This window comes from Saccoglossus kowalevskii, chromosome 20 (assembly GCF_978046115.1).
Source record: "Saccoglossus kowalevskii chromosome 20, keSacKowa6.1, whole genome shotgun sequence".
Lineage (NCBI taxonomy): Eukaryota > Metazoa > Hemichordata > Enteropneusta > Harrimaniidae > Saccoglossus > Saccoglossus kowalevskii.
Genome location: NC_140660.1, coordinates 6,294,094 through 6,563,776, shown reverse-complemented (window position 1 = coordinate 6,563,776; position 269,683 = coordinate 6,294,094). Strand labels below are relative to the sequence as shown.

At 36.1% G+C, this 269,683-nt stretch overlaps 6 protein-coding genes and 3 long non-coding RNA genes across 11 annotated transcripts; 4 read left to right on the top strand and 5 right to left on the bottom strand.

Annotated features, from left to right (window-relative positions):
* Nucleotides 1-20,625: 20,625 nt before the first annotated feature.
* LOC100372187 (uncharacterized) lies at nucleotides 20,626-29,059 on the bottom strand. Its single transcript, XM_002739011.4, has 3 exons — nucleotides 28,902-29,059; nucleotides 25,362-25,466; nucleotides 20,626-21,101 (listed from the first exon to the last, which is right to left on the bottom strand). The coding sequence occupies exons 1-3, from the start codon at nucleotides 28,932-28,934 to the stop codon at nucleotides 20,877-20,879; spliced, it is 363 nt and encodes a 120-aa protein (XP_002739057.1). The 5' UTR covers nucleotides 28,935-29,059; the 3' UTR covers nucleotides 20,626-20,876.
* Nucleotides 29,060-33,323: 4,264 nt separating this feature from the next.
* Nucleotides 33,324-71,479, bottom strand: LOC100372340 (protein disulfide-isomerase A5-like). Its single transcript, XM_085494722.1, has 24 exons — nucleotides 71,395-71,479; nucleotides 65,075-65,210; nucleotides 63,198-63,285; nucleotides 60,422-60,487; nucleotides 58,771-58,816; nucleotides 58,019-58,111; nucleotides 55,738-55,798; nucleotides 55,365-55,432; nucleotides 54,320-54,411; nucleotides 53,660-53,728; nucleotides 52,447-52,583; nucleotides 51,000-51,067; nucleotides 49,204-49,298; nucleotides 47,646-47,711; nucleotides 47,095-47,234; nucleotides 45,924-45,994; nucleotides 44,906-45,034; nucleotides 44,056-44,236; nucleotides 43,471-43,538; nucleotides 40,169-40,250; nucleotides 39,635-39,647; nucleotides 39,156-39,224; nucleotides 38,069-38,313; nucleotides 33,324-37,489 (listed from the first exon to the last, which is right to left on the bottom strand). The coding sequence occupies exons 1-24, from the start codon at nucleotides 71,473-71,475 to the stop codon at nucleotides 37,335-37,337; spliced, it is 2,319 nt and encodes a 772-aa protein (XP_085350848.1). The 5' UTR covers nucleotides 71,476-71,479; the 3' UTR covers nucleotides 33,324-37,334.
* A 4,935-nt stretch (nucleotides 71,480-76,414) lies between these two features.
* Nucleotides 76,415-104,704, bottom strand: LOC102809954 (uncharacterized). Of its 2 annotated transcripts, none has more exons than XM_085494624.1 (5): nucleotides 104,614-104,704; nucleotides 83,381-85,474; nucleotides 82,310-82,401; nucleotides 81,508-81,681; nucleotides 76,415-80,184 (listed from the first exon to the last, which is right to left on the bottom strand). In XM_085494624.1, the coding sequence occupies exons 2-5, from the start codon at nucleotides 85,455-85,457 to the stop codon at nucleotides 79,990-79,992; spliced, it is 2,538 nt and encodes an 845-aa protein (XP_085350750.1). In that variant the 5' UTR covers nucleotides 85,458-85,474; nucleotides 104,614-104,704; the 3' UTR covers nucleotides 76,415-79,989. The 2 variants fall into 2 exon arrangements, with proteins under 2 accessions (XP_085350750.1, XP_085350751.1); XM_085494625.1 differs by lacking the exon at nucleotides 104,614-104,704 and adding an exon at nucleotides 92,182-92,215.
* Nucleotides 100,472-101,226, top strand: LOC146729960 (uncharacterized). The gene is made up of 2 exons (XR_014927874.1): nucleotides 100,472-100,550; nucleotides 101,044-101,226. It is a non-coding gene; the product is annotated as an uncharacterized LOC146729960 (long non-coding RNA).
* Nucleotides 104,705-104,747: 43 nt separating the features above from the next.
* LOC146729959 (uncharacterized) lies at nucleotides 104,748-115,427 on the top strand. The gene is made up of 3 exons (XR_014927830.1): nucleotides 104,748-104,836; nucleotides 111,027-111,101; nucleotides 114,794-115,427. It is a non-coding gene; the product is annotated as an uncharacterized LOC146729959 (long non-coding RNA).
* A 5,307-nt stretch (nucleotides 115,428-120,734) lies between these two features.
* Nucleotides 120,735-178,599, top strand: LOC146729957 (uncharacterized). The gene is made up of 4 exons (XR_014927946.1): nucleotides 120,735-121,049; nucleotides 163,779-163,949; nucleotides 170,223-170,353; nucleotides 178,303-178,599. It is a non-coding gene; the product is annotated as an uncharacterized LOC146729957 (long non-coding RNA).
* Nucleotides 144,477-147,973, bottom strand: LOC146729958 (uncharacterized). Its single transcript, XM_085494676.1, has 6 exons — nucleotides 147,191-147,973; nucleotides 146,906-147,068; nucleotides 146,447-146,876; nucleotides 146,055-146,312; nucleotides 145,840-145,905; nucleotides 144,477-145,021 (listed from the first exon to the last, which is right to left on the bottom strand). The coding sequence occupies exons 1-6, from the start codon at nucleotides 147,956-147,958 to the stop codon at nucleotides 144,835-144,837; spliced, it is 1,872 nt and encodes a 623-aa protein (XP_085350802.1). The 5' UTR covers nucleotides 147,959-147,973; the 3' UTR covers nucleotides 144,477-144,834.
* Nucleotides 153,282-238,862, bottom strand: LOC144349692 (death-associated protein kinase 1-like). 2 transcript variants are annotated; one of them, XM_085494579.1, is made up of 12 exons: nucleotides 238,737-238,862; nucleotides 227,335-227,424; nucleotides 203,607-203,705; nucleotides 184,550-184,648; nucleotides 162,318-162,458; nucleotides 162,113-162,220; nucleotides 161,018-161,137; nucleotides 159,952-160,221; nucleotides 156,820-156,955; nucleotides 156,564-156,733; nucleotides 156,277-156,465; nucleotides 153,282-155,039 (listed from the first exon to the last, which is right to left on the bottom strand). In XM_085494579.1, exons 1-12 carry the CDS (start codon nucleotides 238,770-238,772, stop codon nucleotides 153,738-153,740), a joined length of 2,760 nt encoding a protein of 919 aa, XP_085350705.1. In that variant the 5' UTR covers nucleotides 238,773-238,862; the 3' UTR covers nucleotides 153,282-153,737. The 2 variants fall into 2 exon arrangements, with proteins under 2 accessions (XP_085350705.1, XP_085350706.1); XM_085494580.1 differs by lacking the exons at nucleotides 203,607-203,705; nucleotides 227,335-227,424; nucleotides 238,737-238,862 and adding an exon at nucleotides 188,987-189,094.
* On the top strand, nucleotides 207,105-211,760 carry LOC146729956 (uncharacterized). The gene is made up of 3 exons (XM_085494315.1): nucleotides 207,105-207,713; nucleotides 209,525-209,687; nucleotides 211,437-211,760. The coding sequence occupies exons 1-2, from the start codon at nucleotides 207,215-207,217 to the stop codon at nucleotides 209,563-209,565; spliced, it is 540 nt and encodes a 179-aa protein (XP_085350441.1). The 5' UTR covers nucleotides 207,105-207,214; the 3' UTR covers nucleotides 209,566-209,687; nucleotides 211,437-211,760.
* Nucleotides 238,863-269,683: the final 30,821 nt, after the last annotated feature.

Here is a 269,683-nt window from a genome sequence, read left to right as displayed (position 1 = left end):
CCATTATGTGTAAACAGTGCCTATATAGCTGGACCATTATGTGTAAACAGTGCCTAGATAGCTGGACCATTATGTGTAAACAGTGCCTAGATAGCTGGACCATTATGTGTAAACAGTGCCTAGATAGCTGGACCATTATGTGTAAACAGTGTAGATAGCTGGACTATTATGTGTAAACAGTGCCCAGATAGCTGAACCATTATGTGTAAACAGTGCCTAGATAGCTGGACTATTATGTGTAAACAGTGCCTAGATAGCTGGACTATTATGTGTAAACAGTGCCTAGATAGCTGGACCATTATGTGTAAACAGTGTAGATAGCTGAACCATTATGTGTAAACAGTGCCTAGATAGCTGGACTATTATATGTAAACAGTGTAGATAGCTGAACCATTATGTGTAAACAGTGCCTAGATAGCTGGACTATTATGTGTAAACAGTGCCTAGAATGATGAACCATTATGTGTAAACAGTGCCTAGATAGCTGAACCATTATGTGTAAACAGTGCCTAGATAGCTGGACTATTATATGTAAACAGTGTAGATAGCTGGACCATTATGTGTAAACAGTGCCTAGATAGCTGAACCATTATGTGTAAACAGTGCCTAGATAGCTGAACCATTATGTGTAAACATTGCCTAGATAGCTGGACCATTATGTGTAAACAGTGCCTAGATAGCTGAACCATTATGTGTAAACAGTGCCTAGATAGCTGGACTATTATATGTAAACAGTGTAGATAGCTGAACCATTATGTGTAAACAGTGCCTAGATAGCTGGACTATTATGTGTAAACAGTGCCTAGATAGCTGGACCATTATCTGTAAACAGTGCCTAGATAGCTGAGTCATTATGTGTAAACAGTGCCTAGATAGCTGGACCATTATGTGTAAACAGTGCCTAGATAGCTGGACCATTATGTGTAAACAGTTCCTAAATAGCTGAAACATTATGTGTAAACAGTGCCTAGATAGCTGAACCATTGTGTGTAAACATTGCCTAGATAGCTGAACCATTATGTGTAAACAGTGCCTAGATAGCTGAACCATTATGTGTAAACATTGCCTAGATAGCTGAACCATTATGTGTAAACAGTGCCTAGATAGCTGAACCATTATGTGTAAACAGTGCCTAGATAGCTGAACCATTATGTGTAAACAGTACCTAGATAGCTGGACCATTATGTGTAAACAGTGCCTAGATAGCTGGACTATTATGTGTAAACAGTGCCTAGATAGCTGGACCATTATGTGTAAACAGTGCCTAGATAGCTGGACCATTATGTGTAAACAGTGCCTAGATAGCTGGACCATTATGTGTAAACAGTGCCTATATAGCTGGACCATTATGTGTAAACAGTGCCTAGATAGCTGGACCATTATGTGTAAACAGTGCCTAGATAGCTGGACCATTATGTGTAAACAGTGCCTAGATAGCTGGACCATTATGTGTAAACAGTGTAGATAGCTGGACTATTATGTGTAAACAGTGCCCAGATAGCTGAACCATTATGTGTAAACAGTGCCTAGATAGCTGGACTATTATGTGTAAACAGTGCCTAGATAGCTGGACTATTATGTGTAAACAGTGCCTAGATAGCTGGACCATTATGTGTAAACAGTGTAGATAGCTGAACCATTATGTGTAAACAGTGCCTAGATAGCTGGACTATTATATGTAAACAGTGTAGATAGCTGAACCATTATGTGTAAACAGTGCCTAGATAGCTGGACTATTATGTGTAAACAGTGCCTAGAATGATGAACCATTATGTGTAAACAGTGCCTAGATAGCTGAACCATTATGTGTAAACAGTGCCTAGATAGCTGGACTATTATATGTAAACAGTGTAGATAGCTGGACCATTATGTGTAAACAGTGCCTAGATAGCTGAACCATTATGTGTAAACAGTGCCTAGATAGCTGAACCATTATGTGTAAACATTGCCTAGATAGCTGGACCATTATGTGTAAACAGTGCCTAGATAGCTGAACCATTATGTGTAAACAGTGCCTAGATAGCTGAACCATTATGTGTAAACAGTGCCTAGAATGATGAACCATTATGTGTAAACAGTGCCTAGATAGCTGGACCATTATGTGTAAACAGTGTAGATAGCTGAACCATTATGTGTAAACAGTGCCTAGATAGCTGGACTATTATATGTAAACAGTGTAGATAGCTGGACCATTATGTGTAAACAGTGCCTAGATAGCTGGACTATTATATGTAAACAGTGCCTAGATAGCTGGACCATTATGTGTAAACAGTGCCTAGATAGCTGGACCATTATGTGTAAACAGTGTAGATAGCTGAACCATTATGTGTAAACAGTGCCTAGATAGCTGGACTATTATATGTAAACAGTGTAGATAGCTGGACCATTATGTGTCAACAGTGCCTAGATAGCTGAACCATTATGTGTAAACAGTGCCTAGATAGCTGAACCATTATGTGTAAACATTGCCTAGATAGCTGGACCATTATGTGTAAACAGTGCCTAGATAGCTGAACCATTATGTGTAAACAGTGCCTAGATAGCTGAACCATTATGTGTAAATAGTGCCTAGATAGCTGAACCATTATGTGTAAACAGTGCCTAGATAGCTGGACCATTATATGTAAACAGTGCCTAGATAGATGGACCATTATGTGTAAACAGTGCCTAGATAGCTGAACCATTATGTGTAAACAGTACCTAGATAGCTGAACCATTATGTGTAAACATTGCCTAGATAGCTGGACCATTATGTGTAAACAGTGCCTAGATAGCTGAACCATTATGTGTAAACAGTGCCTAGATAGCTGAACCATTATGTGTAAATAGTGCCTAGATAGCTGAACCATTATGTGTAAACATTGCCTAGATAGCTGGACCATTATGTGTAAACAGTGCCTAGATAGCTGAACCATTATGTGTAAACAGTGCCTAGATAGCTGAACCATTATGTGTAAATAGTGCTTAGATAGCTGGACCATTATGTGTAAACAGTGCCTAGATAGCTGAACCATTATGTGTAAACAGTGCCTAGATAGCTGGACTATTATGTGTAAACAGTGCCCAGATAGCTGAACCATTATGTGTAAACAGTGCCTAGATAGCTGGACTATTATGTGTAAACAGTGCCCAGATAGCTGAACCATTATGTGTAAACAGTGCCTAGATAGCTGGACTATTATGTGTAAACAGTGCCTAGATAGCTGGACCATTATGTGTAAATAGTGCCTAGATAGATGGACCATTATGTGTAAACAGTGCCTAGATAGCTGGACTATTATGTGTAAACAGTGCCTAGATAGCTGGACCATTATGTGTAAACAGTGCCTAGATAGCTGGACTATTATGTGTAAACAGTGCCTAGATAGCTGGACCATTATGTGTAAACAGTGCCTAGATAGCTGAACCATTATGTGTAAACAGTGCCTAGATAGCTGGACTATTATGTGTAAACAGTGCCTAGATAGCTGAACCATTATGTGTAAATAGTGTAGATAGCTGGACTATTATGTGTAAACAGTGCCTAGATAGCTGAACCATTATGTGTAAACAGTGCCTAGATAGCTGGACTATTATGTGTAAACAGTGCCTAGATAGCTGAACCATTATGTGTAAACAGTGCCTAGATAGCTGGACTATTATGTGTAAACAGTGCCTAGATAGCTGGACCATTATGTGTAAACAGTGTAGATAGCTGGACTATTATGTGTAAACAGTGCCTAGATAGCTGAACCATTATGTGTAAACAGTGCCTAGATAGCTGGACTATTATGTGCAAACAGTGCCTAGATAGCTGGACCATTATGTGTAAATAGTGCCTAGATAGATGGACCATTATGTGTAAACAGTGCCTAGATAGCTGGACTATTATGTGTAAACAGTGCCTAGATAGCTGGACCATTATGTGTAAACAGTGCCTAGATAGCTGGACCATTATGTGTAAACAGTGTAGATAGCTGGACTATTATGTGTAAACAGTGCCTAGATAGCTGAACCATTATGTGTAAACAGTGCCTAGATAGCTGGACTATTATGTGCAAACAGTGCCTAGATAGCTGGACTATTATGTGTAAACAGTGCCTAGATAGCTGGACTATTATGTGCAAACAGTGCCTAGATAGCTGGACTATTATGTGTAAACAGTGCCTAGATAGCTTGACCATTATGTGTAAACAGTGCCTAGATAGCTGGATCATTATGTGTAAACAGTGCCTAGATAGCTGAACCATTATATGTGAACAGTGCCTAGATAGCTGGACTATTATCTGTAAACAGTGCCAAGATAGATGGACCATTATGTGTAAACAGTGCCTAGATAGCTGGACTATTATGTGTAAACAGTGCCTAGATAGCTGGACTATTATGTGTAAACAGTGCCTAGATAGCTGGACCATTATGTGTAAACAGTGCCTAGATAGCTGAACCATTATGTGTAAACAGTGCCTAGATAGCTGAACCATTATGTGTAAACAGTGCCTAGATAGCTGAACCATTATGTGTAAACAGTGCCTAGATAGCTGAACCATTATGTGTAAACAGTGCCTAGATAGCTGAACCATTATATGTGAACAGTGCCTAGATAGCTGGACTATTATCTGTAAACAGTGCCAAGATAGATGGACCATTATAAGTAAACAGTGCCTAGATAGCTGGACCATTATGTGTAAACAGTGCCTAGATAGCTGGATCATTATGTGTAAACAGTGCCTAGATAGCTGAACCATTATATGTGAACAGTGCCTAGATAGCTGGACTATTATCTGTAAACAGTGCCAAGATAGATGGACCATTATGTGTAAACAGTGCCTAGATAGCTGGACTATTATGTGTAAACAGTGCCTAGATAGCTGGACTATTATGTGTAAACAGTGCCTAGATAGCTGGACCATTATGTGTAAACAGTGCCTAGATAGCTGAACCATTATGTGTAAACAGTGCCTAGATAGCTGAACCATTATGTGTAAACAGTGCCTAGATAGCTGAACCATTATGTGTAAACAGTGCCTAGATAGCTGAACCATTATGTGTAAACAGTGCCTAGATAGCTGAACCATTATGTGTAAACAGTGCCTAGATAGCTGAACCATTATGTGTAAACAGTGCCTAGATAGCTGAACCATTGTGTGTAAACATTGCCTAGATAGCTGAACCATTATGTGTAAACAGTGCCTAGATAGCTGAACCATTATGTGTAAACAGTGCCTAGATAGCTGGACCATTATGTGTAAACAGTGCCTAGATAGCTGGACCATTATGTGTAAACATTGCCTAGATAGCTGGACCATTATGTGTAAACAGTGCCTAAATAGCTGGACCATTATGTGTAAACAGTGCCTAGATAGCTGGACCATTATGTGTAAACAGTGCCTAGATAGCTGAACCATTATGTGTAAACATTGCCTAGATAGCTGAACCATTATGTGTAAACAGTGCCTAGATAGCTGGACCATTATGTGTAAACAGTGTAGATAGCTGGACCATTATGTGTAAACATTGCCTAGATAGCTGAACCATTATGTGTAAACAGTGCCTAGATAGCTGAACCATTATGTGTAAACAGTGCCTAGATAGCTGAACCATTATGTGTAAACAGTGCCTAGAAAGCTGAACCATTTTGTGTAAACAGTGCCTAGATAGCTGGACTATTATGTGTAAACAGTGCCTAGATAGCTGAACCATTATGTGTAAACAGTGCCTAGATAGCTGAACCATTATGTGTAAACAGTGCCTAGATAGCTGAACCATTATGTGTAAACAGTGCCTAGAATGATGGACCATTATGTGTAAACAGTACCTAGATAGCTGTACTATTATGTGTAAACAGTGCCTAGATAGCCGAACCATTATAAGTAAACAGTGCCTAGATAGCTGGACCATTATGTGTAAACAGTGCCTAGATAGCTGGACTATTATGTGTAAACAGTGCCTAGATAGCTGGACCATTATGTGTAAACAGTGCCTAGATAGCTGAACCATTATGTGTAAACAGTGCCTAGATAGCTGAACCATTATGTGTAAACAGTGCCTAGAATGATGGACCATTATATGTAAACAGTGCCTAGATAGCTGGGCCATTATGTGTAAACAGTGCCTAGAATGATGGACCATTATCTGTAAACAGTGCCTAGATAACTGGACCATTATGTTTAAGCAGTGCCTATATAGCTGGATAATTACATTAGAACCATATAGTTTTTGTCAAAATTACAAAACAAAAGTTATATATAAAGAAATATTTTTGAGACTAGTGACATTTCTGACCATTGAAGTCACTGCTGTCCCCCATAACTGAGCTTATGAGCAGAGCTTATACATTATCATTCACTACTTTGAAAGATGACTCCTTGCACTTTTGTGCGCATGTGTATTGAATTCCTGATACGTACAATTAATTCAAAGTGCATGCGCAGCGCTTGTTGTTTCCTGGAATGAATAATATGCCGTGTTTAGCAAATAACGTTGTTATGTTACGGGAAATCATAATGCGATGTCTATATGGGGGATGCCATCATCATAAAGTTCCCGGATGAGTGGACGACCTTTTGTGGTTTATAATATTACGATGACTCACTCCGTCAGAATGTGTGTTATGTCAATGGAACACGGCATTTGACATGCGCAGATGCTGATAGCATGACTCATACTGTGACGTCATATTTAATAGGATGCGTGTTCATATTGCAAATACCGGGGTATGTCCAAGTTTGTTCTTTCCCGTACATGGCACTCACCGCCTTCTCCCGCGGTTTTCGCAGCCTATAAAATTACAGATTATCGCAGCATTTCACTGACGCACGTCTTTTGAGCAGTGGAATAAAACTACCTACTGTTCTTGCTGCGGTTGGTACTAATTATTGTATATTGAAGTTTCGCAGCGTAAATATATTTGCGAATCCCCGTAATTGCGTCGATCGCTTGCAATCTACTAGCCCTGCGTACAGTGCTGTGTGTACGGGGTACGGGGACGCGTTCGGTTGATAGATTTCCCCCACCACAGCCCTGCGCAGTACCTCCATAGACAAAGTCCGATCGATCAACCGAACGCGTCCCCGTACACACAGCACTGTACGCAGGGCTAGGAACCCAGAGATCACAGCCCAAATAAAGCTTTTCAGCTTTTTTCTATTACAGGAAAAGGTTGCGAATAATTGATACGATGTTGGCCCGTGTGATGCATATCAATGTCAGGTCATTGAACTCGGAGGCATGACGCACAGATGATACTCCAGCAAACTCTTCAAATAGCAGAGCGCATGCGGAATAGGATGCTAGCAGATTTACGCGTATAATTGGAAGACCAAATAAGAGACTTCAATGAACAGATGCTGAAACAGGAAAAATTAATTTTCTGATTTTGAAATGTTAATGTTTCAGAAGTTTCTTCATTCCACTCTAGCCAACATGGTTATTTTTCATTCTATTTAGACACACTTTTCATTCTGTTTAGACGCACTTCGTATTTAATATTTTATATAAGGCGGGTAACTTGATAGCTGAAAACAAGAGATATTAGATACAAGTAACCTGTAGAATACTGTGTGGGTAATATTTTTTATATTGATTTTTGTTGCATTTGCAGCAAATAGTTACCAAACAATGAGAAATCCATAGGATTGAATATACCCCACAGCTGGCTTCACATGCATTGTTCATAGTTCATATGGTGCTTACACCAGGATTTAATTACAGCACCTAGGCGGTATGTGGTTACAGCTTAATGTTCGAGTAATCGCAAGAAATTGACATGACAATAGAAATTCATTAAAGACTGCCACTCCCATACAATTAACAGCGAGTGAAATTCCTGGGATTGAAACATATATTTTGAAGTCACTGGTGTAGGCAACGAATAACTGCAAGTTGACATAAAGACGAGGTAGTTTATTTAATCAGTGGTCAACTAGAGGCTGAAATTATAATTAATTTGTTTATTTCAATTTCTCCTGACGTCAAATAGAATACACTGGTGAAACATGGTAGTAACTGTGGGTGAAAGGATGTTTTGGGGTGTAGTTTACATTGTATATAGAGTGGTAGGGTCGGGTGTAATGTGTTCATTTCCAACTATTATGAAGTCATGTAGAATTTCACTTAATTTATTTTTTCTGACATGTTTTCAAGCATTACATGTGAATCCAATTTTCACTGCGCTGTGTCTCAATAGAGTATGAGGGAAATGACATATTCCCTGGAATTTATTTCAGGGGAAAAATGTTTTCAGTGATAATGAAGTATTATGACAGATACCCTCCCCGTGGCTTTCATTGCGTATGGAAGTTATTTTCACGAGTGATGCGGTGTATCCTGCTGCCGTACTTTCACGAGCGAAGCCACGGGGAGGGTGTGGGGTTCTGTTATTATACACATGTCCCATATTTGATTATTTCATATTAAAAAAAGAACGTGCAACAAACCGGGATAGAAATTTAGATCGGGGAACCCAATTGCCCATTAATATGCTCCAAGACAGTGCTGCGACCTAGCAACGCTTGTCAGTGTAGAACGCGTGTCGCTATACGTGTGAAAATAAAATAATCAGACGTCTAATTTAAGTTATTGTCCGAATTAATAACTCGTGAATGTTTAAGCGCGGTGGTCGTAGCGCAGCGCGTGTTCGAATTTCATGTAAATAAACAATGTATTTTACACGCGTTGTATACGTCGCTATGAGTCCCATATCGAACAGGACGCGACACGACGACTGTCGCCCTTTAGTTGGGACCACGACAGAACCAGAACTTAAACTGGGCGACTACGATACACGGTTGATGTTGAAGTTAAAAGTTCCTCCACAGATCTGTGCATTGGCAAACATGCCGTGCAACTGCAATACTCCACTGACGGAATGACTTTCGTTGAAATCGGTCGTCGCTGACTCGTGAGCTGCACACTACAACCTCGTTTGTGATGTTGCTTGCTTGTCGTGGATGGACTGAGTCTTGGTTACCGGTTAAATTTTGCTAATTTGGCGTTGGTAATCTTTATTTGGAACTGAGTAACGCCGCAACGTCGCCAACAGAAACCTCATGGTATATCGATGTTGATGGTTGCGGCTCCATATTAATCGGAGATTTTACTGCGGGTCCAGGCAGCGGGTGGATCTTCCGAGAGCCCTTCAAGATTTATAAAACTCAGATTCCAGGTGGTCAACAAACATTAAGTTCTTCCAATCCTAGCATTCTATGTGATGTACATCTAACATGCCAAAAATGATGGTGAACGATTTGAACCTGACAAAAATACTTGAAATAGATACCAGGAAGGGGAGGGGGGTAAAAGAAAAGTTATATAACATTTTATTATTCAATAATTTATTAAAATACATAAGTTTGTCCAACTCCCTGTGATACAACACCTCAGACATAGCTCATTGTACTCGGCTTGAGTGTGGGCAAAAAGTTACTATTTGAATTTTTGATATCTGTTTTCATTAATGAGAAAGTTGACCCCGAAGTTAGAGTAACTGTTCAGCAGGAATGGCTTTTTAACTCTTCTGTGATTTTTTTTTGGCTTGGCTGATTTTGTCACGGTTCATACTTGACAGGCAGGTCGTACCATCACTAATTGGAAAAACAATCCTGACCCACCGCTACCATGGCAACAGCCAAAGTCTTGTAATAGCAGTGCCCAAATGATCATGCCTTTTATTGTGGCTACGTTGCGCACTGGTAAGAGATCACCGGCGCCGACATTGTTACCACTGTCAACGGAATCCCAACGCAGCTTTGAACTTTGAATAAAATGTAAATGCTGCCTCCAATCTAGAAAATACTATCGCAAAACGGTTGGAAATAATACATTTAACGGCTGAATACGTCCTAACAATAAAATAAAGTGACTTCTAATGACTGCCATGTTATTTTGCGAACCTCGTATAAGGTGCCCGGTTTTAGTTATAAACAGACGTTAGCTTCAAGTTCATGTCCCTTCCATGATAACAGCCGAAAACATATTGCTTGTTTTTTACCGGTTTTCATTGGCAACCGAAGTATTTTTATTTTGTAAACAAATTTTCGTCTGCTATTTTTATTCAGTTCAAATCGTTCAGCAACATTTTTGGCATATTAGGTGTACATCACATGGAATACTACGATTGAGAGAACTTGATGTATGTTGACTGATTTTTATCATAGTACGAAGTACCAGGAAGTTACTCAGTTCCAAATAAAGATTACCAACGTCAAATGAGCAACATTTGACTGGTAATCAAGATTCATGTAATCCATGGCTAACAAGCAACATCACAAGCGAAGTTGTAGCATGCAGTACCAGTAAGTCATCCCGTCAGTGCAGTACTGCAGTAACACGGCATGTTTGCCATCAGCATTGTATTCAAACGAATCACGTGGTGTGCCGTTCTCGTTCAAACCCGGGATTCGATCAATAGGGGAGTCCCATTAAAAAAACACATTGCAAATCATGCAAGTTCAACATTTTCAAACCAATATACTAAAACAGAAATGCTCAGAGATACAAATGAAGGATAGATATTACTTTTCACTATACACATCTCTGTTGATACTATCCCTCACATATTCTACTCCCAATTACTCCTGCGTAAAATGGACTAGCCTCTTCATGTTGACATTCAGACTAAAATCACGTGACAGGCTGTTAAAATTGGCTGTTGTATATTCTTTCGCCGGTCTGGAAAATGTGTTTAATTAGCTCACATTCAAGCAACAATGCAGATTTCCCAGTGGGAGTGAGACTATTCGACTCTGCCACTAAAAAAATAGGGGTGTTTTCAGCAAAAAACTAATAACCCTGGAATACACACAATATACTGAATTTCGGAACAAATCGTGCATTACTTACAGCAGCAGAATACCACAGAAATATCAGACGAAACATGAAAACACTATATATTGTATTTCAGCTTGAACCCTCTATATTGCAATTCTAGGAATTAACCCCATAAGTGCATCCATTTCCCACCTTGGTATCACCCACCCCTGAAAACAAACTCTTAATACCACGCTGAAGCGTTTGGTAATAAGATATTACTTATTCTCAAGGGCGGACATCCGGGCATTTTACCGCCTGGAAAACATCACGGTGAAAACAAAGGTCGAAAACTCTCAGAAAATTGTATTGGATAGTTGTACTGGATATTTGTTGAGACTCTCGAATGATCGGACATTAACCTTAAATTGGAAACTTCTCAATTTGTACTCGTTGATCTGCAACGAGTACGAGCAGTCAAAGTCGCCATCTTTGTTTATATGAGACCCACATATTTCGCGCATGCGTGGCGCGACGACCACCGCCCTTTAACTACGTCCATGCTCAAAACAAAAAGGGTTTGAGAAAGAGAGAGCAAATTTGTTTGCAAGTCAGCAACATTTCGCACACTAAATCGGATAAGGTATCATTGATGCAAATGGTGAACAAATCTAAGTTGATGAGAACAATTTTGCGAAATTTTTCTCAGCGCATATTCAACCTTAAAACTAACTACCGCTCACACAACAACGGCTTGCAGCGCGTCTCGGCAACAAAACACCACTTTGTTGTGACCTACTTACCGTGCCCGTACTTGGTGCAGCCTGAATACGACTCTAGTATCGTAATGTGGCAAAATATTTACATTCATTCATCCGCCCACTCATTCGATGTTCTATAAATAGTAACACATTCACTGCAAGAATATCGTCTGTCAATTACGTACGCTACTCACTAGGTACCCTCACCGCAGAGGCCCCTTAGGGTAAGATAAAAACGCATTTTCCGCTGAAGCGTTCGTTCATAAGGTTCCTCCTCGAACAGGGCCTTCAATCATTAAATATTTAAAGCGGGAGGGTCGTCACCTGCGCACGCACGGGAATTGAGTCCCAAGCGACGATAACAACACAAGCTAAAAACGCAAAGGCTCATGGGCAGATGCTTGTTTGTAAACTATGACACACTATGGTCATCTGACGCATGCGCAGGTGACGACTCCCCCGCTTTAAATTACACATTTACTAAATTAGGGACATTTTTTTCCAATATTCAATCTTGCATTTTACTTTTAAGTAAGTGCTTATGCGAATTTATTTCGTGGTCGAAAGATTGCTTTAATAAAGCTTGTAGTTTCCATGGAAACACATTTACATACACCTTTCATACTCAACAATTATCTACTTGTTAAAAAGTTATGTGTGTTTTACAAAGTTAATTAACTGGGTTCTCAGATTTCTAGCGCTACTAAGTGGCGAGAGTATGCCTTTAAATTGAATTTTCCGCCGCTCACCAGAGTAGTTTCGCCTCGACTACGCCTCGGTATTTAGCGCCGCAACAAAACGACGATCTATTGTGTTTTCAGTGGCGACAAACTCATTTTACTTGGAAAATACATACAAGTACTCAAATAGACTATACACTATACACAGAAAAGTATGTGTCATTGCTTTTTTCACAAGAATATCGTCCTACTATTTGCAGAGAGGCCCAACGAACAATTGTGGAGATGTGCAAATATAATATATGGCATGGAAATCCACTCGATTTGAAAAGCACGCGACTTTCGGCAATGTCTCAGAGTGAAGTTTAGGTCAAGTTATTCATAAGTATATTTGCCCTACGTATTGCATTGAAATCTGATGACAGTTCTTTGTGGGTTACTTTAAGTGTGCATAATATATCTTTTGAATAAAACGTTTTTTGTGCGTCACTACTACGTCACGCTTAACGCAACAAAGGCCTTCCCTCGATCCTGATAAATTTCAATGGTAGTTTAATCCTTTCAGCCAATCCACAAACACAGTGCACAATGACGTCATTGGAAAAGGTTCCAATTCCATTCAACGTCAAACAACTAATAAATAAATAGTTGTATGAGATTCAACTGGCAATAGGCACCTCTCGTTTTAGTTTGAATTGTGAAATTTATAACTATTTGTAAAGACGGATGATCGGCATACCTTTATTGGAGCGAATGTACCAGCCTAAACCTAACACCGCGTGTTTCGATGGCTGGTGCTCTGATTTACACTTATTTACGGTAATCGAACCCCAGCCAGCTTACAGCGAGGCGAACACACTTACGACTGTGCCCATTCTCCTTCCCAGAGTTCCTTGCGGTTAGATAACCGAAAGTATACATTCATAGAAATGGAACTCTCCTCGGAGATTGGACTGTACCATCACTTTGGTTTACGAGTCGAGTGACGCTTTTCATACCACCGCGAGTACAGTCGCATTTTCTTGATTTTCATAAATATATTTATAATTTTTAAAAACAGTTTAACCCTACTAACCACTCAACGATCGCAGTGATCAATGACGTCACGCTTTAGCGGGTGGATATTTCTCTCAGTCTAACATTAGTGAGCTGAACCGCATATTAAATGGATTCACGTCACAATGTACCAGCCTAAACCTAACACCACGTGTTTCGAAAGCAGGTGCTCTGATTTATAGAGTCTAGTGAGTAAAAAGTCGGCTCCAGTAATCGAACCCCAATCAGCTTACAGCGAGGCGAACACGCTTGCGACTGTACCATCACTTTGGTTTACGAGTCGAGTACCAGGCAATATAAATCCCTAGATTTGAAATTTGAAAATATCTCAAATGAATGGGTTTTTGGTCGTGATAGTATTATCCGAAGATGTCTATAATATGACACTAGCCTTGTCCATTTTTTTGGCTTTAATGACCATTAGACTTTTTTTTTTACTTCGTCATCTGTATTCATGCAATGCCGAGTATCAATTGTGGCACTCGTGCAACGTACCTCCATGGTGCGAACGATAACTAGAAGGCGGAAAGAGTATATTTTGTTCAAAAAAAAAATATATATATATATAATTTCCAACAATTTGCATGTTATGGTTATGCATATGCACCAAGTTTTATCTACGCAACAAACCCATTTCATTTATTCATTCATTGTATAAATACTGCTATGACGTTTGAGAAACACAAGTCGCGTGGTTATCTCGCTCGCACGAGATCTCGGCGGACATTTTTTGCGAATAAGCTTTTTTGATATAGCAAAGCCTCACGTCCTAGTAGACGTTAAAAAGCGTCCCGTACGGCGACCAGCGCGTGTTCGAATTTCGCGTAAACATACAAAGTATTTTACCCATATCCAAAACGACGGCAGCCCTCCAATAAAATGTGTTGGCAAACCGACTAATGTTATCATACCCCACGGCAATTAAATAATCGGTAGTATTATACAAGTTTAAGTTCGAGTCTAGCATGTATTGTGAGTGGGAAATTATGTTTATTTAAACATTCGAACGAGTGTTGTCTCACATGTGGTTGTCTCAACCACCGTCCCTCAACACGAGCACGGCGCGTTGTAGACCTGCTAGTAAAATTGGCCAACCGGCTTAGTTTCTGTGCGTTTACGACTGGTTGAGGGGTGCACAGTGATCACTCTAAAAGCGCTGGCCCAGTTTTATATCCCCTGGACAAACCCTTCTCAATAGAAGATTTCCGGTGTTTCACAATGATATGCATACATTTGAGAAAAACAACCCTCCAAAAGGTATTGTCTGTTGTCGTGTTTATCCTGCGGTCGGGTTAAAGGTCGCACCAAAGTGGCGACCACACCCGGGATGTCAACAAAACAAGTGAATTAGCCATACTATTCATCTTCTGTGCATCGAACGTGTTGCGTATTATCGGTTATACATTTCACTTCACTTCACTTCACAAAAAACGTTTAAAAATAAGTTACTAGTACAATGATTGCATTTGTCGAAGGCAAATTACATTTTTTTTATTGATTCGAGGCTTGACGGATATCCTGTTATTGGGCAAATAGTTTGAAAAGGGTTTAAAATCAAATGCTTGAAATCTAAAATTTCAGGGTCTGAAGTGATTAGCCCTTTGCCTGCCACTGTCAAATTTTAGCGCCGTCTGCAAAATGATTTTTTCGTCTGCTCCTTCCCACACAAAATGTTGATAAAAACTGACAAACCTTTTGGTCAAAAACTAAAAGAAATATTCTAAACTGTCTGTATGGTCCAAAATGATGATGAAATTTAGTGAAAATTTTACAAAATGAGAAAATATTTGCATTAAATTTGGGTCGGGAAAAATATCTAGCGACTTTTTTTTTACATACGTCTGAAGAAGGGCTCGGCCATTATTCATGTTGGGGTGTGGTAGATTTTGTGGATATTATACATCAGGGCTGGGCCAATCTTTCTAGTGGGGTGGATAGACTAGAATAGTATTTGTTTTATTTGCTCATTTGGTAAGGTAACCACGCTGACAAATTATGCAAATTGGTTTACTATTCAAAACACGAAGACACATCAAAACCAACTTGCCTACCCCGCATAAATAATGGTGACGCTGTAAATGTTGTCAAGTTTTTTTCATCGGACTTGCCGCGCGCCATCATATCTGGTGCATTTTGTTTGTACAGCCAATGCACGCTTCGAATGCGTTATACTAAGGAGACGTATGTGCGGTTGCTATTGGCAACGTAGTATCCAGGTGCCTCCTATGTAAACTGGGTGTGTACGATTTAACCCTCTAACCCCATATTATTCTTTGCGCGTTACGTTATTTCTTCAGTAAACAAACAAAGAAATAAATACGTACAAAAACAAAGTACTAAATCTCTCTCCTCGTGAACATCCGCCATGCCAGCGGTATGGTACACTGACACGTGATTCGCCACACGGTGTCTCGCCCATTCTAACAGGTTGGCAAACATCTCGTCACGTGATTCTCTAACGTCACGCAGCTCAACTGTCGCGTACTGACTTTTATCTAGATTACCAGATTAAAACTTTTCGATGATTTTTTCGATTTCTAATAATCCACACTTTTTTATGCGTGCTGGCAGTTCCTGTTTCCTATGAAGTTTTTTTCCCCGCCTGATTTTGTCTTTGTGCTTATTTTTGGATTAAAGTAGTGTGACCCCAAATATCGTAAAAAATAGTATCTCCTCTACAGAAGTTGAGTATTTGGTCTGTGTAACCATAGTATTCAGATGGAACACGATTTGCTGACTAAAGGAAGTCTCATGGCTCTCGCTATCAACGAGATCACAGCGGTCATTAGTCTCAACAGCCATATAACAATGTGTTGTTCCGGCTGGAAATTAAATACTGAATTCCTAGTTCGGAAAAAACTTAAACTTGACCTGTATATTTACGTACATCTGGAAGAAAATATATCCATGCATTTATAAAAATCAGACTATTTTCCGTTCTCGCATTATGCGTGAAATCGAACGTGAAAACAGAACAAACAAAATCATACCGTCAATGACATCAAAATATCTTGTAGAAATCGACAAACGCGACACCGTTTTTCCCCGCTTAATATTGTGCTATTCACATCTGATGATGGTCAATTTTGATGAAGTAAGGTTATCTGAACGAACTATTCTTCTCTGAAACTTCTGACAACGAACTATAAAAATAAAAAAATCAAGTTCAAAATAAAATCATTTTTGCGGCAGACGTTTGAACCAGTGATCTCGCAGTGATCGGAAAAAAAACACCTACTGTATTCTGATGACGAGCTGAATTTTAAATACTACTGGACAATGAGGGCGCTACATAACCAAGTACAACCACCGTCATAACAAATGCACATGTTAAAACAAAGACTCTAGTGTCTTTTCTAGAGTATTTAGTTAAAACTAATCGTGAAAAACTATATCTGCTTCAAAAATTCAATTCCGGGGATACATTATACGTCACTCGCATGTGAACGCAAGCGAGTTCGATGGTTGTCGATTAACGTAGATAAAATAACAGAGAAGAGCTTCATCAACACCGTGTTTAGCCTGGCATGTAGGTGTGAGTAGCGCCATCGCCGGCCGAATGGCGTCAGACTTCACTAACGTGTTGTGCTTGGAGCACCGCGGAGGGCGCAACTCACGCGACCTTGTCAGGCCACACCGTGTTCGACTATTTTTGTTTCTTCATTGTCTTATCCCGTCGTCTCATCTTTTTACATCTTAGCAGTTATCTTTGTACAGATTAATTATGTCATGGGCCTGCTCCGTATGACAAGCCTCTTCACATTTGGCTTACGTTCAGCATATCAATACACTTTTTCTAAAAATCGCGCCCTCTTGTGACAAAGCGCTACGATGCGAAAGTTTTTAGCTTGGTTCCCGCCTCTAGAGGTCGCTATCTTCTTCGGCGATAGAGGGTTTTAGAGGTAGGAACTAGGCTAGAAATTCTGTAGTCGTCCAACGCCTTCAATCATATCCGTTTTGACGTCACATGAACACTCCGTTGCCAAATGGCGCCATTTATAAGAATTGTGTATTTCTTGCAACCAGGAAATATTCACTTGACTTGAATTTTCTACCTTTTGGTTAGAAGGATGAGGAAGAGCTGTAACGTCACGAATGATGTACACGTACTGAATGGGTCAACTACAGCTACATGAAGTATCTTGTAGCTTGATTGTGTATTCGTTCGCCAATCAAAATATAGTACACTTCTAACAAAACAATACCGTTGTTGTCGACGAACGGCTGTATCAATTGATCGCTAGAGGGCGCTAGGATCGGCAAGGGGTATTTTCGTAAGCTGTAATCAATTGTTTTTATTTTCGTAATAATGTAAATTCGTCCGTAATTTGTACAAAGATATTATTTTTTTTAAGCGTATAAAGCACTTTTCAAATTAAATTTCATAATTCGTATGCAATTTCCAATTTTAATTCTTAAACTCAAATAATCGAAAATATTATAAAAATGTAATTAGAAATTTACTTTATCTGTAAAGTGTAAAAACATATTTTATTTTACTGTAAATGGAATTTTCATTTTATTTCCTGTAAAAACGTAAAATGCTGTTTTTATTTCCTGTAACCTGTACCAGCTATCCCCCCTTGCTCCCCATCTGTATTGGTTTTTCCGTTGCATTTTGGGTGAATTCCACTGTGCCATTCTACTGAATATACGAGAATTGGGTGATGTCTGCAGGTATAAAGTTAAAGAGCTTGCAGTGCTACAGTCGTCACACCGCGACCTATTCGCCATGGGACCCACATCGGCATATACGACGCGTGTAAAATACATTGTTGTTTACGCGGAATACTAACACGCGCTGCGCGACGAATGTAGCGCATTGAAAGAGAGTCGATGAGTCACGTTACATTTATAACACTAATATATCTAGTTTCTAGAAATTGTTATCAGCACAGTCTCAGAAATGTCGAAATGTTTGAAAAAGTTGATCCAGCTTATCCAAATTGTTGGCAAATATTCATCGCACAAATGATGCAACGCCAGGTTATTCTGTTATCATTGCCCCGCGCCACCATGTATTGAAATAAATTCTAATATGCCTTATGCGTGACCCCGTAAGGTCACATGTCCAAGGGAAAACATACTGGTACGCGTATAAGTACGCCATATTACATATTTTCTCTCATTTTTGAGGGAAAAAAAACATTAAATTGTTTAATTACTCATTCTTTATTCATATCTTTGGATGAACAGCAATGTAAATGAATGTCTTGAAATATTCTAAAAAATAAAAATGTTGAAGATAATATAAAAACATGATTATTATTATTTATAAAACAACAACAATAATAATAATACTCTGTGAATTATGATTAATACTGTAAAAATATAATGCATTTGTGTATGTGCTTTTTTTCCTAATTTATGCTACCGAAATACTAGTAGGTTTACTAACAATAAACAAAATGGCCGCCGAGATCTCGTTTAGAGTGAGAGTGAGAGAGCAGCGAGACTTGTTTTTTGCAAATAGTTTTTTATCCTCTCCCGTTATTACTTCAACTGTTCTAAAGATATGCATACATGGATCAGTGGAACTGGAGGGGATGGAACTAGATTTGAGCAAAAAAAAAAAAAACAGGTCTCGTTCTCAATGAGATCTTGGCGGCCATTTTGTTCATGGTCAATTTAAGGAAGGCGATACTTTCCACACAGATGGCGTTTGCTTTCAACATGATTCGCACGTTTGTTTCGCTGGTTCCCGGCGTCCCTTGCGAATGGCAAGTAGGACGCAGGTAACTAGTAATCGCCATATTGTTCCACTGGGCCGGGATTCCGGCCCAAAGTCACGTGACTAAGTGACGTAATTTGAAAACATTCTAATATTCATTCAAGTCTTCATTACGCCATGCTCATACATTCTGTCTGCCTGCCCAGACTTACGTATTTGAGATGTTTCTGGCATTTCTCGCTGTTTCTGTGCAAATTTATAACAAAAGAAACCGTTTTATATTCGCCTAACTTTCGAGAGTAAAAGGAAACTCCTGCTCTAGGGCCACGAACGTAAGCGCTGACGTGAGGTAACCAAGAGAAATTGAACAAGCAACCAAAAAGTGACGGACCAATCAGAATGCCGGAACCGTTACTAGTTACCGGCCTCATGTGGCTTGGTACGCCATGGCACTTGAGGCGGGAACCAGCCAATTGTATAAAGCATGCAGTGAGCAAACGCCTTTTGTGTGAAGAGTGGGAACCCATAAAACAAGATACAGTATTTTCTCTTCATACGTTGCGTGTGTGGTTGCAAATAAACATGATTATAATTTACCGTAATTTTGAAATACTGTAAAAATTACATATACTAAAACGCTATTTCAGATCCCCATCCTATTAACATGTGATTATTAACCCAACCCTGTGTTATATCTACATAAGAGGGGGGGGGGGCTTTCTGGTGCTGAATATATGGTATTTGCCAAAACAATGACAGATTTGAAATATAAGGTCCATCCAAATTTTGAGATCTACAATCCCTCTGAAATCATAGTTATAATGCACTATTCGGGGAAAGTAATTGATTGACAGCTAATTGCCACCTCCGTGTGAGTACTGTAAAAAGCATTGATTTCATGAATATTGCAATTGAATTCACTATTTTGAGCATATTTACTGGGTTTTAAATTCACAGATTTTCAATTGAAATAATAACATTTTTCGTATTTCCTATGTTCACATGGATTTAAAGGGCGGTGTTCGTCACGCCACGCATGCGCGAGATATGTGACTTATATGGATGGAGACAAAGATGGAGACTTTGACCGTTGCTTTAACTGTGTAACAACTTTAGTGACTGGAAGGTATCGAAGGAGTCACCGGCGGTAATCAGTGCACGTTGCGCCTAGGTCAAAACTCGTACTCGTGATTTCCATTACAAGAACGCATTGGATTGTGGGAAAATCAATGTTCATGAAAACAAATGTCGCACATCCACGGCGCGACGACCACCGCCTTTTATTTTCAGGGGTTTAGCTTGTTAAGGGAAATTGTAAAATTAAAACCCAGTGAATAATTAATGCACTCGTGGTATTGCAAAAACAACAAATCGGTTAAAAAAAAAATGAGGGTCGTGTACCAGGATGTATGACCTTTTAGGTTCACACAAAGTACCAGGATGTATGACCTTTTAGGTTCGAAGAAAGTACCAGGATGTATGACCTTTTAGGTTCACACAAAGTACCAGGATGTATGACCTTTTAGGTTCACACAAAGTACCAGGATGTATGACCTTTTAGGTTCACACAAAGTACCAGGATGTATGACCTTTTAGGTTCGAAGAAAGTACCAGGATGTATGACCTTTTAGGTTCACACAAAGTACTAGGATGTGTGTTCTTCACAGTGCATACACGTTAACTATTGGTCTCGTCAGGTATATCATGAAATGACAGATTATGTAAACGTTACTTTTTGGAATAATTTAAAGGCGATTGTGTTTTATTTTTTATTCAAAATACTAAGGTAGTGATCTGCTCTACTTATTGCAAGTCATGTCTAGGTAGTGAATTGTTGACGTCAGGGATTCGCATACAACTCACCACGTGACAGCTAAACAACCAATCACTTTTCTTAGATTCAAAAATACTTGTTATGTCAAAATGCAAAATATTTGTCTCAAAAAAGTAAATGTGTTCTCTCAATGTTTCTCACAATATCACTTATTTTTTCTTCTTTTTCCCAGACTTTTTTCCGGATTTCTTTCCTGATTTTTTTCCTGATTTTTTGCCAGATTTTTTTGCGGATTTCTTTCCCGATTTCCTTGCCGATTTTGATGGTGATTTGCTTCTTCCCCTGGCAGAGGCCAGTCCCTTTCCCTTCTTGTCTTTATCTGCCGGTGGTCTCTTCACCTCAACGTACTCCACTCTCTCGCCCTGACAACCTTTCTGTGTTGAAAAAAAGACAAAAAAAAAAAGTTGAGTGCGAAAGACAACATTTAAAGCGGGGGCGTCGCCTGTGCATGCGCGGGTCCCAATTGGTTCCCAAGCGACGATAACAACGTACGCTTAAAACGTTCGTGAGTAGATGCTTGTTTGTAAACAACGACACGCTATAGCCGTTTGCCGCCAGCGCAGGTGACGTTTTAAGTTTCGCGTATTCAGAACAGTAATGCGATTAGCTAAACGTCCTCCAATTTGATGGTTACGACTCCTTGCATATATGCCGTAACCATCACGTGACCATTAACGCATTCGCCATCTTTTCCGGTACTGTTTTCACGCCACTAAAGTGACGTAATGTAAAACGTACAGACCATTTTCCCAGAAGTCGAATATACAGTTTCGCACGCACACGCGCGCATATCGTTTTGTAGTGTAACTTAAACTTGCACTCGTGATACTGCGCTTGTGGATGTACCAATCGACGTGACATAAAATTCCCTTTTATCGAATATCAACAGACTGACAATGTTTGTATTTGCACCATGAAAAAGAAGTACCTCGTTATTGCAACCGAGTCTCGCTACTTTGTGTCACGTGTACGGTGCGCTTTCCTGCTAGAGGGTGCGATATCATCGGGCGGACATCCGGGCATTTTCTACCGCCTGGCAACCCTGGCGGTGAAAACAAAGACCAAAAACTCGTAGAAAACGGTACTTTGCGATAGTTGTTGAGAGTCCCCTGAACAGTGTAACAAGATTAGCCCTACGTGTGTAACATATATGAATTTGGTTGTTCAGGATTACTTCAAAGTTGAGTTTGTGTTGTTTTCTCGAGTTTTCACCGGCTCCACCGGCGTTCCACAGCAGCGCGCACAAAGCCCATATAAATACGTGGTACAGTGGTGCGCGTCTTAGCAACGTAGAACGTCCGTGACGTAGCTCCGCCCCCGAGGATACAGTTGCTGCAGTATTTATTGCTAACATTCTGCATCAATAATTTTAAAACATGTTTTTCAAAAAGCATTCTTGCGGTATAATTATAGTTATGGTTTGAGTTTTTTACGTAATTCGCATGTAGTAACATCTTAGTTACAAGAATACGATATTCATCAGTTGCGCCCTCTAACGACCAATGTGATCTGGCCTGAAGTCGTCTATAGATAGCGCAATTTACGTTACTCCCTCCGGCTGCATTTGAAGCCGGGGGGGGGGGGGTACTCCAAGTCAGACCTGGTACCCTGAAGTATAGTTTTTCAAAAAAGCCTCTAAACATGTACTTATTTTTGTGAAATTATACCGCTTTTCAAGTGCAGAAACTTAAAATAGATACCCTATATAAAAAAAATCACACTGTTTCCAAGTTGAGGTAACATGAATTCATGAGATTCCTTTTTTCACACTTTATTACTATATTCTAAGTTCCAACCGGCTTCAAGTTCAAAACACACGGTATACGCGTCAAATAACTAAACAAACCCCTTTTACGCGTTCTTTTACTTCAGCTTGCGTACCATAATTTATTTAGAGAACCCTCCCTGCTGGGATTTGAAGTCAAACCACGAGTGTTAATACTAGCATGCCCACGCAATGGTCACTCTCCGAGAACGTGATCACTGTGCTTCCCGTTATTACGTATCTGAACGCAGTAGCAGTTTTAGTCTGATTAGTTGCCAGGCAACAACATATAACTGTCACGCTTCGTTGCTCCGAAAAGCTGCTATTGATGGCGCTATTCACAAAAAAGAAAAAAGAAAAAAGGACACCACATTGAAAGGTTGAATATACTGTCTCATAATAAACACATATTCGACCACGTAGCCAAAAAACAAAAAAAAAAACAATATGAAATCTCGCGTTGGGATAATTTATTAATGAATAGTGAAGGGCGTTGGTCATCCCCCGCTTGGGTTTTACAATAACCCTTTTTAATATTTCAAAAGAAAAAAGCATTAAAAACCGTTCCATCGGGGTACAGTACATGCGTATACAAATTACCATGACTGAAACTCATTCGGCAATTTTTGTTTTCAAAAAATATCGATTACTTTAGGAAAAACCGTTGAAAGTTAAGCATTATGACGTCAAAGCTCAGATTACGTTCATAATGATGAAGCTGGACTATCTGTAATAAACTAATGTGTATTCCTTTTGGTCGAATCTGATATCTCTACGTGTAAGTGACATCAGCTAAGTGAGCCAGGTTCCCTGAACACAAAGCCAGTTTTCATAACAATATTCCAAAACAAATGTCAATATTGAGAAACATCCCATTGAGTTGGTATATAATATATTCATGATTTAAAGTGAGTTTAAATCGGATATATTGAATTTAGTAGTTTCTGCGCCATACCCAACCTTCATTTCAAGATGGCCGACAGGCTGGCATTATATTCACATCATTTGTTTCTAAGCATCACGTGACATATTGAAAACCGACAACGAGATGAAGATAGTCAAACCAATAACTAATTGTCAATTTATCAGGAAATATCACTGCCTTTCAGTCTCGTTTAACCACAATATTATCTTTAGTTTCCATGACAGTTCAACACTCGCGGCAACTACGTCATCGGGAGTCACTGACTACATGTCGCTGTCATAGCAACCGTGATGAGTGGAACAACTTTAGCACCAGTATAAACAAGCCGCTTGAAGCGGTGTCATGTATGGTTCGACGCCAGTGAAACAGAAATGATCTGTTATGTCTTTGCAGGGATTTGCCATTCACGTATAATGTGTGTATTCGCGCAGTCAAAAGCGGAGAACAGAGAAGGGCATCGACATGAAACAAAACATGATACGCAATTTCCACTGTCATGCGATTTCTCGTAATTTGCGAGCGTGAACAATGTATGTCGCGATTACGCAACGACCTACACTGTCATAAGTGATTTTGTAACAAGACAGCGCGGAGTGATACATTTTGTAACCATACAGCGTGGAGTGATATTTTATCTGACAGCTGTATCCTAGTGTACTGTGTCATTTTCCTCATTGTTTTGATCATGTGACAGGCGTTGTCACATGGGTTATGCAAGTTTTAATGATATTGACTTAACAAATTGTCAGGTAGACCATGTATCAACGTATTTAAGAAATATTAATATTAATATAAATGTCAAATGACATTTGAAATTAACTTGACCAATCACAACATGTTAACGGAAGTTTGCTGGCAGTGAATCAGTTAACGATTAAAGGAAACCCGCAAAGACTCATGGGTAATGGGTATTACTGCTTATACAGCCAATTAAAACGTATTCTCTCGATTTGAAATAAACGTGGAGTCTTCCAAGTTTAATGTTTCTTAAATATGTTACAAATTTCCATAAAACCATTCATGTTCTCATGAAACATAACATAAATCTTATTTTATTTCACGATAGTTTCCGAACATAAATATGAAAAACAAGTACTATACGAAAACAACGCTGCCTTCTAAAAATTGTTTTTTTGTTATGCCACGCATTAGTCTAACTTTTTAACTGTACGTAAAAACATAATTTCTGTTCTGTTTAATTATTTCTGGAGATTTACGATCGCCACGGAATACAACTGATATCGTCGTCATAGTTACTTACACCCTTTATATTATCCACTTTGGCATGTTCAAACAGAATACGTTGCATGCGCAGTCACGTACATTCAGGTCACGTGATACCGCCGTTACTGCTAAGAATATCGTAAGTATCGCATCTATGTTGATAGAGAATGCTTTTCAGCCTCGCTTTGGTGAAACCACTAACAACGGGGTTGTGATCTAAAATCACATATGAAGGACGATGAGAGTACTGAATCTGAGTCGGCAAGGGAACTGAAGATGCAGCATGGGGGATAGGTAATGTGATGTGCACAGACGACAAGAATACAGCTTGAAATATCGATTTCCTTAAAGGGCGGTAGTCGTCGTGCCACGCATGCGCAATATACTAGTATATGGATCTCATCTAAATAAAGATGGCGTCTTTGACTGTTGCGCAGACCAACAAATACCATGGACGTACGTCCATGCAAATACAAACTGAGACTTTACCAAACTTTAATTAGGTACATTTAGGTGATTAAAGGTATCGAAGGAGTCACCGGCGGTAATTAGTGCAAGTCGGGCCCAGGTCAAACCTCATACTTGTGATTTCCATGAGAAAAGCGTATTGGATTGTGAGAAAATCAATGTTTATCAATACATGCACAATCTCGCGTAATCTCGTTGCCGGGTGTCACCAAATATCGCGTGAGTTCGTATAGGCTTCGAGACCTTTCTTACCTGATTACATTTCCGACATCTGCCTGGTTCCAGCATAGAACCTGAGAAGTCACCGTGTAGACATTCCTTACAATATCGCGTACCACACCATTTACACATGTAAGTCTAAAAATAAATATAACGATACAGTCAATGTCATTTCTATAAATTGCGCCCTCTAGTGATAAAACGCTTCTTTGACGACAAAATGTCATGGCGGAAAAGACAAACATGTCAGTTTTCTGATAGTCGATAGAACGGAATTTTAATTTTGTGATGTCGATTGGTACGCTCAGAAACACAATATCACGCGTGAAAGTTTACGTTACACCCCAAAACGGCATGCGCGCGCATGCAAAAAGCCGTATCTTCGACTTCCGGGAAAGTGGTCTATCCTCGGGGGCGGACATCCGGGCATTTTCACCGTCTGGCAACCCGCTGCGGTGAAAACAAAGGCCCAAAACTCGCAGAAAACGGTACTTTGGGATGATTGTTGAGAGTCCCCTGAGCAGTGTAACAAGATTAGCCCTACGTGTGTAACATATATAAATTTGGTTGTTCGGGATTACTTCAAAGTTGAGTTTGTGTTGTTTTCTCGAATTTTCACCGGCTCGACCGGCGTTCCACAGCAGCGCGCACAGAGCCCATAGAAATGCATGTACAGTGGTGCGCGTCTTAGCAACGTAGAACGTCTTGTGACGTGGCTCCGCCCCGAGGATAGAAATAACAATGAGCGCGTGAACAACGCGACTTGTTTTTTCGTGTCTAACAGAATGTGGTGGTTTCCATGACCAGCGGAACAGTGGACACACTCCATGACGGTAGAGAGTGGAACACCATTTGGGGGCAAATACATTGTCTCGTGGCTTTCTCGCTCTCCACGAGATCTCAGCGGTCATTTGGCAATAAGGATTTTTTCAACTAGTATTCATGTCCATCACCTTGCAGAGTCTACGAGCCTAGGGAGCTACATAGAGCCGCAACAAGTGGGACGTTCTCTGGCGACTACCTAGCTTCGTGATAAAACACCCATAGTTTCTGCGAAGGAGAATGACGATCGTCGTGTCGCGCGTGTTTGTATTGTACCTGTGCGTTTAACATTTCAAAAAATATGTTAGCTCTTATTTTACATTACAATATCACTTGTATCAAAGCTTGATATAATCCGATATAATCCGAATCCCCAATTCTGTCAAAACACCTTTTTTTCAAAAGATGACAAGAAACAGTTTTTTTCTAAATACTAAGTAACAATTTGAAACGGTGTTACTAAGCTAGGTCAACTTGATATTTTCAGTGTTGATACTTCGTTTTTGTTATTGTATGTTTTTAAACAAAATCAAATTAAGGGTACTAAAGACATAGGCGTATGCATGGAAAGTTTAATTTATGTGTGAGACATGTGAAAGCCGACGTACGTGAAAGGGCGGCAGTCGTCGCGCCGCGTCCTGTTTGATATGGGACTCATAACGACGTATACAAGCGTGTAAAATACATTGTTTATTTACATGAAATTCCAACACGCGCTGCGCGACGACCACCGCGCTTGAAGTCAACTTGAAGATCTGGCCAAGTTGGTTGGCTGGTTCCCGCCTCAAGTGTCATGGCGTACCAAGCAAAGGACGCCGGGAACCAGCGAAGCCAAGCTGGCTGAGTTGCGCCCTCTTTGGGTCGTGTGTCATATGTGTACTCCGTAGAGGGCGCAACATTTGAACCGCCAGACTTCGAATCATCAAAGGCAGTATGTAACGTAATACAGTCGGCATTGTTTACGCTAACACTTAAAAGTTGTTTATACTTTGACCCTAGTAAGGCACTTCTCTATTCACAACGACATCGTAAACATTGATAGGGATGTCACGTGACATGTATGACATCAGTAATCAAAAAAGGTCACGTCAGCAACAATCACGCGTGAAAAAGGTCACGGTAACATTCCCTCCATTGTCCTGTTTCTAAGAAAAAGATTAAACCCTTCAACACCACATTTGTAGGTCACATGTAAAATGGTCGCCTTAATTCAGTAATTAGGACTGTTTTTAATTAACGCTGTTAATATTTCGTCCACTGTGAGTACGACTAATATCTGAAATGCGCATGCCAAGGTTTATCGAGATTTCACCATGGCAACGGCACTCCACGCAACTTACATCGGAGTGGGCACGAACTAAAGCGAATGGCAGTGTTTTAGCTACACTGTACTTCAGTAATTCTTGTCACATGGAGACCAACAATGAATAAAGAATGCGTTTAGTTGGCGTGGTTATCATTATTTTTATTTATTGTACATTTCACTCTGTTGCACGTGTGTTTGTTCGGCGATGCTAAACTCGGCACGTTACGTGAAATGCACAGTCAGGGATTAAATAGACAAATAATTGACGCGGTTAGGCGTAACGTTGAGTTCTTTCTACGATCTTTCTAAAAAAAAAAACGAGAACCGGAGTTCCCGGACGGGTTACCATTAAAGTGCGTCCCAAGAAACGCGTTGAGGATATTATACAAAGTTGTGACGTTTAGCTTGTAATATCACATGCCGATATGGTACGGTGAGCGTCACAAAATTCACGTTAAACGTCATCATTTTATGCGCATTTGAACAATACGCGGAATACCAAATCAATTCTCTGCTCATCGAATCCAGGCAACTGCAGGATCATGGCGCGTGACCCTTGTTACCGCAGGGTGTTACAAATCGTGCGGCGATACAGCATTTATTTCAGTGACTGCGTGGTGTATCGAGTCTTAGCCGTATTACTATCGACTGATTGCACGGCATCAAAATACTAGTAGTCGAGTCTCTGTTTACACGGAATTTCGGATTAAACTTCCCACGTACGAAAAAGTAAAAAAAACACACAAAACAAAACTACAGATAAATAGGCTATCCGTGCGCAATACTTTATTGTATAGTGTGCAGAAATAAGCAAAAATATTTATTAAATTAAAAATTAAGATTGGTATAAATGAATAAATACTACGGAAACCGAATGTGATTAGTTGGGTGGCTCGAATCCGTGTCCCTTGACATTATTGTCGTTTTGAATTAATAAGCGTGACGATGTCAATGACGTCGCTACTTCGATTTTCAAAGGGTATTAAAACGACAAACAAATCGACTCCATTAATGGAACACATTAAAACGCATTTATATACTGTGTCTATTGTCTTTCCCATCGCGGTGCTCTGTCTCAAATGACGCCGCGGCGTTTTACAGACACTGAGACAGAGAACCGAAGCAGAGGGCATTACCGGAGTACATGTGGGCCAAATAGCCGTTACAGTGCACCAGCGTACGTCGCTGATCGCCGGTGGTCGCGTCGAGGCGCGTCTACCTACGGATTGACCGTGGGGTTCACGTCGCAAAAAATGGGCATACACTCAAACACACGAGCTAGCGTAAACCTGTGAGTACTAACGAAATACTGAACTGACTTAGCGTTTGACGATCGCTAATGTTACGGTTTGTTTGTTTTTTGCATGGCAGCCCTGTTCTGTATGTACGCGGTGTACACTGTATTCATATAAACAGCGTTTAGTTGTTATTTGGTGTCGACTTACCGTGCTTGTTGTAGTGCAGCCCCACCGACACATGACTGCCGGCCTCGCTGACCACCGGCACCCACGGGTGAATCTAAACCGAAAGAAGACAGCCGAATAAAATCAAAGCGTGTCCGCCGTTGCTATATCCGTGATCACTAGGCATACACCACTTTATCAGTCCATTGAACCCGTCTTTATGGCATATACCCGGGAGGTGACGACAGACCATACCATTGTGTAATAGGGGTCGCTGCGTTCATTCGCGTAAATTGGACGGGTATGCGACGGTTATCTTATGTAACTACATAATCCAGTCAACTAAATGTAAAACACGAACCGTATATATACGATTTGTATAATTTAAACTGCCGGCCTTCTCGATAACAAGTTTGTTAACTGTATCCCTCTATTGTCTACTTGCCACACCCATGTATAATGTTGCGGTCCTAGTGCGAGCTCGAATCCGTCAGGTGGTATTTCACATTGAGCATGTCGTGCGAGTCGCACGTTTCTATAGTAACACAAAAACATGATTATCACAAACATGACACGGAGCGACGTTGCCTTCGCAAACAGATTTCATCTTTCTTGTATGTATCACGTCATACTTTCCGGTCACGTCTGATAAAGCGTTTTTTTGTTGTTTCTTTCTGCACCAGAATACCAGACACCGCCTCAAAAAAATACAACATTATGTAAAAGTAATATCGGACACGAATACAGAATTTCTGGTTATACAAGAAGCACAGTCATGATGCCATTATCGAATTGCATCGTGGGATATATGTGTCGATAGAAGGTGCTTAGTTGCAGCAGTTTGGGAAGAATTCAAATATATATACTGCACATGTATGCAATGCATTATGGGAAATTAACTTCAAATTTTCTACTACTGAGCATGTTACTGCACATATGTGCAATGCATTATGGGAGAGGAACTTCAAATTTTCCACTACTGAGCATGTTACTGCACATATGTGCAATGCATTATGGGAGAGGAACTTCAAATTTTCCACTACTGAGCATGTTACTGCACATATATGCAATGCATTATTGGAGATAACTTCAAATTTTCTACTACTGAGCATGTTACTGCACATATATGCAATGCATTATGGGAAAGAACTCATTTTATTCAATGGAAAATTACTAGTATTATCATACAGAAAACTCACTAAATTATAAGTGTTTTTTTTTTTAAATGTTTTAACAATATTAGAATTTGTACCAGTAATAATAGATGACTTTTCCATTCTATGTCAAAAAGAAAAAAATTGAAACACCAAGAAATAATTTCAGCACAGACAAAAAATATTCCTCTTCATTTTCGGTATCACTGCTGGTACTAAACCGTATTACACTGAGATTATTTACCATGATATCTTCGTCACATATCCTTAATCGTAGTCATCATGTATCATCGTGTGATCCTGTAACACGTCACAATAGCGTCATTAAAGACCGTGACCCCGATCTCCTTAAAAGTCATGTCAGTCTTAGCTAACAATCATGTTTTGACCTCATTCGTAAATGGTCAGCAAGATCTCGTTATGAGCGCCCTCTGGTGACGTTAAAGGTGAAGGGATGCTGTTCATAACGTTGATATCTGTGGGCGGTTGTCAATAAACAAATACTAGTAGTTTCAGATATTTTCTCTGCATAACGACGTTGCTTTCAGTCTTGGTTGGTTCTCGCCTCAGTGTGATTCGCAAGGGACGCCGGCAAAGCAGCAAACTTGCAGTCATGAATATCCCACTTTCCGGAAAGTAGCGAGACTGGGGTGCAAAAATACGGAAATACTAACATGTCAGTTTGTTGATAGTAGATAGACGTGAATTTTATTTTTGTGAAGTCGTACACCCAGAAACAAAGTATCATGCGTGCAAGTTTATAATACACCCACGGTATGCGCATGCGTGCAAGTTTACAATACACCCACGGTATGCGCATGCGTGCAAGTTTACAACCCACGGTATGCGCGTGCGTGCAAGTTTATATTACACCCACGGTATGCGCATGCGTGCAAGTTTACATTACACCCACGGTATGCGCGTACATGCAAGACATTTCTATCAGACCATCCATGATCAGACATATTTGCACTTAACATTGAGGCCACCCCACCCTCCAAAAACTCTGGGATGGAGAGTGAAGCCACCCACGAGGACTGAATTTTACTAAAATCACTGTGATACCTTGGAACCAAGGTTAAATTCCCCAAACTCCTGGAAACTCAGTGAAGGTCATTTTTACTCCAAAACTAAAAGAAAGTTACTTCGACTAGACCCTACACCGTAATATCAGTGAAAGTCATGACCCCCTAGAACCCAAGGGAAAGTAATTACGACCCCTTAGGCCACCATCAAAAATCACAAAGTTTCGTGGACTAAAAACTTCAGTGAAATTTGCATGGAAAGCAGCTGTATAAAGAAAAACAGAATATCTATACAGATTGCTACAATGTACACAATAATGACAATACACCAATAAATTCAATTCTAACCACTCTTATATGGTTAAGTATCCAGCTCATTGACATTCAAAAGTGTCACTAAAACGGTTGATAAAAATACATAAAATACAAAAACAATTGTTTAAATAAAGGTTTATTATCTTGATAGTGAATTGAAATAGGGTTACCCATCATGCAGCGGTTGTGTCCACCACAGGTCACCCACCCAACACATGGTTTCACCCATACAAGATATAAATGGTTTCACCTTCAACTATTCAATGACGTAAGTCACGGTTTTCACAACATCCACGTCTTCACCTATCTTATAAAGTGTAATAAAGCGCGCCCTCTACCCTTGTATTCGATGTCATACATATTGCTTAGAGGGCGCTATTGTATTTCACCACACGTAGAGGGCGTTCTTTATTTAAATTTGCTTGCATCACAGCAAGCGCCCTCTATAATAAATATAAAATATGAGAACTTTGTAATAACACAATTTTATGCAATAACATTTTCTTTATGAATCAATGTCAATGATCAACTGAGTTTTACAGGTTTGTTTCAATTAAAGTGATATTTTCTGTAAACTGATTCAATTTCCAGAATGATGAATTTTTTGAGTGAAAATTGCAAAATTTGTAGCAGTGATAACTGCTTCCTTCAATACAAAATGTCAGTGAATTTCGCAAAATTTTGTCTGCACAAACGCCATAAAATCATCAAATCAATTGAACGGTTTGTGGGAGTTATTTTGTGTACTAGAACTATGCTCTATCTGCAGGTGTCTGAAAGTGAATGCTCCCTGATGGCTTAGCTGATAGCTTCTTTCTACAGTAGTCCGGAACTGCTCAGACTTCACTTCCACGGTCAACGAGTGACATTGATTTGCTGAGAACATCGCTAATTTGAATATGCTAATTTTCAAGCAATGGATGACAGTTGTCATTGATTGGATGATAAATATAGCACACTGCTAATTTAAATATGCTAATTTTCAAGCAATGGATGACAGTTGTTATTGATTGGCTGATAAATATAGCGCACTGCAAATCTAAATATGCTAATTTTCGAGCAATGGATGACAGTTGTCATTGATTGGCTGATAAATATATCACACTGCTAATCTAAATATGCTAATTTTCAAAGAATGGATGACAGTTGTCATTGATTGGCTGATAAATATAGCACACTGCTTATCTAAATATGCTAATTTTCGAGCAATGGATGACAGTTGTCATTGATTGGCTGATAAATATAGCACACTGCTAATCTAAATATGCTAATTTTCAAAGAATGGATGACAGTTGTCATTGATTGGCTGATAAATATAGCACACTGCTAATCTAAATATGCTAATTTTCGAGGAATGGATGACAGTTGTCATTGATTGGCTGATAAATATAGCACACTGCTTATCTAAATATGCTAATTTTCAAAATAACGGATGACAGTTGTCATTGATTGGCTGATAAATATAGCACACTGCTAATCTAAATATGCTAATTATCGAGAAATGGATGACAGTTGTCATTAATTGGCTGATAAATATAGCACACTGCTTATCTAAATATGCTAATTTTCAAAATAACGGATGACAGTTGTCATTGATTGGCTGATAAATATAGCACACTGCTAATCTAAATATGCTAATTATCGAGAAATGGATGACAGTTGTCATTAATTGGCTGATAAATATAGCACACTGCTTATCTAAATATGCTAATTTTCAAAATAACGGATGACAGCAGTCATTGATTGGCTGATAAATATAGCATACCGTTAATTTTCAAAATAATGTAATAATGAAGCGTTAAGGTCTTCCATGGTAAATGTTTTATAAATTTTCATGGAAAAACAAAAACAAAAACAAAACAATGAGCAGTGGAATGTAGTCTGGTTACTCTTAGTAAGTAGCAATCCAAAGCAACCTCTTGTGATTTTGGCATTCATTCCACAGAAGTGACATCACACATCAGACCTGCTTGTACCTTCCAAATCTCGTTTTATTTGCGTTAATGTTGCAGTATGTTCTTGATGTTTTAAACTTTTTGCCAAAAAAAGGAAAATAAAATCGCTCATCTATTCCAATCTTTTTTTGCTTGCTGACAAAAATTTTCATGAGAAAAGTCTTACAGACAAGATTCTAGTCAGAAAAACCAAAGAATGTTGTATTAGGGTGCCGCTACTTGGGCTGGGCGAGTTGGTAAAATACAATGTGGGGGTGGATATTTTCATAAATGCCACTCTCATTGGAGAAAATAAATAACAACAAATATACTGTGCATTATTATCACTAATGTTATTCATGAAAACGACACTGAATAAGTTGTTCGTGTCATTGATGATTTTTTTGTGTCAACAAGCTGATTCCAAATCAGTCCTGTAGAGGGCGCACTAGTCAAAACATAATAAAAATTGTTCATATTTGGGTAAGAATGTTGACAGCAATATATTTCTTGAATAATTTTTGATGATTACTATCAACAGATTTGATTTCATGCGGGACAAATTCTTACAAGTCAGTGAAAGTTGCAAAATTTTGTAGAAGCGAAAATTTAAGAAAATAGACAACACAACATAGTTTTTTTAGTTATTTGCATATCAAGTGAATTGCATTATTATTAATAATGTTATTTATGAAGATTAATCTGAGTGAGTTTCTGTGATCTAAAAGATGGCTATGAAAATCATTATATAGACATAATTTAAAGACTGCCCTCTATGACAGAAAGGGTGCCCTCAATACAAAAAATACTGTAAATACTTTAATTTCGCTTGGAATTAACTTTTGCTATTTTCGCTGAAGGAATGATTCAGTGAAAATAAAATACAACGAATATACCCTTTCTCCTATATGTTACATCCAACTCAACAACAAATCAGTGAAAATACATTCCATAGAAAACACCCAAAAAGTCTTTTCAGCAAAAATTAATTTCAACTAAAATAAAGTGTTTTACAGTAATTAAATACATTCTTGTAAGGGCTCTCTGAGAAAGGTGAAATTAATACAGCGCCCTCTACATGAAAAATGTATTCATGGTATAGCGCCCTCTATAATGATCAGGGAGTCATAATTGTCAGTACCTTCCATATTTTCACACTTTGCATCATGGGAATGACAAGATGGAGAATTCTGCAGACATGTTCATCAAATAAAACAATTTCTAATAATATTAGGATCAATATGACCCATCACTGACGCACAGACATTTTGAATAATACAAGGAGCATACACATTTGTTTGTTAGTAACTCAATGGAAAAGAAATCACACATAGACGAATTTCCTGGAAGTCAAAGATACAGCGTTTTGCATGCACGCGCATGCAGTTTTGGGGTGTAATGTAAACTTGCATGCATGATATCGTGCTTCTGGGCGTACCAATCGACATCACAAAAATAAATTCTCTTCTATCGACCATCAGAAAACTCGCATGTAATTATGCACCCCAGTTTGGTCACTTCCAGGAAAGTAGTCTATGGAAAAAGTAACCGTAAAAAATATGTTACAACAAATGAGGAATTTGCAATTTGGTTAAAAGAAAATTCAAATTTTATAAACATAACTTTGAAAACTAAAGAAATAATGGGCTAAGACATTTTAATTGCATCGTCAGAGGTCATCTAAACTTGATTGAACGAGCTGACTTGCGAGTCCGGTTTGGTTCCAAATCAGTCCTGTAGAGGGCGCACTAATCAAGATATAACAAAAGTTGTGCATATTTGAATTACATTATTGACAGAATAAATTGTAAACCAAGTAACTTTCGCAAGAGACAAATTTTCGTGAGTCGGTGAAAATCATAAAAATTTATAGCGAAATTAAATGGTTTACAGTGCCCTCCAGTTTTTTTACGATTTGAGGTGCTGCATTTTATATATAGTTCTCTGATTGGCTAGATGGATAAGTGTTATAAGCTGGCAGCCAATGAGAGACTGTCTTACAAAATACTCACTCTCTCATGTGAAAAAAACATCAAAATCTTATCTCCACTCGTCCCAAAATTTACAGATCATCGCCATGGAGATTCAGGATATTGAGAAGTGGGTCATCTTGTATGGAGGTACACTAATCAGACATTAAAGCGCTGTGGTGGTCGCGCAGCGCGTTTTCAAATTTCATGTAAATAAACAATGTATTTTACACGCGTTGTATACGTCGCTATGAGTCCCATATCGAACAGGACGCGGCGCGACGTCCACGGCCCTTTAAATACTTTTGAATGATGCACAAGGAAAAGAATCGTTTTCGAACATTCACAAATTGAAGACCGAAATATCAGAAATCTTTGATAAAAGTCAATTTTTTAGTACATCATAATGTCAGTATTGGGTTAGATGTTACTTCTTGATTTGTTATTGTTGTAATTGTTCATTGTTATATTCATATACTGTTCCCCACAGATAATAAAATTGTTATGTTTTAGTTACGTTCACAAAAATCTGAGATACCATCCTGATTGATACAACACTATCAAATGTTAAAGCGGAGGGGTCGTCACCTGTGCATGCATGGGAAATATGTCCCAAGCGACAATAACAATGCACGCTAAAAATGCAAAGGCTGATGGGTAGACTCATGTTTGTAAACAACAACACGCTATGGCCGTCTGCCGCATACGCAGGTGAAGCCCCCCTCTCGCTTTAACTGGTTGCGTATTCAAATTAGAACAGCCCATAGAATATGCAAATGAGAAAGACTTTAAATCGACTTCCGTCTGGCAAACTTCGTGATCTGTAGTAATCTTTTCAATTGAGCGTAATTCATGGGAATGATAGGTGTGGCCCATCCCTGTCAATAGATTGGATTCAACAATCCACCGACATTAGGGGAATGTGATCACAGTGAAAATTGTCGCGTGCGCCCAGTCGGCACATGTTTGTTGCGACATTGGCTGGTTCTCGCCTGGAGTGTCATGGCACACCATTGTAGATTGTAGATTGGTAACGAGAAATTAACTGCAGAATATTAATTTAAGCAATCTTTCTAAATTAAAGGGGAGTGGTTGTAGCGTTGCGCTGTGATCAGTATGGCACTCATAAAAACAACACAAAATACATTGTTTGTTTACTTTTGAATTTGAACTCGCTGTGCGACAGCTACCACCCTTCAGACACTCAGTTAGGGGGCATTGTTTGTTTAAGGGATAAGACCCTCCAGTACTCTTGCATAGTGTTGGAGGTACATTTATTGCATTCACGCTACCTCAATGATCATACTCAAACAAAATTTACTTCGTTGCTTAGGTTGTTCGCAAATGTCGTTAAAGGGAGAGCAATGGAGTCAAAGCACATATAAAAGACAATTTGTTACATCGAAAAAAGATAGTCAACAAATAAGCTGCTCTCTAATTGGTCAGACTGTTCAGTGTTAGGGTTGGGTAGCCAATCAGATGTAATCTTGTAAAAAACTTTAGATTAACTCAAGTTGGGTGACGTGAATGATGAACACAAACATACGAGTCAAAAAACCATACTGCAGATTTTAAGAATACAGCAAAATAATACAACAAAAAAATTTCAGGCTAACATTTTGCAGACATTTTCTCAGACCTTGCAAAACGTTTAATTTTCATTCAATTTTTATTCAACTTTCACCTTATGTGTATAAAAAAAATGCTACAATTTTTAACCTGAGTAGTGTACCTCAATAAATCAGATGACAAACAGCGCCCTCTATAATGACAAGCGCCCTATATATGAAATATACACCTCATTTCTAGGGAGATCAATGAGGGAAAATTCAAAGTACTGTAGAATACTTTATTTTAGCTGAAATTAATTTTCCCTGAAAAGACTTTTTTGGTGTTTTGTATGGAATTTATTTTCACTAATTTTTGACAAGTTGAATGTAAAATATAGGAAAAAAGGTATATTCATTGGACTTTATTTTCACTGAATCATTCCTTCAGTGAAAATAGTAAAAATTAATTCCAAGCAAAAATAAAGTATTCTACAATAGCATGTTGAATAAAATCAAAGCAATTTTCCTCAGAGTTCTTCACGTTTGTGTGAAGATTTTAATTGCATCATGAAATCGGTGAAGTCGGTCACACTTCGAGCACCGCTGAAATCTTTATTGAATTTGCCGTTGCTGAACAACTTGAAAGTGGGATATCCTGACACTTCTTGACTTGTACAAATTTCTGATGAAAAAAAAATGTTTAAATTTGATATTACTCATTAGCAATTTTAAACTATAAAACAAAAAGGCAATAGTTTCGAGCCACGCAGTGATTCATCATGAAATTCAAACGTGACTGAGACTGATTGTTATACTTTTTAAGTAATTTTACCAACAAATTTTAAAAAACTATTTAATACCAAATTTTAAAAGTATTTTTCCTGTCAAATTTTTAAAAGTATTTTTCCTGTCAAATTTTTAAAAGTATTTTTCCTGTCAAATTTTTAAAAGTATTTTTCCTGCCAAATTTTGAGAAGTATTTTTAATACCAAATTTTTTACCACTAAATTTTTTTAGATATATTAAAGGTATTATGTTAGGATTGAACAATACTGTTCTAAAGAGTAAAAGAGTTACCGACTGACTGTTGCAAATGGAACTTCAACATAGTTTAATTGAATTTGAACTGAGCATTTGTATCAAATTGGTAACAATTTCACAATTTGGTGTTAAAATTAATCACTCAGAATCAAAATATGACTGCGTAAAATATATTTTTTTGTTAAAGACAAACAGTGGATCACAGAAACGAGACACTTACCAGTGTTCTCTGTACAGTCAACAGCAGCTAAGTATTTTGTAGGATCGTCCTTGAAATTGTCGGCGGTGGTGGAGTACGCCGGTTTGGCGGCTTTACAGTGACCGCACCATGGGGCATAAAACATAACTAAAACGTGTTCCTTGATGGTCACAAATGTGTCAAAGTTGTCAGTCGTCAAATGATGGATGTTGTTTGGTATTTCACTCCATTTCGGTTCTGGTGGTGGTGCAGGAGTTACCTTAGGACTGTAGGAAAAAATAAAAATATTCATACTATATTAACCTTTTCAACACCAGTTTCCTCTTTTCATCACAAATTCTGTTTATAGCCTGCACTTTCCATCAGAAGATTTGGATAAACATAGACACATTTTTTGAATAAAAACTGAAAACTTCAAAATTAGAGTGAATTTTCAGAAATACTGAAAGATATAAGAAAAAAAAATGCAGAAAAATTTGGGCGAGAAGGTCTGGTGGTGGAAAGATTAATAGTGCCAATTTTTTTTTCTGATTAAATTGGGGTAAATTTGCTCACATTTTCTGCAATTTTCCCTGAATTCAATCTTAATTTTTAGAGAAAAGTGACAAAATATGACATTGCTTCGAATTTTTGATCAAAAAATTTAAAATTTTCACTTTTTCATGGAAAAAGGAGAAGCAGACTATAAGTTGGCAGCAAAACTAAAAAATGTGCGAAAAAAATTTTTTTTTAAGTAATAATGACAATCGAATAGGTTAAAAATTAGAGACATTAAAAACCAGTGCTGCTAAGCAGCTGCAACTAGCATATGAAAAAACACTGTTGCTATGCAAATGGAATATACTGTCTTTTTAGCTAGCATGTTATTTTAGCTAATTTAGCTAATCCACAATTTCATTAAATTAAGATGTCGCTAATTGAGAATAAAGTATATTCTCACAATGAGATTGTTGACACTTTAACTAAATTAAGATTCAGTTAATTCATGCATTGGGTCAAATTCGCTAAAATAATATGTAGCTATTTCAAAATGTTTACAGTATTCACAAGATTTGGTGAGTCACAATGTAGAACGCCCTCAATGTGTAATTTGGATGCATGTACTTACTCCTTCATGAACTCAACAAATGATTGCGTGTCTCGCTTTGAACTATAATCAAATGCAAAGGCACCATTTCTAAAGGAAACAATAAAAGTATTTCAACATTACCAGAAAAAAACAAAAGAATTTTCATTGTTACATAAAAAAAAAACAATAGAAGCTTTCTTGCTATATAAAAAACCAAAAGGAGTGTCATTTTTAAATGATAAATAATAGAAACGTCATCGATATATGAAAAATAATAAGATTTTGTCATTGTTCTTTGAAAAACAATAGAAGTATGTTCTTGAAATATATTAGATGTTTGTAGAAAAAAACAATACACATATGTCATTGTTATATGAAAAAAACACAAATGGAATTTGGAAGTTGATAATAAATCATGTGACAATAAACACTAATTTATTTTGTACAATTGTTGGGCAAAAGTTCAATGATCGCATAAGATTATGGACATTCACAGAGAATGGTAAAATGTATCTTACCTGAAATACTTGACTGTGGAGAGAAATCAGAAGCAGATTATAAAGAGAGAGAAGAAAAAAAAAAGAAAAATTTCATTACTTGAAAATAATGAACAGAAGACCACAATATCACATTCTTTACTCAAGCTTTCATTGTTTAGTCAGTAATTTCTACCTGGAAAAAGTTCTGGCACAAAGTTACTTTTATTGGAATGAAATGATTGATGTATTCAGCTTATGAATATTCATGATGGTGTGTGTGTTCATGAATATTCATGATGGTGTGTGTTCAGTTCATGAATATTCATGGTGGTGTGTGTTCAGTTCATGAATATTCATGGTGGTGTGTGTTCAGTTTATGAATATTCATGAGTCTGAATTGTTTGAACTTTTTTCCCAAAAATGAAAATTCTGTTAAAAACTGATGAATAAAAATACTGAATAAAACTAGAAATACTAAATATACTGATAAATATAAAGATATACAAAACTAGTGGTAATAATTGGTGGTTTTTTCAAACAACAAGATCTTCAGAAATGCAAAAATTGACTTACATTTTGGGAATCCTGTAACATCAAATCTATTCTGTAAACCTTTTTCTACCGTGGCATCAACAGCAGCAAGGGCAGCATCAATCTAACAATGAAATAAAATGCATCAATTCAACATCCTACCATTTTGTTTTATGTTCCCTGCCATATGCTAGGGCTACTCTGATTGGTCGAATGATTTAGAGTGTGATTTTTTAATGTTAATTGCCATAGGCTTGGACACTCTGGTTGGGCGAATGGTTTAAGAGAAGGGTCCAACATATGACCTACCAGTAGAATCATCCAAGTTCATAAAACATAAGGTCTTGGGGAAAAAAAATGTTTCTAGTCAAACTTTTTTCGAAAATTGGACAGTGAGATGATTTTTTTATTAATACATTTTACAGCACACAAATTATTTAGCCTTCATCAATTTTGTCAATAGAGGGCACTGTTCAGTTGCAAAATATTTAAAAAAAGATTTGAACAATGAGTGACTAAAAATATACCTTTCAGTTGTGAAAAACTTGAAGTTCATTTCCCATAATGCATTGCATATATGTGCAGTAACATGCTCAGTAGTGGAAAATTTGAAGTTATTTCCCATAATGCATTGCACATACGTGCAGTATATATATTTAAATTCTTCCGCAACTAAGCACCTTCTATTGACGCAAATATCCCACGATGCAATTCAAAGCGTCACTGGATGTTATTATTGCTAATGAAATCAATTAAAGCGGGGGAGTCGTCACCTGCGTATGCGTCAGATGGCCATAGCGTGTCACCGTTTACAAAAAAGCGTCTACCCATGAGCCTTTGTGCTTTTAGCTTGTGTTGTTAATCGTCACTTGGAAATCAATTCCCGTATGTATGCAGATGACAACCCTCCTGCTTTAAAGTGCCTGTGCAATGCCCACCCTCAGTTATTGATATTTTTTGCTGAAAATGATTACTCATATTCAAGTAAATTTGGGATATTTCTCGTGCTGTAGCCACGCCCACCTATCCTGAAACGGTTGACTGTTTCCGGATTTCCGACTCTCGCCGAAAGTGCGCCACCAAATGACAAAAATGTGAGAGGAAGTCATACCCCCGAGCCGTAATAACACTGGTCATTCAGCATAGTTTTAAACGATATACATTTTTCGGTCGGCGTTTTTTTTTTTTTTTTTTTTTTTTTTTTGTCTATTTTCTTTTTTTTTTTTGAGAGAGAGTTTTTAGTTGTTGCGTTGTGTTGTGGGCAGTTGCAGTGAAATGTATAGTCATAGTGTATGTATTCACACGTTTCTAATCGATCCGAAGGTGCGACATCAGTGGAAGAAAGCCACTTAACGTAAACCTGGCGCAACACTTTTGAAAGAAATAGATTCTGGACCAGCCCATGATCACCAAGGCGGATTTTAGAAGAGAGAGAGAGAGACGTCCGGTAAGTGTTTGCGATCGTGATTATCGTTTAGTCCCTGTTAGGTAAAAGGTAGCAATAATTTTGACAGTGACACGAAAACGAAGCATCGGACAAACAGGAAATTACACAGCCCTTACACACTTCTAATTGTTTTCATTTTCGAAGGCTAAAAGTTTCTGAATTGTTTGGTGATTGGTGTTGAATGTCGAATTCAGACCTCTGTTCTTTTTTTACCTCCATGCTTGCAGCTTGATCTACGTAATAATTTATGAAATAATAATTCGGGCTTGGTCGACGTGTTTCCACCAAATGAAGTTTTAATATGATGTCATAATTATGACAATCACGCCATGGATCACGCTAACTCGAATCCACTCTGAATTAATTGTATGTGTGTCGATCTCGATTATTTTTGTTATCCGCTTTTAACGCACTTGCCCTCGTCGTGACCCGACGCGTTCACCTATTTCAACAAAAAGTCAATTTATTTCCACGCGGCTGTCATTTATTTAGTAACTGATTTGTCGTTTTTTTAATTATTTTATAGTGATCACTATAGTCTAATGTTTAGAATGTCAGAATATGTTCTCTTTTATTTTAATTTTGAAAGTTTTACTCAGACGATCGATGAAATAAAACAGTGTAGTGACGTGCCTAGTAACCTGCTAAACAACGAGATAATTCCGACGTCAAATTCTATTTTGTTCAGCGACAGTGTACAAACGTGCGCCGGTGTCGGTGACGATCACGGTGACCAGCTACACCAGAACGGACATATTTTGCATCTAACTCAACCCCATGCAACAAAAATTGATACTATGTGTTCATTATGGTCCATTCTTCCTCGACGAACAAGTACATAAGTGACAATTTAGTCAAAGACGAGAAAACTGCACAAGAAATTTGTCTTATTTACACGTATCGGCAATGCAAGCTGCCATGCGACTTCCCCTTCTGATGTCACAAGGGGAATTTCTGTATGCAAATGAGAAGCTAATGAGGAGCCTGGTTTTAAAATACACAAAAAATAAAGTTGCCGTAGACTGAGTTTAAAACACATTTTTTCACTTAAAAAAATAATTCATGCTTAGAAACATAAAAATTAATAATATTTATGTATCAAACGATAATTTTAGGCTTGAAAATAGCAGCCATTTCACAGGCACTTTAACCTAATTAGTAATAACAACATCCATTGACCACAATGAAGTCTTTTAGTAGTAGCTTTTCAAAGTTTTTAAAGAAAGCAAAAGGTGAATTAATGTTAACAGTCTTACAAGACGACATTTATTTTAACTTTGTTTCGCTTTCCCCAAATCAAGCGTATGTGGGAATTAAATGTTTCCACGTTAGATTTTCCTGAGTGTTTTTAAAGGTCAATCCCTTAGTTCAGTTTACATTCCATGTTTGTTTTCTTCATTGTCGTCCAAGAAAATGAAAGCATTGGAGAAGCTTGCATTGTTTTTTTTTCATTATTTAGGGGGGGGGGGGCTAAATTTAATGAACTTCAATTGCACATTTTGATTGATATTGAAATGGTCAAAAGAAAAAAACACACATCAAAGACAACCCTCCGTACATACATTTTAGAATGTTGCTCATTGATAAGGCCATTATTTTTTGGCAACTTCAAATAGTGTTTTAAGTCATTTTGATCATTGGCAACACACAAATCGTACTGGGCACCATCTTGAATTCCACTCAACTTGTACGTGAACTAATAAATTGACTCCGAACATAAACTACTCGGCTGCACTCCCTCACCAGGCATTGCCAGCTACATACTGGCTGAAGTATAAAATTGTTGAAACTGTTGATTATTCACACAATAAAAATTTAGCTCAGGGAGAGAGGGCAGGGCAGACTTAAACATAAAATGTTGTTTTATGAGAATCTTCCAAATAATACAAGTACTTACACCTTCCTCATCAAGCTGTGTGGCAGCCGCTGCAAAATCAGGTTTAGACTTCTTACAGTGACCACACCCTAATATACGAGAATAGACAAAATAAATGCTCAGTTCAAGTAGAAATAATATAAATTCTTAAACAATGAAAATTGCAAATCATAAATTGGTATGAAATGAGAGTATTTCAATTCTTGGAGTTGGCTAACTGCTAAGAATAATAAATTCTAGGTCACCACATTGAATGCTGCATTCTGGGTGGCCATATTGAATGATGCATTCTGGGTGGCCATATTGAATGCTGCATTCTGGGTGGCCATATTGAATGCTGCATTCTGGGTGGCCATATTGAATGATGCATTCTGGGTGGCCATATTGACTGGACCATCCCATTTTATGTGATATTTTACCAATGCAATTGGGTCTAAAACAATATTTCAGTAACATGTTGGCATCTTTATGTGGTTATATTCAAACTAATTTTTTTTTCAAATTCACAGCTGTTGACACTTCAGGGGATACAAAAATTTGGATAATTTTATCACTCAACAAGATGTGTCAAAAGTACCAGGATGTGTGACCTTTCAATATACTTACACGGTGCGTAAAACATGACCAGCACTGAGGAGCGTTCTTTTACAAAAGTATCAAAACTGCTTTCAGTTAGTTGGTAGACATTTTCTCCGCCATCAATTTCCTCGAAAAAATCTTCTTGGGGTTCTTTGGGCGCTGGGCTGGGATTGGTTGGGTCATTCATAAAGGCTATGAAGTCTTGTTCCTGGAGGAAACAAAAAACGTGCAGGTAAACTAATTATGACAACAATTTAAGTGACAAAACATTTCTAATAAAGTAAATCTCAGCTGATTGTGTTTGAAGATCAGTCACCATCCAGTTAATAATCCTTATTATGAGGTATTAGGAGGTTGGATATCGAAAGAAATAGTGCATTCTGGGTAGCCATTTTGAAAAACTTGTATTTCTAATACTAGTATTGCATTTGAGGCAGCCATATTGAATGATGCATTGTGGGTAGCCATACACTTTAAATACTCACTGTTCTTCCTCCCATGTAGGATTTTTGCCATAATTGAAGTATTTTAAGGTTGGATATCAAGAGAAATAGTGCATTCTGGGTAGCCATTTTGAAAAAACATTCTGGGAAGCCATTTCCAATATTGCATTTGAGGCAGCCATATTGAATGATGCATTATGGGTAGCCATATTGAATGATGCATTGTGGGTAGCCATACACTTTAAATACTCACTGTTCTTCCTCCCATGTAGGCTTGTGGATTTTTGCCGTAATTGAAGTATTTTAAGGTTGGATATCGAGAGAAATAATGCATTCTGGGTAGCCATTTTGAAAAACTTGTATTTCTAATATTGCATTTGATGCAGCCATATTGAATGATGCATTGTGGGTAGCCATACACTTTAAATACTCACTGTTCTTCCTCCCATGTAGGCTTGGGGATTTTTGCCGTAATTGAAGTATTTTAAGGTTGGATATCCAGAGACATCATAAGTGGAACAAATTTCGGTTTCAGCTGTGCAATCCACGGCAGCATAGGCAACCTGAAATATCAAATGAAAAAAAAAATACCTGAATATCTATCTGAAGGTTGGATTTATGGAGAAAAAATAAGGTCTTGTAGAGGGGGGGGGGGGGTTGTTGCTGGTCACACTTTTTTTGAAAATTGGACGGCGAGACGATTTTTTTCATAAAATACTTTACAGCACACAAATTATGTAACTACCATCAATGTCAATAGAAAAGGAAAATCGGCTCTCAATTGTTTTGTCTTGTGAATATAAAACTGTTTTTTTGTTATCACTTTTCACAAAAATAGTGAGAAATGTTAAAACCACCTTAAATATTAAGTCTAAACAGGTGTAATGATTGAATGGACATCATTGCAATATCACAGAACGGGACTTGGAATGTTTTCAAATTACGTCACTCAGTCACATGCCTTTGGACTAGTATCCTGGCCCAGTGGAACAAAATGGCAATTACTTCTCTGCGTTCTGCTTGCCATTTGCAAAGGAGGCCGGGAAGCAGCAAAGTAATTGATGGCGCCCTTAGTGATCAATAATGGAAATGTGTCATGTCAAACATACAAACCACATTATTCGGGTGATACCATTGTATAATAATTTTGAGTTTTCAACATAAAGTATTTAAAATATTTTGAAATAATATATTAAAGGGTGGTGGTTGTCTTGGATTTTCATTTAAACAAACAATGTAGTTTACACGTGTTGTATATGTCGCTATGAGTCCCATATCCAACAGGACACGACGTGACAACCACCGCCCTTCAATGTCTGTTACAGTTATTGATGCAATGCCATTATTGACCGCCATCTTGACTCTCTGTATTGTGCAGATAGAGGGCGCACAATTCCTTACAAACATGGCTATTATTACAGCTATGCAAAACATGAATGTACAAAATCTTACCTTATTATTGTCTTTAAAGGTTTCGGCCGCCGACGTGAACTCTGGTTTAGCTTTTTTACAATGACCACACCCTGTAAACGCAATTTAGTTATATTCAATAAACAAACACAAAACATAATATTTTTTTTCTTGGAGAGTGAACCGAACAGATTTATTGAATGTTTACCTCCAATAAATGGACACAAATGTCTGACAATATTCAAGAGCGATCAAGAGAACCATGAAACTTTTTTTTTCACCCGACTTTCTTGACCAAATTTGTCTGCTCTTTTTTCTTACATTCTTCAATATCTCTGGATATAAACCCTAATTTTGGAGCCAACAGACAAAATTTAAGTCAATTTTTACTTTACTCATAAATTTTTTATCCCAAACTTCTGAAGAAAGTTGACTATGAACGGGATTATTTTGTGAAATTGTGTTGTAATATTCTTAAAAATCTCTGGAAATTAACCCAAATTTTTGGAGTCATTAAACAAAATTTTAGTCCATTTTCAGTTTTTACTCAAAAAACTTGAAAATTTTGTGTCAATCTTCTGAAAGAAAGAGCAGACTAAAAATAGGACCATTTTAAGAATTTGTGATGAAAATAAAGAACTGGTGGTAAAAAGGTTATTCTTCCATCTTTGTATCAGCTGTTGACCTGATCTCTTTCATTATGATATTTGGAAGTATGCACATGATGGTAGAAAAAACAAAAACATTAAAGATGGCCACTCACATGATGCATAGAACATAACTAAGGTATGTTTTTATTTTATGATATTTTAATGAAACATTAAAGATGGCCACTCACATGATGCATAGAACATAACTAAGGTATGTTTTTATTTTATGATATTTTAATGAAACATTAAAGATGGCCACTCACGTGATGCATAGAACATAACTAAGGTATGTTTTTATTTTATGATATTTTAAAGAAACATTAAAGATGGCCACTCACATGATGCATAGAACATAACTAAGGTATGTTTTTATTTTATGATTTGTTAATGAAACATTAAAGATGGCCACTCACATGATGCATAGAACATAACTAAGGTATGTTTTTATTTTATGATATGTTAATGAAACATTAAAGTTGGCCACTCAGATGGTGCATAGAACATAACTAAGGTATGTTTTTATTTTATAATATGTTAATGAAACATCAAAGATGGCCACTCACATGGTGCATAAAACATAACAAGGGTATGCTTCTTTTTCTTGAGAAATGGTTTAAATGTTTCTTCTGTTAAATGATGTACATCTGTTTCTTGTTCACTCCAAGCTGGTTCTGGAGGGGGTGGAGGAGGGGGTTCTTGAGGACTGTGAAATGAAAGTAAGTACATGATTGGTGCAGTGTCTATTTCAGAGTCGAAATACTCTGCCAACTGATATGCCTGAAAGCAATATCGTCACAAAATTCCAATTCTGAAATAAGTTTTATTTATACATTATTTTCCATGATCAATCAAAAATAGACTTTTTACCAAAACTACCAAAGTAATCACTAAAATTATAGAATTTAAGTTATCATCACAAAATAAACAAATGCAAAATAAGTTTTATACAGTTGGAAGATGAAAATAAAACAAATGGGTGTGCTCTCTTGTTTACATAGTGTAAATAGGATATCACGATTGGTTGACAGATATATGAATAGAGTTCTCTGATTGGCTAGATGGATAAGTGTTATAAGCTGGCAGCCAATGAGAGACAGTCTTACAAAATACTCACTCTCTCATGTGTTCAATTATTTTGTCTTTTAATCTTTCATTGAAATCCCAAGCAAATTCACCATCTCTGAGAAAAGAAAAACATAGAATAAACACAGTTACCTATTGGCTGAATCATATCACATGACATGAAGTGAGAGCTACCTATTGGCTGAAATATACCACATGACAGGAAGTAGCCAATATTTAGGACAGATAATGCAAATTTGCTACATTACAGTAGTGACAATTTTCACTCAAATCTTATAAAACATTCTCAAAAATGTTTTATTTTTTATTTATATTCATGAAAATCATTTTAAAAATATTATAACAACAAATAAAAGGGATGTTGTGTATTTTTATATTAGGCCAAAAAACAACAACTTATGTTGCCCTCAAGTCGGAAAATTGAAAGATTGAGTCGGTCGGTGTTTTTTTTTTTTTTAAACTTAATTTAAAATTTAATAGTTGATCCAGCTTTTGCTGTCATGCATACAGCAAACATGTTCGCCATGTTCGCTACCCCTGTACACATGTATGTACACATGATGACAAACCCGGAAGTGAAAATACTGACAGCGATAAAACAACGTGCAAAAGCCGTCGTTTGATGAGAGTTTTAATATAAAATGTCACGTTTTGTAATTTCAATAACATTTTCTGCATTTCATGTATTACAAATTATATTTACTACAACTAACGTATTGTTTTTGATTCAAAATAATGTTTTTATTTAATTAAGAAAATACTTGGTGCGGCGATATTGTTAATATTGTGCACCAACTATCCGTTGAATCGCAAATGTCAAAATGGGCCTGATATGCAAAAGACGCGTTTGCTCTCCAGACTTCATAGTATTCGGAACATGTCAGAGAAATACAGATCAACGCGAGGTTCAAAGTCGCCACTTATCCCCCGGGGACCTGGGGGTCGAACAACGGCCCGGGATTAGTAATTTTCAGAGGAAACACTTTTTTAAAATGGTGGGTTTTTAATATTTGGGCCTATTGAAGAAGAAAACAAAAAACGCGACCCGATATTTCATATTTTTCAGTCGGTTTGAGGGCAACAAAATTTTGTTTTTGGCCTTATAAACAGACTGAATAGATTTAGCTATTCTGACTAATACAATTAAACTTTGGGTATTTCCATGACTGCTTTTAAAGCGAGGGAGTCATAACCTGTGCATGCGACACCTCCACTTTGAAATATCCACTCTTTAAACCACAATAACAACTTTTACGACAAAAACGTTTTCACAATGTCATTAATAGTTATCTTACAGGTTACCATTGAACATTTGCTAAACATGGGATTCATTTTAATGTAACCTTTTCACCACCAGTTCCCTTTTTATTACCACAAATTTACAAAATAGTCCCATTTGTAGTCTGCATTTCATGTTTTGAGCAATTTCACTGGAACTGAACTTGGCGGAGAAACGAGTCACAAAAATTTTATTTAAATTTTTTTTTTATAAGGGAAATTAGTGAAATTAAAAACCAGTGAAAAATTAAATATGATAACAGTAGTTTGAAGAAAATTTTGAAATGTCTCAATCATATCTGTACACTCACTTGAAGTATTTAACTGTGGGGTAACCTTTGACCTCATAGCGCTTAGCAACCTCTGTTGCCACGGTAGCATCAACAGCAGCAAGAACTCCATCCACCTATATTAGAAGAGAACATACAGTGAGAACAAAACAGATTTCTGAATTTATTATTTAAATTTTTGGTTTTATTATGAACAACATGGGTACTATTTTGCTCAACTCAGCTGTTTGTGATGTTGTTACTTACAAAATTACTATCAGACAGATCACAGTTGAAAACTGTGGCCACATGTGATCCCAGGGGGCGCATGGCCATGGCATGAGGGCGCTGCGCCCTGTTCCCTTGTTTAAAAAAATCTCTGAACATACTTTCCATTAATACAAATTCTTAGTGCTTGTTTTTTACTCAACCAGATGGCAAAAAAAACTCTCTTATGTAATCATGAAAGCTATAAAACTATCTAGCAAATGTAGTTGTGCACTCAAATTATCGATACCTTTAGAAAGTAACCTGTACTAACGACCAGAAGATGTGATCAGTTTTTTAAGATCAGTGGCCAGGAAACTTGACATAACTTGTTGATGACCACTGATATTTTTGGTATATAAATCAGTGAAATTTTTCAAAAGTTCTAAAACAGCTGATAAACAATAAATCAAGTTCTGAGCGTTGGTAATCCTGACCATAATGTCCCAGTACATTGAAACTTGCACTGAGATTGAAACAGCAGATGACAGACGGTGCAGGGGAGGGTATTATGAGGTTAGCGCAGTGGAGGTCGATGCGAATGCGTACTGTCTGAGTGCATACTTTGCAGTATCCTCATAATAACCTTATTATTATACATCTTTTCCTCCCAGGGAAACTACATGGGAATGCCGAAATCCAAAACAATTAGAAAAGATTTAGCGAACCTTTTTTTGTTTAGGGACCGTCTAGACGCTTACGCATGTAATCATTCCGTATTTGGAATTCACATTTCCTAATATGGTAAGATACAAATACCACGTAAAATACTGCAAAATTACGGCACGCTGTAACTTAGGACATTACGGTGACAGATGTATAATAATGATGTATATTATCCTGACAGGAAGTAGGAGCTCATGTATTGGCAGAATCGTGTCACATGAAAGGATAGGAGCTCATGTATTGGCAGAATCATATCACATGACAGGATAGGAGCTCATGTATTGGCAGAAGCAGAATCATATCACATGACAGGATAGGAGCTCATGTATTGGCAGAATCATATCACATGACAGGATAGGAGCTCATGTATTGGCAGAATCATATCTCATGGCAGGAAGTAGGAGCTCATGTATTGGCAGAAACATGTCACATGACAGGAAGTAGAAGCTCATGCATTAGCAGAATCGTATCACATGACAGGATAGGAGCTCATGTATTGGCAGAATCGTATCACATGACAGGATAGCAGCTCATGTATTAACAGAATTGTATCACATGACAGGATAGGAGCTCATGTATTGGCAGAATCATATCACATGACAGGATAGGAGCTCATGTATTGGCAGAATCGTTTCACATGACAGGATAGGAGCTCATGTATTAGCAGAATTGTATCACATGACAGGATAGGAGCTCATGTATTGACAGAATCGTTTCACATGACAGGATAGGAGCTCATGTATTGACAGAATCGTATCACATGACAGGATAGGAGCTCATGTATTGGCAGAATTGTATCACATGACAGGATAGGAGCTCATGTATTGGCAGAATCGTATCACATGACAGGATAGGAGCTCATGTATTGGCAGAATCGCATCACATGACAGGAAGTAGAAGCTTACCTCTTCATCTATAAGTTGGGTGGCAGCTTCACTATATTCTGGTTTCATCTTTTTACAATGACCACACCCTATAGAAAACAAAGATATACATGTATAGTGGTATTGGTAAATGACACACATATCAAGCAAGGAAGACATTTACATTTGAATATGTCCCTGACAATACATAAGAAACTTGTCAGATGCAAACAGATGTGTTACACAGGGAATCAATAATGCGTTTGAGCAACACGTCGCACTTGTCCTGAGATGAGATGAGTGTTACGACTCGCCGCGGGACATGAGCCTCAATGACACGGTGTCCCTTACTCACTCAAGGCTTTACATGTAGATAGACATGTACGAGTAGAGTGTTGGTAAACACATCTACATTTGAATATGTCCATGACAATACATAACAAACTTGTCAGATGCAAACAGATGTGTTACAATCTTCTTGTAAGCTATTCTCGGGGCGGACATCCGGGCATTTTTCCTGCCTGGCAACCATCATGGTGAAAACAAAAGTTGAAAATGTTCAGAAAACTGTACTTTGGGGAAGTTGCTGGGACTCCCCTGAACCGTGTAACAAGATCACTCCTACATACTGTACTTGTTAACGTTACCGTTAACACCGATGTTCAGCCAAGCACCTACCCCCCATCTTTTTGGCACATTTCTATTTTCAGGTTTATGTTCGGCTAACTCAGGAAATCAAAATTTTTTTAAGAGGTGGGTACTTACCAGAGTACCCCGCTCAGAAAGGGAGCAAATGACAATTTCAGTTCACAATGTGACAGATTGAGGGGAATATTTCGACTTAATAAAATTACGAAGTTAGTTGCGTCGTCATTGAATTTTACAATGAAGAAACAGAAATGGTCACAAAAATTATGCACATTTTATTACAATATTAATTATGCACCACTAGAATTTACAAGGTTAAAAATATTAGAGTCTGTTGGAACACAGTCAAAGTAAAAATTTTCGTTATTATCTTTATTTTAGAATGTGTTGGATCATACGCAAACTCCTAATGAAAAGCACTTTCAGCCATGATAGTTTCTTACACGATTTGACCTGCAACAACGTCCTTTGACCTAATGGGTCAAGTCTGTCTAAACAATGATCAAAGACCGAGTTTTATGAATAGACAGTCAAATTAGGGACATTATGAAGGGGATGTGAACCCGAAAATAGAAATGTCCCAAACATGGAGGGTGAGTGCTTAGCCGAGCATGGGCGCTAACAAAGGCGAGTACGGTAATTTTTTGAATAAATTGGTACCAAATAATATAAACTGTTTTAATCAAATATAAATAAATGATGTGTGTTTTATTTTGGGAAAGGTGACAAATGTCACGTGAAAATCTGAGCCATAATGATCAATGTGACAAGTATCTAACCGTTATTTCCCTATGAGACATCGATATGACCTTATGACCCTTAACCTTTGACCTATACTTACATGGTGCATAAAACATAACCATAACAGAGTTATGTTCCTGTATAAATTCATCAAATGTCTCATCCAATAAATGAACAACATTATTGTCTTCATCACTCCATCCTAACTCCTTCTCTGGCTCCTTTGGTGGCTGAGGACTGAAAAAAATGAGAAGTATTGAGATCATTGTCTTCATCACTCAATCCTCACTCCTTCTCTGGTTCCTTTGGTGGCTGAGGACTGAAAACAAAATGTGAAATATTGAGATAAGAGACAACATCCATTCTAACTCTTTTGGATCAATATACCTTCCATACATCAATATACTCGAGACAAACACATGGCAGCTAAGATCATGTTGATAGAAAGAAATCTACAGAACTTATTTTTGCATCTTGTTCCATTCTCTTCCAGTTTTTGTCAATTTAGTAACAATTTAAAAAAAAAAAAATCAGGAAATTTTCCCTAACAGTGTATTTGTCGTCTCAAAAAATCCCAGGATGTGTGACCTTTACGGGTCATATGTACCAGGATGTGTGACTGTTAGGGGCCATATGCACCAGGATGTGTGACCTTTACGGGTCATATGTACAAGGATGTGTGACTGTTAGGGGCCATATGTACAAGGATGTGTGACTGTTAGGGGCCATATGTACAAGGATGTGTGACTGTTAGGGGTCATATGTGCCATGATGTGTGACTGTTAGGGGCCATATGTGCCATGATGTGTGACTTTTAGGGGCCATATGTGCCATGATGTGTGACTTTTAGGGTTATGTGTACCAAGATGTGTGATCATTTGGGGTCAAATGTACCAGGATGTGTGACTGTTAGGGGCCATATGTACAAGGATGTGTGACTGTTAGGGGCCATATGTGCCATGATGTGTGACTTTTAGGGGCCATATGTGCCATGATGTGTGACTTTTAGGGTTATGTGTACCAAGATGTGTGATCATTTGGGGTCAAATGTACCAGGATGTGTGACTGTTAGGGGCCATATGTACAAGGATGTGTGACTGTTAGGGGCCATATGTGCCATGATGTGTGACTTTTAGGGTTATGTGTACCAAGATGTGTGATCATTCAGGGTCAAATGTACCAGGATGTGTGACCAAACGGGGTCAAATGTACCAGGATGTGTGACCAAACGGGGTCAAATGTACCAGGATGTGCGACCTTTAGTCTGCAAAACGAGTAGGACAGGCTAATATGTTTGTTTGTTTGTTACTTACTCCCTCATCCATGTGAGAATTCCAGCTTTGTTGCGTTCTCCACCATACAGGTATTTCATCTTACCACCCCTGTCAAAATAAAAATTAGAAATATTTATTTAAAGGGTGCTGGTCAGCACAATGCCCATTTGTAATATTTGTTATGATAAATATGGATTTCCCCACAATCCAATGCGCTCTTCTAATGGGAATTACGAGTATGAAGTTTAACCTGGGTGCGTCATGATTCACTAATTACTGCCATTGTCTCAATCTTTGATACCTTCCAATCACCAACAATATCCCCAATTAAAGCTTGGAAAAGTCTAGTTTTATTTTGTACTGTTGGTCTGTGCAACAGTCACAGTCACCATTTTTGTTTATATGAGACCCACATCTCGCGTATACGTGGCGTGATAACTTTCGCTCTTTAAAGTCGCGTGGAATTGCATACTGCAAGTTTTTTTGTTTTTTTTTTAGCTCTGCTGGGTAAAATTTGTTTCACAAGTGAACTGTTTGAATTGAATTGAAACAAAATGTTTATAGTGTCGTCACTCTGCATTACGTCATATGATTAATTATTCATCTGGAAATTCAATTCGAAATAAACTAGTAAACAAAAACAGCACATACTGACTAGAAACACCATTAACTACAAAAATATATTTGAACAGTACTTACTCAAAGTAATAAATAGTTGGAAATCCAGTGATATTAAAAGTTTGTCGACTTCCATAATTTTCTGGCTTATCAACATCCATCCCCGCCAATATCTAGCAGGTCAAAGGTCACAGAGTCAGTTGTAATGACACAAAATAACATTGTATATGATTATCATTGCAGATTACGATGCAATGGCAGTATGGAGATCATATAAACCAACATACTGTGGAATACTTTATTTTCACTTGGAATTAATTTTCGTTATTTTGCTGAAAGAATGATTCAGTAAAAATAAAATCCAGCAAATATATTTTTTTCCCCTATATTTTACATTCAACTCGTCAAAAATCAGTGAAAATAAATTCCATACAAAACACCCGAAAAGTCTTTTCAGCGAAAATTAATTCCAGCTAAACTAAAGTAAAGCAAAGGTCAATGCAATCCCGTACTGCCTGAGTTAATACTTTTTCAGTATTCATTTACCTTATACCATGTTTTTCTAAATTCAATTATAATGTACAAAAAGTGAAATGAGTGTGGCATAAATGCGATGAAAAATTTGAATGTCTCTATTGTATCATAGGTACATTACTTGGGGTTTGCAACGCGCATAGTACTGTATGGTGACATCATGTCAAGATCTCATTCAAGACTGATGCTACGACCTTCTGACATGACATAGGCGGTTTGTAATAAATCAATAAAACATGTATTACCACATTCATAATGAAAAAATGTAATACATTGAAAATTTACAGAAAATATAGTTATCGTAATCAGTCATATCGTGAGCAGCTATTTTGATCCACCTGGACATCCCAGTATCCTAGTTACATCGGGCATGCGCATTCGCATTTTTCTGAGTTGGAACGCTTATGCGAGAGCGAGATTGAAACGGAATCTTGGTATCATGTCACCGTAGTTGCAAACCCCAAGTAATGTACCTCTGATTGTATACAGTGATGAATGACAGTGTGATTCATTTTTGAACTCACAAAAATCACACATTATAATTATAGAGTTCAGAGTGCATAAGCCAAAATGACACAAATATTGAACTTACTGCTTCTCCTTTGAGTTCTGTAGCAGCTTCTGCAAATTCTGGTTTTAGTTGTTTACAATGACCGCACCCTGCAAACAAAAACATCAATATGGTAGACAATTACCATTTAGTTTGCTTTTTTGCTTCCAGTTAAGCCTAATCTCACAACAAATTTACTTTCTGGATTAAAATTACAATGGATAACCAAAGATAGATTAACTTTGTAAACAACATAAACAATAGTGTCCCATGATTCATTGGTGCAATCCCTGGGATTGAGCGGTTCCCCTTTAAATCTAGCTTAGCAGTTTTCAGCAGTCCAGAATATAACATGCTGTAGATTGTTGTGAGAGATGTATAATAATATATCGTATGTAGGAAATTCCATACTTACATGGAGCGTAAAACATCAATAAAACAGGTTTTTTCTCTTTTTGTAATAATTTACGCAAATCCTGAAAATAAATACAAGAAAATATTTTTTTTTTATATTTACTACTTTAAAATTGCACTCTGAGATGGTACTATGAACTACCGTATAATACTTTAATTTTGGCTTGGAATGAATTTTTGCTATTGTCACTGAAGGAATGTTTCAGTGAAAATAAAATCCATGTTTTTTTCCTATATTTTACATTCAATACACAAAAATCGGTGAAAATAAATTCCACACCAAACATCTACAAAGTCTTTTAAGCTAAAATTAATAAAGTATTTTACAGTAATTGATTTTTCACTGGTGAAAACAAAAACTACTATTTACGAAAGTCAAATTTAAACTCAAGCAAAAGTTTGTGATTTTCACTGAATCGCAAAATTCCCCAAGAAATTTGTTTTACGCATTGCACCCTGATTAATAGTGTTATTTATTGTCTTCGATCACTACAATAATTCCCATCATGCATTGCTGTTCGTAATTTCCTAGTTTAACCTTTTCACTGAGATGCAAAAATGAGTTACAAAAATGACCATGCCCATATTTAAGAAACCACGCCCACTTTTGCAAATCACACCCAAATTGTAACTCAATGTTTAATTAACAGAACATCAAGTGGTTTTGCAAAAGTTGGCATGGTCATTTCTGTAACTCAATGTTTTCCTAACTCGATGTTTGTAACTCAATGTCCATACCGCAACCAGGCCCAGTCGAAACTTAAGTACTTAACCAAGGTTCCCCCAAAATAGATTTCATTAGTGAATGAATCCAGCCATTGGATTTAGCCTCAAATCTGTGAGACCCTTGCCCCTTTGTTTGAACTTGGGTCTACTGGCCTAGAAAAAAAGTTGAAATGCTGTAAGTGTAATCTGAAAATCTGGGAAAACACTCAGTGATGTTCAGCTATTGGAAGAAACTGCGATTGTTGACGAAATGAATTACAATGAGGTATGTTGAGCTAAATCTTGAGCTTCAACCTGAGCTTGCTCAAAGTCAACCTGAGCTCCACCCTGAGCTTCAACCTGAGCTTGTTCAAAGTCAACCTGAGCTCCACCCTGAGCTTCAACCTGAGCATGCATAGAGTCAACCTGAGCTCCACCCTGAGCTTCAACCTGAGCATGCATAGAGTCAACCTGAGCTCCACCCTGAGCTTCAACCTGAGCATGCATAGAGTCAACCTGAGCTCCACCCTGAGCTTAAACTTGAGCATGCATAGAGTCAACCTGAGCTCCACCCTGAGCTTAAACTTGAGCTTGGGAAATTGTTTACAGCAGAAGCTCAAAACAAAGTTGTAACGCCAACATTGAGCTCCAACCTGAGCATCCAAGATCAACAGTAAATGCTCTCGTGCATTTCTTTAGTAAATGGAACATGAAGCGCTGTGAAGCGTTTTTATGGTAAATAGAAAAAGTTGCATGTTTTTGTCAAATAATCTGACATTATATAAGACAACAAATTCTATTGGTTCAAATTTGAAATCATTGCGACTTGTTACAGGAATGCTGATTGATGGAGCCAGCTCCTTGGCATGCCCACCTAAATCATCCAATTCCTGAATTACTGTCAGATGCGATGTAATTCCATTGCATGCATACCCTACCTAGGAACGGGTAAGAGTAGGACAAAAATATAAAAAGTCAAAAGAACACCGACAGACATGCAACCCGGAAGAAGTCAGCGGCATATTTGAAACAGATTTTTAAAGATAGCGGAGTGAGTGTTAGTGGGTACAAACAAGGATCTAGATGAACTATTTAAGACAGCTCAGATTTCCAGTTGAAAAAGATGATTTTGGACTGAATTAGAGATGGTACTTGTGTTTTTCACATATTAAATATGAGTGTGATTTGATAGATTTTCAACTCCCAAAATACCCACAAAAAATATTAAAATATTACGCTATAGCCAAAGATAATTTACATGCTCGTTATTCTTGCTTATGCAGAATGGAGTACAAATTTTCAGAGGCTGGTACGAGTTAGTTGAAAGATGATGGCAGTTTTATTTTAGGGGATTTTTCACGTTGCGAGTTGGAAACATTGATGTTCGGTGCACTGCGATTCTGCGCATTTGGAACGTTCAAAACCTGTCCTACCTTCCTTGCTCATCATAGAAATGAATTTCTATTCATTATTATTATTTTTAAGTTCTTTATTAAGGTTTTTAGCCTCAATGAATAATTGTAATAAATTAACAATAAAACATAAAAACCCAAATGATGACTGAATACTGTACTTACATTGTCGTTACCAAGGTGACGTACATCTCCAGCCAATGGGTCTTCATCCCAAGGTGCATCACCAACAGGGTCTTTCATGAAATTTGTCATGGACTGCAAGAACAAACAAGTATATGATGAAGTTAAAATTAACTGTCTCATATGAGCATGGCAGTGGCATTTCTAATTTCAGTATGATTGCTGTCCATCACTGCCATAATGTTCAAAACACCAACACATCCAAATTGCTAACTGGTTTGTTGAGATTGTCACACGATTAGAACAAGTTGGGTAAAACCAACCTTAACAGGAGACGTCAAACAAATAGTAGACTCCAACACGTTGAATACCATTTTAACCATTTATTTTCACTGACATTTCATTTTGATTTTGATGTGTTGAGTATATTCACTGTGTTTTAATTTCACAAATTTTTCAAAGAAAAAAAATTAGCTATGTTGTTATTTTAATAGCAAATTTTACTTGTCAGCGAAAATAGCGAAATTATAACCAGTGGATAATTAATGACTGCCTTTCAATTTATTTCATTCAATTGCGTCAATTTCTAAATAATAACGAAATGCATGTCATAATGCTCATAAATTAACGATGCACCCTCATAAAAGTGATTTGAATTAACCAGTTAATTAATCCTGTCACGAGACACACATTGCAAAACAGTCGGCAACTTATCTGGTATTGTTGTTGTTTTGGTGTTCAAAACAATATCGCGGTGACAGTAATAATCATGATTGTTCAAACGCTAAACTTACTTTTACTGATTCTTGTCTGTCATAATCTTTATGATACTCTCCGTCTCTGAGAACAGAAAAAAAACAGTTGATAAATAATGTTTTACATGAGTAGAGCAAGGATATGATAGTGGCCCCTAGTAAATATAATCTGATATAAGCTTGTGACAGATGAAGTATGTGTGATGAGTTTTGGGGCATGTTTACAACTAAAACAGCCACCAATCCACTATTTTTAATTACATAGCAATATGAATTTACATATACATAAACAAAATCAATTCAGGCAAGTAGCATATATTTATTTTCCGATTTTAAAGATTTTATGGCTTTCGTGAATACAACATTTTGTGAAAGTTATAGTTTACAAAATTTTTTGATTTTCACTGACTTGCGGAATTGCTTAGATTTTGTCTTCTGCGAAATTTAAAACTAAAAATTATGAGATTTGCAAGTTATATTCATATTATGTCATTTATAAGCTAAATTACCTTCCTCCATTACAATATATCCCATCATGCATTGCTGTTAAAATTAGTTGAATGTTTTTTTTCAATTTTGAGTAACTTAGCCAAAACTCAAATATAGTTATATTCAATAAAAGCTAACATATTACTGTGGAATACTTTATTTTCGCTGGAATAAATTTTCGCTGAAAAGGCTTTTTGGTCGTTTTGCTTGAAATTTATTTTCACTGATTTTTGATGAGTTTAATGTGAAATATCGGAAACAAGTCATTGTCAATGACACGTCCCTGTTCCGTTCATATTTGAGTGACATATACATTCAAAGCAGATCATGACCGAAATCTCAGACCACTTTCAGTGATCTGATCTGAAATGCACCTGCATATGTACAACACATTGTACTAAATCTGAACAAAATCCATCCATGCATGACTGAGATCCGGTTCCGGTATTGTGAAAATACGTGATTTTGATGCATTTTCGGCCTTCAAATGGCCATCATTCAGCTATTGTTAAAGTGGATCATGAAACAAATGCACATATCTATTTGTGACATGATGTACCATGTGTGTGTGAAGTTTGAACTTGATCAATCCAGACATGTCTCAGATACAGATCCAGAACTGAATTCTTTAAAACAAAATGGCCGCCAGTCGGCCGTTTCAAACTTGATCTGAAAAAAAGATGACGTGCATCAAGGTCCTATTATGTTTAATGTATGTACCAAATTTGAACAAAATCCATCCATGCATAACTGAGATCCGGGTCCGGAATGGTGAAAATGTGCGATTTTGATGCATTTTCGGCCTTAAAATGGCCACTATTCAGTTATCGTTAATCGGATCATGAAAAAAATGCATGTGCATATGTCCCATATAATGTGTGATGTATGAGTGAAGTTTGAACTTAATTGGTCCATGCATGTTCGAGATACAGGTGATCACGGACGCACGGACGCACACAGGGCACACTACGTCCGAACGGGGACTAATAAAGTATATTTGCTGGATTTTATTTTCACGAAATAATCCCTTCAGCGAAAATAGCGAAAATAAATTCCAAGCAAAAATAAAGTATCCTACAGTATGTCATTTTGAAGCTAAAATATTATCTTGCCTTCATTACAATATATCCCATCATGCATTGCTGTTTTTCAGGTGAAAACTAAAAATGCATGCATGCAATGCACAGACACATGTACTTACTTATAATGTTTCAAAGTGTACGATTCTGTTGACACTTTCAATTTTTTACATAACTTCTTGTTTGCTCTGCAAGAGAAAAAATAATTTACATCAGAGATGAAATTTCATTGATAATACAAGTTGACAGAAAAGCTGGTGTAGTTTTCATTAACTTTTTATGACAGTTTAAAGTCTGCAACGCAGAGTTAATACACAATCAAATAATTTTTATTAAAACTAAGTATATGGACATTGTCGCCCACCCCTTCAAAATGCTACTATTTTAAAACTTGGTCTTTGATCATTGTTTATTAACGAATACTGGTAATCATTTGAGTACTGAGGGTATATAGTCTATGACTGCTGTGATCACCTTCCATAAAGGGTACTGAAGAAGATAAAATATTCACTGGGTTTAATTTTAGGAGATTTGATTTTGCCAGGATAGGATACTCAGGTTTTTAAGTTTACTGGATTGTGAAGGAAAAAATTTAATCTATAGTTAAATTTGAATATCTATTTAGCACAATAATTTAGCTGCCAGTGAAATACTGTAGATTTAAAATATGGAAATTAAGTATGCGAAAATTGTTACAGCATTAACGTTTTCACCACCAGACTTCAAAGTTTCTCGCCCAAATTATTCTGCTTTTTTTTCTTGTATTCTTCAATATTTCTGGAAATAAACCCTAATTTTGAAGCCAACAGACAAATTTTTTGTCAATTTTGAGATTTTACTAAAAAAACTTGCTTATTTTTTTTTAATCTTCTGAAAGAAAGTGCAGACAACAGAACAACATAAAAATGAACAGTTTGGAATAATTTCTATAGAAACCCCTGTTGAAGCATTATTTCATAAAAAATTAATAATAATCACCAGAATGTTGTAATAATTCTTCACAACCATAATTATCCATCTTATAGCAACACAATATTTTTCACCAAATTTTTTTTTTAGATATAGTGACAATTTTCACCATAGCAACCAATGATAAATGGACAAAAAAATCGCCATTTTCATGGACACCTGTGTTTTGTGCGAAAAGTACTTTTGTGACCACATATTTTAATCCGGGTTTTGTGAACAACAGAATAAAATAAAACCATAGTGTAAACATCAGCTATTATAAATAGTTGCAAAAAAAAAATGATCCAAATACTTCGTTTCAAAAGTGTTGCATAATTCTTGACTATTACACATGATATCAACATTTAAGATTTTTATCACAGTATAAAATATTTGTTTGGATAAAAACTGCTTATAAATGAATCGTTTTGGAACACAGAAACCTGTGTTGAAGCATTAAGCCCAGACTTTAATTATCCCTTGTTTCGCGAACCCGCCGAATGAACAGTAGCCAAAAATGAAATAAAAATAAAATTTTACTTCAGCGTAATTTCTCGTGCCCGCCAACTTGTAAGCGCAAACAATTGCTAAAAAAAAATATTATTTTTATCTTCATTTTTTTACCGCCCGCCACATAACAAGTCCCTTTTTTTCGTGGGAGTATCATGATCAAAGTACCAAAGTCTCGCGCAGAAGAGAAACAAGGTTATACATGGAATAAAATTTATTTCATTTCTTCTCTCACATCAATGATCTCACTTACAATTCTTTGAGAATCACACAAATCTAATAGAAAAAATAATTAATTTTATTTTTTTTTCGCCCTCCTCCAAAAAAATTTCCTTATAAAAACTCGAGAAACAAGGATTAAAAAAAGTCTGGCCTAACTCATAAATAAATGAATACTAATGATCATAAATTTTCTAATAATTCTTTACAATGATACAAATTTTAAAATATACGATCCATTTTATAAAAAATCCATTAAAATGGTGATTTTTTTGGGGTGCAATTTACCATTAGTGAAAATTTCTCATGAAATCTAAAATAATTGTTTGGATACATATAATGAAAAAATATTATCTAGTTATAAGATGGGTACTTATCATTGTAAAAAATTATTAGAACATTATGATGATTAATATTCATTTTTTTAATTAATCTATACTGTAAATGTCGGTGAAATCTGACAAGTTATTTTAAATGTAGGCAACCAATTTAAAAAAATCATTTCACTAATAGAAACAAAACTTATTTTGACCACAGATTAAATTCTGCCATAACTGTAAGTGTATATACACTACTAATAGAGAAATAAAATAATATTCAAATGAATTGTCGCAAGAAGCAGATACTTCTCACTATTTGCCCAGTCATAAAAAATGCTTGGCTAAACTTGTAGAGACTTAGGAGGTTTATGCAAATTATATGCAAATTTTTAGTCTAATATGTAGAAACTTAGGGGGTTTATTCAAATCACAAGCAAATTAGAATATAGAATTAATCTATACTGTAAATATCAGTGAAATCTGATAAGTTATTTTAATGGCAGCCAACCAATTTAAAAACATTTCACTAATAGAAACACCAATAAACTAAAAGTTACATTTATTTTAGTGTAGTGATCTTTAAAAAAACTTATTTTGACCACAGGTTGAACTCTGTCATAAATGTAAGAGTATACACTAATAATATAAAAAATAAAATAATATTCAAATGAGTTGTCGCATGAGGCAGAGACTTCCCATAATATAAGCTTGAAAAAAACTAAAGACTTAGGGGGTTTATTCAAATCATATGCAAATTTATACTTGGATAAACTAAAGACTTAGGGGGTTTATTCAAATCATATGCAAATTATATACTTGGCTAAACTAAAGACTTAGGGGGTTTATGCAAATCATATGCAAATTTATAGTTTAAAATGTAGAAACTTAGGGGTCAACTTACCCGCAGTCAATAGCAACTAGCGTCCCAAGACCTTTGACCTCAGCAGCCACGTCACCATACATTCCCATTAGTTTGTTTACAACTTTTGCTGAAAATCAGTATTATGAAGTGAATTACAGTCACAGTAATTATGTATTCAACCAGGGTTCTCCATAAAGCATTAAAACCTCATAAATCTTGATGAAAGTCTGTAGCAAATCGGGAGGTATGTCTATCTGGCTCAAAATTATTCCCAAATTTTAGAAAAAATACATTAAATATCAAAATGTTGTATTAAAATGTTGTACCAAAATGTTGGTGAGAAAAATTATGGGGTCCCTAACTGTATTTTGGATAAATAATAGAACCAAATTAGCATAACAATGAGTATAGGCAATTAACATATTCTATTGTTTTATAAAATAGCCAATAATGTATGCTATTTTTCTGGCAAGACACCGATTCAATGTTTTGAGCAAAAGAGTCAACTTGTCACCATTCAGGATATTTTTCTTATTTTTTTCAGAAATTTTGATTAAGACCTGTATAGGAAATTATGTCCATTAGGTTGAATTCTTTGAACGCAAACTTTTGTCAATATTCACAAATTTTTTCATAAATTTCGAACATTTTGATCAAGACATAAAGCAAGTAAAAAATGATATCCATTTGGTCAAAAATTATCAAAAAAATTGGAGAAAAGATTGTGGGATAGTTTTGTGTGAATCAAACTGTGATCGAACACAACTCTGCCAATCACAACAATGTGCAGAATTAAGTTTGTGAAATTTTTAAAGTTGACTACATGTAATCCTTTACTTACCACATTTTGAGAATAGAACAATGACATTTTTTTTTCTGGGACCAGGACAAAACTACCTCTGGCTACTGATTTTCATCGAAATATTTGAAAAAATATGAAAAAAATGTGCAGGTTTAATTTTGTGAATTGCGACAAATTTTGAAGGTTCGACTTACCACTTTTTGAGAATAGAACATTAGGTTTTTTTTGGACCAGATGGACAAAACTACCTCTGGCTAATAATTTTCATCGAAATATTTGAAAAAATATGAAAAAATGATGCAGGTTTAATTTTGTGAATTGCGACAAATTTTGAAGGTTCGACTTACCACTTTTTGAGAATAGAACATTAGGTTTTTTTTGGACCAGATGGACAAAACTACCTCTGGCTAATAATTTTCATCGAAATATTTGAAAAAATATGAAAAAATGATGCAGGTTTAATTTTGTGAATTGCGACAAATTTTGAAGGTTCGACTTACCACTTTTTGAGAATAGAACATTTGGGTTTTTTTCGACCAGATGAACAAAACTACCTCTGGCTACTGATTTTCATCGAAATATTTGAAAAAATATGAAAAAAATGTGCAAGTTTAATTTTGTGAATTGCGACAAATTTTGAAGGTTCGACTTACCACTTTTTGAGAATAGAACATTAGGTTTTTTTTGGACCAGATGGACAAAACTACCTCTGGCTAATAATTTTCATCGAAATATTTGAAAAAATATGAAAAAATGATGCAGGTTTAATTTTGTGAATTGCGACAAATTTTGAAGGTTCGACTTACCACTTTTTGAGAATAGAACATTAGGTTTTTTTTTGGACCAGATGGACAAAACTACCTTTGGCTAATAATTTTCATCGAAATATTTGAAAGAATATGAAAAAATTATGCAGGTTTAATTTTGTGAATTGCGACAAATTTTGAAGGTTCGACTTACCACTTTTTGAGAATAGAACATTAGGTTTTTTTTTGGACCAGATGGACAAAACTACCTTTGGCTAATAATTTTCATCGAAATATTTGAAAGAATATGAAAAAATTATGCAGGTTTAATTTTGTGAATTGCGACAAATTTTGAAGGTTCGACTTACCACTTTTTGAGAATAGAACCATGACATTGGTTTTTGTTCTCAGAATTTTCTTGAATTCTTTTATGTCATCTACTTTCTCAATAAGCTGTTGATTAGAATTTCTCTTAGCCGCATCCAAATGTAAAGGAATCACCACCTGTTAACAGAAAACATAGCAAAACTATTGAAACCTTGCCCGCAAGGGAATACTGTAAAGGGGTTATTTGCTTATTTTTGTGACTGGAAAATGCGCTAAATTAAAACCCAGTGAATATGTAAAATTTAGCATAAAATACATTATCTAAATGATCAAATCATGAATATAAAACTCACTGAATATTCCTGAAATGGTAAATCAGCGAAATTTAAACCAGGTGAAAATTAGTCATTTTACAGTAGTTGATACAACTGGTTAAGTTGAGACCAAGAATTGGGTAAACTCTTGAAATAGTGAAATTTCAAAACATAAATTTCATTTCTTACTACCAAATATCACTCTAATCTATACATTTGGTTTCTACTTGATCTCCTTGCATTTCTCTCCTTTTCCAATTGTTCTACATTTTTTCTACTTAAACTCTTCGCATTACGCTCTTTCTCAAGTTATTATACATTTCTCCTCTTTAATCTCATTGTATTCTTCTCACCACTGTTAATATGGCAATTGAACTTTTCAAATACTGTAAAATACTTTATTTTCACTGGAATTAAGTTTTGCTGAAAAGACTTTTTTAGTAAAGTAGCAATATTTTATGTCAAAATCTGTTTACAATTATTTGTTTTAGTATTAGCCCGTAATCAACAGTACTATAAAATACTTTATTTTTGCCGGAATTAATTTTCGCTGAAAAGAATTTTTGGGTGTTTTATATGGAATTTTATAGTTCCACTGATTTTTGGCAAGTTGAATGTAAAAGATAGGAAAAAAGGTATATTTGCTGGATTTTATTTTCACTGAATCAGTCCTTCAGTGAAAATAGCAGAAAATTAATTCCAAGCGAAAATAAAGTTTTTCACAGTACATTCACAGCAAAATGAATGGGGAAAAAATTATCCTATCAGGTAAGGTGTTAATCGATTTTTTTTCTCAAAAAAAAAAAATTAAAATTTGTTACAGTTGTAAAATAGACCTTATTCGCAAATGGTCGCCGAGATCTCGTTGACAGTGAAAGGGTTGTGTGACTTATTTTCGCAATATTTTATGCAGAAAAGAGCAGACTATAAATGGAACTACTGTGGAATACTATATTTTCGCTGGAATTAATTTTCGCTGAAAAGGCTTTTTGGCCGTTTTTTAGGGAATTTATTTTCATTGATTTTTGATGAGTTGAATGTGAAATATAGGAAAACAAGCAGGCTGTCGGCTGAGATAGCTCCGCTGTTAGCAATGCACATGGCAATTAAAGAGCAGAAGATATCATTAGAAAATAAACAAATCTGAGAGAGGTCTACATGTAGTACCTATATGTATAATATATCAAAGCAATTGGACTTGCGATTTTCAACAAGAAGTCGAAAATATCACTTTTTACCAAAAATTACAAAAATATTCATCAAAATTAGAGAATTAAAGATATCATCATGAAATGAACAAATCTGAGAGAGGTCCACATGTAGTACCTATATATGTAATATCAAAGCAATTGGACTTGCGGTTTTTACAAGAAGTTGAAAATATCACTTTTTACCAAAAATTACAAAAATATTCACCAAAATTAGAGAATTGAAGATATCATTATAAAATGAACAAATCTGAGAGAGGTCCACATGTAGTACCTATACATGTAATATCAAAGCAATTGGACTTGCGGTTTTTAACAAGAAGTTGAAAATATCACTTTTTACCAAAAATGACAAAAATATTCACCAAAATTAGAGAATTGAAAATATCATCATGAAATGAACAAATCTGAGAGAGGTCTACCCAAGGTACATATACACCAAGTATCAAAGCATTCAGGCTTGTAGTTTTCAAGAAGAAGTCGAAAAAGTAAAACATTGACACGGACGACGACGGACAATCACTCATATGATAAGCTCCGCTCGACAAAGTCGACAGCGGAGCTAAAAAGTATATTCGCTGGATTTTATTTTCATGGAATCATCCCTTCAGCGAAAATAGCAAAAATAAATTCTAAGCGAAAATAAAGTATTCTACAGTATTTTGTGGATGGTGTCTGAAGTTTACTTTGGTGCTATGAGGGTTAAAACCAACAATGTAGCAAAAAACTACTAGCTCGAGTGTTGATTATGCAACCCCTGGCTGACAGTGGACCCTCTTCCTCGAGCACACTATGTCAAAATCATCTAGCCCAACAATTCTCTCTTTTCATCACAATCACATCCCATTTATAGTCTGCACTTTCTTCAGAACATTGGAACAAAAATAGACAAATTTTTTGAGTAAAAACTGAAAATTGACTCAAATTTCTTCTGTTGGCTCCAAAATTAGGGTTCATTTTCTAGAAAAATTGAAAAAGATAAGAATAAGTGTAGACAAATTTTGGGCAAAAAAGTCTGGTGGTGAAAAGGTTAAAGCTGTTTATTGTTTATTTCTCGCTGTTAAAATTGTGTTTAGAAAGCGTACAGTCTTAAATAAAAAATTACAATTTGCGACAATGAAAGACCATCCCTAAAGTCAATAGAATTTACAACACAAAAACAATTTATAATATAGAAACTTAGAGAGTATATTCAAATTATATGCAGATTTATTTATTAAGTTGAAAAATATAGAGGATTAATTCAGATTATATGCAAATTTATATGCAAATATATAAAAACTTAGGGGATTTATTTAAATTATATGCAAATTTATAGGTTATTATATAGAAACTTGGGGGATTTATTCAAATTATATGCAAATTTATATGCTAACATGTAAAAACGAAGGGAGTTTATTTGAATCATATGCAAATTAGATACCTACTTTTTTGTGTTGGGCTCAGAAAAAAATCATGTTTCTGGTTACCATGGGTGACAATTATTAGGTTTTTTTGTCAGAATTTTTGAAAAAAACGAAAGTAAACAAACATCCTCTAGTGCTATTCTTCATTTTGGCCATAAAACTTTCTAGCGAAAAATTTAGATCAGAAACATATCACTTACTGTAAAATCTGTATGTATTCAATTTCCTCCATTTTCAAATCATCATAATTACAGTGAATTGTGGAGAGAATTAAAATAAGTTTTAATGGTCAACCCACGCAAATATTAAGATCTAGTCAAAACATTGACCTTTTCAACTCACTGGGGAACTCGGTAAACATATTTTTTAAAATGATACACATGATAATCTGAAGCGAGATAATAACAAGCAATTCAAATTGAATACAAATGAAAAACTGGGCTGTGTCCGAGATTGACATTTTACCTTCAATGTCATAAACACAATCAGCTACAGTGACTGCATTTTCACTTTACTGGATTTTTGACACGTTTTTTTTTTTTTTTTTTTATCTGGATTTTATGAATATAGAACCACATTAAAATCCTAGAAAGTTTAGAAAGAGCTTCTGTATTGGATGCATAATAAAAGTTAATTAAAAATTTGAGATTGTGCCAAGTTTCATTGAAATGTGATGTTTAGTACGGTACTGTAAAATCTGTATTAGAAACCGCGGCTTCTATTAAAATGGTACAATGCAATAGAGGGGATGCGGCTTCTATTAGAGCATCTACACATATGAGAAATGATGAATTTTTGGTTCTCAATTATTCAAAAAAGAATGGGTGCGACTTCTACTAGGGATGCGGCTTCTAATACAGATTTTACGGTACTTTATTGTTAAAAAACGAACTACGTGAAAAAGAATATTCAGTGTTTGTTATAACAGCTGTGGTATGTTTATTTATCGAGGCATGTTTAATTACGTTATTTGATTCATCATTTCAATTTAAGGTAGACTGCTACACGAAACTAAAAATGTTGTCATTTTCTCAATTTTTTCATATTTGATATATCATGAAATAAAATAAAAATATAAAGACATTGTAGTTCAGAAAAAATTGATGAATAAAGTGAAAAAAAAAATTGTTTCCTATGGCAAGGATATACTGTATCTCCAAATTTTGCAAGGTTTGGAAAAGATATATACATTGTAGTGACTTACAAGGTACTTTTTGAAGTGTGGAAGTATAGCATGTTTTTAACAAAAAAAATGTGTTAAAATTTCGTTCATATTATTGTACCATTTTATCTCCCAAAATCAGATTGACAATATATAATTTTTTATGTAGAAGTCAAGCCAATTGATAACTAGCTTGGAAGTTGGAAGTTGACTATATGGTAAATCTGGGTACTTTTTGATTTTTTTAGATTAATTAATCTGATGAAGTGAGAACAGAAAACAAAAAATAGCGAATATTTCCATGTACATCAAAATGTAAATTTTACAAAAAAATCTTAATTTTCTACATTATTTTCTTTATTTTATTTTTAATATTTTGGTAGTTAATCTATACATAGAAGAATATTTTTGAATACAATAACTCAATCAAAATATTATTAATATTCATATCATTAGCATATTGAAACATATGTCATGCAATTAATATTAGAGCTGGACAATGGAGATTGTAGTTTTGTAGAATTTGATACTTGGGGGGAAAAATACTTGTAGCTGACGGTTTGGATATTCATTGGTAAACCTGTATGCATCCATGTGTGTGTGCCCGTGTACACAGGAATTGTGTGTGTGTTCGCGTACACATGAATTGCGTGTGTGTCTGTGTACACATGAATTGCGTGTGTCCATGTACACATGAATTGTGTGTGTTAGTGTACACATGAATTGTGTGTGTTAGTGTACACATGAATTGTGTGTGTTCGCGTACACATGAATTGCGTGTGTGTCTATGTACACATGAATTGTGTGTGTGTCCATGCAACTAATTTAAATGAATAAATGAATGAATGAAATTAATTTTTTTACCAAAAACAAAACATTAAAGGTAGAAATTTTACAGGTATTAAATATATATAAATAAATGAATAAATAATGACAATTAAAAATTAATTAGAACACTATTCTACGTTGCATTGCATTGTAATTGAGTCTGATTAACCTCCAATTAATATGCAACCCCTATAGAGGAGAGTGTTATAATAGAGTTCATATCGCAACTATATTAAAAGTTAATCCAATGTTTGGCATCATTGTTATTTATTTATATTTATTTTTTAGTTATTCTGTAATTAGTTTTTTTTTATATCGTATCATGATCTCCCCAACTACTGAACTACGATATATAAACGGCAAGTAAAAGCATGATATATTCATAAATAAACAAAAATAACAATAAAAAATATATACAAGCAAACAAAAAAATGACGCCTACATTAGATTTTAAAAAGATTGAGGTATAATTTTAATATTCATTACTGTCGCATTAACAATTAAATGAGACGTTAACAGATGTGATCTCATTCGATTAGGTTATTCAGTTACTTTTTTAATTTGCATTAATTAATTAATATTTACAGAAACATACGTTGCTTTTGTGCCTATATGATAATCTCGCAATTTGCGAGATTTTCAAATTGGGAACTTTATCTGATATCAACACACTAGTTGAATATCTTTATTTTAATAGATCCTGAAATTTAACCTGAATTTAGGAATGGCGGGAGGTGCAAGGGGAAATTTGTTTTTAATACTGTAAAAAACATTGTTAATTCCGAGAGAGAGAACAATGTTTTTTAGGAATTCTGTGAAAATTACAGAATTTTTGTTAGCAGTGAACATTTCTATGGGTACCTCCTTCTAGGACACGGAGCGGTAGCGACTATCGCAAAATGCGGTCCTCACGAATGTTACAAACTCGTCTAAAATCCCAACTGCGAAAATTAAATATTGTATTAACAGTTCGACCACATGTCAAAATTTAATTAATTTTAAAGTTTTCGGTTGTTAAAAATATGATTTTTTTTAAACCATCGAACATGACAATGTATATAACAAATCGAATGTTATATTTTATTTTTAGGCATACCAGTGAGCGGAGAAATTCACCGGGTCATTTTTAACCAAAACAACGTGGCTGAAACCGGTCTACCTACTTAAATAGTAATGTAACGCCTATTTTGTTTATAACAGCAGCCGATATCGAGAACATGTCAGCGGGCAGCTGACTGTACGGTTGGGGCGGGGGTCATTCACAATCGTGTTGAACCAGGGGGACAGGTCCGACTCGCTCAACCGGTAGCAATGGTCGCTTACACATAAACGTACACAAAAATGATAAACACACATGAAAATCCACACTCAACGCACGCCGGTGTGTCAAATCGCTACAGTGTGCTAGTGCGAGATGTAAAAAGTATAAAATCTAAAAATTACCAGTAAAATCAGTATCACGTAAACACATCGAGACATGGTCGCTGCCATCTTGGAGTCTGCCACGTACCGTGCACTGCACATGCGCAGATATAATCAGGTAATCAAAAAGATAAAACCATTTAGTTCAGTGACCAGGACCGGTCCGTGATTTGTTTTATTTTACTTACGTCAATACAATCATCAAACGGATTATCACGACCACGTGACTATGTATATTTTCGCGATTGAATAACTTGCCTTAGTAGTTATTTCAAAAAGTTTGTTAACCTGTATTTGTGTTTTGTACAATACTTTCGCAGACAAGTGACACGTGTATCTGACGGCCAATCAGAACGCTGCTCTGCCATAGTTCCGGGTTTCCACTTACCCATTCTAATTACGTCCAACTTGCCTGTTCTTATTTAGGGCGGTTAGACCGCGGTCAGACTATAACTAATTCCACCGGGAGTATGCCCAAATGGTTTACTTTCCCCGATTATTCTCCTGTTATAGATGGATTATATTACGAAAAACTTTCTAGTTTCTTCAGTTGGGACAAATGTGGGGCAATGGTGCCATGTTGACCAAAAATGGTCTTTTCGGTCCGAAATTGCGTCATTTTACCCTCTGGCTCCCCACCTCAAATGCATTCTTCGGCCCTCAAATAGCGTTTATTTATCTTTTTCCATACCAAATTTTCTTCTCTAGAAAAGGGTCGAAGTTTTGAATTCGGTGGCAGTCCACCGTCATTTTTTTTCGTAAATGCCCTTCAGAATTCCACAGAGTTTACGCTGTCATTCATTTCGCTATCTCAATACATAACTACCAACATATGAGTCCCACATCTGTATACCATGGAGTAATATTATTACCGACCTATGCGCCACGTTTATATATCTGGCATGCCATGGTCAGTACAATTGTTGGGGGACCAAAGGGGGCAGCTACCCCGAATGTTGGAGATTCAAAAAAGTCACGGTCTCTCCTCCTGTTTTCCCAAATGAATAGAAGGTAACGTAAAGGCAGCCATACAAGTGACTACCCGTATAAAGGTTTTAACTCCCGGGGCGATGACAGAATTGGAAAACTAATTGCACAGCAAAAGAATCAATAACAATGCAGGAATAATAGCAGAACAAAATATGTTTACGTCTATCTTTTGCGGGGAAAAACATAATTATTGGAAATAAAACAAAAAAACAGCGAATTTATCAAAGGGAAATAGTACCCGGCGTTTTCTACAGGTTCTCTCCTAGGACACGTTTAATTTTTTTCATATTGAATATTAATGAGTAATTATACTGTCGATAATTACTTCAGTGTGTCGTTAATAAATTGGTAACTATATACCGCAGTCTTGATTAAACACGTCTCATATTGACCGCACTCGTGCATGTCGATTTCACACTCTTAATCTCAGCTTAAAGGGTCGTCGCGCAGCGCGTGTTCGATTTCATGTAAACAAATGACGTATTTGACACGCGCTGTGTGCGTTATGAGTCCCATTTCGAATACGACGCGGCGCGACGACCACCGCCCTTTAAATGTAAATATGAGACTACTGACCCAGTCGTGGCAGTTTTTATAACAATTCTCTGTCTTTTGTTTAATCAACTCGAAATTGTGTGCCAACGACGGAAACAAGTCTAACATAACATGTTAATCGTCACAGTTTATTTTAGGAGTCCGTCTTCACGTATCTATAGCAACCAAAATCAGAGGTTTGTAAGGTAGACGCCTGCTCAAAATGGAAGCGAATATATATATATATGAAACTATGGCGCGAAGTCCCCGGAATGATGTAATGATAATTACAGAATAATCTCCAAGATGATATATATATATATTCATATATTCGCATTATGTCACCAACAAAAAATCTGAGATACGACATACATGCACATGGTCAATGACCGCTATTCCCTAAAATATAACAATTATTTCATCGGAAGAGTTGATTGGTAACACCAACCGATTTTTATATTTTCCGTCGTGAAATATATATATATATCTATATATTGTGACTGGTAGGTAGTAGTTTGTGTTACCCCGAATTATATGGGCCATTAAGTTTTATAACATATGCAATTTGTTTTACATTGTGGCATATGTGAGCTTTTGATTAAAGCGGGAGAGTCGTCACATGCGCATGCGTCAGATGGCCATGACGTGTCATTGTTTACAAACAAGCTTCTACTCATGAACCTTTGCGTTTTTAGCGTGTGTTGTTATCGTCGCTTGGGACTCAGTTCCCGCGCGTGCGCAGGTGACGACACTCCCGCTTTAATATTTGGCGAATTTCTCACAACACGGTTACATGCAGTGTAATTGTATATGTTTAAAGCGGGGGAGTCGTCACCTGCGCATGCGTCAGATGGCCATAGCGTGTCATTGTTTACAAACAAGCGTCTGATGTCCACTGATGTACATTATCGTGTGGTACATGTGATTACCATAAGCAGCGTGATATTAAGTGTAAAACGCCGGGTATATCGTCGTAAATCCATCGGCGAGGTTAGATTTAATCTGACATTTTGACAAAACTATATTACGCGACAAGCTGTCCAAATTGACTACTTTCAGCATGATTGATAAACGATTTATTAATGTTTTATTTTTGTCGGATCTTACAGGTGTAAAAACACAGAGTTACCCTGATACACATGGCGGTAGACAGCGTTTTATTGTTTATAAACAAATCTCTACCCGTGAACTTTTGCGTTTTTAGCTTGTATTGTTATCATCGATTGAGCATTGACACGCAGATCGCCGCACTGAATAGCGCCACCTGTGTTGACACAATGTCGATTGAGACTCAATTCCCGCGCGTGCGCAGGTGACGACTCGTCCGCTTCAAAATTCAACGATTATATTAATGGGAAGCTAAAAAAATTACTAGTAATCGATGTACACACAACGTGAGGAAAGATGGGAATGGAACACTGTATAGATTTGATCGAAAACCAGTAGTTAATTAAGTTTAATTTGTTATCTGTTCGTGATTTTTATTTCCCGCTTGAAAAAAAATAACGATGACATAATTTTGCCTCGTTTTTCGGAGATGACCATGAGTAATGGTACCGTCGGCAACCGTGTATAGCGCCCTCCGAATTCGAAGTGGTTCACATTGGGCATCTGAGGGCGCAACCAAATACTAGTAAACCACAGTATTTCAACAAAGAAGAGAGGGGCACAGTCCCCTTACAACGAAAAAGACTGGATAATCTCTAATTCGAAATTATTTGTTTTCTTATCAAAAGGTAAACATTTTTCAAAAATAACAAAATGGTTTCAAAGCCAGGTCACGGCTAGTAACACAACTTTGGGGCAGGAATATACCTGTATATGCGTCGAGCTCGCATTGAAAACGAAAACTAGAGGGCATAAAATTCGTTGTTGCCCCCTTAAATAGTGGTCCGTTCGCTTCTAGGTCTGTCACCGCGTCCCAGTAGTAGCCATATTACCCCGGGACTAGTATACATATTACGTATAAACCCAAAGCCCGCCCCAACGTCATATTATTCTTTATAGTGCACAATTCACGCCCCACGTTTATTGTATGCAATACTACCATGATCACAAACCCGTTCTCTTATTGTTGCTGTTGTTTTCAATAAATATTTATAACTTTTAGTGGCAGCTGAACCAGCTAATCATCCTGCGCCGTGCACAATGACGTAACGCCTCCGGCGGACGAATGCTGTACTGAACTAATTGCATGAATGGCTTCAGGTACTTGCGTGTTCGATAACGTTCCAATGTCCAACGAAAATAGTTTCAACTTGGACTGAAATTCAAAATACAATGTACTTAAAGCGGAAGGGTCGTCGCCTGCGCACGCGCGGGAATTGAGTTCCAAGCGACGATAACACACGCTAAAACGCAAAGGCTCATGGGTAGACACTTGTTTGTAAACTATGATACGCTATGGCCATCTGACGCATGCGCAGGTGACGACTCCCCAGCTTTAAATGAATCTTAGTGTGAACGTGGAAGGAAATAACATTAGTACCTTCCATAGTGTGAATGAACTCCCTTTTTGAATAGCGATGCGACAATAGCATGACAATAAAAGTGCTCCTCCCCTCAATTGAACATCCTGCATCTGTCCCTTGTTTTCAAAACCTCACATACTTTTTGTAAGGAAAATTATCTTAAAAAATATCTCACTTGTAAATGGAATTTCTAATATGATGAAATGAAACAAAATAAGTGTAAACTAAGAAAATCATTTTTGTTTGTGTCTACAATTTTATTTTTTTCTTGAAGTTGGAACTCAATTTGATATTGAGAGATTTCATTTTGATCCTAACAAAATCAGTCCTGTAGAGGGCGCACTATAAACGCTCTGAATAAAATTTTCAAATTTTGCATACACAGAATTGTTATATTTTTTATAGCATAACAAGATTACGACAAATAGCCATTGTAATTCTAGAACCCTTTGTGCCCTTGTGTGACAGAAACACTGTTGAGTCATCTCAGGAGCTCATATACAAAGCAGAATTTGTTAGGCCAGACGTTTTTTATTCCTTGTTTCTCAAGTTTTTATAAGGCAATTTTTTTGAGGGCGGGGAAAAAAATAAAATTAATTCATTTTTTCCACTAGATTTGTGTGATTCTCAAAGAATTGTAAGTGAGATCATTGATCAGAGAAGAAATGAAATAAAATTTTATTCCATGTATAACCTCGTTTCTCATCTGAGCGAGACTTCAGTACTTTGATCACGATACTCCTACGAAAATGCAACTTGGATTTGTTATGCGGCGGGCGGTAAAAAAATGAAGATAAAAATAATATTATACTGAAATACAATTTTATTTTTATTTTATTTTCGGCTACTGTTCATTTGGCGGGTTCGCGAAACAAGGGATAATAAAAGTCTGGCCTTAGGTAAAAAAAACAAACATGTAAACAAACATGCTGCTCTCTGATTGGTCGACTGTGAGGCGTTATGGTTGGGTAGCCAATCAGGTACTATCTTGTTTAGCTTGAACACTGACTCTAGAAATGTACAATATAAAACACTGAACAAAACCATTGTAATTGTTCAATTTTATTTACATAGAAAATACTCACAAAACTGGGAAAACTTTTTTTTTTTAAAAATTGTAACATAGGTGTGTACATAAGTTGGATTTCAATTCAACACATTTTATTTCAATTCCTTATTCAATATTATGATGGGTCATACCATTTTGTGAGATATGTGGGGAAGGAGAACGAGAAAGAGGGGGAACTTGATTTATTTATGAAGAAAACCACAAAAGTTTATGAAAAGGAAAGACATTCGCAAAATATTTTGTTTGTGACCACGAGAAATCGCCAAACTGTAAACATTTCTCGCAGTGAAAATTAAATAGTTTGTTACAGTGAAAACCATCAAGATTGTCGTCATTGAGATTACTTAGTACACGCAAGATTAGAACTGATTCTACTTTGTTTCAAAGTAATGTTGATTACCTGCAGCCTTTAGTCTACACCTGTTTACTGTATTTCTATACGTAAATTCATCGCGATGATACTGTAAAATGCGTCTTTTTTGTGAGCATGTCTTTTTCGCGAATTTAGCGAGAAAACTAAATCGCTAATTTAAGATGTCGCTAATGACTTCATTATAAATTCAAAATGGCCGCCAAACAATGTCTTTCTCCACACACACACACTTTGTAAACACAGAAAACGCAATAATCTGGAGTGCTTCCTTATTACACTTGACAGTTTTTCTTAGTTTTTATGGAGGTGATAACTGAGCATTTGTTTTGGCAGGCGACAGACAAGTATTGTGAAAACAGGAAATCAACAATGACAAGAGAGTTTCGCTACATCAACATTTCGCTATTACGTCATTTTACCACAATTCGCTAAAATAGTATGTCGCTTTTTCAACATGTTTTACAGTAGTCTAAGGGTAATCAACAGTATTTTGAAACAGAGTTGATGGTAATTGCATGCGCCAGAATACATATTTTTTGTAATGATGTTATATGTCACCTGATCACCCTAGTGTATTGATATGAAAAAAAAGTTGTGTCGTTGGTGTAACTGAAAATGGTGGAATAAACAAGAAGTTAAACTAGAAAGTTCTCTGGTTACTTGAATCAAAACATCACAATCTCAATGATGATGGTTTTCACTGTCAATGGAGATGATCAAGGGGTTTGCATTTTATGCGAGACCCACAACGACTTACACAAGTAAAATACATTGTGAGCACAACACACTTGTTCCTGGTGACAACCACCCTATTACGGAAAACCTAAATATTTCTATGTTCAAACAGAAACGCAAGAACATTTCGCCATCGACATTAATACCTTTTTAGCTCCCTTCTTTATCACTCACAAATGTTTTTTTTTTTTTTTTTACCTGACAAATGAAGAAAAAAAAAAAATTTCGTCAGCCGGCAATGTGTGGAATACTGTAAATGCATTATTTTTTCACCAAGTTTAAATTTTCCTGGCTTTAACCTTTTCACCACTAGACTTTCTCGCCCAAATTTGTCTCCACTTTTTTCGTGTAGTCTTAAATATTTCTGGAAATGAACCCTAATTTTAGAGCCAACAGACAAAATTTGAGTCTATTTTCAGTTTTCGCTCAAATTTTTTTAATCATTTTTGTCTCAATCTTTAGAAATGCAGACCATAAACAAGACTATTTTGTGAATTTGTGATGAAAAGGAAAACATCTGTGAAAATTAAAGCTTTTACAGTATGCCCAGTAAACCTTAGGATAAAATATTCATCACAAACCAGTGAATGTAAAACCTAGTGATTTATCCACAACCCGCTAAAACAAAAAGCTATGAATAATTCTAATTACATGAGGGTCGCTGTTAAAAGTTACAATAAAAACATGTTTTACATTAATAAAAAAAAAAAATTATGGAGGAGAAACATTTCATTTAACTAAGTTTCTTTTTAAGAAGAGCCCTCAACATATCAAGACACATTTACAAATATTTAAATATAGGTCTGGGTCACATGACTGGATCACATGACTGGGTCACAGTACCGGTACTATTACAGTTTGAAGTAGAACAAGGACAAGTGTTTAGTTTCTTTTTTTTAGCACATTAGTAAAAGCATCTGAATAAAAAGTTACAGTCGATTCATCATGTTGAAGAAAAAAAAAAGAATAATGCTGGGGAGGCAGGTAACTTACCCAATAAGCCACCTTAACTTACTGTACTTTATCATATTATTTACAACGATAAAAATATTGAAAATAAACATATTTCAAAAAAAAAAAAATGCATAAATGTAAAACTGGCTGGAAGAACAAATTGTAATAATATTAATGACTGGGACAGTAAATATTGCAGTTGTCATGGCATCCATTTTTTAAATTTTTTGATGTCTAAGCGACGGGCACCTGGATCAAGCCTGGAATGAATATACCGGTACCGATATCAATGGTCAAGAGCAGATGAATGCAAGGGCATGCAAGTTTCACAGCACAAGTTCACAAAAATCAATTTTACCATTGTGAACTTTTAAGCAAGTTAAAATATTACATAGAACTTGTTCAGGTTTTTGAAAGATCTCGCAACATACGAGAGTTCAAATCATGCGACTTGAATGAGATCTAACAATTGTATATATTCACCAAGAACTGCAATGATAACACGAAAAAAAAAAAAAAACTGTTACAGCAGTAACCTCAAGAAACCACATTGAACAATTTACTTGAACCTCTCAATTTCATGTATTAACACCCCTATATACATACATTATGGAATCTTCCAATTTTTTTGGGATATTCAACTTTTTTTTCATTTTTAAAAAAAAAATAATGTTCAAGATGTATTTAAATTTGTACTGTCGGCAAATTTTGAAGTTGCCTTTGACATTTAACCTTTGACATTTAACCTTTGACATACAAAGAAACCTTTGGTTAGGCACTGTAATAAATACAACAGCCACAGTATTTCAAATACTGTAGAATACTTTATTTTCGCCTGGAATAAATTTTTGCTATTTTCGCTGAAGGAATAATTCAGTGAAAATAAAATCCAGCGAAGATACCTTTTTCCCCATATTTAACATTCAACTTGTCAAAAATCAGCGAAAATAAATTCCATACAAAGCACCAAAAATGTCTTTTCAGCAAAAATTAATTCAAGCTAAAATAAAGTATTTTACAGTAGTATGAACATTTGACAATTTCGGCCAATAGTCGCACATCACCAAGCAGTTTCGTGGATTCAGGTTTTTGTAGCTTGGAGGATTGTTGAATGACACACATAGTTACCAATTAATATCATTTTCTATGAAGATAGGTCAGAGATGAATGCCAGACTCTGAAACCCGTTTGGACATTAATTCTCTCCCTTTCAAATTTATACGACCCCTATTTTACTCATGTTAGCTCTAGTCTTCAAATATTACATACTTTCTCGGTTAGTTGTGTTTAGCGTGTACTCGTAGCAGAATTTTAACAAAACATAACAGGATTTACGGTAGTAAAAAAAAATTAACTTCAATTGCGAACAGCATAACTCCTGAAAGTCGGAACCTTTCGGATTTGCATTTTGGCCAAGTGACTTGAAATCATTGAAAGAGCCAGGTTTTGCCGACAATACAATTTTAAAATATTTATTGAAACTGACAATACTATTTTGTATCGTTATTGACAAATATCTGCACATCATTTTCTGCATTATGGATTTTCTTTGCCGCAGCCGCTTTCTTGGCAGCCATTAGTCGTTTTCTTGCTTCTTCACGTTTGCTATTTATTGTCGTCGTCGTCGTCGGTTTCTTTGTCTTTTCACTGTTGTTCACTGTCATCGGTTTGCGTACACTCTTAACCTACCGGAAAAAAACACAGCGTTGTTAGAGTCTATATTGTCACTTTATAAATTGTTCATCTTAAAGGGGAAACTTTTAATCCCAGGGATTGCAACAAAGAATCATGGCACACTATTGTTTATGTTGTTTACAAAGTTAATCTATCTTTTGTTAACCATTGTCATTTTAATCCAAAAAGAAAATTCCGTTGTGAGATTAGGCTTAACTGGAAGGGTGTTTCGCAGGTATTTAACCTAATGAGAAGGAGCGAAACATTCATCACAACTGCTTTATAAGTGCCACAAAATTATCAATTTTTGACAAATGTCATCAACTTTTCATGTTTTTTTTTTACCTGAATGCAATGTTTTAGAGAAAAACTGCCAAGAAAATTAAACAAGCTGCCTGTCGGCTGAGATAGCTCCGCTGTTAGCAATGCGCATGGCAATTAAAGAACAGAAGATATCATTAGAAAATGAACAAATCTGAGACAGGTCCACATGTAGTACCTATATGTATAATATATCAAAGCAATTGGACTTGCGGTTTTCAACAAGAAGTCGAAAATATCACTTTTTACCAAAAATTACAAAAATATTCATCAAAATTAGAGAATTAAAGATATCATTATGAAATGAACAAATCTGAGAGAGGTCCACATGTAGTACCTATATATCTAATATCAAAGCAATTGGACTTGCGGTTTTCAACAAGAAGTCGAAAATATCACTTTTTACCAAAAATTACAAAAATATTCACCGAAATTAGAGAATTAAAGATATCATTACAAAATGAACAAATCTGAAAGAGGTCCACATGTAGTACCTATATATGTAACATAAAAACAATCAGACTTGCGGTTTTTAACAAGAAGTCGAAAATATCACTTTTTACCAAAAATGACAAAAATATTCACCAAAATTAGAGAATTGAAGATATGATCATGAAATGAACAAATCTAAGAGAGGTCTACCCCAGGTACATACACATCAAGTATCAAAGCATTCAGGCTTGTAGTTTTCAAGAAGAAGTCGAAAAAGTAAAACATTGACGCGGACGACGACGGACAATCACTCATATGATAAGCTCCGTTCGACAAAGTCGACAGCGGAGCTAAAAACAGGCAGGCTGCCAGTGATGTACACAAAATACAGTCATTGTAAATTATTGAGCCAAAAAACTGAATCAGCAGTGGTAGAAAATTAACACAAACAGTGTTGTCATAGTGATACATAGTAATTATTGAATCAAAACTTTACAACTGTTAACATTTTATGAATCCAGACTAAACCTAGAAATGTGCACGCTTGTAAAAAAAAAAAATCATAAACCAAAACCACTCACTTGCTTAGGCTTAGTTGTTTTTTGTTGTTGTTTAGGTTGAACAGTTTTCCATCCATTTTGTTTTAACTGTTCTAACTCGGTAAACATGTTATTGACATCATTTACTTGAAGCATAACCATATCCCAGAATCCTTCCAAATCAGTTGCCGTGGTGATGAGTTCCGAGCTTGGATTCTGCAAAAAAAAATACATGATTATATTCACAAACATTTTAAAATCAAAGAGAGCTTAGCAAAAACTCCTCAAATGAAAATTTAAGATTAGCTTTTTCAAACAAGAACCTTTTCAAGAAGAAGTCGAAAAAGTAAAACATTGACACGGACGACGGACAATCACTCGTATGATAAGCTGCACTAAAAAAATATGGTATTACCATATTAGTCCGAACATACTAAACCGCCCTGCGTACTTGGCTCAAAAAATCATGTATTTTAGAAGGGTGGGCGCTTACCTATGTTAATAAATCTCAATCGATACATTTGATTTTTCTACTGATTTGTACTCTCCAATGCAGTGTGCCCTCTAAGCCTTATACAATTTTTATTTATTTTTTTTAAGAATGAAGTCAAGAAGTCGAATCAATTTAATCTCAGGAAATTCCACATTTTGACTTGGGTATGCAGATATCAGTGATGATCACCAGAGTAGCATACAAAACTATGGTGGTAATTACAAGGGTCTGCTGATGGTAACTTATAATAAAATATCATGGAATTATAAATAAATATGCGAAGAAAGAAAGAGTGATGGAAATTTGTAAAGTTGACAACGATGTGAAAGATAATAAAAAAATCAGACTCACGATATTCTGTTGGCATAATCCTCTGAACTGTTTGAATTTCTTGGTCGTCAAGAGTTGAGCTTTACCGATTGCAGCACGAACTTTACCACAAACTGCAAAAAAAAAAGAAAAAAACTTGATGGTCATTTCCATGTAGCATGTTTCAAAAACTGCCAGAAAATAAAACTATACTAGAAACCATTTTAGTGTTGCAGGATAATTTTGGGAGAATACTGTTTATTTCTTATGAAATGATGCTTTAAGACAAATTCCTATGGCAATAGAAACGACCCATTTTAGCATGTTTTTTTTTGGAGAAAAAAAAAAACGTTCTGTACTTGGTAAAAAAATCCTAAATCCCAATGAATGAATGAATGATGTCTGAAGTCAATAATTATGTAAAACTTGTATATCAAATTAATGTGATATTCTTTTGACCTTATTTAATCAAATGAATACATACAAACGACCTTAAACTCTCACTTTTTCCCAGCAAGGTCACTTTTGTCACCTTTCCTAAAATACACCTGAATATTGTAGTCCACCAACTGTCATGTTTTTATGTTAGCATAGAGGGTCCTAGAGCTATCTGAATATTGAGTCTCCCTAGGTTGACTACTCTTTAGACCAAAACATTCAAGAACAAGTGTTAGAAACTGTCATGTCTTTTTATGTAAGCATAGAGGGTCCTAGAGCTATTTGAATATTGAGACTCCTTAGGTTGACAACAAAAAATCAAGTCGATTCAGCTTGTTGGCTATGGTTTATTTTCACTGCTTTGTTGATGGGTTCCATGTAAAATATAGAAAAAAAGGGAATTTTTGCTGAATTTTATTTCACTGAATCACTCCTTCAGCAAAAATAGTGAAAATAAATTCCAAGTTAAGTAATTTACAGTAGATGTGAGTGATGCAGGGATATTCATTTGGTTTTGAAATGTACAGGTTTGTGAAATAAACAATTAAATACCCGGAATATTCACTGGATCTTAATTTATCATATTTACATATCAGCGAAATAAGCGAGAATAAGCTCCAACCAATATATACAAATGTTACAACAGTATGTTGTTTGAGGGCGCTGTTTACCCACCTTCTTCACCGAGTTCCTTCCCCTTCATGTAATCATCTGCAATTTTACACAGTTTGTTAATTCGTTCTTCCTCTTCTCCAACGACACGTAAAAAGTAATGTCCACCTTTTTCATCGGTTTTGACTGTGGGAATCCTTGCACTGTCCACCTCATCTACGCCATTTTCCACCCTAGGCACAATATTGTCCTTCTGCATGACTTCTTCGTTTTTAATAACATCTTCCAATGCTAAAGGCTTAAGAACGGGTATTATCTCATGGCTCTTCCGTGGAGAGAGGGACTCCCGTTTAATTGTAGCATTCCCCTTTTGCGGTAATGGCGGTTTGGTTTTAGTACTGTCACTGACGTTTGGCGGACTTCTTCGAACTCTTGGTTTTGTTTCGGGTAATCGAGGCGGAGTCTTCCTTGGACTCAAGTTGTCTGGTTTGACAGGAATCGGTGGTGGTGAACGACGCTTAACAGTTTTTTGCATGTGAGTTTTTGGAGGAGAATATTTAAGCGTTGTTGCTGGTTTCTCAGGTTTTTGATTTAACACTGGTGCAGATCTTGTCGCACCAGTAGAGTTTCGATGACTCGTTGATTCAGATTTCGTAGATGCTGAACGTCTTGGACTTGTCGTCACATCAATTCTAGCTGACGAGGGCGGTGTCGTCCTTGATGTAGAACGGGTACTGTCAACTCTAACTGGAGTCGGTGGGAGAGATCTCCTTGCAGTTCTTTCACGTTCCTGTTTTGGAGTTTTCTTAACAGCGCCCATATTAGGCTTTGTAGAATGTGTCACAATTGATTTATCATTTGTTGCCATGGTCCCCCCGAAAAGCATGGCTTTCCTCTCGGCCACAATAGACTTCCTTTTCTCTGATGTTTTACGAACGATACGGTCTTCTTCAGGATGAGACCCGCTCTTGGGTGAAAAGGCATCAGGTTTAGCCACAGGCGGTTCTACAACCTTGCATTCCCAAACTGCACGGCGTTGTCGTACACTTGCAGGCTTTTCGTTATTCTGCCCACTGACCTGCCGTAACAAAGTATGCGGTCCGACACTACGACTACGTACGGTGGAAGCAGACAAAGCTTTACGAGCAGATGCAACAGGTGGGGACATGCTGCCTGTACGTGCATGCTTCTCCTGATTTGCGCTACGCACACGACTTTCTCGTATGCTACTTTTTGTTTGCTGCGTTGGCGAACTTTTTCTGTTGGCAGATTTAACATGGTTTTCGCGGTTTTTCGGTTCTAAAGTAATCTCCACCAATGTGGTAAACTTTCCTGACTTACGCTGGGATGCCGGTGATGAGCTCCCTAATGAATTTCTACTTCCAGTCCTTGTAAGTCCGGCTTTGTTCACAGATTGGCGACCGCCGTCATTGGAATTTTTTCTTGCTCTCACAGTGCCGTTTGTTGTTGACCTTTTCACCTCCTCATACACTTTCCTACTGTTGGTAGGGCTGCCATTAAAGCGTGCATTATGGGAAATGTCCGCCACTTTCTTCTCTTTCGGTTTTACAACAATAACTGGTTTCCCATCACTCACATGTTTTACAGATTTTGACGATTTTACATCATTTACAGAATTGCACTCGCGTGGTGCCACGTGATCAACAGACGCACCTAACACCGTAATAGGGCCGTTCGTGACAATCTGAGAACAGTCTGACTCATCATCAACAGTTTCAACATCCGATTCGTCAGCATATTTAAAGTTCCATCGATCTTCAAGACTCTGCTTCTCGGCAACGTTCTCCTCGTAATACTTATCAGCATCGTACGTCAACCGCCATATTTTATCCACATTATTCTCCTGATATCTATCACTATACATAAGTTTCCAATCCTTCTCCGTCAGTCGTTCCATTCGATACTTATCCGCCATAATATTGTTCATATGCTCCTGACGCCGAAACTCCTCTGCTAAGTGTGCATTGTATTCGGCAATACTCACAAAGTCCTCCCCAAGAAGTTCTTTCGGTGATTTTAGTTCATCGTCATGGCAATAAATTAACTTGTTATTATTATCTTTAGGAGACGTATTCCCATCTATTACGTCTTCTACTGGAGAGTGGTCATTGTCTTCCATTATGTAAAGTTACTCATCTGTTAAAAAGTAAAATATAGAAAAAAAAATTAGCAACAAAATTAATGACACTACGACCTTTTGTCAATATACACAAAATTTAAGCTTAATAATAAACAATTTTTCAGACCAATCGAAAATTATGTCTAAAATTAATAAAAAAAATATATAAAAATTTGCAATTTTGTACAAAAGCAGGAAATAAATTTGTCAGAAAATTTTATGAAGTTATTGCAACAATGACATCAACATATAAGTGGTGTAACCTTAAGACGACCAGTGGTGTGAACTTGGTAAGCCAGGGGAGGGGACTACAATCATGTACACAGTACAGTCTGAGAATAATTTACAATGCCAACTAAAGGATAGATGCTACATTAAAGGGCGGTGGTCGTCCCGCCGTGCCCTGTTCGATATAGGACTCAGCGACGTATACAACGTGTGTAAAATACATTGTTTATTTACATGAATTTTGAACATGCTGCGCGGCGACCACCGCGCTTTAAGCTACAACTGTAAGGTAGGCATGCATGTAAAGAAAATTCAATTGGTTGGAGTCACTATCAAGACTACAGTAGAGTTCATAAGAAAAATCACACTGTACTCTAAAGCAGACACAGCAGCAATGCTTTCAGTCACACACAAGTGAGTACTTGGCAATGTTTTCGGTCTGAGACACTCAGTTGACAAATTTTTTTGGCCACATACACTCACTTGGCAATGTTTTCGGTCTGAGACACTCGGAACAAAGAACAACCACAGATATATCACCAATAACAGTGACCTGATTGCACATTCTGTAACACCACGACCCATCAACCCAAAATAAGGCGCCAACAGAAAGAATATCACCACTTTGCAGACTAGCCTGTGCTTAAAAGCCGGATATACACAATAGGCAACTCAGCGAGGTCACCAAACAAACAGAATGAAAGTAAATCCATGAAGAAAAACACAATAAATTAGCATAGAAATGAACACCACCACTCAGAAACTGATAGACATTTTTGTATCCGAACATAACTTAACATATCGATGGCTTTAAGCTAGTTAACCCTTTGAAAACCAAAGTCAGATTCAGGCACCATCCACAAAATAGTTCAATTTATAACACTATTCCAGAAAAAATATTGTGAAAAAATGCAAATGTGTATTTGAGGATTGTATTGTTTTATTAAACTGCTTTAAGTTCCATTTATAGCACTATTCCAGAAAAAATGCCAATGTGTATTTGAGGATTGTAAATTTTGTTTTATTAAACTGCTCTAGGATTACCATTTTCAGTTCTTGATAAATCATAGATTACAGTACCAAACAACAATACAGTATTTGCTATATTAGCAGCGCATCTCAAAAACCACAATTGTATGTTGTATATACAGTATTGGCAGAACATAAAATAGCACATTGAGTAATGGCAAAAAAACTGCATCAGCAAGCGATGTTTCAGGGGTTTTTCTAGAAAAAAAACTGCAAGAGGAAGCACTGCATTTCAGCGGCCCCATCAAGTGGGGGATAGGGTTCTCTCCACCAGGGTGTTGAGTTTGGGTTCTCCCTACCAGGGTGTAGAATTTTTGATAATTGTAAGTTAAAATGGAGCATTCTATGGCTTCCTTGGGGTCAAAATTACTATCAGACAGGTCACAGTTGAAGACTGTGGCCACATGTGATCCCTGGTCATTCAGAATTTTATGCTTGCCAGAGGATGAGGGGGCGCAAGGGCCATGGCATGAGGGCGCTGCACCCATGTTCCCTTGTGAGCCTAATAAAATGAATTCTGTGTTTTTGGTAACTCAGGGTTTTTTCTACAAAAAGACTGCAACAGGGAGCACTGCATTTCAGCGGCCCCACCTAGTGGGGGATATGGTTCTCCCCACCAGGGTGTTGAGTTTGGGTTCTCCCTACCAGGGTGTGAAGTTTTTGATAATTCTAAATTAAAATGGTGCATTCTATGGCTTCCTTCAGCAGTTGAAGACTGTGGCCACGTGTGATCCCTGGTCAATCAGAATTTTATGGTTGCAGAGGATCTGCTCCCCAGGGTAAGGGGGCACATGGTCATGTCATGAGGGCGCTGCGCCCCTGTTCTCTTGTTTACAAAAATCCCTCACGTTTTAAATCCTTCTAAATGTGTCTCATATTAACGAATAATTAAAATTAAATGAATAATTAAAATATGATCTATTTTTTGGGACAAAATCAGATGTTTTATCTTTATCTACTTTGGCACTGACGTAATGTTAAACATGAGAACACTTATTACCGGAACAAACATATTAATTATCAACCAAATTCTAACTATTGCCATGCACTCCCTCTTTAAGAGATGGTGCCAAAATAAATGCGACCCAAGAACGAATTTTGCTTTTTTTTTGTCCCAGCTCAAAACAACTATTAATAATGAACTACATTGTACATCTAAATTATGAAAAGGCAAGTAAGAAATGGACAGCAACATTAATTGATACGGTTGAACCCGTTTAAAGTGTTCTTCTGCAGTGTATAAAAATATTATTATTTAAGTAATGTATTAAACTGATACACATGTATGATAATAAAAAAAAAAATATGATCTATTGTCTCCATAGAAAAAAACCTGTAATGTAAAGTGAAGGTGGGGGTGGCGGTATGTGCTTCTAATAGAGCAAATACATGTACAATACTATAATTTGTCTAGTTTTCGTCAATATTACATCTTAAAAATCCAAGCAAAACAAACATTTTTGTCTCGCACACATGTTTCACATCTTCAGGAGATAAGCTGCCAATAAACCGTTTTCAGTTTACTGGGATATCCACCTTATGTGTTAAATCAAACATAAAAACAGGACAAACAAAGGTCATACTTGAGTCAAAACATTCAACAAACTCAAAAACAGTTTTTGTGTATTTTCACACTATAATAATGTGCTGTACACATTTGTAGTGATCAGTTTTGATGAAGTAAGCATATCTCAACGCAGTATTACACTCTGATTTGAACATTGATCTATACAATAAAATACTCCAGTTCAAAATCGAATCATTCCATTTTTACGACAGATGCTCAGTCCGTTCCATTCATGCAATACCTTGCGTATTTCGCAAGGTCTATTCAGCAAAAATTAATTCCAGCTAAAATAAAGTATTTTAGAGTATTTGTCAGTGGAGTGGGTATTTACAATACGCAAGATTTCACAGTGAACAGAAAACCAAGAATTAGAGCCACTGTATACATGTACATGTATGTAATAGGGGAAATCAGCCAAAAATACACGTAAAGTAAATCAAGTACAAATAAATACTGTAAAATACTTTATTTTCGCTTTGAATAAATTTTCAATGAAGGAATGATTCATTGAAAATAAAAGCCAGCGAATATACATTTTCTGCCACATTTTACATTCAATTTGTCAAAAACCAGTTAAAATACATCGATGCAAAACACCCAAAAAGTCTATTCAGCAAAAAATGAATTCCAGCTAAAATAAAGTATTTGACAGTGGAGTTGATACTTACAACGTTGGTGCCATGTGTGGAATGCTACTACACTGAGGGAGATTATGAGAAACATTAAGTTCACTGACTGCCAACTGATTTTTTAAAAACACGTCACAACGTGTAATTGTGCAAAGAAACAATGAAAGACACCTATACCCAAGGGTATTGTAATCCGAGTACAGGAACACAATAGGTTATTGTGTTTTGCAGAGGGTGCAAGGATTTCAAGACAAGGGGTAAGCTTTCAATGGATTTATGATTACTGTAAATTACTTTATTTTCGCTTGGAATTTATTTTTGCTATTTTCGCTTAAGGGATAATTCAGGGAAAATAAAATCCAGTGAATATACATTTTTTCCCATATTTTACACTTAAATCATCAAGAATCAGTTGAAAATAAATTCCACACAAAACACCCAAAAATTCTTTTCAGCGAAAATTAATTCCAGCTAAAATAAAGTATTTTACGGTACATGCACGACAATAAGGAAGTCTGGTAGGATTTTATACACAGGTGGGCTTACTGTGAAATGCTTTATGTTAGATACTGTAAAAGGGTTAATTATTCACCGGGTTTTAATTTTGCTTATTTCGCTGACTGGAAAATGCGCTAAATTAAAACCCAGTGAATATGTAAAAATTTAGCATAGAACACATTATCTAAATGATAAAACCGTGAAGTTAAGACCCAGTGATAATGCCTGAAATGCTAAATCAGCGAAATTTAAACCCAGTGAAAATTAGTCATTTCACAGTAATGATTTTCACTGAAAGAACTGTGTATATTGAGGAATGTGCAGTAAAAGTGAACCCTATTAGCGAAGGGGAATGACTGTAATAATATTTCGGTATTAATGGCGACAGAACAGAAACATGCAATACGCAACCAGTGATTTGAATATACAAATGTATACATTCTACATTGTACATACCAAACTTGGCTAATATACTGTAAAATGCTTTATTTTCGCTATTTTCACTGAAGGGATGTTTCCGTGAAAATAAAATCCAGCGAATATACTTTTTTTCCTATATTTCACATTAAACTCGTCAAAAATCAGTGAAAATAAATTCCACATAAAAGGCCCAAAAAGCCTTTTCAGCGAAAATTAATTCCAGCGAATATAAAGCATTCCACAGTATACTGTAAAATACTTTATTTTAGCTGGAATTAATTTTCACTGAAAGGATGTTTTCGGTGTTTTGTATGGAATTTATTTTTACTGTTTAGTGAGTTGAATGTGAAATATAGAAAAAAAAGGATATATTCGCTGGATTTTATTTTCACTGAATCATTCCTTCAGTGAAAATGGCGTAAATTACTTCACAGCAAAAATAAAGTATTTTACAGGGCATCGGAAACTGACTGAAATTAATTTATTAATAAATGTGATTTTTGAGAACTTTAGTTAAGGTCTGCAGGTGCTATGCTGACCAGACTTGATCACTCAATGATACTATAATAATAGAAATATAGTAACAGCCCTGTCACGTAGTCCCAGATATTAAAAATGGTTTACCAGGCACAATGTATTACAGTGTACAACATGTGTGTACTGTTATTCATTTGAAATTTGCATGTACAGTCAAACCTGTGTTGGGTAAAATGACTCCCTGTGCAGAGTAAACCTATTTACAATGTAGGTTGTGCCAATTAACACAGTACATATGTAATAAAACATGTAATACCTGCAGTGAGTGACCGCCCTGTTGGCCCTAGTTTGGTCAAATGAACCTATGAAACAAAGGTCAAGATGGCGACAAGTAATTCTGCATTAATTAATTATTTTAAAGTGAAAATTTTCTAAGTTAAATTCACGTGAACTTGTAGAATAACAATAGAAGTTAATGTTTTCTTGCCATGTTTGTGAACTTGAAACCCAGGGAAATTGCTCAATATTATAAATTTAAAATGCTAGTGGAAAATAAATGGTTTCACAGTAAGTGTTTCACACAAGTCAATACATTAGAAACTTAAATTTAATATAGACAAACAAAATATTTTTTATTTATTCCCACTTCTTCAAATATCAAAATTAAACTATTATTTGTATTCATAGATTACATTCTTGACCACCTGTCTATAAATGACAATTTAAATACCTCGTTCGTTGGGACAGCAATGACATCCAGTATCAGGAAGCACACAAACATACATGTATACAAAAACGTAACAGCTGACAACTGTCATACTATACTACATGTAAGTCTACTGTACAATCTTATTGACATGAAACCACTTGTATTGAGGAGAACTGAGGAGTCCAGACACATAAATAAGACATGACCTACACACATAACACACAGACATATCCAAAGAAAACAAAAAGAACGAATCCAACACTGAAATACTTGCATGTAGCTACAAAAACAAATATTCGTGTTGAGTGGGTGACTGAATAATGTCAAATGGGGCATTTACTGTTACTGTGGAATACTTCATTTTCGCTGGAATTAATTTTCGCTGAAAAGGACTTTTGGGCGTTTTGTATAGAACTTATTTTCACTGATTTTTGATGAATTTAATGTGAAATATAGGAAAAAAAAGTATATTCGCTGGATTTTATTTTCACGGAATCATCCCTTCAGTGAAAATGGCGAAAATAAATTCCAAGCGAAAATAAAGTATTCTACAGTATACCATGTACCCAATATAAATTATACGTTAGAGTTGTCTGAATTTATGTCACAATATGTTCTGTGATAACAAGCCCCCCCCCCCCCCAAAAAAAAAACCCACCAGACTTTAGCAATAATATGATTTGTTTTGCAACCTCCTATGTATTTGAAAAGACTGGAAAGCTAAGCCTGGAATGAGTAAATACAGATTCCTACCTCCCTGTGTAGTCACCGAATGAAAAGACTGGAAAGCTAAGGCTGGAATGAGTAAATACAGATTCCTACCTCCCTGTGTAGTCACCGAATGAAAAGACTGGAAAGCTAAGGCTGGAATGAGTAAATACAGATTCCTACCTCCCTGTGTAGTCACTGAATAAAAAGACTGGAAAGCTAAGCCTGGAATGAGTAAATACAGATTCCTACCTCCCTGTGTAGTCACCGAATGAAAAGACTGGAAAGCTAAGCCTGGAATGAGTAAATACAGATTCTTACCTCCCTGTGTAGTCACTGAATGAAAAGACTGGAAAGCTAAGCCTGGAATGAGTAAATACAGATTCCTACCTCCCTGTGCAGTCACCGAAAGAAAAGACTGGAAAGCTAAGCCTGGAATGAGTAAATGCAGATTCCTACCTCCCTGTGTAGTCACCAAATGAAAAGACTGGAAAGCTAAGCCTGGAAGATCGATGTATAACATTACCATTTCAATGATTTGTAATAACGTTTCTCAATTGCAACAATAGCGTATTAAGAGAGAACATAACAATGGCTTGGTGTAATGGATATCTACTGTATGTAAAGTCACCCTGAGAACACAAGGCTGTTGTTATGTAGGACAGTATATATAGGGAGGGGAAAGTCAATAACTACATTGTGTCAGTTACCTTCAAAATTCAAACCAGGGTTACTGTACACACTCTACATTGTTTTATGTAAAGGATACGTGCGAGTTTGACACCAAAACAATTATATTAGCAACATGGTAAAAAAAAAACTGGTGTTTTAAATAGATGTTAAGTTTTGCTCAGAGCCTACTGTACATGTATATGTATACCAATTTACATGTCATCAAGGAAATCTTGTCAATCACTGTCTAGGGATTTCCACGGTGCACACCACTATTACAAAATCCCCTGCGATTGCGATCGTTTGCCGCCTACACCCAACATTACCCTGTCACCTACAGCCGCTCCCGGCATGTCTGTTATTCACATAGAGAAAATAGGGTTGTAATTAGATTGTAAAGATTCCAGTAATAAGCAGCATCTAATCAAAATTTATAAATCGTGCAACGAAACAAACGCCAACAATAGTGCAAGTGAACAGATCTGAAAACATACATTGTAGTACCTGTCGTTTGCAAAGTAGACTATCAGTTGCTAGGCAATCACACACCCTGGACAGCAGTTGTCTGCATTTTGTGTGGGCCAAATTGTCTATTAGGACATGCAGTATTTTTTTTTTTAAATCACTGATATTTTTTACTCCATATTCAGTTACCACAACAACCCAACAAATATGCAACATCTCTTTTCAGTTATTATTAGCCCATTATTTGCATGCTGGTTAAATTAATCGATCACCATGGTCGCTTTACATTTTATTTGATATGGGTCTTAAAATAACGTGTGGGAAAAAAAAAATTATGGTGTTTCATAGCAGTTCTCAGTATTATTCGCTTATTATTCAAATTATTTGATAGTCTGTTAGCAAGATGACTTGCAATTTTGTGAAATACTTGCCTTTTGCTTTGTTCAAGACTTGAGGGCGCTGTGTGGGAAACGCTATTTTATTGGGATTATCAACATTGTGATTTACTAATCTTGTGTATGTATTCAATAACTATTCAATATTTCTAGAGTATCTATTATTGTATGTCTAGCATTATAATGGAATGATCCTAACTGTCCATGGAACGGCACGTCAAGTCAAGTTTTGACAGGTTACTGCAAAAAGGGACTGTACCAGGCTGATAGTTTATACCATGTCTGACTGGACACTATTGCATGTACTGAGGAGAGGGACTGTACCAGGCTGACAGTTTATATCACGTCTGACTGGACACTATTGCATGTACAAAGGAGAGGGACTGTACCAGGCTAACAGTTTATATCACGTCTGACTAGACACTATTGCATGTACTGAGGAGAGGGACTGTACCAGGCTGATAGTTTATATCACGTCTGACTGGACACTATTGCATGTACTGAGGAGAGGGACTGTACCAGGCTGATAGTTTATATCACGTCTGACTGGACACTATTGCATGTACTGAGGAGAGGGACTGTACCAGGCTGACAGTTTATATCGCGTCTGACTGGACACTATTGCATGTACCGAGGAGAGGGACTGTACCAGGCTAACAGTTTATATCACGTCTGACTGGACACTATTGTATGTACCAAGGAGAGGGACTGTACCAGGCTGACAGTTTATATCACGTCTGACTGGACACTATTGCATGTACCGAGGAGAGGGACTGTACCAGACTGACAGTTTATATCACGTCTGACTGGACACTATTGCATGTACAAAGGAGAGGGACTGTACCAGGCTGACAGTTTATATCACGTCTGACTGGACACTATTGCATGTACCGAGGAGAGGGACTGTACCAGGCTAACAGTTTATATCACGTCTGACTGGACACTATTGTATGTACCAAGGAGAGGGACTGTACCAGGCTGACAGTTCATATCACGTCTGACTGGACACTATTGCATGTACCGAGGAGAGGGACTGTACCAGACTGACAGTTTATATCACGTCTGACTGGACACTATTGCATGTACTGAGGAGAGGGACTGTACCAGACTGACAGTTTATATCACGTCTGACTGGACACTATTGCATGTACCGAGGAGAGGGACTGTACCAGACTGACAGTTTATATCACGTCTGACTGGACACTATTGCATGTACTGAGGAGAGGGACTGTACCAGACTGTTTATGTCATGTTGACAGGACAGAATAGGATGTGAATGTACTTTTTTTTAACCGAGCTAAGGAGGCTTCTGTAAATGGACAGACAATCACTACTAATGCATGTACCAATGATACTAAGAGCTGAAATTATCGTCACTAGACAAACCCAAATGACGTACATGTACTTATACATGACCAAAACGAGGAATGCCTAGGACTGGAATTCCTTTAACAATACCTATTGTTTGCCAAGTGGTCATAACAATACCCTTTTATATGGTTAGTGTAGATTGTAAAATGACTCATGGCTCTGGAATGTGAAATTAGCTCTGGGCGGTGAACTTGAAAATAACCACGTTTCTTACCACACCAACAGCACGCTAATCTACAATTTTGGTAAAGTTTACAAACAAAAATTTTTCTTTGGTTATTATGCGTTTGAAATTTTTTGTGTTTGATTATTTGAAATATTAGATTATAGTTAAGAAAAAGCTGTCAATCTTTAAAATTAGACAGTATGCGGTCACATCGACCTTTGCTATGTATCAGTCAATATAACAGTAGTACCGTCTTTTCTGAATATAATGTATACGTTATATTATAACAATAGACATATGCAAATTTAATTATGCAAATTAATTAGTGCTGTTCCAAACCCTAAACTTATAATTAGACTAACATCTGCTCTGTATTCACATACACCATATGATCTCAATATTTACATTGAAATAATATCACTATAAACTGGTACAATTGTAAACAGATTCTCCACTGTTTGACGATGGCAGTCAGCATTTGCTATGACAACCAAGCTGCCATGACAACCATGCTAAAATCAATAGTCAAAACAGAGTCCATTTGGTTCATGATGTACTAACTTTTCCACCAACAGACTTTCTTGCTCAATTTTTTCTGCTTTTTTTCCTTATATTCTTCAATATTTCTGGAAATTAACACTAATTTTGTTGTCAACAGATAAAATTTGATTCAATTATCAGTTTTTACTTAAAAAATGTGGCCATGTTTATTCCAATCTTCTATAGGAAAGTGCACAATATATATAAATGGGTCTATTTAGTAAATTTGTGATGAAAAGGGGGGAAACTGGTGGTGAAAAAGTTAAGCATGAGAACTTACTGACCAGTGTCAATAACCTCCATCTCTATACAAGTCACATGACTGGCTATGTCTAATTTGCATAACAATATAATTGTTTTATTTATTATGAGTTTTTTCTGGAATATTTACTGATGGAAGCAGTGTTTAAAATTTTTCAAAATTGTGTACTAGACAGCAAGGCAGGTAAGGCCAGACTTTTTTTATTCCTTGTTTCTCGAGTTTTTATAAGTAAATTTTTTTTTCCCATTAATTTTGTGTGATTCTCAAAGAATTGTAAGTAAGATCATTGACCGGAGAGAAGAAATGAAATAAAATTTTATTCCATGTATAACCTGGTTGGCAATGTCGCCAATTGGGGCACAATTTTCAGCATTAATGAGGGATTTCTCGTTTTTTGACGACAGAGTTTCATGGCGTGTCACCACAAACCACGCCGCTGCCATGTTCGCCTAGTAGTCACAAGCAGCACGTAGAGAGGTCAATACCCTAGATTCACTTTCAACCAACATGCATAAAGTATAGATCTGCGCGAGACTTTGGTACTTTGATCATGATACTCCCATGAAAATGCAACTTAGATCTGTTAGGCGACGGGCGGAAAAAAAAAAATGAAGATAAAAATAATTTTTTTAGCAATTTTTTGCACTCACAAGTCGACGGGCGCAAGAAACTACGCTGAAATAAAATTTTATTTTTATTTAATTTTCAGCTCCAGTTCATTTGGCGGGTTCATGAAACAAGGGATAATTAAAGTCTGGCCTAACCTGTTCTGCCTTGAGTAGTAAGACAGGAAGTGGTACTTAGTCAAAGAATTAGACTTCCTGTGAGTGTAGTGAGACTGAGAATACGGCTCATTTGCACACATAATCAGCTGGTGATGAAAAGCTGAACAAAGGTGAATAAATGGACATAATCTTTAAAACATGTCAGTATACCTACAGTGTATAGTGTCTGGAAAAAAGTAAGTGACTTGCGTCAAGGAAATATGATCATTTGCACACATAATCAGCTGGTGATGAAAAGCTGAACAAAGGAGAATAAATGGACATAATCCTTAAAACATGTCAGTATACCTACAGTGTATAGTGTCTGGAAAAAGTAAGTGACTTGCGTCAAGGAAATATGATCATTTGTTTTAATGGCAGCCGAATACTTTACAAAAACAACTTTTTACATCAAAAGAGAGCAGGGTACTGTATTTGTTCTATGAGTAGCACATGGGCTTACATAGATTAAAGGGTACTGTAAAACATGTTGAAAAAGCGAATTGTGGTAAAATGACGTAATCGCGAAATGTTGATTTAGCGAATATCTCTTGTCATTGTTGATTTCCTGTTCTCACAATACTTGTCTGCCGCGTTCTAAAACAAATGAGCAGATATCACCTCCATAAAAACAAAGAAACACTGTCAAGTGTAATTAGGAAGCGCCCCAGATTTTGATGTTCCAGATTACAATATACAAATCCCCAAGCCTTGATTGGCGGCCATTTTGAATTTGAAATAAAGTCATTAGCGACATCTTAAATTAGCGAATCAGTTCTCTCACTAAATTCGCTAAAAAGACATGTTTTATAGTATTTATATGGTCAAAATAAAAAAAATATTGTAATGATTGGTTTATACATACTTTTAACAGAGACAATATGGTAGTGTGAATATAAAAACATGTATTACATGTACTACATTTCTTACAGCAACATTGATATGATGACCCAAATATCTGACATTCTTTTTATTACAAATACTTGTAATTAATCACTATTAATACAATGACTGAACTACAGTCAATGATTTGTAATATTCCGGTTGACATCTGACTGATTCAGTTAAAATAAAATACAGCGAATATACCTTTTTTCCTATATTTTACATTCAACTTCTCAAAAATCGGTGAAAATAAATTCCATACAAATCAATAAAAAAGTCCTTCCAGCGAAAATTAAATCCAGCTAAAATAAAGTATTTTACAGTACATTGGTATCTTCAGTGAAACCTTGTATAACAATACCCCCCATACCTTAAATGGTGTATCCCTTGATGTCAGTACTCAACACTAGTGTGCAAGCCCAATATGCAAGGTCAAGGAAACAAAACAAGTACAGTAGTATTGTTGAATACATTGGTATCTTCAGTGAAACCTTGTATAACAATACCCCCCATACATTAAATGGTGTATCCCTTGCGCTCAGTACTCAACACCAGTATGCAAATCCAATATGCAAGGTCAAGGAAACAAAACAAGTACAGTAGTATTGTTGAATACATTGGTATCTTCAGTGAAACCTTGTATAACAATACCCCCCCATACATTAAATGGTGTATCCCTTGATCTCAGTACTCAACACCAGTATGCAAATCCAATATGCAAGGTCAAGGAAACAAAACAAGTACAGTAGTATTGTTGAATACATTGGTATCTTCAGTGAAACCTTGTATAACAATACCCCCCATACATTAAATGGTGTATCCCTTGATCTCAGTACTCAACACCAGTATGCAAATCCAATATGCAAGGTCAAGGAAACAAAACAAGTACAGTAGTATTGTTGAATACATTGGTATCTTCAGTGAAACCTTGTATAACAATACCCCCCATACATTAAATGGTGTATCCCTTGATCTCAGTACTCAACACCAGTATGCAAATCCAATATGCAAGGTCAAGGAAACAAAACAAGTACAGTAGTATTGTTGAATACATTGGTATCTTCAGTGAAACCTTGTATAACAATATCCCCCCCTCCCATACATTAAATGGTATATCCCTTTTACTCCTTTAAAAACTGTCTGCATTTTTTACATATAGTTGTGTCATCCTTAAAACATATTTATAAAAAAAAAATCCAATTTGTATCAGTTTATTAAATTATTATTATTATGAAGTTTAAAATAGCATAAATAACGTTTGCAAGGTCACAGTCAAATAGAGCAGAAATAGAGTAGCCATGACATGTAATATTATTAAAAATATTATTAAATTTGAACGAGTTGATAGGTAATTTTCCTTGTACAAAAGACATAATCTCATCGCATCACACAGTTTAATGCGTTTCAGAATGTAGTTCAGTAAATATTAATTTTTTTTTAAATGTCCCTAGGAAATATGGTCACAAATAAATAAACTATGTGGCTATAATATTTACTACTGGTATGTTGCTTTAAGCGTTTTGAGGGTTTCTGTCATGTCTTTGCATTAAACTTACTCAATGTCAATAATATGTGAAAAAAAAACAGAAAATGTTATCTTACAAACCCCTACAAAAATCAGTATCACCCCACTACAATGTTATTGTATAATTTGGTTGAATTTGGGTTTATTTCGTATTGTCTAATGCCCACCTTTTCATTCACCCTTACCAACAGTGTGTAAAATCATGCAAAATAAAGTTTTGCATTAACAGGTCAATAGACGAGTCAAGCTCTTTTTTCTCTCCTGTCTAATGCTAGAGCTATTAATAGATTAGTTTTTCAGACCAAGCTTAATTGGTATTACTGTCCTGTCTTGGTTTCTACACAATTACCTGTCTAATGTTAGATCTATCCCGGTAATAATACTTCAGTTGTTCAGACCCAGAATAATTGGTAACTGTAAATAGTCAATTATACACCCAATGCAATTTTACAAATCACGTTTTATGTTTATAAATAGTGTGTAGTAATCACTGAAAGTTCACACTGTGAAATAACGACTTGGATCTGGTTTCATTAATTCATTCATTCATCAGTTGATTTATAATAATAGCACAAAAATATATAGTAGGGTCTGAGGGTAACTTAACACATAGCTTTTAAGGAGGGCAGTCATCATGTCGCGTCCTGTTCGATATGGGACTCATAGCGACGTATACAAGCGTGTAAAGTACATTGTTTATATACATGAAATTCGAACTCGCGCTGCGCGACGACCACCGCGTTTTAAGCTTAAAACTACCACATATCTAAATTGTGCAAAAACAACTTTCAGCTAAATGGCACATTTTTTTCCATTTCTGATTTTTAATTCCCGAATGTTAATTTAATTTTGGTCAGTTTTCATTGTAAAATAAAATTGTACATCAATGACCTATTTTGCATACTGTAAAATACTTTATTTTAGCTGGAATTAATTTTTTGCTGAAACGACATTTTTGCTGTTATATGAAGATACATTTATTTTTCATTAATATTTTGAGTTGAATGAAAAATTTAGAAAAAAACAAGTATTCACTGAGTCATCAATTTGGTGAAAATAAATTCAGTGAAAATAATGTACTTTTCAGTACAGTACTGTTGTGGGTCAGTGTTTAAAGCCATGCAAATCAAATGAGGTTATATAAAGGGCTATAACACTTCAAGAATTGGTAAGTTACTGCCAAGAATTCAGTAACCCGAGGCAAGGACTCGAGACAATCTTTTTGTCACAGTTGACTGGGATGTTTATTATAAGTATGGGGAATATTTAGTATTTAGTGCAGAGTTCACCGAGACTGACATGGTAGTACAAAAATGTATGCATTAAAGGTATTGAAATGCAAGAAAATTCTCATAAAATTGGTATATAGCAAGTGTATGGTACACGTTTTATTTAGTGCAGAGTTCACATAGACTGACATGGCAGTATGCATTAAAGCAATCTGATTAAAATCTGATGTAGTGTACGGGCTTTAATTATTTTAGCTATAAAGTTATTTTAATTTTATGTTTTATTACTTTTGTTATTAATGTCTTTTTATTTTATTATTTTACTTTGATTTTGATTTTGTGATTTTTTTTAAATTCCGCCCTACATACATCTGAGCCGATGCCTATGTAATGAGATTTCAACGAGACCCACTGTCGACGATTTTAGTCAACGAATCACAGACCTTCTTCTATAGCGCACATGATGACGTCACTGGGCAGTCAGGTGGCAAACACACTCAAATAAAATGGCGGATTATACCGACGTTAGCGACCGAGAAGAACACGGCTTTTCGGTAAGTTTATCATTGTCAAATGCAACGAAAGTCATTTTTTTATGTTTATATTGTGGCTCGAATGGTTCTAGTTTAGATCGTTATTTTGCGTAGTTATTCTGGGAGTGACGATTTTGTTTCCACCGGTTCGACCGAACACCGGTGTCTTTTTCCAGTCGCTTGCCCTGGAGACGGGTGATGTTTTGTTGACGATCGGGCCAAAATCGTCTACGGTATTGAAGCCGTAGCTGTAAATAATCATCAAAATGTATCAACATTTTGTACATTATACAATAACTCTTTATTAAAGTAATTGAGCTGATTTGGACTGGAATAAAATATTTTTTATTTGGAACACATCGCAATTGATCAGGAAATATTTTTTTGCTCCAATTTTCTGCGTCGATGCCGTGGGCCGGTGACCGTTATACAATTTAAAATTTGCATTGTTTACTATAGCTGTTTACAGTGTTCTAATCATTACGATTTACTTATTTTTTTGCTTCCATTTTAGATAATTATGCTCAGTGTTTGATGTAAAATTGAAGCGATGACTGAATAAACGAACCTTGGCTGGCGAAGATGTATCAGGAAGTGTACACATTTGTTGGAAGTGAACAAAATATTCAATGTAATGACAAACATTGTAAAATGCTGTGGAATTTCTTTTGTAAATAAAAATATACTAGCAATTTTCTATTAATGGTTTATTCAAGTGGGCAAAATATAATGTACAGAAAGATTGCCCGTAGAGTATCGCTACACTGAAAAGTAAGCAACCGACAGCCTGTATAAAAGGGGGCCTGTGATTGGCTGTTACTTACGCGAGATTTGAACGGGACTTACGTAGGCGTCGGATCAGATGTATGTAGGGCGGAATTAAAAAAAATCAAAATCAAAGTAAAATAAAATAAAAAGGCATTAATAACAAAAGTAATAAAAAATAAAATTAAAATAAGTTTATAGCCAAAATAATTAAAGCCCGTACACTACATCAGATTTTAATCAGATTGGCATTAAAGGTATTGAAATGCAAGAAAATTCCCAGAAAATTGGGATAGCGTGGTAAACCAATCACAAGTGACCAACTCATATAGGTGAATGTGTCTTTAACCTCTTCACCAACACTTGGTCTAAATTTGTTTATATTATTTTATCCTTCTGGAAATGAACCCTAATTTTGGAGTCAATTTCAGTTTTTATTCAATTTTGTTTTATTTGTGTGCCAATCTTTCGAAGAAAAGTGCAGATTATAAACAGGATTATTTTGTAAATTTGCGATGAAAAGAAGGAACTGATGGTGAAAAGGTTAAACTTCCATGTTCCTGCAAGCCATGCATTCTAATTTGATTGAATTATTACAATTCTCTTATCATTTCATAATTTTTTTTTTCTTAATCACCTGGCTGAAATTTCTTTTAAATATAATTAAGAGGTTATTTAATTTAAATGTCTTATTTTCTTTATAATTATTGTAATAATATGGTTTGGTGAACACGAATAATGCTACAACTGAAATGAAAACTAACAACTTGTATTATTGGCTGAAATAACACATGACAATGTTTTCTATACAACTTTATAACTGACAATTTAACAACTGACTTTATGACGTGTACAGACATGTTTACAATAAAGTTATACCGAGCAACAAAACACATCACAAATCAAACCAGATTTAGTAAATGATTTTAACGAGGACACATATTTAATCAGCGATCCAAGGTTTGTTCTTAGAAAGGAAATTGATGAGCACCATAATAGTTGATACAATGTCTATTATATGTATGTACATTGTAAATACATGTGTTCCGAGTGTGTAGTATATAAATTTGGTTGTTCAGCATTACTTCAAGGTTGAGTTTGTGTTGTTTTCTCGAATTTAGCTATTTTCATCGGCTTTTGACTGGTGTTCAATGTAGCATCTTGCGCAGAACCCACAGAAATACACGGTAAAGTGGTGCGCCTCTTAGCAACATGTGATGTAGCTACACCCCCAAGGATTGTCATTTATATCTTAGTATTAAAGACCAGATTATTCTGTGAGATATACAAGACAACACACAACCTGAATATCAATATCATATTTTCTCTCTAGAAGAAGCACATGCGTAAACAAGCAGAGGTGCGTCTATGATCAAAATAAGTCGTATTTTAATAATTTAGTCTTCAAGAAAAAACATAAAAGGCATAAGTGTTACGGACCCGGATTTTCTTCGTATTTACACTTATTCGGTTTATAAAATGCAAATTTAATTTTACCAAATTATAAATTTCATATCTGTATTATACTGTTTTTCAAGATCGATATGTCAATGTATAATTTTCTGTTGGATGGATGATGCACCAGTGAATTAACACAACTGGTAGTGTAGTGCCCTAGCAAATCTTTGTACATCAGTGACGCATCATATCATCTTAGAGGGCACACTGGTCTTTGATTCAAGATTATTTGCATACATAAGAAGATGAATGTCACTGGATTATATTTTCTTTTTGCAAAATTTTTGTAATTTTAGTAGTAGCCATTTATGTAAACCGGTTTCACAAAATGTATTAGACATAAAGCCCTAACCCTAAATTAGTTTATTTGTTTGAGCACTCAAATTGTTTCCAAAAACATAGGTGTCAAATTTAAGATTTTAATAGAATTTTTAAAAATAAATAAAAATAGAATTATTCCCTTTTTAGTTTATGTATTTATAAATGTAATGTACATTTATTATTGGAAGCGGGGCAATAAATATCAAGTATATTATAGGTAATTCAAATGTAATTATAAAATATCTAAAAGCATATAGATGTATGTGTGATTATTGTTTTTTTATGAAACTGTTTACAGAAGATAACACGTTCTGATCAACAGAAAAGTTTACACTGGTTGTTTTCTAGTGATTATATAGAACTAACATTAGAATAGATTGTACTAAAAATGACAGAGCTCAGGGAACATCACTTCCATTAAAAATGCCAACAACCGTAATTTTTAAAGGGAATTCACACCCATCTGTGAGTGTATACGAGGCATCAGCTGTATCCAGTAGACTACAATGAACAAGACACGCCATGATTTGAGTAGCACCAACAATACCTGTCATACATAGCATTAATAGTATCCATTCATAAAGTGATGTTCCTGTCATTCACAGGAGATTTCTAAATTTAGTTAAAACTTTATCAATAAATTTAATATTTTAATATTTAGGTAGTAAAAGATGTCTATGCATGTGAAAATTCACAGTTATCACACTCAGACGTTTACCTGGGAAGCCCACGATGATTCACGCATGAACAAGATGACATCATCGTTTGTACTCAAAACACGTTACTGCCAGTTTTCAATATTTTCGCATAATCGGCCATCGATGATGGCATCAAATACGGTGCGAACACGTTCCAGTGATGTTATATCGACAAAGAAATGCACATGACAGATCGATGCTTTCGTCGATGTTATTAAAACAGCAAGGAAAAAACTCAGTCTCAAATGAACGAGACACTCCCATTTTTTTCTTTGCAAGGATGTTGATTTCCTCTCGTTTATAAAACGTGTTACTAAAACGGGACCGAACTGGTCGTTACGGCGTTCAATAGTGGAAAGATACGAGTTGAATATCTGACATAATTTGAGCAATGTATCGATAAACTGTCCGTTATTTCACGACAAAGGTCAAACGGCCGTGGGTCAAACAAGACAGAATACCGGTCTCGCATCTTGGTTCTAATTCAACGTTCGATGACCATGTTTGTGTCACTTCATGACTTCGCGGTGACAAAACTTATTCAAAATTAAATAAATGTGTCATTAAAACGACAAAATAGCTACGGTTAAAAGGCTGACTGTGTGATTGAAAGGGCGTGAGTTTCCAGTGTCAAGTGCGGCGAAGGCTGTAACAACAAAACCAGAACCGTGCAAAACACTGGAATTTCAAACACCGGTAAAAGAGACCACAGCGTTCTAACCGACTGCCGAAAAAATAAACACCATTCGATATCCAAATTAAACCATAGTTTTAAACTACACCGTTATATGACGATAAAGTGAATTGAAAATGGATAGAAATTAGAAGAAAATCCTACTTACAGTCGTGATCTCCGTCATGTAGGAAGAAATACTTGGTTCAAATCTCACTTCCTGCCAGGCATAATGACCATTATGAACTTTGACACTCACGAAACAACCCGAGTATGCCCGAATATGGACGAACAATTAATTACGTCATTATGTGCGCGCCCTCATACGGTGACCGAATGGTGCGGGTCAAAGTAATGCCTTCATGATAAATCCAGCTACGTCAAAGTTTTAGGTGAGTTTTCTTTAATTTTACTTGTTTTGTTGTATTTTCTTTTCTCAGTCTTCGGAATTCGAGTTAAAATTGAGTGATGTAGTCAAAAACCCTGATCGTCTAACAATAATTCGTTTTGTATGACCGTTGTTTTTATTTGCTCGCCGACCGGCGTGTGGTTTCCAGTTTATTCTGGTTTACACACGGCGTAGTTTTGTGTTGTTTTCATGTGCACGGTTTAGTTGTGAATTAAATTTGTCTCCCCATCCCCAATCCTAACTCTAATCCTATCACTACCCCCCAGCTCTCTCCAATTGGTGTTCCTGATAACTCAAATGTCACACTGCAATTCTAATGTGTTCACTGTTTGTTTGTACTTCCGTTGTTATCGGTAGACACTGGGGTAACTGGACCCACAGGCGCTCGGAACGTTTCTTGGATAATTATTGATAGTTATGACAGTATCAGGGTATCAGAAAAAATGCATAGCGCTGCAACTAATTTGCATAATAAATTGCATATCATTTACGTACATTTCCTTCATTAATTAACAGAACTCATTTACAATTATGAATATTAATGAGCTCAGTCACAGTGCAAATATTTTTTTTAATGGAATCAACACATTATGTTTCACAATTTAGAAGAGTTTGAAACATTCTCGAAATACTGATACTGAATAAATATGTGTTGCAATTTAATTGTCTATTGTAAAACGTTGAATAAAACGCATTCGAAACGTTAAGCCAGAAATATGTTCACGAATTTCATGATTTTATTTACTCCAAAAACATTCACCTTCAAAAAATCGACAACGTAATTAATTGGCGTATTGTTGTAATTTATTATTCGTACCATCAACTTCTAAAACGTTTACATTTACAGTAATGAGCAAACAAATTAAACTTCAAAACGATCATCAAAGTTACGACGTGACATAACTTACTTGGCGATGTTATACACCGGTTATACCAATAATTCCTCACTAAATGTTACTTCTTTTTTTAGTCCCCGTTCGGACGCAGTCCGAAAACGGGGACTTATGTTTTGCCCTGTGTGCGTCCGTGCGTCCGTGATCACCTGTATCTTGAACATGCATGGACCGATTAAGTTCAAACTTCACTCATACATCACACATTATATGGGACATATGCACATGCATTTTTTTCATGATCCGATTAACGATAGCCGAAAAGCGGCCATTTTAAGGCCGAAAATGCATCAAAATCGCACATTTTCACCATTCCTGACCCGGATCTCAGTTATGCATGGACGGATTTTGTTCAAATTTGGTACATACATTAAACATAATAGGACCTTGATGCACGTCATTTTTTTTTTTGGATCGGGTTCGAAATGGCCGACTGGCGGCCATTTTGTTTTAAAAAATTCAGTTCTGGATCCGTATCTGAGACATGCTTGGATTGATCGAGTTCAAACTTCACACACACAAGGTACATCATGTCACAAATATGTATGTGCATTTGTTTCATGATCTCATTAACGATAGCCAAATGGCGGCCGCTTTAAGGCCGAAAATGCATTGAAATCGCACATTTTCACCATTCCGGACCCGGATCTCAGTTATGCATGGACGGATTTCATTCAAATTTGGTACATACATTAAACATAATAGGACCTTGATGCACGTCATTTTTTTTCCGGATCAAGTTCGAAATAGCCGACTGGCGGCCATTTTGTTTTAAAGAATTCAGTTCTGGATCCGTATCCGAGACATGTCTGGATTGATCAAGTTCAAACTTCACACACACAAGGTACATCATGTCACAAATATGTATGTGCATTTGTTTCATGATCTCATTAACGATAGCCGAATAGCGGCCATTTTAAGGCCGAAAATGCATTAAAATCCTGTATTTTCACCATTCCGGACCCGGATCTCAGTTATGCATGGACGGATTTTGTTCAAATTTGGTACATACATTAAACATAATAGGACCTTGATGCACGTCATTTTTTTTTTCGGATCAAGTTCGAAATAGCCGACTGGCGGCCATTTTGTTTTAAAGAATTCAGTTCTGGATCCGTATCCGAGACATGTCTGGATTGATCAAGTTCAAACTTCACACACACAAGGTACATCATGTCACAAATATGTATGTGCATTTGTTTCATGATCTCGTTAACGATAGCCGAATAGCGGCCATTTTAAGGCCGAAAATGCATCAAAATCGCACATTTTCACCATTCCGGACCCGTATCTCAGTTATGCATGGATGGATTTTGTTCAAATTTGGTACATACATTAAACATAATAGGACCTTGATGCACGTCTTTCTTTTTTTCGGATCAAGTTCGAAATGGCCGACTGGCGGCCATTTTGTTAAAGAATTCAGTTCTGGATCCGTATCCAAGACATGTCTGGATTGATCAAGTTCAAACTTCACACACGCATGGTACATCATGTCACAAATAGATATGTGCATTTGTTTCATGATCTGCTTAACAATAGCGGAATGATGGCCATTTTAAGGCCGAAAATGCATCAAAATCACATATTTTCACAATTCCAGAACCGGATCTCAGTCTTGCATGGATGGATTTTGTTCAGATTTAGCACAATGTGTTGTACATATGCAGGTGCATTTCGGTCATGATTTGCTTTGAATGTATATGTCACTCAAATATGAACGGAACAGGGACGTGTCATTGACAATGACTTGTTTTTATATGAAATTAAAGTAAAATCTGACTTATTTTTATTGGGAGCGATTATTTTTGATCACTCGATCGCTTCGGTAAAAAAACACAGACCCGCCATGATGTTTGTGAACATTAGCATGTGTCCTTTGACCCGATGGGTCAAGAATGTCATTAACAATCAAAATGCCGCATGGTAATGCCGGTAGAATCCGAAGTTTTCCGAATGGTAGTGATCATAAAAATTTACATTGCGGAAGTTAAGCGATGTCGTAGCACGATGTGTTGGCATCGATTTCAATTGAAAACTGCATGATGGTTTTCGAAAGAGGTGATTAGCAATTTTTAAAAGGTAAAATAGGTCTTGAAAGAAGAGTTTTTACATGATTCGTGATGATAACAGTTCAAATGTCTTTTACCAAATCACGCAATAAACACGTTGTTTTTTCTTGAGTAGCGTAAACTGATCGTAAACTCCGCTTTGACCATGTTATATCGAGGTGGAATTGATTTTAAAAGAATTTTAGCTTTCAATCTAAAGACTGTGTCTATCGCAGAAAGTATTTACTTACAAACAAAGAGGTGCTAATTTCACAAATTTGACTAGCCGCTACGTATCGTGCGACTAGGTCTATTGTTTACAAATTATAATCCACGACTGGCAGGATGCGTGTCGGTCAGTATGTAATTATAATAACAATTGGACAATAGTCCTGGTCGGAAGCGTTTCCGTTGTGGTCACTAATTTTGAGTGACGGTCGGGGCTGACCAGTGTAGCGAACAAAGCTTTTGCACATCTGATATTGGCATTTCAAATATGAAATCAAGCGCCGAGGTCGGAACACTTAGCGCCGAGGTCTCAAGTAAAGCGCCGAGCTTCACAAGTATAGCGCCGCGGACCTCGGCGCTAAAAAGCCCTGGGGAGAACCCTGAGTATCTACAAGAGAACTGGTGATGGTTGTAAAACCATAACCGCCTCAGCTCAAAGATTGTTATGTAATACAGGGGAATGTGAAGGGAAATGTATTTTATTAATGTTACCTCTGTGTAATTTACAATATATCTGCATCAACCTTCACTGTGAAGTACAATATGGGAGTTGACTTAAGGTAGAGATGCAGTTTACTTGACAGGTATTTTAATTAGTTAATTAGGAAACCAAGATGACCTCCCTTGTCCACAAAACTATATATTTTCGGAAAGTTTATGACTGGTAGAAGCAAGGCTGGTCAAATTTTACGAAACAGTAGTTTCCAGATACGCAATCGACACATTGTGGGATATCAAAATATAGATGATAAACAGCATGTGATATTTCCAGAGATGTAGTTGGAATTGAAGCAAAGGAGTGGCCTATTGATCCATGAAACATACTCACACATATCGATACATATCATCCTGTCTTATTGTGTGTGGGCAAAGCTGTCATGCACACAATCGGAAAAATATGTTATTACTGTAAATAATTATGAACAATAAAAACTGAAATTTAGAAAAACTATGAACAATTAATAAGGAAAATATGTGATTTGCTGTACAGTTTCCAGAAAATTATTACAAGTTCCAGAAGTATATACAAGTCGTCAAAACGTACAGTTTGGCGACCGTTGGGAATGATACCAAGATTTAACAATTCCATGAGAATATCACAATGTTCTTTTAACACATAAAACAACTTAACTGTGCATTGGTCGAATTTTGTATAGTTTCAATAGGCATACAAGCACCTGTATATATTTTGACAATAAACCCATCATTCACATTGTGCAAATACAAACAAGACATTAAACCTTCTTGATAGTAACAAGTAAGTGTTGTATAAGCCCAAATGAAAAGTCTTGAGTCACGCCGAATACTTCTAGCGAGTCACCCCTCTAAAAACGTCATTACTGTGCCAATGACATTGAACTTTGCTCTTCCATAAAGCAGTAGTTTCCATCCACCAACGCGTGTCGTTTTGAAAACAGCGTTTTACCCTCATCTTGCAAGATAATGGAATGATTCCAATTGTGGGCGTGCCAATACAACGGCGCCATCAAGTCTAGATTGGAAAAGACCCAAGTGTTTTGCAAAATTTCAAGATATATTGCTAACTGCTTGTTCGAATAATTCTCAGAACGGCTGTAATAGAGAGTTTAGGATTTGCGTATGTAATGGGAATGTAACGTGTTGCTCTAATTTCGTTTGTGTTACGTTGTCGGGTGTCAGAAAACGATAAAGTACAAGCATTCACAACGGGAACGTAACTGAAACCAGAACCATGTCAATCCGTCTCTCATTGGGTACCATAATCTGAATTAGTAGTTAGTTCCCATACATTTGACAGAGCTCTCGCTATTTCCACTCACTCTGCTGAGGTCACAGGCCTGTTTGGTCAATCCTTTCAGCAAATCAATGTCGTGCATTTTCAGTGGGTGTCAGTATCAGCTAAAATGCATCCAATATTTCTTATTTCATCATAAATATACAAAATCACTCTAATATAAATGTAAAACGTTTTATCAATGTCAGTAAAAATTAGTCAAAATTGACAGCGAGAAAAGCTCTTGGAAATCAACTACGAGTCAGTCACCTTGATCACGTTCAAAACAACTGTCATACGACCAGGCAACTGATGACGTCGTTGGTTCACGCGGAGGTCATGCACAAATCAGTGACGTATCCGTTCTCGTTCTGTTCTTGTATGCGCATCTTAATGTCTCTAATAAGATGCCCGTACGATAACGGATACGTCATTACTTTGTGCATGACCTTCGCGCGAACCAATGACGTCATCGGTTGCCTGGTCGTTTGGCAGTTGTTGTGAACGTGATCAAGGTGACTGACTCGTGGTTGATTTTCGAGATCATTTCTCCTTGTCAATGTTGAATAATTTTTACTGACATTGATAGAACGTTTTATATTAGAGTGATTTTCTATATTTATGGTGTAATGAGAAATATTGGTTGCATTTTCGCTGATATTTACACCCACTGAAAACGTACACAATTGGTCAGCTCGTTATGTAAACAAAGCAGACAACGCTGAGCATTTATGTTCACTTTCTCGAATAATGTCAGTCATCAACTTTTTTGATCAGAAATTTGATGAGTCTGATGCTAGAGACCAGTGCCAACTGGTGTGTGCAGATCCCTGCTGTATACATTAACAAACAAAAGTACAGCAAATCCAGGAGAGCTACATTTAGAACTGCAACTACACATCAACACCAATGTTGGCATTGTAAAATTTATATTAAGCAAAATTTTGTAAACTCAATTTATAAATAATTGGATTAGAAAAATATCCACAAATCACCTGTACCCCACCCTAAATATTAATTTTTTTTCAGGAGAGAATGAAATCAAGGCAGGCATTTTTTTGGGTGTAAGAAATGCATTTTTTTAATATGGCTTGACTCTATTCCACTTTTCTTAGTTTAAACATGGACATACATCCATGGTTTAATACATGACCTACAGACTGCCCTGAGTTAAGTCATAGCATGACAACTAAAATGATTATTTAAAATAATCGTGTTTGTCTTACCATGTTCTATCATTGTTTTCAGGTAATCTCTGTCTCTGATAAAATGATTCTATCTAGACTTGGACGCTGGATAACTCCATGGAACAAGAGATTACAGGTAAATTATAAAAACCACAGCAAACCCCCTTGCACACTTGAGTGTTTCCACTAAGATTATGATCAGAAATCTCAATCCAGAAAGTGGGTGGTAAAAATGTATTCTTTTATACACAGTATTTAGAAAATTAAATAACTTCAATAAAGTTGTGATGCAACATTTTTACCTCTTTTTTTTTCTTGATTTTTTTGGACCAAAGACTTGTCCCTTTATTTTCTATTGTCTGCATACAAGTCTTGATCTAAGGTTTGGGAAAATTATGGAGAAATTATGTGGATATAAAATATATGACTTTGACGTTGAGTTTAAAATGATGACTTTGTCTGCAGCCATGTGGTGAAAAAACCCTGGCACTCTCATGAAATTGTTTTTCGTAATTTTCTGTTACTTTTTGAGAGATAACATTTTTCTATGTAAGCCTATTAAAATGAATTCTGTGTTTTTGGTAACCCAGGGTTTTTTCTATGAAAAGATGGAAAGAAGAGCACTGCATTTCAGCGGCGCCACCAAGTGGGGGAGATAGGGTTCTCCCTACCAGGGTGTGGATTTTGGGTTCTCCCTACCAGGGTGTGGAGTTTTTGATAATTCTAAGTTAAAATGAAGCATTCTATGGCTTCCTTGGGGCCCAAATTACTATCAGACAGGTCACAAGGGTAAGGGGGGGGGGCATGGCCATGGCATGAGGGCGCTGTGCCTATGTTCCCTTGTTTAAAAATCCCTGGTAACCTGTTACCATATTTATTTTTAAGAGCACACTCCGGGATTTCACCAGCCCAATGAGAGTACTGGAGACTCATGAATATTAATGAGCCACATGTGCAAATACTTATTTAAGTAAAATTTTTTTATTTGTTTTTATTTTTCAGTTATTAAAAAAATAAAAATTCTATTTTATAATTTAAAAATGAAGCAGTTTGAAATGCAAATTGGGCGTGCTGTCAGAAAGTGTTGACCTACAAACAGTGAGGTGGTAATTTTACAAAATTTACTAGTATTGTTTATATGCTGCTACCACATCATGAAATCATGAAATCCACAACTTGCAAAATGCGTGCTGGTCGGTGCCTAATTATATCTACAATTGGATTATTGTCCTGGTCAGAATTGTTTCTGTAGTCGTTGTTAATTTTGACCACTGGTTGGGCTGACCACTGCTGACCACTGCTGACCAGTGTTGTGAGATCCCTGCACTTTCATTGGGAAATATAAAGTAAAAAAAAAATCAAGAAAAATAAAATAAACCATTGACCACTCAGTATACCTCAAACACAACAACAACTTTTTACACAGCAATAAGTTAGATTGGTTGCACTTTCTTCACTTCCCGTGGACAGATTTGTTTGTTCCAAGGAAAGTTTGTAATTTGGTAGGTCGTTCTGACCATGATTATAATAGATTTCGTTTGTGTTTAAAATTAGACTCTATATGTTGTTTGTGACGTCAGAGATTCAAATGTGGCAAGTCCATCTAGTCAAACCACTCACTGCACTCCATTTCAAACCATCTTTTTGGAACAGTGCATTGTGGTGTACGGTAACTGTGTGAGCATATCTGCATATTACAGATGCCGAGTTCAAATCTCGTGTTTCATGTTTATATGTTGATATATGTGCCTGTAATTTTGATTTGCTCAGCTGTTTTTATTTCCCATTTACTTACACACTTTATTAGTCCCCGTTCGGACGCAGTCCGAAAACGGGGACTTATGTTTTGCCCTGTGTGCGTCCGTCCGTGCGTCCGTGATCACCTGTATCTCGAACATGCATGGACCGATTAAGTTCAAACTTCACTCATACATCACACCTTATATGGGACATATGCACATGCATTTTTTTCATGATCCGATTAACGATAACCGAATAGCGGCCATTTTAAGGCCGAAAATGCATCAAAATCGCACATTTTCACCATTCCGGACCCGGATCTCAGTTATGCATGGACGGATTTTGTTCAAATTTGGTACATACATTAAACATAATAGGACCTTGATGCACGTCATTTTTTTTTTTGTATCGGGTTCGAAATGGCCGACTGGCGGCCATTTTGTTTTAAAGAATTCAGTTCTGGATCCGTATCTGAGACATGCTTGGATTGATCGAGTTCAAACTTCACACACACAAGGTACATCATGTCACAAATATGTATGTGCATTTGTTTCATGATCTCATTAACGATAGCCAAATGGCGGCCGCTTTAAGGCCGAAAATGCATTGAAATCGCACATTTTCACCATTCCGGACCCGGATCTCAGTTATGCATGGACGGATTTCATTCAAATTTGGTACATACATTAAACATAATAGGACCTTGATGCACGTCATTTTTTTTTTCGGATCAAGTTCGAAATAGCCGACTGGCGGCCATTTTGTTTTAAAGAATTCAGTTCTGGATCCGTATCCGAGACATGTCTGGATTGATCAAGTTCAAACTTCACACACACAAGGTACATCATGTCACAAATATGTATGTGCATTTGTTTCATGATCTCATTAACGATAGCCGAATAGCGACCATTTTAAGGCCGAAAATGCATCAAAATCGCACATTTTCACCATTCCGGACCCGGATCTCAGTTATGCATGGACGGATTTTGTTCAAATTTGGTACATACATTAAACATAATAGGACCTTGATGCACGTCATTTTTTTTTTTGGATCAGGTTCGAAATGGCCCACTGGCGGCCATTTTGTTTTAAAGAATTCAGTTCTGGATCCGTATCTGAGACATGCTTGGATTGATCGAGTTCAAACTTCACACACACAAGGTACATCATGTCACAAATATGTATGTGCATTTGTTTCACGATCTCATTAATGATAGCCAAATGGCGGCCGCTTTAAGGCCGAAAATGCATTGAAATCGCACATTTTCACCATTCCGGACCCGGATCTCAGTTATGCATGGACGGATTTCATTCAAATTTGGTACATACATTAAACATAATAGGACCTTGATGCACGTCATTTTTTTTTCGGATCAAGTTCGAAATAGCCGACTGGCGGCCATTTTGTTTTAAAGAATTCAGTTCTGGATCGGTATCCGAGACATGTCTGGATTGATCAAGTTCAAACTTCACACACACAAGGTACATCATGTCACAAATATGTATGTGCATTTGTTTCATGATCTCATTAACGATAGCAAAATGGGGGCCGCTTTAAGGCCGAAAATGCATTGAAATCGCACATTTTCACCATTCCGGACCCGTATCTCAGTTATGCATGGATGGATTTTGTTCAAATTTGGTACATACATTAAACATAATAGGACCTTGATGCACGTCTTTTTTTTTTTTGGATCAAGTTCGAAATGGCCGACTGGCGGCCATTTTGTTAAAGAATTCAGTTCTGGATCCGTATCCAAGACATGTCTGGATTGATCAAGTTCAAACTTCACACACACATGGTACATCATGTCACAAATAGATATGTGCATTTGTTTCATGATCTGCTTAACAATAGCGGAATGATGGCCATTTTAAGGCCGAAAATGCATCAAAATCACATATTTTCACAATTCCAGAACCGGATCTCAGTCATGCATGGATGGATTTTGTTCAGATTTAGCACAATGTGTTGTACATATGCAGGTGCATTTCGGTCATGATCTGCTTTGAATGTATATGTCACTCAAATATGAACGGAACGGGGACGTGTCATTGACAATGACTTGTATTTCTTATTGATTACAGATTCCCAGCAAGAATGGTATCTCCGCAACCATCCTCACCTTCATTGGGGTGTCTCTGTCTGGATTCAGTGCACATCAAATGTTCTTGGATAGCAAGAAAAGAAGTTTTCTAAAAGAGTGATCCACACTATCTGTCGTCTTGCAGCATGTTTTGCATGACATCATCTGTTTGGTAGATCCATATCCCTCATCACGGCTATCAACACATATCAGCAACTAACTGTATTCACTTAGAATGCTACTTGGATTTGAGAAAGAATACTGACAGCCCATCATTGTACCTATATTTTCATTACAGCAAGACAGAGACTGTTTATTTCTTGTATCTTTTCTGCTGATAATTTACAAGAATGGACACCTTCCTTGATTCCATGTATTTATGATGAACTTTCAATGTTTTAATATAGTCATGATAATTGTTTATTTTCTGTTAATTCTCAGTTTACATCTTGACCTCATGCTATTAGTTGTTTTTTTAAATATACCAAAACATAACTTGTTACATTGTCAAGGAGTAAATGGAACTTGCCACATTGTCAAGGTGTAAACGCAACTCGTCACACTGTCAAGGCGATCACAGGCCTTGATTTTTTCGTAGTGTACAATCACTGGAAATAACTAAAACTCTTAAGTAATATCTTTCATGTTTTATTGATTGTACCTGGTTTTATCAGTGAAAGTAGTAAAAAATAAAAAAAAAAGTCAAGTTATGATGTACATTATTACTCATAGCAAAAACTGTCTTTAAAAGGGAAGTCAAGCCAAACAACACAATGACCCCACCCCCCAAGAAAAAGCTCCACAAATGTAGGAGAATGCAATTTACATTTTTTATATCACTTTTCATTCTCTAGATATTCAACATTTCATCAGTAGATGAAATCATTTTCTCAATTTCTGACAACAGAATCTATGATGTCGTACTTTACCCACAATCCTTTGCTGAAGAATCAAGATGCCGGTCTACATAAATTGATTTGCCGTGCTCTTTCATCGGGAATTATTATTTTGTTATCCTTGACTTTCTCTTTAACTCTCATAGTACATTTTCAGGATATTACAGAAATCAAATTTATTGACCTGGTCTTCTGGAGGTCATACAAGTTCACAAAAAAAAATACTCTGAAAAACATGAATTTGGTATTTGTGTTTCTACATTTTTTGCATCCTTACTTTAACTTCACCAGAACATCTTTATTTTGATACAATTTTTTTTTTTTTTTTTTCCTTGAATATTTTTTTGTGCCAGGCGACAGGTACAGACATTGAATGTCGCTGTTGTCTCTCTTGACTTTTTTTTTGTATGTGCAAATTACAAGTGCTGACACATAGTGCATTTTCGCCACAGAAATCATATTAATGTTTGGGACTACATGACAGGGCTGTGCAGCCATCTTCCTATCAAATGGCAATTTAATGCGCTATCCTGGTGTCAACCAGGCTCAGTCGAACACAAGCATCTGCGGACCTTAACCAAGGTTCCCCCAAAGTCGCATTTATTAGTGAATGAATCTCGGCAAGTGGAATTGGCCTTCCCATTGAGTCTGTGGTACACTCACCCAGGGTTGGGGGTCGACTATTTTGATGTTCAGCCTAAAGTAGGATTTGAACTTGGGTCTACCGATCATGAGTCTGATGCGACGATGACTATGCTACCAGTGACCGGTTATTTTGATACAAGTTTATTTTTGTTTTCATTCACAATTGTAATATATTTTGCATGGGAGTAATGTTTCTTTTACTTCACCAAAACATCTTTATTTTGATACAAGTTTATTTTTGTTTTCTATTCACAATTGTAATATATTTTGCATGCGAGTAATGTTTGATATATAAACAACACATTATTATTTGACTGTACATGTATGCCAATGTATTGATTGCATTGTAGACTTTAAACAGTAATAACTCTATTTCATTATTACACTGTATCAATTTATTGTTTTGTAAATAACATTTGACAGCAATTTTGTTTTTGTAAATAAAATCTAGTCTTGAACTAACTGCTGTGTATTGTATGTTAGTTGATGTTTGTAGTATGTTTACTCCACTGACAAATTTAATTTGATGCATAGAATATTGTGATGTGAAAGCTGTGAAATTATCATTGTGGACATTTCTGTTTACGGTAATACAGTGATCGCAGAGGCTTTTTTCCCCAATGGTGTGTCATCACTAGCGAACACCTCACTAAATATTGACATATTCCAAGAACTTAAAGGGACCATTACTTGGTTTCAGTAGATTTCTTACCATTGGAAACACAACAAGAAAATGTGCGTTTACGGATATAAATCCACATTTTTTGCTGAGAGTCTTGTTAATTTCACAATTATTCACAAGCGTCCTGTTTATAGTCTGCATTTTCCTTCAGAAGATTAAGACAAAATTAGCCAAATCATGTTTTTTTTAGTAAAAACTGAAAATTTACACAAATTTTGTCTGTTGACACTAAAATTCGGGTTCATGCCCATATTTGGGCAAGAAAGTCTGGTGGTGAAGAGGTTAATTTGCATGAAAAAAAGATTTCGCTTTGTCATTTGCCCATGAACAAATTCAATGCAACCCCATTGTTAAATATTTTTGGTATATTTTTGACTCCTTCCTGAAAATGGTTCACTCAATTTATATGCAGACACCTTGGGTAGTCCTCAGTCAGATTTGTTCAGTTTTTAACTTATAAATATTTTTCTCTTTTTTTATTTAAAAAAATTCTATTTTTGACGACTTTAAAATGTTCATCCCATTTGCTTTGATATTCATAATGCAGACGCTCCGATTGACCTCTGTATTCAGGAGCTGAGAGCTTATCTTCAATACAGGTCTAACAATCAACGTCTCTGGTAGCGTGCTTATCTTATAAGTCTTCTCCCTTCAGCTCGTCTGCTGCTATGGGGTGTGGATGGTTTAGTGAAAATATATCACTACAACTGAGGCAGTGCAGGGAAGAAAATATATCGGTAATGAATACAATAAATCAAAACAACACAATATATAAGGTTTCCTCCACTTTAATAAAAAAATAGTACCGGGTACTAGTCACTGGAACCAGCAAGACATGGGGATATACAGTAAACAAATAAAACTTTGCACGTGATCGATGCTGCAGGGAGCACTCCACTCTCCGGTGAACAGCAATGTTGCATTCCTTCATTTCTTGCACGCTGTCGAAGCAGCTTCACTACAATTTAAACTTGTGCTCGGTGTCCAGGGAGTATCAGCAACTGCACTGCTATCTGCTGTTACTAGTAGCGTTGGTGGAACAAAAGTATTTTGGGCAGTGAGCGTCAGTGGATCCTGAGATTGTATGCATCATTTAGAAATATCGATTATTTTGTAGAGAATATATTAGAGAAATTAGTTTCATATTTAATATCACTTAAATATGTCTATCATTGGCACAACTTGTATCGTAAAAAATAATTTGTTCTATTAACATTGCAGTAAATATACTGAATAAAACACGCGCCTAAAGTTGACAATATCGTGAATATCAAAATTGTTATGTGAATGTCAATTCTGGTGTGCATTGACAAATTAAGATTGAATTGGATGGGGGTGCTTACTTCTTGCACAACTTCAGAAATTTGGGTTAAATTTGGAAGGTTTTAGTCAAAATATTATTAAATACAAAAATCATCTTATTACAGTGTGATACATGCATAATAGTACTGCAGAATACTTTATTTTCGCTATTTTCGCTGAAGAAATGATTCAGTGAAAATAAAATCCAGCGAATATACATTTTTTCCTATATTTTACATTCAACTAATCAAAAATCAGTGATAATAAATTCCACAGAAAACACCCAAAAAGTCTTTTCAGCGAAAATTAATTCCAGTGAAAATAAAGTATTTTACAGTAAGATGTTGATTTTCGTACGGCAAAACATGTATGTGTTTATTTTGGTCACAACATATGTGTCTTGCTTGAAATAAATAAATGGTAATTTTTCAAATAATTTCCCAGAAAATAAATTGATCAGGCATTGATTATACACCATCTATGGATCCTGGATTTTTTTTTGCTTATAATCCACTCTACCAATATCCCCAGTGCAAATGTAATCCAGGCTATTTTTGCACTTTGACCTTTTGTGCTGCACTATCCTATTGTTTTGAATTATTCACTTTCGTTGGTAGAGCGATATATCGCCCTCTTGCGACACATTTATGATAAAACTCATTTTTTTGGAGATGCGTATCTTGTACAATTTACTGTTTTGGTCACGTGCAGATTTGTAACTTTATAGTTTTATGATTTATGGCGTATTATTCGTTATCCGTAGAAAATAGCACTGGAATGGAATGTTTAAATGTTCTCGACGATATTGCATTGGAGGAGAGAAGCAGCGAACTCAAACACTTTCTCTCGTTCACCCGTGACGTTGATGTTGTATTGTACATTGAACTTTGGATTTCTGAAGAAAATAGAGCAATATGACCCAACTTTTAGTAGTACTAGAATTGGATAAAAACTTAGTGAACTTCCGAAAGTCAGAAAAAAGGCGACACTGCTGTGGCGGTGCGACGTTGGACAGCGCAGAGCAACCCGATGTGAGTACTTTCCTGAGAAATACCACAGGCGCCCGGAACGTTTCATGGCTAATAAAAAATGACCTAAAGTGGGATCGGCATAGTTAGTCAGTCGCCGGTAAATTCCCCTACTACTCATATAATAACACAAGGTAGGAAAGCGTTGACACCATGACATCGAAACTTCCCGAAAATAACACGATTTTCCAAATTATATTTCGATCCGCTTCACACAACTCAAGCATGATATCGGTAGAAACTATCGACCGACTTACATTTCCTTTATTCGAACTAAAACGGGTTAAATCCTGTGAAAATCGAAACACCAGAACAATATGAATCAACCCGTCTACGCGGATATTTTGAAGCAGAGGTCCGAGCATGCGTAAATGTTTGGAACTCCGCATGGGTGAGGCTGCGCATGCACGAGCCTCTGCTTCAAAATATCCACGTAGACGGGTTGATTCATATTGCTTTGGTGTTTCGATTTTCACAGGATTTAACCCGTTTTAGTTCGAATAAAGGAAATGTAAGTCGATCGATAGTTTCTACCGATATCATGCTTGAGTTGTGTGAAGCGGATCGAAATATAATTTGGAAAATCGTGTTATTTTCTAAAAGTTTCGATGTCATGGTGTCAACGCTTTCCTACCTTGTGTTATTATACGAGTAGTAGGCGAATTTACCGGCGACTGACTAACTATGCCGATCCCACTTTAGGTCATTTTTTATTATCCAAGAAACGTTCCGAGCGCCTGTGGTTATGTATGGGCTCCGTAACTTGATTGAACACGTTAAACTGTTCTCACGTATCACATGTCACATCGTACATTGCGCTGTTTATATGTTGAGGGGAGCTGGGAGGGATGAGAGATCTTTAAACATGTATTGACTAACTGCTAGCGTGGTAAAAAATCCCCCCCCCCCCTCAACGCAAAGGGACGAGGAAAATCTGTTCACCACGCGCAAGCAGTCTAATGAAATATTTTGACGCACGAAATTCAAAATTCGGTGAGCGAACTAATTTATTCAACCACTTCCCTATTGTATTCTCTTTATTACCTTTCACTGTGAGTTTCCTGTGTGACATTGCAAGATGCGTAAGTGAACTGAGTGAGTCAATGTTTTTTTTTCTCACAACTCAAAAGCAACTATTTTTCCACCCTCCTACTCTGTTTCTTAACCAGTCTTGTGATTGGTGAATAACAAATTCTAAATAAGCCATGTCTCCAACTGTGCTGGTAAAACCATACACACTGATCAGAATAGAGTCAATCTGTTTAGTTTCTTTTAATTTATTTTACTAATATTGAAAAATAGAAGTAAGGCGTTGGTTAAATTTTAATAAGCAACTAATATTCTCCTCACTGTTTGTTTTCATAAATTATGTTAAAATATTATTTAGTGAAGTCAGTGGTGTCTACCTAGACTGTCGACAGTTCTCGGGCCTAATAAAGAGTCACTTATTTTCAAACGCTGTAGGCGTTTTAACGAAATGCCGAGGGCATCTCAGGCGAGGGTCGTAAGGCCGAGAGAGTGTTATAGCATGTAACGCCCTCATGCGTCATAACATGAAAATTGCCCGGTGACGTTCTTGCTGAGACTTGACACTCAAAGGTGGCAAACACTCAAGAGCCAGAAACAGGCGACGGTTCTGTGGTGATGCAATGTTTGGACAGCATGGGGCAACACGATGTGCGTACTTTTCTGAGAAATAAACAGGTAAGTGATCACGTTATGTTTTTATTTGAAAATTGACGAACTGTTGTGACCGTTGCCCAAGCCACCTGAAAAAGGCAGAGGAACGTGTTCTGTATCAAGCAACACTGACATGTGAAACAGAAAAGTTTGATGCACAAAGATCAAAATTCAGAGAGTGAACCCATTTATTTAACCATACCCACCCTATATTCTCTTTATTCTTATTCACTGTGTTATATGTGTGATATTGCAAGGAGAGCAAATTAAGAAAGTCATGTAGCTTTTTCTCAACTCAATCGTCAATATTTTTAAACCAATGGCAACCACATATTATTATGTATATTTATTTCATGATTTGTTTAGAATATAAACTAAATACAAGTAACAAATTTAACAGCCATGGACCTACTAAGATTAAACAAAACTCTAAAAGGGCTGACAGCATGCATAATAATTTATCAACTAAATATGAGGCAATAATCTGTGAAACTGTCAGGTCAAACTTGTCAATTATCTCATGAAAATTAGTTGAATGTTGAGGATTATGACGTAAATTTTAAGATGGCGATCATCTTGAAGAAAAAAAATCACTGGTGTTCTCAAAATTTTCACTCTGTTTCCCACAACATTGGGTGTAAATCAAAGAGTGGTAAAACTATATGAATTGGATGGCTGAATGGACAGGCACTTGTCATTGACTTGTTCATACATACCTGGACCAATCAAGTTAAAATTTCAAACATGCACTACATCACGCATCTGGTTATATATCTGGGGTCTATTAATACCAACGAGGACAGGGTCACTGAAATTGACTAGCTCAATATAACTTTTCATTCTCTTGATATTCAGCAATATACTTGTGTATATGTGATCCTTCATCTTGATTCTCATGCAAAGGCTCATGGGAAAAATAAGACATACATGTGTATCATTTGTTGTGAAAAATTACGGAAATGTTTTCTTCCATAACTTTTAAAGTAGAAAGTTTAGAAAATGGTAATATACTCATGTCAACCATGCATTTAAAATGGTTGTCATAGCAACAGAACTCAAAATATTTATTTTTGAATTTTTTCATTTGTTTTTCAAAATGTTCAAATCTTGTATATTTTATACAATTTATAGCTGAGAGTAGCTCAACCTATTGACCACAAGAAGAGGTCAAACAAACTATCATTTCTGATTTTAACGACCAAACGTAACTTTTTAATTTATTTTATATTTTTGGTAATATCATTGCTTGTTGTGTCTTTCACACTGAAAATATTCTCAAATTCTTAATAATATTTCTAAACTATAGATGTAGTCATTTTCTCAATTGTTTTACAACAGATGCTGTGATGCCATATTTTACCCACAATTCTCTGATGGAAAATAAAAATGGAAAACCATTGAAAACCAACAGTGGCTGTAATGACTAATACATGTTTACTGAAGCACGTAGGTGTCATGCTCATTTTCCCCGCTCACTGTTAGATCCCACATTATTTGTGAAATCAAACGTAAACCAAGACATACAAAGGTCATAGCATCATAGGAGCATCAAACATCCCGTGGGACATTGGGTCTGCACCCTTCACACAATACGCAAAATCTCGCAGTTGAACGAAAAATCACCTACTGTAAAATACTTTATTTTAGCTGGAATTAATTTTTGCTGAATAGATATTTTGGGTGTTTTGTATGAAATTTATTTTCACTGATTTTTGATGAGTTGAATGTAAAATATAGAAAAAAAAGGTATATTCACTGGATTTTATTTTCACTGAATAATTCCTTCAGCTAAAATAGCGGAAATTAATTCCAAGCGAAAATAAAGTATTTTACAGTATTAGCATAACTGTTTGAGGTTTGGAGCTTGTCATGTGATAAAAATGTTATCCCCTGATATCACTTATTTGTAGAGCTGATTGATACTTGTTGGCCTCTCTTCAGTTTGTGGCTGATACTGCCCCATGAAGCATCTAGATCTACGTACAATATATAACCTCACAGTATGTCTGTGTGTCAGCACCACATCATGACATTTCAGGGGTTGAAGCATAGTCGAGCACCCCTCATAAAATTGGCAATGTTTGCTCAATAAGTTACATGTTTCAGATACATTACTAGGGGCATATTGATGAAATGATGAAGTATCATATCATGTCTTGTCAGGTTAATTTAGTACTGTAACAGTGAAAATTATTGATCTTGTTGGGTTAATATGGTAAGACTATTATTGCTGGTTAAGGTAGAGATGCACTTTATTTGTGAATTTCAATCAAAAATAGTTTTTTTCGTTTTTTATATAGATTTTTATCTAAAGAACATTCTGTGAAAATTTGACCAATGAATTCTTATTGGAACACCGTTAAAATTGCTGTTTATTTTCTGGTTAAAAATAAAAAAAACACTCACACGTGGCAATGTTTATGTCCAATTGCCTAATTTGCATGAGTAACCAAATAACAAGACCTTCAATTGACAATATGCAAATCGAGATTGTACGGGTCATAGTTCATTCAATTCACGCGCATGTGCAATTATTCTAAAATCAGTTCTCGCTCGCTAGCAAACGAAACTTTATATTTCCTCAGCGTTTTTTCTTAATTTTTATCATTACATTATGCGTGGTGTGAAAAGAAAGAGAGGTAGAAAGAAGATTCAGAAGCTACACTGAAGGCATCAGCCCACCGAACGAAAAACAAATCGATGTGAGCGTCCAAACATGACTTTCCCTGAAGGCATGAATCCGAGTTTCTGATTGACTGAGAGATTTTTAAATAATTGTTCTCAAAAAATAAACTGAGCATATGAAGAATAATTTAACATTGTTTACAGTGATAACTGCTCATAGTCGAAACGAAACTTACCCATTCACGCTAGTCACAATAAACATAATACTCTTGAATAGGCGTCAATGACTACGGTAAAACTTAGACTCTATTTTAGGCATTAGGAATGATTGAAATGAAGCCAAAATACACCTTAAAAGTCCCATTTTATTTTTTTCTAAATCCCATCCCGAATTTACGGCAGAATCTGGTCCCTCAAATAAGAAACACGTGAGCTTTGATTCTAACCGGATATATTGCACTGGGTCGGGGAGATACAAACTTTTGTGTATCTTTTGTCCAATGGGTACCTGTACTTCGATCATTCGCAAGTTTTGCGCGGTGGTGCGAGACAGCTTTGTTTGCAACCGGACGAACTCCGTTTAATTCAATGAAGCAAATAACTGACAATGCTAAAATAAATTGCAAAGGTACGCTAAAATTAATTGAAAACAACCAAATAATTTCAATGAAAAATAAATCACAGAGAGAGGTAACTTGATACATTACGGTAACAACTCTTTTGACGCGCTGACCGCTTCTCCGCGTCTGATGTTTTGCTTTCCTTGTCATGATACTTACTGATTGATGATTTTGTTTTGATTTTTGAGTTTTTTAGCCTGCAACACAGCCACGACCTTTGCTTTTTCCGTGAAAAATGGGGTGGTTTACGTAAATTTGACGGACATTCCATTTTTTTAAACTACCGAAGCACACTGTTTAGCACTCCTATTTTTTTCATTTGCCGATTTCTATTCAGAAAAATTCGACCGCTCGAAAATTTACCTTAATTTTGCACTCTTAAAACATGTCAGATTTCCAACACTAATTTTTTAAAACTTTTACGTTAGGAGCTGGAGCTCTCTTCTTGCAGGCGACCGTCGCCGGTAGTACAACAGCATGTTTTGTACGTACATCCGTGCGCTGATTGTCTGCGACTGTCTTAGAAAATCCCTGAATAAGGCGTTGCCAAATTCGGAAAAATAAAAAAATGCCTCCTTAAAAAACGAACATAATTCAAATATTTCTTTTAACAAATATGTTGCAGTGGGAAAAATGGGATTGGAAACGATGAACAAAACTTCTGTGCCTCGCGTTTCGATTCTAGGATTACGCGATTATTCATTATTGTGCGTTCGCTTCCTGGAGTTGGTTCTCAATACTACATAAAAATCATCAAGGATAAATAATTTAATATCCCACTTTGTACTCTTCACGGTAAACCATAGGCTCTGAAATACTCGTAGATTTTTTATTGAAAATACATCGAAGAGAAGCCATGATGTTTTGATCATGATAAAAGGTCACCTTCCTAGGACCGCCCCCTGTTTAATAATTCATGAGATGACGTCATATTTACTGGGCATTGCCACGTGTTTTTACCGACCCCATCAAAACACTGGTATGAATGACGTGTTTCTGATTTATATATTCAAGAGCATTTGTTCTGGTCCAACGATTTTACATAAAATGTCTATGTCTATACGTCAACTTTCAATTTCAATAGTCTAAAAAGTATGACAAAGCAGTAATTCCCGGTTTAACGCGCAAATATGCAAATTAGCCTTTTTCTCGTCTTCTATTTTTGGTGAATTCTTGGGTTTTAAATTAAAATAGCTGATAGACGCTTTGGCCATTTGCCTCGAAATTTTCACACATTATTGACAAGGTGTTCCCCCTTCAAAATGCGTCCGGACAGTTTATTACGGCGAGTGGAACAAAAATAATACCATCTTCATTGTCTAATTACTCAATTAAAAAGCAAGCCAAATAAACTGCATCTCTACCTTAATTCAACTTAAATGCAATTATATTTAGCAAATTCTATTAGGTTCATAGTGTTACTCAAGTTACAGATACAGGTTCGTGAGCACTTGGGAGTAAATTTTTTTTCTGCTTTTTATTATTAGCTCCGCTGTCGACTGAGTGATAGTCCGTTGGCGATCGTTGTCCGTGTCGACTTTTTAGCTCCGCTGTCGACTTTGTCGAGCCGAGCTTATCATATCAGTGACTGTCCGTTGTCATTTGTCACCGTCCGTGTCAATGTTTTACTTTTTCAACTTCTTCTTGAAAACTACAAGCCTGAATGCTTGGTGTATATGTACCTTCGGTAGACCTCTCTCAGGTTTGTTCATTTCATGAAGATATTGCTTTGATATTACATATATAGGTACTACTTGTGGACCTCTCTCAGATTTGTTCATTTCATGATGATATATTCAATTCTATAATTTTATATTTTTGTTATTTTTAGTAAAAAAGGATATTTGCGACTTCTTGTTGAAAACCACAAGTCTGATTGCTTTTATATTTACATATATAGGTACTAAATGTGGACGTCTTTCAGATTTGTTCATTTCATGATGATATATTCAATTCTATAATTTTATATTTTTGGTATTTTTGGTAAAAAGTGATATTTTTTACTTCTTGTAGAAGTCGGGGCGATTAATTTGTTTTTGTAGTTTAGATAAAAAAAATCACGAAATCAACCTGACTGGTTTATTCTGCAGGAAATTCATTGCTATTAAATATTCATGAATGCCCACAGGTGGGCACGGAAACACGTGCAAAATGAGGTGAACATGGTAAAGGTTACACTGCAGACATAACATGGCGGCACGTTGAAATTCGAGTTTGTCGTAGTCGTCGTTTCTAATTCATCACAATTTGTAAAAAAGTAACTTGTACTAGTCGTAGAATTGAAAAAAAATCGGCTGCTACAACCAGCCTACGTCTTCTCGGTCAGAGTTCAGTTGAAGAGACGTTGTGATTGGCTTAGATGATTGTCAATTAGAACATCATTAACATAATTACCCGTTGAAAAATCGACGGGTTCCTGCAGTGTCGATAGAGGGCCATGCAGAATAAACCAGTCAGGGTGATTTCACAGTTACAGGGGATTTTGCGCTAACACATCCATTTCGCGAATTTTTGTATTTTATTTGAACTACAAAAATAAATTAATCGCCCCAACTGCGCCAGTCTAGACTTCTTGTTGAAAACAGTAAGTCCCAAATGCTTCGATACAACATATTGTTCATTTTCTAATGATATCTTCCGTTTGTTAAATGTAATGTGCATTGCTAACAGCCGAGCTATCTCAGCCGATAGGCTGCTTGTCACTTTTTCGACTTCTTCTTGGAAACTACAAGTTTGAATGCTTTGATACTTGGTGTATATGTACCTTGGGTAGACCTCTCTCAGATTTGTTCATTTCATGATGATATCTTCAATTTTCTAATTTTGGTGAATATTTTTGTCATTTTTAGTAAAAAGTGATATTTTCGACTTCTTGTTGAAAACCGCAAGTCCAATTGCTTTGATATTACATATATAGGTACTACATGTGGACCTCTCTCAGATTTGTTCATTTTGTAATGATATCTTTAATTCTCTAATTTCGGTGAATATTTTTGTAATTTTTGGTAAAAAGTGATATTTTCGACTTCTTGTTGAAAACCGCAAGTCCAATTGCTTTGATATTAAATATATAGGTACTACATGTGGACCTCTCTCAGATTTGTTCATTTCATAATGATATCTTTAATTCTCTAATTTTGATGAATATTTTTGTAATTTTTGGTAAAAAGTGATATTTTCGACTTCTTGTTGAAAACCGCAAGTCCAATTGCTTTGATATATTATACATATAGGTACTACATGTGGACCTCTCTCAGATTTGTTCATTTTCTAATGATATCTTCTGTTCTTTAATTGCCATGTGCATTGCTAACAGCGGAGCTATCTCAGCCGACAGGCTGCTTGTTCAGTTTACCAGGGAAGTTCAAATCTAAATAGCTCTCACAATTCTTGTTTATTTCAAAAGAAACTTTCACACAACGTTTATTAGTTGTTTGACAAATGGGCGTCCAGGCGTATATATAGTATGTTTTGTTTTCATAATACAAAGTTGTAAAGCAGGATGTGTGTCGTATATTCAATCCCAGTCAGTATTTCACACTTTGAATGTCATTGTCCGAGAATGCAAAGCTTAAAAAATAAGCCCAGATGTCCTTTTGTTCGTAGAGACATCGTCAAAATAGTGTAAAAAGACAAACTGACAAAAACTGCTAATTAATTTTCAATCTCTTCGACCAACCAGAAAACATGAACGGAGATAATGCCACAATTATGAAAGTGACGTTAATCGTTCACAAAAATGGCTACTCTCATGTCCCAAAAAATGTACCGGTACGTTTATTTTTTTCCCCCGAAAAATTCCACCCGGTACATTCTTATTTGAGACGGTACGTTTATTTATTTTTTTAAATCGGGCCGATAGAAAAAAAATCCTGATTTAAAAACTGAAACATCGGTAAATCTCTTTCGTGTTTCTTTTACCACGAGGTCGCTGAACTGTTATTAACATATTTAAATGCCCTATGGTAATTTGAACACATGAGCGCCATCCATTTCGATTAATTAGCGACTTGACCTATCCAGTCAATCAACACGTCTCATGTGCATGGATAACATGGCGAATATCGTATCGCATTGAGCGTTTACATGTGACCGAAATCATTCACTTGCGATGAAACTAAGTTGAGTTTCACTTGTATTTAATAACAATTCAACGAATTTATATTTTGTACGTTATAGTAATCACTACTGAGTACTAATCAACAATTGCAACACTTCGAAAACAAGTAAGTTATTCACTTGTGAAATACAGCGTGATCGGATTGCGCTACAGTTACTGTGATCATTTGCTAGTACTAAGCAATGTTTGTTTTTATCCAAAACTTCTTTTAGAATACATGTATACTTTTCATTACCAACAAAATTAAAAAAAGTAATGCATATTAAATGTACTGAGTATTTTTAGTCCCCTTTCGGACGAAGTGCACATGCACATGCAGTGGTTTAGCGATTCGATTCAAAATGGCCGACTGGCAGCTACATGTATCTTGTTTTTTGAAAATGTTGTATTTTGGACATGCTTTGTCAGTTTTCATTCAAATTTGGTACATATATTATACATGTTAGGTTACATGTCCATGACGATTTATTTCACAATTGGATAAAAGATGGCTGACTGGCAGCCATCTTGTTTTTTGAAAATGTTGTATTTTGGACATGCTTTGTCAGTTTTCATTCAAACTTTGTACATAGATCATACATGTTTGGATACATGTCCCCGTCCGTCCGTGAGTTCCTGAGTCTGTCCGTCCATCCGCGTGTCCGTCCGTCTGTCCGTGCGTCAGTCTTTCCAGAGTCATATTTCAGAATCCTGTGAACCGATTCCGTTCATTCTTTGCATGTGCCTAGTACCTTATATGGGACATATGCACATGCAGTGGTTTAGCGATTCGATTCAAAATGGCTGACTGGCAGCCACCTTGTTTTTTGAAAATGTTGTATTTTGGACATGCTTTGTCACTTGTCATTCAAACTTGGTACATAGATTATACATGTTAGGATACATGTCCATGACGATTTATTTTGCAATTGGATCAAAGATGGTCGACTGGCAGGCATCTTGTTTTTTGTTTTTTTATGCGGTATCTTGGACGTGCTTTGTCAGTTTTCATTCAAATTTGACACATACATGTATTTTATACATGTTAGGATGCATATCCATGACAATTTGTTTCAAAATCTGGTCAAGGATGGGCGATTGACAGCCATCTGACTTTTTGGCCTTACTACTATATTTCCACAATTTATATACCATTTTCATTCGTATTTGGCACATACATCATACATATCAGTGTGTTTCATAGTCAGATCAAAGATGGCCGAATAATGGCTGTTTTTATTTTTGGCCATATTACTACTACATGGAACACGTGTTTTGATGTAAATAAACAATCTGTTGTATACGCCACTTGGAACTCAAGTTTCAAGGACACGCTCGCGACAACCCCTCCGCTTTAATATGACGAGCACAAAGAGAACTTTGAAAAATTTAACGGGGACTGTGTCATTTTCAATAACTTGTTTGTTTGACTGTAATTTTCCAACATTGGGCCATTCCAGTTTATATCTGCACCCCCTGTTGATGAGCTTGTATCTTTACTTCATACAGGGTATAATTTCCATGGGTGTATAGGTCATACAAAGTTGTATTTCCATATCACCATTCACCATACAGTAATGCAAATCCAAAACTATAGTTCCTAATTATGGTGTTGATGAGTTCCATTGTGCCACCATACAGAGTAGGATTTCCAAATATAACTCGTATGCTAATTTACCAAGTTAAAAATTTTATATTTGATAATGGAAATCCAAACTAGTCCTGATTCACGGTGTTGATGAGCTCATTCGTGCCACCATCCTTATCTAATTTCAGTAATAACTATTTCATACTGGCCCAATTGTGTTACCATATACAGTCAGAATTCCAAGTTTTTTTAGTCATACTGTTAGAAATCCAACATCATCAACCGGTATGTGGCGAGATAAACTAGGCCATATTTTATTTAGTAGCCATAACTGCCTGGATTTCCAGGAATTTTTTTTCCATACTCGTCTGTGTTTCCAGATTCTGTTTCTCCATATACAGTTGGAATTCCGGGGTATTTTCCCCATCATACAGTGCTGGAAATCAGACCACATCAACAGGGGGGTGCAGATATAAACTTGAATGGCCCATTTCATGGCGCCCATTATAGAACCAAATTTAGGCCTTTCACTCCTCCTTGACACCCATTTAAAAGATTATACGGTATCTTGCTTTTCGCCAGCCATGAAGGTCACCCTAGATGGACTTGATAGATACTGCCGATCATTCTGTGCATTTTTATTGACGCATGCAAATCGAGAAAAGTATTTCGCACAATGCATCACTATTGTACCGTGACTGATTTACCGATTTACTGATACCCTGCACATGGGCGATGTTTCAAATAGTGGGCGATGTTTTGGTCCTCCACACATTGCCTGACTGAACCAACAAACACTTTTTACAGACCCCAATTTTCCCGTCCGACAACTTGCAGTGAGCGTGCTATTTCAAATATGACGCTAAAAATAATTCACTGTGAAATCGAAAAGCATTTGTGAAAACTGTGAAAAGTGTTTTTTGTCCAAAAAAGACGTTCCTTTTCAGTTTGGTATTTGTGAGAGTTGAAAGATTTTTTGAACAAATGACAAGTATTTATATTGATTTGCGTCAAGCTGGGTGGGCCAAGTTCAAATATCAGTGCGTGAACTCTGGAGGTCATTGCCCAATGCCGCACGTAATTTAAACGCGTGGTTATTAGAGTTCAGTCGAAATGTACGTGAATAATGCATTGAAGTATTATATCATAGTAAAATTTAACTTGACACATGGTATGGTTTATATTACATGTTCACTTCATTTCGAATAAAATAATTCACCATTGGAACATCGATGAATTACAAATATTTAAAATATTTTCTTGACTTTCCGTAGATACCTGACTACTATCATTTTTAATGATTTAAATGCGCCCATGTTTATGTTTGCGTAATTATTACGAATGCAACGCATTATCAAGTCGGTAATATTGAAATATTCACAGACCCAATACCCCGAGTCATTGCCCTAGCAATAGTAAAAAAAATCTTGAGTTTGCGTAATTATCATGAAAGCAATACATTACAAAGTTATAATATGCAGAGCCGTTACAATATTGTAAACAAATTTGCGTAATTAGAAAAGCAGTGCACTATAAAGTAAACGACGTTGATATATTCAAAGCCAGTACAGAGTTCATACAAGTTGCGTAATTACAGTACCGTCGGATATAATAACAATTTTACTAGATCAACGCGCGGAGCACGAAAGAAAAAGGTTGCTAAGGTAACGCATCAGTTCAGTGCGTGACTTGGGGTCAAACTTCGGTCAACACACACTTGATGTCAGCATCGCTGTGTAGCAAGTTTCGCAAAGTACTTAAAGTTCAATTGCGTCCCAAAATGATGTCGCTGATCACTAAGTTGTCGCAGCGTGTGTTGTGTCATGTCCATGTCCACCCCGTTTCGACTTCGACTTGCTTTTCCTTCTTAGTGCGTGTTCTTGTTCACGTAAAATGTGACCACTCACCAATGTATTAAAACACTTTGAATTTATACTTTGCATGATTATATTTGGTCAACGCAAAACATTATTTTTTCTCAACATTTTCTGAGACCATTTTTATCAATGCAGGGTTATTTTTCCAGACAAGATGGGCTTCGTAATATCTGCCATAACATCACCCGGGCGATCTTTTTGTCCACATTTTTATAAAAAAAAATCGAACCCTTCATAAGATCCCCCAGGGCGGGGGTATCAGTCGAATCCGGTAATTATAGCTATAATATTTATTCAACACTAAAACAAAGTACAGTGAGTTGTTCTATGGTCGTATATAAAAATAAAATAAAATAAACTACATACAGTAAAGTTAACCAACTAAACAGAATGCTAAATAAAGCTAAATAATATTACAAACACATAAAGGATACAGTACGGTACAGTACAGTACAGTACAGTACAGTACAATACAATACACTAGCTACCTTGCCAAGGAGTGGAGAATCACATTAGTCATAACTATGGTGGAAAGAATATTTTTAAATTTGGTGGCGCTGCTCATATATCATTCGCATACATTTTTGTATGTATTGTGCAGTTTCCCGGCCATGCCGACTCGGGTAGTGAATGATCTTGTGGCCTTTCAAACAGAGATTTGAAGTATATTGCTAAAAATGCATCATTTGTTTTCTATTTATATTTCTAATTACAAGGAACAGTGAAAAGTTTGCATATACACCAGTGAAAGCACATTTTAGAAGAAAAGAACCAATTTACCGGTCATTTTGGAAATTTTCCAAGGGGTATGTTTATTCCGGGGGGGGGGGGTATGTTTATTAGATTTTGAAGATTTGGCTGTGGGGTATGTTTATTTGGGACATGAGAGTATTGCATCAAAACGACATGCCATAATCCATCACACACCGACGCTTGCTGATGTTCAATAGTCAGATAAAAAAATAAAATAAAAATATTTTCAATTCGATAGAAACGAACGTAAAATCGTTCACATGGTCAAAACCTTGTATGAAAACTGTCATGGTGTCGTGTTATCATTTCCATGAGGGAGGGGCACAATAGATTACGTAAAGCCAATGTGATATTCAAACAGTTATATAAACATAGTGATCGTCATTGGGTGGGTTGAGACTAAATTTACCTTTACTCAAATCCCAAAAAATCCTCCAAAAAATACTTTGTATGACGCAGTTTTTCGCGGTCTCCAGTGAAATGGACCGTTAAAATTAGACGACCAGGTTGAAATGGGCCGTAATATTATTCTACACAATGGCTATTCGCAACTATTGTAAATCGAGACAGGTTTCATTCAACTACAGACGAGATGGGTTGAGAAAAATTAAATGAACCCTGACCTTTGGGAATACCTCATTCATAGAGTGCCTTAGTACTGGAGGTCGTCGAGCACGCCCGTACAACATACTTTGCGACATCGCTACAGATGGTGGTGTTGCCGATTTTTCTGTAATTTCTGGGTATTTTTTTATTTTTAATTACTGTAAAATACTTTTCACTATTTTCGCTGAAGGAATGATTCAGTGAAAATAAAATCCAGCGAATATACCTTTTTCCCTATATTTTACATTCAATTCGTCAAAAATCAGTGAAAATAAATTCCATACAAAACACCCGAAAAGTTATTTCAGCGAAAATTTATTCCAACGAAAATAAAGTATTGTACAGTAACCGAGCATTTTACATTTGTGTGTTTTGCCACTGAAAAGTTAGTTATCGATGACAGTACAGCAATGGTGTTTATCCATTGCATCGCAATGCTATCAGCACGGTGGTCATAACAGCGAATAGAAAAATGTATACTTCAGTTTTAAAATGCTTTTGGAGAAAAAAATGCGTGAAAAGAAATAAAAAAAACACTGAAAGCTGCCAGGCTAGAAGTTGCGAGATAAGGGTGAAAAAGTTTACTTATCATTTACAACTGTATGTTTTTTAGCTCCGCTGTCGACTTTGTCGAGCGGAGCTTATCATATGAGTGATTGTCCGTCGTCTCCGTCGTCCGTGTCAATGTTTTACTTTTTCGACTTCTTCTTGAAAACTACAAGCCTGAATGCTTTGATACTTGGTGTATATGTACCTTGGGTAGACCTCTCTCAGATTTGTTCATTTCATGATGATATCTTCAATTCTCTAATTTTGGTGAATATTTTTGTCATTTTTAGTAAAAAGTGATATTTTCGACTTCTTGTTGAAAACCGCAAGTGCAATTGCTTTGATATTACATATATAGGTACTACATGTGGACCTCTCTCAGATTTGTTCATTTTGTAATGATATCTTTAATTCTCTAATTTTGGTGAATATTTTTGTCATTTTTGGTAAAAAGTCATATTTTCGACTTCTTGTTGAAAACCGCAAGTCCAATTGCTTTGATATTACATATATAAGTACTACATGTGGACCTCTCTCAGATTTGTTCATTTTGTAATGATATCTTCAATTCTCTAATTTTGGTGAATATTTTTGTAATTTTTGGTAAAAAGTGATATTTTCGACTTCTTGTTGAAAACCGCAAGTCCAATTGCTTTGATATTACATATATAGGTACTACATGTCGACCTCTCTCAGATTTGTTCATTTTGAAATGATATCTTCAATTCTCTAATTTTGGTGAATATTTTTGTAATTTTTGGTAAAAAGTGATATTTTCGACTTCTTGTTGAAAACCGCAAGTCCAATTGCTTTGATATTACATATATAGGTACTACATGTGGACCTCTCTCAGATTTGTTCATTTTGTAATGATATCTTTAATTCTCTAATTTTGGTGAATATTTTTGTAATTTTTGGTAAAAAGTGATATTTTCGACTTCTTGTTGAAAACCGCAAGTCCAATTGCTTTGATATTACATATATAGGTACTACATGTGGACCTCTCTCAGATTTGTTCATTTTGTAATGATATCTTTAATTCTCTAATTTTGGTGAATATTTTTGTAATTTTTGGTAAAAAGTGATATTTTCGACTTCTTGTTGAAAACCGCAAGTCCAATTGCTTTGATATTACATATATAGGTACTACATGTGGACCTCTCTCAGATTTGTTCATTTCATAATGATATCTTTAATTCTCTAATTTTGATGAATATTTTTGTAATTTTTGGTAAAAAGTGATATTTTCGACTTCTTGTTGAAAACCGCAAGTCCAATTGCTTTGATATTACCTTAAATAGGTACTACATGTGGACCTCTCTCAGATTTGTTCATTTTGTAATGATATCTTTAATTCTCTAATTTTGGTGAATATTTTTGTAATTTTTGGTAAAAAGTGATATTTTCGACTTCTTGTTGAAAACCGCAAGTCCAATTGCTTTGATATTACATATATAGGTACTACATGTGGACCTCTCTCAGATTTGTTCATTTCATAATGATATCTTTAATTCTCTAATTTTGATGAATATTTTTGTAATTTTTGGTAAAAAGTGATATTTTCGACTTCTTGTTGAAAACCGCAAGTCCAATTGCTTTGATATTACCTTAAATAGGTACTACATGTGGACCTCTCTCAGATTTGTTCATTTTGTAATGATATCTTTAATTCTCTAATTTTGGTGAATATTTTTGTAATTTTTGGTAAAAAGTGATATTTTCAACTTCTTGTTGAAAACCGCAAGTCCAATTGCTTTGATATTACATATATAGGTACTACATGTGGACCTCTCTCAGATTTGTTCATTTTGTAATGATATCTTTAATTCTCTAATTTCGGTGAATATTTTTGTAATTTTTGGTAAAAAGTGATATTTTCGACTTCTTGTTGAAAACCCCAAGTCCAATTGCTTTGATATTACATATATAGGTACTACATGTGGACCTCTCTCAGATTTGTTCATTTCATAATGATATCTTTAATTCTCTAATTTTGATGAATATTTTTGTAATTTTTGGTAAAAAGTGATATTTTCGACTTCTTGTTGAAAACCGCAAGTCCAATTGCTTTGATATATTATACATATAGGTACTACATGTGGACTTCTCTCAGATTTGTTCATTTTCTAATGATATCTTCTGTTCTTTAATTGCCATGTGCATTGCTAACAGCGGAGCTATCTCAGCCGACAGGCTGCTTGTTTTTATTCTCTTGCATGCTGGAAGTGTCTTTGTCTTGTCTGTTTTATTTTTTTACTTTGCAGTTAGTTGTCTGTATGTGTGTGTGTGTGTCAGTCTGTTCCACTGCTATTTCGAGAACCATACATCGGTTTTTGATGAAACTTGGTGCATAGATGCTCTGGACCAATGCGCAGATTTGATTAGCTTTTGGTAAAAATCCGTGCATATTAATTACCTCATTTGCATAATGATTAGTCAATTTTCGTTTTTAGTCCCCGTTCGGACGCAGTCCGAAAACGGGGACTTGTGTTTTGCCCTGTGTGCGTCCGTGCGTCCGTGATCACCTGTATCTCGAACATGCATGGACCGATTAAGTTCAAACTTCACTCATACATTACACATTATATGGGACATATGCACATGCATTTTTTTCATGATCCGATTAACGATAGCCGAATAGCGGCCATTTTAAGGCCGAAAATGCATCAAAATCGCACATTTTCACCATTCCGGACCCGGATCTCAGTTATGCATGGACTGATTTTGTTCAAATTTGGTACATACATTAAACATAATAGGACCTTGATGCACGTCATTTTTTGGGGGGGATCGGGTTCGAAATGGCCGACTGGCGGCCATTTTGTTTTAAAGAATTCAGTTCTGGATCCGTATCTGAGACATGCTTGGATTGATCGAGTTCAAACTTCACACACACAAGGTACATCATGTCACAAATATGTATGTGCATTTGTTTCATGATCTCATTAACGATAGCCAAATGGCGGCCGCTTTAAGGCCGAAAATGCATTGAAATCGCACATTTTCACCATTCCGGACCCGGATCTCAGTTATGCATGGACGGATTTCATTCAAATTTGGTACATACATTAAACATAATAGGACCTTGATGCACGTCATTTTTTTTTTCGGATCAAGTTCGAAATAGCCGACTGGCGGCCATTTTGTTTTAAAGAATTCAGTTCTGGATCCGTATCCGAGACATGTCTGGATTGATCAAGTTCAAACTTCACACACACAAGGTACATCATGTCACAAATATGTATGTGCATTTGTTTCATGATCTCATTAACGATAGCCGAATAGCGGCCATTTTAAGGCCGAAAATGCATCAAAATCGCACATTTTCAGCATTCCGGACCCGGATCTCAGTTATGCATGGATGGATTTTGTTCAAATTTGGTACATACATTAAACATAATAGGACCTTGATGCACGTCATTTTTTTTTGGATTGGGTTCGAAATGGCCGACTGGCGGCCATTTTGTTTTAAAGAATTCAGTTCTGGATCCGTATCTGAGACATGCTTGGATTGATGGAGTTCAAACTTCACACACACAAGGTACATCATGTCACAAATATGTATGTGCATTTGTTTCATGATCTCATTAATGATAGCCAAATGGCGGCCGCTTTAAGGCCGAAAATGCATTGAAATCGCACATTTTCACCATTCCGGACCCGGATCTCAGTCATGCATGGACGGATTTCATTCAAATTTGGTACATACATTAAACATAATAGGACCTTGATGCACGTCATTTTTTTTTGGATTGGGTTCGAAATGGCCGACTGGCGGCCATTTTGTTTTAAAGAATTCAGTTCTGGATCCGTATCTGAGACATGCTTGGATTGATCGAGTTCAAACTTCACACACACAAGGTACATCATGTCACAAATATGTATGTGCATTTGTTTCATGATCTCATTAATGATAGCCAAATGGCGGCCGCTTTAAGGCCGAAAATGCATTGAAATCGCACATTTTCACCATTCCGGACCCGGATCTCAGTTATGCATGGACGGATTTCATTCAAATTTGGTACATACATTAAACATAATAGGACCTTGATGCACATCATTTTTTTTCGGATCAAGTTCGAAATAGCCGACTGGCGGCCATTTTGTTTTAAAGAATTCAGTTCTGGATCCGTATCCGAGACATGTCTGGATTGATCAAGTTCAAACTTCACACACACAAGGTACATCATGTCACAAATATGTATGTGCATTTGTTTCATGATCTCATTAACGATAGCCAAATGGGGGCCGCTTTAAGGCCGAAAATGCATTGAAATCGCACATTTTCACCATTCCGGACCCGTAACTCAGTTATGCATGGATGGATGTTGTTCAAATTTGGTACATACATTAAACATAATAGGACCTTGATGCACATATTTTTTTTTTCGGATCAAGTTCGAAATGGCCGACTGGCGGCCATTTTGTTAAAGAATTCAGTTCTGGATCCGTATCCATGACATGTCTGGATTGATCAAGTTCAAACTTCACACACGCATGGTACATCATGTCACAAATAGATATGTGCATTTGTTTCATGATCTGCTTAACAATAGCGGAATGATGGCCATTTTAAGGCCGAAAATGCATCAAAATCACATATTTTCACAATTCCAGAACCGGATCTCAGTCATGCATGGATGGATTTTGTTCAGATTTAGCACAATGTGTTGTACATATGCAGGTGCATTTCGGTCATGATCTGCTTTGAATGTATATGTCACTCAAATATGAACGGAACGGGGACGTGTCATTGACAATGACTTGTTTCCACTGATACCTCAAGTACTAATCATCACATTTTAATAAAACTTTGTACATAGATGTCATAGGACACTGCACAGACCTGATAGTTTTTAAGGTAATATCAGTACATATTAATTACCTAATTTGCATAATTAATTAATTTTCAGCTTTTGATATTTCAAATAGTAAGCATTACATTTCAATGTAACTTTGTACATATATACTCAAGGACTATGCAGAGACCTGATTAGTTTCAGGGTGAATAATTGTGCATATTAATTACCTAATTTGCATAATTAATTAATTTTCAGCTTTTCCACTGATATCTCAAGTATTAATTATCACATTTCAATAAATCTAGAACTATGCAGGGGCCCAATTAGTTTTTGGTAAATATTTATGCATATTAATCACTAAGTTTGCATAATTAATCGATTTTCAACTTTCACACTGATATCTTTGTACATGGATGCTGTAGGACAATAGACAGACTTGATCAATTGTGGGTTAAAATCTGTACATAGTAATTATCTAATTCGCATAATTAACCAATTCTAGGCTATCACACTGATATCTAAAGTACTAATTATTCAATTTCAATGAAACTTAGTACAAAGATGCTCTAGGACAATGTACAAACCTGATTAGTTTGGGGTTAAAATCTGTTCATAATTTTTTGGTTCTAATCACATTTCAATAAAACTTGGTACATAGGTGGTCTGTTACTTTGCACAGATCTCATTCGTTTTACACTCAAATCTGTTCATATTAATTTTCTGATTTGCATAATTAGTTTTCAGCTTTTCCATCAATATCTCAAGTACAGTAATTTCAAATTATTTTTAATGTGTTTCCAATACTCGCAGCACATGAGAGTTCTTTCTAAACTTTCTTTGATTTAGTTTATAAGGCTAGTTGATGCTTGAGTAAACAGGGTAGAGTACAGGAAGTCACACATCACCATACCGTAACTAAGACCAGCAGCTCATTTGCATATAACATCAACAGTGACTGACTAGTCAATCATTGAAATTTTAACATTATCTAGCTGAGACTATCTGGTTAAGAAAAAAAAAATCACGGTTTGTTCTGCTGTGTTGCTGGTGTAGTGTAGATTTGATTTCCAGTCTCTTGCACGCGAGTAGAATATTGTGTAGCCATTTCTGTTTTGCTGCATTATTACCGGTGTAGTGTAGACTCGATTTCCAGACCGTCACATGAGTACAGTGTAGGGTAGCCATTTCTGTTTTGCTGCATTATTACCGGTGTAGTGTAGACTTGATTTCCAGACCGTCATATGAGTACAGTGTAGGGTAGCCATTTCTGTTTGCGATGCCATGTTGTTACTGGTGTAGTTTAGACTAGATTTCCTGTCTCTTTCACGCGAACATGGTCTTGGGTAGCCATTTCTGTTTGTTCTGCCGTGTTGCTACTGGTATAGTGTAGATTTGTTTCCAGTCTCTTGCACTTGAGTACAGTATGGGGGGTAGCCATTTTTGTTCTGCTGTAGTGTTACTAGTGTAGTGTAGACTCGATTTCCAGTTTTTGTTCCACCAGGAAAGTGTAATATCCATTTCTGTTATTCTGCATTGTTACTGGTGTAGGATAGACAAGACTTCCGTTCTCTATCCCACTAGTAGAGTATAGTAGTCATTTCTGTTTATGCCAAAGTGTAGACTTGACTTCCAGTCTCTATCCACAAGTACAGTAGCAGTTTCTCCTTGTTATTCTGTACTCACTGGTATTTATGGTCAATTCTCAGGTATGTACGACCTAGAAATAGTGCCGTATGCGAGTACCAAGTTGCGAGTCGCAAGTAGCAAATTATGCCATATGCTAGTGGTAAAAACGGCATATGCGAGTGGTAAAATGTATCGTTTGCTAGTAGCAAAAAACCCTATGCGAGGGGTAATACAAAGGCTTGTAGCGTTTGCTTATAATATAACAACGTACGTTCAATTGTGTTTTATCACAGTAAAATCAAATATTTACCATGGTTATGAAATGATGTGTACATGGTTGGTTAAGATTGGCATGATGCTGTTAAGGTTTTTACTTTAGAGGTGATTCATATATAAAAATAATGGTAGCATTACAGTCGACCAGTGTACGCGGATTACATTGCGAAGCAGCTTTAACTACTATTTCCAGTGCTTTTTGTTTATTATTCATTTAAGTGTTTAAATCAAAAAGTTCGTTCAGTCGTTTGCATAGAATCGATGTTTGCTCTTCACGAAATTGCACAGGAAACGTGAAAGCACATTAATTTAATAAACGGCCATGACCAGCCAGCACACTCCGCATAACATGTGAAAATTGTTTTTTCTTTCGGTAACATTAGTATGAACCCGTGGTCAGCGATTAAAGAATCATAGAATTATAATTGTAGTTAGTAAAAACGGGTGCATGTTCACCGAAGGGTCACAGAATTCTTGTGTCACGCGCCGCCGTTTACATGAAGACAATGGCAGGTTTCAAAAGTAGTCACACCTCGGAGAGGTGTTAAATTTGCCACAACCCAAGTGTTAACTAGCACACAATTCCATAATACATAGTATATAGTAAAGAAATAAAGTGCATGTTGAGTGATAAGTCTGCATGTTTACGAGACGTCCCTCACACATGGAATGTATTTACACGCAACCCGGTTCAAATTTGAATTGAGACAAATTGAAACAAAGAAGCGTCTGCCGTTGCTTGGTCAGGATAGAGAGAATATTTTCATGGGTAAATGCTAGTAGAAGACTTAGCCTCAATGCCCCCAAATACTTCGACCTAACCATTTTATTTGTACAAGTAGAAAAAGTGTTATGTTTCGTTAAAATAAGCATGGACATGTTAGCATTGAAATAATCATAGAAGTACAGTTATCATCAGTACAAGTAGACTCGCTGAACAGGAACTCACACGCGAGCCAATGGAAACAATGGCTGATTTCAAAGCAATTTTGTCTCAGACATGGACAACAAACTCTCTGTTTGGGAATAACGTGATGTTAATTTCGTGTTTTTTCAACAGCTTTGTAATGAAGTACAGGCCCTCCGCTAAATCCTCCTATAAACTGTTGATTCTGTCATGGAACTAGGGTTTATAGTTCCATGATTCTGTCGACCAATGGGAACGGACGTTTCAACCAGACTACTTGGACCTCGGACATTTGCGAGACGTAACAACAAAAAACGCAGCCAGTGATACATTTCGAAAATAAAAATACAAAATAAACGCAATCAGAGGCGCCGATCACGCGCGTTGGAAATAAATAGAACGCGTTCAACTGCGTTGTGACACAGTCTTACCAGCCTCTTTCACTCACGCAATATAATTATGCTATTTCCCAACGCACTTATATTCAATACATTGACGAAAAACACCACAAGAAAAATGTCAACTAGTAATACGCAATTATCCAGGCAGTACTAGAAATCATTGCTGATACTAATCATGTTTTGTATTGGAAAGTTGGATACTTGAACGTGAAGTCCCCGGGTATGTAGTAATAATAATAATAACTTTATTGCCTCCGTGTAAAAAGATTTACATAGAATAAGTACAGCAAAACAGAGTTTTAAAATAATAACAAGATATATGTAAGAATTGTACAAAAAACAATACAAAAGGACTTAACTAGTATTTAAATGTTAAATAAATCTTTGTGTTGTGTAAATATAATTGAATGTTTAGTTTGATAATTGATAAACATATATTCAGTGTGAGACTGTTGCTTTCAAGTTGTGTTAATACAAAGATGATTTGAACTTGTCCCTTCTGTTGCAAACGTATTAAATATACGGAAATAGCATGTGTGTTTGCGTTTGCGTGAGTGAAAGATGCAGGCGAGATTTCTCGTCGCAACGCGTTCTATTTATTTCCAACGCGCGTGGTCGGCGCCTTTGATTGTGTTTGTTTTGTTCTTCTCGAAATCTATCGCTGGCACCGTTTATTTTGTCATTTCTCACAACTGAATGTCCAAGCTGACTTTGTTTTGGCTGTATGTACAAGTACATTTTGTACTGTTGTTCAAGGGTCTACAGAACCACGCGAGGAGTTTATTTTTAATGATTAGATATTCATCAGTACCTTCAAATATCGCCGCCAGCAGTAGGTATTTTGCACCTCGAATGTGTAAACGTACTACCATGGTACTACTCACGCGCGGCTTGCCTGAAAGAAAACGACTGCCATTGTTTCAGTATTATAGTGATAATGGCGAAGTACACGAGATTGTATATATACAAGGGATTGTTGCCTGGAAAATCAGTTCTCCTGTTGCATATAACCTGAGCACATCTATATCGTTACCTTATCAGCATTATAATTTATTTTTATCTAAAATGGAAAACCTTCGTCGTACTGAACAAGATGCATGGACCGTGTTGTGCCGAGCAGTTGAAAGCTTTCAGAAAAAATCTCCAAGATTCGAAGTATCTACAGTGATATCTTTTTTTGACGAGATAACCAGTAAACGTCAATATCTTTCTACCGGGACAAGTTACCAGACACATTCAATAGTCAGAAACATTGATGCTATACTGAATCCTGCACCACCAGAAGAAAGCATAACAACTCGAAGCGTGCAAGCTACCACCGAGGATACCACGACAGCGGTAAATTTACTGGACATCCGTGAAGCCGGCACATCGATAAGTAAACTAAATCACCAACAATTGTGCAAACTCGTGACAAGATGTGTCCGATACACACAGACCTCTCCTAAATGGGGCCAGGACGACAAGAAACCGGAATGGTGGCCTCTTAACATTCCTTACGTGAGTCCAACACGCCCAAAAGATCATGGTGGCGCAGGATGGACTGATAAGTTGAGAGACGTTGCGAGGGCTTGCTACGCACATTATGGACAGTCGGACAAAACTGGTAAGTAAACATTTTGTACATTTTACTTTCATCAACAAGAAGAATAGCTCCGTTCGTGTATACACCCCGTGTTGTTATTATTACATGGCTTTAGTTTAACCTCTATGATAATAGCATTGTTTATTGTTGTTTGAGGCTCAACAGTTTTTTATTAGATAGGCAACAAGCAATTTTCCACATGAAAATCTATATTATGATCAGAGATCAGTGTTAAAAAAAAAAGAAATACTAGGCATGTGTAAACTGCACATGGCACATTAATTTATCATAACTTGTGTTCTTCTCTTTACAGGTGATGCAATTGACAGCCACATTCCGATTCCAACAACCCCAGTAGCTGATCTTGTTATTAATGTTGAAGAATTTCCACAGGCAATTAATCATTTAATTGAATGCTATGGTGATTCAATGGGCCAGACTGATTTGGGTAAGTAAAGAATATTATAGTTATTATAGTCGCATCAGTACTTTATTATTTGAATCTTCTCTTTGGTATAGTAAAAGATGGAATAACGTATCTAAGGCTTCTATGGAAATAAAGCTACATGGCCGATAATTTGTTTTTATCCATTCTAATTACACATTTTTTATTTCTTAGAAGGTATGGCAGCATCAACACCAGTTACTGCAACAGGGCAGCCTCATTTACCGATCAGTCACTCTATCTTGTCACCAGTTGTGCGAGCCCAATCGTATACTTTATACGACACATTCCTTTCGCCTACACAATCGCTTTATGCTCAAGAACCAGCCAGTCAGCTGTCATCCGGTGACCTTCTATCAGCTCCAGTCACCCAGCCACCATCACTAAGAACCACTCAGCCATCGCCACCACAATTACCAGTTCTCCAGTCACCAACCAGTCAACGGGCACCACCAGTCAGTGAGCTACCACTACCTCCAGTCATCCAGGCACCATCACCAAGAGCCAGCACACATCTATCACCACCACAATTGCCAGTTCTCCAGGTACCAATCACTCAACAATCAGTCAGCAGTCAACAAAATCACAAATCAAGACCAGCCACCAAGCCAAAACAGCCAATAAGAAAAAGCAAACGCGGCATGGGTTCTCTAGAACCGATGGCAAGAGGAAAAAGGAATGTGAAACGACCCAAGAGATTTGATATCTAGTGTTTATTTCTGTGCGTGCCTGTTTAATTTTCAAAAAAAAATTTAGTTTTTTAGTATCATTTTTTTCACAACAATATTTAATTATGTACATTGCGTCACCATAATGAAATAAAATGATTTAACTACAAATGGCTTGTCCTGTGTATATGTTGAGATCAATAGTAACACATGTATTCATGAAATAAACGTGTTGAGAGCTCAATCAAATCGTGTCAAATCTCATGTAATCTCCCCCTCAAAGTATGATAGAAAAAGTGTCCCTCACCCTGAATTGTGTAGTAAACAAGCCAGGCAAAAGAATTAATTACAATGGCTTTGAAATAGTGTTCAAATAATTCATTCATAATTTAACATTATGCATCGCTAAAAACACTGAAACATGCAAAATAAAGTTGTCTGGCAGCATATACGAGACTTGGGCCTTTATCCTTGCTAAATCAGCATTGCTCTGTTCACAGGCTTGCGAGTTCAGTTCACTGATGTGGTCATTGTATTGGTATGTCCCCATAGAGTAACCAGAAGAACACCTGGAATAGATTCAAAATTATGACAATGAGTGAGAGAAAAAAATCTACTCATTGATAAAATAAATAGAGTAAAAATAGGTTAATGATGACCCCCTAGATATAAAGATTTAACCTCAATTCAAGATAATTAAGGCAATGTAATCTTTATACACAGAAATATTTCTTAAATTTTATCAAGTGGCTTCAAAAACTGGTTACCATGGAAACGGTTACAGTGACTTTGGATGGGAATATCATTAAAACATTTAATAAATACGATTATTGTTTCTCAAGTTTATGGATGACAATCATGAAAATGTTGCAGAGAGTATTGGAAAAAATCAACCAAGTTAAAATCTTGTTTTTAGAAGAACTCTTGATTCAATTTTTTGTCATTTTTTAAATAATTCCCAGCAAAATGTAGCCTTGACCCTCCTCTACAGTTTCCACTGAAATTTGTACAACTGGATCTTCATTTAGACAACATGTGTCAACGTGCTTGGCCAAGATTTATAAAAAGTAACTGCCCAGTATTTTCACTGATCTTCAACTTTGTTACTGGGTATTTCTGTGACGACTCTTCATATTGAAATTCAATTTTTATAGTTTAAAAACATAATATACAACAACATTTCTGACCACTATTTTTTAAGATTTTAGCAAAAACAAAAAACCAGACTGGACCATTTCTGTAACAGATTCAGATCAAGGCCACGACGTCAATGAAAACCCTACATGCATGATGGGTTAGTGCTAAGGCGAAATGTATTGAAATTTAAATGTGGCTAATGTGGGAAATGGGCCGCTGCAATAGAAATATTAATAGTTCAAATACATACCCAGTGTGATTTTTCCAATGAAGGCGGTCAACTAAGAATATGGTATTCTTGAATAGGTCTGGTTCTCTGATGATAATAGAACAATAATTTGTCAGTCACTAACACAATAGCTATGATATCATGTATCTTACATGTATATTTGTTGTAAAATATGAGGACATAAATTTGAAACATTAATGATACTATGTCTGGGATTAGAATATGTTATCACTTACCTATTCAAACAGTATTGATGAAGCTTACAAGCATTATCATAAATTATAATTTTGGGTGGGCTGTTGAATCTGGTTGTTATAATGTTAAATGGCACTTCTGATGATTCACATTGCTTCATGATCTTAAAACCATAACATACTTTGTGGGGACAGCACACTGTAAATATTCCCGGTGAAAGTGTTGGATGACTTCCAAAAAATTTTTTGCAACTGCCAACAGGTGATGTCTTCTTAAGATCTTGGTTGTATCTGCCTTTTCTGTAATTATTAATCAAGAATATTGCAATTAATCACCACAATGAAACACTGAAATAAATTGGATTTAAGCAAAAATTGAAAATACAGAATGTAACTGCCATTGTTTAATCATTCCACTAAAAGTAAGTACTTACCCCCTGATTTGGGGAAGTGACGGGAAATATGCAAGTGGATCATCAGATGACACTGGTGGGTACTCTCTTGCAATGTTGTCCTGTGGAATGTGACATTGTTTACTTCTGATGAGAATGTCACGCAGTAAGTATCTGGCATTCTGTGTTATTTGTTGGTTTGATTTTACTGCCTTCATGAGAGAGAAAATTACTGGTGCATCTTCCTGGAGGACTTGTAATTTGGCAGAATTGCCTCCATCAAAAATTGCAAGCCCATGTATTACTTCTTTAATAATGTGTCGTGCTGGTGATCCCTGAGGTATCTGCAACATTGAACATGTGGGGGAATTCTTTGAAATGTCATCAATAAATGGTTGGTACTGTGGTGGTGACTGTAGGACTGTTGCGTTTGAAAATATATCTTCCAAAATTTTAACCAGATAGGTTAAATGTTTGTAGCGTTTCAGTATGTTGAGTAACAAAGTGAAGTCTTCAGTAGATGGGCTCTGAAAAACACAGTAGCATCACCTGCATACCAATTGTGCTGTACTGCATCACTGCTATCCCATTTATTACCATGTACACATGAAGAAAATTTACCATCATCAGGAATTGTTGGTATAAGTACTACAGGTATTGGAACCTATCAAGTAGACATTTCAAAAAAGAAAAACAATCAAAGATTTGGAAACAAAAGAAGGTCAACCAACCAAATAAATAAATTAATGAAAATAAATTTATAACATCCATTATAACAATACTGACCTCTCCTGTTAATTGCATATCATACTTCTGTTTAAGTTCTTCAGAAAGCACAGGCGGTATTGGTTGATATGACACACATGTGAAGTTACTTGTTACATTTGGTACACTGTCATCAGGTGCAGGCAAATCATTTCTCTGATCATTTGCCCATGCATAATATTCCTCAACATGCTTACAGCTTGATTTCCCATATCGACAGGTGGTGCAGCATACCTTTTTCGTTCTACTTCTCTGAGGTTGTCCTAACACATGGATGTTCTTTCCGATAGACACAGCAGCTATAATGGGTTCACCACTCAACAGTTCAACGTTTACATGGTCATCTTCTACTGGTTCGAGTGAGTCATTCGTGACGGGTGAAAACAGAATATTAACTGCTCTTGCATGTATACAATACCTGGATTCTTCATCCTCAATTAATTTTCTGAATTCTCTTACGGGATTTACTGTAGTCTCAAGTCTATCCTTGTTACGGGCTCCAACTCTACAACCACATGTTAGAATAAAGCTACTTTCAGTATTACCAATGTTGTAGAACAACGCAGAGCGATCAACAACACAGTAGCTTGACAATAACTTTCCTGTCTTTTTATCACAGTCTGCTAGAACATATGAATTTCCAGAAGCAAGTATCCATCCTTTATTATAAAATCGAAGCTGATGGAAATACTCTGAATCAACAGGCACTTCAACAAATCCAGAAACATTGACTATCCTGTAACAAAAAAAAAATGTTAAATTGTTGAAAATGTTTAGCTTCATAGACATCTTCCTGTGTTTTGAATGAGTTTGGACAATTATTTATTTATTAACACAAGGGTTACAAATCAGATATTAGTAAAAGAGAAATAACTACATAAAAAGTAAAGAAACAAAAAGCATAAAGAAAAAAAAAATGATAAAAATTTGTATAAAAGGAATGTGTAACAAAATAAAAGAAGAAACGAAAAAATCATACATATCTGAAACTGAATAAAAATGAAATTGACAATAGATCTCATGATGAATTCATACTACTTTCATTTCTGTGTTTACAAAGATGTTTAAGAAATTTTCGTACCTCTTTATAAATAATGTCCCCCAACTCACAATAGTATTGATACAGTACTCATTTCGCCGAACCTCCCGCCCGCTTCCGGATTTCGATCGCTTTTTTTTCGCTCGCTTTGTTCAATCCGACCGCGCAATTTCCGCTTTTTTTTCGACCGCGCAAATCTGGAAGTATCCGCTCGCGCAATCGCTCGCTCGCTCGCTCGCCTGACAGCACAACCGCCCGCATTTACAGTTCATTACCTACTGTTTCATGTACAAGTGTATCATTTTTGTTTTATGATGTTAAAATAAGAATAAATACAATTAGAAATTTATAGAACGACCGTTGAAAAAAATACGGTGGATCACACGGCCATATAAAATTGGTGATAATAATGTACACCATAAACAAGATCGAACCAAACATGTGAAATCAAATACGACACTGACACAGACACAACTAATATGAAATAAAACCATTCTATTTTTGGTGGAGAGCGAAAAATGTCTACTGTAGAGAACGGTATTCGTTGAGTTAAACCGTGTGTAGGGTGACGGTTGTCATGCACGCATGGTTTGGGTTTAACACGGGTCAAGTTGTAGTTATGTTAAAATCCGTGGCACCTATAACAATTGAAGAATATCTGCAGGAATAGTAAGACTGTGAAAAAAACGACTGATCGATTGTTATAGAATGACCGTAGTGTACAATTTGTCAAACAAATACAATACTTGCAAATGTAATGTCGGCCAGCGCCCATCTTACTTGTCCGAAGTTGTCGACACCGACTTCACTGGAGATCGCGTTTTCTAACTAGGCGGCTGGCAAGCGGACTAACACGTTACATAAATCTGTTGAATTACAATTATGGTTTTTATGTTTGCGCCCAATGTCTCGTTATAAAATAAAGGATTCAAATTTTGCAGGGTATTCCGTTTTTTGCGAACTCTGGGCGAAATACTTTCATGAGCTGTACGTAGTTCACTTACAGCCAAAACAAAGTCAGCTTGGACATTAAGTTGTGAGACGCGAAAAAACAAACGCTGCCAGTGATAGATTACGTTCACTGAATAAAAGAACAAAATAAACGCAATCAAAGGCGCCGACCACACGCTTTGAAAATAAATAGAACGCGTTGCTAAGAGGAATCGCATCTGCATCTCGACGACGTCTCCGGTCATGAGCAGGGTTTGCCGCGTCTTAGAAAAATTTAAAGTTAAAAAGGAATCAGTGTCGGGGAACCATTCACAATGTTTGCATGAAAAATCCCACGCGAAAGCGTTTTTTTTCTTCCTGTTACAAACACTATGATACCTGAATCTCGATTAATTCATAAATATGAATCGGTAAGGGTCAATTTCCTGCAATCCTTCAAGATTAAATTTGCCTCCTAAAATCTTTCTAACGATGAGCTGGAAGATTGCCATAATTGAGTGCCACCATTTCTGTTCTAAGATTTATTCAGTATAATAATACAAATGTTCACCCCAACAGAAGTGGACATACAGTTTTAGCGACCCGAAGAGCTCATTGTCAACCGAGGCGAAGCTCTACGATAAAGACTTTCCGTTCCCAAAAAATAATAAGAAGAAAAAAACTTCTCGTTCCCGACATTACGAAATTCTTTCGTTTTGGGGAAAAAACCTGGAAAAAAAACTGATTTTGACAAAATAATTTAGAAATTGATATTAAGAATAATTCATAACGAAATCTATTTCATATGTACCCATAATTTTTTTTCATAATTACTGATTACACACGAATATTACAGAAAAAAATAATTTGCTATATTATCTATATTTGTGCCTTTTATTTGTTTTGAATCGTGACTGAAAGGAGCTAGATGAAATTACAAACTATGTAGTGTGTTCGACAACTCGTGTATGAACAACAATTTTAATAAATATTATTTTACTTGGTAAAATTACTGTATTTTTCTACATAAAAACAAATGAATTTCACAATGTCTTTGTTATCATAGCGTTGTTGGTAATAGTTGAAAATGATACATCCACGTGAACCTGCTTATATGAGATCGAAGGAGTCTGTTTTCAACAGCCGTATACATCTAACTGCGTCATCGCTAAGTTTCCTTGTGGACCACGAGTTCTGTTCCTTGTTTGCACGTTTTCATGTTCACACAATCGCAGACATTATTTGTAAGGGTGCCCTTTGAAATGGCACATTTTCTCGATGTTTTAGCGAGTACTCCGCGAGTATATGGCTTGTTCTCACATCAGCATAATTTTCCTCGAGTTCACTCATCGCTTTCCCACATGCACTTCTCGTTCTTTGCTGCTAACTTTTTTTGCACTCTAATATGGTGTTGTTTTTGTCTTTCTAAACATCGAGTTTATTTTTGACATTCAACGAGATCGCTTGAATTTTGAATTTGGTGACGGTTCGAATTTATCCACTTTTACAGTGATCAACATTGCATTCGAGTAGTAATTACAAGCCTGATTTACATTTTTCTTGCGGTGTTTTTCGTCAATGTATTAAATATAAGTGCTTTGGGAAATAACATAATTATATTGTGCGAGTGAAAGAGTTTGGTGAGACTGTCACAACACGTTTTATTTATTTCCAACGCGCGTGGTCGGCGCCTCTGATTGCGATTATTTTGTATTTTTGTTTTCAAAATGTATCACTGGCTGCGTTTGTTTTGTTTTCCTCAACAAATTAACTGTTCCGAGATCTCTTTCATTTTTCGTCCGGCTGCTGCCAATCCAATAATTCGTCGCCGCATGTACTCAGACAAGCGATTAATCGTCACAATCATTATACTAGTAGTTTAAGTCCAATTGATTTGTAGAAATTCAGCTATGCGATAATTATATGTGCAGTTTTGTTTTGCGCACCCAGACACGAGCAAAAGTTAACCAATAGATTTTCTGAACTACAGCATTCGTATTACTTATGCAAATTGAGTAAGGGTCATAGTGCGAGTTGCGTTCAAAAATAACAAAGTGTCAAATTATTTTGAGCGCCGTTCGGAATAAATTTAGTCAAAATCACACACAGAAACACACACACAACACACAAATACTAGTACTCAATACATATCGCGATTGACCAGTTATATAGCTGCTTGAACTACACACACAAGGACGTAAATATGTAAATACAGGTCACAGTTCGACTTGCGTAGCAAACGTTACAATGTGTCAAGTGATTTGAAGGCGTCTTTGTTCCAAAACAGAGAAGCAATAGGCGTTGTGTTTTGAATCGTCATTAAAACCTAAATTTATTACGAATACAAACTTAAGTTGATACATACAATGTACGATCATTGTTACTCCAGCGGTCGGCTGGCAAGCGGATGTTTCTGAAGCCAGCCATAGCAGGAGTGAGCGAGCGAACAAAAGCGAGCGAGCGAGCGAACAAAAGCGAACGCGAGCGAGCGGAAAAAAAGCGGTCGGTTTCCGGTCGGAAAGCAGCGAGCGGTCGGAAATTAAGCGATAAGCGGTCGGAAAAAAAGCGATAAAAGCGGGAGGTTGGGCGGAATGAGTACTGTATTCCATGGAATGTCACAGAAAAAGCAAATTAAACTTAAAATTAATAATAATAAACATTATCCTACAATGTGACCCGGACGGCCCAAATAGCTTTCGTGCCAGGACGTTATTTTGCTCACCAAATTTAGCAGTTTTTAACTGAAATGTTATTAGAATGGCGAATAATACCTTGTTTTAGACACAGCAGTAGCCGGATTTGAAATGTGTTATCTTATACACGATGTCCGCCATCTTGTTTATTTTGCCGCGTGGAGCCGAGAGGTCAAAATCTCAACCTGGCAATATTTTCTATATTACAAAAATGATCATTAAATACGTCGATAAGTATTTGCTAACATGCATAATATGTCCAAGTGCCTAACTGATTTTTTTTTTGAGGCTCCATGGTCGGATTCCGAAACAAAATTTGCGTGAGAACGGTTACCCAGAGGTCATTCTAATTAATATACTGACGTCACCTCACAATGACGTTTAACACCTTTCCGGGTTGCCGCCTTTTCAAAATGGTGACGCTTCTACACAATGAAAACATCTAACACCTGTAAAGTGTCGTCGCCCGCAGTAACAACAGCGGATCAAACGATCGCCTATCTAAAAAAACATTCAGCTAAGAAAACGACCATGCTACTGGAGTCTGTATACTATCTAATTCCAGAATTATAGCAATGCCAAATTTGTATTCACGGCATTACCCCCACAATCCCGATTGTGTCAATTTTCGAAAGACGCACGAATAACTACAAATGCAAACAAGCACCGTACACTTTTATCGCATATGACCACTCGAAATACAGAATATACTACACATACAAGCAAGCACCGTACACTTTTATCGCATATGACCACTCGAAATACAGAATATACTACACATACAAGCAAGCACCGTACACTTTTATCGCATATGACCACTCGAAATACAACCCAGCATTTGGCTGCTTATTGTTATATTTTTTATGGCGAACGCAATATTGTGTTCGGGAATTATATCGTCGCATTTGAGACCGACTGTAGTATTCTCACACTCGAACAACATCACAATCAAAAAATCATATTTTGAACTCACCTCTTGACAGTTTTATCATCGTCCGCATTACACTGCCCACGTCGCTTTTTCGGTTTACTTACAGCAATAGGCGCGTTGTTCAATAATATATTAAATGGATCGGAATTGCAGAGGAAAGCCATATTAGAAGAACTATGCAATGGAACGGTTTCAAAACGATATATATAGCTTCGCGATTGCAGAATCGTTTTGCATATGAATAGTATTCACACTCGGAAAAAACACATTTGAGGGTTTTTTGCTACTAGCAAACGATACATTTTACCACTCGCATATGCCATTTTTACCACTAGCATATGGCATAATTTGCTACTTGCGACTCGCAACTTGGTACTCGCATACGGCACTATTTCTAGGTCGTACATACCTCCAATTCTAGTTAATGCTTGATATCCATGTTTGTCCTTGTCCTTGTCTATAAGGTTGTTATAATTTTATCCAGATAATGTCACACAATGCATAGTACATTCCTGTGTACTGATTTAATAAATTTTATTTAACCAACTGATTTTAGCATTTTAAATTTTACATTTTAGAATATAACTGATTTAATTTTGGTTTTAGGATATTACTGAAATAACAAATAGAGTTTCTAGAATATTTTGGAAAATAAAAATAAAATAATTTGCTTGAAGGATATTACTAGGAATGATAGAATGCATGAAGATCTTTAAAAATTATAGTTATTATAAGACATTATGTGGTAACATTATTTTCTCTAATTAGGTTATATCTTGTGTATAGTGAGTTTAAAGTTAGTCATCATGTAGAATTATTTTAAACGATGAAATAATATCAATCATAAACCAACAACTGGTCACATTGAGTTGTACTGAATAAATGTTTTTATCTTAAGCAGAATACAAGAGTTCTTTTAAAAAGTCAGGAGATGGCACTTGTATCTATACCATGGTCATTTCTACTAGAAACTATTTAAATCTTCAGACCCTCAAGTGCAAGACCTTCTGCTAAATCTCCTGCAGCGTGCTTGGGCTTTCCATCAGGATTCTGAACCATGTCATTCAGGGCGCACTCTACGTCGCGTTTGTGCAGGTATTTCTTGTTGATTTTCATCAGATTCTCTACAGTGCTTTCATAATACTCTTCACCATATGGTTTCCTTTCATTCTTCTTTGCTGATGGTCCATTCCTTCTGCGAGTAGTCTCCCAATTAGCGGACCATTTATCAAGCAGCTGTTCTGTCTTGGTCTTTTGCAGGATTGGGGCTTTGTTAACTATGGCCTGTGTCTCAGAAACTGATATTCCCATATGTTGTGCCATCGTTCTATAATCCTCACCAGTATCAAGCTCCTGTTCCAATGAATTTATAACTGCTTGCTTTGCTTGGTCTGTCATCCACTTCACATCACACTTGATGCCTTTCTCCTTAAGAAAGAGTAAGTCAAATCCTGGAACCATTAGGTCTGTAACTTTCTCCTCTATTCCAACCTCTTTTTGGTATACAGTTGTTTTCTCATCTTCTGCATCCTTTATTTGCTGCAAGGAGTATGACTTCACTTTATTCAAGTCGTGGTGGTTTTTTAGTGAGTGAGCACTAAGAACATGCAATTCAACATCTACTCCAGGGCTTGCTGCATGTAGAACTTGGTAAACATCGTAGGTCAGTCTTTCCAATAACTCGTAGCACTCCCAAATCTGGTCCTTATTTCCACATCTGACTGCAATATTGACACTTCGAATGTCATCTGACAGGAACACTAGTGCTTCAACACCTTTGCACACCTTGATACCATTTTTCCATATCCCACTCGGTGGACGTCCTAATTTGGTGAAACTAACATGAAGTCGCGCCTGTAGCTTTGGAAAGAAGCTAGGTGAGAATATATCATGTTCACGTTGGCAGATGAATCTTCTACCATAGTATATGTTGATGTGTTGGCTCATCATCCACTGATCCTTAGGCATGATGTGTTGGAGTATATTTGGTATGATAAATTGACCTGCATGACCTCCACCATAATCTTTATCATCTAATGGAAAAATGATCTCCATGTCGATGAGTAGTTGTATCAGCTTGTCCATATCGGCCTCACCACCAAGTACATACTTGATGTCTTCAATGGGATAGATTTCTTTGGTTTCTAACTTTTTGGCGAATTGATGAAATATGCGAGTTGCAAACATAGGACCAAGTATTCGTACTCCAAACCATGGAACGTCAATAATTATAACATCTTGGCTTTCTGGGAACTTAGAACATTTCATGTACTGTAACTGTAATAGAAAATAACATCTATATAAACATCACATGCAATGTTTACCAGTATTACTACAATGTAACATTTCACGTAAGGTTAATGTCAAACCAAGATAACAAAGCTGTTATACTTTGGATCACAACATAACCTCAATTAATTAGATCTGTTACACATGAAAATAGTGACATCCTACCAACAGTAAACAGTTCTCAAATGGGAATTGAAAACCATATCAACCATGTCTGCAAATTGGCATGTTTTCATATTATAGAAACATCTACAAAATCATAGAATACCTCATAAATTATATGGTTTGTCTTCTCCTGCATACTTTGTAACATCCAAACTTGACTACTGTACAGTCTACTTTATGGGATCTCAATCATCAACATCAACATACTCCAGTGTATTCAGAACACATCTGCCAGTCTCATCGCTCACACTAAGAATATTTAAAACATCACACCTATTCTATACAACATTCACTGGATACCCAAGTGTATTGACTACACTTCTAATCATGTATAAATCACTTCATGTCCAAGCACCAACCTACTTATCAGCCTTTCTAAAGCCATACAACCTCATTTATAATCTCCTAGAAACTGAGATCTGGTGTCACATGACTAGATGATATGCCCTATCATTTATGGGAATAATAGCGTACACATCATAGGAACAGCAACTGGTGTCACATGACCAGATGATATGCCCTATCATTTATGGGAATAATAGCGTGCACATCATTGGAACAGCAACTGGTGTCACATGACTAGATGATATGCCCTATCATTTCTGGGAATAATATCGTGCACATCATAGGAACAGCAACTGGTGTCACATGACTAGATGATATGCCCTATCATTTACGAGAATAATAGCGTGCATATCATAGGAACAGTAACTGGTGTCACATGACTAGATGATATGCGCTATCATTTACGAGAATAATAGCGTGCATATCATAGGAACAGCAACTGGTGTCGCATGACTAGATGATATGCGCTATCATTTACTGGAATAATAGCGTGCATATCATAGGAACAGCAACTGGTGTCACATGACTAGATGATATGCCCTATCATCTACGAGAATAATAGCCTGCATATAACAGGAACAGCAACTTGTGTCACATGACTAGTTGATTTGCCCTGGAACTCACACATAACTCACATATCACACTCAATTAATGTTACATGTTTATTGGTACGTATATACATGATAACCACTTGTATTGCTACACAATGTATTACCTCTGTGACAGTGTGAAGGTGTTCTGTTGCTTTCTTAATATAGTCTTCTTCGAGGTTTGGATTTATGCCCTCCCTAACACGAGCTAGGTAATCATCCCAGTATAGGACAGGAAATAATGTCTGTTGCTTTTTCCATTGTGTAACCAGTTCCATAATCTTACCACATATAGCAGGCATTGGTTTTAAATTCTGTAATCATATGAGGATAATTGTATTACTACTTTGAAATGAGTGAAACACTTTTTAATCATAGAAAATACCTCATTCTTAGAGCAAAATAACTTTACCTTCATTACTTCATCTTTTCTCATACGTAGAATTTCTCGTAACTTGTTCATATCAGGACTTTGGGGATCATGAGTATTCAAAACCAAAATTTCATCTCCAATAAATATACCGATATGTTCACTAAACATCTTGGCTGCTTCATCTATCACTTCTGTTGCAAGTTTTCGGACTGAAAAAAACAAACAATGTATTAGAATTATTGTGAAATTCAAATATTATACAGTATATGATACGTACACTATAGTGCATTCTTACCTTCGTTTTCATAGCCATACTTCTCTGCCCAATCACCTCTAGTAGCTACTAAGTAAACATACAGTATGCGCTTCGAAGTATCCTTTGACGAACTACCCTTGTTTGTCGATATAAACATCTGTATAATCTGCTTAACCTTAAAAACAAAACAACAAAAACACTCCATGACTTAAAATAATTTTACCACCAAAGGAAGACTGTAATGTTCATATTCTTTTCTCTATTTTTTGTATGCTTATATTTTACATAATATACACAACATTGTAGCATCTACAAAACTATCATCTATAAATGTGTCTGGTATGTCAATATATTTGCAGATATCTGGAAAAGTCTCTTTTCAATAATATTTTTTATTGTTTTTGATATGTCTGTTGACTGTGTTCTTGTAATAATTTGTATGAATTGTCGATTGTCATTAGTTTATTCATACTGAGTTAGGACGGCGTTAGTAGCAATGTCGGTCATTAAACATGATCAGCAGAGACAGGTCAATGATCGTAATTAATGGGAATCATATTCAGTAATTTGAGGGCTGCATGAAAACCCAAATAATTAAACAAGAACTATTTATATTTTCTGATTTTTTGTCACTAAACTATAAAAGAACTAGAGTTGTCCAGGTGAAACAGTCGTCTTTAAATCAATGTATTGGTCAATTTCACCTTGAAATGAAAAAAATAACAATTTAAATGGCATGGAGGAATATATTAGTAAACGTTCTTATCATTCGCCAGCTTTATTTTATTTGAATTAACCCGTAAAATTCATGCGTTTTCTAAAATTTGTTGACAACTTCACTGTTGAAATCATGGAAAATGTATGTGTAGTTCTCTCACAAAAACTTGCTGTGTCAAGGAGGATAATATGTTACCGATGTCAATTAGCATAGTTTTTTTTGTGTGCTGTGGCAGGCTTCAAAATTATTTTTTTAACAAAAAACAGTATAATTTTATAAGGCATAGAGAATTTGACCTGTACTAGACAGAGATATATTAGGGTTCACATCGAATCAGTTTTCTTTGCGAAAAGAAAGTAAACCAGCTAATATGCATCACATTTCATTGAAATTTGGTTCATAAATGCTCGGAGGTAGGTAATCAACAGGTGTGATTAGAATAATGTTGAAAAACATTTCTGTTGATTATCTAATTATTATTATCCAATTTTGATATATCAAACAAGCAGCCATTCGGCTGAGATAGCTGTGCTGTTAGAAATTCTTATTTCAATTAAAGAACTGAATATATCAATAGAAAATGAGCAAATCTGAGACAGGTCTATCTGAGGTACCTATATGTATACCGTGAAGGGGTTAATTATTCACTGGGTTTTAATTTGCTTATTTCACTGACTGGAAAATGCACTAAATTAAAACCCAGTGAATATGTTAAATTTTGCATAGAACACATTATCTGAATGTAGGGAGTTCAGAATCCAATATGGCGGCCGTGAATTCCACACACGCTGTAACTTTTCTCTAGAATTTTAAACTGTTATTTTACAAATTCTATATGTTGCACATCAATAAAATAATGCAAATTATTCAAACAGGTTAGTCTTTTGTCTATTTCGCACGTAAAAAGCTTGATACGATGAATGGCTCAATCACAACTCCCGCCGAAAAAAAACATGGCTCTCGATATTTTTCAGGGTGCGTGATATAAAACAGAAAAGCCAAAGAGGAGCCAATAAACACAGATCTTTCAAACACGGATGAAAATATGGCCAATAAAATTCGCTATGAGATGGTACTAATTTAATTTATGTAGCTATGACTCGTGCAAAAGAAAATTGAGGTCAAAGTTTTGTCTGTTCGTTTTCTTTTTGTCACACTTTGGCTGTCTTCTGTGCAGATTATATTGTGTGTTGTACAAGACTACCTAGTTAGTTTTTTTTAAACAAGTATAATACTGTTGTTAGGCAATTCCAGATTACATTTTCGTGGCATTATGAGTGTTCTGAAACTTGAAAATGCTTGGTTCGACGATTTTTCCAGCAATTTTACCAAAAATGCACGTTTTTTGAAAACTACTGAACCAATTTTGTTCAATTACTTTTTCACTGAGTAACAAAGTTATACTGTCAATTAAGCTATTTGGAATAATTTAGTTTTTCACTGTACTCCCTACTAAATGATAAAACCGTGAATTTAAAAACCACTGAATATGCCTGAATTCGTAAATCGGGGAAATTTAAACCCAGTGAAAATTAGTCATTTTACAGTAGTATCAAAGCAACAAGAAGTCGAAAATATAACTTTTTCCCCGAAATGAAGATATCATCATGAAATGAACAAATCTAAGAGAGGTCTACCCAAGTATCAAAGCATTCAGGCTTGTAGTTTTCAAGAAGAATTCAAAAAAAGTAAAACATTAACACGGATGATGACGGACAATCACTCATATGACAAACTCCGCTTGACAAAGTCGACAGCGGAGCTAAAAAAATTGATTAAAAATGTGGTCATTTTTCGTTCGGTAAATATCGTGTGATTAGAAATTACTCCGTCAAAGAAACACCTGGCGACGGGATCTAGAGGCTGGGCTATTCCTGGGAAAGTGGGAAAACTGGCACAGAACCGCCCTGGTTAGAGGAGTCTTGTTAGTGTCCCAAGAGGTATGATAGGCATAAGTAAGTAAGTAGTTAATTAAAAAACTTTATCTTAAACCGAGTCAGTTTAACAATGTATACTTATCACGGCAAGCATCTCACCACTGCAGACAGGTCGGCTTCCTGTTATCAAACCATTTAACCCAAAATTGCACGTATTTTATTGTCGCACATTGGCTAGCTCAAGAAAATATCCAATGAGTGACTCGTGATAGCAAATTTATTGGGCAAATATAATAATTACTACAAGACTTTAATAAATCTGATCATAGCTCACAAATGTGTATATTTGAATCTCTCATGTGTGCAGTTTCAGCATTTTTGCCAGCAGAAATTTACCTTTGTTTTAGTGTATGCACGCCTTAAAGCCTTTGCCTTTGCTCTCAGGAACATTTCTGTCTTCTCATATGCAAATATATTAGCTGCTCAAACATTCATCCCCTTTGATTTCACTAATTACATCATCATGTTTAATGTTTTGATTTTATAAGTCTTATAAATTTATGACTAAACACTTACCTCTTTCATTGCTGATTCCTTTACTTTTTCTATTCCTATTACTTTTCCGTCTTTATCGAAGTCGATGCCTTTATACAGCAATGCAATTGTGGCATAGTCCGCTTCCATTGTGAACATAGAATGTGTTGCAAAATATACATCCTGTCCTGCCATGTCGACCATATTTATTTTACCTACACCTGGTACTTCTGCCCTGGAAAAGTCAATGCCAGCTGTGTGTGTGTACTCCTTTTCCTTTCCAGGATCAGGGGCTGGTTCAGTCTGCGATGTCTGCAATAACATAACAAACAATGTTACAATTCATGCATATTTACTATTGTGAGGTTGGATGTAAAGTACATTTATAGTAGTTTGTATTTAAACAAGAAACTCACAAGAAACAAATGCCCAAAATTGTAGCCATTTTTACACACAAACAAGATGGCAGACAAATCATGTGACTGAATAAAATTATTTAATTTTTCATATGTCAAATATTCAGTCGTTCGTTAAAAACGCTTCTTGGGAAACAACTGCCTGCAATCTTTACCATTTTTGGTTAAACTCAAGATGATGTCGTATTATTTTGTTTTCTGTCAGAAGGAGTCAGTACGAAGCAAGTCAAATTTCAAAATGAATAAATGGCATCTGTAAAAACTACTTCCTGTTCATCAAAGATGGCAGCCAAACCATGTGATCAATCACAAACAGCTTTTAATACACACTTTGAAGAGCATTATGCTAATTTCAAATCAATGTGTCAAAGTGGTTCTGAAGAGGATTTTCTTTAAAATGTTTTATGTCATTTTTCAAGGGGGAAAATTGGCAGAAAAAGTCACAAAGTAGATATATTAATAGGTCAATTAACTCTCAAAAAAGGTTTATAGTGACCACTTCTGCTTTATCTTAAGATGTCTGCCAAACCAATCGACCAATCAAAATTCTGCAAGTTAGGTGCACCAGTTTGCATTGTCCCCAGTGTGCCTAAGATGTTCCAGGGCGACAAAGAAACAACAGAAGAATTAAGACATATTTTAACAAAAACAATAGGGTCAGGTCAAAACAGACTTGAACCCTAACTACTTACTTTTAGTAAAGTGTTCTTCAAGGTAGTCTTGCCAACACCTTCATGCCCTGCTATAAAGAGGTTTGTTGTGTCAATGGGAATTCCTGGCCCTTCTTCCAACAATATATCAAAGTTTCTTTTCTGTTGATAATTGAATAAAACAAAGCATTGATATGTAGCGATTAGTTCTTTTAATCGAACCTAGTGGATTTGTATTCATGATGGTATTTGACAGATATATCATAACACCATCGTAAAATTATTCATAAAAAATGCTATGATAATTCCCAAATACACTGTCGCATAGCTCATTTCATTAAATACATTAGACAATAGATTAAACTTGTAGTGTCCTTTCATGTCCTTCCAAGACGGAGTTACATGATTTCCCATTAAATTTTTAGATACAAAAGTTAAGTCGCAATTTCAGCGGCAATCCCCAAATATACTGTGCTCTTTTACCCACACTGAGGACAGGAACAGGTACAAGAATATCAGCTTTATGTCCCCTCTGACTGGATGCCATTCAACAAACTATGAATGCTATGAGGTAGCCAATATTAAACCTGGAACAGTATGTTTCACTGCTGAGTATAGGCAACTAAACTTAAAATGTATTACAGTGCAAGTTACTCCTATTACACATAAACTAAAACACACTTAGCAACCAATCACAATGTCCTCCTTTAAACACTTTCCTTCATAGGACGCAGTAGCTGAAATAGAATCTTCGTATTGCATACAAAACAATTGGTGTCATTTCAGACTGCTATCCCTCAATAAGTTATTATTACAAGCAAGGATGTATAAAAATAAGGTTATCATGGGAATACCACAAAGTAGGCAGTATAGGACCACATTGATCTCTGCTACACGTCAGTCAATACAATCGCTTTACTTCCATTGTGCATACTTTGCGTTATTCTCATATAAATCTCATTATCACATGAACAAGCCAGGTTATTTTAGTTGAAAAGAATATACAGTTTTCAAACCCTGGTTACGCCATTCAAACCTGTGTATATATCATTTTGTATTTTTTTATATATACAAAAATATAACTGACAGTTTCCTTATTTACTATAATTAGAATATCACAATATAGACAAAATTTACCTTTTCAACTTTTTGTAATAATGACTCGGCTTCTTTGTAGTATTGGTTTCGTATTTCACTTCCAGTGCCAATTTTAGATCTCACAAATTCTATAGGTGTAAGATTGTCCTAATAACAATGATGTTAACAGTATAATTAACAATTGAATTACAACAATGTGAATTCTTGTGAAAGTCATAATGTGGTAGTTAGCATTACTACTGACCTTATTTGGTGAAGTCATATCAATACCATTATCTAATAATAATGTAATAATCTGTAATGCTCTACTTATATCCTTTGTAGTCTTGATAGGATCCCGACCAGTATCAGGATAAAGAATGTAGAACAATGCATTCTTGTTATCCTATTATAGAATGAAACAAAGTCATGTTTATTGCATCCTACAATCATGCCGTGTATATGAAATACATAAATATTAGTTCAGATAATCTACTCAGGTGTGCATATCATGCTAACATTAAGGAAGTATCATTCCTCGAAATTAGAATATCACAGGTTGTTTCCATACATAGACTCAGATGTGACATGGATTCATGCCATTATTATTATTATTATTATTTTTTTTTTTTTTTTTAAATATTTTTGTGCCAGGCGACAGTTCCGGACATTGGATATCACTGTTATCTCTCCTGACTTTTTCTTTGTATGTGCAAATTGCAAGTGCTAGTGACGACAAATAGTGACGACATGCCATTATTATTATTATAATACTTAAAATACTGTAAGTAAAAACCAATTGAGTTACTAAATTGAAATTATGTGGTAAGGCTAATTTTAGACACAGTCCAGGGGCCTATGGATTGAGCTCTGTCTGTCTGTTCGTCCACCCATCAGCCCATCACAGTTCATGGACAGATTTACCCAAAACTTAGTACATGGTTGAAACATGATGGAATGCATATGGCCCAGATTTGTGTGGATGATGGGAATTGCTTTGCATCCAAAGTTTGTGTACAATCGAAAACATTTCTCATTGAAAAAAATGATTAAAAAAATTTTACCCTATAAATTCATATGGGATGTAAGTTATCTTGTAATAAAATGTGCGCATGTCGCAACAGATGCAACTTTCCTTCTAGCCGGGCATGGCGAGCAAAAGATGTAATTTAGATAATTTTTCCAGGGTTGGTAACATAGTGGTCCCTCAGCAACGCCCACCCTTTACTGTCCCTGGGCTTATGACAATGAGAAATACATTGTAATATGTACGTTATAATAAAAACATAAAATAAATATATAAAATTAAATTCACGCCATACAATGCAAGTGATTTTAATCAGATTGGAAAACATGTAACAGCAGTAATTTCTTTTGAATTATAATACCTTATCACTGGGAACTTTCATGCTATATGTAGGTTTTGACATTTACTCTATAATTTATTGTAGGGTTTATAGTTTCAAGTTGAAAATTTAAATCATTGCTACATTTTAGAATATTAATAAGAAAATTAGCATAAGAAGCCCTAGATCACGAAATTTTCTTAGCTACATGTATATGTATATTATTTTTTTTTTATAAACTCTTTCATTTATAATCTAAATAGACTAATACACATATGCAGCTTGGGTACGGACAGGACATTGTGTTTCTTAACTAACATTTTCCAGGCTAACAAACATATACTGATTTTTACTGATGGCAACTTCTGTTTAATTTTCAGGCATATTTTGTTTGCTGACAGATTCTTGTTTTGCAACTATCCCAGAGTGCATCTCACCTACAGTGCCATTACTTCACTGTCGACTGTGCAACGTTTACGTCCATGCTTAATAACAGAGTTCCTTGACTGTAATATATTGTACTTGTTGGTGAGCAGAATGGTTTAGTAGAGGTAGGTCATTGAATGTTCATATCTTAGTAATTGCAACCAGGAACTCCTGGGTTCGAACACCATAGCAATTAAATGTCATCTATGCTTAGAGTGTGTTTCGGGGTTCAGGGTTTTGCAGTGAGAACGTGTGCAACAATTGGGATTCCAGGCCTGGGATTTCCTTGAGGGCCGCTTGCAAGTTGCCGAATCTCATCGCTTTGTTGGGCTCGAGGTCACCGTGCGTTAAGTTCGGGGATTCTGTGAGCGCGAGTGAGTGGACTGCTAGCTTGGGCAGAAAGTTCTCCCGTTTGTCTTGGGTACCGCATCAACGAGTGAGAGGCCCGGCAGTGGAGGACACCCCCCCCCCCCACGTTGATCGGAGGGCATCCTTAAAGAGCCCACTGTGGATTCTCCCTTGCAGAGCGCCGGTTTTTCCTCTAAGACTTGGCCTTTGGTTGAGGGCCTGTCGAGACAGATTGCGTCTCTTGCAGGCCGGCCAGGTAGACCAAATGCAGATGGAGAGGGTTGCCTCCACTGCAGGTCTCCAATTTTGGTGCCGACCAGGGCAGGACATGCATTTCACCTCCCCCTGCCAGGGATTGTCTGTTGGAGCCGGTAACATGAATTTGTCCCTGAGCCCCGTCTGCACACCTCCCCTGTTCCGGCCAAGTACTGGGCATAGTGGAGGCGCACAGACGGTTTTGACGGTCGTTGGTTGTCTGCGGAGGAGGCTATTCCTAAGGCACCAGGCTGGGGAAATCTTATGCAAAACTCTTTCCACTGGACCAAACGCTACCTGATCGCTGTGGTCTCCAGTTCCGATACCAACAAGGTCTGGGACGAAACAGCATACCCTTGACCAGATCCCAAGGTTCCTTCCCCGACCCCACGAATTTTTGTTCAACAAGACGGGTAAAGGGAGATGGCCATGTTCCATGGACTTTTTCTGCAGCTCAAACTGAAACGATCCACCACGCCCTGAGGGTTACGACCCGTCAACTTCTTGGAGTATGTGGTCAGCATGCTGGGACGCATAGTTGTGAGTCTCCAGGACTCTGAGGCCTCAGAGGCAGAACGCACCAGCCTCCTTGACCAGGCAACACAGCTATTGGTAGGACATCGCACGACTATGTGTGATATTCTCCAGTGTCATTTGGCTCTCTTGGCAGGGGCTACCTCATTCTCCTTCCCAGAATTCCTTGCGGTTAGATCACCGAAAGTATCTCTGCCACCACACACCGCCATTTTGTGGTGAAACACCACAAGACTTTTACTATGCGCATCATTTGCGTATTTTTATTCCCCGTTCGGACAAATGTTGGATTTCGTCCGCCCGTCCGTGGCATTCAGACATATGCACCCCGATTTTCGTTATGATTCAATTAAATATGGCTGACTGGCAGCCATTTTGTCCCTCAAATTTGCTAAATTCTGATATTTAAATATGAGCTGAACAGGTTGATTTCAATCAAACTTTGTATGATGATCATGCATATTGTGTAATAGGTGTACGTCACTTTTTTTTCAAGATTCGGTCCAAGATGGCCGACTGGCAGCCATATTTGTTTAGTTTTTGTGCTGATTTCTTTCATAAGACATGGCCTGATTCAGTTAAAAGTTTGTACATAGGTACTATGAACTGTTTTTCATGGCTGAATAGGGCGATCTCAATTAAACTGTGTATGGTAATCAAGCATATTGGGTTATAGGTGCATGTCACTTTTTTTTTCGAGATTCAGTCCAAGATGGCGGCTATTTTTTTTTTCCCGTTTTCGTGCTGATTCCTCTTTTTGGAGCTGAACAGGGCGATATGGCCTAATTCAGTTCAAAGTTGAATAGGGCATTTTCATTCAAACTTGTATGATGACCTTACATATTAGGTTATGATGCAAGCCATATTTCTTTTGGAAATACTTGAACAACAATACCCAACTGGCTGCATTTTTCTTTTATGGTATTTCCTCTGTAAAATATAGTCCAATTCAGTTCAAAGTTTCCACGTAGGTACTATACTGAGAGTAACACAATCTAAAATTAGTGTTAGTGTTAAAAAAACATTGATCTTTTATTCCTACATGTCACTTGTACTGAACATTTACATCGACTACAGCTAATACTGAACAGGGACTATGCATTGTATTGTGTTTATTCCTACTGGAAAACAAGTTTTAAAATATTTTATCGTTAACTGATAAAGATTTTCCTGTAAATGTACTGTCAAGTGTGAAATAGTTATAAATTAAATGAAAATAATTTCATCGCGGAATAATAGTTACTAAGGGGTTACTCGGTTCATCAAACTGATCTTCCTGTCGACTGCCAGACGAAAAATATAAGGAAACGAAAGCACTAAGGGAACTGATCATTACCACCAAGCCGGTTTCCTGAGAGTCTCCCGCGGCGTGCGTTTCTTTACCGTACCGGCCGCTGCTTTACCGTACCGGCCGCTGCTTTACCGTACCGGCCGCTGCTTTACCGTATCCGAAGGTCATTAGCCGTACCGGCAAGGCCGTTACCGTACTGGCAGGAGGCAATTCACACTTCTGACAAGTTAATTTATGCATTGATTTTCCGGTTTACCGGTAAAATGCCGACCTGTTTAAATTTCAGTTTTATGCACAGGATCGCCAGAGAAAGCAAAACTGTAGAATTAATTTGAGTAGAATTTGTTTAGTTTGTAGTTATAGTCTGTTTATAAATCATTTTGTTCATTTTTGCTATGCGGTAGCTTTCGAGGTCAAGTACACCACCAGGTCAATTTGTTGCGTCTTTTTATTTGTCAGAGATTAAACTTTACCATTATTATTGCATAATATTTACATTCAAGTTGCGCGTGATAATGCTACACATGATTTTTGTGAGACCATGGAGCTAGCAGTACGTCCATGGTGAAAATGAGAGCTTCACCAAGGCGTCCTGTCGTTGTCAACTCAACTTTGGAACAGTCAAATGTTGGATATGACTACAGACGGAACTGTGTCTTTATTTTATACGATATTTTTATTTTTTTTAAATTGGGATCAGTGCACTCAAATCAACTGAGCCGAGAAAGTGGATTACAAAAATAACGGTAGTTTTGGCATGTAACCTAATGGTTTTGGTTATTGTTGCAAATGCACAGTGCAGACGTAATTTTGTTTTCTTTTTTCACTTTATCTGGCGCCAGTGCACGTGTGCTTGGATGTTTGTTTATTCAGTGATTGCGCTAAATATTTGACAACGTTGCCAACGTATTCAACATACGAAAATAGTACGTGTGTGCGTTTGCGTGAATGATAGATGCAGACGAGATTTCTCGTCGCAACACGTTTTATTAGTTTATTTCCAACGCGCGTGGTCGGCGCCTTTGATTGCGTTTAGTTTGTTCTTTCATTCGCAAAATCTATCGCTGGCACCGTTTATTTTGTTATGTCTCACAACTGAATGTCCAAGCTGACTTTGTATTGGCTGTAATTATATTTTTTTTTTGTAAAACAAAAAAAAAGTCCCGACCTTTCCAGTCTAAATCGTATTCTGCCCCAAACCAAACAGCCCTTTTCAGGGCCAATCACATGTTCCAAAAAGAGATATACCGGCACACTTGCACACTCTGTTTTGTTATAATAAAGTTACATTGGGGATTGTTGGAGGGGGTGTGTAAATATGTTTGGTCAATTCCATAAACAAAATCACAAAACGAGGTCGAAAAGCAATGGAAAAATGTTGACCTAGAGCAAGGTCAAATTCCGTTTTACGCTCTTGAATTTTATCTGGACTACGTGCACGCGTTGCCCGTGTTATTGTCAACAAAGTATCAAAACAGATTTTCGAACGCCCAAGCCCGAATTTAAATACACGTGAGCTCGGCCAAGCGAGTCACGCTGACATAATGCATTATGCAAGTATCATCGTGCGACAGGTTGAGACGTTTTATTCAACGTCGTGGGTAAGCTATGATGTAGGACTGTCGTTTTATAGCGTTACAGGCGATCATGAATATGTGAATAACACACATATATTGAAAAAAAACACATGCGAAGAATTTCAGAAAGACTTTTTTATTTTATTTATTTATTTGTATTTCGACGGTTGTCCGACTTTCTTTCCACTGTGTGAGCTACTGACAAATATAAACAAATAATTAACCCATCGAGTCCTCTAGTCGACTGGGACGTAACACTCTGTTGTACAAGTCATGTCCTTTTCAAATTATTCACTTTCAATGGGTAAAAAAAAAATTCTTATTGTTTGCAAAATGCCCAATTAATTTATGCATGACTCACGGTTACCGGCAGGGCGCCGATCAGTAACCGGGGCTTTGTTTACCATGCATTCATTAATCGAAGGTGATAAATAGTCTGTATTTGTCCTATCAGTACGGTAATTGTCCAGCCGGTACAGTAAAGCACCGGCCGGTACGGTAACGCAACGGTCGGTACGGTAAAGCAATGACCGGTACGGTAAAGCAACGACCGGTACGGTAAACCGAGTCAAACTCACAGGAAACTCACAGGCTGGGTGGTAATGATCAGTTCCCTAAGGGGCATTGACGACTAAATCATCCTACTTCCCACTGACTTTGAAAACAGCCAGAATCTACAAACAATGCATACGCTTTTGTAGGTTCGAAAATCAAACACCTGCATGGCAATGTTTTGTTGGGCGTCTTTGAAAATAGTACCACTGTGCCGCATCGACCAATCAACAATAAGCATAAAATCGTGTGGTGGCAGACATATATTCCTAGAAATATAACTCTGCCTGGGAGATTGGGGCTACCTCTGTGCAGCGAGATGCTGTCTTGGCAGCTTGTGTTTTCGCTTGCTGGTTATGGCTCCGTCACTGCCTCAGTTACGCAGACTGGACCTCTTCCACGCTCTTTGATGGGGAGAATGTGGGTGCAGTCTTTGAGTTTCGGAAGGCCACTGACCAGATGGTACGCCATATCAAGTTGCTTGAAGTGCACTTAGCACTGATACACTTTCTACCCATAGTTCGAGGCCACAGTCTTGCTTCGCGTGTCTTGCTTCACAGCAGTGGTCTCCTATATCAACAAGGTGGTCGGACCAGATCCCCACTGCTGTCAGTTCTGGCGGACCAAATTCTCCTTTGGTGCCTAGAATACAATGTGAGCTAACCGCACACCACCTTCCAGGGGTGCGTGCAGTCAAACTGACGCCCTCTCGTGGTGACTCCATTTCCAGAACGCAGAGTGGCAGATACCCCGATGGGTAACTTCCTGTTACTGTTTCGGTGGTGGGACGGTCCAAAGTTACACCTGTTTGCTACATCCCGGAATGCCAAGTTCCTGATGTTTGTGACACACCTGCCTGTTGACCCCAGGAGCTTGTTCCATGGACACTTTGTCGATCCTGTGGACCCACATGGATGCGTACACTTTTCCTCCCTTCCCACTAATTCACCGGGTTCTGGAGAAACTTCGACAAGAGTGCAGGTGCATCTTAACGACTGCAGGGATCCCTGCTCAATCTCTGCATCACACTTTTTTTGTGGAGAGGTGTCTCCCATTAGCACTCCTTGGAAGTTCCCAGGTCTTGTGTCCTCATGCAGAACTGTTTCGGCTTTTTTTTCCTTTTCTTTGAAGGCTAGCTACCCTATAATTTGGGTTTGGGTCTAGTGTTCTTGGGCATGCCGACCCCCGTCACTGTATCAGCAGTTGCTTTTGGAGACGTCCCTGGCTAGGTAAGACACTGTTTGTCACTGGTCTTAACCAGGTGGTAGTTGTAAGTAGAAATATTGTCCCGGGCTGGGACACCATTTATTGTTTTGCTTGGAAATCCACCGCCTCTCAGTGCATGACCGCGAACACAAAGGGTATGTGACTCAGAAAATGCAAAAGCCGAGTGGAAGCATGTATGTTAAAGTAGCTAATGAAATAAATGATGTGTTTAATTTATTCAGAAGCCTAGGAAGCGTAAATACAACAGGGTCAGAGTGCATTGTAAAGCTTTTCTCATTCAGTACGCTATTGTTTTTTCCAAGTAATTGTTGTGATTATGCCAATCAAGATGGTGCCTGCTTAGTGACCGTAGAATGCAGTGCCATTTCAAAGATAAAGCACTGCCATCTTTGCACAAATAGTATATTCTAGATAGGAATGGAGAAAAATATTTTCTCTCATTAAAAAATAAATCCTTATTATAATTACATTTCTATTTTGCTTGTATTTGTGTGTTCAAATTTCACTTCAAAAATTGTTACAACAAACACATTTCTTTGCAGCCTAAATATAACTTTTTTTATGTAAAGAACATTGAATTTAATACATGCCCAAAACTCTATTTTCTTATTCAGAAATATGGAAGTTATGGTTATTAGAACTGGACAACTTAGGAAATTTAATGTCGGAAATGAAGACGTTAGGTGACATTAACTATATTGCACTGTTGTATCTACGTTTACATCATGGTCTACAGGAACTGGAGGTAATGTTAAACAAATCTTGTTAAGTCTTTTGAAATTATGATCCTGATATTGTAATACCAGAAAAAATAGGTAATTTGACAAATAAAGTTAGGAAACATGTTGCCAGGGCCAGAGGAGCTTAATAAACTATAAATATAAAACAAAATCATTTCTGTATGCAATTTCTGTCATGGAAAAAAAGCTGTAACTTGTGAACAAAAACATTACTACTAAAACATTATTTTTTGTGGAGGAATGCAAGAACGACCTGTACATGTTACAGAATTGCAAAGTGTGATCATCACACATCAACTTCCTGGAGTGTGCAGTCAAAGGGTTGAAAGCATGTGTACAGCCTACAATTGAAATTAATACAACAGTTAGTTGAAGTCAGTGAGCACGTCTACAAATTTACCATGCTAAACAAAAACAAACACAGTTTTGAACTGGATAGTTTTTATAGTGAACATAAAATCTTTCATTCCAGAAAAATATGCAATGTAAATTAGGATGTGAGGATAATTCTGCCATCAATGTGTGTGGAAATAATTCAAAACAATTGCATTTGCTGCCACTAGTGATGAAATTAGTCTTCTGAATCTATGGAAAAACTCTCAGCTGCACTAGTTAAAGAAAGAAATGAAAATTATCAAATTATTTGTTTCCATGACACCGAGAAATATAAATAAAAAAAATTAAGATGCAAGATGACAAAATATCAGGAATGGAATGCACTCTGAAGAAACACAACAAAAAAGTAAATTAATGTGAGCTACAAATACAAGAAAAAAGTCAATATTAGTGTCACCTAGTCAGTGTCATCTCCCAAGAAACACAACCAAATAATAAATTAATGTGAGCTACAAATATAAAAAATGAGTCAACAATATTAGTGTCACCTGGTCAGTGTCATATCCCAAGAAACGAGGTATGTACGGTACCCTCTAGAAGGCATTTGAGACCAGTTTTGAGACTCTCCCACAGAGGAAGATGCCATTTGAGACCGTGTTTGAGACCGATTTAGAGACTCTCGGATGCCACATAGACCGGGAATGAGACCGTGTCTGAGACCAGCTTTAGAGACCGTCAATTCGCGCAGTCTGATTGGACAACCCTCTGACATCCGAAATTGTATTCTCTACTCTTTTCACCATAGATTTAGGAACAGAAAAATTGTTGACAGATTTGTTAGCTACGAGAAAATTAAGACGCTAAAAAAGTAAAAAGAAAACGTGAATACCTCATGTAGAGAATAGTTTGACGACATACAAGACTGTATTATTATGATGTAGTGTATTCTGAAACATGGAGCTGGGAATATTTAGTAACTGTGTTGATTGTTTGTAGCAGTTTACATAATCGTTAACAAACCCGGTATTATTCACTAAAACAGGCGCAAAATTCATCCAATTAGCCAGTTAACGGGTAGTAACAATGGTCTGTGTCCATCGATAACAATCGTATTTGAATTGCAAGTGTTTCTTTATTTGGCAATGCTAGGTTGGGGCGAGTCATGGAGCTAAAAAAAATTTTTTTAGCTCCAAGGGTGAGTGGGAGTACGTCATAGTTTAGAGAAAAGTTCCGCGATTTGCGTTCCTTAGTACTAAGTATCAACAGAGGTGCGTGAAACCGCAGCCACCATTGGCTGGCGGTGCCCAAAATAGTCGGCGTCCCGGCAACCAGGAGACGGCTGTTCATTTCCATTTATCTGTATCTAGTTCTTGGCGCCATTGAGCAGCGAACGAAATTACGTTTGTTGAACATTGGGTCGCATATGCACGAGTTCCTGTTTAGCGAGTTAACGTGTTTTTACCGATGATAACTACACCTCTGTGAATATTTCAACGCTAATATGCCCATTTTCATTTTAACGAAACATATTACTACTGGTTTATATTTTGTGTCCATCTCTAATTTTATTTATACAAGTTAAAATGGTTAGGTTGAAGTGCTCAGGTTCGTACATCTATTTAGCCCTAAACCTCAAACCCAATACACAGCCCCTCTATCCCGGTCAAGCAACGCCAGACATTTTTTGTGTGTTTCAATCCGGGTTGCGGTTAAACAAACTTCTTGCCCACGACAGGGATAGAGAAACTCGTCACAAAACATGTACTTTATTTCTTCATATATTCTATGACTTCGTGTTTATGGTTTATCTCGGAAATGTGTGCTCTGTATCAGAACTACATCAGTAACAACCATCGTAGTTTTCGTGTCCATTGTGGCAAATTTAACACCTCTGTGAGGTGTGACTACTTTTGAAGCCTTCTATTGTTTTTACGTAATCGGCGGCGCGTGACGCAGGAATTCCTTTTTACAGGCGTGACCACGTATTTTTACTGACGTAAAATATATTTTTTACCATGGCTGTCTGAATTTATGACGGGACATTATTCACACGTTCAGATGTTAACAGTGTGTGACTGTTAGTGAACAAGAGACAGACTAACTCCACCATTAAAAAATGAAGTCATCGAACTGTTATTGGCGAATACTAACCATGGGCTTGGCGGAGCTTAGTATTCTAATTTGACTGATTATTCAACGACGGCAACTGTCAATCGTTATAGTCCTAATCTTTTGTTTATGTGTATAGTTACTGATTTGAGCCCTGTAAAGTGAAATAAACAATTCATTTCCGGTGACGAGGCAGCTTGTTGGAATCCGTATTCAAGTCGGGTATACTAGTATGGACAGTTCATTCTAAAGTGACACGGTCTATGCTGCAATGTTCAATAAATATATTCACATACATAAATTACGTTGCGTAGAGTAAATCTCTTGTCTCTGAGCGACCACATTTTACCCCAGACATGGAGCTAGAAAAGGATCTCTTTTTACCTCCATGCTCCAGATAACTAAGAGAACTGTATATTCAAATAATATTTATGTTGATTGTCCTTGCATTATTATTATTATTATTACTAATAATATTATCTTCCATAACCTCACAGGCAAGAGCATCTTCGATCGATTACCGGGTCGTAATATTTTTGTATCGTATTCACGTACGTGTTCGTGCCCATGCCTCATTTTATTATTTTGGCTAGGCTGCGCAACGACGAAAGAACATCAGCGGCGACATTGTTTACATTTATACTGGAACTTGCTACCACAGTCCCTCAACTGTGTTGCTACAAAGTATCATCTAGGTTCCCACGCAATTTTGAATATGATTGATAGGTCGTTCACGGACATCAGGCAGAGAAACACGAATTGTGAAACTGCTTAAGATTTCTTTCGCAGCCACAGGTTATCGTCTATTTTTTGACAAACTAGAAAGAATTACAAACTATGCCGATCTAGTCAAACGCAAGAATGCGTAAATGTGCATTTTTATCGGATATATGCCCGAAACGCAATCACGGCAAAACTTGGTCGAGCAATATCACGACAAAATGTACTCTGTCCTTACTCATTTTGCATACGAAATTGTACGTGAATGTCTTATTGTAGTGCTTCGTTGATCCACAGTCCCTCTAGAAGGATAGAGGGACTGTGGTTGATCACTATAAAAATAATCATTCTCGCTACGATCCGGAAATAATGAGATAGAACATTACCGACTAGCACGGCGGCAGCGAATCTCTTTCGCTTATTTATTCAGAATTATGTACATCATAACTACAGGCAAAATTGTTGGGAACGGCTTCTGAATGCCGTTTATCGTTGACAAGTTGATTTCAACCACCGGCTGTGTTTTCAAACAGACACTTTATATTCTGTCTGGTTTTGACGTTGCAAAGAAGTTTGTGCGTGTTTTCTTTCCTGTGATTCCTTTCATTGTATTATCTAACACAAACAACGCACTCGTGGCGTTTTTTTCACCTCATATGCAAAGTAGGCATTTTGAAAACAATGTGGGTGGAGCTTTCGGTGCCGGCAAATTCGAAACTCAACGCTTTTGAAACCCATTTCTCCGGCAAAAGTAAATGCTCTAGCCGTGAAATTCACTACTATTTTTATTTATGGCTTCCCTGGACATTCATGGTGCCACTCACGTTTGAAAAATAGAAAATATAATGCAATGAATCACTGTTTCTCGTGTTTTGTGGAACTTTTAGTCACCGTTGTTGATGTGGGTGAGGGCGACTCATTTGAATAATGAACTCCGCCCGCACCTGTTTATATACCATGTCGGTCTTTATAAGTTTAAACACGACCTTTTAGAAAACCCCAGACACCGAACGCGTCCAACCTGAAACATGTAAATGCAAATAGTGACGTTAATATTAATACAATTACATGGCGAGATTATTACCAGAGTTCATAATACTAGTAATAAGATTGTTTTGCATTGCTAAAAGAAAAAAAGTGGTTATTTCCAACTTGCAGTTCTTTGTTCACTCCCCCGGGATTCACTCTTTGCCTCACGTGGTTGCAGATGACTATCCGGTACTGCAGCCCGTATATTTATTTCATTTATTCAGTTTTGAATGTTATTATTATTAGTCTTAGTTTTATTATTATTGAACTTATTAGTATTAGTAAAAAAATTACTACATTACATTTTTCTTTATTATTTCATTATTATTATTGTACTTGGTTATACTTTTATTGCTACTGTACTGATAGAAATGCAATAAATATTATCATTATTATTTATTTATTAACACATACTCACTCCCCGGAGGGAATAGTTACATATAATAGTAAAAGTATGCAGTATTAATACACTAAAAAAGAAGGAATAAAAATATACTAGAGTTTAGTATAGTACTCCATAACTGGACAGTACATGCATTTTGCACTGAATTTAGTCCCCAAACATACATCTACTGAATGCATGACCAGAAAAAGTACCATATGCGAGTACCAAGTGCGAATAGCACTTCCTGTGATCACGGTTCTATGCAAACTATAGAAAAAAACTGTTTGATATACCCACTTAAATAAATAATAAAAAAGCCTTCCTAACGCACACCATTTTTTTACCATAGAAATATTTTATTTTACGTCAGTGAAACCATGGAGGTAATAAGAATTCTTATTACCTCCATGGTGAAACCATGTGGTGATTCCTGTGTCACGGGCCGCCGATTACGTGAAAACAATAGAAGGCTTCAAAAGTAGTCACACCTCACAGAGGTGTTAAATTTGCCACAATGGACGCGAAAACTACTAGTACAATGGTTGTTACTGATGTAGTTCGGTAACGGAGTTATTTAGCACACATTTCCGAGATAAACCATAAACACGAATTCATAGAATATGTGGAGAAATAAAGTACATGTTTTGTGACGAGTTCCTCTATCGCTGTCGTGGACAAGAGGTTTGCTTAACCGCAACCCAGATTGGAAAAAAAAAAAAAAAAAAAATGTCTGGCGTTGGCGTTGCTTGACCGGGATAGAGGGGCTGTGTATTGGGTCTAATGTTTAGGGGTAAATAGAAGTACGAGCCCGAGCACTTCAACCTAACCATTTTAACTTGTATAAATAAAATTAGAGATGGACACGAAGTATAAACCAGTAGAAATATGTTTCGTTAAAATGAGAATGGGCATATCAGCGTTGAAATAATCACAGAAGTGTAGTTATCATCGGTAAAAACACGTTAACTCGCTTAACAGGAACTCGTGCGATCCAACGTTCAACAAACGTAATCTCGTTCGTTGCTCATTGGCGCCAAGAACTAATACAGCTAAAGCAGGCCTGCAGCTAAAGGGAAATGAACAGCCGTCTCCCTGGTTGCCAGGACGCCGCCTTTTTTGGGCACCGCCAGCCAATGGTAGCTGCGGTTTTACGCACCTTTGTTTGATACTTAGTACTCACGCAAATCGCGGAACTTTTCTCTAAATTATGACGTACTCCCACTCACCCATGGAGCTAAAAATCTTTTTTTTCGCCCCAACCTAGCATTGACAAATAAAGAAACACTTGCAACTCAAATACGATCGTTAACGATGGCCACAGACCATTGTTACTACCCGTTAACTGGCTAACTGGGTGAATTTTGCGCCTGTTTTTCTGGATGATGTCGGGTTTGTTAACGAATACGTCAACTGCTACAAACAATTAACACAGTTACTAAATATTCCCAGCTTCATATTTCAGAATACACTAAATCATAATAAAGTCTTGTATGTCGTCAAACTATTCTCCAGATGAGATATTCATGTTGTTGTCACGTTTTCTTTTCTCTTTTTTTAGCGTTTTAATTTTCTCGTACGCTAACAAATCTATCAACAATTTTTCCGTTCCTAAATTCATGGTGAAAAGAGTAGAATACAATTTCTGATGTCAGATGGTTGTCCAATCAGACTGCGCGAATTGACGGTCTCTAAAGCTGGTCTCAGACACGGTCTCATTTCCGGTCTGCGGGGCATCCGCGAGTCTCTAAAGCTGGTCTCAGACACGGTCTCATTCCCGGTCTATGTGGCATCAGAGAGTCTCTAAATCGGTCTCAAACACGGTCTCAAATGGCATCTTCCTCTGTGGGAGAGTCTCAAAACTGGTCTCAAATGCCTTCTAGAGGGTACCGTACATACCTCAAGAAACACAACCAAATAATAAATTAATGTGAGCTACAAATATAAGAAATGAGTCAATAATATTAGTGTCACCTGGTCAGTGTCATATCCCAAGAAAGAAAAAGATATAAAAGCAAAAGTTACTGGAAAAGAAAAACAAAAGGAAAAAGTAAACTAATTAGAGAACGATAATCAAGAACTCTCAGCACAAATAAAGGTTATGATGAAAGACTCAGAAATAAAGCCTTTTCAAAATGGAAAATATGACATTAGACAGGTGTATTATGATTTGTTAGCCCATAATGTTGCTGTTGAGCAGTGCACTCCAATTCTGAGAACTGTGCAAAACATAGATATTGAACCAATTACCTAGTAAATCATTTACATCTATGATAAGAATAGAAACATTTCACATGGTACATTCAGCACATACATTCTGGGCCAACAACCAACACCCTGCATGGTAATGGAACTAGGAAAAAGTTCATAGATTACACAGGAATTCAAGTCACCCTATCTGACAGGTCTTTCTTCTTACACAAATTCCAAGTGTGTAACATGGTAAAGCTCAGGACCATCCAATGTTCTCAATTCAAACATTTCACAAACAAAATGAAGCAATTAGGGAAAATGATGATGAAAAGGTGTCACTCTTTATAGTCACCTCTTTCTGCTCAGCAAAAATCTGAATCGAGATTGCCATATGATAAGAAATTTAAAACTAAACACAACTCAAAAATTTCCATTCCCCCCACACACATTTAAGCTCATATTGATGCATTTCAATTAGATCCAAACATTTTCAGACAATTGTTTTTTACCACATAAAAAAAATGATTTTAGTTGAATTCAGCTTATATCTTAAATTCTCACTGTCCAGCTAGGGTTAAAACACAGGCAAGTGAAATTTGGTCTCTTAGCAAATATTTTTGTCATTTTTAGTAATTTTCTATTTCTTTTTTCAAACTACCAGCCTAATTGCTTTGCTATTGGAAGTGGAAATATTTTTTGTAAACAAATTGGCATGTTCTTTAACAGCCACAACCAAACTACAAATTCACACCATTTTAGTTGGGGAAAAATTGGCGACTGAGGGTTAATACAAGAAAAGACGTACAAGTCATACACAATAGTTACAAGAGATACTCTATGAACAGAATTATTTTACGGAAAATAATACTACTAGGCAATACAGGCATTTTGCAAAGCCATGCTAGCAATTTCTTAGCAATGGCTTACAAACAAGCGTTGAGTTTCAGTGTGGTGTCGAACGTAAATTTGAAAAAAATAATAATAATCACTTCAATAATAAATATAGTCAGTCACAATTTCAGTTTAAATTACACTACATTACAGTGAAAGCCTGATGTGGTATTATTGAAAACTTAAAACACATATGTAAATTTGACAAACTATTATCTCCTGTGTGTCTACAAGTCAAGAATGAGAGTATAAATGCTGATTGATTTGTCATATCTACTGTTTTTTTGTTTCCAGGACCAACCAAAAGAACAAACTTCTAGAGGAGGAATCAGATCATCCTTGGTTGTGGACACAATCAAAAGTCAGTGTTAACATTGTGTGCACAATTTTGTGCTATTTGCCTTTGCTTATTGTGTTTTTAGCATGCCACGGCGTACATTGTGAATTTATTCAAAGATCTATTGGTACATGTGCGTACAATGCTCAATTTATTTAGACAACCGTGTGTACCCTTTTCTTTAGACTATGTATTTAGATCAACGTTATTATTTTATTATCTAGTTCTTATATCATTAAAAGATTTGAACTGTATTTTATTGTGTCGAACTGACTTATTGCATGAAAGCCCTATTTAGCACAACAGTGTTGGATTGTGAATGTTTTGTTTACTCCAGTGTTTATTGTGATTCATTGCCTATCAACTTTAGGCTCATTAACGTATATCTGGATATGGGAATGCCACTATATATTACTCTTCGTTCGAATGACCTCTGTGTGTCCAATGTTGAAGCTGGAGATTACATGATCTAATATGACCTTGTTATGATGAATCAAAAGATGCACCTAGATAAGTCCTGCAAGAATGGCATCACCAGTCACAACCCAAATTCATTTTGCTGGTCAATCAAAAACAAAGTCCGGGTAACAATGTGTACAGATGATGAGTCACTAATTGGTGTGCAGTACTGCATAGACAGGGAAGGCACTGATACAAATTTTAGTGATATGTTCAGGTGAATGGAGAGATAAACATTACATTATCTTGAAAGAGACTTAAAGGACGGTGGACGTCATGTAGCATTCAAATTTTATTTAAACAAGCAATGTATTTTACATGTGTTGTGTACGCTGCTATGAGTTTCATATAAAGCAAGACACTGCTCGATGACCACCACCTTTTAAGCACTGCACAGAGCACATATTGCATTACAAGAATATCGTAAAGACACACCTACATCTAGGCATTCACATGTTGATTCCATGACACTGGTTAAGTTTGGGTGCCCCGTGTCAAATCTACACCTCAATGCAATAATCAGACAAATATGTCCTTTCATAACAAACCACAAATGAATGTGTACACTTCTTGCATATTTACCCATGATTCCCTGTCATGGCAAGAGTCCTGCAACACGTAAAAGGTACAAAAGCACACTGTTACAGTCGTATTCATAGAAGATGAGGATTGGGGATGTTATGAAATCTTGTCTGTACATATAAAATTGTAAAAACATGATCATTCTCTTATGCTATGACACAAATTGAATTTGGGCTACCGGTAAACTGAATTGTATACCATGACGTACAGCTGTTATGTGCTACTACTCTAGTGTATTTCACCGCACACAAATTTCTCATGATTGGCAGACTATATCATCTACCGTAAAAACCCTCAAATAAGAGCCACTTTGTAACACTTTCATTTCTGGGTGGTGCTTATTTGAGGTAACATTTTGACAACTTTGTAGCCAGTGGCTCTTAAACCAGGGTGATCAAACTTTTTCATTGTGAAATGGGGAAGGGATAGGCAAACACACACACAACCAAAACAGACAAATAATTATTAATGATGTATCATTGCAATTAATTTATTCTGTAAAAATACTGTTATGGGAAAAACAAATGTCAAATAAATAAGAACGGCTGCTCGCTGACCGTGCTGCTTAGCGTACGCGATGATTCGACGTTTCACCGACAATGCGTAGCGATGCCTGAAGTCGGATTTGGTAGCACTCTCAGGGTCTGACCCACACTTGTACTTCCGTTGTACAATTGTTTACCAAGTCTGGTACGGCAAACTCCAATTTTTTTCTTGAAAACTGGGAATAACTTGCGTGGCTGTGGCTGGCGTGGTGGTTGATTTGGTGACGATATAAAATAGTTTCGATAGAATTTATCTGACCAGCAGCGACAGGAGCATGGAACGAATGAAAAAAATGATGCCCAATCATTTGTATTTATTGCAAAAACAATAAAGAAAAACACGTTTTTCTATAGATTTTTACAGCTTGGGTACTTGGGTACTTGGGCATTGTTTTAATTGCGCTAGACGTCTGAAAGTACAGCTTTGGTTTATACATTTCCTGTTTCATAATCAAGCCAGCTTATAATGATATGTTAATGATATTCACGTACTTCACTGTCCAGGCAAATGGGGTCAAACTATAGCCCCACCCCTATATAACCAAATACAAAACGATACCGAGAAAGTAACAATTACATGTATTAAAAATAATTTCCTGTGACCAATCGGAGAGACTAAATCATTTACGAAAGCCCAGGCCTGTTACAAGGCATTTTCTAATTGGTACAAGTCCAGATTATTTTCAATTCTCACAAATAGCTAATTTAAATATTTGGGTCAGGCGGGTCACGTCGACTTCGCTTTGCTGTAAGACAAGTTGATCGCGCAAGTTTGTGGAACTAATCCATTCGACTTCAATTTTGATTATTTTCGGCAAGAGAGTCCTCTCCAAACTAATGCCAGTTATTTTGTCACTTCCCTGAACATTTTGTCTCGAATCACCCCAAAACGAACGTCTCAAATGAAATGCCAAAAATAACCCAAAATCACGATCAGCGAGAGTGGGCTGCGTAATCATTACATTCTCACAGTCGGAGCTAAGTCACAATCCCTCAAACGTTGCCAGGACCGGATTAACACCTCTGCCCCCCCCCCCACGCTAAGGAAAAAATCTTTTGTTTTCTATTGACTTCCTGTTCCGGTCCGTCTGTGAGAAAGTATTTTCGATACCTCCGATTTTCCGATAAAGGCGTTCTAAAATCGTGACGTTTTTTACTTGGTTATAAAGACAACATTGGCAATGAATATCTCAACGTGTCCTTCGGTGTTTCGGCAAAAAACATAGTTACTACTAAATAGTTTGTGAATTGGTCGATTGTGTGTCAGAAATTTAAAATAGACAAGTTGACAGTCACATTCACGCTCTCAGTGTATTTCTTTCGTCTGTCATTCTTCCGTTCTCAATTATACTGGACATCAGGCAAGCTATGGGAATAATCTTTATTTGTCTCACACCTTCTGTGGGGCAATAAACAATGCAGGGTGGAAGTGAGGCACGACAAGCTTGTGTCTGCCTGATTGTAAACAACCGGGCGGCTGGCGCTTATTTCTGGTTTCTTATTGACAAAACCACTCAACTCTTGGTGGCTCTTAATGGAGGGTCAAATGTAACAAATTTTCACTGAGTGGCTCTTAATTGAGGGTGGCGCTTATTTGCGGATTTTTACGGTACTCTGGTAATAAGCCAGTGCATATCACACTTTCTGTACAGAAGATAGTGTTGCATACATAACCAGTGCATTTCTTCATTTTCCCAGCATTACTGCCTGCTAATGATTCTCTATAAATAATGAATCTAATATATGGATGCAGAAAATTGAACAATTTAAAAAGCTGCATTCATAAAAAACAATTAGACTTCATCAAATATCACAATGAGAAAATACAGACAAAACAAATTTCTACATCTATTCAAACAGGTTCCGGATTTAATAACAACATGCCTGAGGATATCGTCAGTCTTTAACATACATCGACAAAGACATTTAAATCATGCAGATACCGTATTTGTCGTACTTAGTGCCCAGCCCTACCGAAATGTTCGAAATAAAATCGTGAAACGTGGTCAATTAATTACAGAGATATTATAGCATACTTGTCAGATTTATTTAGTGCCCATGTTCAACCTAGGGCCCAACCATTCTGAAATGTCCCAAATTAAACCGTCAAGTCATTAACCTTTTCACTACCAGTTCTCTCTTTTCATCACAAATTCACGAAATATTCCTGTTTCTGCACTTTGCTTCAGAAGATTGGAACAAAATTACCATTTTTTTTAAATCAAATTTAAATTGACTGACATAATGTATATTTTCTCTAAAATTAGAGTTCATTTCCAGAAATATTGAATAATATAAGAAAAAAGTTAAGCAAAATTGTAGTGAAGAAGTATGGTGGTGAAAAGGTTGAGGTGTTCATTACTCAAAAATTGGAATTCACCATTTTTAAAAAACAAACGGCGAAATTTGTACAGGGTAAATTGTGCTGAAATGACGGAATGAGTTGCTTTGCATCAAGAATTTGCGAACAATTAAAAAAAAAGATAATGATAAAGATCAATACCTAATAATTTCAACATTGTAAAATCTGACGGTATGTAAATAATATTGTAAGAAAATGTGCATATTTTTGTGACCATTTCTGTTTCTTCATTGTAAAAGTCTTGTGGAAATCAATAATGACACAACATGGACTTTTTTTGCCAAATTATAAAACCTTTTTTAACCATTTCACCACCAGACTTTTTTGCCTAAATTTGTCTGCACTTTTTCTTTTATTCTTCAATATTTTTCGAAACGAACCCTAATTTTGCAGCCAACAGACAAAATTTCAGTCAATTTTAAATTTGTGCTCAAAAATTGTTGCTAAAAATGTCCCAATCTTCTGAAGGAAAGTGCAGACTATAAATGGGAATATTTTGTGAATTTGTGATAAAAAGAAGAAAACTTGTGGGGAAAAAGGTTAAAAAGTAGCTTTACGCTAATGATTTTTGTGTTATGTTCAGCATAAAAATGTAAAGGGCGAATTAAACTGTTTTGATTTTGCAGATCTCCCAAAATATGAATCACTATCCAAAATATCGCACAGGACAATCTTTGAGATAAATACAGTATATGCACCTGGTTTCATTGATTAAAAAAAAATGTTGTGAAGAGTTTGCCAAATTGTTATGGATTTTAAGACATAACGAATATTGGGGAATTATACCTGAATGGACAAACAAAATATCACAAAACACATACACTTGATGGAAAAGATTTGAGATTTACATGCACTTGTCTTTGTGCACAACACAAGCTAAAAGTTTCATTGCAGCCGATCTACCCACAATATAAAGCTTACAGGTGTTGGAATAAATATATAAAAAAAATTTGTCATAATATATAAATAAATAAATAATATATAAATAATAAATATATAAAAAAAATTCACAAATGATAAATGAATGAGAATTAATTCCTGTTGCAACATAAAAACATGAATGTGATCCGATTATAACTGTATATTAATGCTCTAGAGATGAGACAGAGATGGGTATAGAAGAAAAAAGTCAGGTTTATGACCTCATGTGCCAAATTGTCCAAGTCTATATCTCATGATCTAGATCATCAATAACCCAGTTTATAAACAATAACAATGTGGTACTTGAGTGAGGCATCCAACTGTTGGAACTTGTGTGCGTAGGCATGATTGAGACCTCATCTCCATTCATCAGTTATTCGATCATATTCAACGCTTCCTGAGACAAGGGCGACGCACTACAGTAACTGAGCAGTGAATCCCTGGTGACAATAACACCCTCTGCCGTAGACTGTACTTAACATGGAGGGATACTTGGTGTATCAAAGGAATGCAGGCTAATTGTTGAATGATGATGACATGAGGGATTCCTATAGGAAAAATTCCTGTAAGATTCCTTTAATATTTTGACACAAAATCCTTTAGGATTCCTCTAGGACAAATTTCTATAGGCATACTAAAGGAAACATGTGTCAAAATATTATAGGAATCCTACAAGGATTTGTCCTATAGTAATCTTAAAGGAATCATATAGGAAACATTTGTAATGGATGCTGAGAATGTGTACATAAAAAGTCAAGAGTCATGACTGATGAATATATGCATAATGGATGAACATAAAACAAAGGGTAAAAAATAAGAAACCAGGTCAAATTGGTAACAATGACAAGTAAAATAGCTAGTGAACAGGTAATGCTCATTCCCAGGCATTAACACCAATCAAAAATTGTGTACCGTAAAATACTTTATTTTATTTATCGCTGGTGATTCATTGAAAATAAAGTTCAGCAAATACATTCAACTCATCAAAAATCAGTGAAAATAATCACCATACAAAACACCCAAAAAGCTTCAGTGAAAATTTATTCCAGCTAAAGTAAAGTATTTTACAGTATTTAATTGTGACAATAGTATTCAATCTATAATGAACAGTTGAATGCAAATACTTAAATGTAATTTTTATGTCAACATAAGTATGAACATGGAAGACTGAATGCATGAATGAATGAAGAGATATAAATGAATAAATAAACCAATAACAATTAGGTAATGGTAAATAATAATAAATAAATGTAGTTAATGTCTTGAATATGAAATGAGTTATATACAAATTATTTTTCATGATGTCATACACATAAGAACCTAATTACTCCTCACCTTGTTACGAAGACTAATATCTGCAGATTTAGATAACAACAGTTTTACTGCATCCAATGCATTATTATAGCAAGCGGCCATCAGTGCTGTCCCACCATGCTGTAAAATATAAAAGAATACATATCACAGTTATTACCGTAAAATCTGTATTAGAAGCCGCATTCCTAATAGAAGCCGCACCCATTCTTTTTGAACAATTGAGACCTAAACATTCACCATTTCTCATATATGTAGATGCTCTAATAGAAGCCGCATCCCCTCTGTTGCATTGTACCATTTTATTAGAAGCCGCGGCTTTTAATACAGATTTTACAGTAGTGAGATTGTATGTATTTACATATTTACACACAAGTGTTCATGCAGTTCAGCATTTGGTTTCTCTTTTGTAGAATTGGTTAAGTTAAAATTTATGCAAATTGTTGCAAAATACACGGCATGTCGAACTAATAATTCCTGTACAAATTGCACACAAGAGAAAATCAGCATACTGAATCAACTTCAATGGAGCTTTCAGATAAAATTTGAAATAGCATGGAAAATAGCATTTTATGACTGCATGGATGTAACCGTGTATTTATTTTAATTGGGATTGGAGTGGGGTTATAGCAATACCTAGGTATGTATTCATGATATTACTATTGATATGTTCTATTAATTACCAGGTGACATGTTAGTGAAACACAAAATTCAAAGCTGAAAACGTTTACAGTAACTAAGTGGGAAATTATATATAATCAAGCCACCACCAATAGGTCTCCACATAAATATAGTGAGGGTACGCCTAATAAGCTTTGTGACCTATGTGGAAAAAGCTCTGTCAACCTGGGTTGCATAGAAACGGCTAAGTTTCAGAGGACCAGTGCAGCTTTGTGATTTGTTTGGCAAAGCTAATTTTTATGTGAAATTGAATGGCTGCTGCTCAGAAAGTGTTCTTCTGAGTGGCCATGATTTAGTCACATAATCTCAGCCTTGTAGAATTAGTTATCCCACTGACGAAAACACATTTCTAATCTTAACTCACAGTCGGTCAGCGTGTATCACAGTTGCACATTCTCAGATGGCTTGTTTTGTCAGCAGTGACAATCAAGATGGACTGACAGGGCAAGGCAGCTAGCATGAAGTGTAAAGAGAAGCTAGGAAACATTAGACAAGTCCCTCCCATGAGACTGGCAAGCAATTGAACTGAACTGTACGTTTACATTTTACAATTTATGGTGATAATAATATTTTGGGAAAATTGACTGGTATGGCAAATAGTGTATTTTCCATAATATGGATATGGCTAACAAGAAAAGTACATTGTCTGTCTGCTCGGTGTTGTTCTGCTCAGACAACCCCTCCCCTCACAATCCTGTGTGGTTAGTTCATTCATAACTGTGTATGTCACATGGTTGCACGATAGATAGTTTACCAACAAATAGAAAGCTTTTTTTTATAAATGACTGCCAAAAAGCAGCTGAAATTTGGCATATCTGATGGCTACGGCTACGGCTTCATTTCTGCCGATATATGTTCTAGTGACATGAGCTGAATTTGTTGCTGACTATTCTACTTGTTTTATACTACATGTAGTTTCTTTTTGACCAAATATAAATTCAGTGTGTCTAAAGTGACCCCAAGGATCGCTGTACTGATATATCCAAATTTATAGTCACCATTGTAATACATACAAATATATACAATCTCACTGTGTAAAAAAAATATATTCCTTCATTTTCAGTACAGAACTCTGATAAGTTGCTATATTGACTATATAGGAAAATGTCGAAATATCAACCCTGTTCAATTTGAATTCTTGTTAAAAACAGCAAGTTCAATTGCTCTGATACTACCGCGAGGTATACATATTGTTCATTTTCCAATGACATCATCAGTTCTTAAATTGAAATGTGCAGTGCTAGTAGCGGAGCCCTCTCAGACAACAGGCTGCTTGTTAGTCCCCGTTCGGACGCAGTCCGAAAACGGGGACTTATGTTTTGCCCTGTGTGCGTCTGTCCGTCCGTGCGTCCGTGCGTCTGTGATCACCTGTATCTCGAACATGCATGGACCGATTAAGTTCAAACTTCACTCATACATCACACATTATATGGGACATATGCACATGCATTTTTTTCATGATCCGATTAACGATAGCCGAATAGCGGCCATTTTAAGGCCGAAAATGCATCAAAATCGCACATTTTCACCATTCCGGACCCGGATCTCAGTTATGCATGGACGGATTTTGTTCAAATTTGGTACATACATTAAACATAATAGGACCTTGATGCACGTCATTTTTTTTTTGGATCGGGTTCGAAATGGCCGACTGGCGGCCATTTTGTTTTAAAGAATTCAGTTCTGGATCCGTATCTGAGACATGCTTGGATTGATCGAGTTCAAACTTCACACACACAAGGCACATCATGTCACAAATATGTATGTGCATTTGTTTCATGATCTCATTAACGATAGCCAAATGGCGGCCACTTTAAGGCCGAAAATGCATTGAAATCACACATTTTCACCATTCCGGACCCGGATCTCAGTTATGCATGGACGGATTTCATTCAAATTTGGTACATACATTAAACATAATAGGACCTTGATGCACGTCTTTTTTTTTTTCGGATCAAGTTCGAAATAGCTGACTGGCGGCCATTTTGTTTTAAAGAATTCAGTTCTGGATCCGTATCTGAGACATGTCTGGATTGATCAAGTTCAAACTTCACACACACAAGGTACATCATGTCACAAATATGTATGTGCATTTGTTTCATGATCTCATTAACGATAGCCAAATGGGGGCCGCTTTAAGGCCGAAAATGCATTGAAATCGCACATTTTCACCATTCCGGACCCAGATCTCAGTTATGCATGGACGGATTTCATTCAAATTTGGTACATACATTAAACATAATAGGACCTTGATGCACGTCATTTTTTTTTTCGGATCAAGTTCGAAATAGCCGACTGGCGGCCATTTTGTTTTAAAGAATTCAGTTCTGGATCCGTATCCGAGACATGTCTGGATTGATCAAGTTCAAACTTCACACACACAAGGTACATCATGTCACAAATATGTATGTGCATTTGTTTCATGATCTCATTAACGATAGCCAAATGGGGGCCGCTTTAAGGCCGAAAATGCATTGAAATCGCACATTGTCACCATTCCGGACCCGTATCTCAGTTATGCATGGATGGATTTTGTTCAAATTTGGTACATACATTAAACATAATAGGACCTTGATGCACGTCTTTTTTTTCGGATCAAGTTCGAAATGGCCGACTGGCGGCCAATTTGTTAAAGAATTCAGTTCTGGATCCGTATCCAAGACATGTCTGGATTGATCAAGTTCAAACTTCACACACACATGGTACATCATGTCACAAATAGATATGTGCATTTGTTTCATGATCTGCTTAACAATAGCGGAATGATGGCCATTTTAAGGCCGAAAATGCATCAAAATCACGTATTTTCACAATTCCAGAACCGGATCTCAGTCATGCATGGATGGATTTTGTTCAGATTTAGCACAATGTGTTGTACATATGCAGGCGCATTTCGGTCATGATCTGCTTTGAATGTATATGTCACTCAAATATGAACGGAACGGGGACGTGTCATTGACAATGACTTGTTTTTTCTGATTCAGTGGCATCTATTGAGAAGTCTACTATCAATGAACAGATTACATATACATATATGAGATGTTTAAATAGATTTGTGTCGGATAACTGCTCAGAATGTTAGGGACTTTTAGTCCTGTTTGGACAGTTTCAAAATGTGGACTAATGGATTGATGCATTCATTTGTCCGTCTGTATCTAGCCATATTTTACATATGAGCCGAACAAATTCACACATACATTGTACATTACATCAGACATATGTGCAGACATTTGTTCCGTTGTCCAATTCAAGATGAAAGAATGATGGCCATTTTAAATGCAGAAAATCATCAATATCACTTTATTCAGGAAACAAATCCCAGTCATTTGTAGACTGATTTGATTTAAACTTGGTACATATATTGAACATAATGGGACCATGATGCACTTCAATCTATTTTTTTTTTGGATCAAGTCTTTCATCCATTCTAATGATATATACACAGCAATTTATTATTAATGTTGAATAGTGTAATAATACACACAACACAACTATGTATCACAATATAAGGCAATGCATTACAACACAAATTTGCAATGCACAACAAAACATGACGCAATGTACGCCCTGCGACAATACAAAGTAGGTCACATGTCGTAACCTGTGGCGACTGCAGCAAGGGGTGTGTTAACCAAATGACCCAATCCAGCTAATGTATACAGTGCAAAATGCCTATAAATAACTAGCAGTGGTGTCAGTTCATGTCAATAAGTCTATTCTCTAAAAAGAGAGTGAAATATATAATGGGTAAAATACACCATTTTGTAAAGATAAACAAACCTGTGTCACAAAGGAGCCGGGCTTTAACTCGCATGTTTATTCCTGTCAGGCTGCTTCAAAACGTGCCCACAAGTGGAGATTTCGATAATCCTTTCCGTAATAGATGGGGAGAAAGAAGGATATACCCATTAAGGGCTTCCTGGCTTTGTTTATCTCTCGCTCCCGCCCTGCTAAGTAAACTTCGCCGATACATGGTAGTAATTGAGAACTGGGTTATAGAACACAATAATTAATTTTGATGATGTTTAACATTACATTTGCTGATATACAAGAAGCAATAATTTCTAATTGACAGAATAATTCCAGAATTACTGGATTAGATATTGCTATAGTTCAAACATAGACAGTTAAAAAAAGCAAGTCATTTCCAACGTGCGTGCATGTGTGTTTGTATGTGTGCACGGATATCTCAACTGCTAGTCAAATTTCAATGAAAATTGGTACTGTGGTGCTATTGGATGATGCACAGACGTGATCAGTTTTGGATAGAAATTTGTATATTAATTTGTTAATTTTAAACTTATCCATGTACTAGTTATCATATTTAAAAAAAAACTTGTGTTGTTTAACTCGAGGAAACAATGCAATAATTAACACTATGGGTAGAATCTTAAAATAAATTACCAAAAAAAAACGGTTCTCAATTTTTTCAAATATCCATAACATAAATGAGTGATCTTCAAGATTGTTATATATAATTTTTTTAACAATCGATACCTGAACATGAAATTGAGATATGAAAAAAAATGAAAAATTAATGACGATGCAGAAAAGAAATATTATTAACAGTCAAGGCGAATCACAGGTCACACATGAAAAATAATTAATGTTTATTTTTAACGTTAATCCCTATGGATAAAACTCTTTTGTATATTTTCAAACAGTCTTTTTTCAAAAAAAATGTTTCATCCCAAAATGACAATGTCATTTATTTTTTTCAAAAATGATGCATATTGTATTGGGGTGGTAACAAGCTGGGGGAGGGTCTGAAAAATTGTCGAATAACATTTTCTGCCACAGTACCCTAAATTCTACTAATCTGTGTACGATCCTATTTTGCATACAAACAACTATGGGGAAGACAATCTTTTTACTGAATCTGACTTTCTATAAAGTTTCACTTCCAAAATGGTGTTTTATAATGACCAATGCAATATTAGGGTAATGTTTTGTCTACAATAAAGGTCATGACAATTATCTCTACTTGACTGCTAGCTGATGTGCTTTGTGCACCAGAGCAATGGAAATATTGGCAATGATGCTTTTAATGTATTATACCTACAATCTGACCTTATGACCTCACTACTACTATGTCAATTACTCTAATAAGTAATACAGTTTGACAATGTTTAACATTGTATCAGCTGTTCTAAATCCTAAAGAAAATTTAGTAGAAATGGGTTCAATAATTCCAGTTATTTTGGTGAGAAGATTTTCATTATCAGTTCATGACAACATTTGGGTATATTTTCCTCCAACTTCATACACTTTGTAACCCAGTTAAGTCATGTAAAGATATTTTATCATTTTCACAAGAATTATTGTATCATGCCTTGCTAGTATAATTGAATGAGAAAATGACTTCACTTGATTGCAAAAAGGTCTCAGATTGTCATTATCAGTGAATAACACTTTAATGAAAATAAATGAGAATTGTTTTGCCAATATCAGATATAATATTTGTAGACCAATGTCTCTGCATCAATAGTTGCCTCACATAGACTATAGTTATATTGGTAATATGAGAGACATAACAGCTAAATTTTCAAAGCACTGTTTGTCAGTCACCAAATTATGTTTCAATTAACCGAATTGATATCGAAAATTGAAAAGTGAGTAGAAATAAGCAATCATTGTATATAATATCACAAACAAAATGCAGGACTGATATGAACAATACAACAGTATATAATGTAACCTGAATGAAAATTATAATTACATGTACTTGTCTGCAAGACTTTGAAATCTGGAAACAATAATTTGTGTGAGCTAACTCTCCCAGTGTGAATAAAATTTGTATTTGTAAAATCTACAATCGACCCAGACCCATGAAGTCCAAGAACAAAAATCAATTGACAAATCAATCAACCAAAACAAAACAACACACACACCTCTAAAAAAGCAGGACGCCATGTTTTGATAAACACTTCATCCACAAAATTGTACCAGACCCATGACAAAATAAACAAGAAAATCAATCAGTTCTTGACATTGCAATTAATGCTGTCAATCCTCCCATTATGTCCAGTATTTATACAGCATTGCTACTCGTATCAGAAGGGAAACTATTTGAATAGCTACACGCAATTAATGCTGTCAATTCTCCCATTATGTCCAGTATTTATACAGCAAAGCAATACCCATTGCTACTCTTATCAGAAGGGAAACTATTTAAATAGCTTCACGTATTTTAGGTATTGTGACACACATATTTCTTACATGTACCATTGCCTTGTATGATAGGATGAAAATAAAAATACACAACTTAGACACTAATACATAGAGGGCGGCATTAAGCATTTCACATTATGTTTAATAAATGTAATGAATGAACATAACAACCAAATCAAATTTCCCATGATACACTTTGATGTTATTGCAATCCATGGTCACGTCAATTTGTATATTATTTTAGGTCATACTGTAACAAATTAATCAAATTTAATTGAACAGTCAGGCTACTCCCTGTAATAATTAGAATTCAATGCCATAAAATTATGAAAAAAAACTATAAAATAATTATGATAAAATACACAAAAAACTTCAAAAAACTTAAGCAAAGACAGTAAAACGCCTTTTATACAAAATCTTCCAGCATGCACGGGGATTACAACCTTCCTCAGCCTGTAGATATGCCACTAATCAACCAATCATCATTCAATTTAAATGCCTTGCAGGAAACAATATTTTTTTTTATATATTTTTTTCTCAGGTGCGCCCTGTTTGAGGGCATGCATCACCTGGGTCAAAGGTGAGACTAACATGTGGTCTTTTGTTTACTACTTTGCGGCTGTGTACCTGTGGATGTATTCTATGTGTATTTGGATGTTCTAATCTTGGTGCAAACCAAATACAGTCTTGTTTACGTGAGTTTTGCAAGAGTTTGTTTGAGCTTCCCAAGAAGTGCGATTTTTTCATGTTGTTGATTACTGGCATGTTGATTTCCCATTTTAGAGCCATATTTTCAACTTTGTTTATCATTTTCATATAGCAATTTTGTCATATGTTAACATTGTCATCTATAGGAGTTCTAATTAGTGGTATGAGCCCTATAATTCAGAACATGGTCATGTGAGGGCGCCATTTAGTGTGGATGGTACTTTTCAAAGTCAGTTGTCCATAAGCCATTTGAGAGCCAAGAATGTTTTATTTACAAGTTTGTTTGCATGTACATTTAATAAATTCAATTTTGTGATTGTTTCTTCATGGTGTACAGATACACATGTCTCTGTAATCAATCATATTCATCAGTTTATTTGTAATGTCTGGGATTCAACTTTTTTGCATGTTGGCTATCGGAAAGCATTTCGGCACAGTTTTACTGAAAATACAAGTTTTTAATTGCTCATTAATATAATATATCTTGAATGAAATCTGTCCAGGCACACCTGACAAACTGTGGAACCATCATTCACAATGTGCAAAGTCATCTGACTACTGTACATACATGTATATCTCATATTATTTTTATTAAGAATAAGATTATTAGTCAGGAACTTCAGTCATATTTTAGAACCAGGATCTGTTAAATTTTGTGCATGTGTTTATGCACATGTAGTGGTTTAGTGTAAATAAATAAAAGCTGCTTAAACCACTAAATATGATATAGTATTTATAATATTTGGTAATCAATGTCCTAAGAAATTATTAAAAATAGCTAGACGTTGCAATGTCCAACCACCAAAAAACGTGCAGCCCCCATATTTTTCACTGCACATCATCCTCTGCTGACAAAGTGATAAAACCAGGAAAATATGTTTGTCATTAAAAATCTTGGCATACAAATCACGTCATTGGCCTTTAAAAAAACTGTTTGATCAGGAATATATTTTTTCGAGACGTAATGTAGCATGCATTATTTTCTGGTAATAGTTTAAATCATAAATAACCTCAACAAAAACTAATGAAAATACGCTTTGAGAATTTCACAAGTTTTACACTATTCTTACTAATAGCCAAGCTAATGGTTTCCAGGTGAGAAAAATTGTAGAACTCTATACCTCTTAATTTAAATATCACCATTCTAAATGTGGCACCGAAGGACAAATTATTTAATTCTGAACAAATATCAGGACGAAAACTTCTAGATTGGTTAGTTGCCATAGAAACTGTGATAACAATAGCAGCTAGTGTGCGCAGATAATTATATTGTTACAAAATTGTTATCAATCTGGGTTGTTCTTGAGTGTGTTATTAATACTACCTCAAGCCTCAGCCATATAACTCACCTCCGAGACTAACAATGCCACAGATATACCTAGACCCGAAACACACACACAAGCGGGAACCAAAAAATCTAAACCAACTGAGAAAATACATCCAGTATTTGAAGAAGAAACTAGTCAACTTTTTCCGACACTACCACCAAATGATTATGCCTTAATATGTACCCACTGATATGTTATTTTTATCAGAACATGTTTTGGTCATACATGCAAAATTAAAGCTGTTTTGACAAAAACCCAAAATGGTGGCCAAACCATGTGACCAATTGTAGTTTTTAAATTTTCTCACAGTAAACTTGGCCATACATCTAAAATAATCAGATAAATGTGGCTTCTGCAAAAACAAAAACTACTTCCTGTTAAGAAGAATTCCAAGATAGCAGCCAAACCACATGGAGAATGTTCTAAGCTGATTGACTTGTGAATTGTGAGGAAATCATTATAGCCACTTTCATGGCGTTCTGACATTTTTATCTGCCAAGTAATGAAATTTGCATTACATTTATTGTGTATTTCATTTTTTTTTCAGCAAACTGTATGTGTGCTATTGAATAATGTTTCACTTATAATATAATAAAATAAAATATTGTATATTTCAAATGTAAGTGTTGTTATTTTGTTGGAGAGTGAGTGTGAGAGATGCATGATGTAGTTGTATATGGTGGATGTCTGTTCGATGTGATAAAATAAATAACACAGTCATTCAGAAAATATCATGATTTGTTGTCTACTCTTGGGTTGTTGGCCTTCGGCTCTGGAATCATCAATATTACGGTCATGACCACTATCCCTTGTGCAGGCAACAAATCATGCTATTGCCCTCACAAACATGTTGTTGTATTTAACTATCCTTCAACACCCGCCCACATTCCTTCCGACATTGAAATCAAACTTCAATAAGTAATAAACAATCCAGCTCCATTTCAGTGAACATTTTCACCAATATCTAGTTCTGGTCTCCATAACCCATAATATCTAATTCTGCTCCCCATAACCCATAATATCTAATTCTGGTCCTCATAACCCATAATATCTAATTCTGGTCCCCATAACCCATAATATCTAATTCTGGTCCCCATAACCCATAATATCTAATTCTGGTCCCCATAACCCATAATATCAAATTCTGGAACATATAATATCTAATTCTGGCCCCCATAATATCTAATTCTGGTCCCAATAACCCAGAATATCTAATTCTGGTCCCCATAACCCATAATATCTAATTCTGGTCCCAATAACCCATAATATCTAATTCTGGTCCCCATAACCCATAATATCTAATTCTGGTCCCCATAACCTATATTATCTAATTCTGGTCCCCATAACCCATAATATCTAATTCTGGTCCCCATTAACATAATATCTAATTCTGGTCTCCAATATCCCATAATATCTAATTCTGGTCCCCATAATATCTAATTCTGGCCCCATAACCCATAATATCTAATTCTGGGTCCATAATCCATAATATCTAATTCTGGTCTCCAATATCCCATAATATCTAATTCTGGTCCCCATAATATCTAATTCTGGTCCCATAACCAATGATATTTAATTCTGGTCCCCGTAACCCATAATATCCAATTCTGGTCCCCATAACCCATAATATCTAATTCTGGTCCCCATAACCCATATTATCTAATTCTGGTCCCCATAACCCATATTATCTAATTCTGGTCCCATAACCCATGATATTTAATTCTGGTCCCCTTAACTCTTAATATGTAATTCTGGTCCCCATAACCCAAAATATCTAATTCTGGTCCCCATAACCCATAATATCTAATTCTGGTCTCCATAACCCATACTATTTAATTCTGGTCCCCTTAACTCTTAATATCTAATTCTGGTTCTCATAACCCTTAATATCTAATTCTGGTCCCATAACCAATGATATTTAATTCTGGTCCCCATAACCCATAATATCCAATTCTGGTCCCCATAACCCATAATATCTAATTCTGGTCCCCATAACCCATATTATCTAATTCTGGTCCCCATAACCCATATTATCTAATTCTGGTCCCCATAACACATTTATCTAATTCTGGTCCCATAACCCATGATATTTAATTCTGGTCCCCTTAACTCTTAATATCAAATTCTGGTTCCCATAACCCATAATATCTAATTCAGGTCCCCATAACCCATAATATCTAATTCTGGTCCCCATAACCCATAATAATTAATTCTGGTCCCCTTAACTCTTAATATCTAATTCTGGTTCCCATAACCCATAATATCTAATTCTGGTCCCCATAACCCATAATATCTAATTCTGGTCCCATAACCCATAATATCTAATTTTGGTCCCCTTAACTCTTAATATCTAATTCTGGTTCCCATAACCCATAATATCTAATTCTGGTCCCCATAACCCATAATATCTAATTCTGGTCCCATAACCCATAATATCTAATTTTGGTCCCCTTAACTCTTAATATCTAATTCTGGTCCCCATAACCCATAATATCTAATTCTGGTCCCATAATCCATAATATCTAATTCTGGTCCCCGTACACCATAATATCTAATTCTGGTCCCCTTAACCCATAATATCCAATTCTGGTCCCTATAACTCATAATATCTAATTCTGGTCCCCATAACCCATAATATCTAATTCTGGTCCCCATAACCCATAATATCTAATTCTGGTCCCATAACCCATAATATCTAATTTTGGTCCCCTTAACTCTTAATATCTAATTCTGGTTCCCATAACCCATAATATCTAATTCTGGTCCCCATAACCCATAATATCTAATTCTGGTCCCATAACCCATAATATCTAATTTTGGTCCCCTTAACTCTTAATATCTAATTCTGGTCCCCATAACCCATAATATCTAATTCTGGTCCCATAATCCATAATATCTAATTCTGGTCCCCGTACACCATAATATCTAATTCTGGTCCCCTTAACCCATAATATCCAATTCTGGTCCCTATAACTCATAATATCTAATTCTGGTCCCCATAACCCATAATATCTAATTCTGGTCCCCATAACCCATATTATCTAATTCTGGTCCCCATAACCCATATTATCTAATTCTGGTCCCCATAACCCATAATATCTAATTCTGGTCCCCATAACCCATAATATCTAATTCTGGTCCCCATAACCCATAATATCCAATTCTGGTCCCCATAACCCTTAATATCTAATTCTGGTCCCATAACCAATGATATTTAATTCTGGTCCCCATAACCCATAATATCCAATTCTGGTCCCCATAATATCTAATTCTGGTCCCCATAACCCACAATATCTAATTCTGGTCCCCATAACCCATAATATGTAATTCTGGTCCCCATAACCCATAATATCTAATTCTGGTCCCCATAACCCACAATATCTAATTCTGGTCCCCATAACCCATAATATGTAATTCTGGTCCCCATAACCCATAATATCTAATTCTGGTTTTCATAACCCATAATATCTAATTCTGGTCCTCATGACCCATAATATCTAATTCTGGTTCTCATGACCCATAATATCTAATTCTGGTCCCCATAACCCATAATATCTAATTCGGGTCCCCATAAACCATAATATCTAATTCTGGTCCCCATAACCTATATTATCTAATTCTGGTCCGCATAACCCATAATATCTAACTCTGGTCCCCATAACCCATAATATCTAATCTGGTCCGCATAACACATAATATCTAATTCTGGTCCCCATGACCCATATCTAATTCGGGTCCCCATAACCCTTAATATCTAATTCTGGTCCCAATAACCCATAACATCTAATTCTGGTCCCCATGACCCATAATATCTAACTCTGGTCCCCATACACCATAATATCTAATTCTGGTCCCCATAACCCATAATATCTAACTCTGGTCCCCATAACCCATAATATCTAACTCTGGTCCCCATACACCATAATATCTAACTCTGGTTCCCATAACCATAATATCTAATCTGGTCCGCATAACACATAATATCTAATTCTGGTCCCCATGACCCATAATATCTAATTCGGGTCCCCATAACCCATAATATCTAATTCTGATCCCCATGACCCATAATATCTAACTCTGGTCCCCATACACCATAATATCTAATTTTGGTCCCCATAACCCATAATATCTAACTCTGGTCCCCATAACCCATAATATCTAATTCTGGTCCCCATAACCCATAATATCTAACTCTGGTCCCCATACACCATAATATCTAATTCTGGTCTCCAATATCCCATAATATCTAATTCTGGTCCCCATAATATCTAATTCTGGCCCCATAACCCATAATATCTAATTCTGGGTCCATAATCCATAATATCTAATTCTGGTCTCCAATATCCCATAATATCTAATTCTGGTCCCCATAATATCTAATTCTGGTCCCATAACCAATGATATTTAATTCTGGTCCCCGTAACCCATAATATCCAATTCTGGTCCCCATAACCCATAATATCTAATTCTGGTCCCCATAACCCATATTATCTAATTCTGGTCCCCATAACCCATATTATCTAATTCTGGTCCCATAACCCATGATATTTAATTCTGGTCCCCTTAACTCTTAATATGTAATTCTGGTCCCCATAACCCAAAATATCTAATTCTGGTCCCCATAACCCATAATATCTAATTCTGGTCTCCATAACCCATACTATTTAATTCTGGTCCCCTTAACTCTTAATATCTAATTCTGGTTCTCATAACCCTTAATATCTAATTCTGGTCCCATAACCAATGATATTTAATTCTGGTCCCCATAACCCATAATATCCAATTCTGGTCCCCATAACCCATAATATCTAATTCTGGTCCCCATAACCCATATTATCTAATTCTGGTCCCCATAACACATTTATCTAATTCTGGTCCCATAACCCATGATATTTAATTCTGGTCCCCTTAACTCTTAATATCAAATTCTGGTTCCCATAACCCATAATATCTAATTCAGGTCCCCATAACCCATAATATCTAATTCTGGTCCCCATAACCCATAATAATTAATTCTGGTCCCCTTAACTCTTAATATCTAATTCTGGTTCCCATAACCCATAATATCTAATTCTGGTCCCCATAACCCATAATATCTAATTCTGGTCCCATAACCCATAATATCTAATTTTGGTCCCCTTAACTCTTAATATCTAATTCTGGTTCCCATAACCCATAATATCTAATTCTGGTCCCCATAACCCATAATATCTAATTCTGGTCCCATAACCCATAATATCTAATTTTGGTCCCCTTAACTCTTAATATCTAATTCTGGTCCCCATAACCCATAATATCTAATTCTGGTCCCATAATCCATAATATCTAATTCTGGTCCCCGTACACCATAATATCTAATTCTGGTCCCCTTAACCCATAATATCCAATTCTGGTCCCTATAACTCATAATATCTAATTCTGGTCCCCATAACCCATAATATCTAATTCTGGTCCCCATAACCCATATTATCTAATTCTGGTCCCCATAACCCATATTATCTAATTCTGGTCCCCATAACCCATAATATCTAATTCTGGTCCCCATAACCCATAATATCTAATTCTGGTCCCCATAACCCATAATATCCAATTCTGGTCCCCATAACCCTTAATATCTAATTCTGGTCCCATAACCAATGATATTTAATTCTGGTCCCCATAACCCATAATATCCAATTCTGGTCCCCATAATATCTAATTCTGGTCCCCATAACCCACAATATCTAATTCTGGTCCCCATAACCCATAATATGTAATTCTGGTCCCCATAACCCATAATATCTAATTCTGGTCCCCATAACCCACAATATCTAATTCTGGTCCCCATAACCCATAATATGTAATTCTGGTCCCCATAACCCATAATATCTAATTCTGGTTTTCATAACCCATAATATCTAATTCTGGTCCTCATGACCCATAATATCTAATTCTGGTTCTCATGACCCATAATATCTAATTCTGGTCCCCATAACCCATAATATCTAATTCGGGTCCCCATAAACCATAATATCTAATTCTGGTCCCCATAACCTATATTATCTAATTCTGGTCCGCATAACCCATAATATCTAACTCTGGTCCCCATAACCCATAATATCTAATCTGGTTCGCATAACACATAATATCTAATTCTGGTCCCCATGACCCATATCTAATTCGGGTCCCCATAACCCTTAATATCTAATTCTGGTCCCAATAACCCATAACATCTAATTCTGGTCCCCATGACCCATAATATCTAACTCTGGTCCCCATACACCATAATATCTAATTCTGGTCCCCATAACCCATAATATCTAACTCTGGTCCCCATAACCCATAATATCTAACTCTGGTCCCCATACACCATAATATCTAACTCTGGTTCCCATAACCCATAATATCTAATCTGGTCCGCATAACACATAATATCTAATTCTGGTCCCCATGACCCATAATATCTAATTCGGGTCCCCATAACCCTTAATATCTAATTCTGATCCCAATAACCCATAATATCTAATTCTGGTCCCCATGACCCATAATATCTAACTCTGGTCCCCATACACCATAATATCTAATTCTGGTCCCAATAACCCATGATATCTAACTCTGGTCCCCATAACCCATAATATCTAACTCTGGTCCCCATACACCATAATATCTAATTCTGGTCCCCATGACCCATAATATCTAATTCTGGTCCCCATAACCCATAATATCTAATCCGGGTCCCCATAAACCATAATATCTAATTCTGGTCCCCATAACCTATATTATCTAATTCTGGTCCGCATAACCCATAATATCTAACTCTGGTCCCCATAACCCATAATCTCTAATTCTGGTCCCAATAACCCATAATATCTAATTCTGGTCCCCATAACCCATAATATCTAACTCTGGTTCCCATAACCCATAATATCTAATCTGGTCCGCATAACACATAATATCTAATTCTGGTCCCCATGACCCATAATATCTAATTCGGGTCCCCATAACCCATAATATCTAATTCTGATCCCCATGACCCATAATATCTAACTCTGGTCCCCATACACCATAATATCTAATTTTGGTCCCCATAACCCATAATATCTAACTCTGGTCCCCATAACCCATAATATCTAATTCTGGTCCCCATAACCCATAATATCTAACTCTGGTCCCCATACACCATAATATCTAATTCTGGTCCCCATAATCCATAATATCTAATTCTGGTCCCCATAACCCATAATATCTAATTTTGGTCCCCATAACCCATAATATCTATTTCTGGAACCCATAATATCTAATTCTGGTCCCCATAACCTATAATATCTCATTCTGGTTCCCATTACCCACAATATCTAATTCTGGTCCCCAAAACCCATAATATCTAATTCTGGTCCCCAAATCCATACTGGATATCCAGTGTGTGGCCGCCATGCATTGTTGTTTCCCAGTTTGGGACATCCTCAAGTGTATGTGTATGTAAAATGACACTGTTGAACACAACCTTGGCAGCTGGGATTTGGATCAGTTCTTATTGTGGACAGTGTTTATTTCTGCTGTATTACTCCAGCTAATTATACATATGGCGAGTATTGTAAGAATAATTGATTAAACAAACAGCAGATGTACATATTAATTGTAACTGTACCTCACTAGTAACTAGGATGAGCTACACATGGTACGATTGTTTATTTTGACAACTCAGAGTGATTGGCAGATGCAAGAATATAATCAAGTTTTCACAGTCTCTCGCTACAAGTGCTTTGCAGAGCACATTACAGACAGAAGTGGACATTCCTAATACTATGTACAAGCTTGTGTATGCTGCCCCCAACGACGAGAAATTTCACTTGTATCTCGTCAACTCAACTGCTAAAAATATAAAAATGTGGTTTTGCAGTATGTTGTTAAAGTTGAAGTTCTTGTGGCAGTTTAGATTAATTTCACTGTCAATTAGTTTATTCCACATAATTTTAAAGGTTGACTGATAATCAAAATATATAATTATTATCAGTCTATTGTTGTCATGAAAACATTATGATTGAACAAGACCTTGTTTAAAAGAAGAAAATACATGTTTTCTTGCTAAATTATGCTCTATGCTTAACTAAACTAACATGGTAAACAGTGTGATATATACATGTAGTTATATAGGGGTAAAAAAAAATTGACCATCTGAAGGTTCATTGTGGCCATGATATGTAGAGGTGTACTTCTCCAGCAATTGAAATATCTTTAAAAATGGGTTCAGTATGTTTTCACAAAGAATGACAAATTAAAAATAACAATTATCATCAACAATATGCCACATGGTGTGATTCAAAATACAATATGCCTGTTCCAGGGTTCATTTCAATTTACTATATAATTGTCCACAATGCTTCATGAAATTTAGTTTCCCAATTTTAGGGGTTGTTTGTAGTGCTTTCTTTTTTAAAACCACATGAAAATACGAGTGACATCATATAATAAAAACTGTTTATTTACTATGTTGACATATTATACAACTCTATACATGCCTAATATATGTTTAATTATAACATGGTTAGTCTAAATCTAGCCATCTGATTGGCTAAAACAAGGCCTAATATCTGGCACTAAAAGACTTGTGTTCGTTCCCCGAAGCCGAAAAAAATGGTTTAATGCTAAGTAAACGATGTAGACACTAGAGGTTTGGTAAATATGAGTAGGAGTGAATAGGACAAGTAGACCAAGCTCATGGGGTACTATTTTTTGCTGAGTTGCATTTTGGTGTGGGAGGCGCATCCTGTGCAGAACCTGACATAAAGTTGTTCCCCAAGCGGGTGCCATGGCAATCCACACCTTGGTCTGGAGACGTTTCAGGCCTGACTCACACCAGGGTGATTGTCACGTCGTACCCAACAAACAATTCCCCCACAACATTTATTAACAAGTGAGAAATACAAAGTTACAAAGTGTATGGAATTACGTGTATGAAGATAAAAAAGAAAGAGAAAATGGGTTGGGTGTATGGGCACGAGAATGAACATTAATGCGTGCGTTAGCAAGTTGATAGTGCAGCATAGCCTGAGGAGTTGTTGTGAATGCCAAAGGATAGCCAAACAAGGTTGGGCAAGTTTAATGAGGAACTATGCGAGAAAGAATGAACTGATTTAGCAGGGTGTGAACTGAAGCGAGTGCCTGGTCTATTAATAGCATTAACCTTGGTCATATGATTTAAATACACTTGGTTGTTATCTCCAGGCAAATATGAGAGGTTTTGTATCCAACTCCAAATACCCTTGCTTGTCATTTATAACTTCCAAGTAAACCACATTTGTATGTCACATTTAAGGTAGATGCCTACTCATAATTTTTGACAAAATTGGTCATAAATCACATGACAATGTTCATTAGTTTATTACATGTATGTACAATAATGAAGCTAATGTCCCATGGTACAATTAAATAGCATTATTTTGTAGAAAATGGTTATTTTTAGAACAATTCCATGGAACACAATATTAAAGACAAATAGCATTTTTGACTCTTTTTAAAACCCAGATTTTTTTAATAATTCATAATAACAAAATGTACTCCATTATTAACAATATATGATTTTTTCAGCCTATGTCACCAGGCTAGATTTTGAGCTTTGCATAATATCTCTGCCATAGAAACCTATGATAAAAGCATTACATGTCAAAACGGTGACTTTCCACCATAATACAACCATCAATTTCTCGAAAATAAGGCTGGTGAACCTGAAACTTTTTTTAAGTCAATATACTGCCTTGGAGTAAATTTATTGCAAAATGAATAAATTCTATTTTTTTTAATTTATGAGTAGGCTTCTACCTTAACAAAATACACATACACTGAACACATTTACGTCACAAAGAAAGATGAGTCCCAATGACATTGACAATCGTTGAATATTAGATGAAGAGTTACTAACAAACTATAATAGTTTGTGGAATCGATGTCATGTCGTCATGGTAACAAGCTTTCGCTAAACAAATCCAAAACATTTTATATTAGGGTAAACAATGTTTACAAAGATTAACAACAAAGCGCCCTCACATGACATACAATGTACATCTTTAACAGAAGTTTCATTTTAGAGATTGATTGTGTTTACTGATAAAAATAATTTCTATCATAATTTGATGACGTCTTAAATAATTACAATTCATCTAATATAAGTCGACTGTCATTGGCATTGATCAGATTTATCACAATAATTTACAAACCTTGTTCTGGTGGTTTATGTCAGCGTTGTGTTTCAGTAATAGTGAGATGGCAGAACACTGGTTGTCGCATGCAGCATACATCAATGCAGTACTCTTACTCTGTAAATAAGAATAGAATATATGTGTATATATGTCACATGGTTTGGCAATGATGAGTAATATTTTGAATTACCCTGGTTGGTGACCTTACATTCTTTGTTCAAAATACAAGCAAAATAAAATCCACTTTAAATATTCCATATTATGTATTATCATATGACCAACTGTCATATCCGTGTTCTCCTATGGATGTAGTTGTGATAATTCAATAATCAATCCTCATCATGTAATATCTTTATCTAGGCAACTACGCATAACTCAAGCATATATTTGCAGTTCAATTCACATTTCTAATAAATTTTGCCTTGCATTGAGTTTTTGCAGGACTTTTGCATTGAGTGTTTGGTAGTAGCTTTAACTTTGTATTATTTTGTAAGTCTGACATAACAATATAAAATACCCTAAAGATTTCATAAATATCATATTATATGGTCATCAATGTGATACTGTGTTTATCCGCTTCCCAAGCAATGAAAACAATTATGAAAGAAATCATGATTTGTGAACACGTATTTTTAAAATCAGTGCGGAGCGTCCAGCATTCTTGGCTGAAATAAGTTATTAGTAACATTGCAGGCAGAAAAAAAAGGCAGTAACACAGCAAGCTTCGGTGACATGTTTGACATGTTTTAACTCTAATTTGTACATGTAATGGTGTTGTGTTTTGCTCAAACTCAAAGTATTAAAATACGTAGTCTAGGCTCAATCAGGAAAAGTTGCTGGTATGTGCATGAGAAATTTAGTTTATTTCTGTATTTGATAAGGATTTGTTGAAACCATCACGTAAAACCGTTCAACGCTAAAAAATGAAAGTTTGTTTATTTTGTTTTCGGGTTTCCTCTTTGAATAGTATAAATAATGTTGTGTACGTAAAGTCTGGTACGCAATTTTTTTGAATGATACAGGCGCTGTGTGATATCTCATCTATATTACCAAGAGGGCACCATCAGATCTGGATCAAATGCTTCGAAGTCAGTCATCCGCAAGCTACCATCAAAACAACAATGTCCCTGTTACGATTAAATGAAATCATTTCAGTGATTTCTTTATTGAATAATTCTCAAAACAAACATTACATAAAAATATTCAGGTCCTAAAATTGTGTCTATCGCTAAACAATTCAACTGACAAACAGTTTGGTGCTATCAGTTTCTTGATTTTATTGCTTCATTTCAAACTGCACACGCACACACAGGCAATGATTTCTCAAAATGCATTCTAATGAGGTAACTTGACACTGATAAAAGTTATTGAAAAAATATGCACAATTTTGAGCAATAGTACTGGTGTGAAATATCAACGAGTCTCAGAATTCTTGATCTTTGTCGGTGGTGGCGATATTCCTCACGATTTTTATGTATGCAGCTAATAATAGCTTTCTCTATCAATGCGTGTCAAATCGGTGAACAATATCGAGAAAATGACACAGTATCATTTTTTGTCTATTTATTATGTATATTATTATATTAATTATTATTTTACTAGTATCTAGTTACCCATGGAAACCAGTGTGTAACTGATACTTATTCCACTAATCTCTTGAACAGATGTAATCACTGATCTAACACTTTTGTCTAATGCCCTTGATTTAATGAGGAAATATCTTAAAAATAGTTTCATGTTTTGAGAATCCAATGTGACACTTTGACGTCACTACGATGCCAAGACTATTGTCCTTTTTTACGTTTGATTTCACGCATAATGCAAGATCTCACAGTAAACAGGAAAGTATTTTAAAATTGTTTTAATATGACGAGTGTATTTTAAAATGACGTGTTTTTTGAATGGTGTGTATTTTAAAATTGTTTTAATATGTCGAGTGTTTCAAAATGACGTGTGTATTTTAAAATGAAGTGTTTTTGAATGGTGTGTATTTTAAAATTGTTTTAATATGACGAGTGTTTCAAAATAACGTCTGTATTTTAAAATGACGTGTTCTTTGAATGGTGTGTATTTAAAAATTGTTTTAATATGTCGAGTGTTTCAAAATGACGTGTGTATTTTAAAATGAAGTGTTTTTGAATGGTGTGTATTTTAAAATTGTTTTAATATGACGAGTGTTTCAAAATAATGTGTGTATTTTAACATGACGTGTTCTTTGAATGGTGTGTATTTAAAAATTGTTTTAATATGACACGTGTTTCAAAATGACGTGTGTATTTTAAAATGAAGTGTTTTTGAATGGTGTGTATTTTAAAATTGTTTTAATATAACGAGTGTTTCAAAATGATGTGTGTATTTTAAAATTGTTTATATATATATATGATGTGTGTATTTATAAATCTGACTATTTTAAAATATGTGTGTATTTGATGCGTATCTTTTAAAGATAATGGTGAGTGTGAGGGCGATATCACTTAATAAAATGTTTGTTGTTTCGGAAAAAAAATCATGCATTACCCTATTAAAGTTTGTGAAGGCGCAAACTTTGCAGAAGGATTTGATTGTGTGTGTGTGTGTGAGGGCGTTGTCTCCAATAACAGAGATGGCGGCACGGGGGAGGGGTCGCCCCGTCCCCGGAAAAAGTGCGTGACCGCATGCGCCTATAGGCCACAAGAAATTGCGAGCAGGTCTCGTCCCCTCCTCCTGCGCAAAATTTCGTGCTGCCACCTCTGAATAATAGCCACATAGCGAGGTAATGTTTGTGGACTTTTATTATGTCAATAAGGTAATTAACAAAATTAAAAAAAATCCAGCACAAACGTTTTACTCAATTGGCCATATACATTTACCTATACTGTGTATAACACAGTGGTCTGACGTTCTATGATCATTGACCATGGTCAGCAATTCACTCAATCTATCTGTCTTGTATGGAGTTGAGTGAGATTATCTTAATTTGATTTGACGTCATTTGATAAATATACATTTTCCCTCTATTATTTCTTTCCTTGTATATGAAAATCATGTCCATTGAGGCATGTGAGTTGAACAGCCCAAGTAGTGAATTAAATACGAAATTTGGATTTGGTGACTTTGCTATGAGTGTATACTGTATACTGTAAATGCATTAATTATTCACTGGGTTTTAAATTTACTGATAAATAAAACTCATTGTTTCCATGACAAATTCGTGAAATAAAAAAAAAGTGAATATGCTCATAACATCAAAATAGTGAAATTAAATGTCAGTGAAAATAAATGATTTTACAGTACACTAAAACTTTTATATGTGAGACGCGTCATGCAAAAGGTTACCTAACGACAATGGTATGCACTTGACTAGAACACGGGTAAAGGTCATAAAAGGCTGAGGGAAAGTTTCCCTGTGGTTTGTTTCACAATGACGCTCATTGACTGGATATATGGAAAACATTGCAGTTGAAGTTCTAAGTATTTACATAGTGATATATTGTTTTGGTTTAAACAGTATTTTTGATTGTTTTAATTTTAGATGCGAGTCTGATAGCGGCTGCCTTCAACAAGTATTTGTGTATTCTACCGTTACACGCTTCACAGTGCATCACTCGATCACAATTCCTTGTCATCTTCGTACGCACTGTGACAACATGAATTCAGACTTTTTCGTTGTAGACACTACCAGTATTTACAAGAAATGTTGGCAGATTCCCAGGAAAATCCCAGCGATGTTGACACGATGTTGCCAGTTACCGGCCTGTGTACAAATAACTGACGTCCATGTTGAACTAGGAAGTGACGTTGATGTGTCAGGCGGTGGAAATTCGCACCAGCCAGCTGAACTGAGCTCCTACACAACATGTTTCCTGTATCTGCGAACACTGGAGGGAGATGCAGGCTATATTGAAAGTGCAGAGTTGAACATTACATATTATTCCGAGAACGACTGTGGTTGCAGCCATCACCATTGCCTCAGACGGATGACTGATGATCGCGTGTATGAGTATCATCTACAAATACTAGTATCCGACAAAAATGAAAAAAAATACTGGTCCTGGCTAAGCAACAAGACTACACACATCAAGATACCCAGCTTTGGAAAAGACAGAAATTCAAAAGCAATGAATGTGTGGGAATTCATGGCAGTTGGTAAGTTATTATTTTATCATTTAGTAAGGGTTGTAAGTAAGGGTTGGCCTTTTGAAATCATGAGCGTGGGGTGGGGATTTTGTTAGCGGCTGACGGAAGATTTTTTTTAAAAATATTGCAAGACAGAGGGTATTTTTTGGCACATTCAAAAAAAAGGACAGATAAGACAGCTTGAAAGAAAAAAATTACATCAGTCATACTCATCCAGCAGCATCCCCTCATGATTTCAAATGTGTAATCAAAACTGTGGTGAACATTTTGTAAACAGGCCTATCAATGTAAAGTTCTGTCAATTTTTAAAATGCGTCTTTGATCGCTAGATTTTCAATCCCCTCCCCCCAATATCAGTCTTACTATTAACAATTTAATTTTGATTTATTTCGAAATGGAGAACAAGCATTTTTGTAATGAAATGGTTAAACAACAAATATGTAACTACAGTGTGATGTAACTAAAATTAACTGCAAATGATTTTAAATAAAAACTAGAAATATAGTTTCCATTTGTTGTGATATTACCATCACCTTTTTTAAGGCAATAGACAGTTCAGAGAACATTATATTGAAAATGGAATTGTGCCACGTAGACATGAAACTAAAGATAGAGACCGGAAAATGCATTTTCATTTGATATGAGTAGAGTGTACATGTGGGAAGTTAATATTATTATATCCTGTGTGGAATGTAAGGTCAAATAAAAATATGAGCAGTTCTGATTATGCTACTCTACCTAAAATGTCATCTTTACCTATGCTTTGACTAACGTAAACCAATGATGCAAAATCACAAAGATTTCAATGAGACTTAAAACTGAAAAAAATACAAAATGTTGACCAAATCATCATTAAATATGAGTTATGTTGAGTAATCAGCAAGTTCAGGCAAATTAAATGATGTATAATGAAGGAATTCACGAGATATTTGTATAATGGAGATAAAAAATAACCTCTGACTTACCCAATTTATTTTAATTATATGTTATCGGAATCACACAATTTATTTGGCCAAATGTTTCTGTGAACACTAACTACCCATATTTTTTTAAAAACAAAATTGCATTTATTACTATTTTTTCATTTACTTTTACTCTATTTAGTGAATGACAGAAAAATAAGTCAAGATATATTTTTTTCTCACTTAAAATATGAACTGTATTTTCTCTATTAGAAGCACATTTACCAATAGAAACACACATAAATGAAAACTGATTCACTAAAATATTATTTATTTTGACCATAGAAACACTTCTAACACAGTTTTAAGAACATAGTATATCCTAAGTATATTTTACCCCATTACCAAAAAGACCAACCCATCCAGTATTTTGTACACCCACTAGTAATAAAATTTATATTCAGCCATGAAAAAGATTATCGGCTTACATACACTCATTTGATTAATAAAAAAAATAAAACATTTAATAAAATTTAAAAATTGTTGTTGAAAAGTGTGCAACCAATCGCAGTGATTTTGATATTACTACTCAAGATGAATGTATTTTTGAAATGATCTGAGCGTCATTGAATCAGCAATCAGTTTTATGTTTAGAGTTTGGTTGGTACAAATGAGAACGGCTACAGCCACTTACAACCAATCAAATTTGAATCTACATTTATTTAAATATTTACATAAATTTATAGTTTATTTCATCTTTGGTAATCAAAATACATTGATTTATAGGTAAAAAAAATCACTGAAAGTAGTCCTAAATATATCAGTATTTTAATTATTTTACCCGCTCAATCAAATTAATAATATAATATAAAATATTATATTAATTTAATAGATTTTTTTTATATTTCATATTTACAGACATATGTAACATTACACTCAAACGAATGTTATTCCAATGACAGCTGCCCCACGATATCATGATTCACATCCACTAGTGTACATAATTACCAGCACACTCCAGGAAAGAACATGTGCATAAGAGTTACAAACAAATCATGTGAAGAAGAGAACTAAGTATACTGTAAGTTGGTCTATCTCTTTTAAAAAATATATGTGTAGAGTGCGTGTTTCATATTAAAATTCTTACCCCAAGGACAGACTTATCAGCTGATCTACATCATGTCCATTACACTTTTGATTTTGACCAGAGTGTGTTAATATCTTAATGGAGGTTTTTTGTCATTGACTCCCATGTGTGATGAGAGTCTTTGCAGTTAGTATGTCTGTATGTGTGTGTGTCCGTCTGTTCCACTGATATCTCAAGATCCATACATCAGTTTTCGATGAATAGATGCTCTGGGCCAATGCACAGATTTTATTAGGTTTTGATAGAAAGCCATGCTTATTAATTAGCTAATTTGCATAATAATTAGCTAATTTTTTAGCTATCCCATGACTGTTCCACTGATATCTAAACAGGCAATCATTGGATTTTGATGCAACTAGGTACATAGATGCTCTGAACTAATGTGCAGATTTGATCAGTTTTGGGTAAAAATCATTGCATATTAGTTACCTAATTTGCATAATGATTAGTAAATTTTCGGCTTTTCCACTTATATCTCAAGTATTAATCACCACATTTCAATGAAACTTGGTACATAGATGTTTATAGGACACTGCACAGACCTGATAGAGTAATATCAGTACATTAATTACCAAATTTGCATAATTAATTTTCAGCTTCTGATATTTCAAGTAGTGGTCATTAAATTTCAATAAAACTTGGTACATATATAAGCAAGGACTATTCAGAGATCTGATTGTTTTGGGGGAAATATTTTTGCATATTAATCACCTAATTTGCATAATTAGTTAATTTCAAGCTTTTCCACTGATGTCTCAAGTACTAAACATCACATCTCATGAAAGTTGGTACATTCATGCTCTAGGACAATAGACAGACCTGATTAGTTTTGGATTAAAATCTGTACATTTCAATTACCTAATTTGAATAATTTTAAACTTTCACACTGACATCTAGTACTAATAAGTACTAATTATTCCATTTCAATGAAACTTAGTATATAGGTGCTCTAAAACAATGTACAAACCTGATTAGTTTTAGGTTAAAATCTGTTGATATTAATTCCCTGATTAGCATAATATAGTATATTTTCTTGGTTCTAATCACATTTCAATGAAACTTGGTACACAGATGGTCTGTTACATTGCACAGACCTTATCAGTTTTACACTAAAGTCTGTTCATATTATTTACTTGATTTGCATAATTAGTTTTCAGCTTTTCCATTAATATCTCAAGTACAAGTCATTTTGAATTAATTTTTAGTGTGTCTCCAATACTCTCAGCACACAGGAGTTCTTTCTAAGCTTATTTTTTGTCTCAAAGAAAAATCTATATATTTGATATTAATAATTAAAGCACTTCCAAGCAGGTGAACTATTACCCTACACCTCTGTACAAATAGTGAATTTACCTTGTGTGTTTTTCAGTCACCCAGGTTCTCAATAGCTCCAAATATTGAGTGAATATTTTTACACTGCCGTAATTTTCACATTGCCAATGCTCAATCAATTCATAGGGCTCAAAGATCATATTCAAATGACATTTCGGACAACTTAAAGGGCCCTAAAATAATCATGCATGGCCTCTATAGAAAGCGAAAATAGTCCTCTTTAATATTTTGACCATTAGATACTTCCATGGCTTGACTCATATACATTCATGATTGTGGTATTTTATTGGTATATATGACAGATTTCTTCAGTTCAGTGACTAACTGCATCTTTATATTGTGTTCTTATAGAGTTGGTCATGGCTCGGATAAACACAATGCAGTGATCAGAAGAGCTATTTATTTTGATTTCCAAGGAGGATTTACTCTGTCACTTATATCAGCAGGATAACTTAAAAATTCTGAGAACTGACAAGAATTTCTGTATTAGTCAACCAGGATTATGTGCAGAAAAGTTTACCAGGCATGATGTATAATATAAAAAACAAATTTACTAAATCCACACACACATTAATTTCTGTAACTCATCACATACATGTACATGTTTCCAATCTCATTCAAACTTGATTCTGCTGGATTCATGATCTAAATAAAAATGGCTGACTGGTTATCAAATATGACAGAGTGGAGCTGTTCATATAGGTAATTGTTCATCAGGCATCTGTCAACCACTCTATTTGTGCTTGATATTTTATATGTAGACACCTTGAATTGACCTCTGTCCAATCTGTTCATTTTATGACAATATTCTCAATTCTCTTATTTTAATGTATTTTTTTGTAAAAAAAGGCTATTTTTGACATCTTATTGAATACCAGTTCAAATGCTTTGATACTTAGTATGTAAGGTTCATTAATTTACATCCATGATATTTGTAACAAGATAACAATTGTAATTGTTTGAGAACAACCAAATAAGCTGCCATGGTTGTGATATGGTATTGTTTGACATATACTGTGGGAACATGGCAAATAGTTAATAGTTCATCGTACAACTTTGTTTTGAAGAATATATTAAAATAGTCTACAAAGACAGCAGAGCTATTTCGACTGTTCTTGCTCTTACACAACAATTTTGTTTGACAAAATTTTAATGATTTAATACGCACATGACTATTTTCTATTTATTCTTGAAAACTTCTAGGCTGATCAATTTGTTGCTGGATATGTATGGACCTTGTCTAGAGAAATCTATCAGATAATTTGTGCATGGAAAATGTATTCACTAAATTGCATTGATATGCACAAAATTTCTCTGTCACAGCTTTCATCAACTGTTCTTGTTTTCTCCCACACAATTTACAATTCACATATCGGTTTGTTGCAGGTAATGGTATGATTGCAAGAGCTATATTTCGGCATTGCATCATGGGAAGGTTTATTCTGTGACCTGACAAGAATGAGGAAAGTTTTAAAACCATCGATTTTTGTCTTTGTTAGGCTTGACTACTTTGCTTGCTTTCACGCTGGAGTTTTGGATATTTTTTTAGTTTGTAATTGAAGAATGTAACAAATTTCTGTATTTAAGTAGAAACATGAAACCAACACCTTTCAATACTGATTATTTTAAAAGTTCAAATAAAGTAAAGATAATTTTTCTACCAGTAATTTAACCACCAAATTTTGCTGAAACTTATTGTTGTAATGTTCATACGATTCGTGTTGTATTCTATAAGGAACCATGAGAGTAATACAGTTCATGTTATATAAACTGAGAAAACAAAATGAATAATCAATTCATAAATAATTACTGATCATCTCATTGTTCTTGTTTATTACCATTGTTAGTTCCTGTTTGCACAGTATCGGTGCAATCATACAATCAATATTATTCATATTCCATGCATAAATCATCATGTCACATATACATTCATTTCAAGATAATATGAAGACAATTTTAGTGCTAAAGATTCATCTAAATTTTTGCAATTTCTCAACTGAATCTTGTCATGTCATGCATTGACATTTTTAAAACTTGATAATCCATTGATCATTTTTGAAGATCAATCTCAAAGTTGTAAACTATTGTTCATTTTGTTGTCTGTGATTCATTCTAAAGTTTTCATATTTCAGTTACAGCTTCAGTTTCATGGTCTGTTTCATTAACACATCACATACTTTCTCCTATAATTTACCAGCATTCATGGGCAAAGTATTTAATAGTTTAACTATGTTTTTTGTACTTTAATACATTTAATATTGGTTTGATTTGAAAACTTTTTGTGATTTTTTTTAGGTGCAATAAAAAGCAAAACAATTTAGCATTAAATCTTAAAATTTGAACTTAAAAAGAGAGCCAATAATTAATGCTATAAATGAGTTTTATATTTTTTATACTGTATTTCTTTCATCTATTACTTCATATAACTTTAGATTATTATATTTACTTTCACTAATGAGAATGAGTTTTGTTTAATAAATATCTGTCCGTTCTTCTTCAAATAATATTTGTTTTTTGTCATATATTGAAAATCAATTTTAACATGTATAGATATGACGTCATGACAGTTTACGAGATTCTACTTACAATGGTGAAAATATTAATTATCTATTTCGTTGCAAATTTTATGCTGTTCCATGAAAAAAAACCCAAAAGATCTCAATGAAACTTCAAGTTGATGCTGATGTGATCTGAGGTGATCTAAATACCTGATTAATTTAAGGTTGAAATCCCTGCATATTAATAGCATTATTTCTACATATTAGCTAATTTCCTAATATCTCATTTTATGAAGACTTCTCAACTCTAAACATTGCATCTTTGCCAAAGAAATAACCAAGGTGCAAGGTATGGTCTATACAATGAGAGTTTAGGTTTACAAAAGGTGTGGGATTTAAGATACTGTACAATACTTTACTTTCGCTTGGAATACATCTTCGCTAATTTCGCTGAAGAAATGATTCAGTGAAAATCAAATTTTGCGAATATACCTTTTTTCCTATATTTTACATAAAACTTGTCAAAAATCACCCAAAAAGTCTTGTCAGCGAAAAATTAATTCCAGCTAATTCAAGTATTTTACAGTAACTGTTTTCAGGATATCTACCACAATGCCATAACATTTGCAATGTCCATATGAATATGACATTCGTCGGATATGTTACATTCAAAAGGTTAATACACATGAGAACAAATAAAATCATTCAAATATAGCGCCTCCCCCCCACAGGTTTGGATGGGTTAATGTGTACTTTTTTGCATACTAATTTTTCAATTAGTGATAACGCTTTCGTCAACATTGTTTTTAAACAAATTTAAAATTACACATGTCAATTAAAAACACACCTCATTATAAAGCATGCACACCATTTCAGAATATGACCCATTTTAAAATACAGTGTATTTTAAAATGGGTCATATTCTGATTTTAAATTACACTCATGCTTTTTAAAATGTATACATTTTAATACACGCATCATTTTAAAACGTGCATCCTATTGAAAAACACATCAATATATTTTGTTTGTTTGTTTGTAAGCAAAATAACTACTGGTAAAGGTATGGACACATTTTCATAAAATGTTTGAGTGGTGTCCTTGAGACAAAGATCAATTGATTAGAATTTTGAAAAGATCTGCGTGAATTTCTTGAAAGAATTCTTCATCATAATCTATGTCTACTTGGAAAATAATAATGAGCCATGATGATTTAAAACTCCTATGAAAATTAAAATCTTTTCTCGAATGATAACAAGAACAATGCTGCCCCCCCCCACAAAAACACACACCTTCCCTCAGTAATGGTTTTGCAATTTCCAGACAAGGAGACTAAACACCTTACTATTTTCCAGTATAAATCGTGTGCAACATTTTTTTACTCATGACCGCCCTCACATTGTGACACATTAATGAATAGATAATGAGAAATACCCAAACAATCATTGGTCAGAAGAATATCCTTACAACAAAAACATTTCACAAAACATACAGAAAACCCTGTATATATACAAATACAAAGAGCCAAGAACTGATGTAAAATATCTGATGCAGAATTGTGTTTCCACCATATAGGACTTGGCAAAGGATTATGGGATAAACAATTGACCCATTGGGGGCGTTTTCAACTTTAAAATTAATTTCATTGGGAAAATTGTTTTAAGGACTTGTTTGGAGTTTTTGGCTGCAAGGAAACTTATTGTATTGGATTTTCACTCATTCTTTCATTCTAATTTATGTTTTGTTATTTCCATATCGCAGTGGAAAAAAACATGCATCTATCTTGTATATTAACAAGTTTTGGTTGATTTTGGTGAAAGTGTCCAGAATGGAGACTTGACAGTTTAGGCTTAAGTGACTGGCAGCTTTTTTTATTCAACCTTTCTTATTCAACTGAGATTACACCAGTCTCAAGATTTCTACAGATAGACAGCTTGCAGCCAAAAACAGTAAAAATCTTTAAAACAAACTTCCCAATAAAATTAATTGAAAGTCCAACTAAATAACCCTATAATAAAAAAAAACCTAACACACTGCTTGAATAGAGAAGTGGAAACATATTTCTGCTCTATAGATGCATTTGACATGAGCACACAGAAGGAGAGAGTATTCAACTTGCTACTTTGTACATTTTGACTTGGTTCAGTTATAAACCCCCTCCCACTGTGAGATTGGAAATTTGCCCCTCCTCAACGTTTTTGTTGATCAAGATTTTGTGCAATGTATTGCATGCAAGTAAAAATTATAACTCTCTAAAAATATATTACCACAACTAGACCAAAGACAATAGAACCTGTCGCACTTGCCCAAAATATTCAATAATTTTCATGACATTTTTATTTTGATTTATTAGCAGGCAACTCTGTCTTAAAATAGCATTTCAAAAGAGCGCCCCTATCGGTATTTTAAGAACCAAAGCGAAGGAACCTATTTTAATGGAAGCTGAATATTAACCCGAGTTTAGTAATGAAATTGGCTAAAACACTTGAAAATTAAATTTAAAAAAATATTATTTTTTCAAAAGATGAAAATAATAAAAATATGTTTTATTTGTGAGTCGTTCATTGGCGATTACCAAATATTTCCACTGCCAGTGGTTACAATTTTGTCTACATAACATTCCGCTTTTAATATTTATTATTCTACCAAATCGTGCTTTGTAAATATTTGCAATTTCATTGTACATTTCGTGGTTTAAATTAAGCGACGTGTAAGTGCGTGATCATGATTCAACTTTACGGCTAGCGCTGTTTGCTATATAACCAGGATTTAGTAAATTATTATTAAAAGATTATGACCGGGGTAATAATATAGCAACTTCATATGCTTTTCTTATTATATAACTTTTTTAAAATTAGTTTTGTATTGACAAATTTTTAATAATCTGTATCCTGTAACATGACTTGCAATAATGTCGGAAATTTTGCTTGCCGATTTTCTTCGACATGTAGCCTTGTACTGAATAAAAAACTACAGACGATTCCATGCGTTCGTTCCGTCGTCATCTCAAGTACGGACGAAATATAAAAATCGTAAAGACTTATCAGTTCTCTTAGTCCAGAGACATATCGTAATAAATACAGTTGTTATGATTTCAAACGTGTAAAGGCTTACAATATACGTTTCCGTATTGAGAGCATATAGCTTGCATCATGCACACGAATATTACCACGCGTTTCACGGTGGCCGTATTTCATAGCTGTGTTTCTTTAGTGTAGTAAATTGAATTGATCTAATTACTTGGATTGTTAGCCCTCAAGTAACAGATTGTAAAATTTCAGCTCAATCTCTGACTGGGAAGATAAACTTCTACTGCACAATATTTGTCCGTGATGCAGTCATAACGGAAAATGTTACTGGACAATGCATAAAAAAAATAGGTAAACTGGCAAAGTAGGAACTTTTTTTTTTGTTTTACAAAAAATATATAATATAATTAATTGTCAATTTAGCCTTTTTAACGTGATCGCGAAAACTAGCGCTACTGCGAAAGAAATCCCGACTGGACGCATTTGCAGGCGACCCCCTGCGTTGGAGTGAAAACCAGAGCGGAATCACTCCGGTGATTATGCTAATTAATGCAGCTAGTACGTCATATCGTATCTATGTTATTAAATGTACGTGACCTTTCACTTCTGAGGTCCCGGCGACTTTGAAAGACTACTTATATACATTGGACATTTAAATCGACTTGTTTTCAGTAAACATGGATAGAAAGTTAAAGTATCCATCTCTGCGATCGAATCGAATCAACAATTAAAAGGTCATGTTTACTTTCACACACCCACTCATGAATAATCAATGACATCATGAATAATTAATAGTCAAATGCCCGCAGATGCGTCCAGTCGGGATTTCTTTAGCGGTCAGGTTAGTTTTCGCGATCACGCTAAAAGGGCTAAAAGAACAATTAATTATTTCTTTTTGTAAAACAAAAAAAGAAGTCCCGACTTTGCCAGTCTACCAGATAGGGCGCAATCAAATATACGATGGCTATATACGATCTGCCAAATTGCAGTGTTGAGGCAATTAGGAAATAAACGAACATTGGCTGGCGAATATGGTTCAGCCAGTGATCAAATCAAATATGATAGGGCACATTATATCCCAAGGAGCGTACATCCCTGGTTGAGGAATACACATGCACAAACTGCATTTCGCATATCCGCATGTACACAGGGTTGTATAAGACTTGACCGGACGAAGCGAATATGACCGTCAATGATGAGTTTTTCATGTGAACCTCAGACTACTCTACTGGGGAGTCCACACCCCATGTATCTTGCTTTCCAAAAAACAGTGAAAGAAAGAAGCTGAAGGTCAAGTACTCAGTATAGAAATGAAAACAGAACCGGGTTTGAGTCAGTATTTTTCGAACTATCCCCAGCATGGGACTATCCGGAGAAAAATTGATGTCTAAATGCATGTTGTTACCATGGTTATTATGGTGGTAATAAACGTTGTTGCTAAAAAGTTAGTGAAATTTTGTCTTCACTAATTAGTAATGTATAAGATTCTTGTGTCTTCCAAAGAGTGAATTACGGCTAATAATCAGCTGAAAATTCCTGATTCTGATTGGTTAAAATGTCTAGCCATATGTTTTTTTGGTGAATGTTTGTACAATGTATTTATTTTCTTTCTTGAAATTCAAAACCAGCTTTCAATGCATATTCCAGGGTATGAATATGGATTTGAAAACATTTAATATTTTCAGATAATCTGCATAGTTAGTTATTGCAATGTCTGATAATAATCTTTAAAGACTGCATCAGAAACATGGGTGCTAACGTTGTGTGACCTGGGGTTGCAAAAGCCGTACGCAGTCCTTATAGGTGTAATTACAATTGTATCACGGCGTGACCTCAAATAAAAGACGTGATTTGGATGACTCGTTCAGTGTTGATTTATGAAAACCGTGATACGGGAAATTATTGTTGTCCTTGTTGTGAGGGCGCACTTTCCATAGCGTTACGGGACCGGGCAATACTTGGTATATGATAACACGTGTTAAGCCATTGATATGCATCGCTCAAAAATACAAACTTTGGGGACAACTGATTTTATTTGACATACTGAGCTGAAACCTATAAAGTGAGATGAAGACCGTCAAAAAAGTATTTACACACTTGATCGTTTTCGTAATGAAAAATTCCCGGAAACTTTACGAATTCTCTTTAAAATAGACTAAATTTAAAATGGTTAGTGCATTTTAGAAAAAAAAAAAACTGTGTTTAGTAAGCGAAAATCCTGTGGTTAACTCCCACTCATTTGCATATCATTAATATGTCGTCCCAACAACATGTGAGATAGTCATGTTTTTTCGGAAATTATTTCAAAACGCGGTTCAGAGCGGGAATACATGTCGTAGTTAATGAATATTCCGATGGAAGTCATAGTATCAGATACATAATATTTATCTACAAAAATTGAGTCATGTCGAAAATTAGAGAATTATCGAAATTTACCAAAGCTCGGACGTCTATAGTAGTCTGAGTCAGACCAAAGCGAACATTGAAAAAACTGTACACAGAGGGAGTTTCTAACAGGTAATTCGCAATAAGACTTGGAATTTCTGAAGACTTCATACGTTTCAACCTACTGAACTTTGTCTGGAAGGTGGTATGGTCAATCAGCGTGGTTGCAATTTGACCGCGAACTCCGGTGCATTGGGCCCATGTTACTTGGTCGGACGAATCAGAGTTTACTGTGGAAGTGCAAGTGTTATAGTGTGGCGTGTTTTGGGACTTAGGATCACTAGTCCTTGTACCGATAAGATTATGAATCGATAGAAATATTTGGATACTCTGCAAAACGAAATGATAATACCGTCGGGACTGAAACTCGTTGAGCAAATTTTTATTTCAACAAGGATATTGCTCCGTTCATACAGCATTGGCACTGAAGTGTTTTCTGAATAATCTTCATGTCTACGGATATAATTTTAGCAATTTCTCATTAGCGAATTAAACGTTTTTCACTGAGAATTAGTGTTTCGTCTCGAATGTCGCTTTCGTTCAATCTTGCATGAAAATTGCTATTTGTTATGTTTATTGTGCGTGTTCGTGAGTTTATTGTATTGAATGATATCATGTGTTCTACATACATTCATTTGTGAAGAGACTCCATATACTGTCACGTACATAAGAAGTGAATTTAACGCTTTACTGAAAATGAAGTAGATTGACTCATATTGGTTCCCAGCATTGACTTTGTTACTGATACGATCAAGGTAACAAAACTAAATTTATAGTCGTGGACCTGACAGCAAGAACCCTATTATGGCCATCGTTATTCAGCTTTAACATAGGCAAGCAGACACGAAATATCGAATAGACTGAATAGAGTGATATAGGTCGCATATTTATTTGCCAATGTACAAATCCCCCGACTTTTGCACCGGTTTAACATTAGTATATTTAATGTATTGGGGAATACACTAAATATTAAATTTATTTTTAAAATAGTAATAAGGGGAATGTATAACTCATCGGAACTTTGTCATCTTAAACACAAATATTACCCAAAGTGTCATCAGTACACATGATAACGAGTATCACTACAGCTGTCATTAATAAACATTGAAAATATGAGTTCAGCTATTTATTGAAAGATATCATCAAAAATATCAGTATGCGTTAATGATTAATATGCGTGGTAGGGTATGGCTATATGGTTACAAAAAAGCCCCTCCATCGCCCCTCCTCATTTCAATTGTATACAGTATGTCCCTCTTCGGAACATGTATAGTTATTTCGAGGGGCATATTTATTTATATTGAAGGCTGGAGGTTAAGGGTTAGTTTTCAGGTTATGAGTGGGCCTTGAGGAATTCTGTCCCTCCCTGAATCTTACACAATACCTTGACTATCAATTTGCAGTTAAGTTGAAATAATCGATTGGATCACCGGTTAATAAATCATTCTAGGCAGGTTTTCTCGTAACTAATGACTGCGTAGCCGGACTTTAGATACAGAATTATCGATTACAGCAATCGGTAGATCGTAGAATGTCGACATTATCTGATGAGTGCAATATTTGACGGCAAGTGGAAATTGACAAGCCTGTTCACGATGTGCAAGCCTTTATACGATATACGAATCAAACTGTGTTGCATTTTGTATTACGTTATCAGCTTTCTTTATTATCACAGTCCGGCGAATAATGTGGAATAATCAATTATATTATTTAGCGGAATATAAGGAAATGTTTCGCCTATTTAAGAGTTAAACCTGTACTGCCCGCCGCTATTGACGGCCAAGTTAATTTCTAACATTTTGGTTTTGGCGTAAATTCAATTGATGGATCGGCGATAGGCAATCCAAATTTAAAGTTTAGTTGTAGTCCCTAAATTTATGCCTGTGATGGCAACATCTTCCTTTCAAAAATGGGATTTTGAAATGAACAATGAAAATTAAAATCTTATTTTCAAATGGAGACTGTTCATTTTATTGACGCGCTCTGGGATACTGTCAGTTATTTTCATATCGGGTCTGCGGCCACGGGCCCAACGGCAATAATTATAAATCAAATGCAAGTGAAATTAACAATGTTGCCAGTCATGTATTGTCCCACGCTTCGTCTACATGATGATCTCGTTTGTGACCTGCAATATACACTATAGAACAGTAATATTTGTCATTATTTGTAACAAAATTTAGTTTGGAAAATAAGAGACAGAATAATGTTGAGGGACGTCTGAGTTTCTGGTACGTTTTATATTTTGCATAATCAGATATCACTGCCACCGTTCCCACGCTGCACATTAATCGTTCATTAATCAAACGTTCGTTTTGTCATCACGTGGCTATATTCCAGTCACACTATTTGTAGAATCTTTGTTCACTGTCATTATTATTCAAAAGAGTTTTCTTATTTTCGAAATTGCACTTGCTTGAAAGTGTTGAGTGATAAAATATTTTGGGGTTTTCGTCGGATCATATAATGTTTTAGTCTCGTAATTTTGTTCACAAACGGCCTCATTAACAATGCGATCGACTTCAAAAAGCGGCGTTCGTGGTTCAGCGCATGTTCTAATTTCAAATACTGTAAACAAACATTGTATTTTACACGCGTTGTATATGTCGCTATGAGTCGCATATCGAGCAGGACGCCGCCTGGTGACCATCGCCCTTTAAAGTTATTAAAGGGTGTATATCAATTCTGAATCGTCGCACAGTTCTTTCAGAAATGTCCCCAGTGTCCGGATATTGAGCGGCCAACCGACTGTTGATCTCGCCGTGGGAAGTCCCCTGTTTGACTAGAACACTGATATACTCATCGTCAACCTTTTTTTCGATCTTCAGTTTAATTATTAGCAAAGCTTTAGTTCTAGAATATGACGTCATGTACCAAACGAACACGTGTTAATCTATATTAAAAAGTGGGCGTCAAAACGGAAATGACTGCTCATATTGTAGTTTGTGCGTTGTTGGACTCGTCTTCGACTGAAAATGTACAAATAACCGATAAGGCCCCCTAGCGATTCAATAAAATGAAACGTCCGAAATGAAAATTTCTGCTATTCACTTCTTTCATCAAATAATATTACGCCAAAGACCTAAATGTTAAAAAAGAGAAAATATTAGATATCCACTTGGCCGTCATTAGCCACGAACCCTGTACCCACAGGATTTCTAAACTTAAATTTCATATCAGTTTTTTTCGACAACATGTTTATGGGTGGCTAACAGTATCCGTCCACTACGTCTAATGGTTCTTGTTGTATACAGCCGATCACGACGGAAGATACAATGTCAAACATTTAATTACCGAGTCTTTCACAATTCTGTGAAGGCGAAAATATTGTACATTGCTGAAATGAAAGTCGTTTAGTATTTATTATACTAATTTAGGAGTATATTTTCACCTATTGGTCAATGAGCAAGGTAATTGCGCGATGCCTTGAAAACAAATAATTTAGCTTCGGAATGTCAACCCTCATGGTGAATGTACATTTTGTGGCTGATTTCAGGGAACAAAACCGCTGGAATAACTTTCGAATTGACTCCAAGTCACAATAAACAAGTTCATTTACATTATGTAAAAATAGTAAAACCGTTGTCTTGTTTATTATCTCTTGCGCTACAACGGCGCTTTCTCAATGGTCGATCGGTATTACGTAATGTCTAGCTTTCGGTTGTAATCTAATCTGAGTTTGGGAACAATATACCATTACGCTAGTGGATTATTGACTCGAACTGAACGTTACTTTGCTAACCTCTGACTTTTTTATATCAACATGGTAACGATGGTGCCGACCAGTTATCCACGATATCATTCGCAAGCCCTGAAACATGTATAACTACGGTTACGTTAGCTCTGGTACAACTAAATGAATATAAAAATCTTTATGTACTGGATACGGCTTTTGCGGCCCGAGGTCGTGCGGTGGGAGTACAGGAGCTTGTACGTGCGGTGGGAGAACAGGAGCCGTACGACTGAGGGCAACACAAGCGTATCCAGTTCATAAAGATTTTATCATATACCTTATTGGTGTAATTACAATTTTACAACGGCGTAATTTACAATGACGCGTTTTGTTTTGATTGATGAAAATTGAGCGCATTGGGCGTGATACGTGAAATTATTTCCCCGATATGAGGGCGCACTTCCCATAGCATTGACGAGGCCGGGCAATGCGAAGTATACGATAAAGGGCATTACAGATACAGGTGTACCTGTAATGTGTGCACGTTACTTTTCGCCTGGATTTGTACATATGTTTGTACGAATGTCTTCAACTACATATTGGAAAAAGAAATAATACCGGCAAAACATGCGTCGTTGTCGGTTACTTTTTAAGAATAGTTAATTATTCTCTTCCATGCTCCATACAAACGTGAAAGCTGTATAACTTAAAGGGGAATGACCGTTATAATTAGAGCAATGAAAAAGAAATTTATTTTTGACTATTTAAATATTTCCAAACTACTTCCTAAATTAGTTTGTTGCTGTTTTCGCAGGTTAGAAAAATACAGTAGGGGAGGTAGTTGAACTATAAGTCATTTTGTATTTACGTATACACGCAAAATAACGTAACAAAGAGTGGTTTCTAATGATATGAATAGTAATAATATTCACGTTTGTACGGAATTGGTCGACATAATTTTCGTCAGTCAGATCGCTCGTAAACACGAGTCATGTAACAACAGTCCTAGAACAACATTGAAGCGTGATTCTAAGGTCGAGCTCAGTTTCGGCTTCGGAAACAACAGAACTTGTAATTGACGCGTTGTTAGAGGCGAGTTTTTAATCGAACGAGTATGCCCGTTATCAATTAGACCGAGAATATACGTGTATCGTATTATCTTTACAGCCAGGTTATTATGCATATTCTCAGTAGATACTGACTTTAGTTTCATAGAATGAGGAAAAAACTACTCGTCCGTATTTGTTTTTAAATTCATAGCCATTATGTTAATAATTATCACTGGGGATGTTACAAAAATAAAACACAAGTGAATGGAAGACTTACATGTATGAATGTTTCAACCTGAATCGATTATGTGGTGTAAAACTATCGAAGTGACGAAAAATAATTATAGGTGTATTGTCCATCTCATTAGACCCACTCGTAGAAAATAAATAATACTGGCCAATAGGGGCTGGATACAATGATACACCAGTTAACAGAGATTAATTGTGTGGTTGTAAAATTGCATAGACCTTATAGCACAGAATGGTTTTCAACCAACATCGACATCAAGTGAATATATTTCATCAGACTACTATAGAGCAGACTAGCAACGCGCCTTTCTCTTCTAGCTTATCATGTTTGCGTGAGTAGGCCGAACGGAACCAGACCTCACTGTGTTGGATGTGTTGGGCTTGGAGCACCTTGGACGGCGCAACGCACGCAACCTCGTCAGGCTACTCTCCCTCTAGTCAGATGCGTGCCATGTTTGTTTTGGAGCTTAACTATCTAATGCAATAAACAGCCGAACGAACTAACGCGACTGTAATATAATAACGCGATATCCATTATTATTGCATCATATATAACGCTAGATAGTGCGAGATGTACAAAGGGAGTAGTATTCGTAGTTAATTTTTCTTTTTTTCGTGATTAAATGCTCTCCACGAATGCGACAAAACATACCGTGGAGAAAGTTATGTCTATGTTTAGTTTTCTATGTTTTTGTAGTTATACAAATAACGAGAAAAGAGATAATCAAATGACAATTTTGTGACAAATAATGGTTTCTCAACTTATTGTATATTTGTTTATTTGGACACAGACGTTTTCAATATATATACATAATAGCCCATAGTGAGAAGGGCTTGATGACGTTTCTGAATAAATTATTCACTTTCTGTTTGCTGCCTAATTAAGAACTGTAATTTAGCGTATATTTTTCGAAAGCCTGAGTATAGAGGGACAAGTTCGCGCAAACTGGACAGTAATTGTTTAATATTTAAAGCCCAAATAGCAAGCCTTGTGAAAAATACTAAATCGGCGATTACGAGAGCACACTGTGGAATTTCCGGGGAAATTTGTGGAAAGCACTGCCCGTAATCAAGTGTCTCCGATAAGCAAAAAAACAATTTTTCTGATTTTTACGCAGGTGTTTTTTCTGTTCCCGAATTATTTTATACATGGCACATTTAACCATTATTCTGTGAGAAAGTATTTTTCTCACCGTCTTAATCTTGTAAACGAGAAGAACGAGTTTGAATTTTTTAGCCCGAACGCATTCGATTTGACTGCGGTCTCAACGAGCCGTACTCAATCAAAACTTAAACTCGAGAAAAAAATAGTTGGGATATGTGATAAACACTGCATATTTGCTGCATGGTTATAAACAGAGACACTAAGACAGGCCAAACCCATTAACCATTGATATCATAGAACACATTAAGCGTGTCAGATAACTAATAATTTCGTTATTATTTGCCGAACCTGTCAAATCTCGTCACCTGTTTTAGGGCGTGTCAGAACGATGTGAAATTGCTTCAGCCATTGGGTAACGGAATTAACTAGTGTCTATGTGAAAACCGCTGTAAAGTGGAGGTAAAATGAATTTGCGCGGTTTTACCAACATATTAAACCAAACTTAGACCTCGCAATACTGGTGCAGACGGATTTGGTCGAACAACCATGACAAATAAATGGCGGGACTTTGGTGTTGCATATTTAGCACAGAAGTAAAAGACACGCCCACAGTTGGACAACCAATCATTTTATCATTGGTCACTATGTACAACGGATCATGTCGACGTTCTAAGTAAACACCACATACTAGATGTGCCGCCATCCAATGGTGGGATGAGCGGCTTCCTGTGTGCACAATCAGCGTCAACTTCACGAGAGAAACACGACGCACTTGCTAAGCCAGACCGTCTGGTGGCGCCCTACTATTTCATCAATTAACAAATACACTATTATACTGTTCCCGAATTGGACATTTGTTTATTTGGAGTAATTTCAATTTCTACGCCAAGCCCTTAGTAATTAATTATTCCACGTATTTATTAATGCAATAATGTTAATTCGCAGAAATTTAAACACATTGATACTGATAATGAAATAACAATTCTGCAATAATATTTCACGATTGAAATATCATATAAAATGGGCCTAATACTGTGGAATACTTTATTTTCGCTGGAATTAATTTTCGCTGAAAAGACATTTTGGGCGTTTTGTATGGAATTTATTTTCACTGATTTTTGATGAGTTTAATGTGAAATATAGGAAAAAAGGTTTATTCGCTGGATTTTATTTTTACAGAATCATCCCTTCAGCGGAAATAGCAAAAATAAATTCCAAGCGAAAATAAAGTATTCTACAGTATACCAATTTTGTGTTTATTTAATTGTATAAACGAGTTTACATCCTGGAATGGCCATGATGGACCACGTATCATTGGCAAGTATTTTTTGTTATGACTGAGTTCATATCTTGAACTACAATGCGTACAACGGGTAAAACTGAATATGAGTATGATTAATATTGTTTTGTGAGAAAAACAAAATAAATATAGTTCACAAAATGTAATCACGGAACACCGAATATTTACGTCGATGTCCAATCATTCACTTTGTATTTACTGTGTCTACGCCTGAATTAACACTCAGACTACCACTACTTGTATTAGTAGTCTGAGATCAAAGCTATAACTGGATATAATACTTGGTGATATCCCTTGTAACTAAATTATACATTATACATTTTATTTTGCAGTTATGATGGCGTAACAGTATATGAATGGGTTGAAGCTAGAGGTCTGAAGAAGTCTGAATCGTCGCTTTCAAACCACTCGGGCGGTTCGTCATAATTATATGATCACCCCGCTTCTCTGAGTCACAGATTTGTTTCTGATTTGCGACAGAAAGCGTATCACCCGTTAAATCAGAATCGTCAACAACAGAGTATGTACATAAAAATAAAAATTTTCCTTCTCGCTATTTTAGGAAAGGCTTATATTTTTACCATTTATCTAAAAACATCAGCGGCTGCAATGCACGTCTACCGACGTATTTTTACGTCACCATTAGCATAAATGTAGTACCTTGAAATTACGATTTATTTATCTTTTTGATATTTGAAGTTAGTCATGTGATAAAACAAGTTATATCTTAATACGACTTATTCGTAGAACTAGTTAATATTTGTGACGTTATTGGCCGTGTTATTCATTCACATTCAGTTCGTGAATTATAGTAGTTCATGGCGTCACTCGTATCGACTGACACTATGAGCACGTGATATCAGGTGAAAACCTCATACTACTACACATATCTATAATAACTCACCTCAAAATATTCTGTGTCGACATTGTGACCTCTATCCAACCATTTCTGTAGAGTCTTACAATCTCCATCCAAAACAGCAATACAGAATTCCTGTAAACAATACAGAGATATCATGAATAATGTGAAATTATATTTACCTATCATTACTTACTCACAATTAATAATTCAAAAGTAATATCACGATATTTCCATGACAACCTTGGTTCATCAAATGCAATTGAATTCAATGTATATTTAAAACAATAATAAATATTAAATAAATATTAACAATATTTAGCATATACTGCAATTATTTTCATTTATTCATAAATGTCACGTGATGTACGTATAACGATAAGCTCGTCCTTATAGAATTTTACATGCAATCACGTTCACTGGTAACGTTCAGTGACGTCAATGGCAGACACGAAAGCCATTCCAAACATCGATATTGTTCTTTATTTAATCTGTAGTCTTTCATCAATGCAGATTATTTTTGGAGAGATTTTACAATATTTCAGATGACGACAGACTACACAACAAAACACAGTGGTCAATTTGAACTACATTGCCTTCACACATTAACGTCATGGTGACGTCACAAGAAACGTTCACTCGAAAGCACGATTTCAATGATTGGTGACGTAGGATGATTTAGTGTGACACGGTAATTGCATAATGTGACTGTGCATGAACACCATGTCACTATGACAACGGTTGATAGTTTCAAAATTGTGATCGTAATGTACGTTTCAACCAAGGCCATACCGTTCCTGGTCATACATTTAGTTGTTGTAGACAAAATTAAAGATGATAATATAATGAAATTGCTGGGAAAATCAAGACAAGTAAACAAGTAAAAAAATAAAATAAACCTGAAAAAACAACAACAACAGTAACAACAACAACAACAATAACAACAATCTCGTCGAGGATACCCAATACAACATTACTTTCTTTGTGTATTACCATTTAGTAACTTTTAAGCTTAAGGCAATACAAACATAACAATATTTGTTTCTGGTCCCCATATGCACTAATTTGAAAGTTGTGAGTTTCCTATTCTTTGGTCAAAATATCGTGAAAAATATTTAAGAAATGTTTTTTGTCTGAGTGAAGACTAATAATTGAAGGTAATTACGAGCTAATATCGACGATAACGTGTGGCATTGTGAGAAGCAATGTTGATGAAAGCAGCACCATACGCTATTGTTGTATTAACCACGAATGACCTCCTTATTAAAGGGCAACAATCTGAGCACGAACATTTACATGGGAAAAGTGTATAAGGTAGAGAGTGAGAAAGCACTGTGCACGTACTCCTAGATGCAAACTCATCATTATTGGGGAATAAACAAATATTTGATTTGTGGTGACTGCCAAACATAAAATGATTTGCTTTACCGAATTATTAAGTCAAACTTAAAATATTTCAAAAACTAGCGAATGTTTATTATTGAGTAAATTTGAATCTATAATGTCAAATTTGTGAGCAATTTTGAATAACAGCAATGTTCTTGCTTAGTTGTTACGACAACAGTTAATTTCAAAGTTAACGGTAACATTACAAAAGATTGTAGAATTATGTGCATCATGAATATTCACATTTGGAATGGAATTGCCCAAACGTGTATGTAACGTGTTGAACACTCAGATGACAATAGTATTAACAATAGTATTTATCGTTCTATTTTGTTGAAAAAAGTCAAATATCACGAGTTTGATTAGTTACGTTGTCAATATCGATATTGATTACGTGAGTTTCTACTACACATACATGAATGTTGAAAAAAATGTCATCTCTGAAATTGGAGTTGCGCTCTGGGTGCTGTAATAATTTGATGACCCGATGTCGAAGTGTTCATTTCTCTGCGTACTTTATCTGTGCTATACAACCGTAGTTAATTTCTTGTCAGAGACTATGTGCTATACTTTTTAGCTTAGTGTTTAATACATACACTTGCACTCATTGGTCAATGGGACAGTTACCAAGTTTTCACCAAGCCTCACATGCCTATAGTATTGTTACAATATCGTGCATCGAATAATGCATTGGAGAGTAGATATTCCACACCAGGAATTTCTGCGTCTCTATTATAGGATTAAGAGCGTATTTCCACCAGTCACGATGGCGCGTGCTCGTTTGGAATTCGCTGTGAATTAGAACGTAGCCGTATTACTTCGTTACCACATTGGAAATTGCTTTCAATCTCTAATTTTTAGCCATCAAAGCTCTCAAAGATACACAGGAAGAGACCCTAGAGACAGCACTATGTAGTCGTCACTTTGTGTGCATCCATCCCTCGATACATACACTAAATTATATAACAATTGGGAGGTTACGTTGACATTGTGTGGCATAACTGTTTACAATGTTCGTAGATTTGAGAGAAAACATACACAGATGTATAATAAAATATTGAAAATCTACTGAGTGGTCTATACATCCATAGCAGCGACGTTATTGAGTGTATAATACGGGAGGGAATCAAGCCTCGTGGCTGAGAAACACCATCGAGGTTTTTCTCTGCAAAGTGCGGGATTTCAACGATTGTGCAATGTGACAAAGCGTGCGGTGGGAAACTACGTGTCACAACTGAGTATAGCTTAGTTTGGGACGTCTGTCTGGACGACAGGAGACTGGTTAGTAACAGGTCCCACAAAGGCATTAGACTAAAAATACTCGATTTTATCATATTTGAAAGCGTGAAGCAAATTAATAATAAATCTAGATAAAATTGGCGAAATTGTTGAGTAATTAATACAATGTAGATAGATTTTGAATGCTTGCATGAACTCACCAACTCTAGAGTATCATCGATATGTTTATTTTAGGCCAGACTTTTTTATTCCTTGTTTCTCGAGTTTTTATAAGGAAATTTTGTTTTGAGGAGGCCGGAAAAAATAAGATTAATTCTTTTTTTCCATTAGATTTGTGTGACTCGCAAAGAATTGTAAGTGAGATCATTGATCGGAGAAAAGAAATGAAATAAAATGTTATTCCATGTATAACTTTGTTTCTCATCTGCGCGAGATTTCGGTACTTTGATCATGATATACCCACGAAAATGCAACTTGGGTTTTTTATGCGGCGGGCGGAAAAAAATGAAGATAAAAATAAGTTTTTTTTTCACAATTTTTTGCACTTACAAGTCGGCGGGCGCGAGAAATTACGCTGAAATAAATTTTATTTTTATTTCATTTTCGGCTCCTGTTCATTCGACGGGTTCGCGAAACAAGGGATAATAAAAATCTGGCCTTAGCATGATAATAAAACAATGGTTCATCTGAATGGTATTGATGTTGTAGTCCATTCCAATATCGAGCTACCGTTGCTAATCAACCTACTAATCGTCAATCCACTAATTTAAATTTGTTGGCTTATACAAGAACTTAGCGAAAGATTACCAAAGATTAAGCAGGTTTGAAGACTGATTTACCTCAATATTAACACTCTTCAGCTAACAAACACAACTTTTTAGTCATCAATGATGAAGTCTGTCAATAACTAAATGATTGCTATCCATCTATGCAAGGAAAATGTCACTTGTCACGTGCTTGGGTGCAAATTATATATAGTGCATTAAGCCATAGACAACGCACTGTATGTTTGAAACTACGCGACAGAACTGTGTGAACATATTCATATTGATATGTGTAGATATTTTCATTTGGCATTGTGGTAATGCAATGTTCAACCCTGATGTAAACTGTTGAACACAAACACCCGGGAACCTAACACATGGTTCACCCAAAGTCGTTGCTTAACATATTTCAGCAGCTGATTACCTACATTATGTGACACACCCATCATCTTTTTATTGTTACCTGAGACTCGCCCAAAGATAGGGTCGCCTCTATTCAATGATTAAATGATGAGGATTACATATGAACAATTAACGGATATCCAGAACGTAGACCGGGCAGATGGCGTAGCCGACCGAAATAATCATGACATTGAAACAAACAATTATACAAAGGATAATATTGAATTGTTTTTATCATGATTCATACTACCAGCAGTACTATATGAACTGAATTATGACATACAGTAATTATTTTTTAAGCTAGCTAGAGAGAGTCGTAATTGCCAGCTCTACCATTGAGAACACTCAAAACTTGTATCACAGCGGTACTATACGATGCACACTGTCTCATTTGTTCGTTAATGTTGCCGTGTTATGGTGCCTCAATCACGATCAATATCTAAAACTTGTATCACAGCGGTATTATACGATGCACACTGTCTCATTTGTACGTTAATGTTGACGTGTTATGGTGCCTCAGTCACGATCAATATCTAAAACTTGTAACACAGCGGTATTATACGATGCACACTGTCTCATTTGTACGTTAATGTTGACGTGTTATAGTGCCTCAATCACGATCAATATCTAAAGCTTGGACAACAACAAGAACAACAGAAAATACAAAACTACATGAAATTCCTTGCACAAATAGGACGCTGAGGCGACGTTTTGTTGCTAAAATACTGAACGGCGCTCATTTTTTTGCAGTAGGGCCCTGGGCAGAGACGAAATAGCGAAAAGATAGACCTGTACTTATTTTGGCGGTGCACACACCGACCGGAAAAAATATTTTGTTAAGGCTTAACCTTTTTGACCGTTGTAAAATATGTTTGAATATAATGCAGTGAAGTTGACACGGTTGACAAATCTGTATATGCATCGCATTGGTAAGTATCGATTGCTATATCATTATTATTCCCAAAAAACAACATTTTGCAAAATATGGCGCTACATGACCTATCTTGCTACGGTTTCTAATGACAACATTCAAAATGTTCTCTGTTCACAGGTAGTTATTTAAGCACCTAGTAAAACCTTGCAGGAAGAAAAATACGTACTAGTTATTTTCAAATTTGTTATCCATATCAAACTATATATATATTAAACAAATCAATGTTACGCTAGATGCAAACTTCACATGGTCGCATGGCGGCTTGGCAAATATTTGTTTAAATAAGTCATATATGCAAATTTAGTCATCACAACAATGCAGGTTGTTAATTTCAACCGCTCTTTCAAATAACATTTGCTTGATTAACATGTGCCGAAAAACTCAACTACATCCTTAATCATACTTCTAACATTTTGTTTTCTATTTCATTATTTATGTCACATACAATTTGGTAGGTATAAACAAGCAAAGGGTGACCGTCTATCATGCAGAAGCTGCGATCTTTACTTTGGAGGCAACTAAAACAGAATACTGGGAATGCCAAAATATACCACAATAAAACAAACACGTTCATGTTAAATGAATACTTTTATCTAACTTGCATAAATGTGCGATAAAGCGTCACAAAATACTTTGACAAAATAAATAAAATCACTAAACTTTATGTGACGTTATCAAATCCAGAATATCATGGCAAATTTAAGTTTCTGCGTCAGTCACGTAGCAGTATGGCGACGACACACTGACTGCAACAAATGATCGTGTTTATGACTATCTCTTGGTTACAAGTATGTATATAGAAAACAATTGAGACCATGTAATCTACGTTTGTGAGCAGACATATTTGAAGTTGTACAATCTGTTTACAGATTAGAGATGATTTGTTAAGTATACACAAATAACCTCATCTTTAGATCACTCGTACTGTGTGCGCAAGCGCATATTAATATTATTGTTTGAGGGTATTTTTTAAATCTATGTAATACAGAGACACATTTGTACATTCAGCTGAATATACGCGAGTTAAAATATTAGGATGTTCGTATTCAACAGTGATTAGTCTGATTAAGCATTTATTTTCCAATCAGTTAAATAGATAATATTGAATTATATGTTTTCGATCACGATTCATTCTACCAGCAGCGCTACGTGAACCTTATATGACGTATAACGTTTTTTAAGCAAGCTGGAGAAAGTCGTAAATGTCGTCATCGGCAAGCTCAGGTCTACTATGGAGAGCGCTGCAAACTGGAGGCACAGCGGTATTACACGATGCATATTGCTCTTAGCTGCCAGTCAGTGGCGTTGAATCGTTTGTATGTTAATGTTGCAGTGTTATGGTGCCTCCAATTTATGGTCAATATATAATACAATATATAATAGTCGGCATTTAACGGACAAACAAAATAACTTTCGTGAACTTAAGCCCCTCTTAATTACATTGCACCTGTTAAACGCTATCAATATATAAACATTTTATTTCTTGTAATTATTTTATTTACATTTTTGAATTAGTTCCTTATACAATATAACATTGTAGTGAGCAGCTACACTTACATACATTTTAATTTTTACTTTAACAAATTTAAATAAATCAGCCAACACAAAATATACATCATACGTGCGTACATACAGTTATTCCTCACTAAGTCGTGTCTCAGTAAGTCGCGATATTAGTTAATTCTGAGGGAATTAAACGGCTTCATATAAATCTATTGTGTTTTAATTTCTAGTTTTGAAAGAATATAGATACTGATTCTTTGCATCTTGCATTTAATTATTCGTTGATTATCGTGTGTTATAAGTAGTGTCCGTGTTTTTCAAACCATACTGATGTAAACTGCTTTTGCCACCCATTACCCTATCAGTTACCGTGATGCGAAAAGTGTCATCGGCTCGACTCAAAATATCAAATTACGATGTCGGCCGTTTTTTCGGACCTTTTCGTGAATAAGCCCTATACAATTCACTGCAATATAAAGAACATATCATTCTGTACCCAGTTTCCATATCAACGGTTGCGTGTGATCAAGCAATCGGTGAGTCCGCTTAATGGGTGGGTAAAGCAGGTAAAAGTAAAGCTGAGGGATTTTTTTGAACTTCACATGTCCCTCTAGTAGAGATGCACTTCTAATAGAGTAACACTGTAACAATACTAGTATATCACCGGTGATAAAGATAACGTGAATCGTTATTTGCAGGGTATATACCGTATTGTATATAAAGCGATTTATACTACAAATAAACCAACAATGTATTATTTGTATTGTATATATTTAAAACTGTTAGGTAGGTTCAGAGCCAGTGAAATGCAAGGGATAAATTATAGTAATGACGTAAGGCTATATCCAAATATGGGTAATGGTATGCAAATATAAACAATTAGTTACTAAAGTGGGGTCAATTTAGCTTATATAAATATATGTTTTATTATACCGAATAAATAAACATATAAATCAAACGTTGTAGTCTGTAGTAGAAGACATTTTGTTTTTAAACGCTACAAATGAGCATGCGCAATAAAGAAATCAATATCATATTGAGTTTTATTCACCACCACGTGACCGCGTTCTGACCAATCAACGTATGGTTTATTTTATTCAAAATAAATCCCATTGCCTTCAGAAGTATAAACGGTATAAACAATATAGGCCCCAACAACAATGATTAATAAAAATTACAAATATATTCCCTCACGGAAATTTGGTTAAAAAATTCCCTGTCATAATTCTAAAAAGTAGATCCAAGGCTCAGTAACCCATAGTATATATACAATACAAGTGTTATCGTAATTATCCCACAAACCAGACCTGCTGTTTGTGTATCAGTCCGGACTAAGTCAGCAAATGCAAATACATTCCTTCCTCTTTGTGAGAGACATTACATGCATATACGAACTAATTTACATACATTTCTCAGCTCTATTACAAACATACATCCCAGTGATACATGAGGCGGCGAAGCATTTGGTTGGAAACGCGTACCACGAGTTCTTCTCACGACGACATTTACCGAATATTCCCGAAGTCAACATCAGTTTTGTATAACGCACTAAATAAGTTTAGAACATTGTATTTTGCTTAAAACTATTTCCATCTTGTAAGTGGCATTTATTTGTTTTCTGTCTAGTTTCTAGTTTCGTTGGAAAACAAATATCATCATATAGAATACAACGAGCAGCTTAGATCCATAAAAATTACGACTTTGTAATTTCCCATGGTATTGAACAATACGCTGATGTTCATTTCCAAAAATAAAACGGCCACGCCGTGAAATGAATTATTGTTATTCAATTTATTCAAGAAATTAGTTTATGTAGTGTATCTACACCTTCAGTTAAACTGACATGATTTAGGAAGCATCCATACAAATATTTCTATCATGATTAATATACCTCTCTGTGATATGAATTGGACGATTTCTGTCAGACTATATTACAAGTGAGGTCAATTTAATGTTACTATTATCAGTATTTTCATACCTTTTCCATATATTCTCGATATTTTATCCTGTGTTGAAATCAGTAGACAGGAGTGATTACCGCCAGACAACACTACACTGCCGGTTATTACGTGTGTTTGTTAACATCACCTTTAGCGACAATAACTATCCCATGCAAAGTGGGTGTATTGCTGAAACATTACCGAATACAAATATATCACCTTGTATTTACATATATTAACTATTGTTGTTGTATTGTTGCCAATGAAACCACAGTTTTTCAAAACATGTTTGGTTTAATTCGTTGAGCATATAATATGTTGGTTTGGTTATATTTTACTATGGATTTGAACTCATTTTATTCAGACAATTAAGTTCTCCACAGTGGCGTGTACATCACGTAATTGTCAACGCTCATTGCCTGTTTTGCGTGCAATCTGAGTTCATACACTTTTGCAAATAAAATAAGGACAACGTTAGTTGAACACGTGGTCTTACTAAATACTTCTTCCTATCATGCCTTCTAACAATATAGTATACAAACTAAAAAAAAAACATGCAAATGATAATTTTAGCAGATACATGGTTTCGAACAAATTGGAACTTAATTGTTGGTTTCCCTTATTTTGTATTATACAGGCATGTTGTGAATCAATATTAATTATCTATACAAAGAATGTCGGTTGATTAAGTGAATCTTACAATGGTGACTAATGCAATACGATAAATGACAATCAAGGTGAGCGTTTTCTATGTCTGGGTTCAATTAACACAATAATTAATGCTACCAGCGAATAAATCGTCGCAACGTAATATTAATATAAACACCCGAAACACTCATAACACTCATAAATAATAATAGAAATTTCATTATTCAATACACAACTGAAATATCGAAAATTAAACTTTAGCACTCATGCACAGAGATCAAAAGGTCAGGAGCACAAGACGAGCACATTGTTGGATTCAGCAGAGTAGAAAAATTGACAAACATAATATTTAACACTAATAGTTATTTGAAGCACAGAATCAGGAGTAAACAATAATACCAACGCCGACACCAACATTACTGACCTACAGCCATACTTGGGGTTATAAGAGAGTGAAGCCAGTGGTCAACCGAGTAGACGTCAATTTCAATTACAAAAGCACGCACTCGAGTACATGCAGTTTAACAGTGTACTCCCCAGGCCTCTGAAGCATCACGGTACCGTGACGCTTGGACACTCACATTATAACTCTTATAATATAGATATTGTTTTAGCTGCGGTGATTTACACACGCCTAATAAGAAAGTAATGCACCTTCTGAATATCTTGAAATGTAGACAATTTATTTCACGGCAGATCAACACAGCTTATGAGTCATATACATCTTGGTCCTGAGACTATGGCGCAAAGATAATTGTACATTGTACGATGGCCTGGTACCTTGTAGAAAATTTCAACAACATGCATACGGAGAAAAACAACCGAAAACGTTACATATCTGATATGCTAGACCCACAACCGCCGAAATGTATTATAGTATTTAAATCTATTGATAAATGTGTACTCGTTTGCTACCATGCAACTGTCATATTTAGGTAGTTTTATATTATTTGGGATCAAAAACAGTCAGATAACCTAGTAAACCGAAATCTGCTTAACAAGACAAGTTGTTCGCATACCATAACTACCATAGCTTGAGTATTGTATGTGTAATAAAAAAAACAAGAACGGGGACAGTGTACTGTATGTTTGCCGTAGAGTACATGCAGCTTATCAGCATAACATGCTTGGAACAAGTATACACGAGTGTAACTAAGATGATGGAGTGTCTCTAGTAACCAGAAACTCATACACGTGACATGCGCGGGTTATGTAATAGCACAAAGATATTATAAATCATTTCTACTTTGATGACCGAGTGTACCAATAAATCAGTAGTGCCAGCTAGTAAACCGTAAGCGTGACTACAAATTTATTGACCTACATTTCATAGAAAAGGATTAAATATGCATTTACAGCTCGACCCCGTCATTGTATAAGAATATGATTAACATTGGTGGCTGATGTGAAAGTTATTAACATAGCCAAATATAGTACAGATACAGAAAACACTCCGGTGCGTCGACTCGACTCCGGCAGCGTAAACATGTTAGCCGAGTGTGTAGCAAAACTAACCAAATACAGTACGGACAAACGTCACTAATGTAACAAAATACTCGACAGGTTTAGTAAACACTACGTCAGTTGTTGCATGGAGACAAAAAGAAAAGAAGTCACAGCCAAGCTTAAATCAAATGAACCAGGGTGTTCGCCGCTGTTTGTACATAGATCCGGGAGTTTATTTGCCGAACGGACCAAGGAGGACAGTTTCCCCTTAGCGCAGTGAGGATTATAATGCATTAGCATAGTACAGACGCCTTCGGCAGGACACGGTGGTTTCGTGACAATTCTAATCACATTATTATAAACAAATATGGCGACAAACGATAACGCCCACGAGTTTGACTACGATGCTGAAACTGATATATCCTTCAATTCAGAAGACGTAAAACGAAATCGAAGAGCATTTTACAGACGAATAATTGTTTTGAATATGCTGTGGACGAAACGATCGCTCGAAAACAAAGAATGCCGCGAATTTCTTGTACATTGTGTATAAAAAGAATTTGGCACACTGTTACAGGAAGTAGGGCATACACGGAGTAAAAACTTCAAAAATAGTAATTTCGAACCTCAAAATTCAGTATCTGGTACAATGCGGTGTGTGCCTTGACATTACAAAGAGCTTTTTCTGGACTAAAAAACAGTGCTAGCAATATTTCGAAACATTACAATATTGTCGATTCAAAAATACAACGGAAAATGCGCTAAAATACGAAAAATTACAAAATTCCAACTTTCCCGTTCTCACAAACACGATTCCTCTAAGTATAAAAGGTGTATGCATACGTTATGCCCTTTGGCTTTTACTGCGACAATGTAAAACACGACTTCGGAATGTGTACTGTATTCAGCAACGCTTGAAAATAAATGACGCGTCTGCGACGATCCTGGGGTGAAAGGACGATAAGACAAAGTGAGTTATAGGATTAAACTTGACTAAAACAAAAGAAGTTTAGGAGGATTATTTTGGCTGTGACTCTTTTTACTTCCATGGTTGATGTGACCCCGCCCGTAATCTTAATGGTGTCTGACTAAATGTGACTGTCTCGAAAGAGTCACTAATTCAAACAAAAACGTGGCAATAATCCGCTAGCATGACACAAATGTCTCAAAATAATAAATACTTACGTCCCATTTCGTCCAATCTTCGCCGCCTTCTGCCATTGTCTTAGTTATGTCTTGCGCATCGTCGTTTTCGTCAATAAGGAAGTAGCAAACAAATATTCGTAAACCGACTCTACTACGCGAACTTTCACCTTCGCTGTAATGCTGTTAAGGCATAACAATAGAAGGTAGTATATGACGTCAACATTTCTACGAACTGAAGCTGATTTCTATGAATAATACCATTTGGGACGCATAGAGGGCGCTTATTAGACATGGGTCACGTGACAACTTTCAAATGTCAGCTATAGAATTCAATATTTTCGACAGGCCATCAAAACTGTTCTTTTAAACACAGTAGTTTGAGAGAAAAAATGACATGTTCTGCCATCTATGATGATATATTAGTTCTTATGTGCTAAACAGTGCCCTTGATTTGGAACAGCAATATTTTTAGAATCGCCGCGCATCACTTTTCATCGTCGTTAGCAAAGACAAAATAAGTCAACGAAGTGAGTTTTTATTATTTATATTACCATATCTTCGCACGTTGATGGTATGGCACGATTAGTAGGATATCGTTAGAAAGCAACATGTGCCGACTTTAAGCTCGACGATGTTCTTAAAAATCGAATTTACAAGCGTAAAATGAGTCATTGTTTACTTCTACTCAATATTTTGATTGTATTCTATGATCCATATAGTATATTGCACTTTTATTTTCACTTCATATATATCATGAGGTTAATATATTACTTTTATTGATTTGATTTTGTTGTGTATTGTACTCATCACTCGTTTTGTTGATTGTTTTCAATTGTTTTTTTATTCTTGTACTTGTAAATTTTCCTACAACAGGCCTAAAGTTGGATACGCTACTGGTATATACAATTTATAGAACACGCCCACTCCTCAAACGTAATAAATTCATAAGGTTTGAAAACTGCAATGTTTCATATTTGTGTTAGTAGTAATATGTGGAAAGTCATCTCTAATTAGCGCGCCTTATTCGGAACAAATTTAACCACGTTAGTTTGCTAAGAGACGGATTTTTGCTGAAAATTTGTAAATTTTCAAATACTAAGCCCTGGATGATTTGGCACTGACTTTTGGAAAAGGGGACTAATCGTGTAATTATGTTTCCTATTATTGTCATACCCTTTCCAAATCAAGGCACACGTTTAAAGCTATGTCCATGTAAATTGAAATGATATCCAAAGCATTACATGCACATTATCGTTCAACGGATGCATTTCCATGCATTAACGAATAGATTTAATTGTCATTGCATGGTAGAACATTCATTGTAATATGCGTCTGACAGAAGACATAATATTTGTAAACCAGATAACAATTCTAGTTATTGTGGCAGTCCACTGTTTTTCGTTTTTGGAGAAGCATCATTACTGTACTGACATGTTTGAGAATTGTGGTTCAATGTTCAATCTCTCTTCCGTTAATTAAAATATTTTTTATATATTTATATTTCTCTCGTCCCATCGTTTGCGATATAAAATATATAGTCTGGGCTTCTTGTATTGACCAACAACAACTCACTTCAAATTTCCAAATGTTCAACCAAATATTTTGAGGAACAAGATTTTGTTCAGATCTATCCTAATACTTTGTCAATTATTGTCACAAAGTTGGTTTAGTTTCAAAACAAAAATTACGCGAAACCATGGCTCAAGCCTGGGGTGGCTTGCAGACGATAGTGAAAGTCCCTTGACGTGCACTTCTGCTTGAAGCAGGATTAATCATGATTGATAACGCTGTTGTTGTTCTACCTCAATAGCTCTTTTGTTGCCAGTGTGATAATATGTTATAGAGAGGTTGCCAGACGTAATTATAACTTTTGAGCCGTGTGTATCCTCGGCCTCCATTGCAGCGTAAGCCACGAGGTAGGGTTTCCCAAGCTAGCGTATATACACACACACACATAAATTGCATAGGTGTTCATAATTTTTGGAAACAAAAAGGAGTATAAAGTACATTGTTGAAAACCAACGGATAATTAGGAGACCGTCTTTAGAACTTTATGAACTGAACTGAACTGTATAGTACAGCACTTTCAAAATAATATACGTCATCCTGGTCACCCTGTCCTTGGGTCGGGTCACAAACATTCAATCACCCATTCACATTTAAATACGCTGCCCTACTTAAACATCATAAAGAATAATAACCTCTCTACCCTTTCACTGAATTGAGTTGACAAACATATTCTACCATCAACACCACTTAGTTTCGTTATTTTAAAACATATACAACGTGAGACTCGTATATTTCGTTATTTGTGAAGATATTAACGAGTTCGTATGTGTAGGTCTCTATCGCTGTGGTCGCTTGACTGCTTTGGTTTATGTTATTAAACGCCACACTTAAGACAGATCTATTCACGTCATTGTCAAAGTAGACGATATTTACATATAACTCGTCTGCTGCTGCCATGGACTTTGGATGTGTAAAATATAATACACAAAATACGTACATATGTTATAACGTAAAAGTTTTATAAAAGTTTAAAAAACACTACTCAATTGACCCTTTATTTTGTATGGTATATGTCACGTGACGATCAAAGAAAACCTAGCGTTGTCTGCAATACAAATTCGTGGTTGAAACTGACAGTATTGTTTGCTATTCATTATAGTTTTGATATACGAGTATATCGACACCATTTTTTGTTCCGGATTTTGACCAACCAATAGCTGTCTAGACATATCTATAATATAATTGTATGTTGTCCACCCTAACACTGTAACCTTGTCTAGACATGATTCGCCTCTATTTCTCTATTCAAACAACGCATCTGATTTTACGCATGATGCGATGACGTCAACATAATACTCACATTAAGTGACACCAACATTATGCGGGTGAATTGGTAGATTTCGATACAAAGAATCACTGCCAGTGATACCAGACATTTCATGAACATGACCTCTATAGATATAAATATAGCCCGGGAAGCTTTGTTTGTGTTTCACATTATACATCAGAAATGCCAGTGTGAATGTCAATCTCCTCGTTGATCAGCAAGTTTGACATTCCTGGTGACGTAACTATATTTGCAAACTTCTTTCATTGATGGAAGTAATTTCAGTTACTTTTGAAACACGTATGCGAATAAGTAGTACGTCAGTGGCCTTTAACAAGCAATCTAGGCACGTTTAAAATGTATTGGTGACATTCTCGTAGTGGTTACATTTTAGGATATTCATCTGTTTTGCAGTAGCGACAGTTGATTGTGACTGCGATCAAGTTTTTCGTGATCCCCTCGTGATGGAGGTCAACGGTATGTATAGCACAGCGATAAATATCGTACAATTAAAAAGAACGGATTGTGTAAGAGCAATAAGTGTGTGAAGTGTTGTTGGACAGACAGTCAATGGCGGCTCATCTGGTAATTTTGTATGGCTTCCATTCCGGTCAATGTAAAGAAAGTTCCAATGTTTTCTTTATTTACATATTCAGGATCCAAAAATCAATCTGAAAGTCTACCACAAAAGCGGTTTTGGTAATAACGTCCACGTGAAGATTCGGCGAATAACTCGTTCTCTTGAAAGTTGACTCGAATAGATTGCTTGTCTGTGGTGGAAAGATATGTTATTTGCACAGTCCTGGAACAACCACGTGAGGCGAACTGGCGAAATGTTGTAAAAAAATTTACGTAAAATGTAATTATTTGCTTTGCAAGGTGTTTGACCTATAATGTGCTGCAGAAGTGTAGTACTCTTGTAACACCGCCTGGGGAAGACACGATGACACCGTAGTCAGGCAGCGTGGCATTTTTATCAAGTATATTTTAATTCTTTTTGCAAAGTTAAATATCGTCTTGGTTAATCGCACGACGTATTTGAAGAATGCAGATGTGTTGACATGACAATTTGACAAATTATTCGGTCTTAAATTACTAGTAGACGTGTAGTTTTATTTTTTAAGTAATTGACTTAATTGAGTTGACTGACTGCTTTTACATATTTGTGGTTATTACACTGGAAAGAATATATTATAGCGTGATTGTTTTTGTATTCTGTTGTATATAGTACAGTTATATGCGGAATTATATTTTAAACAGTGTGCTAGCTGAACGTATATATTGTATATGAAATCAAAACTCACTTATTTTAATAATATCATGGGTAGCTGTATGTGTGTAAGCCGTTCATAAAAACATATTTTGGCACTTGATTGCGGCAACATAGTCCGATACCTAACAATCCAAATATTGTCTATACTGTGTGATTTCGAGTAGTATACCTGACTTCCGTGGTCTTTTATTGCCATTATATTATAGCAACTTTATTTTAAATGTAATTGAGACACGAAAATAAATTTAAAACATGAAAAACAATGTACAAATTTAATAAGCAGCCGAAATTTATCGTCATTTACACACAGAAACGACGTTCCTTGTTATTTAGACCTGGCATACTACTAGTATGTACTATTTTATGCTCTTTAATTTTGTTCATGAACAATTTTGTTAAAGCCACAGCTCAATTATGTTATAAAATAAATAAATAACTTTGGAGGTCTGAATTCACCTTATTTCTGACACTCTTTTTGCAATTCATTCATTTTGTACACCAACATTACCCAAACTGCAGTTTGCCAAATCTGTCTGATTAACTAGACTACATGACTCAATATAATCATGTGTTCTATTCGCTTTTATTGTTATCAATTTAGTCATACTTTTTAACACAAAATGTAAGTGCCGCATGAGATTTTGTTTTTATTTCCATCGCTATATTTGGAATTCATAGACATTTTTTGGAATTCATTCCCGCCTTTAGTTGCACACAAGGAGAACGGTGATATGTATCATATGGTATCGTTGTGATGGCAACAATGCTGTTATTGGAAGGAGGAGATGTAGAGACTTTCACTGGAGCAGGGGTATCTGAAAGTGTGTTGAAAACACATCCTATATGTCACCCTACACCGATGCCAAACTATGGCTATAGTAATGAAGCTAACGCTACTGCTGGCGACTTGCCAACGACAGTGGAAATCTGGGGTCGATCATTGCTGCTCGGAAGAGTATCGACCACGATTGCTCGTTTACGTTGTTGGTATTCCATCACAATAGGTATTTTCCTGTTTAATAATACACTTTATAAAGGTTTCCATGACCCGCGAGGGAGACCTTCCAAAGGTAGCTTTCATCGCCACACCCGCAAACAATACATAGGAGTTCATATTTTTTTGTGAAAAAAAAATAGGGCTATACAATACGTTGTAAACAACCAAGCAATACGTAGAAGACAGTCTTTATAATAGTGTTACAGACTACTTGAGATTGTATGAACTGAACTGTATAGTGCAGTGGTATTTCTTTCAAAGCAATGTACGAAGGTCGTATTGTCCTTGGGTCGGGTCACAAACATTCAAATACTCATTCACATTTAAATACGCTGCCCTATTTAAACATCACAGAGGATAATAACTCCTTTACCCTTTCATTAAACTTAGTTGACAACCTTAATAACTATTATACATTATATTTTACCGTCAACACCATTTTGTTTTTTAGGACAGGTACAACGTGAGACTCGTATATTTAATTATTTGTGAAGATATTCACGAGTTCGTATGTGTAATGTACAATTACATACTAATGGTACGTCTCTATTGATGTTGTCGGAGGACTGATTTGGTTTATGTGATTAAACGCCACACTTAAAACAGGTCTATTCACTTCGTCGTCAAAGTAGACAATATTTACATTTGCTGGTCTGCTGTTGCCATGGACTTTGGATGAGTTAGAAATAACACAAAATATATATCTGTAAAAACTTAATGATTCCCTGCGCCCGGAAATTTGACCTAATAGCACAAAACGTAAACGTTTAATAGAAGTTTTAAAAATATGCGTAAGAGTGTGCAGCCAGTGGGTCCAAGGTATGACAAGACATGAACAATGTTGAGTCTAAATTTACCCTGAAAAAAAAAAAAAACACTACAGTACTCAGTTGACGCTAGTTATGGTGTATGTCACGTGACGATTAAAGGAAACCTAGCGTTATCTACAATACAAGTTCGTGGTTAAAACTAACCACAAACTGTTTACATACACCTATAATTTATACTTATGTGTCCGCCGCCAACACTGCAACCCAACACTGTAATTCCCCTCTGCGGTAAAATAAAAATGGGTCGTGGAACTATTATACAAGGATTGTGGATACATCGAACGGTGGAGCACCTGTATTTTTGCATTGCCCTTTTGTACATTCTTGTTAGCGGTAACGTTGTTATAAGTAAACTCGTCTGAATTTCAATGAAATACAAACTCCGATTAGCACCACATGCAAGACTGCGTTTTGAGGGTCAACATAACTACAACAAAAATAACATGGATTTTGAACTTATAATCGCTGAGTGTGTGTTCACATTCTAAGCCTCTTAGTTCGTTCAATTTGCTACATTTTGTAACAATCTCTCTCACCCCGGCGCTATGGAATAGATACGTCCGCTGATAAACTGACTTTTTTATTATCAGGAATATTAAATTGTGCCAATTATCCTATTATTTTAGAACCATTATTGTATTTAGAATTATTGAAACATACTGGCAACATTTTTACTAAGTTGTATTAGCGGTCTTAACGCATCCTAACAATAGACCGGCAAACAATAGTGGCGGTTCAATGAGAAAACGTTTACCGTCCCGTCGGCCACGGTACAATGAAAGAAAAACCCGATTATACTCGAGCTACCAGATAATCACGGCATAAATGCAATAACCTCATTTCAATTCAATTCAATTCAATTCTACGAAGCGATTCATACAACCACCACTGTAACAATAGTGCACGCACTTTATCGACAATCTGTGGGTTTATGTTATAACACAATAAATGATTGTCGTGAGGCGATGAAACTAACACGACACTAAAGAAGATCCATTTTGAAAACAAGTTATTACCTGTCTAGGGGTCAGCGTGGGGTCACTTGTAGTGGAGTACAAATACTGCCCATAGTTTAGGTGTCAAGCCACACGCAACTATTTGGGGTCATCGTTGGGTCACCTGAAATTGGTTAAACACTATATACTTTGATCAAAAATCATATTTTCATTTTGAAACGTTTCAATCGCTTTGGGCTTTTGGGTTATTTGTACTTTTTCAGTCAACGGCGAGCCGAACAACAAAGAATAACAAATTAAAGACAAACTTCAATGTTATAATCAGTTATGTTTCCGCTCGGCTGCGGAATCCTGGTACTCACGATATTTGTACTAACAATGTAAGAAAATATAACACCAATGCCCACCTTTTTATAATTCACATAGTTCAACATTTCGCTAAAATATATTGCCATGGATACTGTACAAAAGTACATGACGTCATATTCTACAGACACTAATTGACACGTGACGTTGCTAGTTGAAATGGAGTTTGAAAAAAATGTTGACACTGAGTATATCAACGCTTTTGTCACACAGAATATATCTCAAGGCGAGATCAGCTGTCTGTTACCGCTCAGTATATTAACACTAGGTGGATTTCTGTGAGAAGTGCGCGACGACCGAAATTTCATGCATCCTTATGGTATGGGGAGTTGTTTGTGTTTCTATATATTTTATATGGACTATTTTATATGATTTAACCATATTATATTTTATAATGAACATCAATAGGAGTATTTTTAAAGGTTAAACACATTTTTTTATAATTAATAGTTAAATGTTTATATTTGACTTGTAGTCAAATTTATGCAATTAAATTATGACTGCTACTTTATATTCATATAATTAAAATACTTGTATAAATATTTGTATATTTTATTGATATATTAAACCATTGAAGATGTCACTGTTATGTTATTTGTTAATAATTTAAGTATACTCTGACGTCTCCCAACGATATTCTGACTCAAATTTTCACAACAGAAAACTAAATTTCGTTACAGACAAAAACAAATGTCATTGTTACATATGTCGTGTTAAACAAAGCAAGGTGATATGACTCACTAGAAACATTGTTCATTCCAGTCGTCTTTAATCAATTATTATCGTTGGTCCCGGTGTTTACTGTAAATATCCCGCAGCGTTTCAATGAACTGAACAGTCTCAAATTGAAAGATAGATGTCGCCATCCACGGCATAGTCCGCTACACTATTGATTCTCAACTGATTGAGGGAGCTGCTTGTTCGGGCCTCAACCGCACAAGAGAAAGTACCCAGTGGAAGGATTTGCAACTTACCACAATGTCAGTAAGCATATATTTTAATAGCCCTGCGTACAGTGCTGTGTGTACGGGGACGCGTTCGGTTGATAGATGTACCCACCACAGCACTGCGTACCTCCATAGACAAAGTCCGGGAGCGCACCGTAATTGGTGCGCAAGTTAAAAATAAGTAGTTTCCCAGTCGAAATCGGTTGAAATGACGATAGCTATCTGTAACAACCATTACAAAGTTATCTGAAACTGAAATGTCTTTAAAAACGACTAGTAAAGACGGACAAATTGTAAACGCGTAGGTACCGGAGGAATTATTCACTAAACGCCGCCATTTTTAATTTCATTCACGCGAGAGAATGCGTTAGTTTTTAGGGCAAAGTAGCCGATTTCAACCACAATTGGACTCCGAACTGGGAGTTCTGGATATATCTGGTAATCGATCATCATTTTTGGTAGCTGGGCATGTTATTTCATTAAAAAAGTTATATTTTTCAAAGTCCCGGACTTTGTCTATGGAAGTTCGCAGGGCTGTGGTGGGGACAACTATCAACCGAACGCGTCCCCTTACACACAGCACTGTACGCAGGGCTAATAATTTAACACTCGCCCTTTAACAAATAGACGAAACACTAGAACAGTAAAAGGGTTCTACGTAAGGTATTACCCAGAACAATCTAGTTTGTAACATGTAACAAGCGCAATAGTAAAACGGTTTATGCTTCCCAACGTCTAGACGCACAAACACGTACAAAAAATTTAGACGACATGGCGAAAATGTGAAACATAAAACTGAGCGCGCGGTACGCTGAAGAGTGCGACAGAAATGCTAAATATTCGTCAGCCGCACCGTCAATGAAAACGTCTACACATACGATAAACACTATGTAGCCATATTTGTTGAATAATCAAGAGAAACTGATTATAGGAACAAGGAGTCATTCATTGAATTTGTTACTCCCAAAGTGCTTCACCGATAGTGTGCCTAAAAGGGCGGTAAATTCAAAGTACGGTAAAATACACTGTATCGCAACAACAAAATTATATCATACACTTCAATGAAAACAACTCACACAGGGAAATTACTAAAGCACCTTAGATTACAGAACATACGGTGTGCGCTCATCGAAATGTGTACAACCGAAGTTTTTATGTACACAATGTACAAGACTCACCTATCTCCAATGGCGGTCGGTCGTCGATTTACATACTTGACTTCTTCGTCCACAACAATCGTTGCTTGAAACGCTCCAAATAATCCGGGATTATGTCACATCCACGCTGGGTTTCTCTTCAGCTTGATTATCATTAATTTTGAGAGCACACAGTCCGTCAAAAACGTTGAAATCTTTCAAATTGCCGGTGACTTCTTATCGCACGTCAGTTCACCACGTACGCCATGACAACCACTGCTTCCGTCTGACGCCAAGACAGGCTCGTACAAAATGAAGGCCGGGCCCAATCTAAAATCCCTGCAAAGCTAAATATCAAATCCCTAGCTACAGAATTTATGTCACCTAAATTATAATAGTACTATACAATAATACAACCTATAGGGGAAATTAAAACGCGCTGACACGATAAAAAGACACTTGCACTGCACGGCATAGCCCTCTACAAAAATCCACTGGTCATGCCCTACGCGTGTTAGAATCATGACGTCACTCACATCGCGTCTTTCCAAGACAAACTCGGCACAACATGTGTCAACAAAAGTCTCGCCGTTCAGTTCATACTGCACCAAAATAAACACATTCATATATTAGAAAACACAAGAAAATTCCCTGTCAAAATTGCGTAATAACGAACATAAGAAATACTGCTTACTCCCAGGAATCTATGTACAAGACAAATATGATACTCAAAAATAATATAAAAACAACAGGGTCACACACATAAATTATGCAAATTATCCTGCACAGCAGAAAATCCTCAAAACAAAGTGCGCTGGGTAATATAACTCAATGCTAGTTACTCTCTAAATAAATAATAATAATAAAGGACTCGTTCACAATACAGAGTGAACTACTCTGGGTGATTTTGAAACCAAACATGTGTGCCCTACCTACACTAATATCCTTCTGTGAGGACAACAGTCTAACCCCATGGGTCTAATACCCATTGGTGCAACCTGACAGAAGTTGTCGTCACACTTTTTCTATGGCAGTTGAGTGTTTAAAATCACTGTGACTTATTTTAGGGAAATATTATTTCGTATGTTGCCTGATGTTGGTTCAATTAGAACTGAGGTTAAATTATTCACTAAAATCAAATGAAACAATATACCCATGTTTTTCTTTAATTACAGATGACGTTAGACGATACCTTTTCTGCATTATCTCAAGTTCTCCTTTCTACCAGCATATTGTACATTAATAGTATTCTATTTTAACATATCATCTCAATGTTCATATCAACCGAGTTTTATTACATATTCTAATATCACTATTTTCATATCTACCATGTTTCTGAACACTCTCTATCAAGTATTTATATGTACAGAATTTAAAAAAAATGAAAAAACAACACTGGTTTAGAAAAAAATGTCATAGATCAATGCTTCTTGAGTGAAAATTAAGGCATTGATAAGATAGTTAAGGAAATGCCTCATCTAAAACTGTAACTTAAAGTAGACAGCAGCTAGTTATCTTCACGCCATTATTATTTTTTTTCAAAATGTTGAAGCGGAGTTATTTTCATAAAGCTTCCCGCAAATCTTTCAATCCCACCAATGATTCTGAATGATACATCAAGTGTATTTATTTTATACAAGTATGGGGAACAAAGTGCGCCCTCAAGCAACATAGCAAATAGGTAAATACAAATTTGCTGTGGGCGTCACTATCTATTTGATCTGTAGATATTTGTCAATAAAACAAACTCCCATTATATCAAGATAAGTGTTATGTTGTCATGTCACAGAAGAGCTAAAAGGGGCGTCTTATTCAAATGGTGTATTTCTACATCGACATCGTCATAGGATTCAAGTATAAAGTGAAGTATGTCGTCGTGTCATTCTGTTGTAATGTCATGAATATTAATAACGTATTACTGTAATGCCAAGCTGTTGAGCCGATGACCCCGTGACAGTGACGTCAGATCCGTTTCAACCATGTAAATATGCACGCAAAATACCTTATTGTATATATATAACATATTCCTTTTTAAATATGACCTTCAAATATCCAATGTTAATACCGTATGATACGGATTCAGGGAAATGTGATGATTTACGATGTTGCATTAGTGAGATTATTAACTAAACTTTCACAACAATATGTTATCGTGGCAGTTTGTGACGTAGACATAAAAAAACAAACATATCATAAATATCATGAAAAACATGCATGTAAAATTGAACCAGTTCAAAATGTATTAACAGTGTCACGTGATCGTGCTATGCCACTCAGAACGTGGAAATATGGCGATGAAGCCCTTCTTTAGTAGTTATAACAATAAACACAGAATTCTTTCTATGAGAAAGGTCATCGTATAAATATTGTTTGTTTTGTTCGATTTTTAAACCAATAAGAGCTTGTTACCACGTGGTCTGAGTGAATTGGGTTGCTATGGTGATATGCAGAACATGTTTCCCCTGCTGAGCTGAACAGTAATATTGTAGTTGACGTTGCAGTTTGTTTTAAAAATAGATTAGTCTGCCTCTGAATGACGTGAGAACTTTTCATTAAGTGTTTGCGGTTGTATGTTGACATTGTCTACGTTTGAGTGGGAATGCACATCTCCTTTTGTATAGAGTTTATTATCAAACATTTATCTTTCACGTAACATAACTGAAATATATTTATAAAATATAAAACTAACATCTTCTGTGTTTTTCTCTAATAACATATGATAATTAGTAACACTGCCCTCTGTAGACAATCCCTTGTATTGTGTAACCTCCAACTCTGGTATCTACCAGTATATTGTGCATATTCTAATCTCACCGTTGCTTTGTACATATCTTAATCTCACTGTGATTATATAAATAATGGCTTTGTAGATATCTTAATCCCACTGCGATTATATCATGGCTTGTACATATCTTAATCCAACTGTGATTATATAAATCATTGCTTTATACATATCTTAATTCCACTGTGTGTATATCAACCGTGACATTGTACATATGTGCATATATCTGTAGTACACTTCGAACTATTGTACGTGACACATCAGTAGTACGTGATTACGGAATACCAACACTTGATGAGGTAGGAAATACAATTGATTTAATGCTTGATTTTTACAAATAACCACAATTTTAATCTGGAATGAATTATTTGTTTGTATTTGGCTTTAACCAAACTTCTGTCCAGGATTATTGGGCTTCATTATGTACCCCGAGTTTATGATTTCATGGTTGAACTTAGTCCGCTTTCCAATGTAACCAGTTTCTGAGTGAGGTTATTCGTATATGATCAAAGTGGGAGGGTCAAACTCTACTTGATTATGTGATCCCTCTCTATAATCTGTCAATGTTGCTGTGAAAAACTGTCCACAATATTACTAATTAATTTCATGCAGCGATTGTACACCATGATTAACTCAACTTTCCGCACCAAGAGTCCAATCTTTTATTATTCTAACCGTGCTTGATTTTCTTCCAAGAACTGAGTTTTTTGATAGAAAACTGTTCTTGATTACCAGCGAATTTTCAATCTGACGTTGGTCCTCGATACTAGAAACAGAAAGTCGAATTAGTGCATGGCATATGATTTGAGTCGCTGTAGTGTTTGTATTAACACAGTGTTAGACCAGACCAGACTTGTTCCATAATCAAGCGCATTTTTACGTTTTTCTTTGTTTGGCCACACTTACTTGTGAAGTTGTCATGACCATACGTGTTTTACTAATCCTGCTTGATTTGTGCTTGGGTCGAATAATGTGTTGGCTGTATTTAACAAATAATAACAGAGTTGTGTTGTGAAAGGAAGCCATTCTCTCAATATGTCTTAATTTGTTTTAGAACTACGCGCGATTGCGAATGATCCACGCTTTAATGTTTCATACAACATATACGTTTCAAAAAATCACGCAATGTAGCGAAGAAACGAGTTCGTGACGTTAATGGGTGAATTTAGAATATTCTAAATGACGAATTACTGTTAAACCAAACACGACATTGCTTGCACCCATCTACGTCTATTGAAGTACAGTTGTGTTTAGTCCGCCATTTCAAAACCAAGCTGATTGTCTCCGCGTTTTATGGCCAATAATAATTTGGTACAAGTCATGAGCTCGATAAATCTACCAGCATAACAATCACTACGATAATATACCGTGAAGGTGGGACAAACGAGACAAAAATGGTATTCGTTCTCAATTGAGTTATTAAAATCTGGTCAGAACAATTCTATATTATGTATAGTTTTATATTTGCAATGTTTTGAACACTTATTGATCTTAATAATTAATATTATTAATCTTGCCAACATTGGAAATCAATGTCACACAATATTTCGTTAAATAATTGAATAATGTCAATTCGCGACACATTTTTTGATTTATTCAGGATTCACCAACACTATAAGAAAGTGCATTGCATCTATGTAAGCACACGTAGAAATGCATTTTTCAATTAATAGTGAATACACATGACTCGGATATGACGTGTATATTAAAAGCATATATTCCCTATGATAACGTCACTCGTTCGAAATACGGGAGATTATACAATAATATAAGGTTATTACCAAGATACCTCTAAGTACGCACAAAGACAGTGCAGCGGCAGTATTGACCGACTATTGCCAATCTACTTGGCCTTCCCGAGGCAACGACGCGAACGCACTCATGACATCGAAGTTCGTCAAAGTTAATACGGCTTTTTTACGAAACAGCAAATTCTATTGTATTCTGCGCTAGATGTGTAATATTAAACATTTATCAAATACAATAGCAATGACACTAGCAATGTCATAAAGCCATATACTATTGTTCCTGATCACGTGACCATGGAGAATATCTTTCACGACGGTGACGTGTATAGTATAATAACACTATCTGATATTTCACACTAAACGTGACGATATGCACGATAAACGTCATCAGTTTTTGCGTGTTCGAACAGTATGCAGATATGAACAATACCCGCTTGGATAACAACAAAAACGTCGCCCCATAGGGAGCGTAGATCAACACATGAATCGTAAGCATAGATGCGTAAAATTACTCTGTCGTTTTAACAATTGGTTGAGTTGGTAATAAAAAGGTTATCCCCCCTGATGTCACTTATTCGTGGGGTTATGAACTCATTAATGTTCGGTAAATGCGACGGTAAATAAACCTCCAATATCTGTTGATGTGTTTACTTAAACACTCCCATGACAATTTACCAGACAAATGATTAGCATAGTGAATTTCAATCGTCGCACTTACGTTATCTGACAACGGAGCTTTGCGAAATGCATTAAAACAAATTAAGTTGAAAGAAAGGCTCATGAGGTGTCACTAAGGTACATGTTACAGTTGTCGGCTGGTAAAATATCAATTGAAAAATTATGTGTTTGTTTGCAGACTTATATTATGAAGAAAACTGCGCAGTTAGTATTGATGCTCATTCTGGCAATATGGATGCCGAATACTGGAGTCAACGGCAGGGCAATTAACAATAAACTGACAAGGAAACGGGATATTCAAACACATCATGGTGCATCAGATGGTCCAGACGTATCTGAACAAAGTGGTCCAGACCGATCTAGTCAAAGTGGTCTGGGTGGATCAGGCAGATTTGGTATAAGCAGATTATGGCAAGGTGGTCCTAGCAGATTCGGGCAAGGAGGTCCAAGCGCATTTGGACAAGGAGGTCCAAGCGGATTTAAGCAAGGAGGTCCAAGTGGATTTGGACAAGGAGGTTCAAGCGGATTTGGACAAGGAGGTCCAAGCGGATTTAGGCAAGGAGGTCCTAGGGGATTTGAACAAGGAGGTTCAAGTGGATTTGGGCAAGGAGGTCCAAGTGGATTTGGACAAGGAGGTTCAAGCGGATTTGGACAAGGAAGTCCAAGCGGATTTAGGCAAGGAGGTCCAAGTGGATTTGGACAAGGAGGTCCAAGCAGATTTGGGCAAGAAGGTCCAACCGAATTTGGGCAAGGAGGTCTAAGCGTATTTGGCCAAGGAGGACCAAGAGGATTTGGGCAAGGTGGTCCAAGCGGATTTAGGCAAGGAGGTCCAAGCGGATTTGGACAAGGAGGTCCAAGCAGATTAGGGCAAGAAGGTCGAAGCGAATTTGGACAAGGAGGGCCAAGTGGATTTGGGCAAGAAGGTCCAAGCGAATTTGGACAAGGAGGACCAAGTGGATTTGGGCAAGGAGGTCCAAGCGGATTTGGGCAAGGAGGTCCAAGTGGATTTGGGCAAGGAGGTCCAAGCGGATTTGGGCAAGGAGGTCCAAGCGGATTTGGGCCAGGTGTTCCAAGTGAGTTTGGACAAGGCAGATTTAGCCAGGGTGGATTTGGACAGAGTCATCCAGGCAGATTCGAGCAAGGTGGTCCAGACGGATTAGGACAAGTTGTTCCAGGCGCAACTAGGGAAGGTGTTCCAGACGGATCTGGACAAGGTGGTACAGGCGGATTTTGGCAAGATGGCCATGAGGGCCGTGATGGATATGAGTCAAGCAGTTTAGATGAACATAATTGATTAATAGCAGATAGCCAGTGATTTGGGTAAAAGTGACAAGGTGATAGCGCAGATGGGTATATATGGGTTCAGGTGGGTGATGTGTGATCGGACCAGCTGATAGCACAGATGGGTTCATATAGGTTCAGGTGGGTGATGTGTGATCGGACCAGGTGTTGGTGAAGATTGCATAGGTGTAGTAGATTGAAATCTAGCAAATGTGGTTTTGACGGCTTGAAACAGATAAATAGCTACTGATAGTCAAGTTGATTTGGTAATTTTGGTGATAATAAACCTTAAACGCTGTTGCGATCACCGTCGAGATCTCGTCTAGAGCGAGAATGCCATGACACTTGCTTTTCTATCTGAAATATCATATTACATTATAACTGGTCATAACGTGCATAGTTTCAAATGTTATGCTCGTTTTGATCTGGAGAGATGAAGATGCGTTGACAGAAGAAAACGGAACGCTCCCAACGAGTCCTCGACAGCCATTTGAGTCTAAGGTCACTGAACTCTTGTTTGTGAGATTACACATATATAGAGATTAGAAGTTTCATGGCCTGTCTTGATGGCCGTACAGTATATTAGTAGACAGCTGACAAATATCACATCTCGCAAAGCAAAATCATTCTACAAGAATCTGGAAAAACTCATCCTCAACTAAACCTGAGCGTGTACAAACTTTCACCAATAGGAGAAAATGACGTCATGCATTAAATAGTATGGAACACACTTCAATGCATAGCTGTAGAATGAAATATTGAGAACAACATGAGAGAGCAATTCGAGCCATCGGAAACAAAATCAACAACATGATATGTCGAAACTATTATTTATATAGTCTTGATATGGCACTACATCTACGGAAATATTAAGCATTGTATCCCTGTCAAATCTTAATATACGTGCCATCAGTGTTGTGTATCAGAATTATTATCATTGGAAATCTGAGCCTGTGTTTCCAGTGTTTAATCAAATCAGTTTGTTTATTTATAGTATATATAGTCATTAAAAGAGAGAGATGCAAAATACACATGTTTTAAAGCATACTTTAATGAAATGGAAGTTGTTTATTGAAAGTCACTGACACAACGATGCAACATTCATTGTATGAAATGTTAGAAGCCCTATGAATACACATTTCCTGCAAACTGCGCCCTCTCGTGGTGTAGCGCTTCTGTGACGTAAATTGGTGACACAAAGGCCGTGTTAATCATCGATATCTGTTATGATCTGTAGCCGTCCTTCAATGCAGATTACGTTATCGGTGGATTTTATAGTTCGATCGAATACAGAACCAAACAGAGTGGTCGATTTGAACGACAGAGCCTTCTCACGAATACGTCACTCCAAAACGACCAGTCACTAGGCGCAATTTATTGACATTTTGTATTGATTTTAAGTTAAAAGAATTGTTTCTTGAAGTAATAAGAAAACAATAGAACTATTTGAGAACCTAACACAAGTTCTCCCGCACTCAACGAGATCCCGGCGGCCATTTTAACTAAGGTATAATACTCTGTGAAAGTGGCGAAAAACTACTGATATACAACCGCGATTCTTTATAAATGACGGAATACTTGAACAATATCGTATTCATTGCTAAGATTGAAACTCACAATTCATATCTGATGTTCAATGTGATTGACATGTGTTTATTGTTAATTTTAAAAAAATATCTTGTTCGATTCAGGTTATCCCGAGATCTTCTCGAGATTTTTGCGCCCCGGAGTATGTCGCGCGCAGTTATCTAACATGAAACATTTTTACTTTCTTTATGATGTTCTCTAAGTTAGTTTGTAATTCCAGGCATTGTTTTGATAACCACGAGTTGAGCCCTAGATCGGTTTCTGTAGCAACCGTGACGCTATATCCAAACGTTCGCTACATTGTTTCCCATTGCGTTCTCACGGTACTTGTCTGTTTACCGCCCAAAATTCCCACCAAAGTTCTTCCTCGTGTTAGTCGCGTGTCACTCCTAATATGGAATGACAGCGTTATGTTTCGTTTGTATGCGCCAATCAATAGCGTTGTTTTATTTTCGGAACGTTTTGGCATGATATCAAACACGTGTTTGGCACTTCTCTGATTAGCTGTCACAAAGACAAATGCCGCTCTAACGTTTACAATTACATTACCAAAGGCAAAGCGCTGTCGTGAGAATTCCGATTCAGGCCGTCGCTGCAATTCCTCCTATGGTAGCTTCGCAACTTGATGCTCGTTATGCACACCCTCCTTTCTATGCTCTCTACAATGTCAACTCCTCATGAAGCTATTATTTAGCGTTCTATATTTTATACCAAGAATTATTTGCTGTACAACGTATTGATGTTCATGTTGAGTACAAATAAACAAGTTTGAATTATACCTCACGTCTGTTCAACTCGAGAAAACAAAATGCAATCGATGTCCGTTTCAATAACAATTCCGCATGTTTGGTCAGTTCGTTTTATGTGACGAAAAGAACACCCCCAACGCCTAGTTTTGCGATATAAACTTATCCACCACATAATTATTCAGGAAAATGGAAACTTAAAGTCAATATTAGTAAAACAAAAAATGTAGTTTTTAGAAATGCTGGCACATTAAGGCATTATGAGAAATGGCACTACAATGGTGAACAACTTCCGGTTGTGCCTCATTACTTTTTCGAATAATGGTCGCTGGTTTATATCCCAAAAAGTGATTGCCGAGCAGGCGAGTAAAGCAATATTTGTTATAAAAAAGATACTAGCAAAATACAGCGATATTGATGTACAAATGTATTTAAATTTTTTTGACTGTAAAATTTTACCAATATTGATGTACGGCAGTGAAGTTTGTGGTTTTGACAAAGGGGTAAATATTGAGGAAACACATCGCAAGTTTTGTAAATTTATTTTAAATTTGCTTACAACTACAGCAAATCCTGTAGTTTGTGGAGAATTAGGCAGACTACCACTAATCCATTTGCGTTACATACGTATTATTAAATTTTGGTTGAAAATTTTAAAAATGCAAACGTTATGTTTATCAGTGTTACCTTTTCCAGTATAAAGAAGCGGAAAACAACCGTAAATGTTGGGCTTTCAAAGTCAAAGAACTACTATTTTCGCACGGTTTTTGGTTTTGTTTGATTAAAGATTTTAAAATCGATTTTCGATGTGAAAAATATTTGCATTTAATAAAAGACAACAAGTTACGTTCTGCGCTATATCAGCTTAGAACATCATCCCACAACCTTCGGGTTGAATCTGATCGTAAATTAAACATACCGAGGAATATGAGAATCTGTAAATTATGTAATTTAGGGTTGGTCGAGGATGAATACCAATTTTGCATGTCCACGTTATGTAAAAAAGTGGAAACAAATATTTACCTATATTTTATTTGTCAAATCAGACTTCCTAAAATTCCTGTAATCTATGTGTATAATCTCATCCTAAACATGTAAACTGTTGATTCTAAACAATAGTCTAACTGAGTGTGAACCGAATGTGCGAACGTAAAGTCGCTTTCAGAGAAACAAGTTACAACTTCACACCCTGCGACGAGGAACCTCTACTATCAACGTTTGGCACATCAATAGACTTAGAAAATAACGTCACATCAGTACAGTTGACAAGCTACCGCATATACGCCATCTAAACTTGGAAAGTCCAGTTTCTACAGATGAAACCATGAATATAGTTATTTTAATTGGAGCTGACAATTATTGACGTTATGTTAGAGAACCAAACATTCGTCTACGAAACAATCAAATTGCACATGTAGCTGTCAATTCACCCTATGGATATTTGCTGTCTGGATTAATGGTGACAACTAATGCTACCAGGAGATACAATATACACACCTATCACGTCATGATTTATACGAACTCTGACCTTGCACCAAACATTCGTCACACTGGGATTCTGAAGCGAGCGTGATCCGCCACAAAGATGCCACTACTATAGAAACTAAATATAGTCATGTAAAAGGATACGCGGAATATAGAGCTAATTGTTTGCACACCGATTCAAATCGTTATTTGCTTTATTGATGCAGGCTGAGCACCCACTTATAAAAACGAACTTTGATCTCACCGCACACGTCACTTGATCCAGAAGCTAACCAATGACGTACTTCGTATTTACAGTAACACAATTAATAATCAACTAAACAGTGGCTACATAGAACGCGTGTCAAATAACGACAAAACCGTCGGACATTATTTGCAGCACTGATGAATTAAACAAGACAACAATACAATGCCGATACACATAGTTTATAAGGATCGTTATTACAATCCTGCCTTAATGACTCCCTAAAGACCAATCCACCGCTTCACAGCGACCTAACATCGATACTGCTACGATTTCGATTCGAAATTCGGGTTACAGGGTGATATTTGAATACGTTTTTGAGACACGTAAATAGATATTTCATAATAGTGAATGACCAGGGATGAAATGGTGGTATAAAAGACTTCGGATAGTTTGGATTCTTCAGTCTGAATTAACTCATTGAGACCATATTTAAAATTCTGACTCCGATAATTGGAACTCAACCATAGATAAGTATACCAACGCATTCGACTATTGAACTATTGAACTATTGTAAAGGGGTTAATTATTTACTGAGTTTTAATTTGGCTGACTGGAAAATGCTAATCTAAATGATAAAACCGTGAATTTAAAACCCACTGAATATGCCTAAAATGGCAAATCAGCCAAATTTAAACCCAGAGAAAATTAGTCATTTCACAGTATTGATGGTGCGCACCCCATATTAGACATACCCACGCAAACACCAATACGTTAACGATTTTTTGTGTGCATTGGAAACACTACTAATGAAGATCCCATTCGGTAGACAAATAAGGTGCAACTAGAATTAAAAGTGTAGTAGAGGATTTCGTGACAAAAAACTCAGATGTATCATTTTTATAGAAGATTTTTTTAAACCATATCAAACTGTATATTTGATAAAAGCTTCTAATTACCTCAAATTAAAAATCGATGTAAAGTTAGATGCAACCTCCAGGTGGCACGTGACTGCCAAACATCCTCTCTTGAATTTTAAATTGGTTCTGTGAATATTTTTTTCTTGAAACATGTAGACACGAAAACATGAAAGTTAGAGCAATTTTGTTTAACGTTCTTTCAAAGACTATTTTTTGTGTTGTCACAATGTGTGTTGCCTTCAATGTTTGAAAAGTGAACAATAATTTGCACATCAAAAGTTCCACTACGTCTCAAATCTGAAAAATAGTTCATTGTGTTTACGTGTAAAGCGTTCCAATGTTTTAATTTTTCGCCATTTTCATATTTCATACAATATATGACTTTATTTTGAATAAAATTTGTACATCCTCTTTTTTGAAAATGAACGGTCCACCACGAATCGGAGCTGTTTTCACTTTTTTGTATTTCTCTTTGTAATACATCATCCAATGTTGTAATGAAAGCCTGCGATGACTTGGCAAAGCTAACATATGGGTTTACCGACTAGATATAGCTGTTGTGTTTACCCAGATTGATCAGTTCTCCGTCCTTGTCTGCATACTGAATTTTGAGGTCTAATTCACTTTGTGACATTCCTTGATAAGAGGTAAAAAATTGTCATATTACCGTCGATTGGTGTCGTTTTTCCCCCAAAATCTGACATGCAATACTATTTTCAGAAGAAATTTTAATATTTGGGAATTTGTCACTACATTGACTTAAAGCTGAATACAGATTTAGAAGCATATTCTTCAAGATAATACAATAAATTTTAAAATGAATAGCATCCGCAAATATATCTCGTGTTGAAGCATACGTCTTTACTGAATTTGTGAAAAAACAGGTGATCCATGATTCACAATTAAAACAAATATTTGAAAATCTTAAATTATTAAATAGCTAGGCGTTTTTCTTTTTTTATTAGTATGTATTGACAACCAGCATTCAGCTTAGCCCTTCAGCTCCTGAGAGCGAGGGTTCTTTATATTTATGTTGGTGATTGTTGCTGTGTCAGAATGCAAGGTCAGTCTCTGGGGCCTAAATACATCACAATACATCTATCATGGCGGCTGCCATATCTTCAACTCGTCAAAGAAACCTTGGCCTATATAAATAATGGACCAGTGTGACGGGAAAGTTCACGCAGATGAACAATGCAAGTAAGGGCGCTGTTCACATGATTTGTCAAATACACCGTTATTACTAAGCAAGCAACATTTCTGGTTACGAAAACACTTAGGAAGTGAAAGGAAATGCATTATCGGACGTTTGTGTGTATGCAACATGTTTTCGATAACACACTTATATAGTACACACTTTATCGGCATTTTGGTTGGTTCCTGCAAACAATTTGAGGTCGAGACGTCAACAAGTGACAATCTTCTAAGAAACTAATCCAGAAAAATAAGCTAAAACTTCACGCCCTGTAAGGAGGAATTATGAACGGCAAATCAGGGAAATATCACGAGACTTGTAAAATAACGTCACACCAGATGAGTTGATGAGCTACCACATCGACGCCATCTAAAGGTCTCGTGCCACTAATCAACCAATGACTGTTCGTAGCCCAATTTAATTGACTTGCAAGAACCAATGAATATTTTTTTTCTCAGGTGCTCCCTGCTTGATGGCGTGGTCGCCTGGGTCAAAGGTGAGACTGACATGTAGTCTTTTATTTACTACATAGTAGCTGTGTACCTGTGGGATTATTCTGGGTGTTATTTGGATGTTCTAATCGTGGTGTTTTTTTCAGTGATTTCTCCAGGTGCAATTCAAATACAGTAGGTGTGTCTTGTTTACCTGAGATTTGCAAAAGTTTGAGCTGGCCAACATGTTATTTTTTTCATGTGGTTGATAACTGGCATGTTGATTTACCATTTTTAAGCCATGTTTTCAACTTTGGTGCAATTTCGTCATATGTTAACATTGTCGTCATTGTCATTGTCATTGTCGCTACAAATGAAACATTGACTATATATATTTTAATTGGAGCTGATAATTATTGGCGTTTCGCCAGAGAACCAAACATTCGTCAACAAAACAACCATATTGACCTGTAGCTGTCAATTCCTTTTTTTGATATTTGTTCTAAATAATTCTGCTAGAAGATATAATATACACACCTATCACGCCATGATTGATACAAACTTTGACCTCACTACTATGTATATATTTCTAGTAACACAATCAATGATCAACTAAACAGTGCTTATATAGTTCACGTGACAACTGATGACAAAACACACCAAGGACTTACACGAGACAATCAAGTGACGCTGGTAGGCAAGGTTCAAAACATTGCCAGTGCTACACTTACTAATGTCGAAAGCTTATGAAGCTTATTATGCAATTTCTTTATAAACGCCAATCAATATACACTCTCATTTATTCTCACAGACGATGACCGATAATGGGACTAAATTTCTGACCGTACCGTATTTTCTACAGCGTCAAGACTGTTTTGAAACAGTGTAACATTTGTAATCGAGTCACAGCGCCATGATTGTACAATGCATGTGAGGGCGCATTTCTGGAAATGAACACAACCAGGAAGTGTTACGATATGCATTATCCGATGTCTGTATGATACATTTTTTATGGAAAACAACAAATATTCCGATGACCTTGATTCTTTTAGTTTGTAATCATAGCTTTACTTTCTGGTGCATGCTTCTTTATTTTGGCAACAGTTACCATGGAAATATACAATTAACTTGATTTCGATTCTCGATACAGAAAGTTCATATGTAAATAATCTGCCAAAAAACATATTGTGGACATTTTAGCGCGAGTTTAGAACAAAAAAGTTGCGCTGCCAAATACGCACAATTGTATGATTATATGATCCGCCATTCCAAGTTTACACGGAGGCGACAACGGAAATGTTGAACAGAAAACTACATAAAACAGAATTATTCATATTTTCAAGTTATTGTTTTTGTTTTACATTGCGTGTTTATTCCAACTTCATACTTCAAGGTTTTTAGCTGATTTATATTTCACAGGTCGTTTGAATGCAGAAAATATTGCCAGAGAAGCAACGCTCACATCTCATTTATTAGAAAAATGAATGTAAATTCCAAAAGAATGACAAATGTACACGGATCCATGTACTTTGCTTACTCAGAAAAAATATATATATACAGAAGGTTCTTGGGTGCTAGGTTTTAATTAAAATAACCTCACACTTGGACACTTTTTGATGTAGCTGTGTTAGCCTTTGCATTTCAGACACACATATACTGTTGTACAACCGGCTGAGAAGACCAAAGTCAAAGGTATGCGGTTAATGGTAATTATGACTAAAATAAATATATAATGTTTAATACGAAAAGATGAAATCATTCCGTATTTTCCATATTCACGGTTGACTGGTGGAAAAACTCAACTTACAGTACCATGTTTTGGTCATTGACCTCATTGTGTCCTACTATCTTCTAAATGAAATGTTAATATGTGTACACAGTATCACCTTAACGACCTTACTCAAACACACGACTATATTTGAATGAATGATATCATCTATGTGTTTGTTCGTAGTAGATTTACTCACATACATGAAAATGCTTGTACTCCGGCAGTCTAAAGAACAAGTCTAAACATTGTATCCATCACATGCATGTATTGCTAGTAATTTTGTTGCGATCATTTCAAGATTACTAGGTTTTTATTTTCTAGAAAACCAATTAATATCTACTACAAGATCGGTCTTTCAATTCAATGTTCAGTTATTTCAATTGAAACCACTCTCTTCCATGTTTTATTGAACAAGCCGTCATCGCCTTGTATGGTGAAGAGGGTATGTATGTTTTCGGAGGTCAATTTCACTTGTAGCAAAGCGACATTTCACGAGTTTACGTTGTTTGTGGAAAGTATTAAACTGTTGTTTAAAATTTACCTCTTCTGCACAATCCATATGTCATAAGAGGTTATTCCTACAATTTTACAATGCGAAGTACTATTTTCTTGTGAAAAACTCGCCACTTCCACACCTCGGCATGGAGGCATGATAAGCGTTCTTAAAAGACGTGCACCGCGGCAAAGCCAAATTGAATTTTTGGCCAAAAAGTCTGCTATTCTTTAATGAAAGCAGAAAAAAGTATGTTCTTGATAGTCAGGGTTTTGTAGATAATTAAATGTATTTGCCAGAGAAATTTAAATATGTAGTGATCCCGAGTTGCAATCTTGTCCGTCGCCGAGGGCGCACAAAACCATTATCGAAAGGACCAATGATTCAAAAAGGAAATATGAATATTCTGGGATATATGCAATATTGATGATTTTGGCAACAAATATATGGCTATGATTGGTCATCCTAGGCCTCAGTGCACATCATTTATAGACGATAGACTTCATGTTCGTATAATAGATCAATTTGATTATTTACGATATTCTAACTAAGTGAGACACCTACAAAAGGAGTAAACGGGCGCGTTTTGGTATTTTTTTCTGTTAAATACACCGAAGTTCATCTTCTATAAAATATGTAAGCAGGGTGATCAAGCATGGTCATTTGTTATTTGTCACAACAATTAATATTACATATCATATATTACATGTCACAGAATAACTTTTACACGTCCGACCCTTTCACGTTCATGACGATCAGTCATTACGCTCATCTTTGTTATACATGACATTCACCGATCACTACCCGAAATAATTAGATCAGGATGTCATTGTTTTTTAGGTATTGTGGATTCAATGCAAACAATCTCGTTTGTAAGGAAAATAGCAGCACTGGGCAGAACACGTCCACAATTAGAAAAATGAAACAATTTTCGCTAAAAATGTACAAACTAAATTATGGGTGTCATTCCATTAAGTTACTCTTGTTTACAAAAATAAATGTGCAAAATAGTGAAATATCTTATCGTTGTTTTATAATTGCTGCAAATAATAATTCAATAAAAATTACAATTTAAAACAAATCATTCATTAAATGTGGACGAATGTAGCAAACGAACAGACAAACCACGCCAGAATATATGATTTGAAAATATATGTAAATGAACTAGAATTTGTTATGAATACATAACCTTATATTATGTACATGTCTCTGGGAATGTGCTATATATATATCCGACATTTTAACAGTAATTGTCAGCAGAGAATTTGTGGTGAGATTTGGAAAGTGACATTAAATAAGCGAGTACGTCCCGTATGCCGCTGTCGCCGTCTTCTAACAAAAATATTCGACTATAGGTAACTATCATGAATATTCATGTTTTTAACAATGATGTTATCTTCGAATTGAATATTACATGTCTATGCTCATCTATTCCTATCTAATGACGTCACTAAAGATTGAGATCCCCTTGGCATCAGTTGTTCAGTTACACATATTGTGGGATGACGTCATAGATAAGTCTGTTTAGACATTCAGTATTTGTAATTTAACATACTCTGTATGACATAACGTACGGTATATTATTATAACAGTTGGCACCAGTGAATTTGCATAATTTAACACAAACATACGTTAGGGCATTATTATAGAGTAAAAACGCTCACTAAGACAACGAAAACTTTCTTTACGTATATGAAACACAATCCTTGTAACACCACATAAGTTTTCAAAAGATTTATTTAAAGCGGGAGGGTCGTCACCTGCGCACGTGCGGGATTTGAGTCCTAAGCGACGATAACAACACACGCTAAAAACGCAAAGGCTAATGAGTGAACGCTTGTTTGTAAATAAATGACACGCTATGGCCATCTGACTTATGCGCAGGTGACGACTCCCCCGTTTTAAGGAGAGACGATTCGGTAAGTTGGAACACGTAATAATCTGAAGAATATCTTACAGAAACGTGCTATCCAAAATATTTGTCAATGAATGAATGAACACGACTACAATATCTTACATTTACGCGATTCAATACCGAATAATAAAGGCCAAATAACATTCACAATATAATTCAACCCAGCACATATACATGGGTACAAGCTCAGTTCAATTTTTTTGTTTCAAATTCCATCAACCCCCATCCTACTAGTTGCCACCCCTCAAATCCAACTAGTTGTCAACCCATAAGACATATTTAGTATGTTATGTCGAATAATGTTGTTTATAATTGCACACCATGATTTATTCCTACCATGTGTAACTGTGAGGTTATAAATTTGAATAAATATGTCATGTATATCATGTACACTATTCCTATCATATTCAGTATATTTAATTTCTGGGATAGAAAGCCTGACTTGTGAAAGAGTTTCCAGACAACACGCAGAATATTTCGCGAGAGATATTACATTATCAGACTTATCAGTGGCGACGGCACGGAGGGGGCAGAGTTTTCGGTCGACCCTAAAAAAAACATGTGGGGGTGTCGCAAAATCTGCCCCTCAAAGTGCAGGAAATATCTTTCAGAAGGTCTAGATTTCACAATCTTTCCGCGGAGCATGCCCCGGACTTCAGCGCTAGCGATAGTGAGCAGATCTCGTCACATGCACAATCTCGTGTCACCGCCTCTGCTTATAATCTGCCATTTTAGGAGATGGGGTAATTTTTCACGAAGTAAGTCAACGATTCGCATAATCCCGTATAAATTTGCGCACTGGGTAACAATGGCAATTCACTATTTCAAGAAAAATACTTTCACGTGTTAACTGTTTTCTCACTATACAAATTACAACAGCCTGTCAAACGGTCAATTACAGTATAACTCATCACACAATCATGAAAACGAATAGTATTAATTAAAATGAAAATTCATCAACATTTCATCACGACATCTGTAGTAGTATATTTATGATCAATGTAATATCTATAAACTCTAATCCTTGTACAATAAATTCGTAGCGCTAGTTAGAACACAAATTCAGTGACTGAATACACTGCTACCAACAATTCGTATATCACTATATACATAAAAAATACACACGGTGCAGTAAAAGTTCATGGTAAAACATACACAGAAATAAGTACATTGAAAAGCGAAAATATATAATCCAAACAAATCTAACAAATTCTACAATCGCGCAGATAATGATATATAGACAACAAACAATCATACCATTCAGTAATTGCCACGTGTTTATTCGTCTATCACAGGTTACTAAGGCAACGCTCTTCAAAACAAATGACAGCACATGCCAATTCACACTCATACAAACTCTGTCACACACGTGTAAGCAGAAATATTGTCTAGTTCAAGCCACAGGCGCCTGTGGTTCAAGCCGGGAAGTAAGGGAAACACCTTCAGGAGTCAATAACATGTTTGTTGTTTTTCACTTTAAGAGTCAATTCCCAAACTCGCGAACTGTGATAAATGTTGTGCTTACCTGACCTTCAATTACACTGGCACAGTCCGAAGTATCCGCCAATGTTCGGCATCCTTGCTGTTTTCAATCGACACACACAACTCAACGTGGACTTAACGGTATCACAAGTCCCGACAACAATTCTACTTCAACGTTGTCGACATCAACAGTACCAAACGTTCAGACGATTGGTCATTAAAATCTGGGCTCACACACTGACAGCAATAAATGTTAAATCCGGTTACGTCCGCCACGTCTCCGTCTTCCAGCGGCACTCTCCATTGTTGTCCCCCTATTTTTAGAAATCTTCACCAGGTAACTTATCAACCAATCAGGAGTCGTCACTGCTGACCTACAGGCCTTATTTAGCATGACCTTACTTTATGTGCGTTTCCTCACACGTTCGTCTAATGTCTAGTGATATTCCTTGTAACCATGGTTTCTAGTTCACGCGTATTGGCCGTCGTTATGCATAGGTCAACAGATCATTGCTATAATTAGACTGGCGTATTGCGTACTGCACTCATACAGCATTCAAACTGCCGTAGCCTTGTGACATTTCCCATTAACAAAATACAGATGCACTTATCTCTGTTTAAACCATTTTTGTCACTAAATTTATAGTGGTGACAAATGCATAAATTATAACCAAAAAAACGTCGGTGGTGTATTGTTTATAAATAATTACCGGAAATGCAATCTATGAAAATATACTGAAGAAATCTGACTAGTACTCGCTGAGTAGTACTTATTTGATTAAATGTTTGATATTATAATTCGAACTAACTTGTATGTCGCGTTGCTGCATTGATTATTTACAGCGGGTGTCAATGGTCATTAAAACCTTCCTATCAATGTCCCTTGGACTTGGAACAGATAGATAGAGCACCCGAGCTATAAGTCTAGTTGTTCAATTCGCCATCCTCGATTCTATACTGAATTTTGAAATCTACTCTGTGCACGGTTTTATAACGTAAGTTGATAAGTTTGACATAATTCGTTCAATATATCTTGATATTGCGAGTTTTCCCGCAAAGTCTCTTCTTAATCTGAAACATTTACATGATCAATATAGGTTTTGTTGAACTCAAATTTAATTTTTTCGGCAACATATAAAGTAGATAAAAAGGTCAGGTAATAATCGAGAGTTTCCCAGATCCGCAGGTCACTTGTACATGCCAATAGAAACACCTATACACATGAGCAGTGACGTAATTGATTTACGCCCTCATACGTCGATTTTCAGAAAACAACCTATTGGCTAACAATAACCATTATATTTGTTACGAACACTGATAGGTTAATTGGTGGTGAGATCTATAGATTGAATCAACATACTGACTAGAAGCCTGCATTATGGCGGCTGTTAGAATGAACTCATTGCGTTAACAAAATCGCTAGACATTTCTCGTCGTTGAGAAGCTCAAAGTTTATTTAATCACATTCACAGTCGATGTGAATGACCTGACATTATTGGCACCGCCGCATCTTATACACCACGGCTATGCCTATAAGTGAAACCACAAACACCAGCCAATGCTACAATCATTTATTAAATCTCAATAATGCATTGTGTAGGCGTTGGTATAATGGTGATCTTACATGCTTAAGTGAGAGATATTTAAACGTAGAAGTCGGGAGTGAAATGAAATGTAATTAAACAGGGAGATGTCATACTTAATGATGACTATATAAAACGTATTCGCTGTACCTCAGTAGAGTAGTGAAAATAATCATCAGTCATGTTGGTATCACAGAACTAAGTACTACGAATGGATTCACCACACGCGCCATTAGTCATTCATACCCACTAGAAACAAGTGCGACTGATGATGTCACGGACACCGTGACTCCTACCCCAGCACAGACACTACTCCAATTCAAGATAAATGTATTTTTTTCAGGCGTGGGTGAAACCACATTTGTGATACGGTCATCAAGAAGTGTAACTGTGTATGTGAAATTACAAAGAACAAAATGAGGCAATATTATTCTCACTGTGTTCATACGCCCCATAAAGATAATCCTTTGTGTAATCCAAAATTGTGGTTTGAGCTAGCATCTTGTACATATTCTTATTTCACATGGTTTTGTACAAATTCCAATCTCACACTGTTGATATCTGTATCGACATATGCTTCCTTCAAACTCGATTCAGTATTTAAACAGTTTAATGCAACAGCGCCCTCAGTCGGTGCGATGATCTTCAATCTAATACTACATCGATATTCGGTAAAGAAACAGTATCGTTAACCCAGTCCTCTAAGATATCTGTGTTGCCATTTGTATGTGAGATATATTACCAATATAACACGATAAAATTAAATGAATAATAGTTTGACAATATATATATAGCAGTGAGTTGCGGTTAATTAATTTAAAATCAAAAATGTACATTAAATCTCAGTCATTTTCTTATTAACATTTCTTGATCTGGTTCCTAGTGACAATATTATTTTGCAATCACCATGAATTGCTTATTCAAAATCGTAATTTAGCGTATTTTCCATCGCTGATAAACAAATCTCACTCCTATCTCAAGAAACACAGAAATCGCAAATAATAAGTGGTAACTTTGCAAGACGCCTTTGTATAAATCGCAGCGTTTATAAATACATGGTACAGTAACGTTTGATCCCATATTGGAATACATGTATATAGTATTTCTGCGTCTACATTGCAGAAAACGTAGACATCAAATAGTTGCATTATTATTTTGTCATGTCATGAATATTAATAATTCCGAGTAAATAATGTATCTTAAGCTATTGAAAATTTGAATAGTCCATTGTCTAATATATATTCAGTAATAATGTTGCTGTACTTTGTTTTTCTGTTTTCAAGTATGAGTGAGATTTGTTTAATAAATATACTTGTGTTATGTTTTTTTCAGTCGTCATCATCTAAGATTTCTACCCACTACGT

What these genes read in the sequence shown, in the direction of transcription:
- LOC100372187 (XM_002739011.4), bottom strand. Translation starts at nt 28,934, where the DNA reads ATGTGTCGGTGGGGCTGCACTACAACAAGCACG. An exon ending in GCTGCACTACAACAAGCACG is followed by an intron (nt 25,467 to 28,901) that starts GTAAGTCGACAC and finishes ATTTATTTTTAG; the next exon opens with ACTTACATGTGTAAATGGTG. An exon ending in GATGTCGGAAATGTAATCAG is followed by an intron (nt 21,102 to 25,361) that starts GTAAGAAAGGTC and finishes TTTTCAACACAG; the next exon opens with AAAGGTTGTCAGGGCGAGAG.
- LOC100372340 (XM_085494722.1), bottom strand. Translation starts at nt 71,475, where the DNA reads ATGTGCAGTGCACGGTACGTGGCAGACTCCAAGATGGCAGCGACCATG. An exon ending in GGTTCTATTCTCAAAAAGTG is followed by an intron (nt 63,286 to 65,074) that starts GTAAGTCGAACC and finishes ACTGATTTTCAG; the next exon opens with CAAAAGTTGTAAACAAACTA. An exon ending in CCTTTAAAGACAATAATAAG is followed by an intron (nt 45,035 to 45,923) that starts GTAAGATTTTGT and finishes TTGATATTTCAG; the next exon opens with GTTGCCTATGCTGCCGTGGA.
- LOC102809954 (XM_085494624.1), bottom strand. Translation starts at nt 85,457, where the DNA reads ATGGAAGACAATGACCACTCTCCAGTAGAAGACGTAATAGATGGGAAT. An exon ending in GATTATGCCAACAGAATATC is followed by an intron (nt 81,682 to 82,309) that starts GTGAGTCTGATT and finishes TTTTTTTTGCAG; the next exon opens with AATCCAAGCTCGGAACTCAT. An exon ending in AAACAACTAAGCCTAAGCAA is followed by an intron (nt 80,185 to 81,507) that starts GTGAGTGGTTTT and finishes TTTTTCCGGTAG; the next exon opens with GTTAAGAGTGTACGCAAACC.
- LOC146729958 (XM_085494676.1), bottom strand. Translation starts at nt 147,958, where the DNA reads ATGTCTATGAAGCTAAACATTTTCAACAATTTAACATTTTTTTTTTGT. An exon ending in TCTACTGAAGACTTCACTTT is followed by an intron (nt 146,877 to 146,905) that starts GTTACTCAACAT and finishes AACGCTACAAAC; the next exon opens with ATTTAACCTATCTGGTTAAA. An exon ending in CATCAATACTGTTTGAATAG is followed by an intron (nt 145,906 to 146,054) that starts GTAAGTGATAAC and finishes TATTATCATCAG; the next exon opens with AGAACCAGACCTATTCAAGA.
- LOC146729956 (XM_085494315.1), top strand. Translation starts at nt 207,215, where the DNA reads ATGAATTCAGACTTTTTCGTTGTAGACACTACCAGTATTTACAAGAAA. An exon ending in GTGGGAATTCATGGCAGTTG is followed by an intron (nt 207,714 to 209,524) that starts GTAAGTTATTAT and finishes TCATATTTACAG; the next exon opens with ACATATGTAACATTACACTC.
- LOC144349692 (XM_085494579.1), bottom strand. Translation starts at nt 238,772, where the DNA reads ATGGCAGAAGGCGGCGAAGATTGGACGAAATGGGAC. An exon ending in AAGATTGGACGAAATGGGAC is followed by an intron (nt 227,425 to 238,736) that starts GTAAGTATTTAT and finishes TATTGTTTACAG; the next exon opens with GAATTCTGTATTGCTGTTTT. An exon ending in ATATGACTTCACCAAATAAG is followed by an intron (nt 162,221 to 162,317) that starts GTCAGTAGTAAT and finishes CATTGTTATTAG; the next exon opens with GACAATCTTACACCTATAGA.